The 288,358-nt window shown below is 40.8% G+C and overlaps 4 protein-coding genes, 1 long non-coding RNA gene, 2 other non-coding genes and 1 pseudogene across 9 annotated transcripts; 3 read left to right on the forward strand and 5 right to left on the reverse strand.

Moving 5' to 3' along the window:
- Positions 1-24,627: 24,627 nt before the first annotated feature.
- Positions 24,628-166,627, forward strand: IGF2BP3 (insulin like growth factor 2 mRNA binding protein 3). 2 transcript variants are annotated; one of them, XM_029233836.1, is made up of 15 exons: positions 24,628-25,043; positions 26,415-26,475; positions 63,960-64,008; positions 125,925-125,976; positions 126,073-126,136; positions 135,801-136,082; positions 140,311-140,445; positions 141,743-141,865; positions 143,955-144,090; positions 145,617-145,742; positions 154,548-154,664; positions 157,753-157,827; positions 160,352-160,483; positions 161,202-161,315; positions 161,613-161,929. In XM_029233836.1, exons 1-15 carry the CDS (start codon positions 24,869-24,871, stop codon positions 161,709-161,711), a joined length of 1,740 nt encoding a protein of 579 aa, XP_029089669.1. In that variant the 5' UTR covers positions 24,628-24,868; the 3' UTR covers positions 161,712-161,929. The 2 variants fall into 2 exon arrangements, with proteins under 2 accessions (XP_029089669.1, XP_029089670.1); XM_029233837.1 differs by lacking the exons at positions 135,801-136,082; positions 140,311-140,445 and having other exon boundaries at positions 24,869-25,043; positions 161,613-166,627.
- Positions 84,861-84,968, reverse strand: LOC114902187. Its single transcript, XR_003795410.1, has one exon. It is a non-coding gene; the product is annotated as a U6 spliceosomal RNA (small nuclear RNA).
- Positions 139,344-142,738, reverse strand: LOC114901736. Its single transcript, XR_003795268.1, has 3 exons — positions 142,236-142,738; positions 141,694-141,818; positions 139,344-139,683 (listed from the first exon to the last, which is right to left on the reverse strand). It is a non-coding gene; the product is annotated as an uncharacterized LOC114901736 (long non-coding RNA).
- A 194-nt stretch (positions 166,628-166,821) lies between the features above and the next one.
- MALSU1 (mitochondrial assembly of ribosomal large subunit 1) lies at positions 166,822-184,777 on the reverse strand. The gene is made up of 4 exons (XM_029233838.1): positions 184,521-184,777; positions 182,592-182,770; positions 168,375-168,456; positions 166,822-167,037 (listed from the first exon to the last, which is right to left on the reverse strand). Exons 1-4 carry the CDS (start codon positions 184,774-184,776, stop codon positions 166,850-166,852), a joined length of 705 nt encoding a protein of 234 aa, XP_029089671.1. The 5' UTR covers position 184,777; the 3' UTR covers positions 166,822-166,849.
- Positions 184,778-199,421: 14,644 nt separating this feature from the next.
- On the forward strand, positions 199,422-199,494 carry TRNAE-CUC. The gene has a single exon. It is a non-coding gene; the product is annotated as a tRNA-Glu (tRNA).
- Positions 199,495-207,201: 7,707 nt separating this feature from the next.
- Positions 207,202-235,526, reverse strand: GPNMB (glycoprotein nmb). The gene is made up of 11 exons (XM_029234432.1): positions 235,378-235,526; positions 227,880-228,032; positions 225,818-225,961; positions 223,464-223,613; positions 220,839-220,997; positions 220,187-220,498; positions 215,951-216,058; positions 214,620-214,722; positions 212,429-212,643; positions 208,723-208,819; positions 207,202-208,278 (listed from the first exon to the last, which is right to left on the reverse strand). Exons 1-11 carry the CDS (start codon positions 235,445-235,447, stop codon positions 208,128-208,130), a joined length of 1,662 nt encoding a protein of 553 aa, XP_029090265.1. The 5' UTR covers positions 235,448-235,526; the 3' UTR covers positions 207,202-208,127.
- A 25,357-nt stretch (positions 235,527-260,883) lies between these two features.
- On the forward strand, positions 260,884-261,165 carry LOC114902101 (annotated as a pseudogene).
- Positions 261,166-269,174: 8,009 nt separating this feature from the next.
- On the reverse strand, positions 269,175-283,872 carry NUP42 (nucleoporin 42). 2 transcript variants are annotated; one of them, XM_029233884.1, is made up of 7 exons: positions 283,325-283,424; positions 280,693-280,917; positions 279,222-279,316; positions 274,367-274,443; positions 273,529-273,615; positions 270,461-270,545; positions 269,175-269,815 (listed from the first exon to the last, which is right to left on the reverse strand). In XM_029233884.1, exons 3-7 carry the CDS (start codon positions 279,295-279,297, stop codon positions 269,238-269,240), a joined length of 903 nt encoding a protein of 300 aa, XP_029089717.1. In that variant the 5' UTR covers positions 279,298-279,316; positions 280,693-280,917; positions 283,325-283,424; the 3' UTR covers positions 269,175-269,237. The 2 variants fall into 2 exon arrangements, with proteins under 2 accessions (XP_029089717.1, XP_029089716.1); XM_029233883.1 differs by having other exon boundaries at positions 269,199-269,815; positions 280,693-280,921; positions 283,325-283,872.
- Between the last annotated feature and the right edge of the window lie 4,486 nt (positions 283,873-288,358).

Below are 288,358 nucleotides of genomic sequence, written 5' to 3' on the forward strand. Positions count from 1 at the left end.
TGGTGGTGGTGGGATGAACTGGAAGATTGGGATTGACATATACACACTAATATGTATAAAATAGATAACTAATAAGAACATGCTGTATAAAAAAATTTTTTTAAATAAGTTAATAAAATATGATTTTTAAGTGGTTTCAGGGACTTCCCTGGTGGCACAGTAGTTAAGACTCTGTGCTCCCAATGCAGGAGGCCCAGGTTTGATCCCTAGTTAGGTAACTAGATCCCACATGCATGCCACAACTAAAGAGCCCAGGAGCTGCAACTAAGGCCCGGTGCAACCAAATAAATATAAATATTTTTTAAAAAATAAAAAATTTTTTAAAAATGGTTTCATTGTTTTCAGTCATGGGGATTCATACCACTGATTAATCAATCCTCTAGTTCTTCTTAAAATCAGCTTTATTGTACAGATTACATAAAATTATATTCATCACTTTTAAGTGTACGATATGATTTTTGACTAAATGTGTACAGTCAGGGTTTATATTAATTTTTAAATCAGCAGTTACAGAGCACAGAAACCGTTTCATACCAACAATTATTCTTAGTACTTCTTTAGTACTTATCGTATTAGAGAGTTAATTCTGTAAACTGACTTTCCAGACAGACTGAATTGGTGTGAAAAAGAATTTTATATTTGGGGGCTTCCCTGGTGGTGCAGTGGTTTAGAGTGCGCCTGCCGATGCAGGGGACACGGGTTCGTGCCCTGGTCTGGGAAGATCCCACATGCCGTGGAGCGGCTAGGCCCGTGAGCCATGGCCACTGAGCCTGCGCGTCCAGAGCCTGTGCTCCGCAACGGGAGAGGCCACAACAGTGAAAGGCATGCGTACCACAAAAAAAAAAAAAGAATGTTATATTTGATTTTAAATAAAAGTTAATTGAGTTCTCACTAAGCTAAGGGTTACTCTACTTTTAGGTGACAGAGATGTGTCATGAGAAAGCAAAGTGCTAACCAAAATCTTATTTAGTGAAACAATTTTCATTCCATGACCTTTAGACTGTTTAGTAAAGGTCCTATAATTTCCACAATAAAATACAATTAGACTTAATTTTAAGGTGCGTGAAGATTGCTAAAAAGTTGTTTATTGGATTAAAAGCAGGAAGCTAACACATTTAAAAAACTTCAAGAGTTGAAATAAAGGACTTTCTGACTAAAAGTCAATTAATGAGAAAATTCAATTAACCAGATCACTCCAACAGCTGATCAAAACTTTACTAAATCTTGGGACTTCCCTGGTGGTCCAGTGGTTAAGACTCCACACTTCCATTGCAGGGGGCACGGGTTCGATCCCTGGTCGGGGTTAGATCCTGCATGCCACGAGGCGAGGCCAAAAAATAAAAGATAAATAAACAAAACTTCACTAAATCTTAACACGGATCTTCATAGAAATGGGCCAAAGTTTGAGTTAAATGTGTTCATAATATATGGTACTCCAAATCTGAATTGGACCATTAGATTTAGAATTGTAAGTCATCTTTGGAGAACAGGACACTAATACATTTTAAAAACTAACTGACATTTTAAGTTGAGTTTATATCTTAAGATATACCCAAATATATACCCTTATTTTACCTAATAATTGCCAAACTAGTATGAAAAATTTGCTTTTAAATTTAAAGAGCAGGAATTCCCTGACAGTCCAGTGGTAAGGACCCTGCACTTTCATTGCTGAAGGCCCGGATTTAATTCCTGGTCAAGGAACTAAAATTCTGCAAGCCCCACAGCAAGGCCAAAAAAAAAAATTGCTACTTCTAGAAATATACCTTAGATATACATGAGCATGGGCACAAATATTCACATATGAAACTCCTTATTGATGCAACTTAAATGTCCATCAACAGAAAACTAGTAAAAGTGTATTATGGGGCTTCCCTAGTGGTGCAGTGGTTAAGAATCCGCCTGCCAATGCAGGAGACACGGGTTCGAGCCCTGGTCTGGGAAGATCCCACATGCCGAGGAGCAGCTAAGCCCATGCGCCCACAACTACTGAGCCTGTGCTCTAGAGCCCACGAGCCACAACTACTGAAGCCCGCGCGCCTAGAGCCCGTGCTCTGCAACAAGAGAAGCCACAGCAATAAGCCCGCGCACCACAATGAAGAGTAGCCCCCGCTCACTGCAACTAGGGAAAAGCCTGTGTGCAGCAATGAAGAATAGCCAAAAATAAATATAATTAAATTAATAAAAAAGTTTATTATGGCAACCCATTCAATAGTTTAGTTATTCAAAAAATGAAAAACATTAACAAAATGATGCCATCTGTATGTACTGATATAAAAAACCATCCAAAATATATAGGTAAAGTGAAAAACAAGGTGTAGAATAGTATGTATTCTATGCTGCCATTTGTGTATCTGTATTAATGTAGTGCATGTGTTCATGCATGAAATGGAAATATGTACATATCTGCTGTTAAGTACTTTGGAAACATATATGACATGCACATGGTAGTTTCCAGAAATTAGTTGACTGCAGTTCACATATTGAAGGGAGGCTTAAATTTCACAGTACATTTTTTAGTACTGTTTGAAGTATTTAAAACATACATGTTTTTATCTATTTAAAATAATGTAATCAAATTGTGACTATTTTTTATCTCCAAAGATAGAATGTATAATTTTAAAATATAGAGTGATATGTATACTTCAATTCAGTGAAAAATAATTCTCAATATATGGGGAAAAAAACAAATTTTTGTAGAAAATTATTCAAAAGAAAAAAGAGAGGGAGAGAGAGAACCTCTTTTTTTTTTTTTTTTTTTTTTGAGAGAACCTCTTAACTTGGAAGAATCTCTTAGTTACCATTCTTAAATTCATATAGTCCTTTAAAATTGGTCATTTGTATAAGTAGTCCATAAATGCTTGATCAGTCTTTCATGCTGTATTGTTTTGTTTTACCATTCAGTTAAACATTCTAGATTGGAACCTCAGGGTTGAGTAATGTCTTAAAATGATCTAATCCAACTCTCCATCTAATAATTGAATCCTTTCTAGAACATGATACTCCTTACAGTAGGTAGTTAAGGAAATGAGTCTTAACCTAGGGTCCTTGGCTAGGGGGTAGCCAAGTGAATGAACTTTAGAGAGACCCTGAATCTTTGAATATGTATTCAGAACTAGATGTGTTTATGTTTATTTTTCTAAAGAAAGAGTTTAGTGCTCCCATCAGATTCTAAAAGGTGTTCATGACCCTCCCCAAGTAAAAAACCATGGTCTTTTAGGCTAATAGAATTGAAGCTGTGTATGATTTGAAAATAATGAGTGGAAATATGGATGTTGTTGGGAGCCCATATTTTTCATTTTGTGAGAGAAGGAAGATAGAAATATGGAGTAAGGGAAGGTGAGGAAGATCTCTGTTGTGTTGGATTTGAATTGGAGGTATTAGCATGAACTTACTCATATTAAAATATGTTTCCTTTTATCAATGTTGCTGTCCGTAGAGACAGAAAGCTTAAACAGACCAATTTCTAGAAGAAATAGATACATTTATTAAAGAACTAATTCAAGAAAAAGCGCCAGGCCCACATGATTTCCAAGGGTAATTCTGACAAGACTCCAAAAACCAGATAATACCAAGGTTATCCAGATTGTTTCAGGGAATTTTATTTTTAAATCCAAATTATTTTGTGAAGCAAGTTTAACATTGATATCTAAACTTAAAGGTAGCACGAAATAGAGAAGTACAGACAAATTTCATTTAAGAATAACAATGCAAATATTCTGAATGAGATAAGTAGCAAGTAGACTCCAAGAGCACATTTCAAACAAATACACCAAAGGGGATTTATTCTACATATATAAGAATGTTTAATAGTAGGTAATACATTAATATAATTCACCATATTAATAGTCTAAAGAGAAAAATCGTATGATTATTTCCAGTTGTCTAATGGCTTTTTACAAAATTCAATAACTATTCTTTTTTGGGGGGCTTCCCTGGTGGCACAGTGGTTGAGAATCTGCCTGCTAATGCAGGGGACACAGGTTCGAGCCCTGGTCTGGGAGAATCCCACATGCTGCAGAGCAACTAGGCCCATGAGCCACAACTACTGAGCCTGCGCGTCTGGAGCTTGTGCTCCGCAGCAAGAGAGGCCGCTGTAGTGAGAGGCCCACACACCGTGATGAAGAGTGGCCCCCGCCTGCCACAACTAGAGAAAGCCCTTGCACAGAAGCGAAGACCCAACACAGCAAAAATAAATTAATTAATTAACTCCTATCCCTAACATAAAAAAAAAAATATGTCTACTATCTCCATTACTATATAACTTTGTATTGGAGGTAGTAAATGCAGTTAGGCAAGAGAAAATTAGAGGCATAAAGACTGGAAAGATGAAGTTAAAAAATCTCTATTTGGAGGTGATATGAAGGTGTACTGAACATAGAAAACCAAAAAGCATCAATGATAAAACTAACGTAAACAATAGAATTCATATATGAGGTAGCAACGTATAAAATCAAAAATGCAAAAACCAGGGGTCTTCAAATGTATAAACACATCCAGTTAGAAAATATAATGGAAAAGAAAATCCATGTACAACAGCAACAGTAAAGATTAAATATGTAGGAATACTTAGGAGAACTTTACAACCCTCCTGAAAGACATCAAAGTAGGAAAAGAAATGCTTCATTCTTGGATATAACATCATATAGATGACAATTCTTCCCAAATTCATATATAAATTCAACACAACTCATCCATTCTAACAATTTTTTTTAATTAATAAACTTTATTTTTTAGAGGTTTTTTTTTTTTTGGCTGTGCAGTGCGGCATGCAGGATCTGACCAGGGAAAATACCCATCCCCCCCCCCCCCCACACACACACACTGGAAACACAGAGTCTCAACCACTGGACAGCCAGGGAAGTTCCTAGAGGAGTTTTAGGTTCATAGCAAAATTGAGTGGAAAATACAGAGAGTTCTCATATGCCCCAGTCCAAGTGTTTTTTTCTTTTCCCCCTTAGAGACAGATAATATGATTCTAAAGTTTATTTGCAAAACTAAACCTGCTGAAATAGCTGTGAAAACCCTGGGCATGGAGGCAGCAAATCGAGACTATCCTTACCAGATATTAAAACATACTATAAAATCTCCATAGTTAAAACAGTGTGGTACTAGTCCATGAAAATAGACACACAGATAAGTGAGTGGAACAGAAAGTCTAGAAATAGACCAATTAACATATGGAAAGTTGGTATATTAAAGAGGTAGCCTTCTGAAATCACTGAGGCAATGATGGACTTTTTAAGAAATGGTGTTGGGACACCCATGAGTATACAGTGAAACACAGAATTAATCAATGATTTTTTTTCTTTTTTTGCCTCGCCACAGGCTTGCAGGATCTTAGTTCCCCAACCAGGGATGGAACCCAGGCCACGGCAGTGAAAGCGCCAAGTCCTAACCACTGGACTGCCAGGGAATTTCCAGAATGAAGCAATGATTTAAATGAAACGAATGAAACCGTGTCAGTTTGAAAAGAAAACATAAGTGAATTTCTTCATCATCTGGGTGTGAGAGAATCCTTGCTAATTATCACTCAAAATCCATTTGCAATAAAAGAAATTGATAAATTCAATTACATAGAAAAAAAATGTGTGACACATACTATAAACAAAGTTGAAGAGAAATGATAAACTGCAGAAAACATTTGTAAATATATTACAAAGGGTGAAACTCCATATATATGTGATACAGACACATACCCCCCCACAAACTCTTAAAAATGAAGTCAAACACAAACACGCACGCGCGCACACACACACACACACACACACACACACAGAGAGAAGGAGTGGGAAAGTTCTTTACAGGTGAATGACAGTTAGTGAATGTATAACTGATAGAATTAAATCATTCTGCAGCCTTCAATGTAATAACAAATTTAGACAGAAATTATCAATGGATTCTAAAACCTTTGGGTGAATGTTTGTTGGAAAGGATATTTGAAGGGACTCAAAGTATCATGCTACAGATTACTTATTAATCATAAAAGAAAGGAATATTCCTTTACAATGGAGAGATCTGGCAGTCATCACATTAACAAGGTAACCAAATTTCGCATCATCAATAGTGGAACAACACACGTACCTCCATGAACCTGTATTGTAATACAGTGTAAGGTTTAAAACTTTGCTTAAAAGTGTTCTTGCCAAAAGTGTTTAACCCGAATCTAATCTGGAGAAAATAATCTGACAAATTCAGAATGTGAGAAATTCTACACACAACCAGACTGAAAGGCTGGGGTGGGTGTGTAGTGGTCTAGATTAAAAGACACTGAAAAGATATGATTTCGGTATGCTGTACTTAAACCTTGATTGCATGCAGGATCTAACAAATAAATATCCACAAAAGGTATTTGGGTCACTTTGGGAAACTGAATTTGAACTATGCATATTAGCTAATGTGACTGAATGAATGTTAATTTTCTTAGCTATGAAAATAGCATAATGATTCTATGGGAGAATATCATTATTCTTAGAAGATGCAGACTGAAATGGTGAAGTGTCAAGATGACTGCAACCTTTTTCATATTGTTCAAACAAAAAAACTGTATATACAGATACAGAGTTAAGTCAAAAAGCTGTGTGGATTCACTGCACTATTCTTTCAGAGTTTCTATAAGTATAAATTTATTTAAATAAAAATTGAAATGTTTCCAACCCATAATTTGAAGAGGAGACAACTGTGGCTAAAGCGTATTTAATTATAATTTTTTAAAAACTGGGAAAAGGGACTTCCCTCGTGGTGCAGTGGTTAAGAATCCGCCTGCCAATGCAAGGGACACGGGTTTGAGCCCTGGTCCGGGAAGATCCCACGTGCCACGGAGCAACTAAGCCCGTGCGCCACAACTACTGAGCCTGCGCTCTAGAGCTGGCGAGCCACAAGTACTGAGCCCGTGAGCCACAACTACTGAAGCCGGCGCGCCTAGAGCCCGTGCTCTGCAACAAGAGAATCCACCGCAGTGAGACGCCCATGCACCGCAATGAAGAGTAGCCCCCCGCTCACCACAACTAGAGAAAGCTTGCGCACAGCAACAAAGACCCAATGCAGCCAAGAATAAATAAATAAATAATTAAATAAATATATATTAAAAAAAAACTGGGAAAAACCTTAGCTTTGAAAGTAAAAATAATCCCAGTTTTCAGCACCAAAAAAGAGAGAACAAAAAAAAAGTAAAACGAAAGGGAGATGACTGACCCAATTCCTCAAAGAACATTTCTACACTGTATACAGTATGAATTACTACTCCTAGGCTTGCTAGCACAAGGAATTTCACTTAGCTAACTACAATGCAAGTAGGTTTAGAATCTTTTTCAGCAGATTAATCCTTTGGAAAACACACTATGGTCTCATAGGGTGAGAAAAGTACAACTAGTAGCAAACTGTGTACTACATAAACAGAAAAGTTAAAAAAATTTAAAAGATCACCCATTAGATAAAACCATAACATAATAGACAAGAATATATTGACTTCAGATTGAATTGTATCTCATTATTTAATATTCTATGAAAAAAATATTCTATGTATATTTAAGTTATGAATTTAATTAGTTTTTATTTCTTGAATCTTAATAGTTTCAGCCTACAGAAGGTGAAAGTGAGTACTAAAGTTTGGCTAGAATTTATATTTAGTTTTATAAGTACTAGAACCAAAAGAACAAATGATGCCAAGTGTCCGTGAAATGTTTGCTCTCTCTCTCCTTAAAAGTGGTGATAGGTAGGGTTTCCCCTTGGGATGACAAAAATATTCTGGAACTAGGTAGTGAGGATGGTCATACAACATGGGGAATGTACTAAATGTCACTGAATTGTACATTTTAATATGGCCAAAATGGTGAATTTTTGAAAAAGTGATGCTAAAATTTCTAAAGGCTGGTGCATGGGGGATGAAAGCCCACTCACTCTTCCTCTCACCCGTATGTATAAGTGAGAGTTTTCAAAAAATGAATTCTGCTACGATTACAACTCTCTAGATGGAAATTTATTATCCTTTAGCTTATTCTGCATTTCTTCCCAGAAAATTCAACTTATAAGTTTCCATGTTGGCTGTGATAAAATTTTCTCTAGACACTATTTAAATACTAAATGGCAACAAATAAGCTATAAGCAAAGTCAACCTTGGGTAGCAATTTCCTGTTTCAGGAGAATCAGTAAAATATTAGAGCTCAAAAGGGCTTTAAAGATCACTAAGTCCAGGCCAGTCATTTTCAAATTAGGGGACAGCCAGACAAAATTATAAGGCTAAACTTTTGGGTGACATCATTGAGATGAACCTGATCTGTTTAATCATTAGTGGGTAAGAGTATCCTATCTGTGGGATATGAAAGTGCTGATGATTTCTACTCACCACTTTAACACACTGGTTAACAGTTATCTATTCTTCTCCTCCATCCATTCGCCCAAGAACATAAAGGGTACAAAATAAGCTTCAGTCTAGGTAAGAGAAAAAACAAGGGGCTCTGCTCCAAACAATAACCAATACCTTGGGAAGAGATTGAGGAGTTAGTGTGCATAGTTGCATTTAAACAGCAGCCTGAGATAGAGGTCCAAAAAGCCTGAAATCTCCCCACCCTGGGTGATACTCACACATCACTGAAACAAGATGGAAAACAGAACTTCTCCTTTCATAAAATCATAGTGAACCCCTGCCTGGATGTTGAATATTGCTCCAAAAACAGTGAAAGGAAGACAGAAGTCTGGAAAAAGGCAACAAATGATCAAAGACACCCATCAATGAGTATCTTAAGAGACCAGGCTGAGAGAACCAGGACACTACAAACTAGAACCTTAAAATAAGAGGATATATCACTGAGGTTCAAAAATTCCTGAAAGGAACTGGTGGGATGTGTGTGAACTTGTTTGGTATTTAGAATTAGAAAGCATAGTTTCAACCTTGAGAGATCTTTGGAAAAAAGAAAGTTCTTTAGAGGGTAGGTAGTGAGTTTCTTGTGGCCCTTTACTGTCAATCTCTGTTAGGACATGATGAACCAAGAAACCTCTGATTGAGAAAAAAAAACTAAATAGTTTATTTGATAGAGTCATTATTTTTTGAAGGCACTTTGATATTTTTATATCATTTAGATATGTTCAAGAAGGGTTTGGATGGATTTCTAAATACAGTCTTTAAAATGGGCCATTAAAGAAAGTTAAGGGCTTTTGGGGTGCATCACTGACATTTTTAAGGGCTGCATAAATGGCATTTATATGCTGCCTTTTACGGGGTGGTGAGCAAGGACCACACCTTATGCATCAATTTCTGCCCTCCACAGTGCCCTACACCTTTGGGGGCTCAAATATTTGTTAAATAAATAAGAAAACATTATTTCACCAAATATTTTTTGATGACATTTATTAGAGAATTGTAGACATGAACAAATCCAGTTCAAAGTATACCCAATACACTAAAGTCTTTACAGAAAAATGTATCTGTTATATTCATTATTTTCAGAAGCTAGTGATTCTATAAATCATTTTTGTTAGCTAGCTACATAATTAAAACTTATCACATTATATTACTACATTTTAGATAATGCTAACTATTTGATATTGGCCATTGTGAAATGAGAAATGTAAAAATTAAAGATTCTGTAAAAATCAAAGCATAGATTTCACTATCTGAAAATCATAGCTATTTCAAAGTAGAAGGTGAAATGAGTTTATTGTAACTTCCCAGAATCCCACTTGATAATTTGTATGAGGTTCTCAGCCACTTTACTTTTTTAACTTGAAAATTATTGTTTAAGGAGTTTTAGGTCATAGACTTGCTCTTTTTCTGGACAATTTTACCATTTCTTCTCTTAAAATAGGACTGTATCATAGGGCTACTTAATAAAAACCTCATGTTTACTCAATATACGTTGCCAGATGTGACAAAAATCATTCATACAGAGTAAGTATCAAAAAAGTTTCCTTTAAATTCAATTATACTCTCTACTATTTTTTAGAAGTTAGTCTGTGTATGAAGTGATTAAACTTTATGATGCTCTATCTGACATGATTGTACTGATAAGAAATTATGATCAAAGACTTTTCAGCACCTTCACAAAACTGGAAACGACAGAACTTTGATGTATTTTGTTGCAGAATTAGTCTATATTCTCAATCCCAAAGTAGCTAGTTTTTTTCTTTGAAACAGGGTCACCACATGCATTTTAGAGGGTGGGATAAAGTATGCATTTGCACCCCAAAAGCCCCAGCATTTGTATGTTCAACAACTTTAATTGAGGGCTTGCTTCATAAAAGGCTGGATGTTAGATAGTATCATGCATTCATTCAACAAATATTTATTGAGTATATACTATGTGTCAAGCACAATTTTAGGTATTGGGAAATTAGCAATAAGCAACATAGACTAAACCAAAACAAAACAAAAAAAACCCTGCACTCATGGAGTTTACTTATATACAAAGATAAATCGGTCTTTCTAATCAGTTTACACTCTAACAGAGGAGATAAGTGTAAAACAAATTTTTTTAATGATAAATGTCTTGCAATATATGAAGTGCTATGTCAAATTCATGCTTCTGAATTCTAACATCGGAGGAGTGAGAGGTAATTTCTAGTGTCAAGGATCAGGGAAGGCTTCATGGAAAATAATGACTTAGTTGAGACCAGCCTACATGTGTAGTCTAAGTTATGAATATGTCATACATGATTACTTTAAATTAAGTTCATTATATTACAAAATAAAAAGAACAAAGTGAGGTAAGTTTAAAATATACAGTGCACAATGTGTCTACCTTTGAATGTGTCATGGGCATGAAAGATTTTCAATATGAAAAACACAACAGCACAAAAAGTAAAAGGAAAAATCAACCCAAATTTGATTGGCTTCCTTGTTTTCAAACATTATTAGTTCTGATTTTAGACTATAAGGATTTTTCTTGTTAAAAATATATTTAAATTGTTGCAGTGGAATAGAAGTTTTATAAACTAAGTTTTATAAAAATCTCTTCTATATTTACATTATTAATAACTTCAAAGTAGCAGGACAAGATTAAAAGGCTATTATTTTTATAAACACTTAGAGGTATAAACTAAATAGGCTAAATAATCTTTTCTGCTGTTATCATTGAGAGTCTTCATTTACTTTCACATTATGAATTTTTTGTTAACAAAATAGTTTTCAATTTGCCTAGACTCTAAAAATTTTAGTCTCTACAAAAATTTGAAATATCATACCTGAAAAGCACAATAAATTCCAATAAGCTGCTTTTTTTCTTTACAATTTATTATTTTAAATAAGTGAGAAATAAGAAATGGCTCCTAAATCAGTCAGTTTGTTCCATCAAGCTTCTCTCTCCTTCGTTTTATGAGAATGAATTAAGCAGATAGAATGCACAGGGATACTCATAATCAGAGTATTAAAGTTGCATTATAGAGACTTCCCTGGTGGCACAGTGGTTAGGAATCCGCCTGCCAATGCAGGGGAAACGGGTTTGAGCCCTGGTCCGGGAAGATCCCACATGCCGCAGAGCAACTAAGCCCGTGTGCCACAACTACTGAGCCTACGCTCTAGAGCCTGCGAGCCACAACTACTGAGCCTGAGTGCCACAACTACTGAGCCTGAGTGCCACAACTACTGAGCCCACATGCCTAGAGCTGGTGCTGCACAGTAAGAGAGGCCACCGCAATGAGAAGTCTGCACAACGCAACGAAGAGCAGCTCCTGCTCGCCGCAACTAGAGAAAGCCCGTGCGCAGCAATGAAGACCCAACGTAGTCAAAAAATAAATAAATAAATTTATTTAAAAAAAAAAAGCTGCATTATATAACTGTGCTTATTTCAAATACTGAAAATAAAGATTCATCTGCAGGATCTTTTTTTCTCTTAGAGCCCTGCTATTCCCATTATTTTTGGAGTTTTTCAAGTGCACCACTGCTAAAGCTATTTAGCATGAAAGAGCAACTATGCTGAACTTCTTTAACTCTATGGAAAAGTTTCTCTTGAAAATGTTGCTCAAATGAACATTTCCACTCTAGAGGGGGAAAAGCCAAGCCAGGGATAGTCACTGCAGCACAAACAAAAATGTTATGTATTTTTTCTAAGTAATTCTTGCAGAATAGTTCAAGAAACCACCAGGAATAGAAGTAAACATAGATATTTTAACTAAGCACTTTAAATTCTTTAAATCTAATATACATGGTCTTAATCTAATGATATTTTGTTTATCTTTAGTTTGGTCTAGTATATTTTCAATATAATTGGGCTCAAGAGGCTCAAGTTTTTGTTCTAATCATCTTAAATTTGTTTCTATAAAATTAAAATATCCAAATTGGTTCATTCTTCAGAAATCTAAGGGAAGAACTTCCCTCGTGGTCCAGTGGTTAAGTCTCCATGCTTCCAATGCAGGGGGCATGGGTTCCATCCCTGGTCAGGGAAGTTTCCCACATGACTCACCCCCCCACAAAAAAAAAAATCTAAGGGAAGCAGTTAGAAAATTAATTTAAAGGCCAAATGTAGTTATCAGTAAACATTCACACTGATTGATCATCTAGTAATCTGACATTTGACTCATCACCTTCAAAATTTTGACATTTTTGGTTTTCTGTGTTAATTCTCTTTTACCTATAAATTCTGTATTATGGTAATAATTTCTTATCTAAGTTCATCTGAAGCATGAGGTTCTGATTCTAACAGAAGGAAACCGTTTATGGAAATAAATTGTTTTACTCGGAGAGCTGAGACAAAGTTTTTACAACCTCTGGTCGGGACATTGGCTTGTTTGGGTGGTTGGCATCAGTAAGGGATTCCTTTACAGGGGATAGTTTTTCACTTTTGTTCTGCTTTCCCTACCAACTCTTCTTACTTAGCTGTGGTATTTAAATGAGCTTTCTTTTCTCTGGTACTGGTTCTATATACACAAAGTATCCTACTTGCATTATTTTCCAGTGTCAAGCAATAATCCCTTCCCCTCTTGCATTTGATAGAACTTTCCGAAGTGGTCCAATAATTTCATTGCTATTTCCAGTCTTAGTTCTCTTTCTGAAAACTAAATTCCACAAATATTTGTAGAAAGTCTACTCAGTGCCGGTTGTTGTGGAAAAGGTAAAGGATGGTATAAATAGTTTAATTCTCTTTACAACTGCGGAAACCAGACCAAGGACGTGAAAAAAAACTGACCCAGGGTCACAGCAGGGTCAGTGACACACAGAGAAAACAGGCGCCTTTGTGGCATCCACAGTTTATGAAGATCAACAGATTTACAGGTAAATGAAGTTATTTAAGTGCAGCTTTTAATTCAAAGGCACAGCCAAGGACTTTGAGCTCTGCGAACAGGCCATGGTTCATGTCTCTAGTTAGGGGTGGGAAGCCAGAAGGATTTATGGCCTGTGACCACCACTCTGTCCCGGTGTGAGCAAATAAGAGAAGGGCTAGTGGCAGGGGGTGCTTCTGCCAGCTGTTCTACACAATGCAGGAGATAGCAGAGGAGGGAAGAGTTTGAACTACAGCACAGGGAGATAGATATGCAAATATACGTACGTGTATATGTATATACACATCTCCCCCCCCGAAATTTCACTAAAGCAAAAAGAAAATAAAATTCAAACCCAGTGATAAACTATTGTTAATTTGGACTAAATCTGAACATATCATTTTTAAAGTTTGATATGAGGAGGAATTTCTTAGCTTACTGCTAAGAGTGTGTGAAGCAGTTGTTAATACAGATTCCTTGGCTTCTGGAGGTTCTGATGTGGCTGGGCCTTGAATCAAGCTTTTGAGAGAAGAAAAGTCATGGGATCTTTTTCCATATCAGCCTTTCACATTAAACTGAGTTTAACATGTTTGGGGTAGTTTAAATGAGATCCTGGGGAAAGTGACTGAGATGAACCAGGTAATTGTTTTTTTCAAGGTCTCTTCTACCTTCAAGTCTTTTGCCTTTAGCTTTCAATGACATGTAGAACTTTTGGTCTGGATAAATATAGGTGTTTGTTTGTTTTTTAGAAAGTAATGCTATTGGGTCTGGGCAAACCTCACCTTGGGTCAGTTTTCTTACCACCAAAAATAGGAAAAAGTATTTTTACTACCTTCCACTCAGGATTATTATGTGGTATCATTCTATGATAAACACAGTCTCAGTCCTGCCACCGAACTAGCTGTGTGTCTACCTGCTTTGACCTTCCCTGGCTTCAATTTCCTCAAATGTAAAAGGAGACTCTAGCAGACCCCCAAAAATCCTCCCAGCCCTCAAATTTTAGAATTGTTTTACAATGAAAGAGGTTCAAATGAAAGACATATAAAAGAGACGATACTCTGTACTATCCCCTAATTAAACACAAAAACGAAAAGCCCAAACTTCTTTATACAAAGAATCCAAGATTTTGGAATATATAAAGGGCTATTTTCCCACTTTGAGTCTTTTAGGACTAAGTTCTAATATGAACTGCTGCAATCTCTTTCTCTTTCCATTAGATAAAAAAAAGTGCTAACAGTTTACATTTCCAAAGACCAAATCTTAACTACCAAAATTACATTTTAGAGAAATCATAACTTACTATTTACTATAGTGAATCTAGATATCTTCCAGTTCACACAGCCTTTTCCTGTTACAAGTGCTTCAAACACTTTGACTTCCCTTTACGCCACAGAGTCTGCTTTTTTGACTTTACATGCACTCTAGCCTGGGCTTTTGAAAACAATAATTTATTTGCATATTTATATTGGTATATCCATAGTAGAATTGAAAATCCAGAGTCTATACCACATTTTATATAGCATAATCACTTTGGTAATGCCACTTGGTGGCAATTTGCTTAAATTGTATTACTTTCAAAATGAATTTCTGTTTAAATGTCCAACTTCTAATTAGTTACATATACATAAATCAAATTCTCTAATATCCTTAAATTACCTGTAAGACTATTTTTTAAAAAATCAGCAAAACCTGTTTTATGACTTTGTAAATGCCATTGCATCCCTTGGTTTTTAATAGGTTATTATTTCAAGCTTTCATGGAAAAATTAGATGGAAAAGACCATATTTTAACCCACAGATAATAGATTTTAACAAAATAACTAGTAGTCTTCAGCTTAACTTTCATGTTTTCAAACTTATTGAAAAAAATATGAAAAATTGTTTAAAAAACAAAGTAATTGGTTTTTATATTACATACAAAGTCACATTAAATGAAACCACAAGCTATTAAAGAGATTCTACCTATGATAATTAGTAGTAACTGCAAACCGACAATACATTCAAATTTTAACTGTTATAGACTTTAAACAATAAAAACTATAATCCAGATCACTGGATTTGGTTGTGGGAAGATACTTTAATTTTTAGCTTAATCAAGACATGCTGATTTTTCTCTTTTTCTTGCTTATACAATTTCTTTGCACTTTGGTTGTAATATATTTATTTCCATTAACTACGACATCTGAGAGTAATTCAGCTTATTACTGTATTAGCAGAACATTGGTAGAGAATAGGAAAGAAAATAAATGCATCACTTATTACAACAAAAAGACAATGTTTTGTTTATTTAAAAAGCAGTGGTCCTTCTTCATCTGTCAAAAGCTCAAAGTGTTAAAAATATTTGGTTATCCTAATGTAACATGACTTTCCCCCAACTCTGTAATGAAATAATTTAGGGATATTTAATAATCAAGGAAAGAGAATCTCTTCTGAGAATAGTAATAGGAAGGGGCTATGATTGATTGAAACAACATCCTTTATTTATAGCCACTAAAAACTTTATTGGTGGTCAGCCCTGAAGCAATATTACAGTTTAATCCGTTCCCCTATCCCTCAATAAATAGAGAAAATGCAGTAAATAATAGGACCCAGCCTTCACTTAAAATCTGAGCTTCCTCTCTATATTTAGGTTTCAAAACACATTGTTGTTTTCACAATAACAGCACACCATATCTTTGGCTTTTTTTTTTTTTTAATTAGGGACATTTTCTCAAATAATGTTATTTACTTTGATTAAAAGAAACCATATATGGATCATATGCAAAAATAGAAGTGGTAGAACAATCCAACAGAAATGGTTTGTGATAATAACTTCATATTTTTTGGGTAAATTTAACACCTAACATTTTCAAAATATGTGATATTATTCTAAGTTTTAAAATTCATTACATGTATGTTTTAATAACGTTATTGGATATTTTTAACCTATATGTAATAGTTTTTTAAAAATAGAAAACAAGACAAAGAAAAATAGAAAATTCCAAACATATTTGTATTATTTAAATTCTAATGTTGATGTACTAATAGCATCCTAATTCCAGTTCAGTCTATATTATTACTCTTCTCTCCCCACCTTTAAAAGCATCATATTGAAGTATTCTGACAGTTAAGGAGAAAACTTAATAAAATAATGCTTACCTTGCTTGTTTTAACCTGCAACCTCAGAACTGAACACAAGTTCTATCTTGCTTTACTCCACAAATCTCCACAAAGGGTTTCTCAGCAGGAATATGTACATATGTTCTCCTGTCCAATTGCACACACTGACTGCATTCCATACCTTCCATACCTGACAAAACTGCCCTCAACTGGAAGATTTGTTGATATTGAGGGAAAAGAGTAATGTCACCTTTAACCCTATTGTCTATTTCACTGGATTAAAACATTTTCTCAGCTTCTTTTGCTGTTTATTAATATTTAAAACAAAATTCAATTTAATCTGTTTTTAAAGGCTATGATATTGGCTGTGGATTAAAATACAATTTGAATATATCTCTATGGTTGCCAGAGATAAGCATCTATAATGTACTACACCAAAATTTTAAAAAATTTTAGTTTATTTTCTATTTGGCTTTTTATAGATGGCCATTCATTTAAATCAAAACCAAAAATGGCATTTGAATCTTGGTATTAAAAAATATAAGAGCAGATAAATTACCATAAGATATATGGTAATATTTAGAATGAAGGAGCAAAATTCTAGGCAATTTTCAACAAACGAAAGCAAAAGATGGTGACATCATTCAGTATTTAATTGTCCCAGAACAAACTGTTAACAATATAACAGAAATCATACCTTTTCTTGATGTAACAAAATTGATTTTTTTTGGTATTTATGACCTTTGTTAGTGTCCTTTTTATGAATTAAATTTTTAGTAGCTGGATTTGAATTAGAATGGGTTAGAATTAAAAAGAGGGGACATACAGTTATGTTAGCTTAGTGGAAAATATTCAATAGTAATATGTTTCATACTTCTTTGTATCAAATTATACACATTTTTTAAAGTTTTAATAATATTTAGAGTAAGATTTAGTTACATTTAAATTTTTTTCCAAGTCTTGGAAAGTGCTAGGAAAAACACTTTTAGATTACAAATAAGATATGAAGAGTTTACAAAGAAAAATAACTTAAAAAATAGAAAAATTACTTCAGTGATTGGCACAAGACTCCCCTCCCCCAAACCAAAATTAAATGAGGGGAAATTATCAGTTTCAATTATTGATATTAAATTTAAATCCCAGTTCAAGCAAAATTTTGCCTTTGAGAAGGCACTAGCACTGTCAATTTAAAAATAATTGGTCAGTAAATTTAAGTCATTTGAGAAAAGCAACAAAAAATACTACCAACTTTTATATTTTTAAGCAACCTACTACAAAAAAGAAATGTTTCAACGGAAGTGTGTTAGGCATGAATTTTAGCACAAATCTTTATAGGGTCAATTTTGATAAAGATTTTAGACTAGGTTTTGTTTTTTTTCTGCTGTATCTTATATTCTCAGATTCTTATGAATTTTAGCTGAGATGTTTTGAAATAACAATAAAATCCTCATCTAGCCTGTTGTTTCCATCTTTAAAGCTGGGATCATCACGCTAGAGAAGTTCAGGACCAAAATGCAAACAGAACTCAGAAGGAATGAATTTTAAAGAGTCAAAGTGTAAATGATAATGATCTACCATTATTCCTGCAAGTAAGGAATTTATAAATATACTTTGCCTTATTATATCTAAAAACTGTATTTTCATATACAGACAGCATGAAGGATTCATCAGTTTATCTCTAAAGGAGCTGATTTGTATATCCATGTCATGAAATCTGCATAGTTCCTTTTTTCTTTTGAATGGGATTCTGGAAAAGAAATGGCCAGGAAAACAAAAGGTCCCAATATGAAAATAGTAACCTAAGATGTGTCTTTTAATTGTATGTGTTAGAAAATGCTGAGAACTAGTTATAACCTCAGCATGTGCTTTGCTTTCGGATTATTTTAGTGGGGAGAGGAGGTTCTTATTGTTCTCTCCAGTGGGATTTCATGCTTGGATTACTGTCCCATTTTACTCCATCAGTCAATACATTCTCTCTCTACCACCATCCTTACACCCTTAGCAGGAAAACCTGCAGGATAAATTAGTTGCAACCAAGAAACAAATTTAAATATCCAAGTCTTCTCAGCCTCCCCATACCCCTGCCCCCACAAACAAATGTCTATCTTCTTTGTTTCCTGTGGCTGGTCTGCAAATACTTATGTACACATCAATTACCAGAGTCTTTTCACTAAAGGTCTCAATCCCCCCACCCCCAGAGTAGCAATAATAAATGAATACTTTTTTAAAGTTTCACTCATGTGAAGCAGTAAAACAAAGAATATAATAGCAATAAAAGGAATCATGTTTATCTACTACTTTAACAATTATGTTTTAAGTTACCAGATAGATGAAAATTCTGATTCCTGACTTAGTAGTTGAAAAGTTTTAAAAAAATAAATAAATTTCTCCAACCAGAACAAAGTTTCCTTAAATAAAAATATTGGTTATATAAATCTCTGAGTTTGAGAAAACATTTGAAAATAGCTCAGGTTTTAGAGTTTGGGTTTGTACAGATTATTTTGGAACTCTTTTTTACAATTGAAATTTACTCTGAAAAATTATTTTTTCTACTGTATCATTTTCAAAATATAAAAGTTACGTAATATATAAAACCCAATCTAGGTTCATTTTACAAATAATCATGTCTTTACATTTTAAATTTCTTAGGTGTTTAAGGTTTATATAAATTATTAACTCTGTAATCTTCAGTATTTACACTATAAACTTAGTCTCTAAACTTTAATTAATTTGTTCAAGTCAAAATAAACCATTTGTAAATTACTCTGGTTTCTGAGAAATAATTTTACATGAAAACTTAAAAAATACATTATCTATTAACCATATTAGTGAAATGTAGTTTAATTATACAAAATGTAAACAAAATGTATTTTAGAACAGTTTTTCTTTACTAATTAAGCCAGTTTTTAAAATTTGTTTTAAAGAGCTGCTCAAATAACTTTGTTTTAGTATCATGGTACATGGCATTTATATTCCTTCAATTAGCTGGTTTTCAGAGACTAAAAAGAAAAAGTACAAAACTAAATAAATAGTTTTTCCAAATGAACTTAAGAGGATGATAGGATGATGTAACTTGACTACTTTAAAATATTTACTGGGGAACTATTGTTTTACTAGTTTAAAACCAAATCAAGTATTTTGTCAAGACTTCAAAAAAACAACTAAATTATCTGTGAACAAATTGTTATATTTCTAACTGGTACATTTCCTTTTCTTTGGATAATCAAAGAATTGAAAAGTCTGTCATGAAATTAGATATACCAAACAAATTTATACTTCCCTCTTTTCTGTAATGGTCAGAGTTCTGATTTTTAATTTATTTTTGAGACCAGTAGCAACTTACATATAAAATTACAAATGCATCCAAGATATCACTACCTAGAATACACCACTGTAGCTGTTAGCTTTTTATTTAATCACATTAAATACGATCATTCGTTTGTTTTGTGCTTTTCCAAGCCAAATTCATATTTATTTTTTCTCACCGTCTTCACCAAACGTCAGTAAAATTAGAACATTTCAGCTACAGAAATCGCTAATCCTTCAAGGTCGGTCTCAGCTCCCAGGTCTTAGGGAAGCTTCAACGAAAACGTGGTCTCGGCATAGTTGATTTTACCCGGAATTTTTCGTTTGCTTTTTTGGGAGGGATTGTTTGGTTTTGCTTAAAACAACCCTGTGGACCACAAAGGGGGTTAGGAAAGGAGGGGGCGGAATGAGTCAGTTTCTCTAGAAGCCCCGGAAAAATCAGGCACCTGGAAACGTATTGTTGTTTTAACTAAAAAAGACGTATACATTCTAAGGTGCTGGAATCGAGCAGGGAAACGATGTGACTCCAGCAGCTAAGCATGGAGCAAACCTACGACCTCTGGGCGCTGGACGTTGGGGGAAGGGAAGGGACTCTGCGGGCACCACGCGGTCAGCCCAAGGGGCGGAATTCACACGCACACGCACACCCATTTTCCACTCTTCCTCAGTTATCTCCTTTCCTCCTTGGGGGTTGGGGTTGGGGTCTCACAGTTAAAGGGCAGGAAAAATGAGAGCAAGAAGAGAGGAACCCAATCTCACCCCTCAACAAGAACAAAACCAATGAGAGGGAGCAAAGGGTTATTTTCGCGCCACAAAAGATGGAAATCCAAGGGCTGCTCGATGGCCAATGAATGGGAACTAGCAAACGGCTCCGGCGGAGGTAGCCGACGGTGATAGGTTCCCTCCGTCCACCAATCGAGTGAGAGAAGCCCTCCCGCCCCCTCCCCAGCCAGGGGCGGCGTCTCTCTCCAAGCTGGTTGCTCAGACTCGGGCTCAGCTAGTCGGCCCCACAGAGAGCGAAGCCCCGCCCCGGAGCCGCGTTCGCGCGCCCAGTGCACCCGTCTCACCGCCCCGCCCCGCCCCGGGCATAGGCGGAGGGCTCAGGGAGCTCTCCTTGCGGTCTTTCTCCGTGGGTACCGAGCATCCCCCAGCTCCAGGGAGCCCCTGGCATACTCGAAACAGGCCGGAAGTGCGGCAGGGTCGCCAGACTCGCTGCCTGGTCCGCCCCGGCCGGCAGGGGAAGGACGAGCTCAGGTGGGGTAGTGCCGCGAGGGGGACGAGAGAGGCTCCCCTGCCCGGGCCCCCACGTCTAACCCTCCACGCGGCTCCGCGCGGAGAGACAAACCCCGAGGCGGAGCCAGAAGGCGCCTGTCCCGCGGCAGGGCTAGGGCGGACGGGTGGTCTAGGGCCTCTGAGGCGAGCAGCGGCCGACGAAGGATCCCGCCCTCTTTCTCCCGGCAGAGCCAGGGGAAAAAGGAAACATCTCCTAGGGCACCATTTTTTATTTTAAACAAAAATAACTGAAGGCATATTCTGAAGAGAGGGCAGAGCCAGGTTACCACTTATCACGCATCTGGTTTTAACAGATCAGAGTCCAGGAGAGCTGTTCGAAGGAGCAAGAGAATGTTAAAAAATACCTCCTATGAGGCCCAGGCGACGCGGCGGGCATTGCGTGCCCACCCGCGTTAAGGACTTCGGCTCTGGGCTGGTCTCAGAGGAAGCCAGGAGTTAGGGGTAGCAACAAGAATGCCCCTTCTCCCTCCTCTACCTGATAAGCCGTCGCTCATAACCTGTGCATACAGGAGGGGTAACCGACCTTCTAAGCATGGTTTTTCTCCTTTAATATTACACTGACCTTTAAGAAACATTTTTATTGCCTTCAGGTCAGGAGATCAGGAGGAGGTGCAGCTGTCCAAAGAGTAAACAGGCTACAGTTGGAAAGACTCAACCGCATCAGAGCACATACAATGGGTGGGAGTCCTTCGTGGAGTTAACATTAATTAGGAGCTGCAGTTGCTTCAGGAAGAACTTGGAGTAGCCCATACACACGGTTAATTTCTTGTGTGAGACTCATTCAGACTGGAGGTTACATTAACCTTATATTCATTCTTGAAAATCCACCGAAGATATTTTTACACTTGAAATGCCAGTAAAAAAACCCAATTACCCATGCTCTTCCTACTCAGCCATTGATTATATACTTATCCCTCAAATGCTAGGAAAATTCGAAGTGGAATGGACTGTATTTACCTCCCTTTTTGATGTCTGAGCTTATATAACTCGTGTATGTTTTTAAGGTCCTAGACGGAGTATCCAGTTTGTTATAATAATACACATTAAATTCACAAGAGCCCCAGGAACATATTCATCAAAACAGCACACACTTGTTTTAAATTCCAGCTGTTAGATTTGATAGTGACAGACAGGCACGTAGGACTAGTATTTATGGAAAATAAACATTTTACCCCCTGCTTTAGAAGTATTTTCTTAGGTCTCAGTTTTAATAAGAGCAAGTACAGTCAAGAATCCAGAAGGCACCATTCAATTGATTTTTGAAAGCAAGGTGAACATATAAAATTGTTCTTATGAAAAATTACTAAAACTTAAATGATCAACAGACTATAAAATTTAGAGAAAAGCAAATATTACTAAGTGAATGAAAAGCATATTTCTCCAAATAGCTTTTGATCACATGCAACAGGTAAATGAAAAATAAATTCATAATTTGATATTTACATTTTGAATACCACAGAAGTCATAAAGAATACATATATTTTTTTCCCTTTTTTTTAGAACGAAGGTTCTCTTTTCAAAAACATGAAAAGGAAAAATAAGTAAGCTCTTTTTAAAAGTTAAATCTAACCAGAAACTTAAAATTTCACCACCAAAACGTTCCTTGAAGACATAGCTCATAACGCAGTTCAAAACATGATTACACAAGAACATGTTTGCCCCCTCCGTATCGTAAAGTAAAAACATTTCACTAAATTAAATGTGAATGAAAATATTGTGAAAGTGAGTTTACGTTTAAAAAGTTGGATTTGCTTGGCAGGAAAAGAAAAACCTGTTAGAAAGAAACAGTTGCATTTAAAATGGATGATCTGACACCTTCCGGTTTCTTAACACAAAATTATGTTCCCTTTAAAAGAAAAAATGTAAATGCTCTTTATACCATGCAATAATTCCCACATATTTAAAAAATAATCCGCCATTCATCTTTCAATTGGAAATCATACACCTTTAAGTGCCATATACGGATTGGACCAAAAGAAATGAACTATATCAACTGTCATAATTACTGAAGATGATTCAGTGTAAACAGTATTTTCTCTACTACTCAATACATTTTTCTAATAATATTAAGTCATTAAAGATTCTGGCTTATATTTCCATCCTATATATAATTGCAATCACTTTTTAAAAATAAGCATTCTTTTCCATGGAATACCTGTTAAAAATAAACCTCAAGTATCCTGGTGCACATGAAGCCTTTGAGTGGAGTACACAATCATGAAACACTTGGAGATTTCCAGAAGAACCCCAGCACTCATTTCCGTATTCCTCGTCTCCAGTCCTCATTTTGTCGGCCCAGTAAGGCTCCACCGGGCCCAGACCCTCCCCCCCACACCCACCATTGTACTCGTTACACACAGGGGAAATTATGAATGGTTCTCATGGCCAAATGCGGGCAGAAAAGAAGCAGAAAGAGACTCGAGCAATTTTTCGAGTGCAAATACCACCTAGGGGTAACGCAGAGCGGTCTTCCTGTTTTAAGAGTCCCAAGTTCTCCAACTAAAATTCTTTAAATAAAAGTACCAGCCTACCCCACTCCTCCTCCTCCTCTGGAAACTACAGGAAGAAATGGTTTCCGTTTAAATACCGACTTTTCCCACTCTGAATTCTCGGCTCCGGCCTCCGAGGCCCGGGACGCCCCCATCCCCACGCCAGAAACCTCGGCCCCTGCGCTCCCCTCCCCCACCGGTGGCCAAGCCCGCCCCCGGCCTCATTGATCCCGGAGCCTTTTCTGAATCGCGCAACCAATGGCAAACGCGAAGCCCAAAGCCACCGCGAGCGCAGGCGGAGGCGGAGGAGGTGTCGCCCAGACACCCGCCCAGGACGCCGCGGGCTCCCATCCCCCATCCCCCTGGCTCGGGGCCGCCTCACTTCCCCGGTGCCCGCGACTGTAAAGGGTGCACAGGGTGGGGCGCGTCTGCCCGCCTCTCCCGCCCGCACCCACCCACCCAGACACCCCCTCATTGCGTTTCCGTCCCTGCCAGCCCTGGGAAGGTGCTCGCGGCTTTGCCGAGGTTACACTTGTGTCATCAAAGCCACAAGGCGAGTTCGGAATGGGGACTCTTTGGCTTTGTTAATTACCTCTTTTTAAAAATCGAACATTGAAAACTCCGGTAAATAGAGCTGAGGAATTGCCTAGTTAGCACCCCGACTCCTATCTCATTAAAAAAAAAAAAATCAATATTTCTCCCCTCCCCCTCCGGATCCGCCCCGACCAGATAACCCTTTCTAAACTCCGTGGTGACAATCTGCTCCCCCGGCCGCGCTCCCCTCCATGCCTCGGCTGCGGCTCCTTTAGCATTTTCCGCCCCTCTTCCTCCTCGCCTTCTCACGGTCCCTCGCCCAATCTCGTTTCCCCTCCCCCTCTTCCTCCTCCTGCTAGCTCTTTTTTTCCTGCGAAGCCCACTCTAATTGAGGCGCTGGGATTCCTCACGTGAGACGTTGATTTGTAGTTTGAACACGTGGCTCATTCAAAAAGCCGGACACTCGGAGCGGATTTTTTCCGCCTCCTGCGCCTTCCTCCCTCCACCCCTTCTCCCCTCCCCCCTGCCAGTCACCCTTCTGGGTTTTTTATGGGGAGGCGGCGCCTGCCCTCACGTAGTGTGATATTTTCACAGTCCGCTGGCCGATGCCAGAGGGGTTGGGGAGTAAGAGACAAAAAGTAGTTTCCCCCCCTCCCTCCTCTCCTCCTTTTTCTCGCTAATCCCGCCTCCTCCTCCGAGTTAGGAAGACTCGTTGATGCGTTTGGGTTGTAGCAAGGCTTTTTCTTTTCTTCTTTTTTTTTAATACCTAGAAAAGGAAAAACAGAAACCCTCGGATCTGATTTTTCGCTCCTCGTTCTTGTCCTTGGTTCTTAGTGTGTCTGTGTATTTTAACGGCGAGAAGAGAAGGGGAACAAAACCCGCCGGATCCATCCATCGCTGTGGGTGGTTTTAATTTTTCGTTTTCCTCTTAATTTTTTTAAACAACCGCTCTTCACAATGAACAAACTGTATATCGGAAACCTCAGCGAGAACGCCGTCCCCTCGGACCTGGAAAGTATCTTCAAGGACGCCAAGATCCCGGTGTCGGGACCCTTCCTGGTGAAGACGGGCTACGCGTTTGTGGACTGTCCGGACGAGAGCTGGGCCCTCAAGGCCATCGAAGCGCTTTCAGGTGGGCCCCGGCCGGGCTCCGCCGGGATGCCTGCCCAGCCCCGCGCCTCTTGCCCGGGCCTGCCGGGGTCGGGCCGCGGCTGACACGGGGTTGTCCACACAGGGCCCCGGCCTGGGCGGGCGGGGGAGAGGGGACGAGGCCCGGGCGCCTGCACGCGTGGGTCGGGGCCCTTCTCCCAGCCCGAGCGCCTACCCGGCCCCCGCGGCTCCCCTCCCCCGCCAGGCTTTGAGGGCTGAGAGCGAACGCGCTGTCAAGAAAGCCCCGGCGCGGACTCGGAGGGGAGGCGTGGGGGACTGTGTGGCGCCTGGGAGCGGGGCTGGAAGGGGGGGTGTGCTCGCCCCGCGCCCCGCCCGGGCCCAGGCGCGTGCTCCAGGCTCCGGCCCGCCGGGCCTTGATTGGGGACCGGGAGCGAACGCCTGTTTCTCGCTCCTTCCTTCCTCTCCCTGCCGGTTATTTGTGGTGTTGGTTCGCTGCCTCCCCTCCCGCCCCAGACCCCGGCCGCGGGAGAACTCAAAGTGGCCTTGACCCGGCTGCCGAACGAGGCCGCGGGTGGTGCCTAGCACGGGCGGCCCCGCGCTTCCCCTCAACCTTGTGGGAGGCGGGCGAGGGCGACCCGGGTTATTTGCTCGACCTTCCCGCGTACAACGAGCTAGAGGGGCAGGTGGGCGCGGGCGACCACGGATCGCCTCGGAGCGAGTCCCGCTGTGGCGCCGGGCTGCCAGGCTTCGGGCCGCGGCCTCCGGGACTGGTGGGGAGCGCTCGGCGAGGGCGGGGGGCCGTGCGTGGCGGGGAGGCGCGCGGGGGTGGGACGCCCGTGGGAAGGCTGTGTTCAGGTCCCACTCCGAGCCACATGCCTTTCGGGGTGGCGGGTGCTGCGCCGTCCCTCGCGCGCTGTGCAGTCTGTGTTGAGCTGCGCCTCTGGACGTTCGCTCTTGCCGCTCCTGCCTTGCGGTCCTCGAGCCTTTCCCGCCGCTCACTGCCAGTTCCCGGCGGGCCTGGGCTTGAACCCGGGAGAAGGGCCTGGGCGCCCCCTCCTGAAGAAAGCCCACGTAGCCCCTTCCCCCGAGCTTGTCTTCTGGAGTCTCTGGGGAAGCGGACGGGGTTGGGGGGGCGGGTAGAGTGTTCCCAATGTAGTGGGTCAGCCAGTTGATCCCCCTTCCCACCCATCTGTAAGTTACACACACGCAGCCTCCAGGGGCTCAGCTTCCCACCCGCGCGGGGCCGGTTTCTCTCTCGGCTTTGAGCCACGTCCGGGTGTCTTTCGGGGTCTCAGGAGGCCACTCGTGTCGCTGCTTAGGCTGTGCGGGTCCTTCGGGCCCAGAGAGCCGCTAAACCGGGCCAACTGCCCCTCCACCTTTTGTGTGTCCGCAGGTAAAGTGGAACTGCACGGGAAACTCATAGAAGTTGAGCACTCGGTCCCCAAAAGGCAAAGGTGAGCTTACTTATTATGTTCTTATTGATTCTGTTCTCAACCATTGGGAGGATCAACACAGCTGAAAACAACTTTTCCTCTTACTGTTATTGGGTTGCTGTATGACTTGGCGTTTCTCGTCTTTTGCCCTAAAGTTTCTGGCAGGTGTGTGTGTGTGAGTGTGAATGTGTGTTGGTACTGCTGTGAAGGAATAGACGACTTGTCTGTTGCCCCTGCCACTGGATTATTGTTACTGGTAATAAAGTCGCTTGAGGAAGCTCTCACAGCTACATGTTCTCCGGCAGAGTAGGTCAAGTTGCTGCAACAGGAAATCAAAGTCTCAAAGGGCAGTTTCTGGGCATCTGTGGGAATTAGGAAGCAATGGGTGACCGCTCCAGCCCGCCGCCCCCCACCTGAAAGTGCAGGATAGGCGGAAGCAGCTGCAGACACGCGCGGGTGTGGCGTGCCTTTCCTTCTCTGTCCCGAGTTGGCGGCGACGAGTCTGAGAGGCCTGGGAGGCCGTCCGCACATCTGAGAGGAGAAGAATTTGCCTTTACCCTGGTAGCTCGCCCGCCGGGATTGGAACACGTGAGTGAACGCCTGGGCTTCTCCTGCCCAGAAGCGCCTTTCAGTCACTGCAAGTAAGACAGCTTTCTGCAAACCCGCCTTTGTCTCCAGGCCTTCCCCCCACTCCCCCCCCACGCCCCCATTTAAAAAACACTTTTGCTTACAGATAAGCACCAAGAGATGGAGAAGGCTGAAGATTTTTGCTACTTAAACAAGGGGGATTGCACTTTTCGGAAAGCATATGTAGTGTGTCAGTTTACAGAATGTTTGGAGACTGTGTTTTAATCTCTTAAGTATTTTGGAGAAATGGCTCCCTTCTCCAGAGCAGGCCAGATCCCGGCTCTGTAGCTCTGACTTGAAAGGCTCTGCTTCCTGCCGGTGGTGCTGGTGTTGGCTTATGCGTTGCTGGGCTTTGCAAGGTGGGGTTAGTTTCTTCCTTTCCCCCCTACCATCCCCCACTCCCAACCTGGGCCAAGTAGTAAGCTGGAAGTTAATTTAAACTAGGGTAGCCAGAGCGTCTGGTTAGATATTGGTGAGGGTGTGTATGCTGGAGGGTGGAAAGGGTTTGCTGTGCATTTCCCTGGTGCTTGGCTGGGAGAGATGGCTACCTAACAGGTCATCCTATGCCTATTTTTATTTTTTTAATTTATTTTAAAATTATTTTACTTTATTTTAAAGAGTGTTTTTTTTAGTTTCTTTTTAAAATTAATTAGTTAATTAATTTTTGACTGTGTTGGGTCTTCGCTGCTGCACGCAGGCTTTCGCTGGTTGTGGCTTTTGCGGTGGCTTTTCTTGGTGCGGAACACAGGCTCTAGGTGCACGGGCTTCAGTAGTTGTGGCACGTGGGCTTCGGTAGTTGTGGCTCGCGGGCTCTAGAGCGCAGGCTCAGTAGTTGTGGAGCACGGGCTTAGTTGCTCCACGGCATGTGGGATCTTCCCAGACCAGGGATCGAACCCGTGTCCCCTGCATTGGCAGGCGGATTCCTAATCACTGTGCCACGAGGGAAGTCCCTATGCCTATTATTTTTTTAAAATTTATTTTATTTATTTATTTTTGGCTGCATTGGGTCTGTTGCTGTGCGCGGGCTTTCTCTAGTTGCAGCGAGCGGGGGGGGGGGCTACTCCTCGTTGTGGTGCGCGGGCTTCTCCTTGCGGTGGCTTCTTTTGTTGCGGAGCATGAGCTCTAGGCGTGCGGGCTTCAGTAGTTGCAACGCGCAGGCTCAGTAGTTGTGGCGCATGGGCTTAGTTGCTCCGCGGCATGTGGTATCTTCCTAGACCAGGGCTCGAACCCGTGTCCCCTGCCTTGGCAGGCGGATTCTTAACCGCTGCACCACCAGGGAAGCCCCCTATGCCTATTTTTAGATTGAGCTCTCTTCCAGGTAAAGCACTTTTACAAATTGTGTTTTTGTTTGCCAGCCTGTTTGGATTTTTGTGGATTTCTCTTCTCCATGTACTTAATTTTCATCAGGATAGTTGGAAAGGGGTTTGGCGTGGCCAGATTTAGTTCTAGTTGGGAATTTTGGTAGGGGTCAAGTTATTTTATATAGCAGAATGGAGTTCTCTTTTAAAAGCTTCTAAAACAATAGAACGTGTACTGAAAACTATCTAAATTGATCTCAGTTTAATAAACAATTGAAAAATTGGGGGAGAAGTCATAGCTCCTTAAAAAAAGGTTAAAGGCATAGTCTGAATTGTTTACCTACTGGAAAAAAATGTAAGCACATTCTTCAAATTCTAATTGGTTTCATGTTTAGCCACTGTATCTTAATTTTCTTCAGATGTTGAATAAGAAATAGGCAGATGGTTGTGTTGAAGGACAGGCATTTTAACATTTGAGAGTTTCTAAATTTAAACATTAAATGTCTTGACCTGTGTGTAAATGCAACAACTTTGCTTTACTCTCCTGATTTTCCTTCTCCAGGCTGGTGTGAATTTGTCCCCTATGTGTAGGGAATTAAAAACATTGTTTGGTTAATAGACTGCCTGTTTTATTCTTAAAGGCTTTTGCCCAACCTAAAAACATACTTAGTTTACTTGTTACTTTATGGCAAACAGGAGTTGCTGCTTAGGAAATCACATAAAGTAAAATGTTACCAGTGGCAGAAAGTATTTATCAATGGAAACTTCTTCAGTTTATTAACAATGTAGATTAAATTTTGTAGCTGATTTGCATTAGCATTAAAATGCTGAGGATTTTGAATGTTATTGTCTTACTAGCAAAGTAAATAGGAGTGAGTATATTGGAGACAACTTTTTTTTTTTTAAACTGATTTAGAGAGCAATCAAGTAAGTCCTTTGCTTGTACAGAAATGGCTAAAAACAACAATAGAGCTTGCTTTCTCTGCCAGGGGATTTTTAAAAAAAAATTTTATTTCACTTATTTATTTTTGGCTGTGTTGGGTCTCCGTTACTGCATGCGGGCTTCTCTTCGTTGCGGTGTGCGGGCTTCTCATTGCGGTGGCTTCTCTTGTGGAGCATGGGCTCTAAGGCACATGGGCTCAGTAGTTGTGGCTTGTGGGCTCTAGAGCGCAGGCTCAGTAGTTGTGGCACACGGGCTTAGTTGCTCCGCGGCACATGGAATCTTCATGGATCAGGGATCGAACCTGTGTCCCCTGTGTTGGCAGGCAGATTCTTATCCATTGCGCTACTGGGGAAGCCCTGCCCCGGGACATTTGCCGGAAATCTATGTTACAATTTTGTTCTAACTGAACCTTGGAACTGTGTTGTAGTTTTCCTTATCTGGACTGTTCCACTGTCTGAATAGGCTTTGGGAGAGGGCAGAGAAGGCACCTTGGTGATCCACATGCCCAGCACCTATAGGAGGGTCAAGAGGTGGTACTGGTGACAGTGAATTGAATGCCGCGCACCAGCCCTTGCCAGTGAGCCTGCTGGACTTCTGGGTGGAGTTCTTTGTGCTTAGCAGTCATTGCATTCCATCCCATCATCATGTGGGCACCTGAGGCAGGCATACCCACATATGCAGCAGTGACCTTTATACCTGCTGTGCAAGGCATGTTGGGAGCCCGGTGCAGAAGAATGCTTATGGCAGCACTCTGAGATGGATCAATGGGCTTGCAGCAGCTAAACAGGGGAGCAGGCCCAGGGGGTGATTTGATGCGTGGTAGGATGGCCCAACTCTGACGGGGAGCAGAGCTGGGTGGGACCATTTCAGGAAGGGGCATTATTGAGTTTGGTTCAGACCAAGCCTAGCTGCTGATTACCCAAGTCACAAGGGAATGTGGAAGGAATGTTGCTTTTCTGCATTCAGATACCCCCCAGTTGGGGAAGATTATAGCAGTGCTTCACAGAGTTTGAGGTCCCGTGCATCCAGAATGAAGAGAAGATTGCACTGAGTACCAGTGATAGTGTTGTACTTTTTGTTCCAGATATAAAAGATACAGCACATGAAGACTTGGCTTCACTCTGGAGGTATAAGCTTAAAAAAAAAATTTCCGTCCCTCCTTGGGGGTGAGGGTGGGTGTGAAAATTGTTTTGACTTTGGAAGACGGTGGCTGACTTTGGTTGGAAGCGTCACTGGTATCTTGGGGAACCTTGGTGTGCCCCTATATGATTTTGTAAATAGCGCCGATTTCCTTTTTGTTATGTTGTGGGCTCTTGGGCATGGGAGAGGTAACAGGAAAGTTGCTGACGCTGGGGAACTGAGCGGATGGTAGTTTAATTCATTTTCCATTACTTTTTTATATTATGAGAATTTGTGTATTTTCCAGCTTTTTCTAGCTTAAACTTCCTCATGATTTAGCTCTTGGCCTTGATTAGAATTGTACGTAGCCAAAACATATTTGAATGAAAGAGAAAAAATAGTGGGATATCATAGTTAATATTTTTCCAGGAAGGATCCGTTAAAACAGACTGTGGTGCCTAAGCTCAAATGTCTTTGTTTCTTGCTTCCTTAAAATTAAAAAAAAAAAAAAAAGGAAATAAAATGAACAGCTTATTTCCGTATTAGAATCTTATGTTTAGCATATAAATGGGGTAGAGCATGTATAAAAATTACTGTGGTTTTAAATATATCTTACTTTAAATGGCCATTTAAAAGCTAGTGCTGCCTTTTAAAAGCTGTTAAGTATAGAATAAGATGGTGCCATGACTAGCCATGTGCCCATTAGCCAGGGCATAAGACCCTGTTGTCTCAGGATGGTAAAAGCTGTTTTTTAATGCTAAATATTTTAACAGGTATGCCCCTGGTTTATCAGTGGTGGTACAGGTGAATCTTGTGAATTAGGGAAATTTCTCAAACACGCATAGCCCTGAGATTCTGAATGTTAGGAAACTTTCACGGCTGGTAAAGAATCATAGGCAAGGTTATCTTTGCAGTGCTCGGTTTAAGATCAGTAATGCATGACTGCTTAAGTGGTTGTAGCCAATGAAATTTTTCTTGATTTCACGTTGTTTTCTCAGTACGGTTTGAGAAAGTTTTCTCACTTTTCTTTCTCACTTTATTAGAATTTTAAAAAAATGTTGATAAGTAGCTTCTGTGTGGCTGTCCATGATAACAAGGAAGACGTTATGAAAACGTGACATGTGCCTGGAGCCAGTGGGAACTGAGAATCTTGGCTTCTGTTTCTGGTTTCCTTTTGATTTGTGTGATGACTTACATTCTCTGTTCACGCCAAATGCCATTATAATAAACTAACAGGAGGCATATTTTGTTCTGAGTTTTGCATTCTGCTTGAAATAAATGAGTTACCAGCTAAGGTTTAAAAATATATTTTGGAATTGCAGAGAGCTGGGCTTTTCCCTGTAAGGAACTTGACTTGTATTTCTTTTCTGTAGTATGGTAGTTCAGTTGCTTTTGCACGTGTACCTCTTTTGGGCAGTCAGCAAGAGGGACATGATCTTTGCCGTACTTTGAAATGCTTTTGTGAGCCACACTACTGTAGGTCATGTGTTGTTATAGGTCTGGGATTTTGTATTAAAGTGAAGCTGTTGAGCCACCTTGATATATGTTTTGAAGCAACTCCATTTTAATAGTCTTTAGCAGCATTCAGACAGCAACTTTTCTAGCAGTAACTAATTTTGAAAAGTGAATTATCCATTCAGGAACGCTGGTGGTTGGTTTCGTCTGGGAGGAAGGAGAGAGTCTGTGCTATTCTTAGCTGAGTTTCCTTTATCAACTGTTGACTCTGATTCAAGCTTCTAGAGTCATAAGACAGGAGGTGGCAGTGTGGGAGCAGTGACCAAGGGATAGGATTGGCATTTTTATTTTTAAAAATTTTTATTGAGTTATAATTTACATACCATACAATTCACTTGCTTTACTTGTGCAATTCAGTGATTTTTGGTATATTTACAGAGTTGTGTGTAACAGTCACCACAGGCATAGAATTTTTTGTTGTTGTTTGTTTGGTTTTTGTTTTTGTTTTTTTTTGGCCACATGGCATGTGGGATCTTAGTTCCCTGACCAGGGATTGAACCCGTGACCCCTGCATTGGAAGTGTGAAGTCTTAACTGTTGGACTGCCAGGGAAGTCCCTGGATTGGCATGTTTACTTAAGATCTCTGCCCCATAAATCTGATGTTTACAAATGGGCTTTGACTACAGAGTTTTGCTTGAAAGCTGGTTGCAAACAGTTTTCGGTGTTCTATTAAAATTTATCATGGTCTGAAATTGCTGTTTGGTAAGTATTTGGTAAATAAACACAGCTATAATAAATATCAATACAGTATAGGAATTTTGTTGCCCTGAAGGGGAGTCCATAGTACATAAATTATGTGTTTGAGAGAATTATGCTGAGGCCATTTAACTTGATTAGGAAAAGGTTTGAAATTATGGAATTATTGTTTCCTCAAACCAAACTTTGAAATGAAAAAAAAATGCTGTTAAAATCTAGTGGAACTCTAAGCTGAACAAGGCCTGAGTCCTTAGAATATCGGCCATTATCACTTAGTTGTTTAGGATGTTGATTGTCATTATGATGTTTCAGTTCTCTATCGCAGCCCTCTGAAAACTGGTGGCTCGGAACAACAGCAACTTACTTTTTCCTATGGTCATATGGGTCTGTTAGGTGGTTAGTTCTCTTCCACGTGGTATCATTTTGGGTCATTTACTAAGCTGGGCTAAAAGGTACAAGAAGACTTCACTCACATGTCTGGCCTCTTGGTGCTTATCCAGGTCATCTTTCTCTACTCGGTATCTCATCACTCCGTAGTGGCCCCTGGCTGGCTACCGCAAGTGAAATCAGAAGCTGTGGGGCCTCTTAAAGGTTAGGTGCAGAATTGGCACGTTGTTGCTTTTAATCCCATTCTGTTGATAAAGGCAGGCCACGAGGTCAGGACAGGCTCAAGGGGGATGTGGAAATAGCTTCCCTCTCTTGATGGTGGAGTGGCATGCATGTACACAGAGGAGGAATTGATGGTGGCCATCTTTGTAGATCTTCCACAAATTGAAGGAGGGGAGCATTTAGGCTTGAAAATGCTTAGAACATAAAATACCTGAAAATAGCATTTAGCGCTAGAAATGGGGAGCCAGTCCCCTTGTAATATGCTGGTAAGAGAGCATGGTGTTAACTTTTGAGGTAACGAGTAGTGGTCAGTCTCTGTTTATTTCTACGGAACAGCTAATAGGGTTTGCTGATGGATTGGATGAGAGGTGTGAGAAGAGGAAAGGATGACAAGGTTTTTTGACCAGAACGACTGGTTGGAAGGTGGTGCCATTGACCAAAATGGAGAGTATTGTGAGACAAACAGGTTCTTGGGTGGAAGTCAGGAGCTTTACTTTTGGCATATTTTGTTTCTAAAGCTTATTAGAAATGTAAATGATGACGTCAAGTAGGTGGTTGGATATATTGGTCTGGAGCCCAGGAGAAGGTAGGAAGCGGAGGTGAGCATTAGAGGCTTCATTAGCTTGTAGTATTGAAATCATGGAATTGGACAAGATCATCAAGGAACTGAGCCTGGAGCTCTAGGAGGAAGGAAGGACCAGCAGAGGAGAGTGAAGGAGGTCAGTGATGAGCGGAAGTCAAGCACAGCGAACTGTTTCTGGGAGAGAAGTGAAGAAAGCCTGTGGAGAAGGAAAGTAATCAACTGTGTAGAGTATCACTGAGAGTTTGTGCTTTAGATGGATGAAAAAGTGAGTGGGAGCAGTGTTAAGTCTCAGCCTTCTGGCTGTGCTGTAAATAAATGGAGAGCGATTTACAAATTTTGGAGCAACCTGGAATACAGCCTTTCATCCAGAATTCATTTATTAGTCTCTTAGTTTTTTTTTTTTTTTATGTTCCAGAAACATCAATAAGTATGTTCTATTTATAAGTTGCTAGAGATGGAAGCGGCTCCTAAGGTTAGTAGATCCTCCTCTTGTTCAGTGGACAAGACTTGTTGGTAACAGTTGCCCTACCCTCTGGCGCCTGTTTTCACCCTTCTGGTGACTGTGAGCTCGCTTTCCCGTGGACAACCCATTCTGCTTTTTATTAGTACATATTTGGTTCCAAAACAGTGCAAAGTCCAGTGCTTCTATGCGCTTGTCTAAATACTTGATTAAAGACAAGCAAAGGCTGAAACTAATGGCCACAATATTTTTGAATATTATGGGCGAGGTTTAAAATACTTTAATCACTTTGTTATTTTAGTATACTTGAATAAATCATTCCGTCCATTTTATTAATAAAATTTAAGTTATAAGAAATATAAGAAACCCTTGAAGTGCCCTAAATTCTCTCATTTTTGCATATTAAAAAATCTGGTCCTTGGTGAAGTAGCCTCCTTCTCAAATTATGAATGCTGTCTTTGGCCACAGGAGTCACCAAAACAAGGTGATATGTTAGAGCACTTGATTTTGAGACAGGTGACTTGGTCTGAATAACTCTTTTAAGACTTTCTTTGTCTATGCAAGTCCTTTAATTAATAGAATGCTACCTTCAGAATGTGTTAAACACCTACTATTTTAAGAGAGAAAACTAATAAAAATGAGATAGCACAATAGGGTTTTTTAAAAACGGTATTAGTTGCTTTACCAAAGGATTTTCCCGTAAAGCCCTGGGAGAAGAATTGACTTGCCCATGGCACTGCAGGTGATTAGTAGAACCCATTTCCAGGTCCTGTGACTCTGCCGTGTCTTCATTTCTCCCATTTAAAGTTGTCAAATCCTCAAAAAGTAGCTTACACAGCAGCGTGATCTTGTTTGCAGTGGCAAGTTGGAGCAGAGATGTCCTGTTTCTTGCTTTCTCTGAAGAAAAAAGAAATCTTGTTTGGCTTCTTTGAAGGGTTGATTTATTGTCTTCTTGCAGGAAAAAGACAGGTACAGGTAGTCTGGAATCCGGGGCTTACTGCAGAATAAAAATATCCGGACATCCTGTTTTAAGACAGAAAATGAGACTACTTTTTCCTTGAAGGTTTTTTTGTTTTTTTTTTTAAGCAGCTTCATCTTAGTATAAATGAATTGCAGGGAAGTTGGAGGGGGCCTAAGGAGATATGAGAGTAGAACAGAGGGCATGAGGAGGTAGATGTCATGGCTTTATCCCAGGCAGGTGATTGTGATTCACAGCATGCGTTTTAGATGGCAAAGGAGGTAGAGGTGTCCTGTGTGGAGTCCATGGTGCCTGGTTGTCCCGCCTTGTTACCAAGTTTAGTAGGATCCTGCCTTGCGGAAAGAAGTCTCTTAAACTTGGAATACTAAGGATTGGGAGAGAGTAGGAGGGGGAAATCGTACTGAAACTTTTTTTTTTTTTTTGCGGTACGCGGGCCTCTCACTGTTGTGGCCTCTCCCGTTGCGGAGCACAGGCTCCGGATGCGCAGGCTCAGCGGCCATGGCCCACGGGCCCAGCCGCTCTGAGGCATGTGGGATCCTCCCGGACCGGGGCATGAACCCGTGCCCCCTGCATTGGCAGGCGGACTCTCAACCACTGCGCCAACAGGGAAGCCCGTACTGAAACATCTTGATGAGGAGCCCTGGTGCTTGCCTCATGTGCTCTTGTTGAACTGAAGGGTGTAGCCAGAAGAATGTTACATCTGGGTTTGAATCCCAACTCTACTTTCTGAATTCATGATGATAAATGTTTAAGGATGAGGAGATCAAATCTGGGAGGTTAGAATGGAAAGGATGCCTCATAGGATCCTGGGGATGTGTATAAAGCATCAATAGAGCATCACCCAGTAGTCACTCCCATGGCAGCTGTTACATTTTTTCCTCTTGAGATTCAAATGTGAAGGCTGGATGTATATTACATTTGGTGGTGATGACAGAAATATGAAAAATTTTTGTTCTGTTTGGGATGTGGACTCATAAAAGTAGAAATCTTTGGGTGGTGTCTTTTTGTTTTTATCTTCATTGAGTATGTATTAAAAAAAATTAAGGTATAACCTAGTTACGATAGAGTATATGAATATTAAACATCTTGATGAATTCTTAACAAATGTATACATGTAAATTAATTCAAAACACATAAATTATGAAAATGTGAAAATATTTGTTCTTTAATCCTCCCTATCCCCATGTATTTCCCATGTCTTATAGCTGGTAACTTTGTATATTATTTTTCAGAAATTTTTCTGTGCATGTATCCACACTTTTTAATTTAATAATCAAATCATACTGTTTATTTTTTGTGCTTTTACTAAATAATGTATCCTGAAGAATCTTCAGTGTAGGTGCAAATAGTTCACTCTCCTTAAACCAAGTTGCATTGCAACAATATAAATAGTTGCAACAATTTAAATGTTCTTTTCATAGTGATTTCAGTGGAGCATAAGTATATGTATGTCATAGGACTCTTGGTTGGATATATATATATTTTTAATAAATGTATTTATTTTTGGCTGAGTTGGGTCTTTGTTGCTATGTGCGGGCTTTCTCTAGTTGTGGCGAGCGGGGGCTACTCTTCGTTGCTATGCGCGGGCTTCTCATTGCAGTGGCTTCTCTTGTTGCAGAGCATGGGCTCTAGGCGCATGGGCTTCAGTAGTTGTGGCGCGGGCTTCAGTAGTTGTGGCACATGGGCTCTAGAGCGCAGGCTCAGTAGTTGAGGTGCACAGGCTTATTTGCTCTGTGCCATGTGGGATCTTCCCGGACCAGGGCTCGAACCCGTGTTGCCTGCATTGGCAGGTGTATTCTTAACCACTGCACCACCAGGGAAGCTTGGTTGGATATTTCTATAAGGTAAATTCTTAGACTGAAAATTGCTATGTCAAAAGACATGCACATTTAAATTTGGAAGTGCTCTGCTGAAAACGTAAGTTTACTTTTTTTTAATTTTAATTTTAATTTTTTGCGGTACGCGGGCCTCTCACTGTTATGGCCTCTCCCGTTGCGGAGCACAGACTCCGGACGCGCAGGCTCAGCGGCCATGGCTCACGGGCCCAGCCACTCCGCGGCATGTGGGATCTTCCCGGACCGGGGCACGAAGCCGTGTCCCCTGCATCGGCAGGCGGACTCTCAACCACTGCGCCACCATAGAAGCCCATAAAACAGTCTTTTCAAGCATGGAGGACTGTATCAATTCTAGGAACAGCCTTATTCTTTCTACCATGGATGTTCTGCTGACTCTCACAAGTTTAGGTCCCGATTCATTTGTGTCCCTTGCATGTAAAAATTACGTCAAAAGCTATAAAGATTAAATTCTGAAAACATAAAGTTCGAATACCTGAAGTTTATGTTCTCTTACACTTACCACCTTGAATTTTGGATCTTACCTCAGAAACTAACAATACTTACTTGCAGTGGGAGCTTTACTAAGTAATATTTTGAGGAGAAATTTGATTCAGAATTAGTTTTCAAAGCAAAATAAGCAAAGACAACAAAACGCAACAACAAAAAGAATTAGTTTTCACAGCAAAGTCCTCCTCAGCTTTGCCACTGGAGCTGGGCCGATGATTGGTGAGCTTATTTAAGAAAACCTGTGATGACGATAGAGTTTTTTCCAGTGATCCCCAAATGTTTACTCCTTTTTTAAAGTCAGCTGTTCTTACAAAAATGGAGAAGCTCTTGCTTTTCTTTGGAGAGATAAGTGTGGTTGAAAATTTTTAATTTCTGTATTTTTGGTGTGCACATTTACCTATTTCTGCATTGTTTTTGAGTTTCAGAAGTGAATTCATTCCTTATGGCTTATAAAAAATTTTTAGTTTAACAAGCATAGATGGAGCACCTGTGCTTGTAGGCAGTTCGATACTAGGTTTCAGGGGCTAGAAAGGTGAATAAGATACTTGTTCTAAAGAAAAGTACATGGAGTATAGTGACTTGTACTTTGTTCTGTCTCAATCCCTGAGTGATACTTTTGTTTTCAGCACTAACAGTGGCTCACAGTGCCAGTGATCCCAGAGGTGGATTAATATCTCTGCAGGTAGAGAAGTGGTAAATACATCATGAGGTATATATGGGATGCCCCAGAAACACAGGAGGCGCATTGGGCTTAGCTGAGTGTTGGTGCAGCCAGCCAGGCATAGGTTCAGAGAGCAAGGCATGTGAAGGCAACTGAGGCTAACTGTGCGGTGGGGATGGGAAAGGCAGAAGAGACAGCAGGAGGCAAGGCATGTAAGTGTGAAATACCCTGGTGTGTGCGGGGGAATGGCAAGCTGTTCGGAATTAGAGAGGCCCAAGTGTGAGGCAGGATTGTGGTGGAGCCTGAGCCCAGAGGGGCAGCAAGGGCACCCCGTGTTCTGCTGGGCTCAGGAGATCTGATTCTTCATGCGTTTAACTTTAGGAGTTCACTCAGTTTAGTTAATGTCATTTAGCAGATGGTTATTTGGGATCATCTCATGCAAGACTTGATGCTTGGGTTAATTTGGGGATCTGCTCACCAGCGATTATGTTCAGCTGCTTTTACCTCTTAAGTGCTTCCTGGAAACGGCTGTGCCCCAGAACATTACATGGGGCATGGAGCTGTTCCCAGGACACCCTCTGACGGGGTGATTAGGGTAAATCGTGAGAGGCCTAGGAACCCTGTAGTAAGGCTGACTGAGCCTATGCCGCTTTTTTAAGGTCAGTTATGACAGCCATAGTTTTAGTCCATGGTAATGATTAAACCACCTGGTATTATTTGATTTTATTAAGACATCTCAAATGATATAATGAACCTTTGGAGGAAAATGAGACCCTTCTATGTGCACACACTATTTTTTTTTTTTTTTTAAGCAAGGCAAGAAAAATTTATTTTTTAATTTTAATTTTTTGGCCATGCCCCGTGGACTTTTAATTCCCCAATCAGGGATCGAACTGGGCCCTCTGCACTGAGAGCGTGGAGTCCTAACCACAGGATTGCCAGGGAATTCCCGGGAAAATTTAAACATAAAAAAATGTTCTCTGCCCTGTGGCCTCCCCTCTCTCCGCACTGTGCATTGTGTATCTGCATTAGGCGTTGACCAAACCTCCCCCATCAGCAGAAATACCTGCTCAGCCATAAAGAGCAACATTCTTCGAGCGTCAACAAGACAACTCCTAGATCTTCCATTTCTTTCTTAGATCAACTAATTTTTCATTGACGTGTACTTAGTCTTCTATTTTTTTATGTCAGTTTAGATGATATCTCCCTCCCTCCCTAAACTAAAATGATGAGGTCAATGTTCTTGTATTACCTTTTACCTTCTTTTCCCATTTCTCTCCCAATTTTTTTACTTTTATAATTTTTTTTAAATTGAAGTATAGTTGATTTACAGTGTGTTAATTTCTGCTGTATGGCAAAGTGATTCAGTTATACATATACATTATTTTTTATATTCTTTTCCATTATGGTTTATCACAGGATACTGAATATAGTTCCCTGTGCTATACAGTAGGACCTTACAGTTTATCCATTCTATATATAATAGTGTGCATCTGCTAATCCCAACCTCCCACTCCATCCCCCCCCACCCCCTTGGCAACCACAAGTCTGTTCTCTGTCTGTGAGTCTGTTTCGTAGGTAGGTTCATTTGTGTCATATTTTAGATTCCACTGTGCACACACTATTGACTGAGCAAAATTAGGGGCAGCAGTACACAAACTGTTGGGAGGGTCAGTGGTATCTTGCTTCGAATCACACAGACGTCACTTAGAATCCTTGCTCATCTCTGTGATCCCAGGCAAACTGATGCTACTCTGGATTTCTCCGCTTATCTGTAAATAGGGGCAATAAAACTTATTGCACGAGGTCGTTGGGAATTAAACGGTAATGTTTGTAAAGGACTTCTTGGAGTATCTGACACCTAAGTGGTGTTGTCTCATATTAGTAAACTTGTGTATTTACAAGTGGAGATTGAAAATAAGAGTTGAGTGTATCTATTCCTGCTTAATCCCATAGTTTGCTCTCACATGTACAGATACATAGCAATGTTTCACACTTCTTTGTAGAGTATGAGTTATGCATTGTGAATAAGTTAAGAGTTTGTATTAAAAAAAAGTTTGTACTTTATGTCTGGATGTGTAGGTCTTAGCATCCCTAAAATGTGTCTAGTTAGGAAATTCTCTTAAGAGAGATCATATTATTAAAAAAAAAAGACTAGGAGATAAAGAACTCCTGTTAATCTCAAAAAGGTAGACAACATACTACAAAAATGTACAAAGGATAAGCAGCAGTTCAGAAGGGGTTATCTGAAAGGCCAATCTACTTAGGAAAAGATACCCTATCTCACTAGTCATTAGGGAAATGCCAATTGTAATGGCATTTTTGCCTATCAAGTTGGGAAAAATGAACAAGATTGATAATACCTGGTGTTGGCAAGAGTGTGTAGGAATGGGCACTCAAACAGCTAGAATGTAAATTGGCAAAGACTTCTTGGCATGCCATTTGGGAGTATCTGTTAGAACTTAAAATGTGAATACCCTTCAAGTATTATGGAACACAACCTAGTCTTCATAGTTTTGTGTGGTCTGTAAGCATAGTTTTAATCAACAGTATTGTAAAGGAGTTGAAATCACTAGGCAGGACTTGGTGAAAAGGTCTTTGGGTGGGAGTCCAAAATATATGCAGATAAACTTTTAGGTTTTGTTATATCACTCATTACATTTTAATAGGTATTAGGTAATCTGGTGAAACATTGTCTACTTTCCAAGCAAAGAGGATCCCTAGCCTTAATTTGACTGTCTGGAACATTTTGAATTTACTCATTTTTGAGCTTTAGAGGGTAGATTTTTAAAAAAAAATAGATTTATTTATTTATTTTTGGCTGCATTGGGTCTTCCTTGCTGCCTGCAGTCTTTCTCTAGTTGCAGCGAGCAGGGGCTTCTCTTTCTGTGGTGTGCGGGCTTCTCACTGCGGTGGCTTCTCTTGTGGAGCACAGGCTCTAGGCCCACGGGCTTCAGTAGTTGTGCCTCTTGGTCTCTAGAGCGCAGGCTCAGTACTTGTGGCGCACAGGCTTACTTGCTCCTCGGCATGTGGGATCTTCCCCCGGACCAGGTCTCGAACCCATGTCCCCTGCACTGGCAGGCAGATTCTTAGCCACTGTACCACCAAGGAAGCCCAGATTTTTAAATTAAAAAAAAAAATTTATTGGAGTAATTGCTTTACAATGTTGTGTTAGTTTCTGCTGTACAATGAAGTGAATCAACTATGTGTATACCTATATCCCCTGGCTCTTGGACCTCCCTCCCACTCCCCCCATCCCACCCATCTAGGTCATCACAGAGCACCAAGCTGAACTCCCTGTGCTATACAGCAGGTTCCCACTAGCTATTTGTTTTACACATGGTAGTGTATTTATCTCAAGCCTAATCTCCCAATTCATCCCACCCCCCCCTTCCCCACCTGTGTCCACATGTCTGTTCTCTACGTCTGTGTCTCAGTTCCTGCCCTACAAATAGGTTCATCTGTACCATTTTTCTAGATTCTACATATATGTGTTAATATACAATATTTGTTTTTCTCTTTCTGGCTTATTCACTCTGTATAGCAGACTCTAGGTCCATCCACATCTCTACAAATGACCCAGTTTCATTCCTTTTTATGGCTAATATTCCATTGTATATATATGTACCGCATCATCTTTATCCATTCATCTATCATTGGACATTTAGGTTGTTTCCATGTCCTGACTATTGTAAACTGTGCTGCAATGAACATTGGGGTGCATGTGTCCTTTTGAATTATGGTTTTCTCAGGGTATATGCCCAGTAGTGGGATTGCTGGGTCATATGGTAGTTCTATTTTTAGTTTTTAAGGAACCTCCATACTGTTCTCCATAGTGGCTGTATCAATTTACATTCCCACCAACAGTGCAAGAGGGTTCCCTTTTCTCCACACCCTCTCCAGCATTTAGTGTTTCTAGATTTTTTTTTTTCTTCTTGTTTCTAGATTTTTTGATGATGGCCATTCTGACAGGTGTGAGGTGATACCTCATTGTAGTTTTGATTTACGTTTCTCTAATAGTGATGTTGAACAGCTTTTCATGTGCTTCTTGGCCATCTGTATGTCTTCTTTGGAGAAATGTCTATTTAGGTCTTCTGCCCATTTTTGGATTGGGTTGTTTGTTTTTTTGATATTGAGCTCCGTGAGCTGTTTGTATATTTTGGAGATTAATCCTTTGTCAGTTGCTTCGTCTGCAAATATTTTCTCCCATTGCGAGGGTTGTCTTTTCATCTTGTTTATGGTCTCCTTTGCTGTGCAAAAGCTTTTAAGTTTCATTAGGGCCCATTTGTTTATTTTTGTTTTTATTTCCATTACTCTAGGAGGTGGTCAAAAAAGAACTTTTTGTGGTTTATGTCAAAGAGTGTTTTTCCTATGTTTTCCTCTCAGAGTTTTATAGTGTCCCATCTTACATTTAGGTCTTTAATCCATTTGGAGTTTATTTTTGTTTATGGTGTTAGGTGGTGTTCTAATTTCATTCTTTTATATGTAGCTGTCCAGTTTTCCCAGCACCACTTATTGAAGAGGCTGTCTTTTCTCCATTGTATGTTCTTGCCTCCTTTGTCATAAATTAGGTGACCATATGTGCGTGGGTTTATCTCTGGGCTTTCTATCCTGTACCATTGATCTATATTTCTTGTTTTGTACCAATACCATACAATTCCATTTAAAAAAAAGGCAAGTAAAAAAAAAATCTGCAAAGTGCACTAAAGCAAAGCACAGTAAAACAAACAAACAAAAATCCATTGGTCTTTCTTGCATTTTTATCCCGAAGTATTGGGAAACTGTCAAAGTTCAAGGTGGTAGATATTTTTGCTGAAATTCTGATTTTTACTTAAAAGCTTAAATTCAGTCATTGGCAACAAATGCTGTTAGTTTTTCTTGAATTAACTGGTTGATGTTCTCTTTTGAGAAAATGTCCACCAGACATTCAATCTTAAATAACCACAGTTAGTGTATAGCTCTTTCAAGTAAAAATGGCGCTCTGTGAAATGTGGCTGGTTCACTCTTGCACAGTGCTTTTTCTGCAGACAACCATATTAGGCAGCCCAAGTGCTTCATGTGTACTGCCCTTCTCTTCACATAGATATTAACAGGATGTGTACTCAAGGGTTATTTAAGAAAATTAATAATTTTTACTGTTTCATTAAGGACATTTAAAATGAATTAACTTTTACTGCAAGTGCCGGTGAAGAATACAATGATTATGAGTACCACAGGTTAGTGCCATGGCCTTGATTCACGCCAAGGTGCCAGCCAGTTTACCCACCATTGTTTTCGCACCATCAGGGCAAATGTTGACACGGTGAAAGACACAAATAACATCTTAGTAGTATTATAGAAATAGTTTTGACTTCTTGTACCTCTTTGAAAATGTCTCAGGGACCCCCCCCCCGCCCCCAACCAGGAGTCCACATGCTGTATATTGGGAATTGCTCCTCTACAGTAATGTGATGTTTGAAATTATTTGGATTAGGTATTCCTCTGAATGTGTATTTACATCATAACACAACAGATGGCAAGATCAACTGAGGATTTTATTCAACTCCATGGCATGTTAGCCTTGAGAGGGAATTTTACACAAGTCAGTTTGTGAAAAACAGGTGTGGGAAGAGAAAAAAAATGGAAAAAAAAAATAAGAAACTAAACACAAAAGAGAAATCTAGGTGTATAAGAGACAAATAGTTAGGGAGCATTTCAACGTGCATGAGCAAAATGAAGTGAGTTTGGGCGTTTGGGCAGCCACAGTTAGGCTTTAAGTTCCTCAAACCAAAGTGAACCCTACATGATGAGTACAAGTCTTGCCTAAGAAAATGAATGGCCTTCAGTACCTTCAGTATGATAACCTTTGGTTATTCCTAGAATGTTAGAGAAAACTAACTAGAATCTAAGAGCACCATCAGACAGTTTACATGTTTTGAGGCTGGAAGCTTGTGCTGATTCATTGTATTTGTAAGGATGACCAAGTAAAGAGTCAAGCCTCTGACACATTTCAGCCAGCTTTCCTTGCCCTATGTAAGTTAGTTAAATTTAGAAAATAACTAGTTTTGTTCCTATCGCAGGAGTAGTTTTCTTCTCTCAGGCAATGATTTTTTTAAAAAATTTAATTAATTTATTTTTGGCTGCGTTGGGTCTTTGTTGCTGCACGTGGGCTTTCTCCGCGTGTGGGGGATACTCTTTGTTGTGGTGCTCAAGCTTCTCATTGTGGTGGCTTCTCTTGTTTCGGAGCACAGGCTCTAGGCGTGCGGGCTTCAGTAGTTGTGGCGCGCAGGCTCAGTAGTTGTGGCTCACGGGCTCTAGAGCGCAGGCTTTGTAGCTGTGGTGCATGGGCTTAGTTGCTCTGCGGCATGTGGGATCTTCCCAGACCAGGGCTCGAACCTGTGTCCCCTGCATTGGCAGGTGGATTCTTAACCACTGCACCACCAGGGAAGCCCCTAGGCAATGATTCTTTTCTTTTCAAGAATTAAATACAACAATGACCTTTCAAGGTATTTCACAAGTCTTTTCTATTTCTTATATTTTTATTGGTTTGAGAAAGCTTGGTAGCTTGCCATTAAGTTTTCTTTTTTAAATGGCTTTGTTTTGCTGATCTTGGCAGTTTTTAAATGATCCATTCAACAAATTGTTGAGTGTTTATTACATTCCAGCTACTGCTTTAGGTTCTTGGGAGACAGAAGTGAACAGAAGACAAGAACTTGCTCTCGTGAAGCTTAGGGTCTAGGACTGCGCTGCCCACTAGGGCAGCCACTGGCCACATGTGGCTATCAAGCAGTCAGAATGTGGCTAGTCCAAACTGAGATGTCTATGTGTAAAATACACACTGGATTTTGAAGACTTGGTTCAAAAAGAGAATATAAAATATCTCATGGATATTATAATTTAACTATTTATAGGTAAATTATAATGTAATATAATGTATATTTTCAGTTTGTGGAAAAACAGGTGTGGGAAGGGAAAAATAACAACTGGAAAAAATGTTCCTGTTTAATCTTAGATCTGTTGGTGAGTGGTATGCACACTAAAATCAAATGTATCTTAAACTATTTTTCTTTGAGATACTGTATTGTATACAGAACACCCACAAGAATCGCGCAAAACTTGTTTTTTCTATGGTAGTTTAAAAAGCTGGAAGATTAAAAAAAAAAAACCATAGTATACATGGCAAAGTTTAAACCATTAGAATGATTGAAATGATCTTTTTCTCCTTCCCCAAATGCACCCACTTTGTAGTTTCTTGTGGTTTTGTTGTTGTTGGGGAGGAGACTTGTATACATACACAAGAATCTACGATCGCATACTTTTTAGAAAAGTATAGTTTAGTTCTGCCCCTTACCATTTTGAAGTTTTAAAGAACAGTTTTAAAGGTGCTTTGGAAGCTGGGAGGGGGGAAAATCGTGATAATATAGTATGTTCAATACTATTAAAATAGTGGAGTGTTGAGTTAGGAGTAAAGTATATTTACTCATATCTGGGCTGCAGATTCATTAAAGCTTGTTTAAATGTGTTTGTTATGAATAGAATATTAACAGTATGTTACGTTTCATTATTAGTACTTGTTATAGATGATTCTAATTTTCTGAAAACTCCAGCATGTGGTTTTACCCCATCATCAGTTACGGAACGAAGAAATGTGTTGTGCAATGTTAAACCAAAAATTAGAAAAGAACAAAAAACCCACCAAACCTCTGAAAAACCTCAGAGTAGTCCTTTTAAATAGCATGTACATAATGTATTAGATTAACTGGAACTAGTTCAGTGCTCTAAATTTAATTCTGATTTTTTTCCCCCCAACTTTTTTGTTTGTAAAAATTTCTTTAAAAATCTTTAAAACCTTTAATTTTACTTTTAATACTTTAGTTTTTTTCTTCTTTTAAAATGGTGTTCTTAAACTGCTTTTTTGGATTCCCAAACGGCTGTTTATTTTTAAAGTTAGGGTTTTTCCAGAGAAAACTTATTATAATACTCTGGAAAATACTGAAACTGATTTGCAAGTGAAAAGATAATAGTTCAGGATTTTAAAGAAGGAAATTATTTTTAGTTTTTAAACTGTTAATATAAATATTTTAAAGTGAAGTTACATTAATAAATTTTTCACAAATGAAATAATGGTGTGTTTTAATTCCAAATGGAAGTCTAAGACATATAGTGAACATCAGTCTGGCTGATTCTGAATTTATAGACTTGTTTAATAGGTCTTAAATAAACTACATAATTAAATGTTACTAAGCATCTCAGAATTACAGCTAGTAATTCATTACTGCATAATATATCCAAGATTAGTTGTCTTGAATTTTAAACAATTTATTAAGTTTATTTTAAAATATTACTGTTTATACTGTATAAATATGTAGATCTGACACGTTTTAGTTTTGTGTATGTTAGCTTTTCATATGGTTATTAGTATTTAACTTTTTCAAAAGTTTTAAATTTTATTAATTTAAATTTTAACTTTAATTGATGTTATTAAATTAAAATTTCACTAAACTTCTGAATGGTTTGGTCAGATATAAAATTCTAGTTAGCTAGTTTCATTGTAATTTTTAATTTGGTTTAAATACTGCCACTCTAAATCTCTATATTTATCAAAGGACTAGATGGATATTTTTATAACATCAGAATACCTAAAACAAATATTTAACTTTTGATTAAATTTGAAACACTAAAACCTTTTAGAATCTGGAACTGGTCTCAGCAAAGTCTGAGTTTGTGTATGTATATTTCTTGTTATTCCAATAATGAAGAAAACACAAAAAATGCTAAGAATTGAGATATTTGAAAATAAAGTTTTAAATTACTGATTGCGCAAAACTTAAAAATTTCCAAGATGCCTTTAATCCAGAGCCAATTGATAATAAATCTTCTTCAAGAGATTGCATTTTAAAACTTCTGTGGCTCATTTTCAGTTTTGTTTTCTTTCAACTTATCTGTTGAGTCCTGCCAATGACCAGTGTGCCCAGGTGCCAGAGAGACAGGAAAGCGTTAACTTAAAATTTTGAAAGAGATTAACATTTTATTTATTTACTTTTAAATTTATTTTATTTATTTATTTTTGGCTGCGTTGGGTCTTCATTGCTCTGTGCGGGCTTTCTCTAGTTGCGGCGAGCGGGGGCTACTCTTCGTTGTGGTGCACAGGCTTCTCATTGCGGTGGCTTCTCTTGTGGCTCACGGGTTCTAGAGCGCAGGCTCAGTAGTTGTGGTGCACGGGCCTAGTTGCTCCACGGCATGTGGGTTCTTCCCGGACCAGGTCTCGAACCCGAGTCCCCTGCATCGGCAGGCGGACTCTTAACCACTGCGCCACCAGGGAAGCCCACGATTAACATTTTATAGTAATCTTATTAAATTAAGAAAGCAAATTTATAAGAATGATGGGGCTTCCCTGGTGGCTAAAATGTTAATCGTGGGCTTCCCTGGTGGCGCAGTGGTTGAGAGTCCGCCTGCCGATGCAGGGGACACGGGTTCGTGCCCCGGTCCGGGAAGATGCCACATGCCGCGGAGCAGCTGGGCCCGTGAGCCATGGCCGCTGAGCCTGTGCGTCTGGAGCCTGTGCTCCGCAACGGGAGAGGCCACAGCAGTGAGAGGCCCGCATACCGCAAAAAAAAAAAAAAAAAAAGAATGATATGTACATTAACATTTTTAGCTATTGTCGTAATTGGCAGTAACTTTAAATGCATAGCTGGGCTGAGTTTTTCAGACGGTCTGCTTAGGTAATTTGCGGTTTCTGGAAGACATGAGAGCTGTTAAGATTCTGAAATTATATATATCTATATATAGAGAGAGATATATTTAATCTACAGAATTTTAAGGTATGTGTGTTATAAGTAAATCAGATCTGGTTCTGGTTGGTTGTTTTGAAGCTATTTGTTTGACCTCGTAACTGTTATGACTCTGAATTTATAGGCTTCTTGGAAAGATAGACCAAGCTGCATATATAGTATTTTTCCTGTTGCTTTTTATGCTTGTATGAGAATGAAGATAGAAATCTGTAGCTAGTTTTAAAAATTTACCCACTACATATTTAAAGCGTTCCCAAGTCCCCAAATACCTAAAGTTATAAACATAGGAGTAAATATTTTAATGACGTCCAGCAGATAAATCTATAGGGAAGGTATTTACGATCCTGAATACTTGTAACTTTTTTGTTTTTTGGTCTCACCGTGGGGGCTTGTGGGATCTTAGTCCCTCCACCAGGGGTTGAACCCAGGCCCTCGGCAGTGAGAGCTCAGAGTCCTAAGCACTGCAATGCCAGGGAATTCCCTGTAACTGATACTCTTACGTTTAAGATGTGTTCCGGATTTCATCATCAGTAGAACATGCTAAATGTAGGTGTATGTGTATGATGTAGAACCTCTTAGAAAAAAACGTTAAAACTTTGACCTAGGTCTTTCCCCAGCCCTTCTGAAGCCTGTGTTAAAAACAACAACAAAAACAAAAAACGAGATATGTGAACAGATGGTGGTGAGAGGTGTGTCAGATTCCGGGTGTGCTGCCCCCTGGTGGACGATCTGTCACTATCGCCTAGGTTTTTGCACTTGTTTTTACAAGTCGGTCTTTAGGCAATTAATTAAAGTGCTTGGCTGTTTAACATGTTCTTAAGTGTTTTGAAAATGCATAAGTTTTTATTTCAACATTTTTACAAGGTGTTAAAGTCTAAAGGCCAGCCCACTAAAATTTAATGTCCTGTACAGATTGTTAATGACAGATTCCGATGGTTTTTCTGATAGTAAAGCTTTCAAAAGGGTTACAACATTTTGGAAGGGGGGCAGAAAGGGCCGTTTTAAACTCTTGGTGTCTGTGTTACAGAGAAAGCCTGAGGGCAGGTAGATGAGTTCCAGATACACTTGAGGGTAATTACTCTGCAAAGGTGAGAGCCTTTTATACCTTTTGGTGCTCAGTGTACTCTCTCCTTCTGGCTTATGTTAAACTTTTTGGCCAATCATATCTATATAATAAATATGACCAGGAGTTTCTTCCTTTGAGAGACTTGTGTCCTCCATGGGCATGGAGATGTTAGTCATAATGTGTTTTTGTGTATAATGATAGTGCAAGGTTATCTGCAAAGTCTAGTATGGTTATATCTTGGAAGAAAAGAGTTGAGTTGCCCTGGATGAGGAATGTCAGAGATATTTGGATTAAACTTATATATCTTTGTTTTCTTGCTACATGACAAACCATTATATATAAAATAAACAACAGGTCCTACTGTATAGCACAGGGAACTATATTCAATATTTTGTAATACCCTATAATAAAAAGAATATAAAAATAATATGTATAACTGAATCACTTTGCTGTACACCAAAAGCTAACAACAGTGTAAATCAACTATACTTCAATTAAAAAAAAAAACTCGAGGGCTTCCCTGGTGGCGCAGTGGTTGAGAGTCCGCCGATGCAGGGGACACGGGTTCGTGCCCTGGTCCGGGAAGATCCCACATGCCACAGAGCGGCTAGGCCAGTGAGCCATGGCCGCTGAGCCTGCGTGTCCGGAGCCTGTGCTCCACAATGGGAGAGCCTATAACAGTGAGAGGCCCGCGTACCGCAAAACAACAACAACAAAGCCCGGGGCTTCCCTGGTGGCGCAGTGGCTGAGAGTCCACCTGCCGATGCGGGGGACACGGGTTCGTGCCCCGGTCCGGGAGGATCCCACGTGCCGTGGAGCGGCTGGGCCCGTGAGCCATGGCCACTGGGCCTGCGCGTCTGGAGCCTGTGCTTCGCAACGGGAGAGGCCACAACAGTGAGAGGCCCACATACCGCAAAAAAAAAAAAAAAAAAAACACCCCAAATCAGAAAAATAAATTCTTCAATTACATAAAACAGAATTTTCATACTGATTCTCTTGCAAGCAATAACAATTGTTATTTTATTTGCTTGATTATACAAAATATTAAAATTAGAAATATAAAAAAAATTAGTAATATAAACCATGTGAATTGTATAACTCTACTTCTTGGAAACAAGAAGGCATCTAAACTTCATTGTTCAAACTGTCAGGTGTACTGGGATTGTTGTAGTTGCTAAAGTTGATGAGAAGATTATATAACTTGATAATGACCAACTGCAACTTTCTCACTTAAAAAAGCAAAACAAACAAAAAAACAAACCCAAGGATTTGTCTTGGATAAGGACCACGTCCAGGTATCAGTAATATGAAATAAAACATTAATATAGAGATATCCCTATGTTCAAAATACAGCACTTTTAAAAATTGACTCCTCTTAAAACACCTCTTCTTGCAGATATAGCTTACTTAGTGATGGGGACTTTTATGTGGAAAATAAATATTACATATAAAATGTTGTATGATCCTGATATTACTTTGATAAATGGAAATAAAATTCAATCAGTTTTCCCTTTGAGTAACAAGTATACTACATTTTAGATCAGCTCTGTCCGGTTGAAAGATGTGAACTATGTATATGTAATTTAAACTTTTCTAGTAGCCACAGGTAGACTTAAAAAATAGCAGGTGAAATTAATATTTTATACAACCTAGTCTAGAACTTTAAATTTTTTAACATGTGATCAGTATAAAAATTGAGAAATCTTATTATACTCCTATTTTTGTACTGTCTTTAAAATCTGTTACATATGTTACAGTCACAGAACAATTCAGTTTGGACTGGGCTAGCCACACTTCAAGTGCTCAGTAGCCTCATGTGACCAGTGAATATTCCATTGGATAGAGCAGTTTTAAGATACACAGCTTGTGGGACTTCCCTGGTGGCACAGTGGTTAAGAATCCACCTGCTAATGCAGAGGACACTGGTTTGAGCCCTGGTCTGGGGAGATCCCACATGCCGCAGAGCAGTTGAGCCTGTGAGCCACAACTACTGAGCCCTCATGCCACAACTACTGAAGCCCATGCGCCTAGAGCCCGTGCTCTGCAACAAAGAGAAGCCACTGCAATGAGAAGCCTGCAGACTGCAATGAAGAGTAGCCCCTGCTCGCCACAACTAGAGAAAGCCTGCCTGCAGCAGCGAAGACCCAATGCAGCCATAAATAAATAAGTTTATTAAAAAAAAGATACACAGCTTGTAAAATCACTTGTTAAAAAATATGATGGGGCTTCCCTGGTGGCGCAGTGGTTGAGAGTCCGCCTGCAGATGCAGGGGACACGGGTTCGTGCCCTGGTCCGGGAAGATCCCACATGCTGCAGAGCGGCTGGGCCCATGAGCCATGGCCGCTGAGCTTGCGCGTCCGGAGCCTGTGCTCCACAACGGGAGAGGCCACAACAGTGAGAGGCCCGCATACTGAAAAAAAAAAAAAAAAAAAAAAAAAAAGAGAAAAAAAATATGATGAGTCTTGCTGGGAAAAAATGTAATGGTATTTATAAAATTAGTTTAACTGTGGGAAAACGGGAATGATTATTTTTCAGTTTGACTCAAACGTATTAGAGGTTTTGTATCTTAGTACTTCATTCCTTTGTGACCACCCTAATTTTCAAGGAATATATATGTATTTGCTATATTGTGTTAATGTTACACTTTTTTAAAAATAAATTTTATTTATTTAGGCTGTGCTGGGTCTTCGTTGCTGCACGTGGGCCCTCTCTAGTTGCGGTGAGTGGGGACCACTCCTTGTTGCACTGCACGGGCCTCTCATCGCGGTGGCCTCTCTCATTGTGGAGCACGGGCTCTAGGCATGCGGGCTTCAGTAGTTGCAGCATGCAGGCTCGGTAGTTGTGGCTCACGGGCTCAGCTGCTACACGGCATGTGGGATCTTCCCGGACCAGGGATTGAACCCGTGTCCCCTGCATTGGCAGACGGATTCTCAACCACTGCGCCACCAGGGAAGCCCTGCACTTTTGAAAGAGTCATACAGGCACTGGGTCTTTTATTTAAATAGACACTGTCCCTGATGTTCAACTACATGCATTTCTGTGCTTGGTTGAAGTACTTGTGTTGACTTTTCTGGTTAAAGACACATTTTCAGATTCTCAGTGTGAAGACTAGAGAAATCTTTTGGTTATTCAGGAATCAAGGGTCAGTTTGTGTCCTATTAATTCAACTATTATTTTTCAAAGTGATCTGTCATCTTGCCTTGCACATATCCTAATGACGGTCAAGAACTTTATATTCCTCCGTTGAAGGGACATATAGTCTCCTACAAGAAAAAGAGACAGCAGTGTATATTTGCAGGCATTAGTAATAAGAACAGCACATAAAAGAACATTCAGCCTTTCCTGGACTCTACCAAGTTTCCATCCGTACTACGCTTAGGGCTGTCAGACTGTTCTACATACACGCAGGTGATAGTGTGCACCTTTAAAAGATAAATACCTCTGTTTTCCCTAGTGGGACATGGATATTATTCCCATGAAGATGTGGGAGCTGAGGAATGACAGAAAAATCACCTTAGATTCTCACTTAGAACTGTTGTGTTAAAAGAGTCTTTTGTTTCTTTATTCCTTGTTGAAGCATTGTTGAGTAATTGCCTGTTAGGAACCAGGAAATCTGCTAAGCACGGCAGTATACAATAGTCAATAAGGTAGAAATGACTTGGCCTTCATGGGGCTTGCCCTGTTAAATAGACCTCAGTGGCCACCAAACTTAAGTGTGTGTGAAACCACATTTCCCTGCCCCATCCCCAGAGACTCTGATCTAGGAGGTCTGTATTAGGGCCTGGGTATTTTCATTTTAAGTAAGCCGTCCTGGTGATTCTAATGTAGATGCTCCTTAGACCACCCTTGGAATGACATCTCTTTGTTTTTTAATTTTATTGAAGTATAGTTAATTTACAATGTTGTGTTAATTTTTGCTGTACAGCAAAGTGATTCAGTTATACATAAATATATTCTTTTTCGTATTTTTCATTATGGTTTATCACAGGATACTGAATATAGTTCCCAGTGCTATACAACAGGACCTTGTTGTTTATCCATCCTATGTATAATAGTTTGCATCTGCTAATCCCAACCTCCCAACTTTCCCTCCCCCACCCCTTTCCCCCTTAGGAACCACAAGTCTGTTCTCTATATTTGTGAGTCTGTTTTTGATATTTTATTTATTTATTTATTTTTGGCTGGGTTGGTTCTTTGTTGTGCGAGGGCTTTTTCTAGTTGCGGTGAGCGGGGGCTACTCTTGGTTGCAGTGCGCGGGCTTCTCATTGCTGTGGCTTCTCTTGTTGCGGAGTGCGGGCTCTAGGTGCGTGAGCTTCAGTAGTTGTGGCACGCGGGCTCAGTAATTGTGGCTCGCGGGCTCTAGAGCTCAGGCTCAGTAGTTGTGGCGCACGGGCTTAGTTGCTCCGCGGCATGTGGGATCTTCCCCGACCAGGGCTCGAGCCCTATGTCGCCTGCATTGGCCAGCGGATTCTTAACCACTGCGCCACTTAGGGAAGTTTTGGGAGCGCAGTCTTAACCACCGGACCACCAGGGAAGTCCCCGGTGTGATGAGTTTTGAAAGCTATATATACCTGTGAAAGTACACCCACTATCAAGATGTGGAATACTTCTATCCTTGATGTAATACATATACATGTATGTGTGTGTGTATATATATATATATATATATATATATGTGTGTGTTTTGCAGGGGTACTTTTTTTTTTTCCTTTGAGCTTATCCCTTTTACCTGGACATTTGGGTTCTTCCCAGTTTTACCTGTTTACAAACTTAGAGCTAAGTTGTTGGGTTTTTTTTTTTGCGGTACGCGGGCCTCTCACTGTTGTGGCCTCTCCCGTTGCGGAGCACAGGCTCCGGATGCGCAGGCTCAGCGGCCATGGCTCACGGGCCCAGCCGCCTCGCAGCATGTGGGATCCTCCCAGACCGGGGCACGAACCCGTGTCCCCCGCATCGGCAGGTGGACTCTTCAACCACTGCGCCACCAGGGAAGCCCTATAGCTAAGTTTTTGAGTCGGTTGCAGCTTTATCTAGAGAGACACTGTAAGGAGGAGAATGCTTGAGAGGCTGCATTTCTAGTCTGAGGATTTGATAAGAGACTGCCGAGTCAGTCATGAGGCAGGGTTATGCCAGTTGACACTTATCACCAGCAATCTGAAATGCATCATTTCCCCAGGTATTCATCTACTTGGAGTATTCTGCTTTAAAAAAAAAAAAATTGAGGTTGCCCTTTTAAGGAGCTAATTTTTAACTGTATAAAAGAAGCAAGGATAGATATAATTACAGTATTGAATATTGCAATTAGTACAAGTAATTGTATTGAATTTGGCCAGGTTGAACTTCCTCTTTGGGCATAGTTTGTGTTGGTTGGGCACAGCTTAGAATGAAAATCTGCCGCCGGTTCAGAGTGCCTGCAAGTGACAGGTTGAAGAGGCCAGGCCATACTGCTCTGAGTCCAGAGGCTTGTCTTTTTATTTGAAAATGACCAGTACACATATGGACCATGTGTCCCAGCTCTTTGCATAAGAGATCAAGGCAAAGAGGAAAATGTTAGAAGTTAAGTTAGACTTGGTTTTCTCTTCCTGCCTTCAGCTGGTATTAGCTGTGTTAGATCATGATCCAAGCCTCGGCCTCTTTATATCTGTGAAGTGGGAAAGTGGTCATTCTCTTGATTTGTATAAGTGATAGTAGAAAGAAAGAAAGGAGGGATGGCCTTTTGGGAGAAACAAGATAAAGAAAATGAACATTTAGGACTTATAGGTGGTTTGGATGGAAGGTTGCAAGTCTGTACACTTGTATGTCTTGCACTGCGACGTAGCATGAAATGACTAGCTTTAAGGGCCTAGGTGCCAGTGTATACAATTTTCATAATATCTTGAGGCAGTTGAATTAGCTGAGTTTCCAGCATAGTTGACTTTCTTGGTATTCATATGTAACCATGTCCATTTAATGTCAATATTGAGTTTTAGTATGTGAATTGATTGTACGGTTTAAAGCTGTGGAGCAAAGTGAAAATTTTGCTTGAGATTGGCATATCTTTGACCTTTGGGTTTAACACGCAACCTGTAATTTTTCTGAAGATTTTTTGATAATGGTTACGTTATTGGTTGGATTATAAGTGAAATCAGTAAGATGGAATATAGTTAGGAGGATAGACTGTGGAGGCAGAATGCCAAGAGCTAGATTCTGACCCTGCCACTCAGTAGCAGGGTATGTTTGGGCAAGATAAACTTGCGCTTTTGTCTTCGAATCTATAAAATGCTGACTGGGAGGGTTACATGAGATAACAGACATTGTCTTAGGCAGTTTGGGCTGCTGTAATAAAATACCATAGACTGGATGGCTTAACAGATGTTTATTTCTCACAATTCTGGAGGCTGGGAAGTCCAAGGTCAAGGTGCACACAGATTCTTTGGGTTCTTGCTGAGGGCCCCGTTCTTGGCTTATATAGACAGATGCCTTCTTGCTGTGAGGTCACATAATCTTTCCTCAGTGTGTGCAGTGAACAGAGCCCTGGTCTCTCTTCTTAGAAAAACAGTAATCCCATTATGGGGGCTCCATGCTTATGTCCTCACATTAGCCTAAACACTTCTCAGAGTCCCCATCTCCTAACAGCATCACATTGGGGGATAGGGCTGCAACATATGAATTTTTTTGGGGGGGCATAAACATTCAGTCCATAACAGACATAAAGCATTTTCTTGTTTATATTATTATTTATACCTGTCAAGCTTTAATGTGGAAAAAAGATGTAAATATCAAAGACTTTTGGCAAAAACTTAGTAACCTAAAATTTGAATTGAAAATAACAGTTGGCCCTCCATATCCATGGGTTCTGCATCTGTGGATTCAACCCACTGTAGATGAAAAATAATTGGGGAAAAAAATCCAGAAAGTTCCATAGAGCAAAACTTGAATTTGCCTTTTGGGGGCAACTGTTTACATCTCATTTATATTGTATTTACACCTATTTACATAGCATCTACATTGCATTAGGTATTATAAGTAATCTAGAGATGATTTAAAGTATATGGGGGCTTCCCTGGTGGTGCAGTGGTTGAGAATCTGCCTGCCAATGCAGGGGACATGGGTTTGAGCCCTGGTCCGGGAAGATCCCACATGCCGCGGAGCAACTAAGCCCGTGCACAACTACTGAGCCTGTGCTCTAGAGCCCGTGAGTCACAACTGCTGAAGCCCACGCGCCTAGAGCCCGTGCTGTGCAACAAGAGAAGCCACTGCAATGAGAAGCCCGCGCACTGCAACGAAGAGTAGCCCCGCTCATCTCAACTAGAGAAAGCCCACGTGCAGCAACGAAGACCCAACGCAGCCAAAAATAAAATAAATAAATTAAATAAATTTAAATAAATAAATAAGTAAAGTATATGGGATACTATCCATTTTATATAAGGCACTTGAGCATCCGTGGATTTTGGTATCTGAGGGGCTTCTGGAACTAATCCCCTGTGAATTTGGAAGGATGACTGTAATCACCATGGACACATGGTTTATTTCTCTTTCGAACAAAATGGGTATTGTCTAGCTCTGGCCTAGGAGTGATGACCAGCCCTATAACAGCACCCAGGTTGTGTCTCGTTGTATTATTTCTGACTAAAAGGAACCGGTGCTCCATGTAGATGAAACTGGTTGCAGATGGGGGCAGGAAGTGTACAAGTTGAACCTGGATTATCATAACAGAAGGCAAAAAAGCTCTCAAAGATTGCTGGAGTCATTTCAAAAGATACAGGATCAGTGTGAAGAGGCCTCCACTGATTAGCCAAAGATGGGGCAATTTGAGCATTAAAAGGAATTAATGCAGCAGGTTGATACACACAAAGTATTTGTGGATCCATGATGTTACTGAAAAAAATAAGCATTTGGTCATCTTTGGACAATGCCAGGGGACCAACTCATCATTCTGAAAAGTTTGAAACAATAATGTCTTTGAACTCCTGAAAGAAGACATTGAAATGAGGATTTGCATGAAGCTGGTTTATTTTGGAGATGGTTTCATCTCCAAATGAGGGAATGGGGAGAGTGAAATGGGGGTTTAGGACAAGCCAATGAAGGGCACTTTATTGAGGTTGCCATAAGGAAATAGGACCTTTGAGAAATGTACAGAATGCTTCCCAGGTGGAAGACTGGGACATTTATCTACTGGCTCGCAGCGTTCTCCTCTGTAAATTACAGGTTGTCTTGAGGGTTTCATCTCTCCTCTGTTTCTGGGCTGTTCTTTCTTTTTTTTAATTCTCCCTTTTGACAAAGGGTGTTTATTTTTTAAACATCTTTATTGGAGTGTAATTGCTTTACAATAATGTGTTAGTTTCTGCTTTATAACAAACTGAATCAGCTATACATATACATATATCCCCATATCTTTTCCTCTTGCACCTCCCTCTCACCCTCCCTATCCCACCCCTCTAGGTGGTCACAAAGCACTGAGCTGATCTCCCTGTGCTATGCAGCTGCTTCCCACTAGCTATCTATTTGACATTTGGTAGTGTATATATGTCCATGCCACTCTCTCACTTCTTCCCAGCTTACCCTTCCCCCTCCCCGTGTCCTCAAGTCCATTCTCTATGTCTGCATCTTTATTCCTGTTCTGACCCTAGGTTCTTCAGAACCTTTTTTCTTTTTAAGATTCCATATATATGTGTTAGCATATGGTATTTGTTTTTCTCTTTCTGACTTCACTCTGTATGACAGACTCTAGGTCCATCCACCTCACTACAAATAACTCAATTTCGTTTCTTTTTATGGCTCAGTAATATTCCATTGTATACACGTGCCACATCTTCTTTATCCATTCATCTGTCGATGGACATTTAGGTTGCTTCCGTGTCCTGGATATTGTAAATAGAGCTGCAGTGAGCATTGTGGTACATGACTCTTTTTAAATTATGGTTTTCTCAGGATATATGCCCAGCAGTGGGATTGCTGGGTTGTATGGTAGTTCTATTTTTAGTTTTTTAAGGAACCTCCATACTGTTCTCCATAGTGGCTGTATCAATTTACATTCTTCTGGGCTGTTCTTGAACTCTTCTGAGGCTTTGGTGAAAAATCTGAGGTGAAACAGAGATGCCTAAGGGTGTGCTTAGGGGTGGAAGGAGGCGGGACAACTTCACTGTGCTTGGGACTGTCTCCCACAGCTGTGAATGAAATCAGAGGTGAGCAGGGGGATGTGATGAGCAGCACAAAACCATCTGCAGAAGGGAAAGAAAATACTTACCCTGCCTTTACTATACTTACTGTGGTTCAGTGTATCCAAATATGTGATAAAGGAAAGTTGTTCTTTATGGAAGAACTCCAGCTAAATTAAAAAATACGGGGCTTCCCTGGGGGCGCAGTGGTTAAGAATCCACCTGCCAATGTAGGGTACACGGATTCAAGCCCTGGTCCGGGAAGATCCCACATGCCGCGGAGCAACTAAGCCCGTGCGCCACAACTACTGAGCCTGTGCTCTAGAGTCCACGAACCACAAGTACTGAGCCCTTGTGCCACAACTACTGAAGCCTGCGCACCTAGAGCCCCTGCTCCGCAACAAGAGAAGCCACAGCGATGAGAAGCCTGCGCACCGCAGCAAAGAATAGCTCCCGTTCACCGCAACTAGAGAAAGCCCGCGCAGCAGCAAAGACCCAGCGCAGCTATAAACAAACAAACAAATAAATTCATTAAAAAAATATGGACGGCGTGATACAATGAGGAAATACATTTTCAACCTTTATGAAACAGTGGATTTAGGCAGTGATCATTAGTGATTGCAACATCACAGGTAGACAACCAGGGATAATGTATCTTTTCATGGAAGTGTAAAACCTCCCCTGTGATAGTTTATTGTCTCTCCCTAAACAAACAACAGCAAAAAACAAGTCAAATTTTCAGATCTAATTACCACTTTTATAGGGGTCAGAGTAACATCATAATAAACACCACCATGGGAGTGTAAGTAGCAAAATCCAGGCAGTGAGAAACCAGGAGACAAATGACAGGTTTGGGATATTTTTATTCTCCAAATAAGTTGTAAGGATAGAAAGGGAAACATGTAGCTTATGAGGCTAGAGTCATACTGAAGCATGTGCAGTGTATGGCTCTTTTTTGATACTGATTGAACAAACTTAAAAAAAATTTTTTTAAATGGGGAAATGTAAACTAACTAGATATTCAGTATGAAGTTTTTATCCATTTTTAAGGACATAATAGTATTTTGTCTACTTAAAGAGTCGTTTGAAAGAAGATGCTAATATAAAAGACATGAGAATGACAAAAATTGAGGGTGATGGTTACTTTCTAGGAGGCAGGCATTAGGGTGAGGGAAGAGCATGGTAGCTTCAATTGTCTTGTTCTGATTTGGTGAGGTGGGTTCATATATGTTTTATGCTTTGTAATGTAAAGATATTACACATCATTGTATATCAAATTCAACATAGCAAACAATTATTTAAAATGACACAAAGAGGATGCAATGGGTAAAACCCAGAATGAGTAATTGCACAGGATTTATTACCTGGACCTCCAAATAAATAGCAAGAAAACAGAGTGAAGGGGAACTCTTATATCCAAGAGACCTAAGAGATGTTGACTCTACACATGTGGGCATATTGTTGGGATCTTGATATGAACAGACCAACTATATAAAAAGATAGTTATTAAGCAGTTGGAAATAAACAGAGTGTGGGTATTTGTTCTCAAGGAATTTTTGTTAATCACTTTTAGAAGCAATAATGGTGATATAGTTAATTTTAAACAAAAAAGATCCTTTTGTCAGTATTTACAGATGTACTGTAGCGTGACAGGCCATGTAAGTGGGACTTGTTGGTACAGGTGTGAGTATAGATAAACAAGATCAGGTGATCATACTTGGTAACTGATACAGGCATATGGAGGTTGATACGATTTTTCTACTTTGGTGTCCATTTGAAAACTTCTGTAAAATCAATTTAAGTCAGTTCCATTTATTACTAAAACTTTTGAAGATGCCCTTAGGAGTCTATATGAGCTTTATTGGCTTTTTATCCTGTAATTAAACCAGCTTTTAATAAATAATGAGGGACTTCCCTGATGGCACAGTGGTTAAGAATCCGCTTGCCAGTGCTGGGGACACGGGTTCGATCCCTGGTTCGGGAGGATCCTACATGCCTCGGAGCAACTAAGCCGGTGTGCCACGACTACTGAGCCTGTGCTCTAGAGCCCACAAGCCACGATTACTGAACCTGAGTGCTGCTTCTATCGAAGCCCGTGTGCCACAACTACTGAAGCCCACACGCCTAGAGCCCGTGCTCCGTAACAAAAGAAGCCACTGCAATGAGAAGCCCACGCACCGCAATGAAGAGTAGCCCCCGCTCGCCGCAGCTAGAGAAAGCCTGCACACAGCAAGGAAGACCCAGTGCAGCCCAATAAAAAAAGAGTACTGAATTTTATTGCAACTATTTCAGGCACAGTAAGCATTTTTTAAAGGTTAAATGAGAGCTTAAACTTTACCTCATTTTTCCCTCTCGGGGGGAAAACCCTTAAATTCTATATGATTAACTTATAAGTAGATTGTGTGGAAGTTTTCTTTTAAAATAGCACAAGAGATTAAATCGGCATTTTCCTGTTTTTGTTCTCAAACTTCAGTGTAGCTATTGTTCTTCTCACTCCCCCATGAGCTGTAATAAAATCATGTTAGTTTTTGGATGGTGGATCCATGAGTCTTGTGTTTTCTTCCCCTTCTATATGTTATAACAAATGTTAATTTAACTATCAATTGAGTGCTTCTCAGGTGCCACACACTGTTCCAGACTCTGAATGCAACAGTGAACAAGACAGCCTAATGAGTCCCTGTTGTTACAGGGTGTGATCCTTGTTACTACGTAAGTGTGTTTTAGGAGGAGGTGAAACACCAACTTATTTTGCTGATAGTTAAGTTGAACTTTAATGAGTGGGTAATCACACTGGAAAACAGTATCCGTTTTCTTGACTCTTAAGTATTTAGCATCAAACCCAAATATAACCAACCTATTTCTAAAAGCTCAGATGGGAGATGGGAGCTAAGAATACAGGCGATAGTGTTTTTTTGTTTTTTTTAAATTAATTAATTTATTTTTGGCTGTGTTGGGTCTTTGTTGCTGCGCGCGGGCTTTTTCTAGTTGGGGCAAGCGGGGGCTACTCTTCATTGTCGTGCGCGGGCTTCTCATCGCGGTGGCTTCTCTTGTTGCGGAAGAAGGGCTCTAGGGGCTCGGGCTTCAGAGTTGTGGTGCACGGGCTTAGTTGCTCCGAGGCATGTGAGGTCTTCCTGGACCAGGGATCAAACCTGTGTCCCCTGTATTGGAAGGCGGATTCTTAACCTCTGCGCCATCAGGGAAGTCCAGGTGATAGTGTTTTAACTGTGTATAGCCAACTTGATTAGTACAGCTGAGTGGGGTCGTTTTTCTCAAGTACCTTCTGGGTCAGAGGTTTGTGTTTATGTACTAGATGAGAATTCATGCCTTTGCTTGGACTTTTTTAATGCTGGGCCTTTTGGCTCTTGTAGTGATAAGAGTGGACCATGGGGAGAGGAGCTAGAGGTGAAACTGCAGAGTTTAAGATTAGTTACTGGGTAAGTGGGAAAGAACACTGCTAGATGTCAAAACACTAACTGTATGAAAATAATCCTGGTATTTGTCTAAAATGAAACACGAGAGAATCAGATAATGGAAAAGGGACAGCCATTTAAGGGAAATAATTATTCTGGAGTAACTTCTAATAAGTAAATGGGTGTCAGATGCACATTTTGAAGAATGTGTGGGGAAAACATGGCTAATGGATTACTTCTAATGTACAAAAAATAGTATCCTATTTAAAGAAGTTCTTGGGAACCCTGTGAAGTAGGTATTTGTTGTTTTAATAATGAATAATTACCTGCTTGGTGACCATAACTCTCTATGTACACTTCTGTGTGTGCTTTTGGGAAAATTTTTTGGTAATATATATATACCCAGAAAAATGAGTCCAGTAGAGATGAATACTTAGTTTCTTAACATTGTGCTGTAATTTATTACTGTGTCAGATGCTTGATTATTAGTACTTGCAATGTATAGTAAATAATTCTTACTTCCTTGGTTACCCAGGGTAAGTATTTACACAGTGTGAGTAACTTTTCTGCTACCTAAAGCAATACATGGCAGATTTGAAATCTGTGTTTTAGGAATGTTTTTATTAGGGTATATTTTTTAAGGTAAATATAAAACTTACACAAAAGCAGAGATACAGTACACATCCTGCAGCTTTAACACTTATTAGCACATGAGTTTTTTTTTAGCACATGAGTTATTTTTGAAACAAATCCCAGAATAACATGTGTAAATTCTAAGACTATGTGGTGTTTGAAAATTTTTTCTTAAATTGTCATTCTGTCACTATCTCTTTGATATATTGCCCTTGGTGATTGTGCTTTGTTTCACTGTCTCATAAAAATAATGTAAAAATGATTTTTCCTTCATTGTCTATTTTATCATTATAAACAGGATGTACCTGAGTTTGTTAATCTATATGTTCTTTAGAGTTCCATAAGGGATAGGCAGTGTCTGTGGCATTTATTTGTTGTTAAGGCTTTGGGGTGAATGGGAGAGAGACAAAGGAGTAGGCTGTGAATGTAGTCCCAGCTGGTGTTTTGCTGTGGTACTTAAAAGTGGATCGTTTGACCCAGCAAAGGAAATTAACTATAGTTCTAGAAGTTAAAAAATTATTTCACTTGAGATGTCATGCCCAATTGTTAGTCTCTCTCTTTTTTTAAAATAGCTAGTTGACTGTAAATTCCTTTCCTTCTAAGAGTGTGACTGGTATGTGGTATCCGTAGTACAATCTCACATAATTCATGTTCCTTCCTTCCTTCCTTCCACCCTCCCTCTCTTCTTCTGCTCCCTCCCTCTGATAGTATTGAGGAGGGGATAGAAGAAGAGGGATGTATATTACAATAGATTTTATTATTATATAAAATACATATTGTGTTTTATATACATAGCATATGTATAGGTATATGTGTAGGCATTTGAACTAAGGTAGGGGATTTTTAATGTTTTTTGTGCCATGGACTCCTTTGGCAGCCTGAAAAGTATGGACCTCTTAAGGTATTTTTAAGTGCATAAAATAAAACACATGGGATTATAAAGGAAATTATTTTGAAATAAAGTTAGAATAATGTTAAAGCTTGTAGTAGCATGTGTTTCTTAACATAATAAGGAAAAGTTCTAGCAACACAGCTAACTTTCACAGTAGTGATTATACATGATATTTAAAGATCTGCAACAACGTAAGTGATATGAAAATACCTGATTTACTTTAATGTCAAAAGTACAAGTCATGTAATTCTACTGTTGTTTGATGCCAACATCCATAATTGAAGGTGGTGCTAAATTTCAGTTAGGGGATAGTGAAAATAAACATGTGATTTCCCCCATACCCCACCCCTGCTATCCAAGTTCCTTGAATTCTGTCCATGGACCCCTTGGCTGTGATCTCAGATTAAGAACATCTGGACTAAGGCTTTGTTTGTGTTCTGGGATGCTTACTTTGAGGCTAAAGGGTTTGAACTTAGAATATAGTCATCAGATGAAATGTTTTTCAAACAATGTATCTGCCAATTTTAGTGGCTTTTAGAATAAGCCATAACAATCCAATGATGCTAGATTTCCAAATGGTCTCAGTATGCATATTGTGATAACTTTGTCTCCTTTTTCCTTCTTGGGCTGCCTTTTCTTATTATATATTAATTTGTAATTAATATAAAGTATTTTAAGTAGTTTCTAAGCATCCATGTTGGCTATTAATATCTTCTGCATTTACTTTTTTTTTTTTTTCTTTTAAAAAACATTTTAATTCTTCTGCAGGATTCGGAAACTTCAGATACGAAATATCCCGCCTCATTTACAGTGGGAGGTAAGAATTTCTATATTTAAAACTAAGATTTTAGTATCTAAGCCTATTGGTAGTTTTTCCAAAGGTTTTTCTCCTTCCAACTCATGGATGTGCTAGAACACACATGGTTCTTCTCTTTTATGGTCTGTGTCTTGCATTGGGCTTTGCTTTGTAAGAGTATACTATATCTTTGAAAACAATCTGCTCTTTGAGATATTTAAAGTTGAAGTAAGTTCTGGGGTAACTGCGTAAACTTGCTCATTCAATCACATCCCACAGAATCTTGTTTGAGATCTTTCTGATGAGTTTTGCTAATTGTATTTAAATATGAAGTTCCCTCCTTGGCAATGTTTTAAAGAGCAAATACTGCTATTTATGCTTTATTTTAAAATGTTACTATGCTTTCTTTTGCTCACATGGTGGCACTGTAGTAATTGTATATAAACACAAACCTTTTAGCACAATTGAATAGCCTGTGTCAGCAATTTCCAAACCATGTTGATGATGTCATGGTGAGAATTTGAGACCCCAGTAGTTGAAAAGATAAAAGGAAATGTCTGTTGACTCTTCCAGATGATGGACCTGAAAATTCTTAAAAGCTACTTTGGAGAGGGTGGTGCAGGGAAAACTGCTCAGCTTTTGTGTATTTTTAATATAAAAATCAAGAGTAGCTAGCTTTGTGTGTTTCACATTAGTGTTCTAAAATGACATTTGAAGAGTCACTAAACCAGAACCTTCATCAAAATGCAAAGAATGGTTAAAAGGTTTCTTTGGTGGTGAGTTTAGGAAAGCTGGCCTGAGGTCTCATTCTCCAAGGTCCCAGTTGGTAACAAATCACTTATGCTCAGAATATTTTACAGCACATTTATTTTCAGAACAATGTTATTGAATTTAGTCTTTGTAGGACTTGGTTTTTTGGTCTATGTTGAATATTTTTCAAGTTATATAATGTATACGTTTGTAGATAGAAACAGTGACATTAGATTAAACTCAGTGCATTTTCTTGTTTTAGTTTAACATTTGTTTAGGAAATTCAGTATCTTGGAGGATGAGTCCCTGAATCAAGTGTCATGGTATCAAGATTACTGGTTTAATCCCCTTTTTTATTTATGTGTTTTTTTTAATTGGAGTATAGTTGATTTACAATGTGTTAGTTTCAGGTGTACAGCAAAGTGATTCAAATTTTATATACATATATATACACATATATATATTGGGTTGGCCAAAAAGTTCATTCTGGTTTTTCCATAACCTCTCATGGGAAAACCTGAATGAATTTTTTGGCCAACCCAACATATACATATATTCTTTTTCAGATTCTTTTCCATTATGCGTTATTACAAGATATTGAATATAATTCCCTGTGCTCTACAGTAGGTCCTTGTTATTTATTTATAGTAGCATGTGCATGTTAATTGATCCCTTCATTTTAACATGGGCTGTGTTAAATATGATTTTCTACTTGGGAACTATATCTAGTGTAATGTAGCTTTCAATGAAAGAGTCAAATGGTGGCAGCCAATTTTAAGTAAGTGAATTGTTAGTGTAGTAGCATATCAGCTATAGGCAAGTGGTAGTTTCCTTATAATTCATTCATAGTATCTCTTCAAATTTAGATTGCAGTGGCTTCTTGAGCATTGTTGATTCTAGTTTTGGTGGCTTCTCAAGATTTTAGTTCATTGCATTCTTCTTCATTCTGGGTAAAATTTTAATCTATGAGAATAAATCTTTATTTGCCACATCTAACTTTTTTTTTAAATTTCATTTTACCCTCCCCCATAGTCCTTTGAGGTAAGGTGAAGTTGGTGACATTATCTCCATTTTCAAATGGGCAAATACGGGCCCACAGGGTTCAAAGAATTAAGTAAGAACAGATACTGAATTTAAAGAGGCGTGGAACTAGACTTTGAAACTCTTGACCTTTGACCCCTTTACAGTTTAAAGGATGGTTTGAAATACTAATTGACAAAAACTATTGAGGGCTTGTTAGGAGTAGGATGAACTATTGGGATATTTCCTTTCTTTGAAGGCTTGAATGACCACCATCTGTTATTTCCTTTTTGAGGAGTCACTTTGTGTAACATTTTATCTGTACACACTGAGCCTGCTGGTTGTCTTGTGCCAAAGCCTTATAGAAGGTGATAATTTTGCAGTTATATGTCTGGACTCCCTTTATAATGGAAAAATTAGACTTTGAATCCACGAATTAATCTTAGAATCACTGAAAATGTAATGATCAGACATTACGTGCCTCCTGATTTGACGCGATAGGAAATACATAGCAACATAGATGAAAAATTCTTGTCAAAAAAATAGAGGTTTGACTGGATTCAATTTCAGTCTGACTTTGAGTTTATAAGAAGTATAGACGGTAGGGGCACAAATGAAATGATGCCATGAAGAAACACCTAGTCAATTCCAGAATATGGGACATTCCACAGGACAAATGACATTGTTTAGTAATCAAGTGATGGCATATTAAAAGGGAAGGGGACTGTTACAGAATAAGACCTATGAGAATAACAAAAAAGCAAGCATACACCTGCACTAAGTTATTTGTGAACCATGTAAACAGTCCTTAGGAGCAGCATGGAGTATCTAGAAAAGCCTTAGAGTTTTTTGCAGGAGGCTTTTGGCGTCAGACTTGGGATTACATCCCAGCTCCACTGCTTACTCGATATGTGATCTCTGAACCAGTTTTTAAAATTGTCTAAGCCTCATTTTCCTCCTTTCTAACATGGGGATGATAACAGCCACTTGATTGGGTTGCTATGGGCATTAATAGGATTATGCATGCTCAAACCCTTAAAAAATGCTTGGTACATATAAGTGCACCCTACATTTTAGCCATGGTATGAACAACACATTCATTTCCTCCCAACTTAAAGTTCTTGTGCTTAACTCAGATGCAGCCTATAGCACACACAAAAAAACAGGTATTCTACCAGCGGGAATTAAATGTGGAGAATTACACAGATGCTAGAGGGCTGAATGAGCAAAGACGGAATCCATAGATAGTGAGGACTATAGCAGCTCCCACCCTGAGGCTGAGTGGGGAGGAAAGGGGTCAAGGGAACAGGGTGAGGTTATCAGATCCTAGAAGCTTGAAGGAAGAGCTCCGAGTAGCTGAGAGTGAGCAAAGGATGCTCCCTGGCTGTGGCCGGTGCCTGGGATGGGGGAAGAAGGGAATGCCCAGAGCCGCTAGAGTCCCAAACCCATGACTGTTAGGATGATGCTGATAAATGGGAAGGAACACGTGTCATCTCCACTCGTGCTCTCCAGTCCCCCTCTTGTGCATTCTGTCAGCAGAAACCACCAGGGAATGGCTGGCAAAGGTGCGATAATAGGGCAGAGTCCCAGTCCCAGCATCACAGAGTTGGAAGGTGTATTTGGAACTGAGAGCTTAATTTCCAGTCAGAGTCCTATCCCAGAAGTGAAAGTTCCTCCCCTGTTCTGCCACTGCTCTTCTAAGCCATTTTCTGTGAGGTCATCAAACAAATGACAGAATCTGGGACCATGGCAGAAACACCATGAGATAACAGTGCTATGAGGCGTTTTATAAGGTCTGTAACTGGATTGTTGATTATCTTTATACCACTGTGATACTTTATGTTTTTATTTCTTATTTACATTACCTTTTTACCACTAGATCCTGCTGAATGACACACGGGGATTCCTCTCAAGTTCTTGGAATACCACGTCATGCACGCTTTGTGTGTCATGTGGGGCTTAAATGATTTCTAGCCCATTAGTTTTGGTTGATGGTAAAGTGCACTCAAGTGTTCTGGACTGGCTAAATGTTTCACTGCTTAAGTGTTTTGGCAGATAAAGATATGGGGAAACTAACTTTTGGAAGGACCTGCTGCTGGAGAATTAGGTAGGTTTGTTTTTTCCCCCAAATAGGTGGAATGTAGAAGGGAAATAGAAGAAACTGTTTCTACTCCCCCTCCAACCCTCTTGCCTGAGGTACTGGAAGAATAGATCTGTGGTGTGACCAGAACTGGAAGGGCTCCTCTACAAATAGTCCTAATGTTGGACAGATCTGCATCCTCAGATGCCCTAAGGGATGTAAACGTGTGTGATAAGGGTTTGAGGGAACACCTTGGGCAAACACCAAAGAGGTGAAGAAGGGATAGAGCCCCAGAACACTTGACTTTAAACACCTTTGAGAAGAATCCTTTTTCTTTTGCCTTACTCAGTGTCTTAAATTGGCCCCATTTTCTGAATTTAAGGGGTATCTTTCTTCATTTAAAAAATAAATTGCCAAGGCCTTAGGAAAGGACTTCTCAGAGTTTTTCCTCATCTTATCATCTTAATACTACTCTCCAATCAAAGTTATTAGTACTCATAAAATGTTAAAAGGGAATACCCTCCCGGAAGGGAAATGTAACACCCATTAATTATGTAAATGAAGGGTCTAGAGTAAAGGGCAAGTTAGTTTCTCATTTGGGGGTCAGGTATTGAATGAAAGTAGAATGATGCTTCCACAGAGGTTAGTGTCTGGCAAAACAGACTGAGCTACTGAGTTAGTGGTTTGCATCATAAGGCCCTGACTGCCCATGCCTGGAGTGACTGTATTTTCTGAGGCAAAGTTTTGAATATATGATCTGACAAATACTTATGGGGAATTCATAATTTAAAATTACAACTTGCTGGAAAATGCAGAATGTCTGTTGGCTTCACCTCAAGGCTTGGATATCAGATTTTTCCTGGACTTAATTGAGGTGAGAAGATGAATATCTTGGGAAGGAACTCTGAAGAGGTTTCCACACTGTAAGATCCATTTTTCTGCCACATGTGTTGTCTGGTGTGATTGAGTAAAGGAAGTGGAAGCTGTCTCCTGGCCTAAACATAGGGCAGCAAAGGGGGGCTCTTCATAACTAAAGCATCCTCGAATTGCATCCAGGCTTCTGACATACCAGGGGGTTGGTCTCTGGTTCTTGATATGGAGAGCAAGTAACCAGTATGCTGAAGATGAAAGCCCAAAACTACAAGTCGAACATTGCGATGTAAAATATTCTTTGCTTTTTTTCCTCAGCAGAGTTATCTTAATGATTTCTCTTTCGAAGTTCTTTTTGGTTGTTCTGTGTAAGCTTGAGGCAATTTTTGGAAGTAAGTAGATCTTGTAGGAAACCTTAAAAGGCTTTTTCTGTTGGGCCATAGGATTGCCCTAACAGAACACTTTCTTTATTGAAACACTTTGGCTTGTTAGTTTGAACCCACCCCCTAGTAACCAGTTTGGAGAAAGTTGACTTCTAGGGTATAAGGAATGTTAGAAAGCCTTGGCTTCTTTCATGATGAAAAGAAGTTTTTTCTCTGAAGTTTGGGGGTGGGGAATGTGGCATGAGTGGTAAGATGTAGTGGGATGAGGCTGAACTTCCCTGTAAATTACATTCAAGCGAGTTACATCCACTCTCTGGCAGAAGAGCTAAAGCTTTAGAGAGATGCCTGTGTTTCAGACTGTAATGAAAAATACACTGTAATAGGACACCTTGTGAGATGAGGCTGGTACTTATTTTTTTAAAACTTAATTTTTAATTTTTTAAATTTATTTTTGGCTGCACTGGGTCTTCGCTGCTGAGCGCAGGCTTTCTCTAGTTGCGGCGAGCAGGGGCTACTCTTTGTTGTCGTGCACGGGCTTCTCGTTTCGGTGGCTTCTCTTGTTGCAGAGCATGGGCTCTAGGCACGCGGACTCAGTAGTTGTGGCACATGGGCTTAGTTGCCCCGCGGTCCGTGGGATCTTCTCGGACCGGGGCTCGAACCCGTGTCCCCTGCATTGGCAGGCGGATTCTTTTTTTTTTTTTTTTTTTTTGCGGTACGCGGGCTTCTCACTGCTGTGGCCTCTCCCGTTGCGGAGCACAGGCTCCGGACGCGCAGGCTCAGCGGCCATGGCTCACGGGCCCAGCCGCTCCACGGCATGTGGGATCTTTCCGGACCGGGGCACGAACCCGTGTCCCCTGCATCGGCAGGCGGACTCTCAACCACTGCGCCACCAGGGAAGTCCCTTAAAGGTTGCCTTTTGCAGCAGACATCTTGGAGTCGTAATGTAGTAGCAGAAAAACACTGTTCTGGGTTGGTGATTGTCAAAGTTCTCTCTTTTCTTCGGAGGAGATGGTATGGCAGAAACCTGGTATGTGAATATAGATAAAGTTAGAGTTATTCAAAGGTGGCATAGAACCTTGCCTGCTGGTTCCCTCTTTGGCCCCCAGGGAATCCCTTGGGTGCAGGTGTGATATTGCAGTTTATAATAAAAATATATATTTGCTCTTGGTCCGTTTCTGACCCAGAGCTCCTTAAAACCCTTGGAATTTCGTAAGCGGTGAGAATGATGAAGGTGTCTTTCGTTAAGTTAATGATATGACTTTTGGAAACCGCTTAAGGGTAAGATCTACTGACCAGGTGATTAGAGGGTTAGAACTTTGAGTCACAGTGTGCTGTCACCCACCCCTACCTCCAGGGACGGGAGAGCGTGCTGGAGGTTGAATTAGTTGCCAATGCGAATGATTAATCAATCATACCTATGTAATGAAGCCTCATGAAAACCCCAAAGGACTGGATTTAGAGAGCTTCCTAGTTGGTGAACATGTGGGGAAAGTGGTAAAGTGTGGAGTGAATGGTGCGCTCGAGAGAGCATGGAAGCTGCACACCCTTCCCTCACACCTTGCCCTAGGCACCTCTTCCATCCGGCTGTTCCTAATCTATATTCTGGTGATCCAGTAAGTAAAATGTTTCTGTGAGCTCTTTGAGCTGCTCTAGTAAATTAATCAGACCCAGGGAGGGCTTGTTGGAACCTCCTGTCTGTAGTTGTTTGGTCTGAAGTACACGTGACAGCCTGGGCTTGCATTTGGCTTCTGAAGGGTGGAGGGCAGTCTTACGGGACTGAACCCTTAACCTGTGGAATCAGATTCTATCTCCAAGTAGATAGTGTCAGAAATGAGTTGGATTGTGAGACGTGCATCTAATATCTAAGAGTTGTTTATTGGTGGTGTGGGAACACCACCCCTCCACACTTTGGAATTGGGTCCAGGAATCCGAAAGAAGAGGTTTTGTTGGACTGTTTGAAAATCACCATGGCTTCAGTGAATTTGAGTATGAACGGTTGTTAGAAGTAGTTGATCTCTGTCAAGTAATTTTGAAGGAACTTATACAACAAGTATGAGACCGTTGACACTGATAGGTGATCTTTCTTCTCCATGGCCTGACTCTGAGCACTGGCCAATAAACAGCTGACTCTTACTGAGCACTAATGTGCCGGGTGCTGAATTAACTTGTTTTAATCTTCACCACAGTCCCATGTCCCCATTTTACAGATGAGGCAGCTGAGGTCAGAGAGGTGAAGTAACTTGCCCAGGGTCATGCAGCTGGAAAGTGGTAGAGTTTCTGCTCTTAATCAGGTTACTCAAACAGAACACTTCCCCTGAAAGGTAAGTTTCTATTTCTTAAAATTATCATCATTTATTTGCTTTCACCATGCCCCTGAAAGCTGGACAGTGAACCCAATAGAAACTGGATCCTCCCTAGGTCTGGAGGAAATATGTGGTTATGAGTGATGAATGAGCTTGGACAGATTATTTGGGGAAGTTATTGGTAAACTGTTCCATTTAGAGAACCGAGGGCGGTAGAGTTCTTCATGCATCGTTGCTCTGGGATGGGCCAGGCTTTGCTTCATGAGAGATGAGCTGGTGCAAGGGGTTTGGGGAGCACCAGTGTTTCCCTGTGACCCCTAGGTGAGGGGTGTACGAGGCACGTATTTCTGCTCCTAATCTGCTGTCTCCCCGTGTTTACCACGCCCTTGCACTCAGAGCCTGGACTTGTGTCCTGTGCTTCATAGTTCTTCTGGGACGGTCATCTCAAAGATCTGTATGCCCTTTATTTAAACTTTTTATTATGAAAAATATCAGACATAAACAAAAAGAAAGGCTAATATAATGACACTCAGTTTCAACCATTATCAATATATAGCCAGTCTCTTTTCTTTTTAATAACTCTAACCTCTTCATCCTTTCCCAGACTACTGTACATAAAGTACATCCTAGACATCACGTCACTTAATTCAGTGAATACTGAATGCATCCCTAAAAGTTAAATGTCTCCAAATTAGTTTGCTAGGGCTGCTGAACAAAACACCACAAACTGGGTGGCTTAAACAACAAACTTTTAATCTCATAGTTGTGGAGGCTAGAAGTCTGATATCAAGATGTCAGCACATTTGGTTCCTGCTGAGGGCTGTGAGAGAAGGATTTGTTTGAGGCCTCTCTCTGGGTAGTTCCTTGGTTTGCGACAGTGTAAATCCACCCTTCACGTGGTGTTGTTGCTGTGTGTGTCTGTGTCCAAATTTCTCTTTTTTATAAAGACACCAGCTCTACTGGATTAGGGACCACCCTAATGACCTTGACTACCTCTGTAAAGACCCTGTCTCCAAATACAGTCGAGCTGTGGTACTAGGAATTAAGACTCCGTTCTGTGAATTTTGGGGAAGACACAGTTCAACCCGTAACAGTCTCTTTAAAAAATAAATGTATTAAATGAATAGTAACTCTCACATATCAAATCTAATCATTCATATTTCCTTGATTATCTTTTTAAAAAAAACTATTTGAGTCAGGATCCAAATAAGATATTTTTTGAGACATTTAATCAATAGGTACGTCTTTTTTTTGGGTGGGGGGGGGGGTGTAGTGTATTAGTTGAAGTTGGTTTATTCTGCAGAATGTTCCACATTCTTACTTTGCTAAACTGCATCCATGTGTGGTGACTTACCGTGTTCCTCTGACCCTTGTGGGACTTGGATTAGACTCAAGTTCACTCTTGGTTTGTTTGCACAAGACAAAGTAATAGGTGGTGATGTATTCTTATATCAGGAGGTACATAATGCCTGTCTTTGGGTTATGAAATGCCATTGATCATTGCTTAGATTCATTATCGTGTGGCTGCAGGATGGTAATACTCTAATTCTACAATTTCTTCATGTATTAGTCAGAATGCGTTTGTAAAGAGGAACTTGTCCTTGCAGGCTATTGAATTACTCTACTGAAGTACAGTTTGTGTAGGAGAGATAGGAAAAATACTTGATTCTTTCCACTTATTTACTACCTTATAAATATTGGGTGCCTTGGCATCCTGCAAGGGTAACCAATGAGTTGTTTTTGTTTTTCAATCAATGAGTTTTTGTGTAACTATGAGCTAATGAGTTTAAACATACTTGGGTTTCAGAATTACTGGAAGCATTCTTTTTACAATTATTTATTTATTTATTTATGGCCACGTTGGGTCTTCGTTGTTGCATGCGGGCTTTCTCTAGTTGCAGCGAGTGGGGCTGCTCTTCGTTGCAGTGTGTGGGCTTCTCATTGCGGGGGCTTCTCTTGTTGCGGAGCATGGGCTCTAGGCTCACGGGCTTCAGTAGTTGTGTCACGTGGGCTCAGTAGTTGTGGCGCGCAGGCTCTAGAGCACAGGCTCAGTAGTTGTGGCGCACGGGCTTAGTTGCTGTGTGGCATGTGGGATCTTCCCGGATCAGGGCTCAAAACCGTGTCCCCTGCATTGGGCAGGCAGATTCTTAACCACGGCGCCACCAATGCAGTGCCTGGAATCATTCTTATTGATACTGAAATTATCCTCTCCTGAGACGCCTGTGCTTTTGGTGCTTCCTCAATAGTTGATAGCTTCCCTGATGGTTGGTTTAAGAAATTCCAGGTTTGTCATGTACATTTCCTGTTTCAAGGGGTGGAATCGGCCCTTTCTTCAAAAAGCCTGCTTTCTTGGGAAATGGTATTTAGAGATCACAGTGTGATCGTGCTCCTCCTGGGACCACGTGTGTTGCTATTTCCTTGGTTGTTCATTTTCTTTCTTTTTTAAAAATATTAATTAATCAGTTAATTAATTGGCTGCGCCACATCTTAGTTGTGGCATGCGGGATATTCGTTGCTGTGTACGGGATCTTTTAGTTGCGGCATGCGGGATCTAGTTCCCTGACCAGGGATTGGACCTGGGCCCCCTGCACTGGGAGCACAGAGTCTGGACCACCAGGGAAGTCCCGGTTGTTCGTTTTCTTTGCAGCATTTATGCCCTCAGTTCCTTTCCCTGCAGGTTTTAGTCATGGTTACTCTTGTGTATTATTCCCCAACATGTGCTTCTCCATTCTTAAATGTGAACAAATCTGTGCACCCTTTGTTTTTCCTCTCTTAGAAGTTCCATTTGTTCCTACTGTTTTTGTTTTCTACTTGGAAGCAAACATTCACTTGAATACCCATTGAATTTAAGGTGTCTAAAACCGATTTTTTTTGCCTCTCGAATCATCGCTTTGCTTTCTTTGTGAAATTTAATATGACTTAGGTCATGTGGGCTTAGCCTTGAGGTTATCCTTCACTTTCCTCCCTTTTGCTCTCTGGCCACAGGACACCCGGTGTCCTTAAGGTCCCCCCACCCCCACCCCATGCTGCCTTTGGTGTGCTTTCCTGTACCCATGGCCACCACCGTGTAGAGGAGTCAGTCGTACATCAGCCAATTAAAGCATCTCACCAGCTGTAAATGGGAAAAACAGCCTATAGGCACAACCAGCCTATGGAGGGGTGGCCATGGAGGGCTACTGTTGTGTGTTCTCAAGCTTTAAAATCATCTTTAGAGGGGCCTGAGCACTAATTTTAAGATTCTGTGTTAGTGCCAAGTTGTGAAATTGCTCTTTCAATTTCATAATCTGCAAATGAGTCCTGTAACTCTTCAAATGAAAACAGTTGGTCCTTTCTGTCTGAATTACATTAAACTGTCCACAACCACAAACAGATTACTTATGGTTGTAAATAGGAAAGGTCATTAAAAAAAGAGGTTTTTGGTTTCAGCAGTATTCACTTGAAGTCATGGGAGATTAAAGAAGAAATAATTGGTAAATCTCTGTTTCTGGCTTTTTTTTTTTTTTTTGACTTAAACAAGAGAAGCTTATTCTCTCACAGTTCTGGAGTCTGGAAGTCCAAGATCAAGGTGTCAACAGGATTGGATTCTTGCCTTTCTCTGGCTTTCAGGTGACTGCCTTCTCACTGTGTCCTCACATGGCCTATCCTCTGTGTGCACACATCCCCGTGTTTCCTTCTCTCTCTTTCTTTTTTTTTAATTGGAGTAAAATTGTTTTACAATGTTGTGTTAGTTTCTGCTGTACAATGAAGTGAATCAGCTGTATGTATACCTATATCCCCTCCCTCTTGGACCTCCCTCCCACCCCATGCCACCCATCTAGATAGTCACAAAGCACCAATCTGTTTCTGTTTAGACTGGCGACTAGGAATAAGTGCGATCCCATGAATAAAGACTGAGAGGAAAAGAAGTTAACTACTAGTGGGTGGGAGATAGTGTAATAGTTATCCAGACTTCAATGCTCCATGGCCAAACAGCCAAAGTGACTTTTAAAAAACTTTAAACATTTTTAAACTTTAAATCTTTTTTCTGCACATGATCCAATAGATCTTTGTTTTAAACTCTCAAGAGCCTTAAAAATACTTATTCTTTTCTGTGCAAAATGGTAACCTAAGTGTGAAGTAAGAGCCTTGTCGGCTTGATTGAGAACATCGAGAGAGAGGACCTTTGTCATTTTCATTGACAGCATTTCTGATATCAGATACATGGTGTCTTCTCCAATACCACTTCTCTGACCCTCCAACAACAACTAGGTGTCCTACAATTCAATTCAATTCTGATGCTAACTATCGGATTTAGTGTCAGACGCCACAGGTTAAGGGTTCCGTCTCGCAGGACTGCCCTCATTTCAGGTGCCAGGTGCAGCAGGATGCCAAGTCTCCTCACCTTTTTGCCTGGCTGACTATAAATCTGGATGGAGGGTCCCACAATGCCCCCACTCCCCTTGGTAATTCACTAGAATGGCTCACAGAACTCAGGAAAAGTGCCTTACTTACTACTACTATAATTTACTATAAAGGGTACAACTCAGGAACAGCCAAGTGGAAGAGATGCATAGGGTAAGGTATGGGAAAGGGGCGTGGAGCTTCCATGCCCTCTCCGTTTCCCATTCTCCCCACATTGCCGCATATTCACCCGCCCAGAAGCTCTCCGAACCCAGTCTTTTTAGGTTTCCATGGAGACTTCCGTACATATGTATGATTGGTTAAATCACTGACCATTAGTGATTAACTCAGTCTCCAGCCCCTCTCTTCTTCCCAGAAGTGGAGAAGTGAGGATGTAAGTTCCAAACCTCCAGTCATGCCTTAGTCTTTCTGACGACCAGACCTTCATCCTGAAGCTATCTAGGGGCCTACTGAGAGTTGCCTCGTCAGAATAAAAGACACTCCTGTCACTCCTATCATTCAGGAAACTATGGCATTTAGGAGCTCTGTGTCAGGAACCAGGGACAAAGACCAGGTATGTATTTCTCATGCCACAGGAGACTATCTTATCCTCAGTGCCTGGCATCACTTGGCATAAAACTTTTCGAAGAATGAGTGGTAGAATAACAAGTCGAATTGTAATCATACACTTTATTCTAGAAGGGCATTCAGGTAATTTAGAAGAAGGCATTCATAAACCAAGTAGACTACCAAGTAGCACGAGTTGAAAAAGGAGGCCAAGAAAAAAAAAAAACACCCCAAAACAAAAAACAAACAAAAAACTCTGGTGGGATCAAAGATGATTTAGGAATAAGGTTAAAAATCACCCTTGTGTCCTACACAGTACTTTGGGCTCTCCCTCCCCTTTCTCCGCTTCTTTCTCCTACCTTTTGCTATGGTTACCAGTTTATTATGAAGGATCCAAGTCAGGGATAGCCAAATGGAAGAGATGCATAGGGCAAAGTATGGGGGAAACGGCATGGTGCTTCTTGCCCTCCTACATGCTTCCCTTTTCTCTCTCCCTCAACTTTTTTTTCCTTCCTGTTTTTGAAAGCACAGAAGTACATTTAAACAAAACAAAACTCCGAGTCCCACACTGAAGTTTTTACTTCTTGTGACGCCTATTAGAGAGCAGTTGAACTGAATCAAATGTGAGTTTTGTTCTATTAACGCTGTGATGTGTACAATAGTGGATCAAACTCAGTGGATATCAAAATGAGGTGTGAGAGTTAACCTATAATTTAATGGGACATTTGTGTCTCTCTTCCACCCCCCCCACAGTGAGGGTTTCTTCTTTAAACAATAGTGAAGGGAATTCCCTGGCGGTCGGTCCAGTGGTTAGGATTCGGCACTTTAACTGCGGTGTCCTGGGTTCAATCCCTGGTCAGGGAATTAAGATCCCACAAGCCGCATGGCGTGGCCAAAAAATAAATAAACAAAAAACAAACGAACAAACAAAAACAATAGTGAAAACTTCAGTTTAAGGAGAAAATGAGTCAACTATTTCAAAATACTGAAAAAATTAAGAATGTTTAATTTACTCATATAAACCATTTAAGAACACACATAAAAGGGCAACCCAGAAGGGCAAAAGTCAAAACACTAACAGTGGTGTGATAGGTTTGTAGGTAACTTTTATTTTTTTACCTTCTTCACAGGAGCTCTGTTTTCATCATTGAGACCCTTTTCCTTCTCTTTAAGGGGATTTAACTTAAATACTTTCATTGGAAACTAGATTGAGTGTATTTTAAGGATGAATATAGGGCTCATTTGATAACCAAAATAGGGATAAGTTACTGAGTCCAAGAAGAAAATGGAGGGAAATAAGCCTGATTTTAAAGAAGAAGCTTTAAGATTGATGGTCAGGGACTTCCCTGGTGGTGCAGTGGTTAAGAATCCGCCTGCCAGTGCAGGGGACAGGGGTTCGAGCCCTGGTTGGGGAAGATCCCACATGCCGTGGAGCAGCTAAGCCCGTGTGCCACAACTACTGAGCCTGAGCTCTAGAACCCGCGAGCCACAACTACTGAGCCCACACGCCTAGAGCCCACGCTCTGCAAGAAGAGAAGCCACCACAATGTGACGTGTGTGCACCACAGTGAAGAGTAGCCCCATCTCGCCGCAACTAGAGAAAGCCGCGTGCAGCAACGAGGACCCAATGCAGTCAAAGATAAATAAAGTTATTAAAAAAAAAAAAAAGATTGATGGTCAGGAAAGCTTACAATACTCTGTCAGATACAGGTAAACTACTAGATAGGAAATCTCTCTTAACGTCCTTCAAAATAATTGAATATTGAAATCCATTGAAAGTGGCATGCCATTCAGATAAACTGGGGGCCCTTGGTTTGTTCATCCTAGAAAAAGGGAGTCTTCAGGATTCAGACAGGACAGTATGTTATAGAGACTTGGGTTACAGGGTGAGGAAGATGTTAGTCTTGTTGTTTTTCTTTATGACTCTATCATGTTCTTTTTTTTTTTTTTTTAACCTCTTTATTGGAGTATAATTGCTTTACAATGGTGTGTATCATGTTCTTGATGTTATCCTGCCAACTAGCTTATTATAAAAAAAGTATGGAATTAAATATGCTTGAAAATGGCCTTTTTGGGGGGTAGAAATTTCTTTGAGTTTTAACATGTATATATTTGTGTTCTGCCATCGCAGTCAGGATATAGGATAATCCTATTGCACCAAAAAAAACACCCCCGTGGTAACCTTGGGGGTGTTTTATTTGCTGCCCCCACCAACAAATAAAGAGTTGGTGTGTGTCATATGATAAATAGGTTTAACTTTATAAGAAACTGACAAACTCATCTCCAAAGTGGCTGTACCATTTTTACATTCCCACCAGTAATTTTTTTTTAACATCTTTATTGGAGTATAATTGCTTTACAGTGGTGTGTTAGTTTCTGCTTTACAACAAAGTTATAAATATACATATGTTCCCATATCTCTTCCCTCTTGCATCTCCCTGCCTCCCACCCTCCCTATCCCACCCCTCTAGGCGGTCACAAAGCACCGAGCTATCTCCCTGTGCCATGCGGCTGCTTCCCACTAGCTCTCTACCTTACGTTTGGTAGTGTATCTATCCCACCAGTAATTTTTGAGTGATCCAGATGGTCAGCATCATCACCAGCATTTGGTATTGTTGATGTTTTTTATTTTAGCTACTCTAATAGATGTGTAGCGGTATCTCATTTTGGTTTTATTTACATTTCTGTAATGGCTAATGATGTTGAGCATTTTTTTTTTTTTTTTGCGGCACACAGGCCTCTCACTGTTGTGGCCTCTCCCGTTGCGGAGTACAGGCTCCTGACGCGCAGGCTTAGCGGCCATGGCTCACGGGCCCAGCCGCTCCGCGGCATGTAGGATCTTTCCAGAGCGGGGCACGGACCCGTGTCCCCTGCATCGGCAGCTGGACTCTCAACCGCTGCGCCACCTGTTGAGCATGTTTTCATGTACTAATTATCTTCTGCATATCCTCTTTGAAATGTCTGGTTACCTCTTTTGCTACGTAATTGGGTTTTGAGAGTTTTTCATCTGTCATGGATATTCTTCATCTGTCTTTAGTCAGCTATGTGATTTGCAGATATTTTCTCCTGATCAGTAATTCTTCCCATTCCCTTATCATTTTCTTTATCAGAACAAAAGTTTTAAACTTTAATGAAGTCCAATTTATTTATTTCGACAATCCCCCCTTTTTGTATAGTACGGTGTGTTGTCTAAAAACTCTGTACTTAAATCTAGCCTCTGAAAGTTTTCTCCTGTTGTGAAGTTTTATAGCCTTATGTTTTTTTTTTTTTAATCTAAATTTATTTATTTATTTTTGGCTGCATTGGGTCATCGCTGCTGCACACGGGCTTTCCCTAGGTGCAGCCAGAAGGGGCTACTCTTCATTGCGGTGTGCAGGCTTCTCATTGTGGTAGCTTCTCTTGTTGCAGAGCACGGGCTCTAGGCGCGCGCGCTTCAGTAAGTAGTTGTGGCACGTGGGCTCAGTAGTGTGGCTCGCAGGCTCTAGAGCACAGGCTCAGCAGTTGTGGCGCACCGGCTTAGTTGCTCCATGGCATGTGGGATCTTCCCGGACCAGGGCTCGAACCCATGTCCCTGCATTGGCAGGAGGGTTCTTAACCACTGTGCCACCAGGGAAGTCCCTAGCCTTATGTTTTACATTTACAGCTATGATGCATTTTGTATTAATTTTTGTATAATGTGTGAGGCTTAGGCAGACACATTTTTTTTGCATATCGATGTCTAGTTAATCCAACACAGTGTGTTGAAAAGACTGTCGTTTCTCCATTGAATTGCCTTTGCATTTTTGTCACAAATCATTTGGCCATGTTTGTGTGAATATTTCTGGATTCTATTCTGCTCCATTGATTTATATGTCTATCCCTTTGTCAATAGTATACTTTCTTGGCAGCTGTGGCTTTAAATAGTAAGTCTTAAAATTGGGTAGTGTTATTCTTCTAACCTTATTCTTTTTCAAATTGTTATAGCTATTCTAGTTACTTTGCCTTTCCATATATATTTTAGAACCAGTTTTTGGTTCTAAAAATTCTGCTGGAAGTCTACAAGTCCTACATGTGTTTTGTGAGATTCATACCTATGTATTTAAATTGGGGGGCCTGCTGTTATAAATGATTTTTTATTTTAAACTGTAAAGTACACATAAAATTCACCATACTAACCATTTTAAAGCATATTGTTCAGCAGTGTTAAGTATATTTACATTGATGCTAAACTAATTAGTTCTAAAAGTTTAAAAAAAATGTTATATTTTGTTGGCTGCCCTGCAAGGCTTGGGACTTTAGTTCCCTGAGCAGGGATTGAACCCGGGCCCTGGAAGTGAAAAAGCTCTGAGTCCTAACCCCTGGACCGCCAGGGAATTTCCCTAAAAGTTTGTTTTCTTAATAGATTGTGTGAAATTTTCTACTTAGACAATCATGTCATTGCAAGTTGGCATAGTTTCACTTCTTTTCCAATCTATATGCCTTTTGTTTCCTTTTCTTGCCTTGTTACACTGCCCGAATGAGAGTAGACATCCTTGCCTTTTTCTTACGCTTTGTGAGAAAACATCCAGTCTTTGACCTTTAAGTAAAATGTTAGCTGTAGGGTTTTTGTAGATGCCCTTTATGTGGTTGAGGATATTATTTATATTCCTAGTTTGCTGACCGTCTTTACAATGAGTGAATGTTGGTTTGTGTCAAATGCTTTTTCTGCAAAAATTGATATGAGCATACATTTGTTTTAGGCTGTTACTACGATGGATTACATTGTTCTTCAAATATTGAACCAATCTTACATTCCTGTGATAAATTCCACTTGGTTGTGGCGTTTATTCTTTGAACATATTCCTTGATTCAATTTTCTCACTTTTTGGTTGACAGCTTACTGTATTTCTCTTGATGAGGGATATTTGTTTGTAGTTTTATTTTTTTGTGTTGTCTTTGACTTTGTTATCAGGGTAATAAACCCTCAAACTGTCTTGTGAAGTGCTTGCTTATGTGTTCTGGAAGAGGTTGTGCTGAGTTGGTGTTATTTCTTTAAACGTTTGATAGCATTTGCCAGTGAAACCACCTGAGCATAGAGATTTCTTCCTCAGAAGACTTTTTATTTTTTTTTAGCTCAAATTCAGTCTTTGAAAATAGTTACAGGGCTTTTTATCTTGCGTAGTTTTGGTGATTTGTAGTTTCTGAAAAATTGGTTCATTTCATCCAAGTTGTTGAATAGAGGTGCATCAAGTTTTGCAGTATTCCCTCATTATGCTTTAATTGACTTGGGGTCTATAGTGTTATCTCCTTTGTTCCTGATATTGGTAGTTTGTGATCTCTTGCCCCCCCCCCCGCCCCCCCTCTGTTTCCCTCTTTCTCTCTCATCATCTTTGTCAGTCTGGCCAGAGGTTTAATTTATTTATTTATGTTCCTCCAAAGAAACAGCATTTGGTTTCATTGATCTTTACCTTCTTTCTTTCTTTTCATCGATTTTGCTCTTCAGTATTTCATTTATTCTGCTTGTTTTGGGTTTATTTTGTGCTTCCTTTTGCTAGTTTTTTAAGTTGGAAGCTTGGGTTATTAATTGGAGACCTTTCCTTTTTTTCTAATGTAAACATATGATGCTATGAATTTCCCTTTAAAGCACTTAATCCCATAAATCTTGGTGTATTTTTAAAATTTTTGTTCAGTTCCAAATATTTTCTAATTTCCCTTGAGACTTCCTCTTTGACCTGTGGATTCTTTTTTTTTTTGGACTATGTAGTTTAAATTTCCAAATGATTGGAGATTTTCCAGTTATCTTTTTGTTATTAACTTCTAGTTTAATTCCATTATGGTTGGTAAACATACCTTATATGTTTATATTTCCTTAAAATCTGTTGATACCTGTTTTATATCTTTGTTTTAGACAGATACAGTATATCTTGGGAAATGTTTCATGTTGGGTAGAGTGTTTCTTTTAAACATTTCTTGGGAAATGTTTCATGTTGGGTAGAGTGTTTCTTTTAAGTTTTTTCTAGTCTCTACCTACTAGATACCAGCAGCTCCCTGCCTGCCCAAGTTGTGATTATCAACAATGTCAACAGACATTGTCAAATATCCTCTTGGGGACAACATCCCCAGTTGAGAACCACTTTCCGGTAAGTAATGTGTTATTTTTCTCTGGCTGCTTTCAAGGTTTTTCTTTGTCTCTGATTTTCAACAGTTAGTTTATGATATGCCTGGAGAGAGATTTCTTTGGGTTTATCTTGTTTGAGGTTGTAAAGGGAAAGAACCCAGTTTTCCTCCTGTGTCGGGAGAAACCCAGTTCTTTCCTATTATGTGTTTTTTCTTCCTGTGTGTCTCCTTTATTACTCAGAACACTTCACTTCTGTCACTCTGGTCACCCAATGTGTGGCGATGTTTCCCTTCAACAAGCAATTCTCTGCAACACCAGCTGGGTGTCCTACAGTTTTAACTGAATTTTTAACACTTTCTACCTGGAGATAATGTTAGGTCCCACAAGTTAAGGGCCTGTAGTCTCAGTAGTCCCAGAAGACGACACCCTGCCCTCGCCTTGCACGTGTCAGTCACAGGCCTGGGTTATCATCACCTGTGCTTCTGACCAACCAGCTATAGATAGAAGGTTCCAAAGACCTCGCTCCTTGGGTTTGACTGATTTGCTAGAGTGGCTTACAAAACTGAGGGCAACATTTACTTACATTTACCGGTTTATTAAAGGATATAATAAAAAATACAGATAATCAGCCGGATGAAATATATATAAGGCGAGGTCTGGGAGAGTCCTGAGTGCAGGAGCTTCTGTCCCTGTGGAGTTGGGGTACATCACCCTCCCTATGTGGATGTGTTCACTCACCTTTAAGCTCTGTGAACCTGCTACTCTTGGGATTTTATGGAGGCTTCTTCTTGTAGGCATGATCAATTATTAACTCCATTTCCAGCGCCTCTCCCCTCTCTGGAGGACAGGGCATGGCGCTGAAAATTCCAGGCTTCTGATCATGGCTTGATCTTTCTGGTGACCAGCTCCCAGCCAGGAGCCATCCAAGAACGTACCTAGTTTCCTCAGTAGAACAGGAGATACACCTAGTGCTCTTATCACTTGGGAAATTACAAGAATTTTAGGAGTTCTGTGCCAGGAAGAGGAGGGGTTCAGGCTGGGAGACCAATATATGTATTTTCTATTATCTCACAGGGGTTCACTGAACTTTTTCAATCTATAGGTTTATATCTTTTGCCAAATTTGGAGAATCTTCAGTAACCATGTATATATTTTTTAACATCTTTATTGATGTATAATTGCTTTACAATGTTGTGTTAGTTTCTGCTGTATAACAAAGTGAATCAGCTATATGTATACATATATCCCCATATCCCCTCCCTCTTGCATCTGCCTCCCACCCTCCCTATCCCACCCCTCTAGGTGGTCACAAAGCACTGAGCTGATCTCCCTGTGCTATGCAGCTGCTTCCCACTAGCTATCTATTTGACATTTGGTAGTGTATATAAGTCCATGCCACTCTCTCACTTTGTCCCAGCTTACCCTTCCCCCTCCCCGTGTCCTCAAGTCCATTCTCTACGTCTGCATCTTTACTCCTGTCCTGCCCCTAGGCTCATGAGAGCCATTTTTTTTTAGGTTCCATATATATGTGTTAGCATACGGTATTTGTCTTTCTCTTTCTGACTTACTTCACTCTGTATGACAGACTCTGGGTCCATCCACCTCACTTCAAATAACTCAATTTTGTTTATTTTTATGGCTGAATAATATTCCATTGTATATATGCACCACATCTTCTTTATCCATTCATCTGATGATGGACATGTAGGTTGCTTCCATGTCCTGGCTATTGTAAATAGAGCTGCAATGAACATTGTGGTACATGACTATTTTTGTGAATTATGGTTTTCTCAGGGTATATGCCCAATAGTGGGATTGCTGGGTTATATGGTAGTTCTATTTTTAGTTTTTTAAGGAACCTCCATACTGTTCTCCATAGTGGCTGTATCAATTTACATTCCTACCAACAGTGCAGGAGGGTTCCCTTTTCTCCACACCCTCTCCAGCATTTACTGTTCGTAGATTTTTTGATGATGGCCATTCTGACCATTGTGAGGTGATAGCTCATGGTAGTTTTGATTTGCATTTCTCTAATGATCAGTGATGTTGAGCATCCTTTCATGTGTTTGTTGGCAATCTGTATAACTTCTTTGGAGAAATGTCTATTTAGGTCTTCTGCCCATTTTTGGATTGGGTTGTTTGTTTTTTTGATACTGAGCTGCATGAGCTGCTTGTATATTTTGGAGATTAATCCTTTGTCAGTTGCTTCGTTTGCAAATATTTTCTCCCATTCTGAGGGTTGTCTTTTCATCTTGTTTATGGTTTCCTTTGCTGTGCAAAAGCTTTTAAGTTTCATTAGGGCCCATTTGTTTATTTTTGTTTTTATTTCCATTTCTCTAGGAGGTGGGTCAAAAAGGATCTTGCTGTGATTTATGTCATAGAGTGTTCTGCCTATGTTTTCCTCTAAGAGTTTTATAGTGTCTGGCCTTACATTTAGGTCTTTAGGAAATACGGAACGCTTCACGGATTTGTGTGTCATTCTTGAGCAGGGGCCGTGCTAATCTTGTCTGTATTGTTCCAATTTTTAGTATATGTGCTGCCGAAGTGAGCACTTCAGTAACCATTTATTCAAAGATACGTTCAGCAAATATTTTTCCTTTTTCCTGTCTTTCTGAGATACCGATATAACGTAAATAAGGCTTTTGGTATTTTCCCACAGGGCTTTGAGCCTCTGTGCATTTTTTCTCTCAGTTGTTCAGATTGAATAATTGCTATTGATCTGTCTTCGTGAGCAGTGACAATTTCCTTTGTTGTTTCCAGTCTGCTATTTTGTTCATCCAGTGAGTTTATTTAGGGTTATTGTGTTTTGGTTCTAAATTTTTATTTCTTTTATACCTACTGTTTCTTGGACATTTTCTTTCTGTTCTTTTCAAGAGTGCTCACCCTTTGTGGAACATTTTTATAATAGTTTCTTCAAAGTCTGTCAGATAATTCCAACATCTTTGTCATTCTTGGCATTTGCATTTGTTGATTGCCTCATCCCCTATGAGTTGAGATTTTCCTAGCTCTTTATATAAGTAATTTTGGTTGTACCTTGAACATTTTGAATATAATATTATGAGACTCTGGATCTTGGTTCAAACCCTATGGAGAATGTTGATAATTTCATTTTAGAATACAGTTTGACCCAATTGGCTTCAGGCTGCAAGTTGCAGCCGGCCTTCTGTGGATTATGGTTCCAATTTCACTTCATTTTTGAAGCCTTTGAAGTACTCTTTGGATCTGTCTCCTGTGTGTAGTAGCACTCAGTGGGTGGCCAGTTTGGGACCTGGGTGATGATCTCTCCCATGGTTCTGCTCTCAAAGTCTTGGGTATGCTGTTTGTTTTATGATGCAAGCATGTGCATATTGGAGCTAAATCCAGGATTTCCTAAACAGCTTCATGCAGTTGCTTTCCTGAGCTCCTCCCTTTGCATGATCCGATTAGTACTTTGATTCTCAAGGGCTTCTCTTTCTGGTTTTTCAGCCAGAAAAGGTAGGGCCTTGGTTACCCTGCTTGGTTGTGCACTTCTCATGACTGCACTCATGTCTGGGGCTAAGTGGCAGGAAGACAGGGGCAAAAAAGCAATAGGATTCAACCCACCCCCTTGGAACCATAGTTTTCCCCTTCATCAGAGTTTTAGGTACCCCTTTCCTGCTCTTCAAGCCAGAGCTACAGGACTTCTCCTCGAGTTCTGTCTGTGCTCAGTAACAATTTCCAAGTGTTTTTTTTTTGTTTGTTTGTTTGTTTGTTTGTTTGCGGTACGCGGGCCTCTCACTGTTGTGGCCTCTCCCATTGCAGAGCACAGGCTCTGGACGCGCAGGCTCAGCGGCCATGGCTCACGGGCCCTGGACCGGGGCACGAACCCGTGTCCCCTGCATCGGCAGGCGGACTCTCAACCACTGCGCCACCAGGGAAGCCCCAATTTCCAAGTTTTAAACTGCCCCAAGTCCAGGCTGGGGCATACCAGAGGGAAGAAGGGCAGAATAAATCATCTCACGTTTGGTGGTACTTTAAATTCCCCGCTCCACCTGCTATCATCTACTTTTCTTTTTTTTAAAACATAAATTTATTTATTTTTAAGTTTATTTTTGGCTGCGTTGGGTCTTCGTTGCGGTGTGCGGGCTTCCCATTGTGTGGTGGCTTCTCTTGCTGTGGAGCACGGGCTCTAGGCGCGTGGGCTTCAGTAGTTGTGGCTCGCGGGCTCTAGAGTGCAGGCTCAGTGCACAGGCTTAGTTGCTCCACGGCATGTGGGGTCTTTCTGGACCAGGGCTGGAACCCGTGTCCCCTGCATTGGCAGGCGGATTCTTAACCACTGTGCCACCAGGGAAGTCCCTTATATACTTTTCAGAGTCTTCAAATAGTTGGCGTCATACATTCTGTCCAGATTTTATCCTCATTCCATGGGAGAAACAGGGTAGACTATCCCCACTCAGTTTATAGTTTTCTTGTTACTTTGAAATTTCAAGAGGTTAAATTATCTCTTGAGAAATAAATGATATTGAATCATTTATTTCTTAAGAATAGAGTAACTATTAAGTAACTTGCTTTAAGGGTTTTTTTTTTTTTTTCTCATAGGTAACCCTTGGTTGAATTAAGGCTGAGCAGGCACTTAGCTATCATTTACAAAACGAAGCTTGTATTCAAACTGTCCATGTGATCCAGTACTGGAGATGTGTGTGTAAGGCTAAAAGAGAGATAATTTCACATTTAAATTTATAAAAGCCTTCACTTTTCGCTCTTTTCCTATTGCTTCCCACCTCTGACATGAATGAACAAAATATTCAGGGTTAACATGGGGGAGGGAGAAGTCCCCAGGAAGGGGGTTTAGAACAGTAAACCAACTGGGAATGGCAGGGCACTCTTAATCCTGTTTCTAATTTTAGTATCGGCAACCAGAGAGGCAGGGTTGCCTCAGTACTCGAGGTATTTTTTCCCCTTTGTATTTTTGTATTGCTGAATGGCCTACTTGGTCTTACCCAAAAATACAGTCTTACTATTTAGAGTTACTCTCATGTGGGGATGAGAAAGGCTGTAATTTTCTGGGGTCTTCCCTAGATGTGTAGTATACATGCACTGACACCTTCTCAGGATTCCTCAGTTGTTGGCTCTTACACACAAAAGGAGGTGTTCAGTTAAGTATTAGTTGAACCGATGAAGTCATATGATGCTTTTCAGAACATGACCATAACCCAAATAGAGATCAGTGTTCATCTTGATAGATTCTTTCTTGGTCTAATGTTGTTCTGTGTCACACTTCCTCTGTGTACAAGTATGTGTAAAAAGACTTAAAATCGTTTAATTAGCTTAGTTGGATTGATTGATGGTAGTGAATTGATATTTCAGTCTTTTTTCTTTTTAACAAGTCCTATATTTGATTTGTCCATTTTCACTCATTTTTAGGCTCACAATTACATTCCTAGCTCTTATTCCCCTCTTTTCTTTACCTACTCTGCCTTTAAGTTTTAGATCAACTTAATAGCATACACGTGGGGAGTCCTGACCATGGGCAGGGCAGGATGCTAAACTCTTCAGAAGGAGTCTCATTTGATTCATCCAGCCAACCCTAGATATCGAAAGGAAATAGTGCTATGCTGACTTTAGGGGGTGGAGGGGAGGTAGCTGAGAAATGGAGAGACTTGCCTAGGTTTTACAGCTAACATTGGATGAGTGGGATTCAGACCTGGCAACCTGACCCTAAAGCCCCCTTTTTAAACTGCAGTAGTTTTGTCATCTCATATGTAAAAGTAAGAACGTGACCTCTCACTTCCCCTGCAAGTCTATTTATGACTTGCAACACTGACTTCATCAGTATGTTTTTATTTAGATGTACTATAATTTCTTACTATGTTTGACCTATAATGAACACTGAGATATTTAAATAAAGAGACTTGCATTTTCAACTCTCAGACCTGCACCCTCCTTTCGGTTGTTTGCTTGCTTGGTTTTATTGCTTATTTTATTTTTTTTGGCCGCACCGTACGGCCTGTGGGATCTTAGTTCCCTGATCAGGGATTGAAACTGGGTCGACGGCAGTGAAAGCCCGAGTCTTAACCACTGGAACACCAGGGAATTCCCCTGCATCCTCTTTTTAACAAACATTTTCTAATGTCCCAATTACAGTCCTGAAGTGAAATTCACAGAAAATATAATTATATATGTATTTAAATCTTTAAAATTAAAATTTAAAAATCAATATAATGTCCTAGACATACCAGAAAGAAGAAATAAAAGGGAATTAGTTTATACAAAATAATTTTTCAGTACATAAACACTTGGGCATGACCAGAGCTTGAGGCACAGTGAAATAATCAAGTACTTGTACAGCACTTGTATTATTATAGAATAATCCTCAGCAGACCAGTACTGGTGCTAATAATATACAGGTATGACATGGGTGACTCAACGTCGTGTTGCTCTCAGTTAAGTGGTTTTCTATAGTGGTGATAAGCAGGTCAAAATATAATTGTGTATTGATTTACATGGTGGTTGCAGTTTTGGAAGATAGAACATATATTAAAACTGAGCAATAAATACTAAGGGTATATGCTCAGAAAAAATGGGCTTTTAATGTATATATATGTCAAGGACCTTGAAGAGCTGTGCAGGGCTGGGGTGCCTCCGCTGTGTGAGGCTGTCCTGCACAAATCAGGATGTGTGACATATCTGGTCTCTGCCTGTCCAGTGTTCGTGAGGCCCTCTTCCCCCACCCCAAAGGACCCACAGTTTTCTAAAACCACCCCCGAAGTGGTCAGGTTTTCTCCATTGAGAATTACTGCTCTAGGTTATTCCTTCCCCAGCTTCATGGAAGGATGAGTTTTCTGTTTGTTTGTTTTATTGTTTTGTATTTTGGCCACACTGTGTGGTATGTGGGATCTTTGTTCCCCAACCAGGGATTGAGCACAGGTCCCCTACATTGGGAGCGTGGAGTCTTAACCACTGGACTGCCAGATAAGTTCCAAGGATGAGGTTTTTTAAATTTCTAATCAATCACTGACATTTTATAAAATGCAAAATTTGTTAGAAAAATGAAATTCTAAAGTCAGTCAAAAACACAAGTCCTGGTCTTTATTCTTAGATTTAGCAGACATAAAATTCCTGGCAATCTGCCATAAAAATTTCTTCCTTTCTCTCTCTCTCTCTCTCTCTCTCTTTCTCCCTCCCTCCCTCTCTCTCTCCCCCCTTCCTTCCCTCCTTCTTTCTTCCTTCCTTTGTTTTTCTCTTTCTCTTTCTTTCTTTCTCCCTTTCTCTGTCTCTGTCTCTCTTACTTTCTCTTTCTCTCTTTTCCCTCCCTCCCCCCCCCCCCCCCGTCCCTGTCTCTGTCTCTCTCCCCCCCCCGCACCGTGCAGCTTGTGGGATCTTAGTTCCCTGACCAGGGATTGAACCCGTGCCCTTGGCAGTGAAAGCACCGAGTCCTGAGTCCTAACCACTGGACTGTCAGGGAATTTCCCATAAAAATTTCTAAATGTTTAATCTCTACTTCTGAACCTACTTTGCCACGGAGTGGTCTCTTTATCTCAGTCTTTCTTTCCCTGAAGTCACCCAAAGTGAATGTATGTATCTGAAAAATTCTTCCTCTTGGAAGATTTTTTAAAAAATAAATTTATCTTATTATTTTTTAAAATTTTGGGCTGCTTGGGTCTTTGTTACTGCACCTGGGGTTTCTCTAGTTGTCGCGAGTGGGGGCTACTCTTCGCTGCGGTGTGCGGGCTTCTCATTGTGGTGGCTTCTCTTGTTGCAGAGCACGGGCTCTAGGCGTGCGGGCTTCAGTAGTTGTGGCGCGTGGGCTTCAGTAGTTGTGGCTCGAGGGCTCTAGAGCGCAAGCTCAGTAGTTCTGGTGCACGGGCTTAGTTGCTCCAAGGCATGTGTGATCTTCCCAGACTAGGGATCGAACCTGTGTCCCGTGCATTGGCAGGCGGATTCTTTACCACCAGGGAAGTCCATCTTGGAAGATTATAGTTGCATTCTCCCTAGCCAAATGCTCAAATGTTTTATTCCCAACACCTCCTTTGTTGTCCATAAATATTACTTTTTACAAAAACTCTTGTTTAATGATGGAAGTGAACTTAACTGCCTTCACTATCAGGGATGCTTTTTTATTCCATGACAGAAATTTGAGGTGTAGTTTAACAGGCATATCTCAAACTGGTTTTGATTCCTCGTTAGCTTTATATACTTAAAATCCACCGTGTTTTCTCCATGCACTTCCACAGAGAAGCAGTGACTTTTCCAACCTTAATTTCAGAAGACTTCCTGCAATGTTTTTCATACTGTGAAGAGCCTTAGTGATTGAAAATAATTCTTATAACGAGCCAAGAAGGGTCCTGGATCATAAAATGCCACAAGCAGTTCACATTGGTGATGCTGATGGCAGAACACCCTCAGCAGGGGGCCTGCACCTGCTCCTGAGAATCTGTGGGGAGACTGAAAGTCTCTCCCTGAGAGATTGGATGCTTTTGGCACAGTGACTGAATCTTAAATGTGACCAGCTTGTTCTTCCTACTTTTGGGTTACTCTGGAACAGCAGAACAGTTGTCTGATTTGTGTAGGGACCGTCCTTCCAGTGTGAGTTAAAAATCTGAGTTTTGATAGCATCCTGAATACCTTCCCTCCTCCAGCTGCCTCTTCACATGCGGTCCTTCTGCTGTGATGCATACAATTGGTTTTGGCCTGTGTTTGTGTAAGTGCCTATGGGGTGGACCCAGGCACAGAGTCATGAGGTGGGTTTTGAATTTGTTCTCGAGTGAACTGGAAATGCTTGGGCCTTGAGGTGTTTCTTACAATTTTTGGTGCATGTAGCAAGTGCAGTTTGGTGGAAGGACATGATTCTATTGTCTGTCTTGCTTTGTAAGGCTGGGTCAGCCTAGTTGGAACAGCCCCCTGTGGTTGTGATAGCTGTGTGGCAGAGGTGGTGGTATGCTTTAGGAAAGCTCTGTTGACAGCACCAGCTCTCAAGATCTGTATCCTGAGGAGCAGGACACAGTCAGCTGAGGCTCTCTGAGACCAAAACCACCTGTTCAGATATAGCTCAGATACATTTTGTTTTTTGACTTCTACAGAGTTGAGATGTGTTCATCATCTTAGATAGATTTACCTATATATGATCAGCCAAAAAAGCAATAGAATAATTCGGGTGGAGAATTTTTGAACATTGTCTTGTTCCATGATCCTCCATCCTAGAGAGATGGGATACAGGAGACATGAATGCTTTTTCAGTTGGTCAGTTCCCATGTGCCTCTCATACATACTGAGAACATGTTTAAAGGTGTATACTTTTTGTCACGTGTTCCATAACCACCAGTCAGTAATCTGATATGGTGTTTAACTAAAGAAATAACAATTTGTTCCAATGTTGGGGGGAAGACTGGTTCATCTGGCCTTAGTGGGTGCTGTGGACTGAATGTTTGTCTCCCCAGAACCTATATGTTGAAGCCCTAATCCCCAATGTGATGGTATTAGAAGGTGGAGCCTTTGGGAGGTAATTAGGTCATGAGAGTAGAGCCCTATGAATGGGATTAGTGCCCTTATAAGAAGAGACACAAGAGATGCTTTCTCTCTGCCATGTGAGAATATAGCAAGAAGGTGCCTGTCTATAAATCAGGAAGAGGGCCCTCACCAAGAACTCAACCAGGCTGGCACCCTGATCTTAGACTTCCAGCCTCTAGAACTGTGAGAAATAAATTTCTGTTGTTTAAGCCATCCAGTCTTTGGTATTTGTTACAGCATCCTGAGATGACAAAGATGTTGGGGAAGGTGTCAACATGTGGTATCTTCCTTAGGAAATTTATTTTATAGCTGAATTTTTTCAGTTTAACTTTTATTTTATATTGGAGTGTAGTTGATTTACAGTGTTGTGTTAGTTTCAGGTGTACAGCTAAGTGATTCAGTTATACATATACATATGCCCATTCTTTTTCAGATTCTTTTCCCATATAGGTTATTACAGAATATTGAACAGAGTTCCCTGTGCTATACAGTAGGTCCTTGTTGATTATTTTATATATAGTAGTGTGTATATGTTAATCCCAAACTCCTAATTTATCCCTCCCCCGACATTTGTTTTCGAAGTCTGTTTCTGTTTTGTAAATAAGTTCATTTGTATCATTTTATTTTTAGATTCCACATATAAGTGATATCATATGATATGTGTCTTTCTCTGACTTACCTCACTTAGTATTGTAATCTCTAGGTCCATCCATGTTGCTGCAAATAGCAGTATTTTATTCTTTTTTGTGGCTAATATCCCATTGTATATATGTATCACATCTTCTTTATCCATTCCTCTGTCGATGGACATTTAGGTTGCTTCCATGTCTTGGCTAATGTAAATAGTGCTGCAATGAAAATTGGGGTGCATGTATCTTTTCGAAGTATGGTTTTCTCCAGATACATTCCAGGAGTGGGATTGCTAGATCATGTGGTAGTTCTATTTTTAGTTTTTTAAGGAACGTCCATACTGCTCTCCATAGTGCCTGCACCAATTTACATTCCCACCAACAGTACACGAGGGTTCCCTTTTCTCCACACCCTCTCCAGCATTTATTGTTTGTAGACTTTTTGATGATGGCCATTCCGACTGGTGTGAGGTGATACCTCATTGTAGCTTTGTTTTTTTTTTTTTGCGGTACGCGGGCCTCTCACTGCCGCGGTCTCTCCTGTTGCGGAGCACAGGCTCCGGACGCGCAGGCTCAGCGGCCATGGCTCACCGCGGCATGTGGGATCTTCCCGGACCGGGGCACGAACCCGCGTCCCCTGCATCGGCAGGCGGACTCTCAACCACTGCACCACCAGGGAAGCCCCTCATTGTAGCGTTGATTTGTATTACTCTAATAATTAATCATGTTGAGCATCTTTTCATGTGCTTTTTGGCCATCTGTATGTCTTCTTCCTTAGGAATTTTAAAGTGACTTTTAAAATTCTGTAGTTTGAAAGTTTCCAAATATACACATATAGAGAAAATAGTATAATGAACCCCCATGTACCCAGCTTTAAAGATTATCAGTATTCTTGTTTAATCGATATCCCCTAATTTTGTTGGTTTTTTGGACTATTTTAAAGCAATTCAGGGGGTATTGCTGGCACAGAAGATTTGTTTTACATGCTCACATAAATGTAGGTATATTAGTTTCCTCTTGCTGCTGTAAGAAATTACCGCAAACTTGGTGGCTTAAAACAAGAGAATTTTACTTCCTTACAGTTCAAGAAGCCAGGAGTCTGGAGTCAGTCTCAGAGGTCAAGGTGTTGGCGGGGCTGGAACCTTCTGGAGGTGTGGAGGAGAATTCATTTACTTGCCTTTTCCAGTTTTTAGAGGCTGCCTGTATTTCCTGCCTTGTAGCCTCTCCTCCAGGTTCAAAGTGCATCACTCCAATCTCTGCTTGTGTTGTCACATGGCTTGCTCTCTGACTTTGATTCCTCTAGTGCCCCTTTATAAGGACCCTTGTGATAACATCCGGCCCGCTTGGACAATTGGGGATAACCTCCTAGCTCAAGATCCTTAATTTAATCACATCTGCAGAGTCTCGTTTGTCATGTGAGGTAACATTCACAGGTTTCAGGGATTAGGAATTAGACATATTTGGAACCATTATTCAGACTGCCATAGTAGGACCACACTGCAGTCAGCTCTCACGTGTCAAATAAATGGTAGGGCCATGATCTCAAGAGTGGAGACTGTAATCACAGGGAAACACATGAAGATTAAGCTCTTCAAAACCTAGCGAGATTTCTATTCAGAGTACAGCTTGTCATTTTGCACAGCAGATGTGCCATTCCTGTCAGAAAATGAGGAAGAAGGAGGTATGTGTTGGTGAATAACTGGTGCCTTTTCGTACATAACGGAAAAGATAGCTGCAGTCCAACATCAGATTCAAGGTGATACTGGTGCGTGCTCCAGCTCAGGCTTGACCTTGTCCAGCCCACAAAACTGTGGACCTAGGGTCATTTTTCTTTCTCTTCCCTGAGCTGCAGAGCCTAGCCCCTCCTTGCCTCTGCTTCTCTTGTTATAAGCCTTTATTGAACTTATTTGCGTCCCTACTATGTGCTAGGGCTGGATCTGCTGCATGCATTTTCACTAAAGGTTTCCAGTGCTTTGCTTATTCTCCACATAAATTTGAAGATGTGTTTTCATAGAATATAAGGAAGAGGTGATGGGGCTTCCGTGTCTGAACATCAAGCCCCAGAATGATGGATAGGAAGACAGGGGGCTTTGTGCGAAGGTGACTCAACCATACGGAGCCTTTTTCCCATCTGTGGAAAAGAGGTTAACAGTATGGTCCTTTCAGGTTCACCATGAGAACCACCAGATAACACAGGTGCCTTGCCCCATAGTTTATTACGAATTAGTAAATTTCTTCAATGGATTTTGCCCTTTGGCTGAAATTTTCATCCTTTGGCTCTGCTATAGTGAAGTTAACTTTACTTTCCCTCAACCCCTAGTTTCAGGGCTTTTGCATACATGTTTTCTCTGCCTATAATCCATTTGGTTCTTTCTGTTTTTCTTAATTCCCATTATTAGCTTTTAACTCAGATGTCATTTCTTCCACAAAGCCTTATATTTTTCTGCCATACCTGGATTAGGTGTGTCCCCTATATTTCTCTTATACTTAGCACTATAGCACCACTCAGCACTTGATATTTTAATTGCCTTCTGACTTGTTTCTATTCTCCCATCGGACTCTAAAATTTAGGGGCCAGGGGCTGTGTCTTCTCCCGTGTTGTCATCAAAGACACAGAACAGAGCCTGGTATAGACGAATGGTCAGTGTTCACACACATCTCTTGGTTGGAAACGTTTTCAACTCTGTAATAGATTAAAATTTTTTTTTCATAGTTAGTTTGCTGGATTTTACGGGGGTTGGGGTGTTGGGAGGGATGGATAGGGTAGGTAGAAGAAAATAGGATATAAGTTTTTTGTCTCAGGTCATTGAGTTTGCTGAAGGAGAAATCAATCACTGAAGTGTTCTAAAAAAAAAATTGGTGTGGTGTTGTTTGTGGATTGTGGGGTTGGGGGGGGGAGGAGCAAATTGAAATCTTCCTCCAAGCTATGTTGGGCTCTTTGCTAGCAGGGAACAAGTTGTGTTTTAGAGAGAAATCTGGTATTTTATCTTGCTTTGGCTGCTTGTTTTATGTTATACAGTGTTATATAAAGTCAAGTGTTTTTGGTTGTTTTTTCCAATAATGTTTTACCTTAAAATACAGTTTTCTAGTTTTTTTTATAACTTTTAAAAAAATTTTTATTTATTTTTGGCTGTGTTGGGTCTTTGTTGCTGCGTGCGGGCTTTCTCTAGTTGTGGAGACCGGGGGCTACTCTTCATTGCGGTGCGCGGGCTTCTCATTGCGGTGGCTTCTCTTGTTGCGGAGCACGGGCTCTAGGCACGCGGGCTTCAGCAGTTGTGGCACGTGGGCTTCAGTAGTTGTGGCACACAGGCTTCAGTAGTTGTGGCATGCGGGCTTCAGTAGTTGTGGCTCACGGGCTCTAGAGCACAGGCTCAGTAGTTGTGGTGCACGGGCTTAGTTGCTCCGCGGCATGTGGGATCTTCCCGGACCAGGGCTGGAACCCTTGTCCCCTGCATTGCCAGGCGTATTCTTAACCACTGCGTCACCAGGGAGGCCCCCATCTTTCTATTTTGGGTAAAATTCAGTTTCTTATTTTTTTCTTTTCCAAAGAAAAACATCAGACCTTGTGTTGAAGAAATGAGTCACAGGGAAGTTGGAAGCATCATTGAGTGATGCTCCCTATGGCTGTTACTGAGTGGGCTGTGTTCCCAGATGCCAGCCTCATTAGGATGGATTAATGCTAAGTCCTACTAAGTTTACACCCATTATTACCTCGACGTTCTCCTTTCTCAGCAAATTTGATGCCCATCAGCTCTGAGCATGTTCTGTGCGCTTCCAGGATTCCAGTATTGTTGAACACTACTTGAAGTCGCCCAGCTGAACAAATATTTCTGATTTTAAATACTCTTCATGACTTCTTTTCCATAAGACATGACTTAATCATGTTTCTTTCCTGCTTAATTAAACGTGGGCAAGTCTTTGATCAGACACAGCTTTATTTCTGTATGCTAGAAATTTTATCCTGACTTGATATTAATTAATGCTTGTTTAATAAGAACCTTTGCTCATATGTTTCCCTCTGCTTCTAGAGACCGAGCTTTATAGTACACGACAGAACCTTACTTTCTGCTGGATGCAGCTTGGTGTTGTCTGTTACTGAGCTTCAGGGTCACCTCTACCTTATAGTGGGTTATTTTTGTTTTTTGTTTTTTTTGCAGTACGTGGGCCTCTCACTGTTGTGGCCTCTCCCGTTGCGGAGCACAGGCTCCAGATGCGCAGGCTCAGCGGCCATGGCTCACGGGCCCAGCCGCTCCGCGGCATGTGGGATCCTCCCAGACCGGGGCACGAACCCGTGTCCCCTGCATCGGCAGGCGGACTCTCAACCACTGCGCCACCAGGGAGGTCCCTCTAATTTGTTTTTTAAATCAAACAACCCATATATACATCCAAAAAAAATATGGTACACACACAGTGTAAGATTCATTGTTTGTTCAACTTGCCGAAATTCATGAAAACATGCATAGATTTGTTTACCCCTTGCAATAACTCTACGGCCTCTGAAAAATCCAATCCAATGATCGAGGATCAATGGTGGGAAATCCATGATACTTGGGTTGCCATGCCTCTTCCTTTCCACAGCAGGAGGGACTCTCTGAAAGATACTCTTTTCCCACTGAGCCTGGATTAAGCCTCAGAATCCTTCTTACACTGTGCTCTAGATAGTCACAACCAATTGTTTGCAGCTGGAATGTGAGAAGAACATTGTGTGTCTCCTTGGACAAGATGATCTTTTAACCCACTGTCCACTTTGACTTCCATAAATCCTATTTGGTTCTGCTCTCTTGAGCAGACGCCTGCCTCCACATATACAAAGCCTCCCAATATGTGAAGAGGGCTCATATAGGGGGTACGTTGTTTATCTGAGATGCACTTTTCCAGATCGCTCAAGTATCCCTCCTCTGTTTCGCTCCTCTGACCCCTCACAGCTTGTTTCCTGCTGGGGGCGTGGTTTCTGAGTCTGAGAGTAGGGTTCAGAACTGAGTATAGTGTTCTATATGGATCTGCACTGTGCTTACTGCAGTGTAGGACCTTTCTTCTCCTTGACATTTGTTCAGTAAGGGAAAGATTACATGCCCACATTCCCTGGATATGAGACTCACATTGATTACAATTGAACTAGCTTTTAGTTATTAAGAATGTTAAAGTATTATTTTTTTATTTTTTTTTTGCGCGGTACGCGGGCCTCTCACTGTTGTGGCCTCTCCCGTTGCGGAGCACAGGCCCCTGACGCACAGGCTCAGCGGCCATGGCTCACAGGCCCAGCCGCTCCGCGGCATGTGGGATCTTCCCAGACCGGGGCACGAACCCGCATCCCCTGCATCGGCAGGTGGACTCTCAACCACTGCGCCACCAGGGAAGCCGTGCCTTCTTTTGAGGCTTAGCCAAGCATTGGGAGTTATTCTCAGGTCAGTGAGGAAGGTCCTGCAGGTCTGCCTTCTTTTTGGCTTTGGCCACATCTGCCATACTGTAGGCAGTGTTGGCCAGCATTTACAATCAAGCAGCAGCTGTGAATGTAGAGAAGAGCATTGTCTTCCTTTTTTGTATGTCCCCCCACCCCCCCAAATCATTTCTGGACTTGAATACTGTCTCTGTATTTTTGTAGGGCTAACTGAGCTGGTCAGGGAGTGTAGCAGATGACACCAGCGTTGCGCATTTGAATCCGAACGCGCTGTATTTTATGTCGTGAATATCCTAGAATGGTCACTAGTGAGATTTATTGTGTTTTGTAGCTTTGTTTACAGATGCTTAGCAATGTACTTGTTCTTGAACTTAAATGCATTTGAGAGTAAGGGTTAGAAGTGGTGGATGATGGACATTCACATGTAAAACCAGTAACATTCTGAGGCAAGTTCTTACTCATCTTTATTTTATTGTTCTACTTTCTACGTGTTATAATTTAGTCAGCCACAGTATGTCTTCGGCGTGTCTAGAGACAGCTGTTAGTGTTGGCTATTTTTATTTCTACCCACAGAAAAGGTTTTTTGTTTGTAATTTTTGAATGAAACATTTCTCTCTTATCCTGCCTGGTTTTGGTGATGTATTTGATTCTAAGGAAGGCCTCTGTAATACCTTGGTCACTGTAATGCAATTACCAGTTTTGTATTTTGTTGGGGGCTCAGTTCTGAAGGAGTTAGAAGTGGATAGCGTGGGCTTCCAGTAATAGGTCTGGGATAGTAATGTCTGAGTGTTTTTAAAAGCCCATCATATTGTCAGAGCTGTCCTTGAAGCCCCTGGAAAGTGAAACTGTTGTGGAGAGGACCATCCTCCATTTGTGGGTGACATATCTTATGTCAGTAGCCACAGAGTTGAGATAAGAAAAGGCAGATATAAACCCAAAGTAACAAACAGCTGTGAAGTTTTTAGGCTTCTTTCCAAAAATGAGAGCCTGTGCACTATAAAATTGTGGTTTGGCATCTGTGTACTGCATACGCCGCCCTGAGTAGGGATGGAAGGGGGTAAGGGTGGCTGTGTGCTTTCAGGTTCTGTATTCAGCTCTAGCTAGCATCAGAACCTGAACGAGGGATTTCGTTCATGTGCAAAAATAGGATGTCCTGGAGGGGCTGCTCGTTCCCTGAATCTTCCAACTAGCTACTCCTGATAGAGGTGTGGTGGTTTGCCCCAATCTCGTGGTATTTGCTTGCCTCTGGCTCAGTGGCTTCGTCCTTCATGTCCTGGCCAGTCAAGGGACAGATCAACTCTTTTTTCACTTGGTATTTTGATTTGAGCTGCTTTTTTTCAGAAGCTGCTGTTAAAGGAATGACTTAAATACCCGTCCCCCCATTATAAGAAATTCAGATTCATTGGGTAAAACTTGGAAAGTAAAGTACAAAATAGTTTTAGTATACCTTTTATATTCCTATGTAGGAATATACTACATACATTGAATTAGCAGGTCAGAGTGTGAATTTTTAGGCCATTTGCTGTTAGAAAACTTATGTAGAAGTTTTGTGCTCCATTATACTTCCCCCATGAATAGATGAGACTAATTGTTCACCTATATCCTCTCCAGCATAATTCATGTTAAAATAATATAAAATCTTAGCTAATTTTACCTGCAAAAACTAGCATTATTGGGCTTCCCTGGTGGCGCAGTGGTTGAGAGTCCGCCTGCCGATGCAGGGGACACGGGTTCATGCCCCGGTCCGGGAGGATCCCACATGCTGCGGAACGGCTGGGCCCGTGAGCCATGGCCGCTGAGCCTGCGTGTCCGGAGCCTGTGCTCCGCAACGGGAGAGGTCACAACAGTGAGAGGCCCGCATACAGAAGAAAAAAAACAAAAAAAACAAAAAAACCTAGCATTATTATTTCAACTGGCATATATACCTGACTTTGACCAATAGTGAAATTTTTAAAATGCATTTTAATCATTTTTAGCTGTCAGTTCTGTTCATGGCCCCTTTCCTCTGATTATGTCTGATGATACTTTTCACACTTGTTGGGCAAATGGTACTTATAGTGTGTCAGGATTAAAGATTTATCATCCAATTTCTTTGTTTATTTTTCCATTTCTGTAGGATTACAATTTTTAAAAAGTGGTATCTATCCTATTGTATGTAATTTAATTTCCTGCCTTTGTTTTTCCCTCTTAAACCTTAGACAAAGAACAATAGAAGAAATTCAAAAACAAAGAAAAAAATGTAAATAATGATAGGAACAAAAAATAATGAAATAGAAAGATGAAGATATAATAATCAACAAAGACAAACATTTCTTTGAGAAAACTAATAAAGCAGATTCGTCTCTGGTAAGATTGAGGAAGAAAAAAATGTTAAGGCACAAATAGCTAATTTTAATATGGGTGAAACTCAAAACACAAATGTTGAATAGAAAAGAGAAAGCACGGAATATAAAAAAGTTCAAAAATATATAAAACTTAGTATATTATTTTTGTATAAATACATATGTGATAAAGCTTTAAAGAAGGATAGGGGAATGATAAGCAACAAAGAATAAGGGAGTAAGAGGGCTTTCCAAAGTGGCTTTGGATCCATGGGTTTGATTTCTTTCTTTTTTTCCTTTTTTTTTTTTTTGCTGTACGCGGTCCTCTCACTGTTGTGGCCTCTCCCATTGTGGAGCACAGGCTCCGGACGCGCAGGCTCAGCGGCCATGGCTCACGGGCCCAGCCGCTCCTTGGCATGTGGGATCTTCCCAGACCGGGGCACAAACCCATGTCCCCTGCATTGGCAGGTGGACTCTCAACCACTGTGCCACCAGGGAAGCCCCTGATTTATTTCTTAAAATGGATAATAGGTATTCAGGAATTAATTGAACTACTTTCATTTCCTTTAATATGTGAAATATTTTGTAATAAATTAAACATTCTATATGTTAAAAAAAAACCACCAAAAAAAACAAAACGAAGGAAACCGTAGAACTTTTTCCTCATGTCAAACATTGGGAGTAAATCTCATTTTCTCAATTTATAACAGTTTAAGCCATATTAGTAAATTTTTTCTAACAGCTTTATTGAGGTATGATTGACATACAATAAATTACACTAATATCTTTAAAGTGTACACTTTGATAAGTTTTGACATAAGTATATACCTGTGAAACCATCACCACCAAAAAAAATAAATAAAAGTGAGCGTAACTATTACTGCCCAAAAGTTTCTTTATGCCCTTTTGTATTCCCTCCTGCCCTTACCCTCAAGCAACTTCTGCTCTGCTTTCTTTCACTATAAATTAGTTTGCATTTTCTAGAGTTTTATATAAGGAGTCATATAATGTATACTCTTATTTGACTTCTTTCAGCCAGCATAATTTAAGTTCTACTCATGTTATGTGAATCAATAGCTCATTTCTTTTTATAACTGAGTAGTATTCCATTGGGTGGGTATACCACAATTTGTTTATCCGTCTGCTGATGGACGGTTGCTCGTTTCCTGTTTTGATTACTATTAATAAAGTCGATATGAGCATTTATGTGCGGGTCTCTGTATGGATGTATGATTTTGTGGGGACTCACTTGGACCTCCAGTGTTCATGTGAAGCTTATTTTAAACTAAAGACTTTTGAAATTCAGCACATGCAGAAAGAAGCCTATTCAGAGCTTTTCTTATCTGACTAAAGGCAGAAACTTCTGGTGGTGAGGCTGCCGTAAATACCCTCTCCAGGGGAGTTTAACTGGCTTGAAAAGAGATGAAGACCACTCTTCAACCACTCTTGTGAGATAAACAAACATCACCACAAGCTTTATCTCCCATTTGTATTTCCTATGAAAACTCTTCTCTTCCCTTCTTCTCCCCCAACAAGTTAGGTATATAAATGCCCATCTTTATTTAGATAGCCACTTCTTTTGTGTACTTTCAACATGCATATATCAATAAACTTTGTATTTTCTCCTGTTAATCTGTCAGTTGTCAGCTAAATTCGCAGGCCTCCAACCACTGAACCTAAGTAGGGAGAGAAAAAACTTTTTCCTCCCAACACTTTGATTTCTCTTGGGGGAATTCTAGGGGTGAAATAACTGGGTCATAAGGTAAGTACATGTTTAACATTTTAAGAAACTGCCCAACTGTTGTCCAAAGTGCTGTATTATTATATGTTGCCACCAGCAGGGTTTGAGAAGGCCAGTCCTAACGTGTGCAATTCAGTGGTTTTTAGTATATTCACTGAGTTTTGGGACATCACCACTGTGTAATTTTAGAATATATATATATTTTTAACATCTTTATTGGGGTATAGTTGCTTTACAATGGTGTGTTAGTTTCTGCTTTATAACAGAGTGAATCAGCTATACATATATCCCCATATCTCCTCCCTCTTTCATCTCCCTCCCAGCCTCCCTATCCCACCCCTAGAATATTTTCATTACTCCAAAAAGCAACCAGTTAACACTCACTTCTCACTTTCCCTTCACACTAGCCCCTGACAACCACTAATCTATTTTGTGTCTTTATAGATTTGCCTATTCTAGACATTTCGTATAAATGGAATCATACAACAAGCGACTTTTTTGACTAGCTTCTTTCACTTAGTGTGTTTCCAAGGTTCTTCCATGTTGCAGTATGTATTAGTGCTTCATTTCTTTTTTCTTCTTTTTTTTAATAAACTGTTTTAGATTAGTTGTAGATTTATAAAAAAAAAAATTGAAAAGATAGTACAGAGTTCCCATATACCCCACAGCCAGTCTCCTCCTCTGTTATTAACATCTTTCATTCGTATGGTGCATTTATCACAGTTAATGAACCAACCTTGTTGGGTCCTAGTTGATAATGAACCAGCATTGTCGGGTTCTAGTTGATAATAAACTAAAGCTCATACTTTTTAGATTTCCTTCGTTCTTAGCCAACGTCCTTTATCTGTTCCTGGATCCCATCCAGGATACAGCATTACATTTAGTTATCATGCCTCTTTAGTTCCTCCTTACTTTAAGTTTTAGTTTCTGAGGCTCTTGTTTTTGATGACCTTGACAGTTTCGAGAGAAGTATTGATCATGTATTTTGTAGAATGTCCCTTAGTTGGGACATGTCTGAAGTCTTTCTTGTGATTAGACTGGATTTATGGGTTTGGGGAGGAAGACTAGAGAGATAAGATGCCATTCCTATAACATCATATCGAAAGAGTACATACCATCAACATGACATCACTGTTGATGCTGACCTTGATGAAATAGTGTATGTTAGATTGCTCCACTGTAAAGCTGTGCCCCACCCCAAACTGCTTTTCATACTGTATTCCTTGGAAAGAAGTCAGTGTGCATAGCCCACACTCGGGGAGCAGGAAATTATGGTCTGCTTCCTTGAGAGTGGAGTCTCTACATCAATTATTTGGAATTCTTTTCCATGGACATTTATCTGCTCTCCCCCATTCATTTATTCAATCATTTGTACTAATGGATATTTATTTTGTACCTTGGATTATAATCCAATATTTTGCTTTATTGTTCCAGCTTTGGTTGTTGGGAACTTTCAGGTGGTTCCTGTGTCCCTATGGTACCTTCACTCACCATGGTGTGTGTGTGTGGTAGGTTTTTTGTTTGTTTGTTTTTTAAGCACTTCCTTACTTTTTGGCACTAGAAGATATTCCACAATTCCATAATTCTTGCTACAGTCGTAGAATCAACCATCTCTCTAAGGAGGCGTGGCTCCTTTTATTTGAGAATGGTATTAGAAACCAAGATCTGGGTAGTAGGTATGACCATTGCTACTGGGATGCTTATTGCTTCCATGTTCTTTCAGCTGTCACAGTAAGGAAATATGTGTGTATATACTAACCTGTGTATATACATGTCTATAAATATATCTATCTGTAACTATCTGTGTTGAGCTAAATATTACTGATACTTGATTGCTTTTAATTGCTAAATATTCCATTGTGTTGCTGTATCGCATTTTGTTTATCCATTCATCAATTGATGGACATTTGGATGGTTTCCACTTCTTGAATATACAAATAATGCTGCTATTGAACAAGTTTTTGTGTAAGCATATAGTCTCAGTTCTCTTGATATAGACCTAGTAGAATAATTATTGATGGAGTTGCTGAGTAATATGGCAACACTATATTTAATATTTTAAGGAACTGCTAAACTGTCTTCCAAAGTGACTGGGCCATTTTACATTGCCCCTAGCAGTGAAGGTGGGTTACAATTTCTCCATATCCTTGCCAACAGTTATTTTCTGTCTTTTTATTTTAGCCATCCTAGAGTGTGTGAAGGGGTACATCATTATAGTTTTGATATGCATTTCGCTAATTGAACATTTTTTTCATGTGTGTATTTGCTAATCATAGATCCTTTTTTGTGAAGTGCCTTATTTAAATCTCTTTTTTGAATTTTTGTATTTTATTTATTTTTATACAGCAGGTTCTTATTAGTCATCAGTTTTATACACATCAGTGTATACATGTCAATTCCAATCTCCCAGTTCATCCCACCACCACCCCACCACTCCCCCTGGCTTTCCCCAGTTGGTGTCCGTACGTTTTTTCTCTACATCTGTGTCTCAATTTCTGCCCTGCAAACCAGTTCATCTGTACCATTTTTCTAGGTTCCACATATATGCATTAATATATGATATTTGTTTTTCTCTTTCTGACTTCCTTCACTCTGTATGACAGTCTCTAGATCCCTCCACGTCTCAACAAATGACCCAATTTCGTTCCCTTTTATGGCTGAGTAATATTCCATTGTATATATGTACCACATCTTTATCCATTCGTCTGTCGATGGGCAGTTAGGTTGCTTCCACGAACTGGCTATTGTAAATAGTGCTGCAGTGAACATTGGGGTGCATGTGTCTTTTTGAATTATGGTTTTCTCTGGGTACATGCCCAGTAGTGGGATTGCTGGGTCATATGGTAATCCTATTTTTAGTTTTTTAAGGAATCTCCATACTGTTCTCCATAGTGGCGGTATCAATTTACATTCCCACCAACAGTGCAAGAGGGTTCACTTTTCTCCCCACCCTCTCCAACATTTGTTGTTTGTAGATTTTCTGATGCCCATTCTAACTGCTGTGAGGTGATACCTCATTGTAGTTTTGATTTGTATTTCTCTAATAATTAGTGATGTTGAGCAGCTTTTCATGTGCTTCTTGGCCATCTGTATGTCTTCTTTGGAGAAATTTCTATTTAGGTCTTCTGCCCATTTTTGGATTGGGTTGTTTGTATTTTTAATATTGAGCTGCATGAGCTGTTTATATATTTTGGAGATTAATCCTTTCTCCGTTGATTCGTTTGCAAATATTTTCTCCCATTCTGAGGGTTGTCTTTTCATCCTGTTTATAGTTTCCTTTGCTGTGCAAAAGCTTTGAAGTTTCATTAGGTCCCATTTGTTTATTTTTGTTTTTATTTCCATTTCTCTAGGAGGTGGGTCAAAAAGGATCTTGCTGTGATTTATGTCATAGAGTGTTCTGCCTGTGTTTTCCTCTAAGAGTTTGATAGTGTCTGGCCTTACATTTAGGTCTTTAATCCATTTTGAGTTTATTTTTGTGTATGGTGTTAGGGAGTGTTCTAATTTCATTCTTTTACACATAGCTGTCCTGTTTTCCCAGCACCATTTATTGAAGAGACTGTCTTTTCTCCATTGTATATCCTTGCCTCCTTTGTCATAGATTAGTTGACCATATGTGTGTGGGTTTATCTCTGGGCCTTCTATCTTGTTCCATTGATATAAATTTCTGTTTTTGTGCCAGTACCATATTGTCTTGATTACTGTAGCTTTGTAGTATATAGTCTGAAGTCAGGGAGTCTGATCCCTCCAGCTCCGTTTTTTTCCCTCAAGACTGCTTTGGCTATTCGGGGTCTTTTGTGTCTCCATACAAATTTTAAGATTTCTTCTTCTAGTTCCGTAAAAAATGCCATTGGTAACTTGATAGGGATTGCATTGAATCTGTAGATTGCTTTGGGTAGTATAGTCATTTTCACAATATTGATTCTTCCAGTCCAAGAACATGGAATATCTCTCCATCGGTTGGTATCATCTTTAATTTCTTTCATCAGTGTCTTATAGTTTTCTGCATACAGGTCTTTTGTCTCCCTAGTTAGGTATATTCCTAGGTATTTTATTCGTTTTGTTGCAGTGGTAAATGGGAGTGTTTCCTTAATTTCTCTTTCAGATTTTTCATCATTAGCGTATAGGTATACAAGAGATTTCTGTGCATTAATTTTGTAATTTTGTATCCTGCAGCTTTACCAAATTCATTGATTAGCTCTAGTAGTTTTCTGGTGGCATCTTTAGGATTCTCTATGTATAGTATCATGTCATCTGCAAACAGTGACAGTTTTACTTCTTCTTTTCCAATTGTATTCCTTTTATTTCTTTTTCTTCTCTGATTGCCAGGCTAGGACTTCCAAAACTATGTTGAATAATAGTGGTGAGAGTGGACATCCTTGTCTCGTTCCTGATCTTAAAGGAAATGCTTTCAGTTTTTCACCATTGAGAATGATATTGGCTGTGGGTTTGTCATATATGGCCTTTATTATGTTGAGGTAGGTTCCCTCTATGCCCACTTTTCTGGAGATTTTTTATCATAAATCGGTGTTGAATTTTGTCAAAAGCTTTTTCTGTATCTATTGAGATGATCATATCGTTTTTATTCTTCAGTTTGTTAATATGTTGTATTACATTGGTTGATTTGCATATGTGGAAGAATGGTTGATTTGCATATATTGAAGAATCCTTGCATCCCTGGGGTAAATCCCACTTAATCTTGGTGTATGATCCTTTTAATGTGTTGTTCGATTCTGTTTGCTATTATTTTGTTGAGGATTTTTGCATCTATATTCATCAGTGATATTGGTCTGTAATTTTCCTTTTTTGTAGTATCTTTGTCTGGTTTTGGTATCAGGGTGATGGTGGCCTCATAGAATGAGTTTGGGAGTGTTCCTTCCTCTGCAATTTTTTGGAAGAGTTTGAGAAGGATGGGTGTTAGGTCTTCTCTAAATGTTTGATAGAATTCACCTGTGAAGCCATGTGGCCCTGGATTTCTGTTTGTTGGAAAATTTTTAATCACAGTTTCAATTTCATTACTTGTGATTGGTCTGTTCATAATTTCTATTTCTTCCTGGTTCACTGTTGGAAGGTTATACCTTTCTAAGAATTTGTCCATTTCTTCCAGGTTGTCCAATTTATTGGCATAGAGTTGCTTGTAGTAGTCTCTCAGGATGGTTTGTATTTCTGTGGTGTGTGTTGTAACTTTTCCTTTTTCATTTCTAATTTTATTGATTTGAGTCCTCTCCCTCTTTTTCTTGATGAGTCTGGCTAATGGTTTATCAATTTTGTTTATCTTCTCAAAGAACCAGTTTTTAGTTTTATTGATCTTTGCTCTTGTTTTCTTTGTTTCTATTTCATTTCTTTCTGCTCTGATCTTTATGATTCCTTTCCTTCTGCTAACTTTGGGTTTTGTTTCTTCTTTCTCTAGTTCCTTTAGGTGTAAGGTTAAGTTGTTTATTTGAGATTTTTCTTGTTTTGTTTTTTTTTTTTTGCGGTACGCGGGCCTCTCCCGCCGCGGAGCACAGGCTCCGGACGCACAGGCTCAGCGGCCCTGGCTCACGGGCCCAGCCGCTCCGCAGCGTGTGGGATCCTCCTGGACTGGGGCACGAACCCGTGTCCCCCACATCGGCAGGCGGACTCTCAACCGCTGCGCCACCCTCTTGTTTCTTGATGTAGGACCGTATTGCTATAAACTTCACTCTTAGAACTGCTTTTGCCACCTCCCATAGGTTTTGGATCATCGTGTTTTCATTGTCATTTGTCTCTAGGTATTTTTTGATTTCCTCTTTGATTTCTTCAGTGATCTCTTGGTTATTTAGCAACGTATTGTTTAGCCTACAATGTGTTTGTGTTTTTAAGGTTTTTTTCCCTGTAATTGATTTCTAATCTCATAGCGTTGTGGTCAGAAAAGATGCTTGATATGATATCAGTTTTCTTAAATTTACTGAGGCTTGATTTGTGACCCAAGATGTGATCTGTCCTGGAGAATGTTCTGTGCGTGCTTGAGAAGAAAGTGTAGTCTGCTGTTTTTGGGTGGAATGTCCTATAAATATCAACTAAATCTATCTGGTCTGTTGTGTCATTTATAGCTTGTGTTTCCTTATTAATTTTCTGTTTGGATGATCTATCCATTGGTGTAAGTGAGGTGTTAGAGTCCCCCACTGTTATTGTGTTACTGTCGATTTCCTCCTTTATAGCTGTTAGCAGTTGCCTTATGTATTGAGGTGCTCCTATGTTGGGTGCGTATATATTTATAATCGTTATATCTTCTTCTTGGATTGATCCCTTGATCATTATGCAGTGTCCTTCCTTGTCTCTTGTAACATTCTTTATTTTAAAGTCTATTTTATCTGATATGAGTATTGCTATTCCAGCTTTCTTTTGATTTCCAATATCTTTTTCCATCCCCTCACTTTCAGTCTGCATGTGTCCCTAGGTCTGAAGTGGGTCTCTTGTAGACAGCATATATATGGGTCTTGTTTTTGTACATTCAGCAAGCCTGTGTCTTTTGGTTGGAGCATTTAATCCATTCACGTTTAAGGTAATTTTTGATATGTTTGTTCCTATGACCATTTTCTTAATTGTTTTGGGTTTGTTTTTGTAGGTCCTTTTCTTCTCTTGTGTTTCCCACTTAGAGAAGTTACATTAGCATTTGTTGTAGAGCTGGTTTGGTGGTGCTGAATTCTCTTAGCTTTTGCTTGTCTGTAAAGCTTTTGATTTCTCCATCGAATCTGAATGAGATCCTTCCTGGGTAGAGTAATCTTGGTTGTAGGTTCTTTCTGTTACATCACTTTAAGAATGTCATGCCACTCCTTTCTGGCTTGTAGAGTTTCTGCTGAGAAATTAGCTGTTAACCTTATGGGTGTTTCCTTGTATGTTATTTGTTGTTTTTCCCTTGCTGCTTTCAGTAATTTTTCTTTGTCTTTAATTTTTGCCAATTTGATTACTGTGTGTCTCGGTGCGTTTCTCTTTGGGTTTATCCTGTCTGGGACTCTCTGCGCTTCCTGGACTTGGGTGGCTATTTCCTTTCCCACGTTAGGAAAGTTTTCGACTATAATCTCTTCAAATATTTTGTCGGGTCCTTTCTGTCTCTCTTCTCCTTCTGGCACCCCTGTGATGCGAATGTTGTTGCGCTTAATGTTGTCCCAGAGGTCTCTTAGGCCGTCTTCATTTCTTTTCATTCTTTTTTCTTTATTCTATTCCACAGCAGTGAATTCCACCCTTCTGTCTTCCAGGTCACTTATCTGTTCTTGTACCTCAGTTATTCTGCTATTGATTCCTTCTACTGTGTTTTTCATTTCAGTTATTGTATTGTTCATCTCTGTTTGTTTGTTCTTTAATTCTTCTAGGTCTTTGTTAAACATTTCTTGCATCTTCTCCATCTTTGCCTCCATTCTTTTTCCAGGGTCCTGTATCATCTTCACTATCATTATTCTGAATTCTTTTTCTGGAAGGTTGCCTCTCTCCACTTCATTTAGTTGTTTTTCTGAGGTTTTATCTTGTTCCTTCATCTGGTACATAGCCCTCTGCCTTTTCATCTTGTCTGTGTTTCTGTGAGTGTGTTTTTTTCCCACAGGCTGCAGGATTGTAGTTCTTCTTGCTTCTGCTGTCTTCCCTCTGGTGGATGAGGCTATCTAAGAGGCTTGTGCAAGTTTCCTGATGGGAGGGACTGGTGGTGGGTAGAACTGGGTGTTGCTCTGGTGGGCAGAGCTTAGTACAACTTTAATCTACTTGTCTGCTGATGGGTGGGGCTGGGTTCCCTCCTTGTTGGTTGTTTGGCCTGAGGGGACCCAACACTGGAGGTTACGTGGGCTCTTTGGTGGGGCTAATGGCGGACTCTGGGGGGGCTCATGCCAAGGAGTACTTCCCAGAACTTCTGCTGCCAGTGTCCTTGTTCTCACGGTGAGACAGAGCCACCCCCCGCCTCTGCAGGAGACCCTCCAACACTAGCAGGTAGGTCTGGTTCAGTCTGTATGGGGTCAATACTTCTTCCCCTGGGTCCCAGTGTGCACACTACTTTGTGTGTGCCCTCCAAGAGTGGAGTCTGTGTTTCCTGCAGTCCTGTCGAAGTCCTGCAATCAAATCCCACTAGGCTTCAAAGTCTGATTCTCTAGGAATTCCTTCTCCTGTTGCCAGACCCCCAGGTTGGGAAGCCTGACGTGAGCCTCAGAACCTTCACTCCAGTGGGTGGACTTCTGTAGTATAAGTGTTCTCCAGTCTGTGAGTCACCCACCCAGCAGTTATGGGATTTGATTTTATTGTGATTGCACCCCTCCTACCGTCTCATTGTGGCTTCTCCTTTGTCTTTGGATGTGGGGTATCTTTTTTGGTGAGTTCTAGTGTCTTCCTGTCGATAACTGTTCAACAGTTAGTTGTGATTCTGGTGTTTTCCTAAATCTTTTGAACATTTAAAAATTTGTTTTATCATTGAGTTTTGAGATTTCTGATATATATTCTGATAAAAGTTTTTTATCAGATATTTGCTTTGCTTCCAATCTCTAGTTTTTCTTGTTTTCTAAAGTGTCTTTCAAAGACTGTTGGTAGTAATTCTTATTATTGTATTGATTTGTATGAACTGTATGCTCATTCTTTAGCCATATTAGATCTTTTAACTTCAAACATGTTGCATATTTTTAAAGCTTTCTAAAGTGGATAGTTGAAAGCATATACAAATGTAAAGAGAATAGTATAATAAACTACCCTGTGGACCCATCCCCTAACTTCAACAATTATCAGTTTATGGCCAATCTCAGTTCATCCCCCCGTTAGATAATTTTGAATAAATCTTAATAATTAATTTTACTGATAATTATTTCAGTGTGTATTTCTAAAAGATAAGGACTTAAGAAAATAAAACCAATATCACACAAATTGTTATTATAAAATGTGAAGTGTGTTCACATATTTTAGTTGCCCCACATATTTAAAAAATAATTTGTTTGCATCAAGATCAAAATAGGTCCATACTTTGCAGTTGGTTGATTTTTCCCTTAAGCCTCTTTAATCCTTGCATACCCACTCCTTTTTCTTTCCTGTTTGCTTGCAGTTTGTTGAAGAAACTGGATTTTTTGGTCCTGTCTTGTCTACATTAGCTGATTTCATCCTTGTTTTGTACTTTTGTTTCTCAGTCCTCTAAATCCTGTGAATTGGTAATTAGATCTAGAGCAGTGATCTTAATCTTGGCTGCATGTTAGAATCAATCGGGGATTTTTTTTTTTTTTTTTTTTTTTTTTTTGCGGTATGCGGGCCTCTCACTGTTGTGACCTCTCCCGTTGCGGAGCGCAGGCTCAGTGGCCATGGCTCACGGGCCCAGGTGCTCCGCGGCATGCAGGATCCTCCCGGACCGGGGCACGAACCCACGTCCCCTGCATCGGCAGGCGAACTCTCAACCACTGCGCCACCAGGGAAGCCCTCAATCGGGGATTTTTATAACATGGTAATGTTCAGGCTATATTCCAGACTAACTAAATCAGATCTCCAGGGTATTAGGGCCCAGGCACCAGTATCTTAGGCTTTTCAGGTGATTTTGCTGTGTTCTCAAGGTTGAGAACCACAAAAGGCTTGATCACATTCAGATTCCCTTTTTTCCTCCCTCTCCTCCTCCTTTCTCTTTAAGGAAGAATACTTCATACGTGGTGGTACAAACTTCTGTCAGGAAGCACATATTTGGTTTTCTCTTTCTGTGATATAGTAGCCATAGATTTTGAGAAATTCATGAAAGGAGGCAAAATGCTGATTTTCTGATTCTATTATTTTATTTATTAATTGAGCCACTTTTATAAAGAGAAACTTCTTCAGATGTACTATGTGGTTCAATTCTTACAAAAATGACAAGATAAATATTCGCTTATAGCTATCAATATTTATCAGCTGTTAGCTCTCCAGTGGTAAGTGATACTTTTCTTTAAATACTTTGAGTTTATAACACTTTCTGTTTCAGTCCATTTTTTGTTAGCTTTACTCTGGTCAAATTGTTCCATGTTTAGCCAGTGGGAGCTCTTTCAAGTTGGCTCCTGGGTCCTGGAGCCAACCTAGAAAATACACCTGTCATCTTTGGTAATAAAGCAAGGAAGTTGGCATATAAATGACACCATGAACTAAAAGTTTTTCTTATTTTTGTAAAGAAAATACATGCTGCTTATATAAAAAGCCAAACAAAAAGTCAAAATTTCTATTGGCTAGGGGATTTATTTCAGAACTTTCTGAACATCCTTTAGTTTTTGGCTATACACGTGTGGTTTACACAAAAACAGCCTGACACAATCGGTGCTGTTTTGCAAGCTAGTTGTTAGTACCTACCAGGTATGCTGGTAGAGAATCATTCATGGCCATTCTTTTTTAATGTCTGTATAATTGTTAAAGACTTATTTATCTTAGGCTGCTTGTATAGATTGTTTCCAGTTTCTTATTCTTATAAATACCTCCCCCCATTGTTCTACAGTTTTGTTGAAGTATAGTCCACGTATCAAACAATTCATCTGTTTGAAGTATACAAGTCAGTGTTTTTTGGTATATTCAGATATGTACAACTATCACCACACTTAATTTTAGAATATTTTCATCACCCCAAAAAGAAATCCTGTATGCTTTAGCTATCACCCCCTGTCTTCCCATCCCTCTTAGCCCTAAGTAATGTCTAAACTTTCTGTCTCTGTAGATCTGCCTGTTCTGGACAGTTTATAAAATGTAATCGTTGTAGTCTTTGTGTCTGGTTTCTTTTAGTTAGCAAAATGTTTTCAAGGCTCCTTCAGGTTGTAGTACGCATCAATACTTCATTCCTTTTTATTGCTGACTAATATTCCATTGTATGGATATACCACATTTTGTTTATTCATTCATCTGTTGATGGATATTTGGGATGATTGTACTTTTTTGGCTCTTGTGAGTGTTACTGCTGTGAACATTTATGTACAGTTTTTTGATGTGTGAACATATGTTTTCATTTCTCTTGGGTATATACCTGGTAGTGGAATTGGTGAGACCGATGGTGACTCTGTGTAAGGTTTTGAGGAACTACCAAACATTTTTCCAGAGTGGCTGTACCGTTTTACACTTCTTACCAGTAGCATGTGAGACTTCTGGTTTCGCCACACCTTTTGTCAACACTTGTTATTAACTAACTTTTTGATTATAGCCATACTAGTGCGTGTAAAGTGATATTTCATTGTGGTTTTGGTTTGCATTTCCCTGATGACTAATGATGGATGTCAAGCGTCTTTGCATGTGCTTTTTGGCCATTTGTGTATCTTCTTTGGAGAAATGTCTATTCAGATCCTCTGCCAAGTTTTAAATTGTGTTATTTGTCTTTATTATTGGGTTTTAAGAGTTCGTTACATATTCTAGATATAAGTTCCTTATCAGATAAACGATTTGCATGGTAGCCTGCATGTAAACATGTAAATCCATCAGGTCACCTGTCCTAGTTTTTCTCCCAACTTCTATCAGTATTCATTGTATGTATGTAATAATTATTAAAGATTTATTTATCAAAATGATCAGTGCACTTAGAGTGTTTTTGCACATGGCTTTGCTTAAGGAAAATTAGTGAATTTATTACAGCGTTCTGGCATTTTTATCTTTATTTTTTATTTTTGGTTGCATTGGGTCTTGGTTGCTGCACGCAGGCTTCGTCTAGTTGTGGCGAGCGGGGGCTACTCTTTGTTGTGGTGCACGGGTTTCTCATTGCGGCGGCTTCTCTTGTTGTGGAGCACGGGCTGTAGGCACGCGGGCTTCAGTAGTTGTGGCTCACGGGCTCTAGAGCGCAGGCTCAGCAGTTGTGGTGCACGGGCTTAGTTGCTCCGCGGCGTGTGGGATCTTCCCGGAGCAGGGCTTGAACCCATGTCCCCTGCCTGCGTTGGCAGGCGGATTCTTAACCACTGCGCCACTAGGGAGCTCCCTTGATCCTTATATTTATCTGAGGTATCACTAATGAGTAGGGCCTTTTCATTTCACAGTAGAGGTTATAATAGAACAATTGTATAGAACGTGGTGGGAGGATAATTACTGAGATGACAGATGATGCACTGGTTGTGATATGAGTGAATTTGAATTTAAGCTAAACTTTTGGTCATGATTTAAATTCTGACAGATACAGTGCATGATTTTTTTTTTAATTTTAGAAAAACTGCTCGAAAAACTAAAAATTTTTTTTTGTCTGTAGAGTATAAAAAAATGAGAGAACATTTTTCTTAGAGCATAGTTGAAATACTGGGAAACTTAATCTTGGAAAAAATAAATCTGGTGAGATATAGTTTTATTTTACTCAGAAAGTCTTCCCTGTTCTCCGAAATTCAGAGAAGCAACTCTTCTGTGAATCTGTCCTTGGTGTATTCAGAGGTAATGACTTGGGTAGTGTCTGTTACATACTGAAGTTTTAATGAATGGTACAAATATTATACCTTTGCCCAAGGATTGTTAAAATTGTTGCGAAGTACTGATACTTTGAATTGGACTTAAAAACTCAGGCATCACTTCAATGAGTATGAAGAACTTTGATATTTTCTCTGCTTATATATTAGCATATACAAGTAGAGAGTATATAATGAATCCCCCTGTGCCTGTCCGCCAGCTTCTACATTTATCAATTTTCTTCCCTTCATGTTACTGTGACAAGCTTTTGAAGAAGCATTTTCCATTCGAGATGGTGGCCTTCTGAGAAATGGATGGTGTGATGTAATGAGCACTGGCTTTAGAGTTGCGGGGGGGGGGTTCTAAATCCTGACTCCACATGTCCTTGCTCTCTGACTGGGCATGTGGCCTCTCCTCTTAGAATCTCAGTTTTTGCATCTTGAAAACAGGGTTATTATCTGCTTTTGACGGTTGTCTGGATGATTAAATGTGCTAATGTTACGTGAAGAATTGAAAGAATATTTGAAGGTTAGTTATTGTGTGTACATAGAGCTGCCAGTGACATGGGTTCTCTGTTGCCATGTTGGATTTCCAAAGTCTGTAATTGTGTGCTAAGTCCTCGTCAAGATAGAGCACTGAGGTAGAGTCTAATTCCAACGTGGACAGATAATCAGCCTATTGTAGTAAAGACAAGACCCAGAGTTAAGTACAAGGTGTTTACTGTGGAGGATGGGGAGTGTATTTGTTTCATGAAGCTGCCGTATTGAATTCCCACAAACTGGGAGGATTAAAACAACAGAAATGTGATCTCTCACAATTCTGGAGGGTAGCAGTCTGAAATCAAGGTGCTGGCAAGCCTCTCTTCTAGCGCCTGGTGGTTGCCAGCAATCATGGGTATTCCTTGGCTAGTAGTTGCATCATTCCAGTCTCTACCTAGGTGGTCATGTGGTGCTCCCCCTGTGTGTCTGTGTGTCCAGTTTTTCCTCTTACTAAAAGGATGCCAGTCATTGGATTAGAGCCCATTCACAGATACTGGTGGATGTGAATTTTTAAAGGACACTCTTCAACCCAGTACAGGGGGTTAACCAAGACTGGGAGTGATCGGGGATTGCATTCTAGAGGATAACAAGAGCCAAAATGCCATTTTAAAGATGGTTATTAAGGAATTAGTTGGGATTAGATGAGAGATGAGGTTGGAGAGCAATACATGATAATGTTTTTTTTAAAAATAAATTTATTTTATTTATTTATTATTTTTGGCTGTGTTGTGTCTCTGTTGCTGCACGTGGGCTTTCTCCAGTTGCGGCGAGCAGGGGCTACTTTCCGCTGCAGTGTGCGGGCCTCCTACTGTGGTGGCCTCTCCCGTCGCGGAGTACGGGCTCCAGGCATGCGGGCCTCTATAGTTGTGGCACGTGTGCTTCAGTAGTTGTGGCGCGCAGGCTCAGCAGTTGTGGCGCATGGGTCCAGTTGCTCTGTGGCATGTGGGATCCTCCCGGACCAGGGCTCGAACCCATGTCCTCTGCACTGGCAGGCGGATTCTTAACCACTGTGCCACCAGGGAAGCCCCATGATAATGTTTGGAACCATATTAAATTGCCTGGATTTTTTTTCCCCTAAGAGACATGGGGAAGTTCAAGGGTTTTAAATTTTAAAATCTCATAGTGTAGTGGCTATGTTTGTTGTATTCGTGGCTGAGTATGAATTTTGAAATAGCTTTTCTGTACTTGAGCAAATCACCAGGTTATGAATCTTCCAACCCATCTTAGAAATTGGTGCTCAAATTTTTAGCATCCCCTGCTACTAGGATGTGGAGAGCTGACCATGGTTTTGCTTCTGAAATACACCCATATAAGATTTCGATTCATTGAGCGATAACAAAGACGCGGAGTTGCCATGAGGACAGCAAGTACGTGGAGGTATGTTTTGAAGCGACCAAGTAGAAGCCGCAGAGCATACAGTTTCCAAACCAAGTATGTGCTGGGAGTGGTGAATTGTAGACAGGACTCTGGGAAATCTCTGCAGTAGAAGAAGGAAGCAAGGAGGAGTAGTTTGAAGATCAGAAAATTGAGGATCCCCTCCCCGCCCCCCACCCCGGACCCCCAAGATCTTTTAAAAACCCGAGGTAAACTTGGTTGGTGACTAAATAGAGCCTCTAAGAGGTGAGCTTGCTATTTTATAGACTTGATTTCCTGAAAAGTTTGCAGTTAGCTAAATTGCCTTCCTCTAAGTATAACTTCTCCTTGTTTATTGATGGACCTTTGCTACTTATTAAAACCTTTACAATTACTTGAGCATGTGTACTTCCAGTCCCAATTTATCAGTAATAGGTGCTATTCCAAGTTGGTGCTCAGATCTTTTCTAAACAGCATGAAGCAGGATCATGTTACAGTCTGAGGCATGGGATCTGGATGAAAAGCTTGTGCAGTAGAATTTGGTGCCAAAAGCAATACTCAGGAGCTTAATTAGCAGTTTTTAAATATAGCAAATACATGGCTGGGCTCCAAGTAAAGCCTTGATTTTGAACACACACTACCAGAGACTGAGAGCAATGGGTGTGAGGACACCCTGGTGGGTCCCCCTGCCCCACCTGACCAGTGCATTTCAGAATGGAGAAATGTCGAGGACATTTGTATGGGCTGCTTTTGTCACTAGTTTGACAACGCTCTGATGACTTGTCCACACCACTGTTCAAAAGCAGCTAAACTTATGACATGCATGTCTGTCACAGGAAACATGTAGCAGTGGAGGGAAGGGATTCCACTTGACTTTTGTCCCCAGGCCATTCTCTTCTAGCACCCTGACCTTGTCTTAGCACTACTGGTTCAGGGCTGCTACGTGGGTTGGTGTGGTTAGAATCTCTCCTTCCTCTGCCCAGTCCCCAAATAATTCATGCGTTTGGCTTTGCCATTTGTTCAATTGAACCAAAAATATGTTCCATTTTAAAGACGGTTATCAAGGAATTAACCAATTTTTGGTTTAATTGTTGCTCCAGCAGTGTCCAGTGAGAGCCTTAAGAATAAGAGAGGAGAACACTCATTTATTTTATTTTTTTTTGGCCGTACTGCACAGTGTGCGGGATCTTAGTTCCTCAACCAAGGATCAAACCCGTGCCCCCTGCGGTGGAAGCGTGGAGTCCCAGCCGCTGGACCACCAGGGAATTCCCGACACTCATTTCTTGGCATTACTTTTTGGAAAACAATGTAAAGGCCAATATAGTCCAATTTAATGATCTCATTTTTTTTCCTGATTGCAAAATTACATGGTCATTGTAGAAAATTTAGAAAGTCACAAGGAAAGAAGAAAAAACCTTTCTCCCAACGGTTACACTGTAATGTTAGACTCTCAGTTCAGTCTAGTATGATAGGTGCTTTCCTACAAGGTTGGCTCATGTCTAAGTTTATATCCTGTCGTGTCTTAAACATTTTCTTCTTTATTGGAAGTTTGAGCTATAATTGACATACCATAAAATTCACCTCTTTGAAGCATACAATTCAGTGTGTTTTAGTGTATTCACAAGGTTAGGAATCACCACTAATTCTGGAACACTTTTATCATCCCAAAGAGTAAACTCACAGCATTAACAGTCACTGCCCTTCCTCGCTTCCACCCTCTTCCCAGCTGCCGGCAACCATTAATCTTCCTGTCTCTATGGATTCACCTATTGTGGGTATTTCATGTAAATGAAATTATATAATACGTGGCCTCTTTCACTTAGCATAATATTCTCAAGGTGCATCTATGTTGTAGTATGTACTTCATTTCTTTTTATGGCTTGATAATATTCTAGTGTATGAGTGTACCACATATCATTTACCCATTCATCACTTCCAGGTATGTTATTATAAGGCCCCATGGAGCCCAGGAGAATAACTGCTGCACATCTGAAGGGCTAGTTCTTATGGGCAAATATTTTTATCAGTATTTACTTTGGAACCAACCCCTTTCTTTATTTTTCTTCTCCAGACGCTGTTGTCTTTTATTTTTAAATAAGCTTTAATGGGGGCAGTGGGATGGTCTGCTATCACTTTTGGAGGCCACTACAGTTTGGGATATTTTTCACCTCATTTAGATAAGTCACTTCTTCCCCCACCCCCCCCCCCAACAGGAATTCTGAAAAGTTTTATTTTATTCATCCCCACGAAATAAGAAAAAAATTTTTTTTCTTCTTTCTTTTAAACGTAAAATGCACCATGTACTGTATTCCTACAGGAGAGGCCTTCCATTTCGAACAGACAAAATGGGAACCTGATTCTCTGCTTACAGTTTTACATTCTTGATGCTTGGAAAATTTTTCCACTGGCTAGTTTCTCGTTTCATATACCCCAAACCTGGTTTCTCCTCCACTTACTACATAGGTCTTAGAGGGGGGCTGTAGGTGCGTTTGTGAACCACATGATCCACACCCTCTAGCCCTGCACACTTTGGGTCAGATGTCTGGTGAGGTGGCATAGGGTGGTAGGAGTTTTTCTGGAAGCTAGCAATTTAAAGTTAACCATAAGCTGTATGATTGTGAACCTTAGGCTGTCCTGTTAGTCTCAAACTCGGTGTCTGTCCAACCAGCTCCCTCTAACTGGATCCCCCAAGTGCTTGCTTCTATTCCAGCACACTCCACGAGGGGATATGTGACAGAGGTGAATTCCAGGTGGAAATAGACAGTGGTCTGTTGTGTTTATTTTAATCACCATATATATTCCTTTTGCAAGTTGAAGAAAAATTAACTGTATGATCTATTGCCAGGGTCCTTCCTAGGGCCTAGAGGGCGTTTGTGCAAGCAAGCACTTAGAAGCTTAAGGAAATTACTGGGAAATTGGTCTTCTGATACTTATCTTAATGAGGATGGAGGCAAAGATTGAGGGGAAGAGAAGATATGGGCAACTTTTTATTCCAGCGTGCTCTTTTTGCCTTGGGTTGAAAAAGATAGATAAGTCACTTCTTAATTAGTGCCTTTACCCAGAATTATGTTGGAATCATCCTCAGGCTTTTGAACTCGTGTCTTCCCCCTTTCCTCTAGTAATTTGTAGCTGTTGGAAGTGGTAACCCCTGCCACATTTTATTTATCCACTTGGATTGCTTCTACCTTTTGGTGATTGTGAATAATGTTGCTATGAACATAGGTGTACAAATATCTCTGAGTCCCTGCTTGCAGATCTTCTGGGTAGGTACCAGAAGTGGAATTGTTGGATCATATGGTAATTCTCTTTTTTATTATTATTTTTTGAGGAACTGCCATACTGTTGTCCATAGAGGCTGCACTGTTTTACGTTCCTCCCAGCAATGTATGAAAGTTCTAATTTTTCTACATCCTTGCCAAGACATTTTATTTTCATTGTTGTTTTTTTAAATTATAGCCATACTAGTGGGTATGAAGGTGGTATCTTATTGTGATTTTGATTTGCATTTCCTTAATGACTTATGGTTTTAAGCATCTTTTCTTTCTTTTTTAAAAAAATTAATTTATTTATTTTTGGCTGCGTTGGGTCTTTGTTGCTGTGCGTGGCCTTTCTCTAGTTGCGGCGAGCAGGAGCTCCTCTTCGTTGCTGCACGCGGGCTTCTCATGGCGGTGGCTTCTCTTGTTACGGAGCACGGGCTCTAGATGCACGGGCTTCAGTAGTTGTGGCACACGGGCTCAGTAGTTGTGGCGTGCGGGCTCTAGAGCGCAGGCTCAGTAGTTGTGGCGTGCGGGCTCTAGAGCGCGGGCTCTAGAGCGCAGGCTCAGTAGTTGTGGCGCACAGGCTTAGTTGCTCTGCGGCATGTGGGATCTTCCTGGACCAGGGCTCGAACCCATGTCCCCTGCATTGGCAGGCAGATTCTTAACCACTGCGCCACCAGGGAAGTCCCTAAGCATTTTTTCATGTGACACACATACTTCTAAAAACATGTGGAGAGACCCACCAAACTGACAGTGGTTTCTTTTAGCACTTGGTGGAGTAACTGGTTGGGAAGTTATTACCTAGTCAAAAGGGACCCTAACTTTGCGTTATTTAGAGTGTTTTTTTTTTTTTAAACCACTATTTCTGTTAGTAAGATATAGAGCAAGTTAATGCTGGTTAATATCTTCATCCGATTGAGGAACATAAAAATAAACTGTTGAGCACTTGGAACATGGGTGGGGAAGTTTATTGACCCTGAGAGTTGATAAAGTTCTTTGCCTACGAAAGGATGATTTTGATCTTGCAGCAAAGTAAGGGTTAAATTGCTTTCAGTCTGTACCATTATATTTTATTCTAATTGTGTGGGGAAATGCGGTAGCTTACTTGACCAAGGGGTTAAGGGTGTGAGCTCCGGAATCTGACAGCTGGGGTTTAAATCATTTCTCCATCACTTAACTATCTATCCAAGTTGAAATACTGTTTAACTTCTCCATGTCATAACTTACCCATCTATAAAATAGGACGTTACTTCACGGGATTTGTGTGGTTTAACTGAGTTAAAACAAATTAAACATTTGGGACAGTGCTGCTACTAGAAAGCACTCAAATGTTATCACTCATAATTTATTACTAAAAAAAGGCCAGTGTTGTTGCAGAGGAGAGAGTGCCGTTAGATGATGGGCAGGTCACAGGGGGCCTTCAGGGCACTCATTAGGGACTTTGCTTTTTGGTTTTTCTTCTCGGCCGCGCCATGTGGCATGTGGGATCCTAGTTCCCAGACCAGGGATCGAACCTGCAGGCATCTTAACCACTGGACCACCAGGGAGGTCGTCTTTAGGGACTTCGGATCCTATCCCAAATACAAAGGGAAGTTCTTAGAGTTTACAGTAGGGTATGAGTTGATTAGCTCAGCTTTTAAAAATCCGTCTAGCCCAATACTATCCAATAGAAAGCTAATTCAGGCTTTCTGTTGGATAGTTTAAAATTTTCTAGAAGCCATGTTTAAAAAGCAAGAGAGAAAACAAGTGAAAATTAATTTTGATAATATTTTATTTAATGCAGTATATCTAAGATATTACAATTTTAATGTGTGATCAATATTTTAAAAATTGATATTTTATATTTTTTGTACTAAGTATTTAAAGTCTGCAGTTTGTTTTACACTTAAGCACATCTCAGTTGTGGATTAGCCACATTTAAAGTGCGTAATATCAAAAAAAAAATAATAAATAAATAAATAAAGTGCGTAATAGCCACACGTAGGCAGTGGCTGTGACCCTGGATGATGCTGGTCTGTTATGAGAACAATTAGAAACAAAATGAATATGGGAGACAACTTAGGAGCATGTTGCCGTAGTCCAGAGAGAGATGCTGGAGGCTTGGTCTAGGGTGGTGGCAGAAGAGAAAGCAGCTTGAGGGAGATGCAGGTGCAGTTAACAAGGTTGAATGCAACGTTCCTCGTGTACATAACTGTAGATGGTGTTGCCTCTTACAGTAAAACGCAGTAGCAGAGGAGAAAGGGATTCAATATTGGGCTTGGGCACAGGTGTCAGGTCTCAAGCATTGCCTGAATAGGGTCCCTTCTGGTGTTCATTTTTCTCTGTCACTTTGAGGTCTGTGTGAGTGGACGGTAGCTTGGACTGTTCTCTCTTGGTCGCTCTGATCACATGATTTTATGGAATCCTAAATTATAGTCTCCTCCCCATGTTAGAGGATGTAACTTGTGAAAGTTGAGGATAACTAGAAAGTTGTGAGGTCTGGAAGGTCTGTGTGTTAAACTGGAGGCTGAGATTCCCTGGGTGGTTTTTTTATCTTTCTTGTTTTTTGGCCGTGCTGTGCGGCTTGTGGGATTTTTGTTCCCCAACCAGGGATTGAACCCGGGCCCCGGCAGTGAAAGTGTGGAGTCCTAACCACTGGACTGCCAGGGAATTCCCTCCCTCTGGATTTTATCGGTGATGAAGATGGTGTGCAACATGGCTTGTGAGGTTGTCAGGGATCTGGTGTGTGTACGTTGACCTCCTTGAGTTGAAAGTCCTTTTCAGAGGGAATGGTTTGAATGTTATCCAATTATAATGGTAACATTGTATAAAAATCTACATTAAGGTAGATATTTCTAAAGACTACCTTGTATTTGAAATTTGTACCATTATTTATTAGAAATGCTATTGGGATGTGCATTATCAAATTGTTCTTTGTTTATTAATGTAGCTGGTCTTCTATAGATAGATGTAAAAGAACAAAGTTCCCGGGATGATTTTATCCATATCTGGCAACAGCTGGTTGCTGTTTCTGTATAATGTGTTGACCTGTATTTGAAGGAAGTGCCCTTCATCTCCGATGGCTTTTCTCATGCTCCTGCTGAAATGAGGAATAGGCAGGATGACTTCTTTCTTGTAACCCCTCCTCGAAGTCTGAGTCTGGTTTTGGTGTTCAGGAGGTCATTGGTCTGTGTGTATGTGTGTGCGTGCGCATGAGTGAAAGGTGTGCTGGGGCAAGAGAGTGTTAAATATCCTGCTTTTAATTTTAATTTTACTGGTTTTTAGAATGCTTGTGACTTTCCACGTCTACATCTTTTTTATATGAATTCGTGATAAATTCCTACTTGTTTATGTCACTATGGACTTTTTTTTTTTTTTTGCGGTACGTGGGCCTGTCACTGCTGTGGCCTCTCCCGTTGCGGAGCACAGGCTCCGGACGCGCAGGCTCAGCGGCCATGGCTCACGGGCCCAGCCGCTCTGCGGCATGTGGGACCTTCCCGGACCGGGGCACGAACCCGTGTCCCGTGCATCGGTAGGCGGACTCTGAACCACTGAGCCACCAGGGAAGCCCACTATGGACTTTTAAATGAACCTGGAATTTGTTTCCTTTGCTCTTAGGACCAAAATTATTCTGTGGCTTCTTTTTAACCCCTCCCTTACCTTTTTTTGTTCCTCAGTGTTTGGCTCACAGGTCACTAAGACATGGTCCCTTCCCTTAAGAAGTTTAGAAGCAAGTGCAGCCCTGTGTGGAGGAGCCACACTGAAGGGGGCGCCTGGACTGTAATGACCAACACTGTCCCATCATCTTCTAAAACACATGTGTCCAATAAGGAGGATTGGAGTCTATGATCATACACGTATAAATTATCTGGAGTATGGAAGCCAGTATAACTGTGAGGAATAAGTTACTTGTGACACACCTGACAAATAATCACATCACTGTGGTCAATAATCACTAGTCTAGTGGGAGAATAAAGATCGGTGAAGAGATTATAAAATGACATTGCTTTCATCTCGGGGATTAGGTCAGCTAAGGTGCCTTGGAAATGGGGATGCTAATTTACATACAATAAAATTACCATTTTTAGTGCATAGGACTGTAGTTTCTAATTTCTAGAGATTTTACACATGGGACAGTTGACAACCAATAGCATTTATTATTACTTAGAATGTTGAACTCTTACAAGCAATTTTGTTTTGAACATACTAAACTTTATATATAATACATGCAGTGAAAAATTTGATGGACATTTCCTGTTTTTTTTCAAGTTAAAAATTTACTTGTATTAATTGTGTCTGTGTGTATATATATATATATTCACATATAAATATATGTCTATTTGTGTGTATACATATATCAATGTATATATAATTCATATATCACTTTGCCAGTGGGCCTTCTGGAGGCATTAGTTTCATTAGCATTATTGTAGGTTTAGTCAACATTGTTTATAAATCATGGGTATTTAACTTTTGTACTGTTTTCTCTGTAGTAGTAAAAGTTAATGTAGTGTAAGTTAAGCTACGTGGAGACTAACGTATTTAGTGAACAAATTGCCTTTAGGAAGAATTAAGAATGATGTTTATTTAAATTAACATCTATTAAATTGGCACTTACCCCCTACTTCCTACACGCCTCCTCCACCACCTCTAGCTGCCTCCGTACCCCTGCCCCTCAAGGTACCCAAATTTCGTAAAGCTCTACTATTGGAGTGGCTTTCATTTAAAAGCTAAATTTTAAATGATAGATGTACCTTTCCTGCTGCTTTAATTATTTAAGTTGGAATGAACACCTTGTTAGAATTTTTTAATCTACACAAAAAACATTTATTGGTATTAAAAAATTTTTTTAGTTTTAAAAGTATAAGTAGGTTGCTGTTTAAATTTTTTTAAAGGCACTACATGTTGCGTACTATCTATTTGCATGGCATTGTGAAAGGTTTCCTATTTTTTGGCCTTTATAAATTAGGTCTCTTATCAACATTACATGCACGGCAGACTTACCTCTAAAACAGGTGAGCACTGTTATAAAGAGTACTGTTCCTAATAGGCTATACTAGTATTTCCCCCTGAGAATGCTTCACTTTATTTATGAACTATTTGAATGTCATTTTCTGCCTGTGTATTTTAGGTGCTGGGGCTAGTACAGTGAACAAAAACTTCCTGTTCATGCCGAGCATGCATTCTAATGGCTGAGACAGACAAATGAAATTTTATGTAGTCAGTTAAGTGTTCTGAATTAAAAGTAAAAAATTAAGCTTTATGATTTAAGCAGTAGCTATAATTTGAGACAAAGATCAGTGTGCTTCTAGACCTCACCCACAGGAAATTCCCTATGTCAAAACTTACCTATGAAAATACTAACCATTCCATTCACAAATAGGTGTTAACCTTATTTAAAATGGAAAAATAAATAAATAAAAAGTTCATCTCCAGACAAACCTTGCTATAGATTTCAATCTGGACTCAGCAGACAAAATAAAAGCCTGAAAGGTACCACTTAAGGTAAACATTGCTTTAGAAGAACTTGCTTAAAGTTTAGTAGGAAATTACCATAGAAACTTATTTAGTGAGCTTCTTAGTGGTTTACCGTGTCCTGGGGGCCAGAAAACATTCTCAAGGGACTGTCCTTCAAATTTTGCAATTAAATTGATGAGTAAATGGTTCACTATAAATTAATAGAAGTTTATTTTGTTTTACTTTTCAAGAAAAACCTGTTCCAGTTCTTGGAAGCGCATGACAGTTGAATTTGGTTTACATGGATGAGATGTACACCTGCAGTTTATACTATAATAAAATTCAGTTGTTGTTTTAACAGCCTTTCATTAGAATAACATGCATGTGCAGTAATGAAGCTATGGGAAAGATAGTTCCAACTGTACTTTTTCCAACTCAGTGTAGGCTTAGAAGACTGACAGCACAGACTCACTTCTTTTTATGCTTTCTACTGTCCCAAGAATTGATAAACCACTTAGATTAGTCTTTAGTTCAAGACTCCAGGCAGAATATCTTTCTTCATTTTGCTAGCCTGCCTTGAGAGTAGTCTGTTCTGATACATCTGTTCCAGCTGTGAAAGGAAGTTCTTTGAAAAGGAATATCTTAAAGATAAAACTTAACGTGGGCCCTTGTCTTGTGACTTGCTATACAAGGAGGAAGTGTGATGATGTGTTGGTGGTGTGTGTATGGGAATTACATGCTTCTTTGTCCTCCAGCCTCAGGGACCAGCAGCTGTAGCTTTGAATATTTTGCTGAGCCCCTATATTTCTTGGTTAAATCAGCTCGAAGTCAGGGACCTCGGGAGAGGCAGAAGAGAAAAACCCACCGTATGCTCCCTATGGGGCCCTTTCCTCACTTCTGTAGGTCCAAACCCCAGTTATTTTTTTGGGGGGCGGGGGCCTCATTTCCATCACAATTACTTTGTGATTTTAAAACCTAATCCTGCCCTTGTTAATAACATGGGAAATTGAAAGTTTGTAATTTTCTCTCCCCCTCCTGATAGGTGCTGGATAGTTTACTAGTCCAGTATGGAGTGGTGGAAAGCTGTGAGCAAGGTACATGTCTTCTCAATTGCTTTCAAATTTGTAAAAGGAAGAAAGAAGAAAGAAAACTAACCTATTTTTTCCTCTTCATGTTTTTTCTTCCTCTAGTGAACACTGACTCGGAAACTGCAGTCGTTAATGTAACCTATTCCAGTAAGGAGCAAGCTAGACAGTAAGCAGTTTGAAACTTTTAATCTCTGTGTAATAACTAGGTTAAATATAGTACTTTTATATTTTGGGCTGGTGGGTAGCAGACATAAACTTTATTTTGCAAAGTTTGACCTTGCAGTTCTTTTTAAGTTTGAATGTCTAATAAGAACCTACATTGGTTAAAGTTTTTATTACATTTTCAGTATATCTTTAATGCCAAGAATGTAGTGATACAGTACGAAGCTGAATTGCATCCTGTTTGCAAAAAGCTCTGGGCCTGGGTATCATTGCTAAATTACATTAAAGACTTTTTTCCTTGTTATTGGTTATGATAACATATATTGTTGCTGTTTTGCCCAAAGCTGGTAAGTTTATCATGGGTTAAACTAACAACAGTGTTAGCTGTTAACTTTGCTTGTTCGCTGATTTTTCTGATTACTGTTCTCATTTAGGAGTGTGCGGAAGTGGGATTAATGTAATTTGGTGGAAAAAAATATATTCTGATGCAATAGGCAGAGTTTCACAGATCAAAAAAATCTTACCTAGGAAAAGATAATTCTGTAGGCTCGGGAATAATCGAATGAACTGATTGACCACTAGAGAGAGGAAATGAGGATCCCACAAATACTTCTTTTGACTGATCTGCTCAGAACACAAACATGGAGGGATGGCATGCAAGGTACCCAGCAGTGCTGAGTGTCAGCAGACCACGGAAATTTTGACCACTGCCAGCTAAAGTGCAGGCAGGAACAGACTGTCTGTGCTCTGTGTGGGAAAAGAAGGACCATGCTGGCTGACCCTGAGCCCTAAAGGAGAAAGGCGAAACCAGCAGCAAGAGTGGGAATAGAGCCGGGTTACCAAAGGCAGTACCCACGCATGGAGGGACTATGAAAAGAAAGATGGGGGTGGGAAAGAGATGGAAATTTGCATAACACGAGTGGAACTTTATTTTTTAAATTGGTAATATTCACATGGTTCAGAATTTTAAAGGTCTAGGTCTAAAGATGTATGCAGTGCAGATCTTCCTCCCGGCGCTGTTCCCCACCTACCTTGTTCCCTCCCGTGTAGATAACCGTATGGAAGAACAGCACGTGTGTGTGTTCTTCCTCCTTTTTACCCAAATGATACCATAACATTTGAGTGTTTTATACATATAAATGTATCTCTTACAGTTGCATAGAATTTGATTGTATGGATATGGAGTGACTTATTCCCAAATTGGATTTTTAGTTCTCTTGCAGTTATGAACGATGATGTATTGAATCCCTTTTGCAGTCATTTTGCAAGTGTGCGAGTATAGCCATAGGTTAAATTCCTAGAAGTAGATTTGCTGAGTCAAGATGGATGTGCATTTTAAAAATTTTGTTGGATATTGATGAGTTATCCTTCCTAAAGCTTGAACTAGTTTAAATTCCCGTCAGCACTGTGCGAGAGTCCATTTCTCTGTAATTCTCCCTAACACAGGGCTTTGTCAAACTTTGCCTATCCAGTGGGTGAGAAGTAGTATCTAATTATGTTAATTTCACTTTTCTTTCTCAGGAGCAAAAGACTCGAGATTCACGTTTAATATGAGACTCTTAATATATTTTATTTATTTTTTTAAATTGAAGTATAGTTGATTTACAATGTTGTACCACCTCTGCTGTACAGCAGAGTGACTCAGTTTTACATATATCTACATTCTTTTTTTAATATTCTTTCCCATTATGGTTTATCCCAGGAGACTGGATATAGTTCCCTGTGCTATAGAGTAGGACCTTGTTGTTTATCCATTCTAAATGTAATAGCTTACATCTACCAACCCCAAATTCCCAGTTCATCCCTCTCCCTCCCCCCCCACCCCCCTTGGCAACCACAAGTCTGATCTCCACGTCTGTGGAGGCTCTTAATATATCTTAAAATACTCATTTTTTCCTTCTGTTTGTATCATTCATTTATTTTTAAAATGTTAACAGTTTATGTGAGGACATTATAGAAGTTGTGGTATATGTTGTAAAACAAACTGATTTCTTACAAACTTTATTCTTCAATCATGATATAAGAGGAATAACAAGAAAATTTCACATTTTTTACCCGAAGTGGATTGGGGGTAAAAGTGAGCAGTGAGAACACAGGGGCTCCATTCATTTACATGTGTTAGTCTTTACAAAGACTGTAATGAATATTACTTGGTAGAGCCAACTCTCTGTTAGATGGGAGATGAGGGACAGCATGATAAACCCAAGGATATTTGGAGATTGTCAGAGGCCTGTCCCAGTTGTGTTATTTGACAGTTTATGTGAGGCTCGCTGGGTAGAGGGGAGGTGTCTCATTTAGCAGTTACACAGCTGTATGGGAGAGCGCATGTCAGAGACATACCCACATAGCTTTGCAGATGTCTGGAGTGGGCCTTCATGGGGACTGGCTGACATTTAGCACCCACAACCCCCTGTAAAAATTCCGAAGCATTAAGAGTACAGGCATGGGAAGGGCAGACTGCTAGCCAAGGCAGAATGCCTGCTGAAGGTACTCTCAGCATGACAGCAAGCTGAATGTGGAGACATTTTAATTCTAAAAGCACTTCGCAGTGATTGTTAGAGATTGTCAGGATCCTGTTGATCACGAGGAGGGACGAAAAGACTGTTAGGAGTTTGTAGTTTAGGCAGTTCTATAATCTAAACAAATAAACTGGGCATTTCAGCGAATGAAAAATCATCATGTCCTTCATTCTAGTAGTCAACCCATTAACATTTATTGAGTACCAATTATTGACCAAAAGTTGCCAGTGAATAAAGGCAAAGTCTCTGTCCTCAAGGATGTGCCTTCCAGTGCTGGAAAAGTATTTGGAGAGGGATTACCTGATTTAATTCCTGTCCAAGTTGAGTTTCCTTCTAGGAATACTGGGTTTTCTCCCTCTCAAGAATTCCAAAGATCAAAGAGAATTAGAAAACAAGTGAGTATTCAGAGAAAGTTAATAGATTTAAAGAATGGACAAATCAATTTTGTGTACAATGTTATGAAAACTATTAGTTTTCTAGTAAGTTTTTTAAAAAGATGTGAAGTGCATTATCATCCTTTGAGGAGAACTAATTTTATTTGAGAGGCATTCGATGTAGTGGAGAAAGCATGGACCCTGAGGTCAGGCAGCTCTGACTGTAACCTTGACCTCTCTGAGCTTCAGTTTTTCAGCTACAAAATGAGGGCTGACAAGAAACTAATATATTCATGCATATATGCTCATATTTATAGACAGTGGTCTTATCAAATATAAATTTGATAATTTACAGTAAGTAATAATTCTTGTTCAACCCACTGCTTCTGGGCACCTGAAGAACAGCTGGATTTGGCTGGAGCTGGGGAAGGCTGGTCCGTTCAGGCCTTGCTCTGCTGAAACCTGAGAGCCTGTTCTCTGAGCTCCAGCAAGACTGTTGCCTAAACTAACCTGGCATGATTTCTTCTTGCCTTTTCCATTGCAGCCATCCAAAGCTAACTTCTTTAGGTGTTAAGGGCTGAGGTGACATTCTCAGCTGACTTCTTTTTTTCCGTAGCGTCTGTTACATGGGCATCTCTGTAACTGGGATGTGCTTGTGCAGGAGTGAGTAGAGCATGGAGATTAAGAGGATACATTCCAGAGTCCAATTCCATGGAATGGACTTTCTGTGCCACTTCTCTAGCTGTGACTCTGGTCAAGTTAAACTGTCTTAATTCAACCCTATGTGTAAAATGGGAAGGTGGTAAGAGTTCCTAAGTTAGCAACTATCACACATTTTCCCAACATTTTTCACTGCTGTTGATAACACCCTGTTATTGTACAGGATACTTCATTTCAGATAATGACTGGCCACTGACCCTCAGGAGTTAGGGACCAAGTTCAAAAGCCTCTTTTTAAGCTCTGTGAATGACACTTTTAAGAGGATTCTTCAAAAAGGCTATGTCTCTAAGAATTTAGCATGGAAATTCCTGCCACCTTGTGGCTAAGAAAAAAATCAAACGTTAACAGTGCCAATATTACTAGGAAATGCATGCATTTGCTTTAACCCAAGCCTCAAATTACTAATGTACTAAAATAATACATGAGTAAAAACAATGAAAACTTAAAAAATAAATTATTAAAACCAGGAGTATGGGGCTTCCCTGGTGGTGCAGTGGTTAAGAATCCACCTGCCAATACAGGGGACACGGGTTCGAGCTCTGGTCGAGGAAGATCCCACATGCTGCAGAGCAACTAAGCCCGTGCGCCACAACTACTGAGCCTGTGCTCTAGAGCCTGCGAGCCACAACTACTGAAGCCCGCGCGCCTAGAGCCCGTGCTCCACAACGAGGGAGACTACCACAATGAGAAGCCCACGCACCACAATGAAGAGAATCCCCTGCTCGCCGCAATTAGAGAGAGCCCGCGCACAGCAATGAAGGCCCAATGCAGCCGAAAATAAATAAATAAAATTTTAAAAATAGATAAAAAATATGAATTAAAAAAAAGTTCAAAGCACTTTATTAAAAAAACAAAAAAACAGGAGTATGTACTTAGTATTTCTTGTTCCTGGAAGCAAGAGGGACTTGGGTCTGTGGAATACCTATTCCTTCCATCTTCCAGGGATGCTCAGATAACAAAGACAGTATTCATTGGAAGATTTGTAATGGGTGACAAAGAACCCTTCAGAATTTGTAGGTATTTAGTTCTATTTTTTAGGGTTCTTATTTCTTTTCTTTTTTTTGTAGTTGGGGCTGTTTATTATCTGAGGAGCTTTTTCTAAAGATTGATTTGGCATTTTATTTTACTTTTTATTTTTTAAAATTGAAGTGTAGTTGATTTAATAATGCTGTGTTAATTTCTGCTGTACAGCAAAGTGACTCAGTTTTATATATATATTCTTTTTTATATTCTTTTCCATTATGGTTTATCCCAGGACATTGAATATAGTTCCCTGTGCTATACAGTAGGACCTTGTTGTCCAGGGGGTTCCTATTTCTGGTGTGTGTTTTTTTTTGTTGGGGAGTAGGAATATAGTTTATATATTGAAGCTATTACTGCATATCTTTTCCTATCAGTTTGAAGATTTGTATTGGGTACACACAGAAGTGTTTGAAACAACTTGGCTGATGGCTAAAGGGAGGATATTTACCCTTAAGCTTTGAAAATTATGTAAATAGAAGATTTATTCTGGAAAAAGAAACAATAGAGCAGGTAGTGAGACCAAGAAATTTGTTGCCCTTTTTGCCATTCAGAGATAACCACTGTGAAATTTGCCATCAAGTTTGTTAGACTTTGTCCATGCATTACAACTTTTAAAATGCTAAAGATCATTCTATAGAGTTGTGCAGGTTGTCTTTGCATTAACTATATTTATACTATTAGTAATCTCTATCTGGTATTTCATCCCTACCACAGTCTGTGTAGCTAAGTCCTCTACTGGGCATCTAGGTTGCTTGCAGTTGTTTTTTGTCTTTAGAACTAGTTTAGTAATGAAGTCTTTTGTAGGTAAATATATGGGCTTTGTCCATAATTGTTTCCTTAAGATGCATCCCTGCAGTGGTATTATCAGGCTTTTGGTAATTATCGCTGAATTGTATGTCTCAGCCTCTTATTCTTGGTACAAGGAGAAAATGGAATGGTATGACTTTTCAATAATGGCTAAGCCTCATTTTGTTAGGATCTATGAGATACGCAGCAGTGAGGTCTAGGAATAAGAAAAAGAGATTTTAGACATGGAATTTAGAGTTGAAAGGGACCCATAAATCTAGGCTAATGCCAAACAACAAAACGACTTTTCCAGGGTTCCATGGCTACTTAGTCTTCAAGCTGGGCTAGAATTTGGGTCTCTCTTTCACTGCTCAGCTCTGTATGTGTGTACCATTGGATAAATTTAACCTCTCTGGGTCTCAGTTCTTCTTACTCTCTCATCCTTGAGATAAACTACTTATACTTTCTCTCAAGGCCCTTTCAGTCCTACACTGTGATCTATCCCAATAAACTTAGCAGTGCAATTAAGAGCTACCAGCTAGCAAAACTACTCACCATCTTCTGAATGACTCTTAAAATTGCATCAGAGCAGAGTCAAGTAATGATGAGAAACAGCCTCCTGAGTAATACACATGTGGGATAAACATCCTTGAGTTCTGTTGAGCTGAACGCATGTGTTTTGAGTAATTATGATGACAATTGTTGATCACACGTCCTGCACGTACAGTAGGCTTGGTGAAAATACTATTAGGGTTTCCCCTGCGCTCAGCAGACCACCAAATGGTATAGCTGAATATTAAGCTTTGTGCATAGAAAGGTTATAGTGGTTGACTTAAAATTCAGAAACTTGGAATCTTCAGTCATGAGAAAGTCATTGCTTGCAGTTAAGTTACTCCTGTACCTTCAGCTAGCTGTGTCCAAGTTTGGAGCACCGTGGGCTGAGGGGTTGGGAACCCTGCTTCCTTGGCAGTTAGCAGTGGGATATACACAGTGTGTGCTGTCTGCTCTCTGACAGGAGCAGCCTGAGTTTAGAGCCTTTGGGACCCAGACTGCGCACTGGGTCGTGGAGCCCTGTGCTATCTGACCTCCCAAGTGAGAGAATCTTTTCTTTTCCCCTCCAAGAAATCTTTTTAAAGCAGCACAGTGAAGTTTGGAATTACAGTTTATGCCAATTTGAGAGAGTTGTTTCTTGGGACACACATGACCTTATCTGGATAGCCCCAGAATACATGAAAGGATCTGGTGACTTACATGTTTATCTCTGTTTATTCCCATGGAGAAGGACGTCTGTCTGCCTGCCTCTCTCACTCAAGAAAGAAGCTAATTACTTTTTTTGGTAACATTACTGACTTAATTCTAGAATCAAACTTTACTTACCCTCTTCTGAAGCTGGCAGTACTCAATTTTATAGTGGGAAAGGAAGTCACTATGGACTGTATTGCCTTTTATCCCTGTAGGTGTAGTTAATTCCTACACTGGGCTTGGCTTTCTTTATGTCTTCTGAAAGAACCTTCAATGATCTGTTTCTTCTGGGCTTTTAAAAGGTTTAAAGTTGCTTGGAATGGGGAATTCCTTGGTGGTCCAGTGGTTAGGACTCTGCGCTTTCACTGCTGAGGGCACTGGTTCGATCCCTGGCTGGGGAACTAAGATGCCACAAGCGGCCCAGCGTGGGCGAAAAAAAGGTTACTTTGAATGAATATCTAATTGGTTGAAACTTCTGTAATTGCAACTTCCTGTAATAAATATACATCATTGATATTAATAAAATCTCTCAGCTGTTGTCTTCCTTTAGAAATAGCCAAAATATTTTAGGGCCCTTAATCCACATATTCCTTAAGAAAAAAGGGGAGAGAGAAGAAGCAAGGAAAAATGTGTTAACTTAAGGTTCTTGTATCAGGGCATTGGTAAAACAAGTTTTGCTGTGTGCCTGCCATCACCTGTGAAGCTTATGAAAAGAATGCCATCTTTAGCTACTTTTTAAAAATTGAAGTATAGTTGATTTACAATGTTGTGTTAACTTCTGCTGTATAGCAAAGTGATTCAGTTATATATACATTAGAAAAGAATGCCCTCTGATACAGAAATCACATGGAAATATCCCAAGATGTATTGTATTTGGAAAAAAAGCAAGTCACAAGACTATGTATATCATGATCTCAGTTACGCTTTTAAAGAGGGTACTGAACACGTACACACCTGTGTGAACATATGGAAAGAACTGGTCCATTTGCAGAAGTTATCACAGTTAACAGTTACAGTGGGAAGGGTCTTGGAGGGTTGGTGATGGTGACAGAAATTTCTTGATACTTTGTTTTCCTGTATGATTGGGATCTTTTCTAATAAGAGTTCATTCATGTGCAAGGCACTGTAGGACAGTGATGGAACAGGGGATTGGAGTGAGAAAGGGCAGAACTCTGGGTCCTAAGAACATTGGTATGCCTTGTCTGGTTGCTTGGATCTGCCATGCAGTTTCATGGTTTTGGTACCCTTTTTGGTGCTGGGACTATCTCCCCCCGCCACCCTTTCCATCCAAGTCAAAAATGGAAAGATCTCCAGATAAGGAAAGCAGTACGTGAACCAGAAATGATCATTCTGAGCAACTAGACAGAGAGCATTTCATGCCTGTATTTCTGTCCCTGCCTGGATTGAACTCAGGGCCCACTGGAGCACCATCTGAGCAAAGAATCTGAGTAAAGCTAGAGAAAGTGTGAGGCCTTTTTTAAAAAAATTTTGTTGTGCACTGGGAGTGTGTATTATTAGGATTATGTCTGTGTATGCTTTTGAAACCTTGGTGATATCGTCTGTCAACTTTTTATTGAGTTTTTCAGTTTTAGAATATGTAGGTAAGCTAGAACACAACAGTTTGGATGACTGTTATAAACAAGGTAAGTAAAAGTTGCCAGACATGAGAGATTACATGTCTACTCATATATATTTATATAGAAATTTAAACAGGCAAAATTAATCTATGGTGTGAGAAGCCTAGAGGAGGGGCAGTTACTGGAAGGAGGTACTGGTTGGTGGGGCTTCTGGGACACTGGTGTGTCTTAGTTCTGCATCTCGATATGCATGCTCACCTTGTGAAAATTCATTGAGATGTATGCTTAAGATTGGGTACTTTTCCATAATAAGGTTCAAAAATGAAAACAAAACAAAAGTAAAGCTCCTCTCAAAATAGATGAATGGATGCATGGATGGATGGATGGTTAGATAGGTAAGGTAGAAAACAGCTTCATTTGCTTTTTTTGGCTCACTACCACCCCTGTCTCTCTGCCCCAAATCAAATCATAAACTCCACAAGGGCAGGGACTGCTTACTCCCTTGGGGACTGGCTCATAATAGGTATTGAGAATTTATAGTGATTGATTAACCTGAGTATTAAATCCTACCCATCTCCGTTGAGTAGCTTAGAGAATTTTGTCCTTTGATTCTTTTTTTTTTTTTTTAATATTTATTTATTTATTTGGCTACACTGGGTCTTAGTTGCAGAATGTGGGATCTAGTTCCCTGACCAGGAATCAAACCCGGGCCCCCTGCATTGGGAGCGTGGAGTCTTAATCACTGGACCACCAGGGAAGTGTCCCTGTCCTTTGATTCTTAAAATATTTAAAATATTTGTATTTAAGAGGTTGAAGTAAGGGAGGTGTATATTCGTTACATCCTTTCCATTCTGATTTGGAAAAACTGGCCAGGATGACGACTGCCCACTCCTCTCTTGCTGTGCCGGTGCTCATAGGCTGTTACTGACCTTATGGGTAATAGCCTAGTCACGAGTGGGGTTTTTTTTGTTTTTCTTTTTTGTTTGTTTGTTGGGTTTTTGTTTGTTTCTTTGTTTTGTTTTGGGGTTTTTTTGGCCACACCGTGCGGCTTGTGGTATCTTAGTTCCCCAACTAGGGATTGAACTCAGCGCTCTCAGCAGTGAGAGCGCTGAGTCCTAACCACTGGACCACCAGGGAATTCCCTAGTCAGGGTTTGACAAAATGTTTTTTTTTTACTTTATTGGTAGATGGCAAATATGTTCCCTTTGGAAACTTGTTGGTCTTTCCTATGTGTCCTTCAAAGGAAAAGTGCACGTCGGGGGTGGGGGAAGTGTATGTGTGTTCTGGGTTTGCTACTTCTTCAGTGGCTTTATTCAGAAGTTTTAGAGCCAGTAATCCTGAGTGGATTAGGTGGGTATTGCTTTGCTGAAAGGTTTGTTTTATAGCTCGGTTCCTCTTCCCACCCCCTGCTCCTTGTCAACTTTCAGAGCTTTAGACAAACTGAATGGATTCCAGCTGGAGAACTTCACACTGAAAGTGGCCTACATCCCTGACGAAATGGCTGCCCAGCAGAACCCCTCGCAGCAGCCCCGAGGTCGCCGTGGGTTTGGGCAGAGGGGCTCATCGCGGCAGGGGTCTCCAGGATCCATGTCCAAGCAGAAACCGTGCGACTTGCCTCTACGTCTGCTGGTTCCCACCCAATTCGTTGGAGCCATTATAGGAAAAGAAGGTGCTACCATTCGGAACATTACGAAACAGACCCAGTCTAAGTGAGTATTCCTGAGTGTGTGGGGGCCTTCATGCTTTCCCCTTTGGATCTTAATAACAGAGTGGGTTGTCTTGGTACTTTGTGTCCTTCTGAACATGGTAATGATCCCTTCTTGTATGGTACTTGGGAATCCGGAAAATCTTTGTGATTTGATACCCTTTTTATTTTTAATAAATAAATAAAATAAATGTATTTATTTATTTATGGCTGCGGTGGGTTGCACGTGGGCTTTCTCTAGTTGCGGCGAGCGGGAGCTACTCTTCGTTGCAGTGCGCGGGCTTCTCATTGCGGCGGCTTCTCTTGGTGTGGAGCGTGGGCTTCAGTAGTTGTGGCTCGAGGGCTCTAGAGCACAGGCTCAGCAGTTGTGGCACATGGGCTTAGTTGCTCTGCGGCATGTGGGATCTTCCTGGACCAGGGATCGAGCCCGTGTCCCCTGCATTGGCAGGCGGATTCTTACCAACTGCGCCACCAGGGAATTCCCGTGATTTGATATCTTAGTGTTCATTTCATATAAACCTGGGGCTAAACCTTAATCTCAAAGGGAACTTCAAATTTTCACACATGAATGGAAAACAAATGATACTTAATCCACTCCTGATGAGGGAGGCCCTGATAAACAAGAGGGCAGCTTCTAGGTTCTCTGCTCCCCCATCTCCACTCTGACCTCCAGTGATAACTGCCTTCAGTGCTTTTGGAAGTAATTTTCTGGGTCTAATGTAGAGATAGTTTTTCAGTCTTGCTTTACTTCAGTGAAGAATCATTCAGCTATGGTCCATAGTTACCCTGTGTTTAAGCCATGTAGTTAGAATGGTTGTTTCTTTAGGATGTTGTTTGATAGTTTTAATTTGCAGATTTTGAGGAATTAGAAGATTCTCCATCAAACCTTGGCGCTAACTTTTTAGGAGTAGAAAGCAGGAGCTATTTGTTTTTATTTACCACTGTAGCCCCAGTTGTGGGCATGTTGCCTTATATGTAGGTGGGTCTCATATTTGTCAAATGAGTGAAATAACTATATGTGAATTATATTTAATGCCCTTAAAATATATCTAAGGTACTTTCTCAGTTTTGAAGCTCCAGTGATTATATATTCATTGTTTTGCTTTAGTAACCATCCTGTTTGCTTTAGTAACCATCCTGTTATGCTGTAGTGAAGATTTTGACCCAAAGAAACTTGGTAATGAACTCTGTCCTCACCCTTAGTTCTGTAAACTGCTACCAGGCACACCTCTGGGACAGCTGCTGCCATATTTCCTGAAGAACTGTGGGTGTATTAGGGAGAAGAGGCTGTGTGTACAAATCTCTCTTGTGTCATTCTATAGGAAAGGGTAGGGAAATGGCCCCTGGGCCAGCTCCAGAGATGACTGTGGATCATTTTGCTTTTTAAATTTAGTAAGAAAAATTATTATTTTGTGTGGTTCAAGGAGTTAAGCAGAGTCTTCTTCAGAAACTGCGACTAAACCTTGTGCTGTGTATATCTTGCCTATGTGTTTGTTGCAACAGGCTTAAGAGGCTATCCATGTTCATCACAGGCACCATGCCTGCCTTGAGCTGACTGACTCATTTCTCACGCAGAAACAAACGAACTGTGTCTAGTGGTGGTTGCGTACCCACTCCTCTGTGGAGTGACATCTGGTCCTGCCTTCCCCTGCTTTGAAGCAGGAGTTGCTGGGTGCTGGTTACGTTTGTGCAAACTCAGTGGCTTTGACTTCATAATGTAGAGTGTGGGGAAGACAACTGAACCATAGCCTAATCACTTTTCATCTTAAATTTGCCTGGTTTTAATATTAAAATTTAAGGGCTTCTTGCTTCCCTTGATTCCCCGTTACCTGCAGAAACTAATTATTCAATGGTTTGCCTTCCTTGTCACATGGCAGATTAAAGTTGTTCCTTTTAAAGCTACTCATTTCCTTGTAGGAGGAAAGAGCTTCTGTGATTTAAATTGCACTGTTTGTTTTATTTAAGCAGGAAGATGGAGGATGGAGAGGGAAGGGAAGCAATTTTTGTTGTATCCGATGATTCACTTGCAGCTCTGCCAGCAGATTTAATTAACTCTTGCCATTGAAACTAGTCATTATCAGATCTTCTATTTCTGGAATGGCCTCGCAGGGCTACCCTAATCTGTAAAGCAACATCACGTTCTCTCAGACAATCAGAGTTTAGTAATCCTTAACACAGTGAGCAGATGGAAATAAACCGGGAGGAGGGAGACTAATGTGTTACCTACTAGAAGAGAGACAATACTTAACAGTGATTGGGGATTGAAACCAGTGACTGGAAAGATGGTTCCTGAGATCAGAACTGTTATCTAAGATACTTTTTTTATTGGTTATTTCTAGATATCTCTTATTTGTTTCACTTCTACATTGCCCTAATTTTTAGTTACAGGTTTTAATTCTGAGATAAATCTTCAGTTTTCAGTCAGACATTTAGGAAAATGAAATCCAGGCCTTGATTTTATTGGCAGGATGAAGTGGTCCTTCTCATGACCACGAGTTACGCAGCTCTTCATCTAGTGTTTGAGTGGCCAGGGGAACTCACCAGTACTTAATTTTCCCTGAACACATTTTTTTTTTTTGATAGTTGATTTTCTTCCTTGTACTTTTTAAACAGAAGACTTATTTTTGTATTTAATTCAAAACGTACAAGTATGTACGTTAAAAAAACAAAAACAAAGAGCTAATCTTCATCTAACCCCCAAGGTGAGCATTGTTAAGTTGGGGATATGTCTTTACAGGACTCGTTCCTTGTACCTACTAACGTGTAGCCTTAAATGGTATGTATTGCATTTTTTTTCACATAAGATCAAGGACCTCTAACTATGTTGGCACCTGTAATTTAACCACATGGTTTCGAACAGCTGTATAGTATGGATGTAATGTTATTTAACTGTTTCTTCCTGAGAGGTATTTCAAAGATAATTCCAACTTTCTTTCTATTACAAATAGTGCTACAGTGAACGTCCCTGCACTAGTGATTTTCAAGCAGTAGTGGTCCCACCCTGCAGACGTTCGGCAATGTCTGGAGACATTTTTGGTTGTCACATGTGGATGAGAGGGGGCTGCCACTGGCATCTAGTGGGCAGAGGCCAGGGATGCTGCTGGACATCCTCCAAGGCACGAGACGGCCTCCACAGCAAAGCACTAGTCTGATCCGAAAGGTCAATACTGCAAAGGGTGAAAAACACCCGTCTTGGCCCATGTATGAGACTACATCTGTAGGAGGCGTTACGAGAAGTAGGATTCTTAGGTCAAAAGATCATAAGCAGGGCTTCCCTGGTGGCGCAGTGGTTGAGAGTCCGCCTGCCGATGCAGGCGACATGGGTTCGTGCCCCGGTCTGGGGGGATCCTGCGTGCCGCGGAGCGGCTGGGCCCATGAGCCATAGCCACTGAGCCTGCGCGTCCGGAGCCTGTGCTCCGCAACGGGAGAGGCCACAACAGTGAGAGGCCCGCGTACCGCCAAAAAATAAAAAAATCGTAAGCAGCTCAGCTCTGATAGGTCCTGGCGGTTTGCTCTGTACTCTGCACCGAACCAGAAGGGTGGCCATGCCCAGATGCGCATCCTCTTGCCAGCACTTGATTTCATCCATTAACATGCTCGCAGGCCTAGAAGAAAATGACACCTTGTTTTAATGACCAGTGACGTGGAACATCATTTTGTGTTTATTGGCCATTTGTTTTTCTTTGAAGTGAAATTGCCATCTCTTTGGGTTCCATTCCCATCACTATTTGTTATGCACTTTCCTGTCTCGAGGAGGCAAAATGTAGAAAGAGCCCTGCCCGAGGAAACTGAGGAGCGAAATTCCCACATGTGACGGATCGTGGACATACAGTATAGCATCAGGAGTTCCACCTGGCTTGTGGAATTCCAGCTCCAGTCCTCTTGGCTTGTGTTCCCGTCCCCCTTGCTTTTAGAGCAGAAGAAAGCCTTTTGTTTGAAGCCAGGCTCTCGGACGTGAGATGTTTGACCTGTGGCACCTAAAAGGAAAATAAAGCACATGCAGCTTGGGCAGAATGAAAAGTTGCCCCTGCATGAGCAAAGATAGGGGAGTACTGAAATTAAAATTGGTCTCATCCATGGTGACAGCTTATCGAGACTTGATGCTTTTGAGGGGGGTGAGTCATCCACTCTTTGCCCGGAAGTGCTGTGACTTCAAAGTTGGTAATTACAGACTCTATTGTGAATACATGCTTACAGCTCTTGTTTTCCTCTCCCTTTGTGCCCACCGGAAGAATTGACGTCCATCGTAAAGAGAATGCAGGTGCCGCTGAGAAGTCAATTACTATTCTCTCTACCCCTGAGGGCACTTCTGCGGCTTGTAAGTCTATTCTGGAGATTATGCATAAAGAAGCTCAAGATATAAAATTGTGAGTAAAGAGGATTACCCCGTGAAGAGGTTGATATTTACACTGTCTTATTTTGGAATTCTGTGACACACAGTTCTTGGGAATTGCCAACAAAGAAAGAGAAATACCGTCCCAGAGAGCGACAGAGGGTTGGCACTATTGATTCGGTAATAAAGCATAAGTCTTTTAAATACTTTGTTTTCATTCATGTTTGGATATGTTGTGAGTGGTGTAATGGGAAAAGTCTGGCTGTAAAAGAAGGCAATTGGGTGTCATAGGAAGCTCACCTAAGGTCGAAGAAGTATCCCTGGGATTTACCCAAAGCAGGGACCCCAAATCCTCACTCCTTTACTTGGAGCTCGTTGGAGCTCTGTCCATGTCTGCCCCGCCTACCCTGCAGCAGCAGGGAGTATGGAGGTGGGGAAATCCCTAATCGTGTGCTGCGGTAAACTGGAGATTGATGGGGGCGTTTCAGGTTGAAACTCTAAGTATCTTTTGCACAGGAACCTTGAGCAGAGGTTGGGTTCTCTGCTGCTTGTAGCATCCAGCACAGTGGTGTGCTCAAAGCAGGATCCAGAGTAAGATGCTAGACTTAGCTTGGGGACCTAATGAGTAGCATTTAATTTGTAGGGACCTTTGAAATATATTACATATATTTTAATTATAAGGTATTATATGTTGCTGTATTATAAGATTAAAATTCTTTTTTAGTACAGAGAAAAGTAAAGAAAAAGCCCACCATTCAGATAACCCCAATGACATTTTAAAACAATGCTACATATATGACTTGGAAATTCAGAAAGGTACACAGTGAAAAGTGAAAGCCGTCCCTTCCTGCTCTTATATACTCTTCCCCCAAGGTGTAACCACTGTTGAGTTTCTTCTGTTTCCCTCTATAAATTGTGCATGGTACCTCCAGGACTGTGTTTTAAAATTATTCTGAAATCACACTGGTTTGCATTTGTACATGGTGTTCTGGTGCTCAGGGTTTCAGAATATGGGTTCGAGTAAGGCGTTTTCAAAGAGCTAACAGAATCCATTTTTGGAAGACATTCCCTGAGATGAATAAAAGAAAACTTTTAAACATTAACTCCTATCCAAATACTTGCCAGTGTTCTTTCACCCCCTCTATTCATGCATTGCTAGAATGTAGGCTAATGGTCAGCACGCTTTAAACTATACCTAGCAGAATTCTTCCTATATGGCAGGTAGGAAGTAAATGTTTAATGAACGAATATTGTCTTTTTACCCTACGGTAGGTTTACTTACCCTGATTTGATGGCCCTTTTTTTTGGTTTGTTTTTTTCTTTCTTTACAGCACAGAAGAGATTCCCTTGAAGATTTTAGCCCATAATAACTTTGTAGGACGTCTTATTGGTAAGGAAGGAAGAAACCTTAAAAAAATTGAGCAAGACACAGACACTAAAATCACAATATCTCCGTAAGTGCTGGCTTGCTTTCTTTTGAATCAGAAAACTTTCACACACCGTTTCTAAGCTGTAGGTTATATATTAAGCATTTTACAACTCTTGGAGCTGGCCTGTGCCACCATACTTATACTTCATTTCTCAAACTGAGTCTACTGCCTGCTATCTGTTTCTAACTCATAGTGAAAGTATTATCTGTTCCCACTAAAAAGGCAGGATGCACTAAATACTTCACATTCATATTTCCTAGCTGAAGTCTTGGTCAGGTTTTCTGGCATATACTCCCAAAGTTGGAATATATAACCCAGTGTATTATGCACTGCTGTGTAACAAATTATCCCAACACTGGACCGCTGACGACAAGGGTAAGCATTGACTGCTCACCTAGTTTCTGTGGGTCAGGAATTCAGGAACAGCTTGACTGGGCGGTGCTGTTTGGGGATCTCTTGATGTTGCTGAGAAGTTGATGGCAGCTCTTGGAGTGAGGCCTCAGCTCCTCACCTCCTGGGCCTCTCCACAGGGCTGTTTGCGTGTCTTAAAGACACAGCAGCTCTCTTCCCTCAGAGTGAATGATCTAGGAAAGAGGAAGACGGAAGCGGCAGTGTCTTTTATAGCATAGCCTCAGAAGTCACACTTTTTACCATTTTTTTATTGCTGTTGACATGTTGGCTCTAGTGAGTGTGGGAGGAGACTGCCCATCCCTGGGGAGTGGGGATTTGGAGGCTGGCCCCCATGCCTAGGGCCATGAATGCCCTGAAATTATATGGAAAGGCCTTTGTCTTCTGAGGGTGACTTTCCTTCATTTCCTTCAGAGCACCCCGCAAAAAGTCGAAGAACAGTAGAGAGAGACTGGGGAATATGTTCACATAGTAAGGAGTTTTCAAAGAAAGGGATGGAAAGGAAGTGGGAGAGTTGTGCTTTGTGGGAAAGAAAGGAAAAACCGCAAAGTGGTAAAAATGATCCTACCCTGTCTTGAATTTTATGCTCAGAAAGGGGAGGGTTTTAATAGAAAATAATCTTAAAATCTATTCTGGAAGCAACTATTTTAAAAATTGTAACAGAAAATGCTTGGCAGTGGAGAGGTGGGTTGAGCCTGGAGATGAGACCTACACTTGTTTGTCTAAGACAAATCATCTTCATTGTGTAGATGTCTATATTTTTAGCGAGTTTAGGAAGAAGTTAAGGAAAAATATCCTATTCATCTGGCTCAAGTCTAGCCTGAGACATTTTGCTAGTAGTGAAAATGAGAATTTGGACCCTAGGAATATGAAGGGGAGCTGTCTCAATATTCTGTATCCTTTCCATCTGTGTATTTAGTCTTATTTCCATGGTAAGTATCTCCCACTGGTTCCCTTCAAGGCTGTTGAGTGGCTCAGGCTTAGGTGGTCTCAGATGTCACCTGAATGGATTTTGAAACTTCAGCAGGAGCTGAGTGAAGCAGGGAGTTTCTGAATATTGCTGTTGCATTCTAACTTTTTAGTTGTCTAAATTGTCATCGAGGGACTATTTTTAAAATTTAGTCAAAATGGATTGATTTGTATTATTTCCTGAAGCCTACGTCAATCTAAATTCTAAAATTCCCGTCAAAGATAAGTTTAAATTCTGGCTTGCCCTTTTGGAATATTTCCGTGCTTATTCCTTGCTTGGCGACCCAGAAAATGCAATTGCATGAGAATGCCAGTTAACGCCTCGAATTGGTCAGTGCAGACTAGGAACATACTCATTAAAGGTTATGTTCATTTGCTTCTTGGTTTCCACTAAAACTGTAGATTCCTCTTTACATTTCACTGTTCAATTGTGAAAATAGTTCACCTTAAGTGGTCAAGAAGTGCACTCTATTTAAAACATGGACTTAATCGAACTGTGTACACTCGGCGATGTTTATTGAGAAGGTGGGAGGGGCAGTATTTTCTCTCATGCAGTTTTACAATTCTTGGAGTCATGTCTTTTGGGGCTTACTCATCTTTCATCATGGCTAACCACCCACTTTTACATATTGCCAGCCTCCACAGTTGGGTTTTAATTGCCATCTGTGGCTGGACTGCTACTGTCTTCCTCCTATAATTCCCAGTCTTTTTCTTTCCCCTCTGTTCCAATCTGCAGGTTGCAGGAACTGACGCTGTACAATCCAGAGCGCACCATTACGGTCAAAGGCAGTGTGGAAACATGTGCCAAAGCTGAGGAAGAGATCATGAAGAAAATCAGGGAGTCTTATGAAAATGATATTGCTTCCATGAATGTTAGTTTTAATATGAAGGAAATGTCTTTATTTTGATTAACAATCAAAAGATGTTTTCAATTGCATTAACATTGATTCCTTTAAGGGTGTCATTGTTAGATGTGGTTTCTAATTGATTTTTAGCACCACGGTGAGTGCCCTGGGATAGTTGGCAAGATGCAGACTTTGACATCAGGCTTGGCTATCTCTGTGATTTTAGCCAACTTTGAGCCTTAGCTTCCTTACCTGTGAGGTAAGGCTAATACCTCCCTTAAAAAGGTTAATCTCTCCCATACCATGTGAGTTGGAGGGAGATGATAGTATTATAGGAATGTGGGCTTTAGAGGTCTGTGAAGTGGGTTTGAATCCCAGCTCAACCATTTATTAGCTGTACCTCTATTCTCCTGGACAACTTATTTGGTCTCTCTGAGCACCAGTTTCCTCATCAGTAAAATGGGGCTACTGCCTACATGGCATGCTTGTTAGGATTATAATAGATACCGTGCATATGAAAGCTACCGTGATGAATACAAATTTAAAATTTGGTTACTCATAAACCTTGGAGATAACAGAATTTCAAATGACAAAACAATCTGTGTAGTGCAAGTGCATTGCTGACATTCCTTAATGGATGGAATGGTGCAGAAAATGCAGCGTTTCCAAAGTCTATCTTGAATTTTCAAGTAAATGATTAAAAAACAGTTCCTCGGTTGGGCCTGTCATCTGAAACATTTACACCTAAAAGAAGGGAAAATGTGAAAATGATATTACCTTTGTGAGAAGAGCCTGGAATGCTAATCATTTTACCCCCACATGACTGCTGCCTACCTTCCTTCCTTCACATTATCACTGCTCATCCAAATGTTTCAGAGTCGCCTGGGGGTAAATTCAGCCCCATAGACCTTTAAAAAAGATTCTTGAGTGTGCTCAAGTCTGAACTCTGTAGTCCCCACCTTATTTCCTTAACCCTTATCAAATTCAGCCAAAACAAAATCCCATTTCTGGCTCCTGGATCCATTCCAAAGATAGGTTTAATTGTAGAAGACATGGGGATGGGACCTGATTTCCAAAGGGCTTGATTTTGTTTTGTGTCTGTAGACTCATGACTGCCAAATTTTTTCCATGGCGTAAAGATCTCTTAATATCTGCTATCTGGTTTGCTCTTCAATGAACAAATCGTGTTTGCTTGTTTCTTCAATTAATGCAAGATTTTCAGTCTCTATTTACTGTGTGCCCAGAGTGTACAGATTACATATATGTCTGAGCACTGTGAGCTGGTCGTAAAGGCAAGAAAGCTGTGTTCCCTGCTTTGAGGAACCTAGCATGGCTTCAGGTCAAAGAGGAGGCAGACGGCACATGGATTTTAAAATATCAAGAATTATAAACAGACGTAACCTACATGCTCAAGTATACTCACATGGAACATCTGCTTTGTTCTAAAATTTGAGTCATAAAACGAGGTCACAGTCTGGATATTATCACGTATAAATGCTCACTTACACTTGATCTTGTAATTGTAAAATGAAGGGACCTTTTTACCATTGCAGCTTCAAGCACATTTAATTCCTGGATTAAATCTGAATGCCTTGGGTCTGTTCCCACCCACTTCAGGGATGCCACCTCCCACCTCAGGGCCCCCTTCAGCTATGACTCCTCCTTACCCACAGTTTGAGGTAAGACAATGTGCCTTGGCTTTCTTTATGGTTGAGGGGGATGAAGTCAAAGGGACACAGTCAGACTCTGTTGCCCTCGAGTAGTGTGACATTAAATGCTAATTGGGAAAAATCTTAATGCGAAACCTGGTCCCCGTGTGATCTCTCATCAGTTAGGAGCCAGCACAGGCTTTTCAATTCTTGTCACTAGAACCTTCTTATCTTTGCAGAGTAGACCCGTGAGTTATTTCTTTTGAAGTTCTTGAGTGGTAGGGTTGTTAATGTATGTTTCCAGATATCAAAGGAAAAGTTTGAGACTTTGAGGAGGGGGAAAGAGGTTAGTTATTTTTAAATGTTGAAGGAAAGGATTTTTAAAAGGCTTCCTTCATCTTGAACTTCACCTGAAAGTTTACTGCTTTGAAAGGTCAGTAGAGACTAGACACGCTTTCCACTTTGAACGTTTGTACTTATTACACAGCTCAGGTAGTCGTGCCCACAAATCTATTGTGCATGTGTGTGTTTGTGTGCAAACATTAAACAGCTTTTATTTGTTTTGTAAACAGGTGGATTATTAAGAAATAATCCTTATTTTTATATTTGCTTTTTAAGAGTAGCATTTTTCCTGAGGTCAGAAATAGGAGACCAGTGATAGTATGAAAATAAATGCAGCCTAGCAGACACTGTATACAATCATGTTTTTTGAAAGAAGTGCACAATTCAGTTGCATCAACAATAATAACTGGAGGTAGACATTCATGTGAAATAAAATTAACATTCTAGGATCTTCCTTCTTGAATTTGTTTTTACGTCTCTCCCTTCCTGTTTGGCTCTCGTATCACATAAAGTTGTGAGCGGTACCTGCTACACCAAATTTAGGGAAATGTCCAGGGAGAAAAGGTGGGGGACTCTGTTCTCTCAGTGCCTAGAATACATGTAGAGTAAAATGCAACTGGAGTTCTACAGAGAACACAGATCGCTGAGATGGTTCGTGTTTTATCCCCATGAGAATGAGAATTTCCTTTGCCTGTTCTTGAAGCTACCAGGCTGTCAGGTGTGCTTAGCTTTTGCCATGGTCTTGCAGTGTGTGTGTTTCTGCCTTTGCTGTCGGCGATGTTTGCATCTTCCCCTGCCCCTCATCTGCCACTTCAAACCTCTTTGGGTAAAAACCATGTAACAAAGCCCATTAATCTAAAGATAGACATCAGAATTTCATATCAAGTGTGAAAAGATTGATGATGTGTTTTATAAAGCTGCACCGGCAGCTACAGGTGATGTGAAGTGGCTGAGGTGTTTGTACCTTGGTGCTAAAGGGGAGGGGTGTAAAGAGACAAGAGCCAGCTCTGTTTGTGTTAGTCTCCTCTTATTTGCTCTGGGTTTCTTTTCTTATGCACGCAGTGAAGAAACCGAGATAAACGAATTATCTCTAAGGACTCTTCTTTCAGGTCAAACATTACTAGTTTTTACAGAGTTCGATTTTGTTTCTTACAAATTGAAGGTTTGCAGCAACCTGCATTGAGCAAATCTATTGGTGCCATTTTCCCAATAGCATTATTTTTAATTAGGTATGTACATTTTTTAGACATAATGCTACTGCACACTTAATAGACGACAGTTATATACAGTATAAACATAATTTATATGCACTAGGAAACAAAAAAATTTGTGCGGCTCACTTTATTGTGATACTCGCTTTAATGCAGTGGGCTGGAACTGAACCTGCAATGTCTCTGAGGTATGCCTGTATTTAAAAACTGGGTTAGAGAATTAAAGGTTGGCAGGTGTTTGCTCTCAGCACTCTGATACTCCTCCATTGCATTTACAGCTGCTGATGAGAAGCTTACTGTTCTGCAGAAGCTCTCACAGAGAAGTCAGGTTACTCACTAAGATAGTCTCTTTATCCTTGATTCCTGTAGGTTAGCAGCAAATCTCTGCTTTTACTTTAAATATATATTGCCTGGCAAGGAGTCATGTATCGCTTCCTCTTTTAGAGTTTCATTTTTTTCTCTACACGTGTTTTCTCACCTCTGCTTTGTAACATGAAAGTAGAATTGATGCATCCTGTCTTTGGATAAATCCCTTGTCGCTGTTCTAGTCCAGAATTTTGCCCATGCCTCCTCTTAAAACATACTCTTCTTCCCGGAACCTGCCAGGTTGATTTTTCCCATAGAGCCAAAGAGTTGGTTCTTCCAACAGACAAAAGTCTCTACTTCCTGCCTGGCAGCTGGCTTACGCAGTACTTCATTGGCCAACTTCAAGTTTATAAATGACAGGAAATGCTCCTTTCAGAAATGCTCAAACAGTAGGGAAGAGGCGTTTGGCAGCTAGTGAGCAGAGTAACAGCTGGAATTGGCATCGCACACAACAACATCCATAGCTGGATGGTCTTGGCAGCTTGCGTTGGGGTTGGGAGATGTTAGTTCAGGCGCCGTTGTCTCCATAATTCTGATAGTGTCTTCGGAGTCTCCCCAAGTCTCTAGAACAATAGTGTAATCTGAAAATTGCTAACTTGGCTGCTTATGGAAGAGGGAAGAAAGGTGAACACTTTTTCTTAGGTCTTACCTAGTTTGAAGTGCTCTTTAAAAAAACAAAATATAATTTGAAAGGGATTTTTAGATCAAATGACTCTCATGGAGTCTTGTAGTCCTACTGTTTAGGATTTCTTACTGTGGGTGCAGCTCTTTTGTTAGTAAACAACTTCAAAGTAAATAACTCGTTGCATATATTTATTATCTCTGAGAGGTCTTGGTTACTTAGTTATAGGGAGAAACTTTCTTTGCTTTTTTATTTTTTTTTTTAAACTTAAATATTCTGTTCAGGTCATGAAGTTGAGTAAACCCAATTTCAGTTCCAGACCAAAATCCATTAAAACAAAAAAAAACACCCCAGGAGTATGTATTTTACAAGCCAGAGGGAGACACTGGCATTCTTCCAGATTCCTGGAGGCTGGTCTTGTTGGCTGGCATGCATGTCGCCATGCCTTTGTGATGTCTTAGATTCTGTTCCCCACAAAGTAAATACACTTAACCTTACTGTTTGCTCATTCTTGTATTTCCTCATGATAGATGATTAGGAATTACTCATTGGCAGACTTCACCAGTTATGCAAACTTTCAGTTGAGCAGCTTTGTTCTTCTGTTATTTCAAGCTATAGCGTAGGGTCTGCCAAGAAGTCCAAAGGAAGTTTTGCCAATAGGCATCTGGCAGAAATCCACTAGGAAACAGCTTGTGACCTGAATGTCTTTCACCTCTGAAAGTTTAGGAAGAAGCGTTCAGGATAATGCAGCTGAACATTAACTTACACGCAAAGACTGTGTAACGCTATAGGGTAATGCTAATGCGTTTTTTTAAGCTCATCTCAGAGTCTTAGATTCACAGGTGAAAGAGACTTATCATAATCCATTGTTCTGGCTTCTTAGTTTTACATGTAAATATTATCTGTTTATCTGGGTGTTCTAATCCTGAAAACATGGCTTACTACACAGAATCCCATATAAGAATGGGCCAGTTTAATGACTGTCCAGTAGACAGGATGTTTATGCGAGGTGCCTTATATTCCCAGAGGAAAGTTTCCTTGAAAAGAAATTTATGGTCAGGGATGTGCTTGGTGGATATGGAACTGGAACAAAGGGATTTGGGTGGCTTCAGACACCTGATGAGTCACCTTTTCATTAAGGTGCTATTACCAACAGTACACACCGCGCTGTCGGTCCAGGACACGGCCTCCTGGCAGGCTTCATTTACTTCCCTCTAACCTCTCAGTGTGGAACTTCTTTCTGTCTGCATACTGATGCTTTCTTTATGTCTTTGCCCCTTCTTTCTATTACAGTTTGGTCCTTTTAGCCCTTCTCTACTGTCCACCATTCCTTTTCCAAATCTTCACTCAACTTTTAAATTCACTCTTAATCTCTGTAATGGATTTGTTACCTCCTACCGCACCTCCCCAAAATCAGTAAAACAAAAGCATCTGTAGCCTCTCATCCATGACTGTATCAGAAAGATGATTTTGCTTTTGTTCAACTTTTGAGACTACAACACACTTTCTGCCCATGAGCTTTTCTCGTAGCCATGGTCCTCGGTATCTTCTAGGCGGAGACATGCTCAGGCTACATTTGTGAGGCTCTGGGACTTTTGCTCTGGGGATGATGCCTGTTACATTCGGCGTCTGAGGACATTCAGAAGTTGCTGTCTGGGGTCAGTCCCAGGAAAAGTAGTTTTTACTAAACAAATAGTTTTTCTCAAGTTGTGGTAAATCATGTAACTAATTTTTTTAATTAGCTGCTAGGAAGCTTAGAGCCAAATTTGTATAATAACAGCATTTCTGGTTTTATCTTTTCTGTTGAGGTCCCTATGCTCTTATTTCTTCACCTCCTTTGTCTTATCTTTCTATTGTGTATTTTGTAAGCAGCATAAAATATTTCTGGAACATGGCCCAGAAAGCAAATAATTATATAGTCATGGCAAAATACAATGGGGCAGACCTGGGTGAGTTACACATTAGATTTAGTCTGATCCTTAGGTCTTTATTACTGCCAGCCCCCTGACTCCTCCCACCCCCCTAAAAAAAAAGTTTATTATTCGGAAGAACATTACATGGATGTTCTCAGTGAGATAAAACAGTTAGGTCCTATCTTTACTTTAAAAAATTGGTTCAGATTAGCATACCAGTTTTAATATAAGGACCAGAATGACAAAATAAATTGATACTAACATTGAGCACAGTTTATGGGCAATGTCAGCATTAATTCATTCCTGTCCAGTTATTAAAATAAGAGAGGCCTTAAAGTGTCCCTCTGGAATAAATGGTATGTGGTAATTGCCTAACACCCTAGCAGGCTGTGAGGTACAGTGCTTTCAAAAGAGAGGCATTGGGCTTCCCTGGTGGCGCAGTGGTTTAGAGTCTGCCTGCCAATGCAGGGGACGCGGGTTCGTACCCCGGTCCGGGAAGATCCCACATGCCGCGGAGCGGCTGGGCCCGTGAGCCGTGGCCGCTGAGCCTGCGCGTCAGGAGCCTGTGCTCCGCAACGGGAGAGGCCACAACAGTGAGAGGCCCGCGTACCGTTAAAAAAAAAAAAAAAAAAGAGAGGCATTGTTCTTATGACTTAAAATTATTTCATTCTTCAGTATTTCCATTTGGTTCTTCGCTGATGAATAGCAGTAGAAGTTGACTTGGCCAAGCTGTGCCGGATAGGCCTCTTTCACAAATATCCACAGTCAAGAGTTCAGTGGGAAGGCAAAACCTCTTCTGATATGTGTGTTCCAGGAATGCTTATAGAGCCCCAAGGGAATCTTCATTAGACTGACAGCTGTATTAAGGCCCGCAGTGTGTTACAACATCCTAGGAAACATACCAAAGATATACCAAGTTGTAAAGAGTATAGTATGCACATCTATTTGTACAGATGCTGAAGAAACAAAATATACAACGGTTTTTGTCAAGAATATTTTCTGGAGTTGAATTTTAGATTAACTTGTATAGGAAATAAGGAGGTACATGGTGGGGTGTGGTTACAGATAAAGGAAGAGACTTAGAAGAGTTCAGATGATTCTTATGTGTGGGAAATGAGACATGGGGTCTAGAATCACACACTGCTTAATATTTGTAAGTGTGAAAGGCATGTTTCGAACCAAAATGACTTCCCCCTGTCTTTTACACATTTATTCACCCTAAGATAAATTAATTAGCATGAGAATTTGGAAATATCAATTTTAAATGTTCATGTTCTGATCTAGCATTTTTATTACATAAAACCTTAGAATTATTTGTACAAGGGCACAAGATTTATGCTTAAAGATTTGATTGCAGTGTTAGACAAATTGGTGAAAAATTGGAAACCAAACTTTCTAAAGGTCTTTAAAATAGCATCCTCAGATATAGCAAAATAACTGTCAGGGAAAGACGAAGGAATTGGAGATTTTTTTTGGACAACTTTTCTGTGATGTGGTTATTTTATTCTCACAGTGGAAACAAACATTGAAACCCTTAAGTTTCAGTTAAAAGTGTCTTACACATGCTTAAGATGGATGTATTGCAGGTGAGACAACAAACTTGTTGATTTCTTTTCCTTGTTCTAGTAGAGCATCTTGTCCTCTTTTTTGGTGATTCAATTTTTTTTTTTTTTTTTTTGCGGTACGCGGGCCTCTCACTGTTGGGGCCTCTCCCGTTGCAGAGCACAGGCTCCGGACGCGCAGGCTCAGCGGCCATGGCTCACGGGCCCAGCCGCGCCGCGGCATGTGGGATCTTCCCAGACCGGGGCACGAACCCGTGTCCCCTGTATCGGCAGGCGGACTCTCAGCCACTGCGCCACCAGGGAAGCCCCTTGGTGATTCAATTAAACGCATCTTTTTTGGTAAATTTTTAAATTGAGGTATAATTGATGTACAACATTTTCAGGTGATCCAATATTTGTATAGACTGCAAAATGATCACCACAGTAAGTATAGTTAGTTAACATCCATCACTGCACAGTTACAAAAATTTTCTTAAGTGTGATGAGAACTTTTAAGATCTACGCTTAGCAACTTTAAAATGTGCGATACAGTATTAACTGTAGTCACCATGCTGTACATTACATCCCCAGGACTTATTTTATAACTGGAAGTTCGTACCTTTTGCCCTTCTTTACGTCATTTTTTTTTAACATCTTTATTGGAGTATAATTGCTTTACAATGGTGTGTTAGTTTCTGCTGTATAACAAAGTGAATCAGCTGTAATTATACATATGTCCCCATATCTCCTCCCTCTTGCATCTCCCTCCCACCCTCCCTATCCCACCCCTCTAGGTGGTCACAAAGCACCAATCTGATCTCCCTGTGCTATGCGGCCGCTTCCCACCAGCTGTCTATATTTTACATTTAGTACTTTACATCATTCTTAATCTCTAGTTTTCCTTATTCAAAATAAAGAAAAATGTTCATGGACTGTCTCTCATGCCCCTTTCAGCATGTTGATGATCAAAGGCTTAAGCTTTTACCACCTACACATTACAAATTTTTTTGACTCATGGAAGTCAAACCAACACAGATGGAGAAGAGTGATACAACCAGGGAAGGGAGTACTTCCCTGAGAGCTCCGCTGGACATTTTTCTTAACAGTCATTCCTGCAGGTCTATGTATATTGCAAAGTACACCCATACCTGTTGGAATTGGGGTATATACTCATTTTTTGTGAACATGGCTTAGGAGATAGAGAAGCCCAGGTTTGAATCTTGGCTCCAACACCAGTCATCATATGACCTTGTGCAAGTAATCTCTCTGGCTCGGTTTTCTCATCTTTAAAATGGGAATGCTCTTAGTTTCTATCAGTTGGATCAGTTGTGAGGTGTAAATGCACAGAAGCTCACACAGGGGAAACTCACAAACTCTCACCATGAAGGATTGCTGTGTGCACCTGCCCCCTGATCATAGTTATCTTCCTCTTAAGCCTGAGTTTTTACCTCAGCATGCTTTTTACCCATCTTCCACTAATAAAAAACACAAATGTTCCATGAATGTCTTAACTGGAATTCCATCATTCTGTGTGGACTGAGTGGGAACCTTTCTGTATGATAATTCGACAATATTTATTAGTTTTAAATATTCAGGCCCTTTGACTCAGTAGCGCTAAGAATTTATGCAGTAGAGGTACTTGTACAAGGGCACACAATTTTTTTGTACAAAGATTTGATTGCAGCATTACAAATGCGTTCGTTGACAACTGAAAACTATACACATACATAACAGGGATGAGATCGATCCGCTGTTGTGTCTCCCTCTGAAGGAATACAGTTCTTAGAATGAGGTAGGGACACAGGAATGACACAGGAAGATATCCAAGGTGTATTAAAGTAAAACAAATGAGAACATGTTATTTGCAGTAGGCTCCCATTTATTAATGTTTTATTTCATAGACTTTCCTCCATGAAACATGTCTGCCTATCCTTTTCTAGTTTCCTGTTTTCCTTTTCACTGGGTTTTTATCATTCTTCCTGTTTGGCTTGAAAACAAAAAATCAAATCTATTTGGGCTTGGCACTTTATTTAACTAACTAGTTGATTGCAGGGTTAACAGTTATTTGGTCAGTGTAATTTTTTCTGATTGATTTTGGTAATTCTAGACAAGTCGTGGACATGTTCAGATTTATTGACATGTTTCTATCTTAGTTTTGTCTTGTGTGATATCCTTTCCTTTTTCTCATCCCATGTTTATAATTGGTAAATTGGCAAAAGGTTTTCCTTTTATTTAAAGAACCAGACCAACCTTCTGTTATTACTAGTATTTTTATTTATTTAAAAAAAAAAAACAAACAACTTTGCTTCAGAGGAAGGAAACTAAAGACAGAAAAAATTCCTACCAAATAGTGTGAGTAAACGACGTCACGTGGAACAGCCTTCTGTTGAGGGTGTGTGGAGGGACAAAGAAGTGGAACGGCTGCCGCTGAGCATCAGGGCCCCTCTGGAGGTCTGTGGTGCTCAGGGCTCCGTGCTCTCTGCCTCCACGCTGAGCTTACAGGGAGAAGAGGGAGCTGTTACTGCCACTAGGAATTTGTGTGGTAAGAGCAGTGGTGTCATTTGGTGGACCAATATTAAGTGGCACAAAATCTGTTTTAAATCTGTAAATTTGAGGAAAAACTGTATAGAGAAAAGTGATGTTTTAAATGCTAACACTTTCAGGATGAATGTGAGATCTTCTCGACCTGTTAGGTAAACTCATATCAACTTACTGTGGTGGTTTTTCCTAAAACTATCCTAATATTTCTAACAGTATGAGAATGCTCCTCTCCCTATGCCAGCGATACAGCCTGATTTGTATCCAGTAAGCATGTATGTCCTGTCTTTCTTTTCCAACAGCAGTCAGAAACAGAGACTGTCCATCTGTTCATCCCAGCCCTGTCTGTCGGCGCCATCATCGGCAAGCAGGGGCAACACATCAAACAGCTTTCTCGCTTTGCAGGAGCTTCTATTAAGGTACTGTTCTGCCAGCTGTGGCTCTCCTGGTGCTTTAAGGACAGCGAGTTACAGAAATGTGAGTCTTCCTGCCACTCTGTAATTTGAATTGAATGTGGCAGTCTATATTGGGGTTACATAAGTGTGTGACAGAGAACTCCAAACAACACTAGCTTACACAAGGTAAGTTAAATTCTCTCTCTAGAAAAAGTAGTCTGCAGGTATGCAATTTAGCGTTAGAATGGTGGTTCTGCCCCACCGCATTCCCGGATATATATTCCTTCTAGCTCATCTTCCCTGGGCGTGGCTTTGGTCCCTCACACTCCGAAATGACACTATTTAGTGCCCGAACAATCAAGGCTGTGGTCCTTTTAAGGAATATACAAATTGACAAAGGCTTGATAAAAGTAATAGCTTTCTTCAGGAAAACATTGGTCTATTGGGGGGTTTATTTTGGTTACATTTTATAAATATATATATAAATAATTTTATTTTTGGCTGCATTGGGTATTCGTTGCTGCGCACAGGCTTTCTCTAGTTGCAGCAAGCGGGGGCTATTCTTCGTTGCGGTGCGCGGGCTTCTCATTGCAGGGGCTTCTCTTGTTGGTGGAGCACAGGCTCCAGGCGCGCGGGCTTCAGTAGTTGCGGCACACGGGCTCAGTAGCGCAGGCTTTGTAGCTGTGGTGCACGTGCTTAGTTGCTCCGCGGCATGTGGGATCTTCCCAGAACAGGGCTTGAACCTGTGTCCCCTGCATTGGCAGGTGGATTCTTAACCACTGTGCCACCAGGGAAGTCCAATTTTATAAATATTTAATGAAATTTTTAATTTGAATATAGTACCAAAAAAACCACACTGCACTCAAATGTTTATAGTATCTTTATTTATAACTGGGAAATGGGGAAGAAGCAAATGTTCATCAGCTGGCAAATGCATAAACTGTGGCCCGTCTATATAATAATTACTTAGCAGTAAAAAGGAGGGAACTGTTGATACATAAAACAACTTGAGTGAATCACATGTATTATGCTAAGAGAAAGAAGACTCAAAAGGCCACATACTGTATGATTCCACTTATATGAAAATTCTGGAAAAGACAACTCTGGAAATTGAGGGGAAAAAAAATCAGTGGTTGCTAGGAGTTGGAGGTGGAGGGATTGAAAACAAAGGCAGCATGAGGAAATTTTGAGTGACAGAAGCTGTTTTTATGTTGATTGTGGTGGTATTTACAACTATGTATTTGGTACCAAAGGAGTGAGCATTACTGTATGTAAACTACACAGTTAATAAAAAAGCAAAACACACAGGAAAGCCCTCATATTCTCTCTTGTAGCAAAAGATAACAAAATAACGTGAGCAGAAAATGCAGCCAAAATAAATAAATGGGTAAAGGAAAAGACATGATAAAAGACCAAGGGGTGAACTAACTTTACTATCCTGTTAGTTTCCTGATTACTGAGTTAATCTGTAAAACATGCTCACACATGCAAAAAGAACCTAGCAGCTTTGTTTTGGAAAAACTGCGACGAACATTTCATGAACAAGAAGAACTGGGTATTTAGACGTTTGGCTCTTTTCCTTGCTGGCTTTAATGGAGGTTTTATGATGAGGTTAAAATATTTTTGTTTCCAAAAAGTCTGAAACATGCATAATCTGAAAGATTCATCAGCACTCCTAACACTTCGCTGCATTTCCATAATGTAAATGTCCATATATGTACTTACTTTAACAGGCAAATATTTGGTATTACCAAATCATAATCATTTGTGTTAACTTACTGGACATTAAGATTGTTCCTAATTTAACCTGCACAGGGGTAGACAGAGTTCTTTTGGTCAAATTGTCATATATAACCTTATCTTTTAACGTAAGTCTACAGAAGTGGGTTTGGTGAGTCACAGGGCATGTGCTTTTGAGAGATTGTAGCAATTTGTACTCCTAACCTCAGTGTACAAGTGTCCTCAGCCCCAGCCCTCTATCACCCGTGTTGACAAAGATCCTTTTTAAAAAAACGAAACCTTAGTCAGAAAGATGAAGAATGATACCTTCTTTTTGGGGTTTCCTGTGAATAATCCTAAGTGTGGTCTAAAAGGAAGTAATTATTGGCTTGTTTTACAGACTCAAAATTAGTGCCCAGCAATAAAGTAGGAATAGTATTAATTTGGGTCTAAGTAACAGAAATGTTAGCTTTATTTTGAGGGAGGAAGCATGAGTCTATTAAAAGTAAAAAACATTGTTTTGATTATGAAGGTGTGGAGAAGGGCCTACTAGACTATAAGTAATTGACAGTGATCATACTGGGTGGTAGTTGGGATGGCTTTTATTGTATTTTTTGCTTCCTGTTCTCATTATTTACTATAGGGAATTGCTTCTTGCACAGCAAATATCTAGCAAAATTTTTTCTTTTAAAACACTTTCTACCATCCAACTCCCCAAATGCTTTCTTACTAAGGGAATGCTGGTTTCCTCCCCCTTCAACAGTCTCTGCAACAATTCCCTAGCCTAGGCTTTTTGTGTGATTTCACACGCTCTGCCAAAATAGAAGAGGCTGAGTTTGCTTTTCTTCTGCCAAATTAATGTTAGTTTATTCCATATGTTAGTCCAGCGAGTGTACTTTGGGGGAATGTACCGATAGCCTTAGACTGGGAACCTAGCAGTTTCTTGCACACACAGGAGGCCCAGGGTGTTGGGATGCGCGTGGGCTAAGAACCACCCTTTGAGCACCCACTGGTGTAGTGACAAGGAATGTGATGGTGGAGCCAGACCCAGCTCTCCCTCCAGCTTCACTGGACTGTGTGATCATGGGCCAGGTGACTCACCTTCTCCAGCCTTTGGCCTCTCCATGAGGCAGTACCTCGTCAGGAAATAGTGAGGGTTACGTAGGGGCTGCATCTGGACTTTTACATTAGGGCCAGGCACAGTGTAAGTACACAGTATACGGCAGGAGCCATAACTAATGAATCCACATTAATCACTGCTTCATGTAACTACCTTCCAGAAGGCTTTCATTCTACATTTCAGTAAGTCATGTGCAAATGACAGGCTGGTTGGTGTAACATTTCTATTGGTGGCACCTGGAAGTGTCATAACCCGTTACTGGGTCTGTTACAGATCGCTCCAGCTGAAGCACCAGATGCTAAAGTGAGGATGGTGATTATCACTGGGCCACCAGAGGCTCAGTTCAAGGTATGTGCTCTGGAGTGTGTGCACAGGTAACAAATGAATGGATGTCTTCTTGGGAAATCCATAACCTGGCTTCTCCTGTAAAAAAAATCTAATACTCAGTAGAAAGAATCTCTCAATGGAAATTTCTAAGACTAAGAACAGAGTAGAAACATACCGCAAATTACACTTTAAAAATAAACCAAAGCCTTTGGTTAATTTTGAGAGTTCTGTAATGGTTGTTGGTTTTGACTATCTCCCAAAGGAGAATTTGCTCAATGCCCTGTTAGCATGTGTGAAGGTGAGACCTTAAGACTGAAATTTACAAGTCTGATTCATATGCCTTGCTGTTCTCAAGTTTTTCCTCTTGTCCCAGAGAGGCCTCAACCTTGAATTAAAATGTCCCTGTTTGCTCTTACCCTTGGGTTAACCGTTAGCCCTTGTCCACAGTCGGTCAACAAGCCACTCTAATCTTTTGAATTTTAGAGGTGGAAATGGCAGGAACTCTTACAGCATTTGTCCTGGTGTGAACCATTGGTCATACTGGGGTTTGGGGCCTTTGGGGCTGGAATGCCTCCCACCATGTCCTGAGAGGTGGTGTAGCAGGGTGATGAAGAGCAGAGACCTGGTAGCCAGGTTGCTGGTTCAAAGCCCAGCTTTACCATTTACCAGTGGTGTGACCTTGGGCAAGTTACTTAGCCTTTCTCTGCCTAGTTCCTCATCTATAAAATCGGGGTTAAAAACACCCACAAAGTTTAAATAAGGTTTAAACAATATATGAATTGCTTAGAATAGTGCCTGACACAGGAAGTACAACATAAATGTGCTGGTGGTGGTGCTGAGCAGACTTGGGATGAATCAGACTTAAGACCCTGCCAGATCCTCAAATTCACAAACGTATACCTTTGAGTATGTGATTTCTCTCATAAACTCAGTAGGGTGTCTTGTTTGTCATAGGTAAAAGCAGCTACTCAATTCAGTGCAATTTATCCAAAACTCCTGTCTTGTTCCTACCACTTAGCAGCTGTGTTAACAGGATAACTCTTTAACCTACTTCTCTTAGCTCTAAAATGTGGCTAAGTTAACAAGTGCCCACTTCTTCCCTCCTTTTAAGCCATCACTTTCTTTGACCTCTATTTTTCACTAAAAATCGGAAGCTTTTTTCACTTCATTTACAGGAAGAACAGGAAACAAAAGGAGGCGCTTTGAGATGTGGGGTACAGTTGGCTAGCCTCAAACTTGGGTCAAGAAATTTACTTCCTCATACCAGCCTTGTGGTCCAGGCAGTTCAGATCAAAACTCAGAGATGCTGAAAATTGCTTCCTATCCCAGACTTACAGAGACAGTCACTTTTAGTTTGAAATACTAAAAGATAAATACAAACATCAATTATGGTCTTATTATTCTACAAATGGAATTAACTATCGTGCAGTTTTCATAATGCTTGTATGCTGGGGAATTCAGAGTTTGTTTCCCTGTATCCTCCTATGCCTGTATTGTTCAGTTGTCTTAAATGGGACATTTAAGAAAAGCTGTAATGCTTAAATGTCATTTATGTGATCAGTGATAATAACAAATTATTTTATTTTAGACATCTAAGTAATAGTAAACCTCCTAACCCATATTTTTTCTTATGAATTCAAGAGCTTGTTTCGGAGGACAGTGTATATCCGTTGTGTCCTTTGTGTTGATAGCTACATCTGTGGCCTGAGACTGAGGATGAATGGAAGACAGGGTACTAAGATGGATTTTTTTTTTTTTTTTTTCTGTAACCCCCTAAAATGAGCTTATCATTTCTGCACCAGTGAAAACGTGTTCGGTACTTTTGTTTTTGTTCTCTGCTGTGGCAGCTTGTCAGATGAAACCAACTCTGACTCCTTTTTCCTTTGGTGTATACCAGAGCAAATTAATGGTTGTACATAATAGGAGAGGTTTATTATGTATAACTTCTAGTTGTATGCAGCAAGTGACAGGATGTGTTTGACTATAACTGTCAGATGTGTATGTTAACTTGATTTTGTAGCCTTAGTCGAAGTAGAAACCATCTGGCTAAGATGAAGAAATGTTTAACTAGAAAATTCCTCGCTGGCCCATTTAGACAGCGGCTTGGCTTCTTGTGAGCCTCGCATAGGTGGCTCTGTAGTTCCTCTGCAGTCCCTTTTACTCAAGAAAAATGCAGTTACTATCTTATTGCCAACAGGAGAGGTTTTACCTTTCAAGACTGGAGAGCAAATGGTCATTTGCAAAAATTTTAGTTCGGCTGACTGCTAACTTATTGCCTTTAACCGTTTTTGTCAGAAGAATATGGTTTAATCTTATTTTATCAATCATTCAATTGCCTCATCTGTGATGTATAGTTATTATTGTTGTCAACCTTTTCTAGGACTTCCTTACTTTTCCACCTCTTGTGCAACGTTCCACAATCTATCAAATGCAGATGTATCACTGCAAAGGTCTGTTCCAGTGGATCCGGGCCATCTTTAAAGTTAATGGACCTTTTTGCATTTCCTACATGAATGACACTGATGAGATATGTTCTCATCTGTAGGCTCAGGGAAGAATTTATGGAAAAATTAAAGAAGAAAACTTTGTTAGTCCTAAGGAAGAGGTGAAACTTGAAGCTCACATCAGAGTGCCATCCTTTGCTGCTGGCAGAGTTATTGGAAAAGGAGGCAAAACGGCAAGTACTTCAGCAAAACCTGTGCAGTGGTATGAAAGGGAAAGCGTTGAAAGGTACTTAGGAGTTCCAAGTCCCTAAATTTTGGCTAACTTATAAAAAGCAGGACCGTCTGGGCCAAGGTTTGGAGAAGACTGCCTTTTGTTCCTCCTGGGTGTTGGTGTCAGCTACCAGTGAAAGCAGTGCCTCTCTTTCAGACCACTTTGTATGGGAGAACTGTCTCATACTTATATAAGGGGCATTTTGCATTTTCTGTTGTTATACATCAGCTTTTTACTTTTATTGTGCAAACACTTAATGACATGAAAAGAAACTTTAAAAAATTTCATCTACATTTATAACTTATAACTCTGTAACTGAAAAAAGCAAATGGTTTCCAGTTTCTAACACATAAAACTTCCAAGTCATTTTCAAAGCTATTTACAATTCTGAAGTGATTCAAAGTGTGTATTTTGGAATCAGATTTTCAGGGGTTGAATCTGGTTGTGTCATTAACTTATGCAACTGTGGGCGAGTCAGTTTCTTTCACTAAGGCTTAGTTTTAATTACCTTGAAATGGGGACAATACTAGTAAACGGATAGAATTATTAGTATTATTAGATGAGATTATAAATATAAAGCCAAAGCTCAGTATTTTGGTTACACAGTAAGGAAATGGTAATTAAAAAAAAAAAAAAAAAAAACAACTCCACTTAACATGATTTGTATTTATCTCCTTCAGGTGAATGAGCTCCAGAATTTGTCAAGCGCAGAAGTTGTTGTCCCTCGTGACCAGACGCCTGATGAGAATGACCAAGTGGTGGTCAAAATAACTGGTCACTTCTATGCTTGCCAGGCAAGTGGGCTCTAGTGTGATAAGTGAGCTCTTCTGCTTCTTCCTTCTTCCTGAGTGATCCTCCTCCCATGCGTGTCCCCATGTCATATAAATATTTCAGGCTGCTTGGTGCTTAACACTTTTAATCCCCCTTTAAGCAGGTGATTTCAGAGACTCTGCTAGGAGAAACTAATAAGTATGTATCTTTAATCTTCAAATAAGTTTCAATTTGAAGTTGTTGAAATGGAAGAGTAAATTAACTTTAACTTTTGGTCATACTTGATCAGGTAGAAATTTCAAAGCTCTCTCCTACTGCAGGTTGCCCAGAGAAAAATTCAGGAAATTCTGACTCAGGTAAAGCAGCACCAACAGCAGAAAGCTCTGCAAAGTGGACCACCTCAGTCAAGACGGAAGTGAAGGCTCAGGAGACAGCCCACCACAGAGGCAGATGTCAAACCAAAGACAGATTGCTTAACCAACAGACGGGCGCTGAACCCCTATCCAGAATCACATGCACAAGTTTTTACCTAGCCGGTTGTTTCTGAGGACCAGGCAACTTTCGAACTCCTGTCTCTGTGAGAATGTATACTTTATGCTCTCTGAAATGTATGACACCCAGCTTTAAAAAAAGAAAAAAATTAGGGGGTGAGGGAGGGAAAGAGAGGAGCTCTGCACTTCCCTTTTGTTGTATTCTCAGTATAACAAATATTCTAATTTTTCTTAATATTCATTCCCCCATAATGCCAGAAATTGGCTTAATGGTGCATTTACTAAATTCATCAAGTAAATAAAAATAGATTGCTCCTATGTCCAATTGTTAAAATTGGATCAGAATAGGATTATTACAAGAACTTAAATGTTAAGCTGTTAGCATAGAAAAACTGTTGTCAGTTTTATCTAACACTAACACAAATAACCTAAGGGAAGTGCTGAATGGTGTTGGCAGGGGTATTAAATGTGCATTTTTACTCAACTACCTCAGGTATTCAGTAATGCAATGAAAGCAAAATTGTTTTGTTTTTTTCTGAAAATTTTATATACTTTATAAAGATAAGTCCAACTGTTTTTTAAAAATAAAATTAGCTAACAGGCAAATAACTGAGAAAAAATTTTACTTCTGGCTGGTGACAGTAAAGCTGGAAAATTAATTTCAGGTTTTTTGAGGCTTTTGACAGTTATTAGTTGGAAAATCCAGTAAACGTTCAGTGATACGGAGCAGTGCCTATATTTGGAGAGCAGCAAATACCATTTATTTTTTTGTTTATGGTAGGGAAGTTTTTGATGGTACTAACAGAGCAAAGTGGCTGCAGGAGGTTTTGGAACGGCTAGTTTTAATAAATGGCTTCAGGAGACTTCAGGGTTTTTTTGTTTGGCTATGTGATTGAATGCATAAATGCTTTGTGCTTTTGACTATCACTACCTAAAGCAAGTGTATCTATGGAGACATGCAGCTCCTGTGAACTTTAAATTGATTGGCAAGAAGAAAGCTTCAGCTTGCCTTACAGGATGCTTAGTTTGCCAATATATTTCAGACCAGTTGGTCTATGCGTGGAGCAGACCCCAAAAGAATTGCTTTGTGAAGACCAATGGGGCAGTCAGACGGTGTGACAGTGTTTAAAGGCAATAAAAAGGCTACATCTCCCCGTGCCAGGCACTGTCATGAGCCTCACACTAAGCTATTTTGAAGATTTTAAGCAATGATAAATCAAGAAGAATGAAAGGCCACCTAGAATATTACATAAATTGCAGCAGGATTTCTGTATTCTCTGCGACCAGTTATTTGAAAATAAGTCAAAAGGGTAGAAAAATACAAGAACAACTTTTGGAATATAATTTGAATGACCGTGATATAATAATACATTTGACCTTTGATACTGAACGCATTCGCCCATTTCCTACCTTGATGGCAAAGCCTGGTATGTACAGTTATGTGGGTGTGGGTGGTCTCCGAGGCCACACTGCTCTCAGAATTGTGTTTCTTTTGTTCATTAAATGATCACAGTCGTTATACTGATCTGAAGGGCATATATAATAACCCTTAAATCATTTTGCTTCATTTGTATTTCAAGATGAATTTCTACAGACTAGGTAAGTTTTTCTGAAGATCACTGTATCCTTTAAACATTTTGAAAATGACTTGAAATGTTTTCCTAAATGTTTTCAGAAAATCAGTTTATTTTGTAGTTTTAGCCAAAAAGTGCCCTTTTTGTCACTGAATTCATCTAGCATTCATCATTTTCTTCCATACAATGAATTGCTTTAAAAAAAAAAAGTAATGGACTGGCTTTCTGGTTGGATTTTGGGTGAAATGTGCTTAAGGCCAGAGCTCTTCCTCAGTATTTGATTTTTCCAACTTTTTTTTTTTTAAATACAGATAGGTGCTACATTTATATCTGCCTGTTTAAATTCTGTCATGTTTCACTTCTAGCCTTCTAGTGTGGCAAATCATGTTTTACTTTCAATTAAGCATTGGTAATGGAGTATCTGGTAATACTAGGAAATAATTCTGTTGTAATTGAGTTTTGTACTCACCACATATGGATCATTCCTCATCTGTAACGTGCCCCAAATGCAGCTTCATTTTCCAGATACCTTGATGCAGAATAAAGTGTTTCATTATCAGGTGCAGCCTGCTGTGTAGTATGTATTTTTGGCTTTTCAAATTAATGTGAATGTCCTGAATTTGGTCAAAGTGTAAAACTTAGATTTTTAGTAAGGCTATGTCAATCTCAAGGTAGGCACCACTATCTACCAATGTCCTGACTGTGAACCTAGATATTACTGTTACATATGAACTGAGAACTAAAGGTTTTACGTTACAGGACCAGTGGGGTGGTTATGTTTTCTGCTATATATTTTTTTAAATTTTTGGCTATACCGTTCTACAGAGTAAGATTTAAACTCGGAAAACACTTTGCTAGGCCTGGGAATGAGCATTCCTAGCACTGTGGAATGAAATGCCCCCCAAACCATGGTCACCTTTATGACCATGAAGGGGCCCTGCTGACTGGAAATTGGCACTCGCCATTGGCACTTGCCGTCTGCCTCTAGAAGGATTAAATCACGAGCCGCTGCAGCTGCTGACCTTCAGCACCCCCTGAAAGGAGCTCAGGGTGGAGACAGGAATGAGGCACTCTGTGCTCTGGGAAAAACTGGCAGAACAGGCCTTCAGAGAGAGAGATATTTTCAGGAGAAGATTTTATGGGCCAGATTCTTGCTCTTCTCCTACCTAGAGAAACACTAACATCATTAATGGTGACATCTGCTTTGGCTATTAAGGGGAATATTACAATTAAGAGTCAAAATGGAGTAGCTATGGTTTAGGACATCCAAGAAATAACTAGATGACACTGTGGGTGTGACTTCAGGCAAATCCTTGTATTGCTAAGAACCTGAGTTTTCTGAGCTGTGTCAGACTTGGATGCCACCAGCCGTTCTCAAAATAATGTCTGCTGGCAGCTGATAACTGCAGCCTTACTTTTTAAAGGTCTCCTCTTGTAACTTACTTTTTTTTTTTTTTTTTTCCGGTACGCGGGCCTCTCACTGTTGTGGCCTCTCCTGTTGCGGAGCACAGGCTCCGGACGCGCAGGTTCAGCGGCCATGGCTCACGGGCCCAGCCGCTCCGCAGCATGTGGGATCTTCCCAGACCAGGGCACGAACCCGTGTCCTCTACCTCGGCAGGCGGACTCTCAACCACTGCACCACCAGGGAAGCCCATAACTTACATTTTTAGACAACGGAATTGCTTTAGATCATACATTTAACAAAAAGAAGAGACATGTTTGATGACCAACAGCACCTGTTACCTATGTGTTAATACCACATTAAAAGTTAAAACCTACCTCAATAAAACTAGACAACTGGCTACGTGGCTACAAGTCTCCCCAAAGCACCAGGTCCAGACTGTGTTTCAGGCTTATTCTCCTGAAAAGAAATGACGTTTATTTTCCCTATTAAAATCCCATTGTCACTCCTCCAGCTACTTCTGATTGGGTCTGTTACACCAAAACGGCAGACCAAAGGATTAAGATTTTAATCATACAGGACTCAGATCCAGGAATCGGGAATCAGAGATATTTCCAGTCCAGTGTCTATTCTCCAAATTGAGACAGGACTATGCCCTATTGTAGCAGGAAGTGGCCAGCACTGTTGCCCAGTTAGTTCCCTGAACTGGAACTGGGCAGGACTCTGGGGGGCTCCAGAGTACAAATCCTTTCTGTGTCCCCTGTTTCTTGTTTGTAGGATATAGGCTTCACTCAGCCTCCTTGACCTTCCTCCTTGACCTTCCCTGAGTTCCAAAGGGCAGATTCAAACAGTTGCTAATCAGGGAAGGGAGGGGATGCAAAAACAGGGGAGGAGCTGTCAACTAGTGGTACAGCCTTGGGGCAGGGTCCTGGTTCCACCTCAAGGAGTATGCATAACTGTATCTTTGAGTTCTGCAGGAACTAAGGCCCCCACCCAGGTGAGGATGGTAACTTCAGGCTGAGTGCCAAGATTCCTGGAGCATTGTCCTGTTACGTCACTACCAATCGATCAGAAGAAAGTCACACACCCTGCAGCCCTCACCCCAAATTTTGCCTGCCTTTTCTGGGCCTGGTGATGACCATCCTGTTAGGCCTCCTGTTTGGTCCTTGTCTGTTTCAACTGCTTACAAGGTTCATCCCCCACAGGGTCCAACAGTTTCAACTAAACTGCTGTTACTACAAGGATGAATGCCAGTTTGGGGCACAGAATACCTCGATTTAGATCAGGTGGAGAGAGACTTCTACTCTACTGGGCAGGACTACGCCCACTCGCAGCAGGAAGTAGTTACAGAAGAAAGAGACCTCCGCCCCGATTCCCAAGAAGTATCTTGAGTGTGAAGTCTCTCAGGGAGGAGTTGTCGGGGAAACACTGAAACTGCCTGCCCTGGCCAGGCACCACAGTAACCACCTGCATGAGTTATCTTAAACAGGAGGTCCTGGTAAGGAATGCAGAACTAACAAGATAGTACCAACTGGAGGAATTCCGGAAAGGTCAAAAGGTCTGTATGTCCTGCCAACCTCTCAGAATCCTTCTCACTGGAATCCACCTTGGCTGAGCAATGCGTGTGCCACCAGGAAGGACCCCGAGTCAGAATGATTGGCCAGAGACAACCCAGAAACTTAACCCCATTCCCATAAAACACGAGACTGTGAGCCATGTGGTGGAGCAGTACTCCTGGGTTCCTTTACCCTCCTGCTCTCCACCTGGGTGCCCCTTCCCAAAAAAGTCTCTTGCTTTGTCAGCAAAAAAATAAAATAAAAATAAACTCTGAGCAGAGAGCTCAAGTAAAACACAGGGGCCAATGCAACTTCCAGGAAATCCTGCTGAGATCTCAGGAACAAAGACAATATATTAATTTTAGTTTGAATGTACTGATTCACAGTGTGAGAATTAGCTCACTTACCTACAATTTCCATGTGTCAGTTAGGATTAGTGTCCATAGATAAGACTTGTTTTGACAACAACCAGCTAGGCAGGGTTTATAAGTGACTCAATCCAAATCTGAAGTGACTAAAGCAGTTCATGCCATTTTATTCACATTTAAACTCCACAGGAGCCAGAGATAAAGTGTCATCTTCTATTCCAAGAATGAAGTCTTCAGGTAAGGTCTCAGGTGCTATCTGAGCTAACTGGTCATCATAAGAACGAAGGGTCCATAATTTCTCTAATTCATACGTTTCTCTGGTTTCTGGAAGCATCAAATGAATCACCATGCTGCCTATCAAGGACAGATAAGACTTACAATGAAGAAGCAGTTCATCTGCTTTTACCCTTGTGATCTCACAAACCTGTGACAGTTAGAACAGTGGTTCTCAAAGTGTGAACCCCAGATGAGCATTACCTGAGAACTTGTTAGAAATGCAAATTGTGGACACCATCCAGCAAAAATACCACAGAAGTGACGCTGTGCTTTTCTCAGTGCATCATACAGGAGGTATATGATGTGAATATGTAACATTACTCGTGATGGGGTTTGCTTGGGAGACAGTCCTCCAAGGACTGTCTGCACAGCCTGTGAGCAAAACACTGACAGGCTTTTGTTCTGGACTACATTTTTAAGGATGTTGGCAAATATTCTCAGAACTACTGTCTCCCTCTGGATCAAAGCACAAGTATGCTTACAGCAGTGGTTTTCAATAAGGGACATTTTTGATTTTCACAGTTGGGGGGGTGGAGAAGAGAAGAACATCCTACAATGCACAGAATATTCCTCAGCACCTGAATTACCTGGCCAAAAATGTTAATAGTGGCAAGGCTGAGAAACCCTGACATACAGCCTTGGCCGAAAAAGTGTTTTCCACCAGAGCAAATGCAGGCCTGCTTCCTGCCCATTATAAAAGATGTAGATACCCTAATCTCAGGGTTCTTCTCTTAGAACTTTACAGGTGTCATCTGGTCCTGTGTTGCTCAGGGACCCTGGTGCAAAAATGGTGCTTGATGCTGGCTACTACTATTGCTGAGTAACAAACTGTGCTTCATCAAACCTTGACTAACTTGTTAGCTTACACGTAAGATAAAATCTCAGACCCTTCCCAGTTCTTCAGTTACTGTTTTTCCCTTTGTATTAACTATCTTTTGGGGAAATACTCTGAAACTATGTATGTATTAATACCCAAATTTGTTAAATCTTTTCAAAATTCTAGTCCTCTGCTCTTGTCCTTCCCTGTGCCTAGAATGCCCTTCACCTTATCTGAGTTATTTAAGGCCAAGGTTATGTGTACCCCAAGGTGCCTTCCACCACCACTAGGGGATCTCTCCCATGTTATCCATCCTGTTCTCCACCAGCTTTCTGACCTGTATGGCAACTTACATACATACCATGTGACATGAGGATTTCACATGTGAATGAGACCAACTAAGTTATAAGAAAACTTATTTTAGACACACTTCAAAAATTGTATGTGGAGATAAGAACCTGCTGTATAAAAAAATTCTCAAGTTAAAAAGAAAAATGTATGTGGAGAAACACAGATCTCAATCCTTTTACAACTGAAAACAGTTCAAGATTAGTGCAATATCAAATATTTATCTGTAGAATGTGCCAAAATAACTTACCAAAGTCCACACAGAGCCAGTCATCTGTGTCCTTCCCTTCGATCTTAACATGAGGCTCACTTTTACGTTTCAGGTATTTGTACTGAAAAAAACCAGAGCACATATTAAAGGGGAAGAGGATAGGGAAAAATCTCTGTTCTTATTGAGCGTCTGGGGGTATTTTTCTTGGTCTTAATTTGGCAACTAACTTACTCATTCCTCACAGCTACACCATGCCCCTTAATATAAACATACGGAAACTTTTCTCCCCCTTAAATCCTACCCGCCTCCTACACCTGTCTCCTGAATCCTCCTGCCCAAACCCTTCTGACAGGGCCAACTCACTCATTTACCAAGGTGCCTCCGAGGCAGGCCTAAACTCTCTCAATATCCACTTCTCACATACATCATCCCTTCTGTCCATCCCAGCTTCCTTTCCCTCTCAGGGGAGACAGATGCTGCCTTCCTGTTTTAAGGCTAGTCTTCTCAGTTTTAATGATTCCATCTCATCTACCTTCATGACAATGTTAATGGGACTTTATCATCCCATAATCTCCTTTCCCAGCAGATTCCATGAATGGTCTAAAACAACAAATACACTAATGTTAGAAAAAAATACTATTACAAGACAAGGACATTATATAATGATAAAAGGGTCAACCAACCAAGATGACATAACATTAGAAACATGCACCAACCAAAAATCAGAGCTAACCCAGTAACATAGCAGACTCAATACCCCATTTGCATTAATGGATGGAGGATCAATAAGGAAATAGAGAACTTGAACAGCACTACAGACCAATTGAACCTAATAGACATTAACAGAACATTCTACCCAACAACAGCAGAATACACACTTTTCTCAAGTGCACATGGAACATTCTCCAGGATAGATCATATGTTAGGCAACAAAACAAGTCTTAATAAATTCAAAGATTAAACTCATATAAAGTATGTTTTCTGATCACAATGAAATGAACTAGAAATCAACAGAAGCAAAACTAGAAAATCCACAAATATGTGGAAATCAACTGTTTTATTACCTTAAACGGATCAAAGAAGAAATCACAAGGGAAATCAGAAAATATCTTGAGACAAATGAAGTTACAGAATGCAGTGAGAGCAGCAGTAAGAAGGAAATTTATAGCTGTATGTGCTTACATGAAAAAAATAGTTCCCAAATCAACAACATGAATTTATACCTTAAAGAACTAGGAAATGCACCATCAAAAAATCGACAAATAATAAATGCTAGAGAGGGTGTGGAGAAAAGGGAACCCTCTTGCACTGTTGGTGGGAATGTAAATTGATACAACCACTATGGAGAACAATATGGAGGTTCCTTAAAACACTAAAAATAGAATTACCATATGACCCAGCAATCCCACTCTTGGGCATATATCCAGAGAAAACCATAATTGAAAAAGACAGATGCACCCCAATGTTCACTGCAGCACTATTTACAAAAGCCAAGACATGGAAGCAACTGAAATGTCCATAGCTGGAGGAGTGGATAAAGATGTGGTACATATATACAATGGAATATTACTCGGCCATAAAAAAGAATGAAATAATGCCATTTGCAGCAACATGGACCTAGAGATTATCATACTGAGTGAAGTAAATGAGACAGATATCATAAGATATCACTTATATGTGGAATCTAAAAAAATGGTACAAATGACCTTATTTACAAAACAAATAGAGTCACAGATATAGAAAACAAACGGTTATCTGGGGGGGAGGGGGGATAAACTGGGAGATTGGGATAGACATATACTGTAGATACTATATATAAAATATATAACTAATAAGAACCGACTGTAAGAACTAATAAGAGTATTGAGGGAACTCTACTCAATACTCTGTAATGACCTATATGAGAAAAGAATCTAAAAAAGAGTGGATATATGTATAACTGATTTGCTTTGCTGTACAGCAGAAACTAACAACACTGTAACTCAACTATACTCCAATAAAAGTTAATTTAAATAAATAAATAAATGCTGGAGAGGATGTGGAGAAAAGGGAACCCTCCTACAGTGTTGGTGGGAATGCAAATTGGTACAGCCACTATGGAGAACAGTATGGAGGTTCCTCAAAAGACTAAATATAGAACTACCATATGAGAGACTTCCCTGGCAGTCCAGTGGTTAACACTGCAGGGGTGTGGCTTCAATCCCTGGGTGGGGAACTAAGATCCTGCACACCATGCGGCATGGTCAAAAAACCTACCTTAAGAGATATAGATATATAAAAATATAGATAGATATATAGATATAGATGTATACAGAACTACCATATGATCTAGCAAGCCCACTCCTGGGCATATATCCAGAGAAAACCATAATTCAAAAAGACACATGCATCCCAATGTTCATTGCAGTGCTATTTACAATAGCCAAGACATGGAAGCAACCTAAATGTCCATTGACAGAGGAGCGGATAAAGAAGATGATGTACCTGTATACAATGGAATATTACTCAGCCATAAAAAAGAAAGAAAGAATGCCATTTGCAGGCACATGGATGGACCTAGAGATTATCATACTAAGTGAAGTCAGACAAAGACAAGTATCATGATATTGTTTATATGTGGAATCTAAAAAAAAATGGTACAAATGAACTTATTTACAAAGCAGAAATAGAGTCATAGGTTTAGAAGACAAACTTATGGTTACCGGGGGCGGGGGGGGGGAAGTGGGGGGTGGGGGTGGGCGGGGGTGGACAAATTGGGAGATTGGGATTGATACATACACACTACTATATATGAAATAGATAACTAATAAGGACCTACTGTATATAGCACAGGGAGCTCTACACAATACTCTGTAATGATCTATATGGGAAAGGAATCTAAAAAAGCGTGGATGTATGTATAACTGATTCACTTTGCTGTATACCTGAAACTAACACAACACTGTCAATCAACTATAGTCCAATAAATATTATAAAATAAAAAGAACTAGGAAATGAACAAATTAAACTTAAAGCTGGCAGAAGGAAGAAGTCAATGACCAAATTAAAACAAAATAGACAAAAATCAAACCAAGATTTCATTTTTCAAAAAGATCAACAAAATTGATCAATAAACCCCCAGATAACTAAAATCAGAAATGAGTGAGGAGACATTAGAGACACAACAAACTGGAAAACCTAGAATAAATGGACAGATTCCTAGAAACACACAACCGATCAAGACTGCATCATGAAGAAACAGAAAGTATGAACAGCCCTATTCAATAATAGCAACAGGATTGAGTCATTAATCAAAAACCTCCCAACACAATTGTATCTCAAACGAAAGGGTGGGGTATAGAGAAAAGAACACACAGAGAAGAAGGAAGGAAAAAAACCTCCCAACAAAGAAAAGCCCTGGACCACACAGCTTCTTCACTGGTGAATTCTACCAAATACTTAAACATAAGCTCACATCAAATTTTGCTAAAACTCTTCCAAAAAACTGAAGAGGCGGGAACACTTCCTAACTTATTCTATGGGAGTAGCATTAACCTGATACCAAGACCAGACAAAGACCCTATAAGAAAACACTACAGGCCAATATCCTTGATGAATACTGATGGAAAACTCCTGAATGAACTACTAGCAAACCTAATTCAATACTGCATTCAAAGAATTATATATCAACACATGGGATTTATTTCTGGAATGTAAGGATGATTCCACATGAAAAAACCAATGTAGGGACTTCCCTGGTGGCACAGTGGTTAGGAATCCAATGTAGGGGACATGGGTTCGAGCCCTTGTCTGACAAGATCCCACATGCCATGGAGCAACTAACCCCGTGCGCCACAACTACGAGAGCCTATGCTCTAGAGCCCATGAGCCACAACTACTGAGCCCACGTGCCACAACTACTGAAGCCCACGCGCCTAGAGCCTGTGTTCCACAACGAGAAGCCACCGCAATGAGAAGCCTGCACACCGCAACAAAGAGTAGCCCCCACTTGCCACTACCAGAAACAGCCCGCACACAGCAACAAAGACCCAACACAGCCAAAAATAGATTAATTAATTTTAAAAATCAATGTAATAAACCACATTAACAAAACGAAAGATGAAAACCACAGGATCATTTCAAATTTATGCAGAAAAAGCATTTGACAAAGTTCAATACCCTTTCATGATAAAAACTCAACAGAGATAAGCAAAAAAAACCCAAACCTACCTTAAGGTAATAAAGGCCATACATGAAGAGCCCATGGAGATTAGCTATCATCATACTTGATGGCAAAAAACTGAAAGTTTTTCCTCTCAGATCAGGAACAACACAGAATGCCCACTTTTGCCACCTTCTACTCAACACAGTACTGGAAGTTCTAGCCATGGCAATTAGAGCAAGGGAAAACAAAAGAAAAAAGTAACAAAATTGGATAGGAAGAAATAAAATTGTCTCAATTTGCAGATGACATGCTCTTTATACACAGAAAACCCTAGGGCTTCCCTGGTGGCGCAGTGGTTAAGAATCTGCCTGCCAACGCAAGGGACACGGGTTCGAGCCCTGGCCCAGGAAGATCCCACGTGCCGCGGAGCAACTAAGCCCGCGCACCACAACTACTGCGCCTGCGCTCTAGAGCCTGTGAGCCACAACTACTGAGCCTGCATGCCACAGCTACTGAAGCCTGTACGCCTAGAGCCTGTGCTCCACAACAAGAGAAGCCACCGCAATGAGAAGCCCACACACCACAACGAAGAGTAGCCCCCGCTCACTGCAACCAGAGGAAGGCTGTGTGCAGCAACGAAGACCCAACTCAGCCATCAATAAATAAATTAATTTTTTTTAAAAAGAAAATATTTCTATTTACAATAAAATCAAAAAGGATAAAATACTTAGAAATAAACATAACCATGGAAGCAAGACTCGTACACTGAAATACAATAATCTGTATCCATGAATTGGAACACAATATTGTTAATACTTTATCTACAGACTCAATACAATCAATCTCTATCAAAAACCCAGTGACTTTTTTTTGTAGAAATAGAAAAATCCATCCTAAAATTTATATGTACTCTAAAGAGACCCCAAATAGCCAAAAACAATCTTGAAAGGGAAGAGCACAGTTGAAGATCTCAAGTTTCCTGATTTAAAAACTTACTACAAAGCTACAGTAATCAAAACAGTGATTAAGATAAACTTATAGACCACTGGAACAAAACAAAGAGCCCATATGGTCAAATGATTTTTCAACAAGGGTGCCAAGTCCATTCAATAGGGAAAGGCAGTCCTTTCAACAAATGGTGCTGGGAAAACTAGATATCTACATGCAAGAGAATGAAGCTGGAGTCTTTACCTGACACCATCTACAAAAACTAACTGAATACCAAAGACCCAAACACGAAACCTAAAACTATAAAACTCTTAGAAGAAAACACAGTGGATAAGATTGGTTCAAGATGACAGAGTAGAAGGAGGTGCGCTCACTCCCTCTTGCAAGAGCACCAGAATCACAACTAACTGCTGAACAATCATCAACAGGAAGACACTGGAACTCACCAAATAAGATACCCCACAACCAAAGACAAAGGAGAAGCCACAATGAGATGGTGGGAGGGGCACAATCACAATAAAATCAAATCCCGTAACTGCTGGATGGTGACTCACAAACTGGTGAACACTTATACCACAGAAGTACGCCCACTGGAGTGAAGGTTCTGAGCCCCACGCCAGACTTCCCAACCTGGGGGTCCGGCAACAAGAGGAGGAATTCCTAGAGAACCAGACTTTGAAGGCTAGTGGGATTTGATTGCAGGACTCCAACACGACTGGGGGAAACAGAGTCCACTCTTGGAGGGCACACACAAAGTAGTGTGCGCATCGGGACCCAGGGAAAGAAGCAGTGACCCCATAGGACACTGAATCAGACCTACCTGCTACTGTTGGAGGGTCCCCTGCAGAGGCAGGGGGTGGCTGTGGCCCACCGTGAGGACAAGGACACTGGCAGCAGAAGTTCTGGGAAGTATTCCTTGGTGTGAGCCCTCCCAGAGTCTGCTATTGGCCCCACCAAAGAGCCGGGTGGGCTCCAGTGTTGGGTCACCTCAGGCCAAACAGCCAACAGGGAGGGAAACCAGCCCCACCCATCAGTAGACAAGCGGATTAAAGTTTTACTGAGCTCTGCCCACCAGAGCAACACCCAGCTCTACCCACCACCAGTCCCTCCCATCAGGAAACTTGCACAAGCCTCTTAGATAGCCTCTTCCACCAGAGGGCAGACAGCAGAAGCAAGAAGAACTACAGCCCTGCAGCCTGTGGAACAAAAACCATATCCACAGAAAGAGAGACAAGATGAAAAGGCAGAGGGCTATGTACCAGATGAAGGAAAAAGATAAACCCCCAGAAAAACAACTAAATGAAGTGGAGAGAGGCAACCTTCCAGAAAAAGAATTCAGAATAATGATAGTGAAGATGATCCAGGACCTCGGAAAAAGAATGGAGGCAAAGATCGAGAAGGTGCAAGAAATGTTTAACAAAGACCTAGAAGAATTAAAGAACAAACAAACAGGGATAAACAATACAATAACTGAAATGAAAAATACACTAGAAGGAACCAATAGCAGAATAACTGAGGCAGAAGACAGATAAGTGACCTGGAAGACAGAATGGTGAAATTCACTGCCGTGGAACAGAATAAAGAAAAAAGAATGAAAAGAAATGAAGACAGCCTAAGAGACCTCTGGGACAACATTAAATGCAACAACATTCGCATCATAGGGGTGCCAGAAGGAGAAGAGAGACAGAAAGGACCCGAGAAAATATTTGAAGAGATTATAGTCAAAAACTTCCCTAACGTGGGAAAGGAAATAGCCACCCAAGTCCAGGAAGCACAGAGAGTCCCAGGAAGGATAAACTCAAGCAGAAACACACCGAGACACATAGTTATCAAACTGACAAAAATTAAAGACAAAGAAAAATTATTGAAAGCAACAAGGGAAAAATGACAAATAACATACAAGGGAACTCCCATAAGGTTAAACAGCTGATTTCTCAGCAGAAACTCTACAAGCCAGAAGGGAGTGCCATGATATATTTCAAGTGATGAAAGGGAAGAACCTACAACCAAGATTACTCTACCCAGCAAGGATCTCATTCAGATTTGATGGAGAAATCAAAAGCTTTACAGAGAAGCAAAAGAGAATTCAGCACCACCAAACCAACTCTACAACAAATGCTAAAGGAACTTCTCTAAGTGGGAAACACAAGAGAAGAAAAGGACCTACAAAAACAAACCCATAACAATTAAGAAAATGGTCATAGGAGCATACATATCGATAATTACCTTAAACGTGAATGGATTAAATGCTCCAACCAAAAGACACAGGCTTGCTGAATGGATACAAAAACAAGACCCATATATATGCTGTCTACAAGAGACCCACTTCAGACCTAGGGACACATACAGAGTGAAAAGTGAGGGGATGGTAAAAGATAACCCATGCAAATGGAAATCAAAAGAAACCTGGAATAGCAATACTCATATCAGATAAAATAAACTTTAAAATAAAGAATGTTGGGGAGGGGGAAGGGTAAGCTGTGACAAAGCGAAAGAGAGGCATGGACATATAAACACTACCAAACGTAAGGTAGATAGCTAGTGGGAAGCAGCCGCATAGCACAGGGAGATCAGCTCGGTGCTTTGTGATGGCCTGGAGGGGTGGGATAGGGAGGGTGGGAGGGAGGGAGACGCAAGAGGGATGAGATATGGGAACATATGTATATATATAACTGATTCATTTTGTTGTAAAGCAGAAACTAACACACCATTGTAAAGCAATTATACTCCAATAAAGATGTTAAAAAAAAATTTCAACCATATGCTGCCTACAAAAGATTCACTTCAGCTTTACAGACACACACAGACTGAAAGTGAAGTGATGGAAAAATACATTCCATGTAAATAAAAATAGAAAGAGAGGAGGGGTAGCTACACTTACATCTGACAAAACAGACTTTAAGCTAAAACTGTAACAAGAGGCAAATAAGATCACTATACAGTTATAAAGGGGTAAAAAATAAAATAAAATAATGTTATAAGAGACAAGGAAGGACACTACATAATGATCAAGGGATCAATCCAAGAAGATATAACAATTATAAATATATATGCACCCAACAGAGGAGCACCTCAATTCATAAAGCAACTGCTAACATCTATAAAAGAAGAAATCGACAGTAACACAAAAATAGTGGGGGACTTTAACACCTCACTTAAACCAGTGGACACATCATCCAAACAGAAAATGAATAAGGAAACACAAGCTTTAAATGACACAATAGACCAGATAGATTTAATTGATATTTTTGGACATTCTATCTGAAAACAGCAGATTACACTTTCTTCTCAAGTGCACACGGACAATTCTCCAGGACAGATCACATCTTTGGTCACAATTCAAGCCCCAGTAAATTTAAGAAAATTGAAATCATATCAAGCATCTTTTCTGACCACAACGCTATGAGATTAGAAATCAATTACAGGGATAAAAACGTAAAAAACAAACACATGGAGGCTAAACAATACGTTACTAAGAGATCACTGAAGAAATCAAAGAGGAAATGAAAAAATACCTAGAGGCAAATTACAACGAAAACATGAAGATCCAAAGACTATGCGATGCAGCAAAAGCAGTTCTAAGAGGGAAGTTTATAGCAATACAAGCCTACCTCAAGAAACAAGAAAAATCTCAAACTAACCTTACACCTAAAGGAACTAGAGAAAGAAGAACGAACAAAACCCAAAGTTAGCAGAAGGAAAGAAATCGTAAAGTTCAGAGCAGAAATAAATGAAACAGAAACAAAGAAAACAATAGCAAAGATCAATAGAACTAAAAGCTGGTTCTTTGAGAAGGTAAACAAAGTTGATAAACCACTAGCCAAAAAAAAGGGAGAAAAAGAGGGAGAGGACTCATATCAATAAAATTAGAAATGAAAAAGAAGTTGCATCAGACACCACAGAAATACAAACCATCCTGAGAAACTACAAGCAACTCTATGCCAATAAACTGGACAACCTGGAAGAAACTGACAAACTCTCAGAAATGTATAACCTTCCAAGAGTGAACTAGGAAGAAATAGAAAATAAGAACAAACCAATCACAAGTAATGAAATTGAAACTGCGATTAAAAATCTTCCAACAAAAGTCCAGGACCAGATGGCTTCACAGGTGAATTCTATCAAACATTTAGAGAAGACCTAACACCCATCCGTCTCAAACTCTTCCAAAAAATTGCAGAGGAAGGAACACTTCTGAACTCATTCTATGAGGCCACCATCACCCTGATACCAAAACCAGACAAAGACACTACAAAAAAGGAAAATTACAGACCAATATCACTGATGAATATAGACGCAAAAATCCTCAACAAAATACTAGCAAACAGAATCCAACAACACATTATAAGGACCATACACCATGATCAAGTGGGATTTATCCCAGGGATGCAAGGATTCTTCAATATACACAAATCAATGTGATATACCATATTAACAAATTGAAGAATAAAAACCATATGATCATCACAATAGATGCAGAAAAAGCTTTTGACAAAACTGAACACCAATTTATGATAAAAACTCTCCAGGAAGTGGGCATAGAGGGAAGCTACCTCAACATAATAAAGGCCATATAGGACAAACCCACAGCAAACGTCATTCTCAATGGTGAAAAACAAAGCATTTCCTCTAAGATCAGGAACAAGACAAGGATGTCCACTCTCACCACTATTATTCAACATAGTTTTGGAAGTCCTAGCCATGGCAATCAGAGAAGAAAAAGACATAAAAGGAATACAAATTGTAAAAGAAGTAAAACTGTCACTGTTTGCAGAAGACATGGTACTATACATAGAGAATCCTAAAGATGCCACCAGAAAACTACTAGAGCTAATCAATGAATCTGGTAAAGTTGCAGGATACAAAATTAATGCACAGAAATCTCTTGCATTCCTACACACTAATGATGAAAAACCTGAAAGAGAAAGTAAGGAAACACTCCCATTTACCATTGCAACAAAAAGAATAAAATACCTAGGAATAAACCTAACTAGGGAGACAAAACACCTGTATGCAGAAAATTATAAGACACTGACGAAAGAAATTAAGATGATACAAACAGATGGAGAGATATACCATGTTCTTGGATTGGAAGAATCAATATTGTGAAAATCACTATACTACCCAAAGCAATCTACAGATTCAATGCAATCCCTATCAAATTACCAATGGCATTTTTTACAGAACTAGAACAAGAAATCTTAAAATCTGTATGGAGACACAAAAGACTCCGAATAGCCAAAGCAATCAGTCTTGAGGGAAAAAAATGGAGCTGAAGGAATCAGACTCCCTTCAGACTATACTACAAAGCTACAGTAATCAAGACCATACGGTACTGGCACAAAAACAAAAATATAGATCAACAGAACAGGATAGAAAGCCCAGAGATAAACCCATGCACCTATGGTCAACTAATCTATGACAAAGGAGGCAAGGATATACAATGGAGAAAAGGCAGTCTCTTCAATAAGTGGTGCTGGGAAAACTGGACAGCTACATGTAAAAGAATGAAAGTAGAACACTCCCTAACACCATACACAAAAATAAACTCAAAATGGATTAGAGACCTAAATGTAAGAGTGCACACTATAAAACTCTTAGAGGAAAACATAGGAAGAACACTCTCTGACATAAACCACAGCAAGATCTCTTTTGATCCACCTCCTAAAGTAATGGAAATAAAAACAAAAATAAACAAATAGGACTTAATGAAACTTAAAAGCTTTTGCAAAGCAAAGGAAACTACAAGCAAGACGAAAAGACAACCCTCAGAATGGGAAAAAATATTTGCAAACGAATCAACGGAGAAAGGATTAATCTCCAAAATATATAAACAGCTCATGCAGCTCAATATTAAAAATACAAACAACCCAATCCAAAAATGGGCAGAAGACCTAAATAGACATTTCTCCAAAGAAGACATACAGATGGCCAAGAAGCACATGAAAAGATGTTAAACATCACTAATTATTAGAGAAATGCAAATCAAAACTACAATGAGGTACCACCTCACTTTGGTTATAATGGGCATTATCAGAAAATCTACAAACAACAAATGCTGGAGAGGGTGTGGAGAAAAGGGAACCCACGTGCAGTGTTGGTGGGAATGTAAATTGATACAGCCATTATGGAGAACAGTATGGAGGTTCCTTAAAAACTAAAAATAGAATTACCATATGACCCAGCAATCCCACTACTGGGCATATTCCCAGAGAAAACCATAATTCAAAAAGACACATGCACCCCCAGTGTTCATTACAGCACTACTGACAATAGCCAGGACATGGAAGCAACCTAATTGCTCATCGACAGACGAATGCATAAAGAAGATGTGGTACATATATACAATGGAATATTACTCAGCCATACAGAGGAACAAAATTGGGTCATTTGTAGAGACATGGATGGATCTAGAGACTGTCATACAGAGTGAAGTAAGTCAGAAAGAGAAAAACAAATATTGCATATTAACGCATATATGTGGAATCCAGAAAAATGGTACAGATGAACTGGTTTGCAGGGCAGAAATAGAGACACAGATGTAGAGAACAAACGTATGGACACCAAGGGGGGAAAGTGGAGGGGGCAGGTGGTGGTGTGATGAACTGGGAGATTGGGTTTGACATATATACACTAATATGTATAAAATGGATAACTAATAAGAACCTGCTGTATAAAAAAATAAAATTCTAAAATTCAAAAAAATAAAAACATAAAGTAATCCAAAAAAAAGAAAAACAAAACACAGTAGAAAAGCTTCATGACATTGGATTTCGCAATGATTTCTTGGATATGAGACCAAAGACAACAGCAGAAAAATTTAAAACTTTGGTGCGTTAAAGGACACAATGAACAGAGTAAGAAGGCAACCTACAGAATGGGAGAAAATATTTGCAAATCACATAGATGATACGGGATTTATATCCAGAATATACAGAGAACTCCTACAACTTCACAATAAAAAAAAAACTCGATTAAAACATGGGCACGGGACTTCCCTGGTGGCGCAGTGGTTGGGAGTGCGCCTGCCGATGCAGGGGACACGGGTTCGTGCCCTGGTCCGGGAAGATCCCATATGCCGCAGAGCGGCTGGGCCCATGAGCCATGGCCGCTGAGCCTGCGCATCCGGAGCCTGTGCTCCGCAGCGGGAGAGGCCACAGCAGCGAGAGGCCCGCGTATTGCAAAAAAAAAAAAACAAAAACAAAAAAACAAAAAAACATGGGCAAACGACCTGAATAGGCATTTCTCCAAATATACACAAATGGTTAATAACCATGAGAAAAGATGCTCAACATCACTAATTTAGGGAAATGTAAATCAAAAGCACAACAAGGTACCACTTCACTCTCATTAGGATTACTATCAATATTATCAACAAACCAGAAAATAACAACTGGTGAGGACGTAGAAAAATTGGAACCGTTGTGCACTGCTGGTGGGAATGTAAACTGGTGCAACTACTGTGTAAAAGTGTGATGGTTCCTCAAAATATTAAACACAGAATTACCATGATCTGGCAATTCCACTTATGAAATTAAAAGCAGGGATCTGAACAGGTATTTCTACACTCGTGTTTATAGCAGCATTATTCACAATAGCCAAAAGGTGGAAGCAACCCAAATGCCCACCAATGGGTGAATAAGATAAAATGTGGTATATACATACACTAAAATAATCAGTCTTAAAAGAAGGAAATTCTGACACATGCTACAACACAGATGAACCTTGAAAAATATTATGCTAAGTGAAATAAGCCAGTCACAAAAGGAAAATTAGAGTATGATTCCACTCAAGGAGGTACTTATCAGTGTAGTCAAATTCACAGAGACAGAAAGCAGTATGGGGGACGCCAGAGGCTGGGGGAAGGAAGAATGGGAAGTTATTGTTTAATGTGTACAGAGTTTTTTGCAAGATGAAAAAAGAAAAACGTTCTGGAGATGGATAGTGGTAATGGTTGCACAACAATGTGAATGTAATTAACATCACTTAACTGTACACCTAAAAATGGCTAAAATGTTCAGTTTTGTAACGTATATTTTACCATAAACAAGAACAAAACTTTCTTGACCTTGCATTTTTCTCCCTCATCTAAAATTTTTGCAAAAGGAATTTCTATTCCCCTCCCTTACTCTTCCACAGAAACTTTCTCTGAAAAATCTCTCATTCTTTTTATATCTCCAAGTCCAATGGTCACTTCTAAGTCTTACTTACTCTGTCTTACTATTACATCTGACAGAGACCCTAGGATCCTGCCTTTTAACTTTTCCATGCCCCCCTAGTTCTCTTAGTCTCTCCAACTACCCCCTCTTTTTGAATCTTCCTTTGTTCTGCCATGTTGCACCAGGGTTTTCTTCTCAGTCCCCTTATTTTACCACCCTTCTCTAGGCAATCCCAGCTATTCTTTTGGTCTTAACTGTTCCCTCTCTGACCAATTTCCAACAGGGTGAAAGAAGTATGTTCCCCTCTAGAGTGGTATCAGAATCCGCTTCCAAGTACACTTTCTTCCTCATTCTGATTCCTATTCAATCTAGTTGGAAAATGAACTTCCTTCTCTTTCCTCAACTAGACCTGTGAATGGGGAGGGTAAGAACTAAATCTTTTTCATTTTTATCTTCCCAATACCCAGCACCGTGCCTGGGAACACTGGACATGCTCAAACATTTGAATTAAACTCTAGGCCAGCACTATCCAATAGAAGTTTCTGCAACTATGGAAATGTTTTATATTTGTGTCCAGTATGGTAGCCATTAGCCACATGTGGCCACCAAGCACCTGAAATGTGGCTAGTACAACTGAAGAACTGAATTTTTAGTTTTATTTTATAATTACATAGCCACATGGGGCTAGTGGGTGTCACACTGGACAGTTTTGCTCTAGAAATCCCTCTGGGTTATACTGTCTTCTAGCCTGCCTCAGGTAATATTTTTTTTGTATTATTTTTCTTGTCACAAGAGACAAGAATGTAAAATATCTTGACCCACTAAGGCTAGATATTGGTTCCCATAACGTTCACTATCAAAGAACATAAAACACTCATGCAAATTCTAAAAATCTGGGCTTCTTATATAATCTTAGGGTTTAGTTTTTAAATGTTGCTCTTCCGCCTGATGCATTGACACTATTCCATTAAGTTAAAGGTTCCAAAGAAAAAGAAAGCATCCTACCATTTTCACAATGTAGTAGGCCATGGCATGTAAGTGTCGAGTAGAAGTTCCACTACCAATTACAAAGTAATCTGTATATTTCATTTCTGGAGGAACCTTGATGACACAAATGTCTCTTGCATTTTCTTGCCTCAGAAGTGAAACCAGCATATCGATGTCAAACTTGGGACCAGTATGATCTGAAATGCACAAAGATCTGCTTTTGTCAGGTGGCCAAGTAAAGACAGACACGATATGCACCCAGAGATGCGGGCAGCTGACAGCGAAACCATTCCTCCATGAAGGTGTTTAGGCCTCCTGGAAATTGAAGCTGGGCACTGGTTTCATACAGCACTGCTCAACTTATGGGAAGGGTGCGCAGGTCACAGACAGCCACCACACACATCCTTTCCTATTAGCACATGTAAGTAGAACCAGACATCAGTAACGATGGCTTTCTGTTCTAGTACCTGAGAAAATGAGTAACACAGCTCAAGCAGAGAACTGCTATTCAAAGAGAGGAGGGCTTCCCTGGTGGCGTAGTGGTTGAGAGTCCACCTGCCGATGCAGGGGACACGGGAAGATCCCGCATGCCGCGGAGAGGCTGGGCCCGTGGGCCATGGCCACTGAGCCTGCGCGTCCGGAGCCTGTGCTCCACAACGGGAGAGGCCACAACAGTGAGAGGGCCAAGTACCACAAAAAAAAAAAAAAAAAAAAAAAAAATCAAAGAGAGGAAAACGGGACTTCCCTGGTGGCTCAGTGGTTAAGAATCCACCTGCCAATGCAGGGGACACGGGTTCGAGCCCTGGTCCGGGAAGATCCCACATGCTGCAGAGCAACTAAGCCTGCGCGCCACGGCTGCTGGGCCTGCGTGGCACAGCTACTGAGGGCCGCGTGCCTAGAGCCCGTGCTCTGCAACAGGGGAGGCCACCGCAGTGAGAATGCCGCGCACCACAACGAAGAGCAGCCCCCGCTCGCTGCAACTAGAGAAAGCCCATGCGGAGCAACAAAGACCCAACACAGCCAAAAAACATAGAAATAAAATAATAATAATGGTTAATATAATAATTTTAAAAAGGGGAGGAAAACTGGAGCACAATTTGGGGAGGTGGTAATATCTTGGGGCACATTAAATTGAATTCCAGCCACAAAGGGTCACAGAACTAGAACTGTGAACTGGAAGGGCTCTTGGGTAGTATCTGTCCACAACCTTCATTTGAGAGAGAAACTGAGAACTAGCGAGTAAGTGTGTGGCCCCAAATCTACCAATCGGAGGGTTAAAATTTTAACAGCAATTCTCATTTTGAACTTTCGAGGTTTTCTTACAATGCCAGTTGGGTTATGTAACAACTGTTATCTGTGAAAAACGTTTTTTGTTTTTCCTCTAGAGATTTAGATATTCAGCTCTTCACCATGGTGTGTAAGAGCCTGTGGACTTAACAGCTCTCTTCAGTTCTAAAGCTGACTCCCAGGGCCCTAGTGGCTAATCTCTCCCTCTCATACTGCATCCTTTCACAGGTGTGATCTGTTTACCACCTCTCAAGTTTCTAAAAGCTTACAATACTTAGAGGCTCTTAACTTGGCCCCATCTCCTATTAGCGCTTCTTACGCACCCCTGAGCCCCCAGACCCTGGATCTTCCTCAGAATCCTCAAGCCCCAACATTCTCGACAAGTCCATTTCTCGGAACCCTAGACAAAGTGTGAAGGGGGATGAGGACGGTGAGGTTGTGATGCCAGGGGTCCGACGTGGCCGTTCGGACAGACGCCTGGGGTTTGGGAGACTTCAGTCCATCTCTTGATCTCACTGTGAAATGCAAAGTTGGTGCCGACAACCTTTGCAGTCCCTTCCAGTTCTGCTCTGTAGGAGTTTTGTGACCCCATGAGAAATACAAAAAGAGAGGAATTCAGCCTCTTTAGCTGGGACCCGGCTCCCTCCTCCTCGCCCGTACCTCCGGTGCCTGACTCCGGGCGCCCCTCGCCGGCTGTTCCCTCCGCCCGCTCCTCCAGGCCCGGCCCGCCGTGCAGGCTGCACGCTCGGTCGGGGGCCGGGCAGACCTTGCCGAGCGTCGGTCCCACCGGAAGCCGCCCCACGGACAGCAGCCGAAGCCTGAGCCCCGCGGCCGCCGCGGGCCACGCTCCCGGGGAGAAGGCCCGGCGCCACAGCAGCACCCTGAGCCGCAGCGCCACGCAGCCCCACGGCCCCATAGCCGTCGCCACGCGTCGACTCACGAGGCGGGGCTTAATGGGGCTCGAGCGGGCCTGCGGCTTACCATAGGCCAGGTCAACGCGGCAGGGCTTGGAAAATTGACGTCAGGAGCGTGGGCGTGGCCAGGGCCAGAAGGTGGGGCCGTGGGCGGAGTGGGAGGAGGAGGGTAACCCGACAGTGACCCGGAAGAATTTAGGGATTCGGGATTCGGTTTTGTAGGCGTCAAAGGACCAGGATGTCACTACTCACCTTGCGTTCCCCTGCACCATACTGACGCGTTGTGTCTTCCTTGAATTGTTCTTATTTTTCCTTGATGTCTCCGTTCACTGGAATGTAAACAGCATGAAGGCAGAAATTTTTGTTTTTATCTGTTCTCTCCGCAGCACCTAAAGCTGAAAGTACGGAAGTTGCTTCTGTTGATTAGACTGGAATTAGGACAAGCCCATTACCAAAGAAGTTGTCAAGATTCCCTTGCAAATTTGAAATCCCATGAGGAACATCTGTTATCCTGGGCGGGGGTTGGGTGGGAGGCAGAGATTAAGGACCATTTGGAAAACGTTCTTAGTAGGTCAGCCCTTCAGGGACACTCCCCGAATGGAGTTATTTTATGCTAATGGACTGCGCTGTGGCGCTCACCTCGGTGAGAATAAGGAATGCTGAGTTGCAGTTACAGTATTGAATCCTAGGATGTGAGAGCTGAAAGAGACCCAGGGAGGAAAAATGACTTGCCTGTGGCCAAGCTGGAACCAGCAGCTGTTTCTGTACTCCAGCCTGGTAACTTCTGAAAGGAAGAGGCTAGTAGAAGGGGGCAAATATCTCGGATGCCTGGAACAGTGCCAAGCACATAGTAGGTACTCCAAATGCTTGACACATTACTTGATTTCTTTTAAGGAAATAACTCCAAGCATTAATTTTTAAAATTAAAAACTACAGAAACTAATATGAGCACCTGTGTGTACCACCCAGAATATTCACAATTGCTTCAAGTTATTTTTGAAAATAAGAATAAAGTGGTACAGATAAAGTTAAGTCTCATCCTCTTCACTGCCATTTCCCCATAGGCATGGATTTGGTGCTTCTTCCAGCATTTGCCATCAGTTCTGCGTTTCCACTATTTTTTCTGAACACCCCAAACCTGCTTTACCACCTGTATTTGCCATCTCATTTAATGGGTCATCATCCCCCCCCCCCAAATCTCCTAAATTCTGGACTGCATTCACTGCAGGATCTTCCTGCAACAACTATTCCATTCTCAAATCCTGCTTATGCTACACCTCCAAAATACTTTTTGAATCCAACTTCTCATCTTCATTCCCACCGTTCCTTCCTTAGTCTGAGCCCTCAACAGCTTTTGGCGAATTACTGGGACAGCCTCCTACCTGGCTCTCCTGTCTCCAATCCGTCTCTACTCTTTCCATCCTCCATGCTGCCCGCTAAAATTATTTTAGCCTCATCTGCTTTTTGCTGTTTTCCAAACACAAATCTTTCCATGCTGAGCTTTGCACATACTATTCCATTCCATTTTTTTAGAGTGCCCTTCTTCCACCTTTGCGCATGACAAACTCAGAAACTCCTTCAGAAGCCCTTCATCCCTTTGTTCATAGATGTCTTTAACATTTACCATGTTCGACTGGATGATAACCCGTTGGAAAAGACTTAGATTTATTTCCAGCTCTTCTGTTCACTAGCAGCGTAAGACTGAAGTGACTCAATCTCCCTGAGCCTTTTATTTATCACCTCCTCTCAGCTCCTTCTCTAGCTCCTACAGAACTGCTGATGTGACCCTACAATATTTTGGACTTTCAAATACAAATCTATGATACTGCTGACATTTACTCTAATCATCATCTCTCCTGTCTGGAAGCTCCCAGTGGGCAGGGACTATTCACCTTTCCCCTCCCTGCCTTAGCCCAGCACCTGGCACTGGAATGTTTCTTGGCCTTGGTGAGGGTCCTTGGGGAGGTCGTGAATCACAAGTCTACTCAGAATGACCCATTGTATGCAAACTGCACATCAATGTGAGAAGAAAGTACACCCTTCATTGTGAAGATGAGTACAAGTAGGGCTGGCAGCTTTCAGGTCCCTACCAATTCCTGTAGGCTGTGGGAGAAATGATCGCCTGGGTGCCCAGAGGCCCAGCTCCAGATTGAGCAATGGTTCTGAGATCTGAGGAAACAATGCTGCAAGAGGTGGGAATGTGAGCCTGCACTTTGGTCCAACAAACAGGCTCATTGCAGAAATGGTGGAGGAGGTTCTTCCTACATAGGAGCCTCCTACTTGAGAGGCCCCTGGTGGGGCTCTGGAATGCCCTCAAACCACAGGCTCCATGCTTCCTGGGACACCAAGAATTCATCGCATTGTAGACCTCAATGCCCACTCCAGGTTGCACTCCCTGTCCTTACAGCACAGAGGCCATGACTGACAAGCCAACAGAAAATATATGAGCAGGGAGGCAATGCAGACTCCACACTCCACTGGGAACTTGGGGCGAAGAGAGACAGACAGTGCCTATCCCTAGGGTTATAAAACAATGAGTCCCTGTTGCTGAACTTCTACTTAAAAGGATTTTCCTGCTCCCAATTAGGAGATCTACAAAGAGGAGAACAAAATAATTTTTAAATAGAAATACACAAATTTAGCATATCTAGAATTAATTAGATTTATAAAAGAGGTAATTTTAATCCTAGCCCTTCCCTCTGCAAGGCTTCCTGAGGGCAAAAACAGTACAAAGAGAATGGAAATCCGAGAAAAAGGATGAAACTTAAACGAGGCAGGGATATTCACCAATGGCTGCAGCTGCCCAGTTGTGGAAGGAGCTGCCCTGTGAGGTTGGGAAGGGTAGCTGAGCTGGAGAGAAGTGGTCCCCACCTATTTAACGATAATGAATAACTAAAAACTGTGGCTCTTTGAATATTAGTCATTGAACACACGCATGACAAAAAGGTGTTGTGAATGAAACAACGTTTTTAAATAAAATTATATTGAATTGCAGTACATTCTTTGCAACCAAAAGGTCCAGAGACTAGGAAACACAGATACGTAGTAAACCCACGCATGGGGTAAGCAAAGGTTGGACTTGATAAACTTCCTAGTCCCCAAACTATATGAATTCAATCATTCATTTATTAAACAATGATGTGCCAGTTGCTGTGTTACGAGCCCCAGAGTCAAGTGTGGGTACACCAGGAAATCTTGCTCAGCCTTTCTCTAGTTTAGCCTGCTCTGTTCTTCCTCTCTGTTCTCTTTGAAGGTACCTCTGCTGTCATCTCCCAAACCAGCACCCCTGCCCTCTCCGCAGTCCCTGGGTCTAGCTGAAGAGGACATTTCTCTGATTGCAACTTCCCACCTTCCTACCTTCCCATGAAGCTCCAGGAAACAAGTTCGGGAACGTCTTGGCTTTGCTGCTAACAGAACAAACAGGAGGCCCCTCAATTAACACACCAAGGATGGTATTAAGATCTACTAACTTAAAAGTCCTTGTGTGGACTTCCCTGGTGGCGCAGTGGTTAAGAATCCGCCTGCCAATGCAGGGGACACAGGTTCGAGCCCTGGTCCAGGAAAATCCCACATGCTGCAGAGCAACTAAGCCCGTGCGCCACAACTACTGAGCCCGCATGCCTAGAGCCCCTGCTCCACAGCAAGAGAAGCCACCGCAATGAGAAGCCCACGCACCGCGACTAGAGAAAAGCCCGGGTGTGGCAACAAAGGACCAATGCAGCCAAAAATAAATAAATTAAAAAATTTAAAAAAAACAAGGACTGAAAACAAAGTCCACACTCAACAGCAGATGGCTCTGTTTTCAAGCGGGGGTATTTTGCATTTCTGAGAACCTCTCTAATGGGTAACAGTCTTTTCCCCAGAGTCTTCTTTTTTTTTAATATTTATTTATTTGGCTGCGCAGGGTCTTAATTGCGGCCGGCAGGATCTTTAGTTGCGGCATGCGAACTCTTAGTTGTGGCCTACAGAATCTAGTTCCCTGACCAGGGATCTATCCCAGGCCCCCTGCACTGGGAACGCGGAGCCTTACCCACTGGACCCCCAGGGAAGTTCCTCCCCTGAGTCCTTACCAGGTTGGAAGAAAGACCTGTAAAAACTGCTTTTGTTAATTAACTTTAAGGACTTGGTGCTGACAAGCCTGGTCTCCAGAATCAGAGATTATGAGAAACTGCTGTTTTGGAATCATTTCAGTGAGAAAGGAACATCCCACTCATGCCTGAAGAACGGGAGGCATGTGGGTCATTCCACACTGAGAGCGGGTTTTGGTATCTCACCTTCTCTAGGAGCAGCACTTCAGATAAAGGGCTTTCAGAGACAATGCTCTGCATTTATCTCAGCTTTGCATGTCTACTGAGCAAGGCCATGAGTCTGCTTCTCAGCCCTGCTGGTAATCAGACGGTAAAGTTCCTAAACGAACCTGAAGCAGTATTAACACCAGTACACGCTTCTCCCCAGACTACACAGCCCTCTTGAATGACTGACCAGTGACATCCCCAGCCCCCTGAACCTCCTCCGTGGTATTAAATAATGACTCAGAGGCTCTATGGCCCTCCTGACCCCCAAAACCAAATCATAGCCCTGCCACTCCATCCGGCCGACAAGTCCTTGAGTTGTTTTCTTTCAGCCCAAACCTCATTTTGGATGAGCCTCTGATTTTTTCTGATCAGGTGTGTTGACGACCCAGTAAAGAATCGGCTCAGCTTTTCCTTTTTTTGATCCCAGTCTTATGAGTTTCCTCCCTTTTGTTTATTGCAAGACTTGAGCCAATAAGTATAACCCCTGACGGCTAACCTCCCAAGGGGTGGTTCAGAGCAAACAAGCTCTGCCTCCCCTGATTGGATCCCCAACGTGGGCTGCTTTCAGTCTGGCTCCAAGTCACCACGGCAGAATGGTGCCTGGAGGAGCTGAGGGGACACCTCACAGAGTGGTCAGGTTTGAGCCTGAGACCTCACCTTTACAATAGCGCACCTTTGGGCCACACCTGAGGACAGCAAGTGACAATACACATTCATTCCCACTGTTGCAGCAGATCAATCCTCCTATCTCCTTGGTGGCTTCACAAATTCATGCCACAGAAGATTCTGAGAAGTGTAACCTTGAGTTTAGGAGCACTCCAGGCTGATCCATTCAGGCGTCTTAAAATGCAGAGGGGCTTCCTCAGCTCCCTGGGAGTCCAGACATTGTGTGAGTGGCTTCTGGGGATTCTGCATTTCCTTCTGGCTCTCTTCGTCGTTATTTGCTACTGTTGCAGCTGCTGCTGTCAGGATCAAGGTGACAACATCAAATGCATAGTCTTTTAGGGACCAATAACATTTCTAGCATTTGCAAGGCTTTACTATATTCATTTATTTATCCTAAACATACTTTTCAGCTACTATATTCCAGGCACTGTTCCAGGTGCTGCAGACAGGATCCTTGGCCTCACGGGGTTTCCTTTCTGGTTGGGGAGGCAAATAAACAACAACAATAACAACAAAAGCCAGGCAGTTACCATCTGGTGGGATAAGTGCTATGATGGGCATAAATACAGGCTGCCATGGGAGCATTTAGTAGAATTACCTAACCCAGACTGGGTGGGTGAGATCAGGGAAAGCTTCCTGTCTTGAAAGCAAACAAACAGACAAAAACCTAAGACTGAAAATCGTTGAAGCTAGATTAAGTCTTTATAGTGGTTTCTCTCTCCTTTTGTATGCACTTGAAACTTGCTACTTAAAAAAGTAAAAACAACAGTAACAAACTCTGCTGTTTCTGACTATAAGTATTATGATTCTCACTTCTAGAAGCTTTTGGGAAGAAGTCCGTTTAGCCAATGTTGATGGTTTCTCATTCCCTTAACACACTTTCAATTTCCTCTTCTATAGCATTAAGTGTATGACACATAATAAATTTAAGTTTTGTATCTGATCATTCCAATATCTTCAGTGGTTGCCAGCCCGACTCTTTTATCGTTTTTGCTGACTCATTCATGAAGGATTGTTTGCACATGTGTTTAGCGAGTTACTGTTTTGTTTTGCTTTGGTTTTTAAAATTGTATTTATTTATTTTTGGGTCTTCGTTGCTGTGCGCGGGCTTTCTCTAGTTGCGGCGAGAGAGGGCTGCTCTTCTTTGCAGTGCGCGAGCTTCTCATGGCGGTGGCTTCTCTAGTTGCGGAGCACCAGCTCTAGGCGCGCGGGCCTCAGTAGTTGTGGCACACGGGCTCAGTAGTTGTGGTTCACGGGATCTAGAGTGCAGGCTCAGTAGTTATGGCGCACGGGCTTAGCTGCTCCACAGCATGTGGGATCTTCCCAGACCAGGGCTCAAACCCGTGTCCCCTGCCTTGGCAGGAGGATTCTTAACTACTGCACCACGAGGGAAGTCCCAGCTCTTTCGGTTTTTAATTATGATCCCATGTTTCTTGAGGTTTTATCTGTGGAAATTCTCTAAAGCTTAGAGTTCCTAAAGAGAAAGTTTGTATTGCTTCTGCCAGGTATATGGAGCCATTACTCACTCACCCAGGGCCACTTTAAATGAAATGTTTAACTATGATTTGTTTTCAGTGTGAATACCAATTCTAAAACCACATGAGTACAGGCTTGTGGTTAGGAACTCTCAGGGGGAATTGTTCATTTCATTCCTCACCTCCGCACCCACCATCAGAGTTGCCAGCCAGCTCAACCAAACATCCCCACTCTCTACCTCAATGGGGTAGATTTTCTCTATTTCACCCATCAAGGATATCTTTCCAGAATTCTGGCTTTATGCAGAATTCTGAATGTGGGGGAGGAGAGTGTCCTCCCATCCTGCCCCTTCTTCATTTGTTTATCTTTAACCCAAAGAGCAAGTGTTTAAACCCAAGCTCTAGCTCCCTAGGGGTGTGGGCGTACCCCCGGAAAGAACTCTGACTTCACTGCTTGATTTGTACTGTTTTCTCTAGATCTGCATTTTTTGAGATAGGTTCTGGTCATGAAAGCATCTCCTTAGTTTCCTGCCAGCTCGATCATACATTAAAAACATGTTTTTATATCTTATTCAATATTTTCAGTTGAGTTGTAGTGGGAGGAATTTCTTTGAGCATCTGGTCCATCTTATTGCTGGGAAGAGAATCGACAATTGAGATTTTATCTTTTTTAGTCCCCCAAAGAGTCACTTTCGGCAGACACTAAAGATTCCCCATTACATGGGGAATAGCAGGTAACCCCTCTCGATTTGGCCTATCTCGATTTCAGCCGCGCTGTGCTGAGGAAAGGCCTTCTGAAGAAGGAACCTGAGCACTGCACCCTCAGACAGTCCCGACTCCTGTAAAAGTCCCCTTGTTGTAGGACCAGTCAAAGGTCTTGGAATCATTTGAAGAGCCATAGTGCACTGAGTTGTTGTTATTGTTCTAACTCTATAAATTGTGATTTTTTTCCAGAAAGAAAAACTTTCAAATTGCCAAATGTAAATCCCCATTTCCAAGGATAAAGTTGCCCTGATTGCCTGCAAAAAGCAAGAACTTAAGGAGTACAGATGTTTCTATGGCTCTAGGTTAATTCATTATTCTTCTTTCCAATACTTTACCAACGCTTAGAAAAAAACCTTTTTCTTCTGGAAAGTCAAGTGTATATGGTGTCTGAAGGTTAAAAAATATATATCAAGTTTACATGCATAGTAAAACAGGAATGCAGTGGATAAACTTGGCATTGAGGAAATTAGACCATTTTCTGCACTTACAGAATCACCCAAAGTCCAGAACCAAAACCCAATGTCTAATAGTCAGGGTATACTTTTTATCTCTTTTTGTTTAAACTTAAGGAGGTACCAGGCAAACAGGATGATTCTTAAATAATCAAGAAGAATCTTACACCCTGAGAAAACCATAATTCAAAAAGATACATGCACCACAATGTTCATTGCAGCTCTATTTACAGTAGCCAGGACATGGAAGCAACCTAAGTGTCCATCAACAGATGAATGGTTAAAGAAGATGTGGCACATATATACAATGGAATATTACTCAGCCATAAAAAGAAACGAAATTGAGTTATTTGCAGTGAGGTGGATGGACCTAGAGACTGTCATACAGAGTGAGGTAAGTCAGAAAGAGAAAAACAAATACCGTATGCTAACACAGATATATGGAATCTAAAAAAATGGTACTGATGAACCTAGTGGTAGGGCAGGGATAAAGATGCAGACATTGAAAACAGACTTGAGGACACGGGGAGGGGGAAGGGTAAGCTGGGACGTAGTGAGAGAGTAGCACTGACATACATACACTACCAAATGTGAAACAGATAGCTAGTGGGAAGCTACTGCATACTACAGGGAGATCAGCTGGGTGCTTTGTGACCACCTAGAGGGGTGGGTTAGGGAAGGAGGGGATATGGGGATATACGTATGCATATATCTGATTCACTTTGTTGTACAACAGAAACTAACACAGCATTGTGAAGCAATTATACTCCAATAAAGGTGTATAAAAAAATTAAAAAATAAAATGTTGAAAATACAAAATTAAAAAAAAAAGAATCTTAATCTACCTCATGTCAGGATGTAGGAGTTTAAAAAAAAAAATCGGAGGGTTTACTTTGCCCTTCGTTTTCTACAAAATATGATTCCTAAGAAGACGGCTTCCCCTGTGGGGGGCTTCCTGACTTAAGCCACAGTGGGGATCTTTGCTTCCTTCTTTTTGCTCCCATTTGCTCTCTTTAGGGCTCTGAAATAACATGGTTATGATCAAATTAAGACCCAAACACTTCTCTCGGGGATACATTGCAAAAATGTTAGAGTAGCTACAGCTGGGACAAGACGTCCTCATGTTGGGCAAATCAGAGTGGCCTGGATTGACCGTAAGACAATAAATTTAAGGCAACAATCCTAAACTGAAAGGATCCCAGTTGAGAAGCATTCTAAGCCTGTGTTCTCTTTGACAGGGCACCCCCTGCCTCCACTTTTCTTTCTCCCTGAAATGTCCAGGCTCTAGGCTGCACAGGCAATGACCACGGGAAAAACACTCAACAACACGGTGCTTTCAGCTGCCTGAAACACCCACGCTTTTCACACTGAAAAACCACACAAAGACTCTTCCCTTGATCAAGACAAAATGACTTGAACTCTGCTTTGCTTTTGTTTTCACACTGGGTCTGCTCTCCTCTGCCAGATGACCACATCAAAAGTGGTTCCTCTGGGGAAAGCATAGGCAGAACACTCTCTGACAAAAATCGAAGCTCTTTTTCGATCCATCTCCTGGAGTAATGAAAATACAAACAAAAATAAACAAAGTAGACTTAGTAAACTTAAAAGCTTCTGCAAAGCAAAGGAAACCATATACAAAACGAAAAGACAACCTACAGAATGTGAGAAAATACTTGCAAACGATGCGACTAGCAAGGATTAATCTCCAAAATACACAAACAGCTCATACAGCTCAATATCAAAAAAAACCAAACAACCCAATCAAAAAATGGGAATAAGATCTAAACAGACATTTCTCCAAAGAAAACATACAGATGGCCAAAAAGCACATGAAAAGATGCTCAACAACCCTAATTATTAGAGAAATGCAAATCAAAACTACAATGAGATATCACCTCACACCAGTCACAATGGCCAACATCAAAAAGTCTACAAACAATAAATGCTGGAGAGCGTGTGGTGAAAAGGGAACCCTCATGCACTGTTGGTGGGAATGTAAATTAGTACAATCACTATGGAGAACAGTATGGAGGTTCCTCATACAACTAAAAATGGGACTACCATATGATTCAGCAATCCCACTCCTGGGCATGTATCCAGAGAAAACCATGATTCGAAAGGATACATGCACCCCAATGTTCATTGCGGTGCTATTTACAATAGCCAGAATATGGAAGCAACCTAGCTGAATTTAACTGAATCACTTTGTTGTACACCTGAAACTAACACAACATTGTAAACCAACTATAGTCCAATACAAAATAAAACTTAAAGAAAAAAAAGAAAAAGAGGGAATTCCCTGGTGGTCCAGTGGTTAGGACTCCACACTTCCACTGCAGGGGGCACAGGATTGATCCCTGTTTGGGGAACTAAGATCCTGAATGTCGCCTGGCGAAGCCAAAAAACAACGAAAAAAAGAAAAAGACACATGCACCCCAGTGTTCATAGCAGTACTATTTACAATAGCCAAGACATGGAAGCAACATAAATGTTCATTGACGAGAAATGGATAAAGAAGATGTGGTACATATATACAATGGAATATTATTCAGCCATTAAAAAGAATGAAATAATACCATTTGCAGCAACATGGATGGACCTAGAAATTATCATACTAAGTGAAGTAAGCCAGAGAAAGACAAATATCATATGATATCACTTATATGTGGAATCTAAAAAAATGATACAAATGAACTTATTTATAAGACAGAAACAGACTCACAGACTTAGGAAATGAACTTATGGTTACCAAAGGGGAAGAGGGGGAGAGGGATAAATTAGGAGTTTGGGATTAACATATACACACTACTATATATAAAATAGATGATCAACAAGGACCTACTGTATAGCACAGGGTACTCTACTCAATATTCTGTAATAACCTATATTAGAAAAGAATTTGAAAAAGAATAGATACATGTAGATGTATAACTGAATCACTTTGCCATACACCTGAAACTAACACAACATTGTAAATCAACTATACTTCAATATAAAATAAAAGTTAAATAAAAAAACACAGAAACCTAAACCAAACCAAACCAAGAGTGGTTCTTCTGGGAGTGACAGAGTTGAAATGTGGGGTTCTATTTTTTTTTTATAAATTTATTTATTTGTATTTATTTTATTTTTGGCTGCATTGGGTCTTTATTGCTGCGTGCAGGTTTTTTCTACCTGTGGCAAGCGGGGGCTACTCTTCATTGTGGTGTGCAGGCTTCTCATTGCAGTGGCTTCTCTTGTTGCAGAGCACGGGCTCTAGGCACAGGGGCTTCAGTAGTTGCAGCATGCGGGCTCAGTAGTTGTGGCTTTCAGGCCCAGTAGTTGTGGCGCACGGGCTTAGTTGCTCCGTGGCATGTGGGATCTTCCTGGACCAGGGCTCAAACGCACGTCCCCTGCACTGGCGGGTGGATTCTTAACCACTGCACCACCAGGGAAGCCCGAAATGTGGGGTTCTTGAGCCATGTTTCTCTGAGGTCTCCTACCTACATGATGACAGGATGGCTCATGGTGAAACTTCCATGGGTGTGGGTGGTAGGAGTTTTAACTAGGATAATTAGTCTATGTGTGGCCATAAGTCTCCAGCCATGCCATTGACACAGTGGCTGACCTTCTGCCTCTCATTCTGTGCTGAAAAAAATAAAATCTTAGCTAAAGACCTGGAGTTTGTGGGACTTAAATAGTAGGCAACCAGCAAGTTGCATCAGAGCAGCCACCTAATGATTATTAATTTCCGTTAAATTGTTTCGAAGGGCTTTCTGTGTCAGGAAGGGATTGATGAAGCACTCCAGGAACGGTTCAGAGTCTAAGACCCAGTTTTGGGGACTTATCATGTAGTGGAAGAAAAAGATACAAATGTGTGAGATAGGCAAATAACAAGAAAGGATTTAACTAATAGTATATACTACAACAGCATGATGCCTTGTAGCTGTTTTAAGATATGACTCCAAATTCTTTGAAACTTTTCCCATTGAGAGGTTGGGTTTATGTCCCCTCCTCTTAAGTCTGGATGGGCTTGTGAGTGTTCCAACCAATAAAACACGGCTGAAGCGACACTATGTGACACATGAAGCTAGGTTAGAAAAGGCTATGCCACTTCTGCCTGGCTCTCTTGAATGAACCCTCTTGGGACATTCCCTCACAGAATGCAAATGCCACAACATGAGAAGTCCAGGATACATGGAGAGGCCACCATGTATGTGCTCCTGTCCATAGCTCCAGCTGAACTCAGCCTTCCAGTCATCCCAGCTGGGGTCCCAGACCTGTGAGTGGGGAAGCCTCCGGATGACCCCAGCCCCTAGTCCTCGAGTCTTCCCACCAAGGCTCCAGACATATCATGGAGGAGAAAAAGGCCAACCTTGTAGTGCTCTGTCCAAATCCCTACGCTACAGGATCTATCAACACAATAAAGCAGTTATTTGACACCACTAAGATGGGGCTGTTATTCAGCCACAGTAACTGCCCCCCCCCCCCCCCCCCCACGCCCGGCCTCAACTCCACACAAACCATTCCAATTGTGTTAAAGAAGTTCAGCAGAGAGCCCAGCATAAATAGTGTACTCAAGGGACATTTTGTTGAGAACATGTTGAAAACAGAGGAGAAAGCGCTTTATGCTGGGTGGGAGAGGAGAAGGGTGGAGAGGACAGTGGGAGCCCAGGGCTGGCTGGTTTGATTCTAGGTGGAGTGAATAAACCAAATGGGCAGCAGGGAGGATTCTGGCAGGAAGTAATAGAACGTCAGGGTGGAAAGGAAGGCTGGGGCCAGACTGCAGCATACCTGTACCCCTTTTTCAATCTGGACAAACACAGTGAGGGACCATCATATGGGGGTCACCATCCCAAACACAGGCCCCAAGCATGAGTTGTAACACCACCTACCACTCTGCTCTGTGCATATCTCAGTGCAAGTCAGTGATTTTAGGGTTAAACTTGAATCCTCATCTGAACAAAGGCACTTTATCATTTACAGATGACAGGCCTCCCAACTTGCCACCATAGACAATCTTGGAAGCCACATCAGAGTTTGGTTTTCCCTGTAGGTGATGGGGTGGTCACTGAAGACTCCTTAATACCAGCTTGAGAATTCCAAGCTTATCTTTTAAAAGATGGCTTTGGAAGCAAAGGGCAGTACAAATATGGAGAGAGAGAGAGAGAGAGAGAGAGTTGAGAAAATTTGGAGGCCATTAATAGTAATCCAGGTCTGAAGTGACAATAGCCTGATGGAAGTATGATGGAGAGAAAAAGAGTGAGATTTTGTTTTTAAAAAAGTCTCAAAAGTGCTTTTTTTTTGCGGTATGCGGGCCTCTCACTGTTGTGACCTCTCCCGTTCCGGAGCACAGGCTCCGGATGCGCAGGCTCAGTGGCCATGGCTCACGGGCCTAGCCGCTCCGCGGCATGTGGGATCTTCCCGGACCGGGGCACGAACCCTTGCCCGCTGCATCGGCAGGCGGACCCCCAACCACTGCGCCACCAGGAAAGCCCAAAAGTGCTTATTTTTTAAAGGGCCTCATAAGAGGGTTCATCATTTAAGGACATTTTTAAGGGCATCCTCAGGGGATAAATTGTTTGGCCGAGCCCATTTCCATTGCTCTCTTCCATAACCTCATGGGGTTGCTTAGGGGAGAGTCAGGCTAGGACTGGAATCAAAACGTCACTGGCTGTAGGCTAGCCAGTGGTATTCCTGGGGCTCAGGCCCAATTTGTGAGTAGCTAAAATAGCGGTAGAGTATAAAATGAGGGAAGGCAGCAGTGGGAAGCTTGGAAACCCACCTCCTGTACTGAAGCAGCCTTCTGTTCTCCAAGCAAAGCTTTCTGCCATGGCCTTGTGAGGAGTCAGTGTCTGTGGAGCTTCTATGGCCACCTCTTGTCAGGGGCTTCTGGGGTGACAGAGGTCAAGTCCCCTCATTTTATAGGTGAGTGGAAGTAAATTTGCGGGGGGGGCGGTTAGCTGCCAACAGTCACTATGAATCTAATCAGAAACAACATCTTTAAACTGGAAGGTGCTCCAAAATATACAAACAGCTCATACAGCTCAATATCAAAAAAACAAACAACCCAATCAAAAAATGGGTGGAAGATCTAGACATGTCTCCAAAGAAGACATACAGATGGCCAAAAGCACATGAAAAGATGCTCAACATCACTAATTATTAGAGGAATGAAGATCAAAAGTACAGCGAGGTACCACTTCACACTTGTCAGAATGGCCAACATCCAAAAACTCTACAAACAGGGCTTCCCTGCTGGCACAGTGGTTAAGAATCCGCCTGCCAATGCAGGGGACATGGGTTCAGTCCCTGGTCTGGGAAGATCCTACATGCCTCGGAGCAACTAAGCCCGTGCACCACAACTACTGAGCCTGCACTGTAGAGCCGGCAAGCCACAACTACTGAAGCCCGCGTGCCTAGAGCCCGTGCTCCGCAACAAGAGACGCCACCGCAATGAGAAACCCACACACCTCAATGAAGAGTAGCTCCCACTCACTGCAACTAGAGAAAGCCCGCGTGCAGCAGCGAAGACCCAATACAGCCAAAAATAAATAAATAAATTTATTTAAAAAACCTCTACAAACAATAAATGCTGAAGAGGGTGTGAAGAAAAGGGAACCCTCCTACACTGTTGGTGGGAATGTAAACTGGTACAGCCACTGTGGAGAACAGTATGGAGTTTCCTTAAAAAACGAAGTATAGAACTACCATGTGATCCAGCAATCCCATTCCTAAGCATATATCTGGAGAAAACCATAATTTGAAAAGATACCTGCACCCAATGTTCACTGCAGCCCCATTTACAATAGCCAAGACATGGAAGCAACCTAAATGTTCATTGACAGAGGAGTGGATAAAGAAGATGTGGTACAGGAGCTCCTGGTGGTTCAGTGGTTAGGGCTCGGCACTTTCACTGCCATGGCCCAGGTTCGATCCCTGGTTGGGGAACTCTCACAGTCCAAGCCACATGGGCAAAAAAACCCAAAACCCAAAAAAACAATGATTTGGGAATTCCCTGGTGGTCCAGTGGTTAAGACTCTGTGTTCTCACTGCAGAGGGCCCAGGTTCAATCCCTGGTTGGGGAACTAAGATCCTACCAGCTGCAAGGTGCAAATAAATTAAAGAAAGAAAGAAAATGTGGTACATATATACAATGGAATATTACTCAACCATAAAAAAGAACGGAATAATGTCATTTGCAGCAACATGGATGGACCTAGAGATTATCATACTAAGTGAAGTAAGTCAGACAGAGAAAGACAAATATTATATGATATCACTTATATGTGGAATCTAAAAAAATGATACAAATGAACTTATCTGCAAAACAGAGAGTCACAAACGTAGAAAACAAACTTATGGTTACTGGGGGGAAGGGGAGGGAGGGATAAACTGGGAGATGGGGATTAACATATACACTCTACTATACATAAAATAGATAAAAACAAGGGCCTACTGTATAGCACAGGGAACTCTATTCAATATTCTCTAATGGCCTATATGGGAAAAGAATCTAAAAAACAATGGACTTATGTATAACTGATTCACTTTGCTGTATACCTGAAACTAACACAACATTGTAAATCAAATATATCCAATAAAAAATTCTTTGAAAAATTTGGAGGGTGGGCTTTGCAGGAAAAGGCAAAGAGGTCAGGGCTTTGGGTTTCAAAGCTCTAGACAGTTTTGAATGAAAGAGTTTAGGGCATCCCTGGTGGCGCAGTGGTTGAGAGTCTGCCTGCCGATGCAGGGGACACGGGTTCGTACCCCGGTCTGGGAAGATCCCACATGCCGCGGAGTGGCTGGGCCCGTGAGCCATGGCCACTGAGCAACAGTGAGAGGCCCACGTACTGCAAAAAAAAAAAAAAAGAAAGAGCTTACATTTCATTTCTATTGTTGTTCAGACCACACATGAGGAATGAAAAGATTATTAAGAACTCGTTCTTTTATTTTTGGCCGTGCTGCGCAGCTTGTAGAATCTTAGTTCCCGCCAGGGATTGAACCAGAGCCCTTGGAAGTGAAGGTTCAGAGTCTTAACCACTGGACCGCCAGGGAATTCCCAAGAACTTGTTCTTTTGAAAAGTTATAAAATTTTTCAAACACATAGTATAGTGGAGAGAAAAACAAATGAACTACCAGATTGAGCAAATCTTCATTTTGCTCTATTTATTTCAGCTTTTTTTTCCCTTTAGAAATAAAATGTTACAGATTCAGCTAAAGCCCCTTCACAATTCTCACTAATCCCATGCTTTTCCATCCATCGTTAGAGATAAACCACTACCCTGAATTTGATGTGTACTATTCCCATGCATGTTTCTATAAGTTCATATGTAAGCGTAAACAATTTACAGTATTGTTTTAAATGTTTTACAATTTTACCTAAATATTATCATACTGTACCAATGGCTTATGTTTCACATATCTTTGTTCTCTTCTTTTGCACTTCCCCAGTCACTAGTGTGGTTGAACATCTTTTCATCTGTGTATTGGCATTTGGATTTCCGGTAGATTGTCCGTTCACAAGCCTTTGTCAATTTTTTCTACTGAGTTGTCTTTATTTTAAAATTCTTTTTAGAAGTTATTTTACTCCACTTAAAAAATAAGTAATATTTCATAGAAAAGAATGAAATAATGCCATTTGTGCCAACGTGGATGGACCTAGGGATTATCACACTAAGTAAGTCAGACAGAGAAAGACATATCACATGATATCATTTATATGTGGAACCAAAATAATGATACAAATGAACTTATTTACAAAACAGAAACACACTCACAGACCTAGAAAGCAAACTTATGGTTGCCAAAGGGTAAAGCTGGGGGGAGAGATAAATTAGGAATTTGGAATTAAATTATACACACTACTATATACGAAATAGATAATCAACAAGGACCTACTGTATAACACAGGGTACTCTACTCAATATTCTCTAAGAACTTATACGGGAAAATAATCTGAAAAAGAATAGATACATGTATGTGTATAACTGAGTCACTTTGCTGTACACCTGAAACTAACAGAACATTGTAAATCGACTATACTCCAATATAAAATTTAAAAAATTTAAAGTAATATTTGAAAACTCCTAAAGAATACATTAGCAGACAGAGACGCAAGAGGGGAGAGATATGGGAACATATGTATATGTATAACTGATTCACTTTGTTATAAAGCAGAAACTAACACACCATTGTAAAGCAATTATACCCCAATAAAGATGTTAAAAAAAAAAAAGAATACATTAGCATGTAGATAGAACATAAAGAGTAATAATAAAACAAACCTATCAGTCAATTTAAGCAATAAAACATGGCTGGGACTATGGAAGCCGCCTGACTGCTGCTCCCCGCCCCCCCACCCGCGTTCTTCCTCCCCAGAAGCAGCCGCTGTGCTGAGCTTCACATAACAATTCTTTTGCCTTCTTTTCCATAGGCTTATTACATTTTTTTATACATTCCCATATTGTTTAGTTTTCCATGCTTTTGAAAACTTTACGTAAATGGTATCCTATTACATGTATTCTTTCGCGATTTTCTTTTTTTCTGTCAATATTACATTGGCAAGTCTTTCCTCTGGGTGTTTATAGCTGTAGGTTCATCCATTTTCACTGATAATTAGTATTCCATTGTATGTTACAACTGATTTAGCCATTCTACTGTGGAGGGACGTTCACATTGCTCTGAATGTTCTTGTCCGTGTCGCCTGAACACGTGTGCAAGGGTTTCTCTGGGGCATTCTACACCAAGGAGTGAGACTGCTGGATCATAGGTGTGTGCATCTCCAACTTCACCAGATAAGGCCAGATTGTCCCCCAAAAGAACTGTTCCAGTTTAGACTCCCAACAGCAAAGTATAAGTGTTCCGGTGTTCTCACTTTCACCAACACTTGATTTTGTCAGATTTTTTTCACTGACAATCTGGTAGGTATAAAACAATGTCTAGTGGTGTGATGATTTGCGTTTCCCTCACAGTTCTTTACATAACCTAATCTTTTATCAGTTACATGTATTGCAAATATCTTCTTCCAGTCTGTACCTTTCCATTTTCAATCAACTTTATTGAGGTATATTTCTACAAAATAAACCTAACCATTTTAAGCCTACAATTTGATATCTGACAAATGGATACAGTTCTCTAACCACTACAGTCATGCCATAAAGTGTTTCCCTGGCCCCCCAAATTCCCTTGTGCCCCCAGTCCCTCTCCTCTCCCTACCTCTAGTGTCAGGCAAGCACAGATCTGCTCTCAGTCACCAGTTTTGCTTTTTTTTCAGAATATCATATAAACATACTCATTCAGTATATCTGGCTTATTTCATTCAGCAAAATGCTTTTGCAATTCATCCATGTTCTTCCATCTATCGGCAGTTTATTCCTTTTTATTGTCAAGTAGTACTTCATTTCATGAACACACCACATTTATTTATCTATTCACCAGTTGATGGAAATCAAGGCTGTTTCTAGTTTGTGGCTCTTAAGAATAACATTATCGTGCACATTTACATAGAAGTCATTGTGTGAACATGTCTTAATTTCTCTTGGGTAAATACCTAAGAGTAGAAGGGCCACGTGATATATGTACATTTGTTTTTATGAGAAACTGCTGCGTTGTTTCCCATCTTGCACTTCCACTAGCGGAGTATGAGAATTCTGTGGGTCATTAGACAAGAAGTCTGTGGCATCTTTTTCATACAGAACTTTAAAATTGTGACGTAATTTGATATATCAATCATTTTCTTTATGGTTGGTGCTTTTGGGGATTTATGAAATCTTTCATCACTTGGTTCTTCATGTTGTGATTCTATTTGTAATTTCTCCTGCGAGGATTATCAGATTTTTTTTTTTCTTCAAAAAGGTCTTTTCTGACATTTCCCCATAGCAGTTTGTAGGCAATGTACACTTAACTCACTATGTCCGATAATACAGCATTTGTTGTCATTACAGAATAATGTGACATGAGATTGCGGGTAAGAGCTCAATGTGCTCAGTTAAGAAAATTGCATTTCATGGAACTGAAATTCTCTGAAGAATTCTTGTTTTCTCCATTCAGTTCGGAATGGAGTTCAACAAAGTGTCAAAACACAGATTAGCAAACTTTTTCAATCAAGGACTAAATAGTACATATTTTAGGCTGTGTAGACCATACTGTCCCTGTCCCGACGACTCATCGCTGTTGTTGGAGTGCAAAAGCATTGCCAGCAATACATAAACGGATGAGCGTGGCTATGCTCCAATAAAACTTCATTTACAGAGGCCGAACTTCGAACTTCATAGAACTTTTATGTGGCACAAAATCATATTCTTTTCCCCCCCAAACATTAAAAGATATAAAAACCAAATTTAGCTTGCGAGCCATGGAAAAACGGGCAGAGAGGCAGATCTGGCCCGTAAACAGTAGTGTGCCAGCTCCTACTGCTTTAGAACACATCCTCCTGACATCACTGTAAGGCAACTGGCTAATATCCCTCTCCCACTTTGCACAGTGGAGCACGAGAACCCAAGGAGACGTCAGCATTCATCCAGGTTAGTTTCCCTTTCCTCCTCCTTCCCTCGTTTTACAGAGGAGGAGGTTTTGGTGCAGGGAGAGAAAATGCCCAACTTCAGGCTGCGTGGCTCGTGAGTGACAGTGCCAGGCTGGAGTTCGGGGGTCTTGATTTAAGGCCTACCTCCCTCCCTCCACTCAATTCCGAAAAGCAAAATTTAAAATTCCACCCATAACTGCAAAATCCTCCTGCCACTTCTCATAAGTAATTCATCTTTTTTTTTTCACTCTAAAGGAATTTATTCTAACAAACACCTTAAAACTAAGGATTCAGTAAGCTCAAATCTTGATATTTAATTTGTATTATTAAAACCTGTGCAACGCAATTAACAGTGACAACTGCATTGTAAATTTGAGAGAAATTTTCACTGGGGAGGTGACATGATGATATGTGTGGGAAAATTACACAGAGAATTAAAATTGGTTAAATAAGGCACCTAAATTCCAAAAAGCCTATGAAGATCTCCAAAGTGAATTTTATTCCAGAATTTCGATGGCACAAAGAACGACAATTCTATGGTAAATAGCAGAGAAATCACCTCTGCAGATTAGACTGAGGCCAATGGGGTGGCCAGGATGGGGGACTCCAGGCCAGAGGTTAGGACTCTCACTGCAGTAAACCTCTGGAACCCAAACTCCAAGAAAGCAGAGTCTTTGTCTCTTGTTCATGGCTGTGTCGCCTCCAGACCAGAGCCTGGGACATACTGGTGCTCGCTCTGGGACATACTGGTGCTCAGTAAATGATGGTCGAAGGATCGAAATCAGCCTGTAAGAGGTGATTCCTGGGAACTGGCCTCTGAATTTTTAGAGCACCTATTCCAGCAGCTTTGGGGCCACTCTGAAAAAACCTTAAAGGATTTCCCACCCACCAGGGGCCCCATCAAAAGGTGGTCACCTTCACCCCCTGGATAACTATCTTCTCATCTGCCCTTGACCTGTCTCTTAGGCTTGGAGTTATTACACATTCCGGATATAATGAATACGTACAAAGTATTGCCTCTGAACTGTTAAACAACTGAAAATTCATCGAAGGGAACCAATGTTTATAAATGAGTCAGAAGTGTTTAAAATGTAGACATTTATAAAGGGTCCAAGGAATAAGAAATTCCCAGAATAATTTACTACCTGCACATTTCAATTTTGTTTGGAAGTTTTAATTCTCAGCAAACGTTAATCAAGTCATCCCACTATCTTTTAGGTTACTTTCCCCCTTTTACAGATAGCAATTCAGCAGAAGTTAAATGACTTGTTGCCAAGGTCACAAGGAGAATATAAATCTAAATGATTCATGATTTCAGCCCTCTCTCCTGCCATTTGTTAGATTGAAACCGAGGGAGGTTTCAGGAGGATTTCAGCTCACTTCCCTGGTGACTGACTGTATATTTGCTGCTCTCTGCTACCCCCTGTTGATATGAGAAGGCAAGAGTAGATCTCGAGACCAGTATTTCTCAGAGTTAGGTCTGGGAGCAACCGTATCAACATCACATGGGAACTGGTGAGACACAGAAATTATGGGGCCTCAGCCCATAATTTTGGGGGGGTTGGGCTCAGAAGCCTGTGATTAACAAACCTACAAAAGATTCTGCTGCAACTTGATATTACTTTTCTGCTTTTGGTATGAATGTCCTGGCCTCCTAATCATCGTAAAAATGGCAAGCCCCTTCACACTGCTTCTCACGTGCAGTATATATACCATTATGCCCCATTCAAAGTGCTTTCACATCCATTCGTTCTTTCAGAGGGGCTTGCAGTAGCCCTATGAAATAAGTTAGGGAGGGACCGCAAATCCATTTTACAGATGAGGAGACTTGAGGCTCAAGAAAGTTCAAATAACTTGCCCAGGGTTACTCAGATTTAAGTGGCAGGGATGGATTCAAATCTAAGTCTTCTCTCTCTACATCCATGTCCAGAGATTCTTCAGTTACTCCACAATAGGGCTGCTGACATTTGGGGTCAGGTAAGATGGGGTGCTTTGCTGTGGGGGCCATCCTGGGTATTGTACGATGTCTAGCAGCATTCCTGGCCTCTACTCACTAGATGCCAGTAGCACCCCATCCTAGTTGTGACAATCAAAAATGTCTCCTAGGGGCTTCCCTGGTGGCGCAGTGGTTGAGAGTCCGCCTGCCGATGCAGGAGACACGGGTTCGTGCCCCGGTCCGGGAAGAACCCACATGTCGCGGAGCGGCTAGGCCCGTGAGCCATGGTCGCTGAGCCTGCGCGTCCGGAGCCTGTGCTCCGCAGCGGGAGAGGCCACAACAGTGAGAGAGGCCCACATACCGCATTAAAAAAAAAAAAAAAGTCTCCTAATATTGCCAGGGCCCCCCGAGGAGCAAAGTAACCTGTGGTTGAGAATCACTGACCTTCAGCCAACTCATAAATGCAGATAAATTCCACATTTCTTGTTCTGCAAATTTTGTACTCTTTGGGATGATTCCAGAATAAAGAGCTTATTTTGGGCCTCGGCCATCTATGAAGTGAATGAACTAGACTAACTCCTTAAGAAAATTAACACTAATTCTGTTATATCATTTGGTATCCAACGTGTATTCAGATTTCCCTCAGGTGTCTCAAGAATATCTTTCATAGCTGTTCTTTAATAATAGGATGCAACCTAGATTCCTCAGTGGCTCTTGGTTGCTGTGTCTCTCTAGTCTCTTTTGGTCTAGAATATGGGTCCACAAGCTATGGCCTGTGGGCCAGATCTGGCCCACCACCTGCTTTTGTCAATATGCTTGTGCTGGAACACAGCCATGTGCTTTCATTTATGTATATGATGGCTTTTGTGCTACAATATTGGAGTTGAGTAGTTGCAACAGACACCGTATGGCCCATGGAGCCTAAAATACTAACTACCTGATGCTTTACAGAAAAAGATTGCCAATCTGTGACCTAGAACCATCCTCTAACCTTTATTTTTAATATAATCCTGACTGTTCAAAGAGTCCAGAACTGCCTGTAGAAAATCTCTTCTTTTAGACTGGCCTGATTATATACATACATATATATACATATACGTATGTGTGTGTGTGTGTGTGTGTGTGTGTATATATATATATATATAAAATTTACTGCAATTTCACATACTGTATACATATACTTAAAAATACAAAATACTTATGAAACGATCAGTGCTCCATGGCACAGAGTTAAACAAATTTTTATGTGTTAAAACTCTAAATGAAATTGAATGGCAAACAACAAATTAGAAAAATAACTCCAAGAGCTTTATTTTATTTTTTTAATTTTCATACTTTATTTTCCAGGAAGGAGAAGAAAAATGTCATGACTGACACAGAGTAGCTTCAGTTACAAATGAAAGTAACATCTTTGGTGATTAAGTTTCTGTATCATTTGAATAGAGAAACCAGTAGGAAAACCAGGGGCCTCCTTTTTTGGAAAATCATAATATATAATTTCAACTATAATTTTCAACTGTGGCGCCAGAGTGCACAGAAATTCAGATATATCCACAAGAATGTCAACACTCTGAGTACAGGGCCATGTACTTAGCAACATGCCTGGTATACAGAAAGTGCTACATAAATGTCCATGGGAAAAATGAATGAATGAGTACCGTTCCTTTACACATTTGGGCTCGGCAGGTGGTCACAAACATATTCACAATCATTTATTAGATTAGTATTATTTTTTAGTATAACAAACATGCGGAGCCTACTAAAGGCTTACCTGTTAGTGCTCTGTTGGGAGCTCATGCATGTTCATTGACATAGGATTCAGGTGGCTTGGAACATGACCTTCAGAACAGGAATACACTGGTTTTATGCATATGGTCATATGGAAAGCTAGAACACGTCCAGCCTCTCCTTCCAGTTAACCTAGGTCAGACTCTAACGAAAGTACCTTCTTCTGCTACTCTGGATACAGTGTATCTATCCTACTAATCACCTAAGACATTATAAGTGAAACAAACCATCACTAAAGAAAATGCTGCTAACTGGTTTTATCAGTTAATATAACATGGGTGAGGCTGTGCGTAGTTTAATTCCCCTCCACCTCTCTAAAATGTCATTTAACCTATAATAAAAATTGGACCTCCCTAAACCACAATATATATTTTACGATAATATTTTTAAAAAGTTAATCGTCATCCACTCTAGCATAGCTGACATAAATGGCGCTGAAGAGTGAGCTGTTGGTCAGAAGTAAGGCAGAGGATTTAAAGAATTCCCGGTTCATTCTTGAGCAGTGGATCTTCTTCCTGGTTTCCGGGGAAGAGCATCTTTGCACAATTGGGGAAAACATTCAGGCCTTTGCCTCTGACCACGATCCCAGTGCTGTTTTCTATTGGTTTGTATTCCTTGTGTTTTCTGAAAGCAATGTGTTGGACAGATTAAAAAAAGATCTCCAGCTGGAAAAGGTTGCTTTCTACAGTATTTTACATGCCAAGTGCAGAATGGTTAATTCTATTTAATTTATGGCTTTTAAGACATTGATGTCTTATGAAAATATATTTATTTTCTCTTCTTCATGCAAGAAATGTGTCTGCTTACTATAACTTGCGATTATATGTTAAACATTAAGCTGACACAATTTGGTAAAGTTACTGACATTTGGTAGCATTTTTAGGGATTAAAAAAAACACAGCAAAATTAATAGGCTAGTTTGGTATTCGTCATTCAGTGGAAGATTTTCCTCCCACATACAAAATGTTTAAAAGCAAAAAAGGGAAAACAGCCCACTTGTGCAGAAATATGCTATTTATTTTTGACAATATACTCTAGTGATTTAAAGTGTTAGAACCAGCAACTTACTTGTACACCAAAAGGGCGATCACAGTGACAAATATGGCCATGCAGCCAACGAAGAAGACCAGGGTACCATTTGCCATTCTTAAAAGGGAGTCTGGGTCTTAAAACAAAAGCAAGACTGTATTAGTGACAACTTCCACCTCGAGGACATGCTGCTTGTAATGCAATTAAATCGATGAGGAAGAGAGCTAACAGAAGATATATGGCTCTCTCTGTGCTTTCAGTAATCTTTCCCATTACATAATACATAGTCTTTGGGGGCAGCTTATCTTCCATTTAGAGAATGAGTTAGCGTGTCTGGAACACTGTGTTACGGGCTCAGGAGACAGATGTCACGTCCCGGAGATACCCGATGGGGTCTGAGCTGACCCAGCTGCACACACGTGGTGAAGGTCTTCATGATCCTCCTGCACACTCCTCTGGCCTCATCTCCCACTGCCTTCTTTCCAGCTGTGCTAAAAATCCATCCTCCCCGTGCTCTTTCAAATCTCCATGCCCTCTGCCGGGAACATCCTTCTCCCAACTCATCTCCAGCGTCTGCCCCTTTGGGACACCTTCCAGACATGCATGTGGGCACCAGGTCATGCCTTCCTTTGTCACTTCTCTCCTTGTCTCTCTTCCTCTGCCTCCATCACACTGTGTTGCAATTACTTTTTTAAAAAAATTTATTTATTTTTGGCTGCGTTGGGTCTTCATTGCTGCACGTGGGCTTTCTATAGTTGAGGTGAGCAGGGGCTACTCTTCGTTGCAGCGCGAGGGCTCGTTGCGGTGGCTTCTCTTGCTGCGGAGCATGGGCTCTAAGTGCACGGGCTCCAGTAGTTGTGGCTCTCCGGCTCTAGAGCTCGGGCTCAGTAGTTGTGGCACACGGGCTTAGTTGCTCCGTGGCGTGTGGGATCTTCCCAGACCAGGGCTCGAACCCGTGTCCCCTTCATCGGCAGGCGGATTCTTAACCACTGCGTCACCAGGGAAGCCCGCAATTACTTCTTTACACAAATTTCTCTCCTGCTAGACTGTAAGAGCCATAAAGCAGGGAGTATGTCTTCTCTGCATTCCCAGAACCCAGCAAATCAACCAGTCTTGTCTCTGCCACCAAAGTATAACTGGAGTCGGTCTATTTTCTCTCCATCTTCTCTGCCGCCATCACAGTCCCGGCCACCAGCCCTCTTCCCTGAGAGGACGTCTTCATCGTCTACTCGCTTCCACTGCTACTTTCCAATAAAGCTTGCTTCACTCAGCAGTCTGAACGATCATCTAAAAGCATTGATCAGATCATGCTTCAACCCTGCCAGTGGTTCCCCTTACGCACAGAATAAAACCCAAACCCTACCTGTGGTGCATAAGGATCTAGATGGGCTGCTTTTTTTTTTTTTTTTTTTTTTTTGCGGTTCGTGGGCCTCTCACTGTTGTGGCCTCTCCCGTTGCGGAGCACAGGCTCCGGACGCGCAGGCTCAGTGGCCATGGCTCACGGGCCCAGCCGCTCCGCGGCATGTGGGATCTTCCCGGACCGGGGCACGAACCCATGTCCCCTGCATCGGCAGGCGGACTCCCAACCACTGCGCCACCAGGGAAGCCCGGCTGCTCATTCTTGAAATGCAGGTCTCAGAGGTGGAGGAGGAGGCCCTTCTCATTCAGAGAAGGCACTTCACCAAGCGGGTGCCACTGCGTTGGCAGGACTTTCCCAACGTCCCAATCTAGAGAGCCAACTTCTGCCCCCTCTCTCCCATGCTTGTCACTCTCCACGCCTTGTTTCATTGTTTTCACAATATCATCTTATTTGTTTACTGCCTCTTTCTGCTCACAAAAGCTGGGACCTTCCTCACCTTGTTCCCACTCTATCTAGAACTGGCTACCTGGCGCCTGGAGCTGTGATGGACATGGAGTAGATGCCCAGTGAATATTTGTTGAAAGCATTGCAGGTGCTTCATGAATGTTCCTTGAATCAATGATTAAAAGTCATTTCAGCTAACAGGCAATGCGTTTGCCTTTGAACAGAGATGGACTTTTGAGATTCTGACTTTGAAACCCAAGTCATCAAGTTACAATTCCCATTGGATTAAAAGCTCTCTTTCTGAGCTTCCTTTTTTGGATTTTAAAAATGGCTCAGGTCACACCTAAAGTTATCACTCACTACAAGAAGGATTAAAGGGAAGCAAATATCCAAGCGTCTAATCCAGGTAAGAGAACCGTGGTTTGCCAGAACTGAGAAAGCTTCACAGAATAGGTTGGGACTCTAAAAGGCAATTCTAAAAGTAACTGCAGCAGCACAAGAAAAACAACCCCAGTAGCTCCTGGACGTGATGGTGTAGAAGATCCACACTCACTCAAATACAGAGGCTCCGGCTGCCTCTTTTCGCCCGGCTCCCCACTTCTGCACCCCAGACCCCATGCACCCTCCCTGGGAGGAAGCAGCATACCTTTGCATTCTTTTCTTTTTTTTTTAACGTACACCTTGGATCTCACCAACAATAAACTCTCATGCAAATAATTATATGCATGATTACTTATGCTTTTCTTTCAATGAGGTTAAAGCTGCCTTTTATATAGTTAATGAGTAAATATATGTTTAAGTACATTTCACCTTATAAGATACACTCCACGACCGAAAGAGTTATTTGTGAGTTAGTTGTTATGTTGTACCCAACAATCCTCAAACTAAGGAGCAAAACACGTGCTGTAATGTGTGCACAATTTAATCTGTGCCTTCCGTCCCACCATGTAGCACTTCCTCTAAGAGGTAAAGCAGTATCTTACAACATAGTTAGTTATAAGTGAAATTCAGTTAGGGTCACCAGGTAGAGTCCTTATGGGCTGGGGAAGATTAGCAGCCACCAGTAGATGGGAATTTCTCAATGAAATTCCTTCAACCACTTGGCTAACATTTTACCTCTCCGAGCATTAAGGGGACAAGGAGTAGCTTTTCTGGTGAACATTTAAGGACTAGGTAAATTGGTTTGTTTCCGTCTCAGTGTAATGCTTGGTAGAATTTGGGAAGGGAAGGAAAGGGCACATGGCAAGTTAGAAGGGAACCAGGAGTCCACCTGGTTTCTCATTTCTCTTCATGGCTTCATATCTTTGCCCAGGTGGATTCCAATGACAACATGATACCAGCCTCCCCTTTGTTGTAGCTTAATTGGACAACACTTTTTTTTTTTTTTTTTTTTGCGGTACGCGGGCCTCTCACTGTTGTGACCTCTCCCGTTGCGAATGGAGCACAGGCTCCGGACGCGCAGGCTCAGCGGCCATGGCTCACGGGCCCAGCCCCTCCCTGGCATGTGGGATCTTCCCGGACCGGGGCACGAACCCGTGTCCCCTGCATCGGCAGGCGGACTCTCAACCACTGCGCCACCAGGGAAGCCCCATTGTTATTTTTTGATGTTGGGCTTTGCACTTTCCTCTTGAATTACAAATCTATCTGAGCATGCAGTGACCACATCCCATTATTACTGGTCCATGATCACAGCTGATTTTCTTCGTCAAAAGGCTTTTCTCTGGGCATTACTTCATTGGGTTTCTCTCTCTCATCCCTTCCCTAAGTAGATTTGCTGTTGGCTTTTAATGCCATTTCTCAAATCCACGTTAACAACAGTTCAATGAATTTTACATGGAAATAAAACTAAATATTGAGAGTGAAGCCTTGAGTAGCTTTGGTATTGGACACACACTTTATCTCCAACATGAAATGTTCATACAACCATAAAACAAAACTTACCTCTTCCAGGGATAGAGACGAGGGTGCTCGTGAGGGCCAGGCTTGCATCATCACCCAGAGTCAGGTTCATACAGTATGTCCCAGACCCACCAAAGGCTCTTCTCACTGTCAGCAAGCACATATCGCCCAGGTCCATGTTCACAGGGTCGCAGACTGTGTTCTGAGTGACCTGGCAGGTGGGGTCAGAGATGACGGTACAGACCTCTGTGGGAATGCTGAGGGCACGAATGACACAGAGAGAGAGAGAGAGGAATATGACATCAGTGTAGAAAGAAAATCACTACATTTCTATAAAATGGAATCCTACTTATTCTTACTCAAACCATATGACATGAAATTGTCACATATAATTTACTCTTTAAAAATTTTTTTAAAGAATTATTTATTTATTTTTGGCTGCGTTGGGTCTTTGTTGCTGTGCGCGGGCTTTCTCTCGTTGTGGCGAGCGGGGGCTACTCTTCGTTGCGGTGGCAGGCTTCTCGCTGCGGTGGCTTCTCTTGCTGCGGAGCACGGGCTCTAGGCGTGCGGGCTCAGTCGTTGTGGCTCACGGGCTCTAGAGCGCAGGCTCAGGAGTTGTGGCGCACGGGCTTAGTTGCTCCGCAGCATGTGGGATCTTAATTTACTCTTAAACGAGCCTGGGTGTGAGCCATTGTTTCCTTTGTATCCTCAGGAAGATGAGCCCCTGGTGCTGGAGGAGGAAGAAATTATGTCCCCCAAGGCAAGGGGCTGCTGGGAACTTCCCTCTCCTTTTTGGCTCTCTAGATGTCCAAAGATGCAGACGGCTTAGGTGTTAGGCAAAGGTAGTATTAAATGCCAGTCGGCCCTGCGTGGGCTCCTGCAGAGATATGACGACAGCAGCAGCAGCAACCAGAGCTGTTTATGCAGCACCTACTCTGTGCAAGGCACTGAGTTTCTGATAAGTGATATAGTCTTGTCTATCCCTCTCAACGACCTGATGAGGAAAGTAATACTTTCCTAATGCAGCAGGTGACAAACTAGCTCTGGGAGGGGAGATCGCTGGCCCCAGGTTAAAAAAGCAGTTAGAGGTGGAGCTGGGACTTGAATAAAAGAGGTTTGACAGCTGTCCCTGTAACCACTCGGCTACCATGTGTTACTGTCTTAGCCACTGTCTCACTTCTGAGTAGACTTCCTGGATGGCGAGACCAGGCTCTGAAGCTGGGCCTGATGAGGGCGTGGGAAATTAGACGAGTTCATGTTCCCTTCTCACCTGGCCCCTGGCCTCTTGAAGCAGCTTTGCCTCCTCAGTCAGGGTTTTCTCTTTTTCTGTCATCCTCATCCCATTCTCTCCCCATTCCAGAGAGCTATGGAGCTATCCCCCCTTTTTGGGGGGTGCACCCCGCGGCTTGCAGGATCTTAGTTTCCTGACCAGGGATTGAACCCGTGCCCCCTGCAATGGAAGAGCACAGTCCTAACCACTGGACCACCAGGGAATTCCCTGGAGCTATCCTTTTTGATCAGATAAGGCCTCGTTTTTATACCAGCCCATTCTCTTGATTAATTTATATATCACATACACGTACATTTTAATTACTTGATTTACTTATATGTAAATTAGTAAGTCATTCACATATTTGATGGCTTAATTGATATAGTATTTATATATTAATTAGTTTATATTCTGTCTATTATCTATAGTTATAACCAAACATTAGGAAGTCAAATTATATAACGCATTAGAAAGAGCTTTGTAAGTTTTAAAGCGAGACAGGATGATCAGGCATTGCTACTACTTAGCACAAGGACACAGAGCTTCCACATGGCCTCCCCTGACTCCGGAGGAGCCTCAGGGAGCTTAAGAGGCTCTGAGCCAGACCTCAACCCAGGAACCTTGCTCTGCCAGGTACCCGCCACCTAGGGAGGTACTGTTATCACTGGTGTAAATGAGGAGACTCATACGACTGTGTGAGGATTTGACATGAAAACAGAAGTAAAATGTTAAGGACACAGTAAGTGTTCAATCAGTAATTCTTCTTCAACAGTCAAAGGTGGTGAGCATTGCTCAGCTCTAGCAAAGCAAGTGCATGCTTGAGAGCACGTGGGAGGGTCCTTCCTCATCCTGGCTTGCTGAGGAACTAGAATCCAAATCAACTTTAAAGGGGAGAGGGGTATGAAGACCTTTGTTCAGCCTGGGGTCCTCACTTGGCCCCTTTCTTGGAGATAATGTACTCACCTCCCTTGGCAGTTCACGACGAAATCCACCAGGGGGTTGTCAGGCTGTGGCACGGGCATCAGGACGTCTGTCACCTGGATGATGTTAACCTCTAGGATTCCCTCTAATGGAACAATGCCCCGCAGAAAAACACATCAAAATACAACACAAACCAAACCAAACCACTTCTTAACCAATCAGAAGGCCAAACAAAACGGACTCAGCTTCTCACCACCCCAGACCCGGGAATCTGCCCCAGAGCTTTGGGTACATGTCCAGGCAGCATTTTCAAAGTCAAACTAAACAGCTCTTCAGCCCAACCTTGATGTTTAGTTCTGGAGCCTGTGTGTCAGGAGGCGGCACCCACTGGAGGAGGTGTTTCCGGGAAAGATGACCCTGAAGGGGAGCAGGCCCAGGCTCAGGCCTCGGCTGCTGTCTCTCCTGCCCAAGTGGCTCAGCCCCAGTAGGCACAGCTTGGGGTTTATTTTTTTATTTATTTTGATTTATTTTTTTTTTTTGCGGTACGTTGGCCTCTCACCGCTGTGGCCTCTCCCGTTGCGGAGCACAGGCTCCGGACGCACAGGCTCAGCGGCCATGACTCACGGGCCCATCCGCTCCGCGGCATGTGGGATCCTCCCAGACCGGGGCACGAACCCACGTCCCCTGCATCGGCAGGCGGACTCCCAACCACTGCGCCACCAGGGAAGCCCTGTTTGTTTTTAGTGTGGACCAGTTTTAAAGTCTTCATTGAATTTGTTACAATATTGCTCGTTTTATGTTTTGGCTTTTTGGCCGCGAGACATGTGGGATCTTAGCTCCCCGACCAGGGATTGAACCCGCACCCCTTGCATCAGAAGGTGGAGTTGTAGCCCCTGGACCACCATGTGGGTTTTAGCCCCAGCCGTCTCCTCTGTTCGGCACCTGTGAGCAGCGCCCCAAGCACACAGCCCGGTGTGGTGGCCCTGTTCAACCCACTTTCTTACACACAGGAGGTGTGACTTTGTGAAATCACCCAGGGGAGGAAAGTGGGAGCTGTGAGAATTTGCAACTGGCCTTCCTTCAGGCCACATTCATTCAGGTTTCTGAGCTGCACAGGGTCGGAGGTCCAGGCCCCCTGGCAGGCTCATTGCTCTGTGGGCCTCACAGAGGGCTCATTTCCACCAGGATGTCTAAGGAAGGCCGGGAAGGCAGGTGGAAATCTAGCAACTAGTGGAGTCTTTGCTTGTGCACATGTGGTACCACCTTGGACAGAGAGTGGGTGCCCTTGCTCTCTCCATCCTCACCCCTCCAGAGGCAGGTAAGGGAGTGGGTGACCCAAGGTGGATTCTAACATCTTTCCTCCATGGTCTTACCTACAATTGTGATGGTGGCTTTAAAGTAGCCGTATCTGTTAATATGGCAGTTTTTATCAGGAATCTCCCTCGGCTCCAGGGCATTGTCACCAGCAGGTACTGGAGAGTCTGAATAACAAGATTTTAGGGTACTTGTTGAGAACGTAAAAGATGTACATGATATTACCAAAGATCTAAACATTTGTCTACTTGCTCTTTAGAAAAACATCAAGAGTTCTATACTATTAAATTGCTGCAGAAATTTGAACTAAATGGGTAACAACTCATATAGATGTGAGAGCTATAAAGCATTATAAAATTGTTAAATTATGTAAGTAAACACAATCCCGTATCTTGTTCAAGCACAAATATCATATGAAAGGTGGAAGCCATATTAAAATGTGTAGTACAACAACCATGATGAAATAAAGCAGGCCACAACAGATAAAATTATATTGTAATTTTGGAGGAAGGTATTCTGGACTCAAATTCTAGGCCCCTTGTTTTTAGCTGTTTGAGACCATGGGCATGTCATTTAACCTCTCTTTCCTCAATTTGCTCATCTGTAAAATAGGGACAATACTTACTGACCTACTAGAGTTGAACTGTAAAACTTAAATAAAATAAAAAACTTAAATAAAATTTTATAAATAAAATATATAAAACTTGCTTCTCATGTCTGCCGTGTAGGAAGTATTTAATAAATATCTGTTTCCTTATCCCAATATGTACTTCTACACATCTATGTAGGTACAGATGTGCTATAACATATATATGTAATAAGGTATGTAATTTCAAATGTTAAGGTGGATAATTTTAAATGATAAGAAGGAAACAACATGGAAAAAGGCACTTCTTTCCCTGTTTGAATGTCTCATAGATCCTAAGTTTACATTCTAGAAGTCATACAGTCACTATGATGAGCAGAGGTGTGGGGAAGGAAAGGAGTGAATACAAGATGCTGTTGAAAAATAACCCTTTGAGTGTGATTAGAGCAAAGAATTTAATGCTCTATTAGTTACAATTTAAAAAGCTCTAATTAAGGTGGTGGTGTTCCATTAACAAGATAAAAAGACTGGAAAGAAAATATAATACTGAAAATACAACATTACTGTCTCAAATTTCCAAAGGCATGAAAATGGACCCAGTTTGGGGGGAATCAAAGCTTCATAAGAGCTGCATCTCTAACACAGGGATATGTAAGTATGAAGCCAATTGGGAGACTTCTCCAGGGCTCCTCAGAGCCTCTAGTGGGTGAATGAATGTGCCTGTGATGCTCCTTTGCTCAGAGGGACCTTCGCAGAGCAGTTCTCAGAGCATCTCTGGAAAGTAGCGCTTCATGGCACACACTTTGGGAAATGTTGTTTGGGTAAAACCCAGAAAGGTTCTGATGCCATGCCAGATTCAGATGCAGTGGTTTATCAGCAGGTTTGGCTATGGCAGGCTTGGCTGTGTCCTCTGAGCTTCACGGTGGTCCTGTGGAAGTTACAGGGTAATCATTCTTCCTGTTCTGAGATTTAACTGATGGGCTCTGAAGCAAAAGATAGGTTTGTGAAGGGTATTAAAGATGGCTGGCTCTTCCCTAGAAATCTCCTTTTGAAGGTGTTGACAGGTGAAATTTAGCTGTCAAGTTAGAGCATGGAATCATGACCCTGCCATCTTTTAAAATAAAACTTCTCATAAAAGATGACTAATAAATGTCCATGATTTTATCTTTGGTAGAATGCTTATAAAAATGCATGTGGAGTTTTGCAGAGGTATGTACAATGTCAAATCTATATCTATACATACAAAGTCAAGGTATGATTAAAGGGCTAATGGAGAAAAACTAACACCTTAAAAGACAGATGGGGAAGAAGGTAAGCGTCCTACTTAATTCACTATTTATGTCCCTGTTACTCAGAGAATGGTGTGAGATCCTTTGATTCTTTGGGAAAGTTCTACATGATATGATATATATATGATATATACATATTATATATAATATTACACTGATTAGCATCAGTCTTACAAAGGATTTTCTTTTTGGATTTGTACACAGAAATGATCAATGGCACGGTTACCTAAGGGAGGAGAATTGTGTGGCTTAAAACTAGAGCATACCTGTCTGCCCTATAATGTAATTATCTTCCTGAATCACCACTTCAGCTCTGCTTCTGTCTCACTCCTTTGGTTGCATTTGGTTTCTATTTAATAGCTGTACTCATTTTGAAGCCACTTACTATAGCAGAGACAACATAATTTTTGGTCAAATAATAATCCAGTGCTCAATAATCCAAGCCTGCTAATATGCTCTGCATAGCTGAAAATGTTCTCTCTTCCAGAGGACAAGTACCCCAACCCCTTTCTCAAGTCATGGGCTGACTCCTATCATCACCTTGGGTCCCATTACGTATTCCCATCCCTCCATTCCCTAAGTCTCACAGCTGCTCTAAGGCATTTTGGGGTTGATTACGGTTGATCTAACACCTTTAGATAAAGCCAGGCAGTTTCCTTTCACTACGAAATTTAACAAATTCAACAAATTTAACAAATTGCTACCTTATATCTTATGGTCTAACCTATAGAAAATAATAACAAATTTAAAATACTCTTTCATTGACTTAAAATATATTTTTTTGCATGTTATGATACAAATATGTTCTAAGAAAAATAAGCTAGCTTTATAAAAATGCAATTCAAGATAGACTAACATTAAATAACCTAACCTTAAGACTTTTACCATTCAGGAATTTCTAGACAGATGTAACAAGCACCTGTAATTTATTTTGAATTTTACACCTGGTCTGCTTATTTGTAAGGAAGACTGATGCTTGTAGATAAATAAATTGACTCTCCTATAGAAATACCAGAACAAAGCTATATGTTTCGAGTTGTCCAATGCAGTTATATTTACAACTGGAATTAGGTTTAACTGAATCATCCACCAGTAAGAGAATGGCTAAATAAATAAGCCACTGAATCAAGTGAGTCAGACTTAAATGTACTGATAACGGGAAGATGTCTATGATGTTTGTTAAATGAAAAAAGGCAAACTGTAGAATACATATTTCATGAACCCATCTACCTAAAAATCAAAACCACAAATCCTATATGTATTTATAGAATATGTTTGTAAATATACAGAAAAAGATCCGGAAAGAAACACTACCAACCCTTAACAGGGTTTAACTCTCGAGAGGAGAGCATGGAGAGGAACTTTCACTTTTCTTTGAAATTTCTGTATTTGAAGTTTTATTAAGGGACATGCATTAATTTTATAATTTAAAACATTCAAAGAAAGAATTAATCAAAATCGGTAATAACTTATAATGTCTTGCTTTAGATATGCTTGACTTAGCAAGATATTTTTATTAATAACACACTTATTGATAACAGTTTATTATTTATATCTAACAGGTTTGGGTAAAAAAACCAATTGCAACAAGTCTGGACATCATCATCGAGTGTTCTGTCCCGACTTGGTGATGGAGCCCTCTAGTGTCCAGTGAGAGGATGTCAGTCTATTACCATCCCCGGGACGCCGGCATGGTAAGATGTACTCGTGGCTTAGTGGGGAAGGATGGTAATGGTGTGGGGTAGGGTGTAGAATCAGATGGAAGCTAATGCTTCACAAAGTAAACTCTGAAGAACTTCTTGAATGACCTCATATACTATTATTAGAAGGTGGGATTTAAGTAATTATGCCTTATATCCAGAATAATTTTAGTGTCTGGAATCTTTCCAGCCTGCCAGCCAAGAAATATTCTCAAGGTGCATTCTTTTTCGAGCCTATCTGTAAGCTACATTTAAGGGTGGCTGAGTTTTCATGGGACATGGGGTGGATGTGGGCACGGTGGGGAGGAGAATGGAAGTGGGAAGGAAATGTGGGAGGGGGAGGAAGGACAGTGGGATGGCCTGAATGTTTACAAGAGGTCAATGTTTCTTAACTAAAAAAAAAAGGGAGGCAAACAGAAATGTGACAGGCTAGAAGGGGGAAAGCATCCGTATGCATAACAAGGGCCAGTGAGAATTAGGAAGGTCAAGGAGCTGTATACGAGTCACCAAGTGACTTTAAACACGTTCTCCTTTCTTCCAAACTCTAACAACTAAAAATGGTGATAAAGTAGCTAAACGAAATCAACAGGTAGAAAATGGAATCATTGCAGAGTTTTGACACAGTCTCTTTAACTAAGGATCTAATTATACAACCCACATGAATTTTTTTTCTGGCTGTTAAGGAACCCTGACAACAAAAAAGACCTGGAAAACACTTACCCAAAGAAGTGGTGGTTTTTGGAGGTCTGGGTGAAGGTGAAGGACAAGGTCCAGGCACTGCAGCTTGCACAGTGAGGTTGAGACTGAAGGTTCCATTGAGAACATAGGTGTGGTTCAAAGTGTGATTGTTGGAAACAAACAGACCAGTATTATCCCCAAAGTTCCACTTGTAGTAAATGGCAGACTCATTGAGGAAGTGGCTGGGATCATGAATCAGGACATCGAACGTAATGGGGAGGTCCTTGAGGAAGGTTTCATCAGATGAATTTCGATTGTTCTTCTGGGACATAGTCACAAATACAGGAATCTGATCTAAAAGATATATCCACCCCCCCAAAAAAAGAAAGAAAGAAAGTCACCACTGCTTGACTTTAAGTGGATGACTTTAATGTTTTTAAACTAAAAACGTTAGAAATTAAAATTAGGGATAATTCAGCATCATTTTCCCTTTTCTTATACAAGTTTGCTAGAGTTTTCCTAGGTTATTCTGGAAAACATAGATGGAATATGTTATTAAATATATAAGGTTGAGAAGGAGTCCAGATGACATCTAACCTAACCCAGAATACTTGGCTCTAACTCTTTCTAACCCACTGACATCATCAGAACTAAGTGTCTCACGCTCAGTTAATTTAGAGTTCAGTCCACTCACCTGTTACCACATACACATCTTTCACTTTTGCTATGGGAACGTGCGCCCGTCGGTATCTTCTATAGACAGTTACTTCCATGATTTGAGGGCCAAGAGCCACATTGGCTGTGTTTATAGAAACTCTCACTGAACACTGTCCCAGTTTCTGGAAATACTGACCTTTGAGAGGATGGAAATGTTTAGTTATTGGCTACATTATATGATCATTACAGAAAGTTGATGTTTCTTAAAGCATAACAACTGCCATTTAGGGATAGTTCTGGGAAAGGAAAAACAGGATGGGGATGCAGTCCCGGCTCCTTCAGAAAAGAAGGCGGTGCTCATTTTTATATAAAACCTTATAAAACAATCTCACAAACATAAATGTAATTGTATATAGTTGATTAAAATGAAAAGAGCTGTTTAGTGGGATGCCATTAGTCCTTAGTTTACAAATAAATAATTTGTATAAGGAAGTGATCTGGCACTTGAAATACATGTTTCCCCCAGAAAATACATTTGATGTAGGTGTCCAAGGGAGTTAAAAATATATCCAAAAATCGACCTTATTTTTGTAACAATATTAGTAGTTCAGCTATATTGTTAAGTAACTTTTTTCTTTTAGGGAACTAGAATCCTCCACCTTCTAGTAGTGTTTCTTTGTAAAAATGCAGTAAGTGATGAAAAACAAACAGGGTATTGTGGGTATAAAAAGGAACGGAGTAGTTAACATTTCTAGGGCCCTTGAATCCTTCTTTTTCTTTCTCCAACTCTAACCTAAATCTAACTGCCACTGGCTAGCTAGTGAAAGTAATTCCTCTCCTTCAGGGCTCAAGGATTTTTCTAATCTTTTTGAGGCACCTGGCACAGATGTGTCATTGAAACAACAAGTATTGTAAGATGGATGCTTGTGAGACGGAGATGTTTAAAGACCATGTTCATCACATGGTCAAAGGTGTCAGGAAAGGGATGACTTCCCTGGTGGTCCAGTGGTTAAGATTCTGCGCTTCCACTGCAGGGGCCACGGGTTCGATCCCTGGTCGGGGAACTAAGATCCCACACGCCGCGAGTTGCAGCCCGAAAAATAGAAAATAAAGTGTCAGGAAAGGCTTGCGATCCCCCTTTACCTTGAAATGAAGAGGCAGTTCTGTTAGAGGTTGTAGGGGAAAGAGGTGTCTCTTGGAATTAGTGACACGTGAGGAAATGTTAGTTCTGGCACCGACCACAGAGGCAGCGCTTGGCTGAGGAAAAATATTAGTTAACTCTGAGACCTCAGCAGAAGATGGAAATTCAAAACCGTCTTGTTAGGAAAACAGCGGTTTCTGGGCTGGAAACTGATGTTAAATAAAGACATCTTAACTAGTTAAATTAATGGTTGTTAACTAGGCTAAACAGAATCTGGAGTGTTAGTGAGCCTAAGTGACTCCATGCAAACTGTCAGGTCAAAGAAATCATGACACTTGGGGAATTAACTGACAGGGCCATGAAGGGACTGAAAAAAGTCGGCTTTAAATCAGCTGATTTAAATAGACGAGCATAGTATTTGTTATACATTTTGTACTCTGTTCAAGTGGACCATGTATTATTAATATGTTATTTTGATTTATAAGTTAACTGAAAAAAGAGAAGCTGTCTGTAATTCATGAAGACAGACCAAACATTTAGAAATTTGGAGTCTGCATGGCTGGTAGCAGATTTGCAATACTCAGAGCCAGGTGGCACCTGGTAAGATTTTTAACTAAGAAGTTAGCAGCTTTGCTAATAACCTAAATTTAGTCCTCCTTAAAAAAAAAAATCACTTCACTAATAGTAAAGCAAAGTGGATACCATTTGTGGTTAAAAAAAAAAAGAGGGTAGGTTATGTCAAAGAAGAAGAGTAGTTAGATTATTATACTTTTACTCAATAGAATATTATGCAGTCATTAAAATAATGTATATAAAAAGGTTTAGAGAACTCTCACGCGGTCCAGTGGTTAGGACTCGGTGCTTTCACTGCCGGGGCCTGGGTTTGATACCTGGTCAAGGAACTAAGATCCCACAAGCCATGCAAGAATTTTAGTCAATGCTCATGATATTGATCAAAATGTATATATTTTATGATCTTAATCAAGAAATACTAAGAAAAAAGAAAGAAAGAAATACTGGTAGAGAAAACACCATCATGTTAACAATGATAATCTCTGGTGTGAATTATGGTGACTGATTTTTCATTTGTGTTTTTCTGCATTTTCCAAATTTCCTACAAAGAGCATAAGTTAAATTCTGAAAATTCTTTTAAAAACCATAAAAAAATTAAATAATAAATCAGCAAATGCCCATCCGTGTGCGATGCAAATAAATAAATATTATTTATCATATTACTGTTTTAGATGGAAAAAAATTGAGTAGCTTTGTCTTAAAAAAAAAAAAGAAAGCTGAACCTGTCTTTTTCTCGTTTTAATTATTTGATGTCCTGGAGATATGGCAAGGCTAACCCAGATTTAATTTTTATCCCTCACCCTCCACTCCAGCTAAGGAAAGTTAAAAGAGTAACTGTTGTTAAACTCCCAGTGTTGTAATTCTCAATTATAGAATATGGAAAGAGAAAAAATTTAAAATTTGAAGGAAAGGTAAAGAGGAAGCTAAGGGGGTTTGTAAAAGTCCAACCAAGTGTGTGGAACACAAAGACGAAATTCCATTTTCGGGGGTGAGGGAAAGGCTTCCCGTGATGGCCTTGTCTGGTGCCATTTCCCCAGTCACCGTCCTCTGTCCATGCTGTCCAGTTGTAAACATATGGGTCAGGAGATGGACCAGTATCTAAAGAGAGAAAGGAACGCGCCATGATTGACTCAGAATACTCAATGCTCTTCATTGAATTAAACACATTTTCATATTTTTTCATAACTCATTTAAATATGGTTGGACAACTAAAACCCTAATATTCAGAATTCATCTAATGGTAACTTTACGACCTGTGCATTTTTCTGCCTACATGTTATATTTCAATGAGTTTTATATAAAGCAATTTTTCAGGAAATTTAGAGCTATCACTTAATATGTTTACCTTCATATTGGGTCTCCAAATCACAAGCATATTCAAACCAAACTGAGGGATGCTGTATCATTTTACTTTGATACACTCTCTCTATCTGTAGCTTTTTTTCCCTGATTCATTTGACATCATGACTCTCCTCTCCTAAAGACTTCAGCACACATCTCCAAAGAATAAGGACATTCTCTTACATAACCACGTCATCGCCACGCCTACCACAGTCAAAGGTCACATCATACATTTGGCTATTTTGTTTCTTCAAATGATTCAGAAAAAAAAAAGAAATATGCCTAGAAATGTAGATAGATGACAGATACATAGGTAGATAGATAGATGGAAACAGGAAAAAAAATGTTAAATTTGTTGAATCTCGAAGTACCTGCTTTCTACTTTTCTGTATGTTTGGGAAAACATCAGTTTTCCATTTTAAACAAGTCATGATCAGTATATTTTCATCTAGAACAATCCCCCCACCCTCTTGTTTTTTTTATGTCACTGACATTTATGAAGAGCCTTTTTATTTATCAATCTACTACAGCCATTATTTTTTTACTCTTAAGTTGTTCCAAATATGGCCAGTAGGAGCCCCTCTAGCTGCCTTCCGTGTCCCTGTGACATGTCCCCATTACTCCCTTGTTTTCTGGGACAAGATGTCCCTGGTTCATGTGGTACTTTCCCTGTCCTACACCTGGAATTAGTCATTTCTTCAAAAATTCTAGTTTCTTCTAGTGGTGATATATACTTTATATAACTTTTCATAAGTCACAAGGACTCTTTCATATAAAAGTGCTCAGAGGGTTAGACTGTCATTTGAAACATTCATAAGAATTAACTTTTTTTTTTTTTTTTGCGGTACGCGGGCCTCTCACTGCCGTGGCCTCTCCCGTTGGGGAGCACAGGCTCCGGACGCGCAGGCTCAGCGGCCATGGCTCACGGGCCCAGCCGCTCCGCGGCACGTGGGATCCTCCTGGACCGGGGCACGAACCCGTGTCCCCTGCATCGGCAGGCGGACTCTCAACCACTGCGCCACCAGGGAAGCCCCAAGTATTAACTTTTTTAGAAGGAAAGAAAAAATGCTCCAGACGATTATAAACAACACTTTTTAATTATCAAACTCTTTCTACACAGAATTCATTGTTTGCCTCATAGGAGGAGGATGAATTACTAAGAAATAAACACATCAACTGTTTCACAGAAGTTCTAAGTAATAAAATCAGATCATGACTGCACTTACCAGCCTTGTTACTGACTGAGGAATCTCAGTAATTACCTGAGCTTTTAAGGCTGTACAGTTCTAACGAGGTAATCCCCCTTGATGTATTTGTAATCATTTGTGCTCTTTAACATGGGCAAAGAGCTTATCTGCTTTAACTAAGAGCAAAGCAACACCAAAATAGACACATCTTAGCATTTGTGCTAGGCACACAGTTTAAGGAATTCTTGTGAGCAGAAGCCTATCTGATTAACAAAGATCTGACAAATTGACTATTCTTTGAGTAGCCAGAAGAAGTGCAAGTAATAAAATCCGAATCTGAGAATCAACAAGGTATTCTCTGTCCAATCAACTGGGCACTAAGAAAAGGCCAAGCCTCGGGACTTCCCTGGCGGTCCAGTGGTTAAGACTCCGAGCTCCCAATGCAGGGGGGCATGGGTTCGATGCCTGGTCAGGGAACTAAGATCCCACATGCAGCAAAAGGCAGCTAAAAAAAGAAAAGGCCAAGCCTCACAACGTAGATTTGAGGAGAGTTCTAAGTAGTGGAGAGACACCCGTTGGCCGAAATGGATTTGACTGATGTTGATGGAGGGACATATTCACATTCCCTGTCATCCAACTTGAGGAGGGGGTGACAAGGGACAACTGCAGCATCTTGCATTTATAGAAGTACCTGTGAGCATTAAGGTTTATGAGGAGGGTCTCCAGTAGTTAGGAGAACTAGCATGTTCCTGTAATGGGACTAACATTCCTTACCATTTCTGAAGTTCTTCTCATAGACTATGTTGCCACTGGCACCTTCCTGTTGGCATCTGGGGAATACCAGGTTCACTGCGAATGTTATAGTTGAGCCCACCAGTGCTGGTGCATCACTGGTCAGAAGTGCCTGCACACGGCCTCCTAGGGCATAGAAAAGTAGAGCTCAATCAAACACCTCTTTTCCCTTTCACTGATAAACAAAAAAAAGTAAAGTTAAATCTACAAATAAGAACCAGAGGATCCTTATGCCTCTTTACAAACTATTTGCAGAATTCTTCGCTTTTGCTGTCAGAGTACAACATTCCAGAAGACAAACTTAAAAAGTCAGACCAATTGAAGAATTCTCTAACCACAGAAAGCACATTTCCTTAAAATAATTAAAAATCTATTTAATTGGATTGAGGAGACAGGTATTAAAGGTTTGCAATTTTCAATTTCAAGACCAATGACTGAAGGATTCATTGGCTTTTGATATGAACAGAAAGATATTAACTTTCTGAGAAACCACACTTTTGAGATGGTCAAAGTGCCCTGGAGTCTCAGAACTTCTGAAGATGACCATTCCCACATCAGTTACTTAAGTTTGAGGCCAAACCTGCTTGCTCTTCAGAATCTTCCAAGAGGCACCAGTTGTAAATTTCTAAGGTGATTTTATTGTGAGTGTGGTAGGGGAGAGGAGTTTAGAAAGTGATACTGTTGAGATAAAGGAGATTGCCAAATCCAGGTGCCTCCCACTTGGTAACTAGAGTACTGTCATTCATGGACGCACCATGAGCCCTGTGATCTCAGAGTCTGCAATCTACAAGCCTAACTGAAATAGGAAATTACAGCTGTTTGGCGGATGCAACCTAATCAAACTTACAAGCTTTTGCACAGCCAAGGGAACCATAAACAAAATTAGAAGACAGCCTGCGGAATGGGAGAAAATATTTGCAAACGATGTGACTGACAAGGGATTAATTTCCAGAATATACAAACAGCTCATACAACTCAACAACAAAAATCCAACAACCCAATCGGAAAATGGGCAGAAGACCTAACTAGACATGTCTCCAAAGAAGACATACAGATGGCCAATAGGAACATGAAAAGATGCTCAATATTGCTAATTATTAGAGAAATGTAAATCAAAACTACAGTGAGGTATCAACTCACACCAGTCAGAATGGCCATCAACAGAAAGTCCAGAAATAATAAATGTTGGAGAGGGTGTGGAGGAAAGGGAACCCTCTTACACTGTTAGTGGGAATGTAAATTGGTACAGTTACTATGGAAAACAGTATGGAAGTTCTTCAAAAAACTAAAAATAGAATTACCACATGACCCAGCAATCCCACTCCTGGGACTATAGCCAGACAAAATTATAATTCAAAAAGATACATGATCCCCTATGTTCACAGCAGCACTATTCACAGTAGCCAACACATGGAACAACCTAAATGTCCATCAACAGATGCATGGATAAAGAAGATGTGGTACATATATACAATAGACTACTACTCATCCATAGAAAAGAAGGAAATAATGCCATTTGCAGCAACATGGATGGACCTAGAGTTTATCATACTAAGTGAAGTCAGAAAGAGAAAGACAAATACCCTGCGATAGCACTTATGTGTGGAATTTAAAATATGACATGAACCTATCTACGAAACAGAAAGAGACTCACAGACATAGAGAACGGACTTGTTATTGCCAAGGGGGAGGAGAGGTTGGGGAGGGATGGACTCGGAGTTTGGTGTCGGCAGATGCAAACTGTTACATATAGAATGGATATAAAACAAGGTCCTACTGTATAGCACAGGGAACTATAGAACTATATTCAATATCCTGAGATAAGCCATAATGGAAAAGAATATTTAAAAAAAGAATGTGTGTCTTCATATATATATGAACATATAAATATATATACATCGGAATCACTTGGCTGTAAGCAGAAATTAACACAACATTCTAAATTAACTATACTTCAGTTAAAAAAATTGAATCACTATGTTGTACACTTGAAATTAAAAAAAAAAAGAAATTACAGTTGTTTTGGTTGAGTCTTTTGATTTACCTTTCCAAGAGTTTTTCCACCTCGAGTCTCCCCTCTTCCACACTGGATAGAGTTTTTCATTCCAGTCGTTTTCATCTGATGACCAGCCATTTAATTGCCTGTGCTCCCGCATATAACCAGAAGGTCTTTCATTGCTCAGCACATCATGAACGCCTATAAAAATATTTGAAAAAAACATTATTTTGTCTACCTCATCTCTCATTTAGTATTATCTAACAATGGTTAAAGCAACCTTTCACTTCATAAGATTGGAAAGCACATACATAATATTTCCAATACGTGAAGCAGATAGAAAGTGCTTTTTAAAAAAATGTGTACTGGAAATACCTTGAATACACGTACTCAGACCCTAGACCCTATCTCTTTACGTACTTTAAGTGAATCAAGGAAAAGTTTTGAATGTCAGTATTTCTTAGACATCATTTGGTTTCTCAAAACATGTCTTCTGAATATTTGGATTTGATACACTATCATTAGGAAAGACACTGATGCCAATGATCTTCAGAGCAGTTTTTCATCTTTTTCCGTTCTGAACGGTTTACTTGGCTCAAGGAGTGCCAGGCTGAGGAATGCCTCCAAGGTTCCAGGAGACGTGTACCAGTCCTAGAGGGCCCACTGCTGAACAAATGTTTTTATGGCCCAGCACATGGTCTGTCTTGGTGAACGTTCCATATACAGTTGTGTAGTATTGTGTTTTTTTAATGTCACTTATGTCAAGCTGGTTGGTATTGTCTTTGGCAACTTCTCTGTTCCTGTTGATTTTCTGTGTGCTTGTTATTTCGTTACTGAAAGAGGAATGTTGAAATCTTCATCTGTAATTATGGATGTGCCAACTTGCCAACTTTGTCTTTCAGTTGGCATTATCTGCTTTATGTATTTTGAAGCTCTATTTTAAATTGTTAAGTCTTCTTGATGAATTGACCCTTTTAACATTAGGAATTGACTTTTTTTTCTTTGCTAATATTCCTTGTTCTGAAGAATACTTTGATATTAGTGCTTAGTGTTTAACTGGTACATCTTTTTCCATCCTTTTACTTTTTTTGCATATTTAAATTTTTTTTTAATTAATTAATTTATATTTATTTTTGGCTGTCTTGGGTCTTCATTGCTGCACGCGGGCTTTCTCTAGTTGTGGCGAGTGGGGGCTACTCTTCATTGTGGTGCGCAGGCTTCTCATTGTGGTGGCTTCTCTTGCTGCGAAGCACAGGCCCTAGGTGCGTGGGCTTCAGTAGTTGTGGCACACGGGCTCAGTAGTTGTGGCTCACGAGCTCTAGAGCACAGGCTCAGCAGTTGTTGTGCACCGGCTTAGTTGCTCTGTGGCATGTGGAATCTTCCCAGACCAGGGATCAAACCCGTGTACCCTCCATTGGCAGGAGGGTTCTTAACCACTGTGCCACCAGGAAAGTCCCCATCCTTTTACTTTTAACCTATAAATATTTTTATATTTGAAGCGGGTTTCTTGTAGACAGCATAGTTGTTTTTTTAAAAAAAATAGTCTAATAATTTTTACCCTTTATTTGGAGTGTTTAGGTAATTTACATTTAATGTAATTATCAATATTGTGGGATTTGTCTACTATATGTTTTCTATTTATCCATTCTGTCCTTTATTCCTTTTTTCTTCTTTTCTTATACTTACTGGGATTATTTTTGGATTCCATTTTATCTGCATTATTGACTTATTAGCTATACCTCTTTGTTTCGAGTGGTTGCTCCAGGGCTTATAGTATTCCAATTCTTTTAAATTTCTTGCCAATCTTGATGTCTGTCTTTTTGCCTTTCCTGATAAGTCTGGTGGTCACATTGTCTGTCCTGTCTTTGAGGACTGTAGCAGACAGTTCCTGCCTGCACCTGTCCTCTTTCTCTTGTTGCAGAGTTTTTACCATAATGATTCAAAATTCTAGAGGATCACTTTCCTAGCTTTCCTTACAGTTTGGGCAGGAACTGATGATTAGATCCTGGCTGACGGGAGCTGAGTGTAAGTCTGATGGAGGCGTCTGGGAAACATTTTTCTCTATTATTAAAAAAAAAAAAAAGTGGGAAAAAACTCCATTTTTTTCCTCCTGAGAATTGATTTTGGAGACAGTAGTATGATGATGTGATGCCTGGACTGTGACAGCCATATTTAACCATGAGGGAAAAAATCTGAGGAAGCAGGCCAGCACACCAAGGGTGTCAGAATAGATGGATGAAAAGAAAGAGTCCTTGACAATATTGTTGAGCTCTTCCTCCAGCCTTGTCTACCTTTGGGTGGATTGAGACAATAAATGTCTTACTCAACCTATTTGAGTATCTGTTACTCACAGGCAAAAGCGCCACTGTCTATAACCCTTGCCAGCCCCTAATCATACACTGCTATAAACTGTTGTCTCATCTAGTCATATGGTCTCGTGTCTTGGTCTGGCTATGGACTCAGAGCCAGGAACGCTGCCTTTTCTCTTACATCCTGAAAGAGGCCTCCTATGAGTGGCAGTATTTAGAAGGTACTCAGAGAAGCCATACTGAATGGATGCCACTAGCCTCTGCCTTCTATTCCTCTTTGTTGGTAGGAGGAAGGGGAAGCATGTAATTCCCTTCTTATAATGGAGGCAGATGGAGTGGGAAAGAACATTGAGCTGGAAGTTACAGAACCCACTACGAAACAGGCTGTGGGATTTCAGGCCATGTTTCTTCTCTGGGCCTTCACATCAGGCAAAAAACCACATGTCCTGTGATACTGTGAGATAGTATCTGTTTCCAAAAAGGAACAAAGTGAGGGCAGGAAATTTATGTTTATCAATAAATGTTTATTATAACTGGAAATTCAGTTGAATGTTGAGCCATGGAATGGTAGAATGTTCTATATAGAAAGAACTAAGAGTAGTTCGTTCAAATCCTTTCATTTACAGACGAAGAAATTCAGGCCTAGGGCTTCCCTGGTGGCGCAGTGGTTGAGCGTCTGCCTGCCGATGCAGGGTACACGGGTTCGTGCCCCGGTCTGGGAAGATCCCACATGCCGCAGAGCGGCTGGGCCCGTGAGCCATGGCCGCCGAGCCTGCGCGTCCGGAGCCTGTGCTCCGCAACGGGAGACCCACAACGGCGAGAGGCCCGCGTACCGCAAAAAAAAAAAAAAAAAAAAAAAAGAAATTCAGGCCTGGAGAAGTGATACGATTCACTCAGAGTCATCTGTAATCAAGTAGAAATGAAGATTGGCATCTTTGAGTCCCAGGATCAGTTTTTTCTACTCTTCCGAAGTCTTCCTCTTCCTCAGATCCTGAGTGAATGTCAGTGTTTCCAGAAACATAATTCAAACACAGATTTCTCCTCTGATTTTAAATGTCAAAAGTCTGGGCTTCCCTGGTGGCACAGTGGTTAAGAATCCACCTGCCAATGCAGGGGACACGGGTTTGAGCCCTGGTCCGGGAAGATACAACATGCTGCGGAGCAACTAAGCCCGTGCACCACAACTACTGAGCCTGTGCTCTAGAGCCCACGCGCTGCATCCACTGAAGCCCCCGTGCTCTACAGCCCGCGCTCCGCAACAAGAGAAGCCACCACAATGAGAAGCCCGGGCACTGCAATGAAGAGTAGTCCCTGCTCGCCGCAACTAGAGAAAGCCTGTGAGCAGCAACGAACACCCAATACAGCCAAAAAATAAATAAATAAATAAATAAAAATTGAAAAAAATAAATGTCAAAAATCAAGGAAAAATACAAACTTAAAAGGCAAGTGACAAGGAATAGACACATAGGCCCATAGAACAGACTACAGACCCCAGAAATAGACTCACAGATATGCCCTACGGATTTTTGCAAATATAATCCAATGGAGAAAAGATAGCCTTTCAACACATGGCACTGTAAAAAAGTAAAAAACATAGGAAAAATCTTCAGGTTCTAGGTAGGCAAGAATTCTTAGACTTAACACCAAAACCATAATCTATAACAGAGAAACTGATAAACTGGGCCTCATTAAAATTAAAAAATTTTGCTCTGTGAAATACCATGTGAAGAGGGTAAAAAGGCACATTACAGGGAGAAAAATATTTGCAAACCACATTTCCAAAACAGGAATAATATCTAGAACATATAAAGGATTTTCAAAACTCAGTGTTAAAAAATCAAATAATCCAGGTAAAAGACCTGAACAGACATTTCACAGATGAGGATGTACAGAAGACAAAGTAACACATGAAAAGATGTTTAATATCATTAGCCAGTGAGTAAATGCACATTAAAACCACAATGAGATATCACTGCATACCTATCAGAAAGACTAAAATTAAAAATACTGACATCAGGGGCTTCCCTGGTGGCTCAGTGGTTAGGAATCTGCCTGCCAATGCAGGGACCACGGGTTCAAGCCCTGGTCCGGGAAGATCCCACATGCCACAGAGCAACTAAGCCCATAAGCCACAACTACTGAGCCCCCGCACCACAACTGCTGAAGCTCGCGTGCCTAGAGCCTGTGCTCTGCAGCAAGAGAAGCCACCGCAATGAGAAGCCTGACCACCACAACGAAGAGTAGCCCCTGCTCGCCCTGACTAGAGAAAGCCCACACACATCAACGAAGGCCCAATGCAGCCAAAAGTAGAATAAATAAATTTATTAAAAGCAAACGACATCAGATGTAGGTGCAGATGTAGAGAAACTGAATCACTCATACACTGCTGGTGGAAGTGGTACCGCCATTCTGGAAAACAGTCTGGCAGTTTCTTGTGAAACTAAACATGCAATTACTATGCAACCAAGCAGTCGTACTCATGGGCATTTGTCCCAGAAAAATGGAAACTTATGTTCACATAAAAACCTGTACATTAATGTTCAGAGCAGCTTTACTCATAATAGCCTAAGCTGCAACAACCCAGAAATTTTTCAGTGGGCGAATGGATAAACTGTGGTACATCCATGTAGTCCGGTGTACCACTCAGTGATAAAGAACTAGCTATTGATACACACAACAACCTCAATAAATTACGTTGAGTAAAAAAGAGCCAGTTCCCCTAAATTACATACTGTATGATTCCATTTCTCTAACGTTCTTGAAGTTACAAAATTATAAAACTAGAGAATGGATTAGTGGTTGCCAGGGGCTGGGGGTTGGGTGGAGTGGGAAAGGGAAGTGGGTTTGGATCTTTGTGGTGATGTGACTGTTCTGTATTTTGACCGTGTCAATGTCAATATCTTGGTTGCCACATTGTACTACAACTTTGCAAAATGTTACCATTGGGAGAAACCCCGCAGAGTACATAGCGGGGACCTCTTTGTATTATTTCTTGAAAGTGCATGTGAATCTACAATAACCTCAAAATAAAAAGTAGAATTAAAAAATAGAATAAAAAATAAAAAAACCCCAACAGTAAGACTTTAAAAAAGAAAGTGGGGAGGGGAATAGATGTGAAGGTAAATGGGGTCACACCCAGCACCCCTGTGGCTGTTCCCTCTACCCTTCGGACGCCCTGCTCTACTAGCAGAGACATGGCGGCTTGGCCACTTGTGAGCTACTCTGTCAATAGCCTCTCCTTCCTCTTTTTACCACGGCTGTGACTGGAAAATGGCAAGGAATCCCTTGGTGTCTTATATACTGCTAAATTCTACCCATCCTTATTTTTTGCGGCCAGGATATTTCTTCTTAAGGCAAGGTGAAGCCAGGCACAGCAGGTTTTCTTACGTGGTAATAGGTTGGGCCTCCTCTCAAACTGCCGGCCAGCCTCAGGCTGATCTGCCTTGCTGAGCAGAGCAAGGCGGTGCCGGTGGACCGGAGGCTAGAATTAGGTGCAGGGGCCAGTCACTCGTGGTCCAGCCCCACGGCTGGCAGGAAGGACAGCGGCTGCCACGAAAGCCTTCCTCGTCCTCGTATCCGCCGTGCGGCCCTTCCCCCTTGCCCGGGACAGGGGAACAGCGCCAGCTTGCCCGGCCTCCCCGGGCTGTTGCAAGGCCCCGTGCGGCCCAGACGAGTGACAAATCCCGGGCCGCCGCTCTCCGGCCCGGCCCCGCGCCGGCACAGCCCCTGCATCTGGGCTCCTGGGTCAAAGTCGCGGCTCCTCTTCCTGCCCCGTCACCGGCCTCAGCGCTGGCGGCACAACTGGCCTCCTGACACTCTCCTCCCCTACCCCCCAGCCCAGGTCCCCATCCCGGAACCCCAGCACCGCGGGCTCCCGGCGCGCCCAGCGTCCCCCCCGCCCCATTCCACGAGCCTGCAGCGCCCCCCTCTCTTTCTCCTCCACCCAGCCGCCGCCGGGCATCGCACTCTGCAAGGACCTCTTCGCTGTAGGGCTTTTCTCTCCCGCTGGGAGGAGTGAGAGGAACGCGTGCACGTGTGTCCAGGATCCTCCACTCTCCGATCTGGGCCCAGCAGGTGAAAAGCCGGACCTGGGCTCCTCGTTTGCTCACCCGTTGAAGAGTGGGAGGACCATGTGCTCCACAAAGGGGGCTGTGAGGACTAGCCGACTGATTTAAGGCGGCCAGCTCAGTGAGCACACACGGTGGGTCCCTTCTCAGCGCCTACCTTCCCCCCCACCTCCCTCCCGTGAAGTCGTCTGGCAAAATCAGGACTTTTCCTCCAGGGAACGTTGTCACTCTACTGGAGTGAGGTGGAGTGGACCTTCTGGGAGATGTCTAATTCACTTCCTTCTCCCACTCCACTGGAGGATAGGGGCTGCCATGGCCGCCCATCCCCTGGACTGGACAAGTGGGCCACCGGTGAGCTCAGCGGCTCGCAGCTCTGGCTTCCGTTCCAATCACAAGAGGAGATTTTTAAACAAGGATGCTCCAACCCCACCTCCAAAGATTCTCATCTCATTGATCTGGGCATCAGCATTGTTAAAAAGTCCCCAGCCTCTACTCTAACTAGAAAAGAGACCCAGGGTTTTAGCGCTTTTCTCAGTATCCTCACTACAGTGGCAGCAAACTCCTGCAGGTCTGTGAAAACCTATCAGCAGGATTTTTTTTTTTTTTTGTCAAGCGGCTTGTGGGATCTTAGTTCCCTGACCAGGGATCAAAGCTGGGCCCTCGGCAGTGAAAGCGTGGAGTCCAAACCACCAGGATCACCAGGGAATTCCCTCAGCAGGATTGGCGATAGCTTCTGGGTTGGGATTATTAGAAAGTCTGATTCCAGATTTGGGGCCCCATTTCATCTGAGGCTCTTTCCTGTTGGATGGCAACGAAACAAAATATAGTGGGTAGCGTTGCTGTGGTCTCAAGCCAGAGACTGTGCCCTTCATCGCCCGCCCCACCCCCGCAATGTCTCTAACAGAGTGGGTGGCAATTTTGATAGAAAAAAGCTCCACAGCAGAGGGGCTGCACGTCTTTCACTTCAAGAGCCTGGAGCAAAGAATGGGGACTGAACGCATTCTGCTGTACTTTCAACATCCCCAACGGTTTTCAGAAGAAGAAACAAGTGAGCGTGAATGCTTCCTAAAGTCCAACTTTGGGCTCAGGCAGAGTTACTTCAGACAAACCCATCACTTCAGGCAATAGCCAGAGAATGGGTTAAAAATACAGAAATGGACAGTTACTCACGTTTGGCAGCGTCAAGTGGCAGTGTTGCAGCCAGCAGCAGAAATCCCAGGAAACAGTAGAGACATCCCATGCTGAATCCTCACAGATCCCGGCAATCAAGGTTTAGCTTGTAACTCCTCTGGCTCCATCCGCTAAGAGCAACAGTGTTCTTCTGGTTTTTGCTGTGCTCCACTCCTTATTTTCATTAAATATGGGCCTCGGGGCAGATCATGTGATGGTATTAAGCTGCATGGCTTGATCTGGTCTCTGGAGTTCAACCACTCATGTGCTTCTGACTCACTTGCTCTTAGTATTTATTCACTTTTCAGATGCACACCATTGCAGAGTTGCTATTCCATATTTCTAGTTAAAGGGACTTACTTTCCTATGGGCCCTATTTTGATAGCCTTCCCCAAATAAAATTTCAATCTCCAACCTCACTGATTTTTTTTAATTTTTGAAATGTTTTGTTATCTTATATTTTGAATTAGATTCTGTTCATTCATTCTGTTCGTTTCTTTTTTTGAACTTTTGAATTTTATTTTATTTTTTATACAGCAGGTTCTTATTAGTCATCAATTTTTTTAAAAATTTATTTATTTTTGACTGTGTTGGGTCTTCGTTTCTGTGCGAGGGCTTTCTCTAGTTGTGGCAAGCGGGGGCCGCTCTTTATCGTGGTGCGCGGGCCTCTCACTATCGCGGCCTCTCGTTGCGGAGCACAGGCTCCAGACGCACAGACTCAGTAGTTGTGGCTCACAGGCCTAGTTGCTCTGCGGCATGTGGGATCTTCCCAGACCAGGGCTCGAACCCGTGTCCCCTGCATTATCAGGCAGATTCTCAACCACAGTGCCACCAGGGAAGCCCAGTCATCAATTTTATACACACCAGTGTATACATGTCAATCCCAATCGCCCGATTCATCACACCACCATCCCCACCTGCCGCTGCTTTCCCCCCTTGGTGTCCATATGTTTGTTCTCTACATCTGTGTCTCAATTTCTGCCCTGCAAACCGGTTCATCTGTACCATTTTTCTCCAACCTCACTGATTATTAACTTGCTGTGACTCGTTTGGTGATTCACTCACCCAGCTCATGTTGAAATGTCACAGTTATGCTTCTTTTGCCATAATTTAGATGACCACCTCTTCCCAGCGCTAGCTAGTGCTTGTACATCCCCTTCCCCCAAGAGGAAACTAAGACAGGGAACGATCTCTTCCATCACTTGAAATGGTGGATGACATACATGGATAAAAACATACGCTGTGCCGAAAGGGGACTGAAGTAGCTGCACCACCTCCAGTAGTTGAGAAATTTACTCAAAAGTGCATTTAGGATATCTGTGCAATTCCATATAACTTTTGGAACCACCTGCATCATTTCTGATAACTGCTCTCAAAGCATTTACTTGTGTTGTATCACTCAGGACCAACTGCATTCAACATACAGCATATTTATTTCATGTTACAGAAAGCAAGCATTAAATGTAAAAACAAGCTTGCCCAGAACATACATCTTATCAAATCGTTTCTGGTTACAGAATGTGCAGAAAATGTGGCAACATGACTTTACTGCATGTGATCGTTCTCTAAGTCACACCCACATAACCGTTTCCAGTACATATAGAAGCCCTGGTCAGGGGTGAGGGGAAAATTTGTGGTAGTGATTTATGTTTCAGTTGTGCTAATGATGAATAGAAATAAATAGTCTGTGAAACTCCCTACCCTAAGGCCACACACAGCTCTTTAGAGCTGCTTTTACAGCCTTTCAAGCAAATATGAAGCGAGCAACAGGGAAGGGAACAAATGGACAACTGAAACAAAACTGTTTTCAAATACAGATGAGTAAGTGAATAATGGAAGTAGCTGTTGGTTTCATGTAATGTATATTACATAAATTACATATAATCTATATAGTTCTGTTTTCTTTTTACAACAAACATGAATAACTTTTATAATTAAAAAAAGCTCTTCACTGTAGGGGAAACTCACTATTGATTTTTGAAAAGTATGATTTCCCTTTGTTGCTTACGATTAGTTCTGGCTTCTATTTTTGGCCAGATGAGCTCTTTCTGTCTCTAAGAAAACTGGAAGTGTCAGACTCTTAGGTAACGAGATCTTATTTAGGGTGACAGACACAATGATCAAGTCTTCTCTCCTTCCCTCTCCCATCAACAGGCGATAGCAATGAACTAAGGCAACAGGCAAAAGGTAGGCAGCTGGATGGAGGCCAAGGCACCAGAAATTCTTAATTTCAAAGCACCACAAATTGGCTAATCAGTGCCTTGATAATCAACAGCTGACAACATATAAAGTCCTTTGTAGGTTTCAAGATACTGGGCTATTTTGGATAAGAAATATCTTCAAGCTTGTTTTTTTTTCCTTGTAAAATAAAATTATACTGTGAAAAAGGTTTGAAATAGTTCCTTCAAAGAAGGGAACCCTCGCAATTACCTGGTATTATCCACATGATTATCCTGGTGGAAATGCTGTTGAGCAAATAGTCAACTTCTGAGAACGTCCTAAATGGCCTCTCAGCGGCCTGGGTTCTGGCACCCCTCGTGCCACCACAGTCCCAACCTGAGGAGTAGCCTCTGAGCTGGGAGAAAGGTAGCAGCCACCTCAAGGAAGGCTCGTGGAGGGGCAGGTGGCAGCCACACCCAGGTGTCACGGCAGGCAGTGGGGGAGCTCCCTTTAGTTTTAGGAATTTTTTAGTTCAAACTGCTGTTTTTAAGCAAGATAATAAAAATGAAGGCCCTTTCCTCTCCAACTCTTGTAAATAGCTGTTGGATAAGTTCCCTATCGCCACTGTTAGCAGAATTTGCAGAAACCTGGAGGCTTGAAACTACACAAATCTAATACCTTGCTTTCTGGTATGGGTCTCAGTGGGCTAAAATCAAAGCGGCAGCAGGGAAGCTCCAGGGAAGCATCTGTTTCTTTTACCTTTTCTAGCTTCTAGAGGTCTCCCTGCATTTCCTGGCTCGGGCCCGCTTCCATCTTTAAAGCCAGCCGCAGCCGGGCACGTCTTTCTCACACCCAATCACTCTGACACTGACTCTCCTGTCTCCCTCTCTCACTTATAAAACCTTGTGATTACATTGGGCTCACCTGGATAATCCAGGTTAATTTCCTTGTCTTAAAGTCCGTTGATTAGCAACGTTAATACCATCTGCAGCCTTTAATTCCCTCTTGCCACAGGACAGCTTCACAGGTTCCCGGATTAGGATGTGGATATCTTTGGGGGCGCCATTATTCTGCCTATCACAGTTATACAGCAGGTGATTTAGCAAAAAAATTCTGTGTATAAGAAGAGTGTGTGATAAGAGCAGTGATGGGAAGTAACTCTCAGAGGTTACATGACTTGCTGAAACAAAGATTTTGATATTTGGCAGAGCAGAAGGCACGAATAAACTGAAGATAAAGGAATCAGTTCAGAGAGAGAGAAAGCCCACGTGACTGTTTTGTCCTAATGTGGGCTTTTTAACGTGTTATAATCAGAGTCACAGTTTTCAGATTTAAGCATTAACAAATGACGCAGAGACTTCTGTTTTGTGTCCAGTTCCTCGGCCTCTCCTGTCTGGGTGCTCCCCACATGAATAAATAATTAACCCCCCTGGTTTCTAGGTTTGCTAAGCTTTGAAATTACTCTTCCGTGAAAATATTTTCCCTCGCTTTTCAGGGAAAGAGGAGAAAAGGTCAGTGCATCGTTTTCTGGTCACCTCTGCTATCACAAAGTGGCAACCGCTGTTGTATTTTTAGCCTGATTTTCTACCTGCAGGAATCAGACACTAGACTCCGGTAAAGGAGTTTTCTTCTTGGGGTGCTGGCTGCAAACGTTTTTTGACGAGACTATTCTTAAGGAGTTGCCCATTTGAAATTAGAAAGAGCACTAGGTGTAGAAAAGTGTGGGTTACCATACTAAGTGCTAGTTTTGTTATTAAAGTATTTTCTCTGAATTATTAGTGTAGAAGGAGAATAAGACATGAAAGTTTAATGAGTGGATGTGGAAGCAATGACGCCTTTCTTTTCTACTTTCGGTGCCCGTAGATCAGTGGGACACAAGAGAGAACTAGAAGGGGATCTAAGCAGACAGAGAGAAGGGAGGGGCAAAAATAGAAAGCTGAATGGAAACCTGGCTTCCAGATTTTTGATAATTATGGACTATCCAGACATGTCTCAGATCACAGGAGCCAGTGCATTGAGCTCATTCATGGGAGATCAATTGTAAGCCCAAGAAAGAAGTTAGAGCAAAAATCAAAAGGGATTTTAACTGTAGAAGAAAGGTCAGGAAACTGAAGCTGGAATAGCCTCTTGGATCTTTATTCTCATGTCTAAATTCAGCTTTTTCTCAATGAAATTTTTTAACACCTCAGATAGAATTTAATTCACCAGTGGAGGTCTGCCTTTCTATACTAGCCTCTGCCTTTCTATACTAGCCACCATCAACCAAGGCATGAATGACGATCTCTGACCTCAGAGGAGCATAGGATCTCATGGGGAGAATGAGACTCATAGAACAGGTAATAGTATGAAACACCTTTTGAAATTCTTATTCTGGAAACTTTCAAACATACACAATATAGAGAGAATGACATAATCAACTTCCATGTACGCATCACTTGCTCCAATGATCATCAATATATGGCCGATCTCGTCTTATTCATCCCCCTCCCCACACCATTATCTGCTGGATTATTTAAACACCAATCCTACACATCACTGGTGTGTGGTGTTTAAATTAAGTAATGTAGATAGAGCTAAAGGAGTTCAGAGAAGATGGAGGATGTAGAGAAATGTTTATGGAGAAAGTATGACTTAGTTCTTGAGTGATGAGTTAAGCTGGATAAGCACAGAGGAGGCACGGGGAGAGTGCATTCAGGCAGGAGGGAGTAATGTGAATAGAAGAAGGAACATTTTTTTAAAAAAGGAATGAAGCACAGATGCGTGCTACAATGTGGATGAACCTGGAAAACAATAGGCTAAGTGAAAGAAACCAGACGAAAAAGGTCACATGTTGTATGATTCTATTATATGAAATATCCAGAATAGGCAAATGCATAGAAAGAAAACAGATTGGTGATTGCCAGGGGCTACAGGGAGGTGAGAATGGGGAATAACTGCTTAATGAGTATGGGTTTCATTTTGGCATGGTGAAAAAGTTTGGGACCTAAATAGAGGTGGTGGTTGGAAAACATGGTGAATGTACTAGATGCCACTGAATTGTTCACTTTAAAATGGTTCATATGAGTGGCATGGACATATATACACTACCAAATGTAAAATAGATAGCTAGTGGGAAGCAGCCGCATAGCACAGGGAGATCAGATCGGTGCTTTGTGACCACCTAGAGGGGTGGGATAGGGAGGGTGGGAGGGAGACGAAAGAGGGAGGAGATATGGGGATATATGTATATGTATAACTGATTCACTCTGTTATAAAGCAGAAACTAACACACCATTGTAAAACAATTATACTCCAATAAAAATGTTAAATAAATAAAGTATAAAATATTTACTATAAAAAATGGTTCATGTTATGTTATGTGAATTTCACCCTGATTACAAAAAAAAAAAAAAGAATAGTAATGATTAACTCCATGACACCCTTTGTTAGGTGTTGCAGGCACAATGCTAGAAACCGAGGATAAAAGGGCACCAAGCATTATGGCGCTGGCAGTCCAGTTGGAGTTAGCAGCCAGGTGAAGAAACTTGTGCAGGGGCTACGGTAGAAATATGTCAGGGTGCACACTTGAGGGCACGATGAAAGGGGCTGCTCAGTCCCAGCTGGGTAGCACTGTCCAGTACAAATATAATGTGAGCCACGTGTGTAACTTTAAATTTCCTGGCAGCCACATTTTAAAAAACTAAAGAGAAACAGTTGAAATTCTTTTCAGACTATGTTCCATTTAACTCGATATCTCTAAAACATCATTTCAGCATGTAATCAATGTGTAAAATTATTAATGAGATATTTTATTTTATTTTATTTTATTTTGCAGTACGCGGGCTTCTCACTGTTGTGGCCTCTCCCGTTGGGGAGCACAGGCTCCGGACTCGCAGGCTCAGCGGCCATGGCTCACGGGCCCAGCCGCTCCGCGGCATGTGGGATCTTCCCGGACCGGGGCATGAACCCGTGTCCGCTGCATCGACAGGCGGACTCCCAACCACTGCGCCACCAGGGAAGCCCAGATATTTTATATTTTTTTCATGCAAAGTCTTTGAAGTCCAGTGTGTATTTTAGACCAGCACATTGCAAGTGCTCAGTGGCCACATGTGCCAGTGGCTGTTGTGTCACACAGAGCAGCTCCACAGGGACAGGAAGAGCTTCCCCACGGGTTGAGCAGTGGCCTGGAGTTTGTGTTGCTCCAGGCAACCAAGTCAGGGGCTGGGGGCCACAGCTGGAGGGGAGCTATGAGGGTGACATGCTCACCCTACAGCCAGGGCAGAGGGTCAAGCCTGATTTCTACGGAGAGTGTAATAGGGACAATGTTTTAATGCACATCTGGTATTGTTTTCTCTGACCTATTTCCCAGGAGTGGAGATAAAGAAGAGGAAACACAGAGGTCGAGTTCCCATTGCACATAATTGATTTAATGCCCACTCCCTACACCCAACTGTCTGTCTCCAGCATTCTTTTCTTATTTTTTTTTTTCCAAAGGAAAATTTATTTATTTACTGGCTGTCTTGGGTCTTCGTTGCGGTGCGCATGCTTCTCATTGCGGTGGCTTCTCTTGTTGCGAAGCACGGTCTCTAGGCACGCGGGCTCCGTAGTTGTGGCTCATGGGCTCTAGAGCGCAGGCTCAGTAGTTGTGGCGCATGGGCTTAGTTGCTCTGTGGCATGTGGGATCTTCCCGGACCAGGGCTCAAACCCGTGTCCCCTGCATTGGCAGGCGGATTCTTAACCACTGCGCCACCAAGGAAGCCCTCTTTAGTCTTCTTGAATCTGGAACATTCCCTCAGCCTACTTTATCTTTCAAGACATTAATATTTTTGAAGAGTATTGGCCAGTGTTTTACAGAATGCCCCTCATTTTAGGGTTGTCTTATGCTTCCTCATGCTTACATTCAGGTTCTGCATTTTGAGTACTGCATAAGTAATACTACTTCCTTTTTATTGCATCACATCTTCTAATAACTTTTGAACACTTTTCTAGTCACTAAATTGAAGAGACTATTACTTAAAAGTAAGTATATACAAACACTTAGCACAGGGCAAGGCATAGAGTAGGCTCTGGACAATTCTTATGGATTGAGGTTTGGAGGCCTTATGCCAATAAGGGAGGGCTATTGCAATTCTCACATGAAATTTATAAAACAAATAGAAGTTTCCTTCACATAAAAAGCAGCAAGCTTCTGATTTAAGTATATATGGGAAAATTCTGAAAATGTTTAGAATGTGATTTCATTGAAGACATACATAACTATAATGAAACAAACCTCAGCTCACACACATAATAACACAATCTCTCTCGTTACAGCAGATCAGTTTTTATAAAGAGGCAACATTCCATCTTGCTCTCTTTATCTTCAGCATTTTCTTAATTTGGTGGGTTTGGACAAAAACTTTCTTGCACATTTATTTATCTTTCTTTTATGAATCATGTGAATTCTAAAGCTTATGTAGTTTTAGAGCTAAATGGTATCTATTCGCTAATCCTTTACATGAAATGACTGAAAATGAAACAGGGTTTTTCTCAATACCTTGAACTAAATACGGAAATGCAAAAGAACTCCAGTTCAGTGAAGAGTGTGCCCAGCTGCACACTCTGTTCCAGAGCCGAGACCTGTGAGTGGAGTAGGGTTTTGGGCCCAGCATCACAGCCCTCACCCCCTGCTTCTCCCAGGGACCCAGGAGAAGGGGATACAGTTGGAAGCTGACACCAGTTCTCATGGATCCCTTTCTTTTCACCCGTTCGCCACAGAATGCAAATTCTATTACAATTTTTGAGTATGTGTGTGTGTGTGTGTGTGTGTGTGTGTGTATTGGGGGGTGCCGATAATATTGACAACAGGTCATAAAAAGTGTAATGTTTGACTGAAGCAGAGAGAGCAACTCCATAGCCATATTTGAATTTCTGGGAGAAGTTTGGGTAGACTGTGGTTCATGGCAGGAGTCAATGCTTTAAAGTTTAAATTTTTAAATATGTTTTGTTGTTCTTTTGACCACTTCCTTACCTTCTTCTGGCATTAGGAAACATTGATCTACAAAGTTAAGGCTATGCACTGAAGTGGTCAAGGGAGTTGCCTTTGTGAAACAAAGTGTTTTACTCGCTACATATAAATTTGTAATTTCTACCCCTGCACCTATTTCCCCCAAGTTTTTGTGGGGCAGGACTGTGTGGATTATGTTCATGCCTGGGTCTTAAAGGCAGGTGGGACTGTCAGAATAGGACAAGAGTGTGGGGACAGATCCCACAAAGTCATAGACTGAAAAAAATTTGGGAAACACTGATATTGAGGAAGAAGAGCGGCCAAATCTTCTAAAAGTATATAAAACCCACCACATCATAATACTATCTTTACAGAGCTGGCATTTCGAGATTTCTAGGTTTAAAAATTATATTAGGGCTTCCCTGCTGGCGCAGTGGTTGAGAGTCCGCCTGCCGATGCAGGGGACATGGGTTCGTGCCCCCGTCTGGGAAGATCCCACGTGCCGCCGAGCGGCTGGGCCCGTGAGCCATGGCCGCTGAGCCTGCGCGTCCGGAGCCTGTGCTCCGCAACGGGAGAGGCCACAACGGTGAGAGGCCCGCGTACCGCTAAAAAAAAAAAAAAAAAAAAAGGTATATTATTTTTCTTGCTATTACTTGTCCTTGTTTGATTGTGTCTTCATTTGCTCATCTGCTGAACTGAGTGTGCAGAGGTTCATAAACAGAATGTGAAACACATGAGTCGGGAGAATCAAAGGGGCCACCTGTTGGGGCAGGCTGCCAGAGCCCGCGGCTCTGAATCACAGGGGCCTGGATCACATGCTGGGCATTGGCTTCACATCTCTCTGGAACCTGTGTGTTCACATCCTGGCCTTTCTTTCCTACACGCAGCAGCGTGCTTTGGTTGGAAGCCATTACTATCGTCCTGTTTGATTGCTTGTTTAACCATTGTGAAAGATCACTCCCGTGATCCTGATGGACCAGCCATTATGCATATAAGAGTTTTGACTATAAGAGGGCAGGCTGTGGGATGCTATTCAATTTATGGCCTCCCACCATGTGACTCTGTGCAGCTGAGGGGCCTGACTGTGGACCGTTAAATTTCATTAGAAAAGACCATGCAGAACTTGTAAAAGCTACTCAGTCAATTTTGGTGCTTCTACAGTTTGAAAGCCATCTGAAACTATTTGAAAAGTTTATTCTCTTTTAAAATGAGTTATCAATCATAGGGAAGGTTGGAATCAAGCTATTGCTTGGTTCCACTCAGAAAAAAATAGCTCAAATTTTTGGGTTGCCTTTCCAAGTTCAAAAATCAGCCTCATCATTAGTTAATCCTTAGGCAGACGCTATTCTTTGCCTACTCCAAAGCCATGCCCTATTCCTCGTTCTCTGATGCCGTTTGAGTTTTGGGTGGAGATCTCTAGCTCTCAAGGAAGGGGGATCCAGCCCCTGGCCTAAGTGACCACATGATCCACTTCTGGCTAATACCAAGGGGGGAAGTCTGCTGGGATGGGGGTGTCTCAGGGAATATTTTCTTCTCCTATAAGAGAAGGGTATACCAGGTCATTTCTTTGCCCTTGTTGCTGCCAGTTTTCTGTCTTTGAACATGGTCACTTGAAGAAACTCTCTGAGGAGCTATCTCTATTCTCTTGCAACCCTGAGGGGACAGGGCAAGAGACCTTGAGCTGTTGAATCAGTGCCAGCCCTATCTCTGGATTCCTTGTCACGTTAGAGTTAAAAACCCTATCGGTAGGGTATTCTGTTACTTGAAGCCAAAAGTAGTCCTATGTGTTATAAATAGCACTGGTTACCTGCAAGGCCCTGTGCTAAGACATCAGGGAAATAAAAGACCTATTGGATACGACTCCCATCCTCAAGGGGCATGCAATCCAGGTGGCAGACCTTTTCCAGTCAAGGGCCAGAGAGTCAATACTTCAGGCTTTGGGAGTTGTACAGTCTCTGTCACGACTACTCAGCCCTGCAGCTGCGGTGAGAAAGCAGGTGTAGACAAGATGGAAATAAGTGATTTTGGCTGGGTTCCAACAGAACTTTATTTATGGACACTGACATTTCATAGGTTGTTCAAGTGTCACAAAATATTCTTCTTCTGTTTTTTCCTCAACCATCTGAAAATGTAAAAACCTTTTTTAGCACACTGTAACCAAACTGTAAGGTAGGCTAGACTTGGCTCATGGGCCATAGATTACTGACCCTTGAGCTGGACGAAGGAAAACCCTAGAAAAAAGACTATCTCTTTGATTTACAGGAAGGACGAATTGAAAGTTTTGTTGTTCCACTTTTGTTTTTAAACAAAAGATAACCTCTCGGCAATTGAGAAGGGCTGACCAAGAGGTGAGGGAGGACTGGAAAACCAAGGTGAATGGAAGAAATGTTCAAGGACTTTCATGCTTTTGAGGTTTAGTTTAAGAAGTTCTCTACTCCGCCAGGTCACTTAGATAGTCACCCACACCTACTTCTATTAATCCCATTGTTTCAGCTTTTGGATATTGGTCTTTAATTGATCTAGAGTTCACTTCGTACGTAGTGGTAGGTGGGGATCCAATTTTATTTTCATCCACGTACTGGTTCTCATCTTCTGAGAACCCCTCTCTTCCCTGGTTTGTTGTAGAGGATGTTTGGGAGCAACTTGGGTGTCTGTCACCTGAGGACCAGGAGAATCAGATGTAAGAATGGGTGCTCTGGGGTACTAGGCAGCAGGGAGAAGAGAAGCCTAGAAGCCACATGGACCTTAAGACGGTAGGGGGAACATCACACACAATACATGTGTAACTTAAAGACATATGCATTCACCACTGCCACACCGCCTTTTCACAAGGCCCGAAACAGAGAGTCACCTTAAACATAGAATGCTGGGGTGGGGGAAGATGGGAGTGAGGAAAGTGAACAAGAGAACAAGTAAAATATAAAACAAGGGAACAGACTTATGTGGAGACTAATGAGAATGTGCTTCAAACAGAGGGATAAAGTTAACTCAACTTTCCATCTAAGTTAACATTTTTTTAAAGTTTAAGTTAATGAGGACCTTGAAAAACCAGATCTGTTTCATGTTGTGACCTGGAGTTTCTTGATCATTTCTGCCTTCTGAGTGAAAGCCTGGTGATTTATCCTGCCACAGAAATGAAACTTCCCCCAAGGGGGAGTGGCAGATCACTTGATGAATGAAAAAATGCCAGAGGTTTTGTCAAGTGTGGGCTAGTGTGAGAAAAGAAGGTAGCAGTGCTGCAGGAAGAACATTCTGGCAGGGCTGTGAGGCTAGAGCAGAGAGAGTTAATGGTCATCCACCCAGGATAACAACAATGGCAATGACAATGATTGTTTTCCATATGTTGGACAATAATTTTTTTTTGCGGTACGCAGGCCTCTCACTGTTGTGGCCTCTTCCGCTGCGGAGCACAGGCTCCGGACGCGCAGGCCCAGCGGCCATGGCTCACGGGCCCAGCCACTCCGCAGCACATGGGATCTTCCTGGACTGGGGCACGAACCCGCGTCCCCTGCATTGGCAGGCGGACTCTCAACCACTCCGCCACCAGGGAAGCCCATGTTGGACAATAATTTAAGTGTTTTACATCCTCACAACAACCCACCAAGGTGAGGAGAGGAGACAATAGGTACTCTAATTGTTCTGATTTTTCAGATGAGGGGACTAAGGCACTGAGAGGTGAAGCAATTTGCCCAAGGTCACACAGTAAGTACTAGAACTGAGATTTGAACCCCTGCAGTCTGGTTCTGGACTCTGCCACTGAACCCTCTTGCTGGGCTGAGGGTTTCACTAGGTGTTATCAGTACCTGATGAAGCTATATCACTGGTACCACTTAACTTATGCTCGTGGTATTAGTGGTTTAACTATAAAAGATTTAACCTTTTAAAAATATGGGGGCATTCAGTATTACAGGGGACAATATATAGATTTTTTTGCCTTAAAATCTTCTTTCAGGAATATTTGTTCTGTGGTTTTATTTCTCAATAAATTCATATACCACCAATTATTTTTAAGTAAAAAATACTGAGGGTCATATTCTTTGCTGGTGCCACAATATACTGTGAAGTGTTCTTCCTGGGTTTGGATATTGAGAATGACACAGGTGAGAAGGGGCCGTTTTGATGGAGGTACAACTATGACAAATTAACAGGTTAACTGGACCTCTTAATCTCTAATTGTATTATTCATAACTGAATCAATGGAAAGGATCCTGGCATGTCTTCATTAGTCTCAAAAACAAATGGTTGCATTTTACACTACCAAACAGATAAAAATACTGTCAGTGAGCAGAATAAATGAAGAGGAAAGAAAACGATAGAATAATGTCAGTGAGCTGTAGAAAAGGGAAAGTTAAAGATTTTTGTATTCAGTGCTGTCCAGTGTTAAACTGATCTTTCAGGCCAGTGTTTTGGAGTGTGTTCAAACCACGAAAAAAGAGCAACATTCTTCATTAGCTGGAGATAATAAGAGGCATTTTCAGTGGGATTTAATGCTGGGTAGAGACTGCACCAAGCATGGAAATAACTGAGTCTGAACTCATTGAACTGATTTGTGCTGTTTACTGATGTTCAAAAATAAAAAGACCCCATTGATTCAAGTTTTCTGCCCCCAAATCCTTTCATCAAGTGTGCAAGGAATTGGCATGACACTCAAGGCCACAAAGAGCGACACCATGAAAAAGAGACTCGTAAAGGAAGTGGACTTTTCTGGCAGGAACACGCCATGGCCTGTGAAAGGGAACACTGAATGTCTGTAGGGCCAGGCCAGGGGCCACAGCTGTCAGATGGGGCCTGAGCGGACACATGGCTTCTGCCGAAGGAATCGGGTTTCTGAGAAAGAATTAAGGCTCGGCCGAGGTGCCGGAGGAGAGCTCAGAATGGTGAAAAAGACAGCTGGGGTTGGCACCAGGAGAGCACGCCAGGCCCCCTGAAAGGCAGCAAATAAGGGCCATTGTTCAAGGGCATTCCAGCCCCCAGGGGCTCAACCAGACCTGCTGAGAGGAGGTGGCTGTCCCCCTGTGGGGGCTCACACTGGGCTCCAGGACACACAGAGCTGGAGTTTGCAGGCTTAATCCACCTTTTAAGAGGAGAAGATTATAAAAGTATGCTTTAATAGGGACATCTTTTAGAAATACAGTCCACCCAAAGGGGATACCCTCGTGAGACAAATGAAAGCGACAATTAGGAAACATCAACATAAAGGAGGAAGAGGAGAAACGGGCTTTAAGACAGAATTCTCTCTCTATACACACCCATCTATATGTATTTACATTTTAATATGAAAAATTTCACACATATCTGAGAGCAGAATAGCACAATGATTCCATGTATATCCATCACCTTGATCGAGTAATTACTAACATTTTACCGTGTTTTCTTCATATATTTTTATCTATTTATTTCTTTACCATTATTCTAAAATAAATCCCAGACACTTCCTGCATATTTCTGTATGTATCACTAATAAAAAAATCACCTTTTTTTTTTAAAGTTGGAATTGCTTTCACTGGGGTGAGCACCGCTGACCCGCCGTGGTCAGGTTAGTGTTCTACCCCAGAAGGCAGTTGAAGCCTGGCGCATCCACCCACCAACTCCCTGGGTCAGTGGAACATGCAAAGCCCAGTCAGAGGGTAGAGGCAGCGGTGGAAGCCACCAGGACCTGGGGATGGATAAACAGGAGCGGGTGGCATCGGGCTGGGCTGCCTTGGTCAGCACATACTGTCCAGGCAGCGTCACTGGGCCCAACACAGGGGTTGAGGCTCTCTGGGAGAGGCAGGCAGGCAGCACCCCAGGGTAAAAAGAACATGTTTTGTAACTCCAAATTGTAACAGTTCTAACTTAATAATTCCTTAATATCACATCATACTTAGGCGACTGTATTGGTTATCTGTTGCTATGTAACAAAACAAATTTAGTGGCTTAAAATAGCACAAATTCATTATTTCCCAGAACCCATGATATGGAGGACCACCTGCATTATTAATTAAACAATAATTATTAATTAAGACAATAGTAATTATTACTAGAGCAAACACACTTCTTTTGTGACAGGTATTGTTTTAAACACTTTACAAAACTTAACTCATTTAAGTCTTCATAGCAACCTTACTTAGGCAAATGCTATTACTATTCCCATTTTATAGGTGATAAAATTTGAGGCACAGAGATGTTAAGTAACTTTTCCAATGTCACACAGCTAATAAATGATATAGGTATGATATGAACACCAGCAGACTGGGTTCAAGACCCAGACCCAACCCAAGACCCAGAATCTGTGCTTGTACCTCTATATTATGTTGCAGCATTTTATTCCCCTGCCTACTATACACCTCTACTATTATATCTAAAAGATACCTTAAAGCTACCGTGTTCAAAACTGAACTCCTGATTTTGTCCCCCAAACAAACTCTTTCCACAGTGTGATGGGTATTGTGGATTTGCTTGCTCTACATCTACCCCAAGCTCCTTCTAAAGTACCTTCCAGGGCTTCCCTGGTGGCGCAGTGGTTAAGAATCTGCCTGCCAATGCAGGGGACATGGGTTCAATCCCTGCTCCGGGAAGATCCCACATACCGCGGAGCAACTAAGCCTGTGCGCCAAAACTACTGAGCCTGCGCTCTACAACTACTGAGCCTGCGCTCTAGAGCTCACGTGCCACAACTACTGAGCCCGTGCTCCACAACAAGAGAAGCCACTGCAGTGAGAAGCCTGCACACAGCAACAAAGACCCAACACAGCCAAAATAAATAAATAAAAATAAAATAAAGTGCCTTCCAATACTGCAGAGGCTGGAAAGCTAAAAACTACATTGCCCAGACTTTCTTGAAGCTAGAGTTCCAGATGACAGTTAGGTTTCGACAATCAGTTGCAAGACCTGAATTTGGAACTGATTTTATGAGGAGAGGCAGGGCACATGCATCTCTTTATTAATGAGGAGCGCAGCAGAAGTGGTAGAGCTCTGAGGCCTGCAGAAGTCAGGGTGGCTTCCTAGCTTAGCAGAGGCAGCTTGCTGACTCTGGCTTGGTCATGAGACTGAGAGCTGTTCCTAGAAGCTCAGGGTAGAGCCTCTATTGTTACAACATTTTATACTCTGAAATGTCTTTTTCTGCTTCAACTAGAGTGGAATTTTCTGCTAGAGTGTATTCTGCTCTCTGCAGCTGAACCTTGACTGATGATGTAGTCTGCCTTCCCTCAGCAGCAATTCCATTCTTCCTGGATATGTATGTGTGTCAAAGTTATTTAACTGTACACGTTAAATATGGGCAATAATTTATTATTATTTATTACTATTTATTATGCCTCAGTACAGCTATTAAATTAAATGTGAAAATGAAAATATGGTCCATTTGAATTAATTTTTATGTATGATGTGAGGTATGGCTCAAAGTTCATCTTTTGCATGTGAATATCCAATTGTTCCAGCACCGTTTGTTGAAAGACTACCCTTTCTCCGCTGAATTGCCTTCAGATATTCGTCAAAAATCAGTTGTCCACCTCTGCTTAAGGACCTGGTATTAAACAGCCCTGTGAAGCCACCATGGTGCATCCTAGGGACATTATTGAGGATGCTATTGAAGGCATCACATGTACACTAGAAACTCCTCTGGTCTCAGCACATGGAATGGTTAGCCTTGTCCTGAGCAGCTGTTTGTTTGTGTTCTCTTTTTAGGAAAAAAGTCAGGGTCACTATGGGTTCATCACTCATTGTTGCCTTCACGCTGTGAAGAAGCCTAGAGGCCCCTGTGCCACCACCGCTAGAAAGCGCAGAGCCCGTACTGCAAGCATGTTGGTGACAGCCCTCATTCTTGGCTCCATTTTATCTTTCCTGCTCTCACTTTCCCTTTTTTTTTGCGGTACGTGGGCCTCTCACCGTTGTGGCCTCTCCCGTTGCGGAGCACAGGTTCCGGACGCGCAGGCCCAGCGGCCATGGCTCACGGGCTCAGCCGCTCCGCGGCATGGGGGATCTTCCCGGACCGGGGCACGAACCTGTGTCCCTGCATCGGAAGGCGGACTCTCAACCACTGCGCCAACAGGGAAGCCCGCTCACTTTCCTTTTGCCCTAGTTTCCTCATCTACTTGTTTAAAGTTTTATCTTACTGTGAATATTTTTGTAAGTCATCTCATATCCTTTCTAGAATAAAGTTATACCTGAATAAATAAATAACAATTGTTAAAATAAATTAAGTCCTACAAGATCAAGCACCTTCTTCCCATAAAATTCTTATAACATAAGATTTTTCCAGGACCTACTCACTTGAGCAGTATCATTCACAGGGGCATTCTGGCACAACAGTGAGTGGGGGCAGTCCCTTGGAGTCATGGGATTTGCTCTGCAAGGGCCCGAGCCTGGTGTTGAAATGCCTCCAGGCCAGCAAGTCCTGTGACTCTGAGTCAGCTGCCCAGGGCTCCTGGAGAGAAGATCATTACCTCCCTCTTCATCTTTCTCAAAAGTAAAACAAATGCCAAAGAGCTCACTAGCCACTGAGCAGATAAATGACCGGCATCTTCTCTGATGCCCAAATTCAGCACAATTAGTTCAGCAGGTGGGTTCTGCTTTGCTGCACCAGCTACGCAGGAAACAGGGAGCACAGAAAGCCAGCCACTAAGTTAACTCACCTTGCCTGTGGCAGACTATTTGAAATATTGCAGGAAAAAGGATGCATGAGGGTCAGGTATCACATTATTGAACTCTGATGAAGCACCATAATGTTTCAGTCAGCATGAGAGAGAGAGCAGGGTCTTCTCAACCTCAGTCACCCTTGTACCACCTTCCTGATTTTTGTCATATCTGTGTACTTTTTATTGTAGTTTTTACTTAATATTTATCTTTGGATCTACTAGTGATACTTTAATCTCACCCTAAGCAATAGTACTCATGAATTCAGGAGTTTGATACGCTAGCTATGTTTTTTTCTATCTGTAGAAAAATAATCTACTGTAGCTATAGAAAAGTAATCTATTGTAAAATAAATATTGGAAACCGGTTGAAATTTAAAAATGTGTTCACATACCTCCAAAAGTCATCTCAGGTACCTCCAGAGGTAGACATGCCACACTCTGGGACAAACCAGAGGAAAACAATCCTGGATCTCATAGGACTGCAGAAAAGTGTTGGCTCCAGTGGGACTTGGGGGATCAGAGAATCTGTTCTTTAAAAGAGTCATATGTGGGACTTCCCTGGTGGTCCCGTGGTTAGGAATCCCCTTTCCAATGCAGAGGACGTGGGTTTGATCCCTGGTATGGGAACAAGATCCCACATGCCTCGGGGCAACTAAGCCCGTGTTCCTCAACTACAGAGCCCACGTGCTCTGGAGCCCACGCCATAACTAGAGAGAAGCCCACGCGCCGCAACAAAGAGCCCGCGTGCCACAAGTAAGACCCGACACAGCCAAAATAAATAAATAAATAAATTTTTAAAAAGGAAGGAAATTTAAAAAAAGAGTCATATGTACATATGTGCATTATTATAGACTGAGACATTGAATACCATAAACGTAATTCACCACCCCCCAAATTAATCAAATCAGCAAACATTCGTATATTGATTCACCTTCTTTTTTGTTTGGCCACGCTGCATAGCATGTAGGACTTAGTTCCCCGACCAGGGATCAAACCTGTGCCCCCTACATTAGAAGTGTGGAGTCTTAACCACTGGACCGCCACGGCAGTCCCTTGATTTACCTTCTTAATTAGGTAATGGAAATAGGCCAGCTGGGGTTTCTTCTGCTTCAAGCCTTAGTTATTTTCTTCTTTTCTTTTTTTTTTTTTTAATTTAGCTTCGGCTGCGTTGGGTCTTCGTTGCTGCGCATGGGCTTTCTCTAGGTGCTATGAGCAGGGTTACTCTTCGTTGCGGTACGCAGGCTTCTCATTGTGCTGGCTTCTCTTGTTTCAGAGCACGGGATCTAGGCATGAGGGCATCAGTAGTTGTGGTACGAGGGCTCAGTAGTTGTGGCTCGCAGGCTCTAGAGCACAGGCTCAGGAGTTGTGGTGCACGGGCTTAGTTGCTCCGCAGCACGTGGTATCTCCCCGATCCAGGGCTCGAACCCATGTCCCCTGCATTGGCAGGCGGATTCTTAAGCACTGCGCCACCAGGGAAGCCCGCTTAGTTATTTTCTTACTAGAAATTTTGTTTCAAGTTGAATAACTTTCCTTTTGAGCTCCTCTCTTCTAAATCTTGTGAGTAAATGGGAATTAGGGAGCTATGCAGTGATAAAGTGCTACTTTCACAGGATAAAGAATCACTCATGTATGCAGATCTAGAAAAAAAATTACGCTTTGGAAAACCAAAATAATCACAAGGCAGGGAATATAACTTGCACACCATTCCTGATTCTGTTTTGAAGCTTCTGATAAAACTGAGTCTTTAAAACAAATGTGTTAACTAATGTCAATAGTGCAGCGTTTGTAACACCCTTTAGAAACAATGCTGGCAGTTGTAAGTTCTCTCTATATTTTATGAGTAGTACTTAAAAAAAAAATATTTATTTGGTTGTGCCGGGTCTTTAGTCGTGGCATGTGAACTGTTAGTTGCGGCATATGGGATCTAGTTCCCTGACCAGGGATTGAACCCGGGCCCCCTGCATTGGGAGCACGGAGTCTTAGCCACTGGACCACGAGCGAAGCCCCTATGAGTAGTGCTGATACTCGTTCATTCAGTTTACTAAGTGCCAGTAAAAGAAAGTTTCATTTACAAAATATCAGCAAATGTGACCCGAGGGAAGACCGTATTCCAAAGGGGGCTGGGATTTTCCCTGGGAACCCCTGTGGAGTTGCAAATGCTGAGGGAGAGGGGCAGGGATCCCATCAGAAAGGGCTAGGAGAGAGAATATTTTCAGCCTGTGTTTTCACTCTTTGCTGGGCATGGGGGGAGAAGGAGGACAAAGAGGACTTTTGTTGTAAGGGCGGGAGAATGGGGTTGGTGGTGGTTGGTCACGGCACTGAGCATGTACAGGCACAAGAGAAAAAAATGCAAAAACAATTTTCCGCAAGTCAAGGAAGAGAAAGCTTATTTATCAACAATAAAAGGACAGGAAGGGGCTTCCCTGGTAGCGCAGTGGTTGAGGGTCCGCCTGCCAATGCAGGGGACACGGGTTCGTGCCCCGGTCTGGGAAGATCCCACGTGCCGCGGAGCGGCTGGGCCCGTGAGCCGTGGCCACTGAGCCTGCGCGTCCGGAGCCTGTGCTCCGCAACGGGAAAAGCCACAACAGTGAGAGGCCCGCATATCGCAAAAGAAGAAAAAAAAAAAAAGGACATGAAGTGTAATCAAGTATTAACTGCAGACAGATCTGGATAGTGTTAGAGCTGAGTTCTAGGACTTCTAAACTGAAGCTAGCCCAGAGAGGTTTGTAAAGATATTATTTTTTTAAAAATCAGGCATCAGAAGCAGAAAGAACACATGACATTCTGAGAGATGCTGCATTTAGTTAACCAGAAGTGCTGATTTATAGCTTCAGAGTGATGGGTTGGCAGGATAAGGGCATTGTGGGACAGGCAAGGCCAGTACCACAAGGCAGGGGATCAAGACAAGGGCTAAGACATCAGGCATTGATCTGGGGGTGCTGTCACCTCCTTGAGGATGGAGGTTGGAGGGATGTGGTAGAGGCTCTCTCTGCAGCTTGGGTCATAGCAGCTCTTAGACAATGGCAAAAGAAGGGAAATGGGAAATTTCAAGGTTTTTAACAGTTCCTGCGAACTGTTATGGTGGAAACAGAGGCTACAGAGCAGAACAGATTAGGAGAAAGTTGCCTCCCCCTGCACCCCCAGGTCACCCAGAGAAATTAGAAGGCAACTGAGACTTCCATAGAAATTTGAAGCTTTTTTTTCTTCTAATTTTAGGTTAAACTTCATAGAGCTCCTTTCCTGACAGCTGGACTACATTTAGTGAACTGAAGGCAGTGAAGACAAAGTCTAGACATTGCAGCCTCCAGTGTCCCCTCCCCCCTTCTCTTCCACATAGTGGTCACAGGAACATACAATGTGACATGTTGGTGGTGTGATGGAAAGATCCTCAAAAACACAAAAAGCACAATTCAGCAGTCATGAGCTCTATGAGTTTGGTGAAGAAAGAACTGTGTGAGTATGAGTGTGTATGTAGGTGGGCAAGGCCTAAGAAAGTGCCTCCTGGCATTATTTATGTTAGTAAATTGCTAGAAAAACCCAAATGTCCATTAGCAAAGGAGAGGTTAAATGAATAATGATACATTCATGCAATGGAATACTATGCAGCCATTAAAAAGGAGACCTTTGTATCAGAGTTTGGTCAGGACATCAGAAGAGGCTCTGCGTATTCCATGACTGATCCAGGATGGGCACATAGCCCTGAGCAGAGCCAGAGAGGCTGTGAGAATTTTGCTTGGAATCTTTTTTTCTTCACTGACTTTCAGAGAAGATGTAGAGTCTGGAGCTGTGGCAGGAATGTTGTCAGATGAAAAGGGAGCCTGAAAAGAAGCCTAACTGGTAGTGAGACCTTACCAAGGACAGTTTCAGGCGAATGGCGGGTGGGAGACAAATGGGTTGAAGAGTGAGAGGAGACTGGGCAGAGGAGGGGAGCCATCAAGTGAAGCTAACATTTAAAGACACATGGCTGTTACAGGGAGTAGAGAGCTAGAGTGGTGGCGAGAAGATGAGATGGAGAGCATTTTGCATTTGTTTCTCCACCCCCCAAGCAGGGAGGAGATGCTACAGCATGTGTGACATTTATGGGAGACTCGGTGAAGGGGGAGTGGATAACTGGTGGTGTCAGATAGCATGTGTGAAGGGCTGGACTTGGAGTGCAGAAGAGAATGACCAATGTCTTCTTGGATGGCTTCGAATTCTCTGTGAAGTATGAGGAGGGGTCATTCTTTCAGAGAGAAGGTAGATTAGGCGACAGTGGAGAACGGTTTAGTTGGGAACAGTGTAATCAAGTATTAACTGCAATCAAGTATTAACATTTCGGTACTGGCCGAGCCCCCTGGAGGAACTGTGTGGATTTCTGGGCAGTGTCACCGAGATCGTAGATCGTGACTCACAGCGCAGATGTCTGTAGCACCACTCTGCCCTGCAGGTGTGTTGGTCACAGGAGACAGCCTCTCTGGGTTTCAGGTTGGCCAGGCAAGTACCTGGAGGAAGGGGATGCAGAAGAGTTGCAGTTACGTATCTTTAAGAGTGATTGACTGATGGGCCATGGGCTCTAAGCTAGATAAGGAAGCATGTGAGGTCAGGAGGTGCCTCAGTCACTTGGGGATAGTTCTCTCTCCCTTAGAGTTTCATTTTCCTCTTCCTTTAGCAGCTTGTTAGAAGCTGCTTGGCCAGTTAGAAGGCTAGGGTTGTTTCTTAAAGCCATCCCTGTCCAATTCTGCCCCCACCAGTGAGCTGCCTAAGGTGGTACTTTCTGCCAATAAATTTTGTTTTTTCCTTTCTGTTTTGATGAGATTCCGCTGTTTGGTCAAGCACAAAAACTGGTCTGCAGGGCAGATGGTATCTTCAGAGCAGTTGGGAATCCTGTCTCTCTGGGTCTCTGGATTGTTCTTTTTGTTTTTTTGAAGGTAAAAGAAAAGTTTTATTTTTCTTACTGTTAATTGATCTAACAAATATCAGTCTGCTCAAAATAATAATAGCAACAATGTATCTGATTATGTATGCATATGGATGTATTATATATATATATACGGGTCTCTGGTTTTGATGAAAAAAAGCACATAAGACCTGAGGCAATGTCCATAGAGGACTGGTCCAGGGGCTCACTGGAAGGGACTTACGGCAACGCTGCTGATCAATCTCCCAGTCTTCATGGCTATTATTGCTGTATATTTTCAATGACAAAAAATTCATCATGTATTATCCTTTGAAATGCGAATAGGTTATGTCTTCTGTTTTCAGCACCTACATGGTGGGGAGGAACGTGGAGAGGGATAAATCAATAAGACTTTTCAAAGAACAACTTAACAAACTCTATTAAAATGAAAAATTTTCAACTCAGCACTTTTGCTTCTTACAAAACACTACTACCACAATGCCAAGATATATGTTCTAGAATGTCCTAGTGAAGGACTGTTGGCCCATAAATAGGGGCCTGGTTAAGTAAATTAAGCAATGGACACACAGTGGAATACTATATGGACTTTGAAAACAGTGAGGTCAGCCGCTCTCGCCTTTTGAGATGGCTCGCACCCTGTATGTGGAGCATGTTTCTGCTGGGGCCACTCTCACCTTTTGGGACAGACCGCATTCTGCCCATGGAATGTGTATCTCTGCTTTCAGTTTATTATGGCTCACTCTTGAATTCTTTCCTGTGCGAAGGAAAGAATTGGTGGCCCATCCCAGGGACTCACCTCGGACATGACCAACCTCTTGTGTCCAAGTTTCCTGCAATAACTTTACAAAGGGAGAGGAAGAAGGTGGTCTTTTCTCCCTCCCCACTTTTCCTTTGATTATAAAAATGTAGCCCACTTAGTTCTCGGGGCAGAGCTCTCTTGCTTGCCTGCTTCTATCCTTCATAAGCATCCTATATTAATAGATCTACTTATCTAAAAAAACAAAAACCAGTGAGGTAAATCTATATGTACTGACATGGAAGGTTCTTCAAGACGTTCTGTTCAGTGACAAGATGCAAACTAGTATGATAGCATCGATAATGATAATAGCTATCAGAATGTGTACAAGGAATAAAAATGGAAGAAGGGCACACAAAAATGTTAAAGACAATGTTATTGGGAACATGGAGTATAATTTTCATTTTATGTATTTCTATGTGGTCTGAATTCTCTATAGTGAACAAGCATAATTTTAGTGAATAATGGAATTATTGAACATAATTTCTCTCCTAAGCATGTTACATTCATTACTGACCACACAATCACTGGGTGGTGAATATTACCTATTCTACAGATAAGAGGACTAGAAAAGTTAACCTGCCCAAGCTCACATTTAGATCATCTAAAGAGATAATCTTTTCAAACTCTATATCATAAAGTGAATATAGTCTTCCCAGGCTCCGCTTATTTCGCTTTAGAAGCTTACTTCTGGCCCTTTGAGCTATTTCTCCTTCCCATTATGATTTCACTTCCCTCTCAAAACTATTAAAATTCATTTCCTCTGGGAAGTTACCACAGGCTCATGGCTCCTCGTGACTCCATTAACCTTACTCTGTAGCATTTTGATATACTCACTGCAGTGCTTTTGTATATATGTTACCGTTTGAATTTGATTCTATTCTCCTTCATCTTCATCTTTGATGATGAGCTCCTTGATAGACTTGACACTTTGTTTAGAACTTCCCATAATCCTTCAGAGCCTGTTTCCAAACCTCAATAGGTCTTAGGACTGAATCCTTAGTGTAACATTTGCATTTGGTGGGTCCTTAATATTGATGATCAACAATTCCTATAAATCAGGCAAACTTTTTCTTACACAGCACTGTATGTTTTCTCTACCGAATTATGTAAATGTCCCTCAGTTGAATAGCTTCTAAATTAATAGATAATTCCAGTAAAGTCATGTCCTCTTTTGAATTTTTTTTTCTTGGTGTAGGGGAGATGTGAATCATATAGAGTCAATAGAAGGTTTCCAAATGGAAAAGCTTGACAACCATTGTGATAAAAAAAAATCAGTGGCAGAGAATTCCTCTATTTCTCCACTTCAATGCTTACAGGAATAAATGCTGTTTACGTTATAAATCACCAAGGAAATAAGACTAGACTTCCAGTTGGTTGATAACATATGGTTGAGAAAAGAGCCTCAAGGTTATCATATTGATTCTAGATTATCTTCCTTGTCTGGTGTAAGTACAGAGACAAACACATATTCTTACCCAAATAAGTGAATCAAATGTAGTTTCCATTTTGCTCCACAAATATTTGAATGTGTACCTTTAACATTTCATTAGCAGCAAAAATAACATGGTCTACATCCACAGTCAGTTGTTCTTTAGAGTAGTCTTACTCCTTGTACTTCAGTACTTGAATGAATGGAATCTTCAGAGTGGAATATTTAATTCAAGACTTGGAAACAATTTGACAAACTAGTTGATTCATAGTGATCACTTCAGAAACCTAAAAGCTACTCGATAATACAAAATTTAGGGTGGGAAAGAAGGCATTCCTTTTTTTGTTTTTCTAAATTAAACCTTTAAAAATTTGTAAACTTATTTCAAGTACATGGAAAAGTACAGAAAAAATATAATGAATAATTATGTACTCATCACCCACTCTATAAAATTTTACTATTGTCATATTAAGTTTAAATTTTTAAAAAGTCACAGATATAAAGCCCCCTGTATATGCCTCCTAAATCTCATTCTTTTTTTTCCCCACCCTGAACAAGCTCTATTCTGAATTTGGTGCTTATTATTCTCATGCTGTTATTCCTTTACTATGTTTATAAATTCATAAGCAATATATAATATTGTTTTGTACTTTCAGTGGTATATTATACATATCATTCTGCACCTGTGCTTTCTTGGCTGTTTATACATGTAACTCAAGTTGTTGTACAGATGTATCCTATTATACCAAAGTGTATCTGTTATCATGGGCATGGACTTCTGGTTTTTTCCAATGTTTTGCTACTACAAGCAATTCTATTTAAAGTTTTATACATGTCTCCTTTTCCCACATGCAGTAGTTTCTCATATATTCATGTGCATATAATCATCTGGTGAGTCTTGTTAAAATGCAGACTCTGATTTGGTAGGTTTGGGATGGGGCCTGAGATTCTGCACAGTTTCCAGATGGTGTTGATGTTGCTGGTCCTAGGACCACGCTTTGAGGAGCAAGGGCCTTGCAGAGGAGTAAAACTTCTAGGTTGTAGAGGATGATCATCTTCAAAGTTACGATATTGCCAAATGGCTCTCTGGAGTGCTTGCACCAATCCACACTCCTATCAGCAGCTCACCAGAGTCTCCACAATGTTACATCTTCATTAACACTGTTATTGTAAGACTTTGATTTTTGCCAATTTGATGGGCATGAAGTGGTATTTTGTTATATTAATTTACCTTTGATGAGTATTATTGAAGTCAGACCCCATTGAGTTTCTTCTTCTGCAATAATTTTTTTTTTTTTTTTGTGGTACGCGGGCCTCTCACTGTTGTGGCTTCTCCCGTTGCGGAGCACAGGCTCCGGACGCGCAGGCTCAGCGGCCATGGCTCACGGGCCTAGCCGCTTCGCGGCATGTGGGATATTCCTGGACCGGGGCATGAACCCGTGTCCCCTGCATCGGCAGGCGGACTCTCAACCACTGCGCCATCAGGGAAGCCCTGCAATAATTTTTAACATAAACGAATGTTTTGGGTAAAGAAGATGTCTTCATTCATCTGTTTCATACTTTAAAGCATCCTTGTGCAGCCATGGCCAACATTAAGTCTTGAGACTTTCAGGCTAGAAGAAGGAGGAGCTGCTGAAACAGATGGATGACCTGAAAGTGGAGCTGTCCCAGCTGCATGTCTCCAAAGTGACAGGCAGTGCAGCTTCCAAACTCTATAAGATTCGAGTTGTTTGCAAATCTATTGCCTGTGTTCTCACTGCCATTAACCAGACTCAGAAAGAGAACCTCAGGAAATTCTACAAGGGCAAGAAGTACAAACCCCTGGAACTGCAGCCCAGGAAAATATGTACTATGCACTGCCAGCTCAACAAGCGTGAGGAGAACCTGAAGACCAAGCAGCAGCAATGGAAGCAATGGTTGTGACCACCATCGAAGTACGCGGTCAAGACCTGAGCATTGTGGTGTCAATAGAAAACAAACTGGCTAGGAAGAAAAAAAGGAAATACTGAGGGGAGTCCTTCAAGTTAAAGCAGAAGGATGATAAAGAGCAACAAAAACCATACAAAAATATAAAACTCCTTGGTAAAGGTAAACATATAGATAAATTTAGAATTATGTAGTATTGTAATGTAAGTGCATAAATCACTTTTAAATCTGGTACAGATTTAAGAAAACAAAAGCAAGCATAAAAAGTAATTATAAATTTATGTTAATAAATATGCAATGTTACAAGAGATAATTTATGTCTCAATAACATAAAGTGGGTGAGGCAGAACTGTAAAGGAGCAGAGTTTTTATATGTGATTAAAGTTGTTTTCAGTTTAAAACGTATTATTATAACTTTAAAATATTTTATGTAATTACAGTGATAACCACAGAGAAATTATAGAATATACACAAAGGGAAATGAGAAGGGAATCAAAATATGTCACTACCAAAAAAATCAGCAAAACGCAAAATAAGGCAGCAGGATGGAGAGAGCGACAAAAAGTTTATAAGATACAGAAAACAAAATGGCAATATAAGTCCTTTCCTGCCTATAATTAATTTATATGTAAATCGATTAAATGTACCAATTAAAAGACACATTGGTTGAATGGATAAAAAACAGGAACCAACTAATGTGCTGTCTACAGAGACATGCTATAGGTCTAAAGACACACATAGGCTAAAAGCGAAAGGATGGAAAAAATATTCCATGCAAACAGGAACCTAAAGAGAGCAGAGGTGGCCATACTTAGATAAAATAGACTTTAATACCAAAACTATCATATGAGACAAAGAAGGACACTGCATGATGATAACAGGGTCAATTCACCAGGAAGATATAACAGTTATAATATACATGCACCTAACATTAGAACTCCCTAATATATGAAGCAAACATTGACAGAACTGAAGGGAGAAAAAGACAGCAACACAATGATAGTAGGATACTTCAATATTCCACTTTCAGTTATGGATAGAACAGCCAAACAGAAGATCAATAAGAAAACAGAGGACTTAACACTATAGAATAACTGAACGAAACATATACAGAACACTTCACCTAACGATAGCAGAATACACATTCTTCTCAAGTGCACATGGACGTTCTCCAAGGTAGTCCATATGTTAGGTCACAAAACAAGTCTTAGCAAATTTAAGAAGACTGAAATCATATAAAGTATCTCTGACCACAATGGAATGAAATTAGAAATCCACAGCAGAAGGAAAAAACATAAGTATGTGGAAATTAAACAACATAATCTTAAACAACAAATGGATCAAAGAATAAATCACAAGTGAATTTAGAAAACACTTAGAGACAAATGAAAAATACAACATACCAAAACTTACGGGATGCAGCAAAAGCAGTGATAACAGGGAACTTTATAAACACTTGCATTAAAAAGAAGAAAGATCTCAAATCAATAATCTAATTTTATACCTTGAAGAAATAGGAAAAGAACAAACTAAACATAAATTTAGTAGAAGGAAAGAAACAATAAAGATTAAAGGAGAGGTAAATGAAATAAAGAATAGAAAAACAATAGAAAAAATCAATAAATCCAAGAGTTAGTATTATCAATAAAACCAATAAAACCAACTGAATGTTTGTGTCCCCTCACCTAAATTCATATGTTGAAGCCCTGACCACCAAAGTGATGGTATTTGGAGGTGGGGCCTTTGAGAGATAATTAGGTTTAAATTAGGTCATGAGGGTGGGAACCTCATGATGGGACTAGTGCCCTCGTAAGAAGAGGGAGAGAGAAATCTATTTCTTCATGCACATGCATGACAAAAGGCCACCTTAGCACCCAAGAAGAAGGCAGCTATCTGCAAGCTAGGAAAAGGGTTCTCACCGGAACCTGACTATGCTGGCACCCTGACATGGACTTTCAGGCTCCAAAACTGTGAGAAATAAAGATCTGTTTTTTAAGCTATCCATTCTATGATGTTTTATTTTGGCAGCCCAAGCAGACTAAGACATGGTCTTTTAAAAAGATCATCAAAATCGACAAACCCTTATCTAGATTAGCTAAGAAAAAGAGCTAGAAGATTCAAATAACTAATATTAGAATTGAAAGAGTAGATAGTGGGCTTCCCTGATGGCGCAGTGGTTGGGAGTCCGCCTGCTGATGCAGGGGACGCACGTTCGTGCCCCGGTCCAGGAATATCCCACATGCCGCGGAGCGGCTGTGCCAGTGAGCCATGGCCGCTGAGCCTGTGCTCCGCAACGGGAGAGGCCACAACAGTGAGAGGCCCGCGTACCGCAAAAAAAAAAAAAACACTCAACAAACTGGGGAAAGAAGGAAACTACCTCAACATGATAAAAGCCATATACTAAAAGGCCACAACTAACATCATATTCAACCACGAAAGACTGAGTTTTTCCTTTAAGGTCAGAAACAAGGCAAAGTGGAGCGACTAAGCAATGAAGACACAATGCAGCCAAAAATTAAAATTAAATAAATGAATTTTAAGAAAAGCAATTAGGATTAAAAGTGTCCATTAAAAAAAAAAAAGAAACAAGGTAAAGATGCCCCCTCTCACCACTTGTATTCAACTTAGTACCGAGTGTCCTAGCCAGAGCAATTAGAAAAGAAAAAGAAATAAAAGGCACCCAATTCCGAAAGGAAGAAGTAAAATGATCTCTGTTCACAGATTCCATGATCGTATATGTAGAAAACCCTAAAGACTTCATGCACACACACAAAAGAACCCTGTTACAATTAATAAGTAATTTCAGCAAAGTAGCAGGATACAAAATCAACATACAAAAATCAGGTGTATTTCTATACACTAATAATGGCTAATGTGAAAAGAAAATTAAGAAAACAATCACATTTACTATGGCATCAAAATGGATAAAATACATAGGAATAAGCTTAACCAAGGAGGTGAAAGACTTGTACACTGAAAACTATAAAACATTGCTAAAAGAAATCAAAGAAGACACAAATAAATGGAGACATCCTGTGCTTATGGTTTGGGAGACTTAATAGTGGTAAAATGTGCATATTACATAAAGCGATGTTAAGATTCAATGCAATTCATATAAAAAACCCAATGTCATTTTTTTGCAGAAGTAGAAAAAAAATCCTAAAACTCATACGAAATTTCAAGGTACCCTGAATAGCCAAAATAATCTTGAAAAAGATCAAAGTTGGAGGCCTCACATTTCTTTATTCCAAAACCAGCTACAGTGCAACACCAACTGAGACAGTCTGGTACTGGCATAAAGGCAGATATACAGACCAATGAAACAGAGACTAGAGCCTAGAAATAAACCCTTGCCTATATAGCCAAATAATTTTTGGCAAAGATGTCAAAACTACAAAATAGGGAAAGATAGTCTTTTCAACAAATGGTACTAGGAAACCTGTATATTTACATGCAAAAGAATGAAGTTGGACACTTACCTTATACCATGGACCAAAATTAAAATAGGTTAAAGACCTAAATGTATAAAACTACTAGGGGAAAACATAGGAGAAAAGCTTCAGGACATTGGATTTGGCAACGATTTCTTGATTGTGATACCAAAAACACAGACAATAGAAGCAAAAATAGACAAGTGGGACTATATCAAACTTCAAAACGTATGTGTGTCAAAGGAAACAATCCACAGAGTGAAAAGGCAATCTGTGGAATGGGTGAAAATATTTGCAAATCATATATATGATAAAGGGTTAACATTCAGAATACATAGAGAATTTCTAAAACTCAACAAGAAAACAAATAACCCTATTAAAAATGGGCAAAGGAGTTCAATAGATAGATAGTGCTCCAAAGAAGATATACAAATGGCCAACAAGCATATGAAAAGATACTCAACAGCACTAATCATAAGAGAAATGCAAATCAAAATCACGAGATATCACCTCACACCTATTAGGAAGGCCACTGTCAAAACAAGGAACTAAGTGTTGGGGTGGATGTGGAGAAACTGAAACCCTGCTGCTGGGAATGTAAAATGGTGTAACTCCTATGAAGGGCAGTGTAAAGGTTTCTCAAAAAACTAAACACGGAGCTGCATATGATCCAGCAAACCCATTTCTGGGTATATATCCAAAAGAATTCAAAGCAGGATCTTTAAGAGATGTTCATTAAAACATTATTTACAGTAGCCAAGAGGTAGAAGCAACTCAAATTCCATTAACAGCTGAATGGATAATCGAAATGTGGTTCATACAATACATACAATGGAATATTATGCAAACTTAAAAAAAGAAGAAAATTCGATCACAGTCTACAAGGATGAGCCTGAAGGACGTTATGCTAAGTGAAATAAGCCAGCATAAAAGGACAATTACTGTACGATTCTACTCATATGAAGTATCTAAAGTAGTCAGATCATAGAAACAGAAAGTAGAAATGTGATTGCCAAGTACTGGAGAAAGGAGGGAGGGAGAATTAATGTTTAGTGGGTAAACAGTTTCAGTTTGGCAAGATGAAATAGTTCCAGAGATCTGTTGTACAACAATGTGAATGTAACTTAATGCCGCTGAACTTGAAAATGTTTAAGATGGTAAATTTAATGTTTTTTTTTAACCACAATAAAAAAACCAAACAAATCTGAGCTATTATTAATTTTAGGCTTTTTCCTCCCATGAATATACACTTTCCCCCCAAACTGGACCACACTGTACATGCTGTTTTATAACAGGTTTTGCCCATTGACTACAGAGTGAAAACTTTCCAAGTTTATTCCCTATTCTTCTAGGTCATTTAGAAAGGCTGTTTAGTACTCCAATATGTGAACCTACCACATTAACCAATTTCCTGTTGTTGGACACTGGATTGAATTATTTTACTCGTATGAACAATACTATGTAGCTAAATCATGTTATGCCTTTTAAATAGTTTTAATATCAGCTTCTCTCTCTCCTTCTAGTCAGCTCTCGGCTGTTACACTTCTCCCCTTCTAATCTGTGATCAGATAATCAACCGAGTTAAATCAGTTTACTTGTAATAAAACCTTATATACAATTTTGTCCCTTGCTCTGAGTCCTAGGTAAAAGGGACAGCTGTTGTAGAAGCTGTGAAGGGAGGCTGTTTGTTCTTATTTTGGGTCTACTTTCAGTTCGACCAGCTCTGCTAGAATCGGTTCTTACCTTACTGAATAAATCCAGATGGTGAAAAAAAAAAAAAAAAAAATTCCAGATGGTGGCACTTGCTCTTGTGCCTTGCGGTTGCCTTTTCCCTTCCACTCTCTCTCAGGGTCTTGAAACTCAATCTACCTTTATGCCTGGCCACCACCACCTCAGTGTTATCTGCTTCTGATTTTCTGAAGCCCTGCTGCCCCTTAGGGCCTGTCTAGGAGTTCCTGGCCTCCTTGGACTCCTGATACCAGTATGCATGCATACTGCTGACTTCTACTTTGTGGACTTCTTTGCTTCAGTTTCTCACACTTTTAAGGAACTCACAGCACCTATTTGTACTTTTTGACAAGTGCACTATCTGACAACTTTGGATCTCATTTTTTTGTGTGTGTGAGAGCACAGAAAATAGACTTCCAACAATTACAACTCCCAAATTGCATATTACTAAGTAGCCTAAATGTAGTTGGATAGGCTAGTTTCCCAAACTTGCCTGAAGGATCTCATGGGTCACTTGGTAAAAAAAAACCACATTCCCAGGCCTAGCCCAATGGATATATTATTTAATCAGTACCCCAGGTGATCCTTACAGTCAGGCAGATTTAGAAACACTGGGCCCTTAATCTGCATCCTCAGAGCTTCCAGGACATTGGGAAGTTCAATTGGGACCCAAGGGAGCCTGGTAAGCCTGTAACCAACCTAATGGTAGCACAGGGTTCATTCCATCAGGGTAGGACAACTCTAGGAGTCAACTGTGTTGAAAAAAACATTGGAAAGTCTTTAGAGCTTACGACCAAAGCAGGAACTTAGGGTCTATTTATCACCTCTATACCAAGGATGGTTTCAAACATACACCCCCTTGAGTAGGTTTTATTCTAAATGCTGGGGTTCCACAACTGTTAGTTTGAGTCATACAGTTCTTCAAAACGTGTAACAGAGAACCTGGATCCCATGAGGATTAAACCCTTTGCATATATGCTAAAATCACGTGGAGTGCATATCTTTTAATAGTTTTTATTTTCACTTAAAAAAATGACTTCAATGCCAGATCTGTGTCAGGAAACTGTTCTCGCAGTGCTAGCTGTGTAATTTTTGAGGCTTGAGAAAGGAACACAGAACTCTGACACATATGCTTCAACTCATGACAGGTCTCTGGGTATTTGGATCAACCATATGTAAGATATACAAGATATTACTCCCTCAATCTGAGGACACAGGGAGATCCAAACATGTCTGAGAATTCTAATAGAAACTCTAGAAACAGCTGGTGAATCCTCACCTCTCTACATAAACTATTTGGGGGAAGCAGGGAGAAGATTACTGAAAATTTTAATTTCCTTGTTGGAAATTTCCAAATTTATTATAATAAACATATTTTATAAAAAAGTGTTTTAAGAAATATACCATAAAGAAATAAGAGCATACTGTAATAATGTAAATGGAGGCGGAAGAAAGCAGCCTAGATTTGTTCAAAAACTTTTTTCCAGTTATAAGTCCCTTCTCTGTTACTTAAAAAAGAAGTCTAGAGAAGATGCATCTTGAATAAAGAGTTATTTGTTAGTTTAAAAAAAATGCTTTTCGGGCTTCCCTGGTGGCACAATGGTTAAGAATCTGCCTGCCAATGCAAGGGACACAGGTTCGAGCCCTGGTCTAGGAGGATCCTGCATGCCGCGGAGCAACTCAGCCCGTGTGCCACAACTACTGAGCCTGAGCTCTAGAGCCCACAAGCCACAACTACTGAGCCCCCATGCCAGAACTACTGAAGCCTGCACGCCTAGATCCTGTGCTCTGCAACAAGAGAAGCCACGGCAATGAGAAGCCCGTGCACCGCAACTAAGATCCAACACAGCCAAAAACAAATAAATAAATAAGTAAATAAATTTATATAAAAAAAAATGCTTTTCAAAAATGCAGCTAGAAAAACTAGCTTGATCTTAAGTATCATTAAACTTGCCAATAATGTTGCTGTTTAGAGTTGAGAAAAGCTTCCTAATCCTTTTTTAATTTTCCTGATTTTCTTTCAATTAGAAAAACAAAGTAATGCATGTACATGGTAAAATATTCAAACAGTTCAAAATGGTATATAAAGTATTTCTCCTAACTCAGACACCAATTCTTTTCCCAGAGGTAATCATTGTTAGCAAGTTTCTTAAATATTCTTCCAGAAATGTTTTATGCAACTACAAAGGATATTTATATACTATTTATTCACAGAAGATCATAATTTCTACTCCTCTTACAATCCATCCACTTGATGGGATAATGTGAGGAAAAAATAGAATTACATAAAAATTAGGCCAAGATAAAAATTAGCCCAGAGTTGTTGAAGAAAACTCAAATGGTCCATGAGAGAGCCAAAACTGAGGAGGAAAAAATATGAGGGGAAAATGCTTCTTAGGTCCTAAAAAGTTTTCACCCTTTAAAAATTGTTATTTCTCTCTTTAAGAGAATCTTCTTTAACATGAAGTTTAAAGTCATGCTACTGATGTTTATTTGGTAAGTAGGCTAAACATTTAAGCATTTTTTCTCTGCTGGTTCTAGAAATTATCTCCTTCCTTTTAAAAAAAATGTTTAAATGTAAAAGTTTAAATGGTAAGAGAGTAAAGTGATGTAGAATAAGAAAAGTACTTTATTCACTGCACCCTGACAGTTTTTTCAGTTCCATTCATAATTATAGCAAAAAAAAAAAAAAAAAAAAATCCGTTGCTGAGTTTTTGTTGTTTTACTTAAATAGTTACACTCAAGAAAATGCTAAATATAAAAACTCCTATTATTGAAAGTTTATACTTCTTATAAATATATATGTATATATATAATATATATGTATGTGTATATATATATCTGCCCTTTTATATGAACCACTCAAAACAATTTTAAAAGCTGTTCTTTTCTGTATTTAAAATTACTCGTTTAAATATTTAGAAGTTCCACAGGAGGTGGCTTTAATGGAATTTTTCCCAGAGTAAATTTCTTGGATTGAAATTGTTCCTGTTCTTCTGCTGTTAGTTGACCCCTGGGTGTGAATAATACATTATCTGTTGTGGTGCTGCCATTTGAGAATGAGAGAGAGGTGGATATGCTGCTGTTTCCAAAGGTGCCACTGGATGACTTGGAAAAAGCAGTGTGAGACTGTGAGCCTGGACTACCAAAACCAGCTGAAGAACTGCCGCTTCCAAAGGCTGGGGCCTCTGGAGCTCCAACAGGTCCTGCTGCCATAGAAGCTGGAAATCCTGAAAATCCGGATGATCCAAAACCAGAAGCTGCAGGGCTTTTAAATGAAAATGAAGCAGCAGATGTGATTTGGGGTTTCCCAAGTCCAAAAGCTGGAGTAGAAGCAGTGATGGCAGAATTGGCGGAGGGTACAGCTCCAAATGCTGGAGTACTCCCAAACACAGAAGGGCTTCCAGAAGGGGCAGTAGCAAATCCAGCGCTTGGTTTAAAACTAAAATTCTGAGCATTAATGCTGCTGTTGTTATTCACTGGAAAACCTACAAAAACCAGAAAAAGAAAAAAAGAAGCTATTAATCAGAAAATGTAGCTATATTACTACTCCCCACCCGCCCTTTTTTTTCTTATTTCTGCCATATTTAGATGATAATTAACTTATTGGAAGGAAGAAGAGAAAAGTGAAAATGAGAAACTAGGATAAACCCACTAAACCCTGTTGTGCTGTCTTTCCGCTACATTGATCTCATTTGCACCATAATCTACACTCAAGGAGGCAGCTCTTGAGAAACCTCAGGGATTAGGGAGTAAACCTTCACTTCACCTGTCCCCTCATCTCATCGGAACTGTCATTTGAGGACAATACTATGCTGTTATATACAGGGACAACAAAGTCCTCAAAGGTGCTGCTACCCTAACTATGTATTCCTATGGAAGTCTTGAAAAACCATTCCTAAAATATACTTCTAAAGCCTGAGCCATAGGGTCTTTCAAAGACCATGCCCATTCTGAATCCCATTTCGCAAATGCTTGATGAGCCAAATTCTTTGAAGCTCTATTATGGAAGGTGGTAGAATTTGCAAGAGTGACTTAAAATGGCACTAAACAAAACTTCAGGCTTTATATTTGAAACCTATAAAATCCTATTTTTTTGAATCAGTGAAGTCCTTCATTACTTTGTCACTTACCTGGTGACCCAAATGTTACTGATGGCCTACTGCCAAATCCAAATGCAGGTGCTGCTTGATTTACTCCACCCTTTATATCAGAGAGCTATTAAAAAAAAGGTAGGCAAGTGAATAATTCTCAAGTACCTTTTCTATACACTTTATAGCCAAATTCAATTTTTTAAATGTGCACTTAAAAACGTCTTCATTTTGTTTAATATAGAAAAATGCCTACAAGTGAATGTTCATAGGAAAAAATGGGCCAACCTCAATGAGTTTGAAGTGATTGTGTGGCTGATGAATTATGAATGATTTTAATTTTACTTATGCTTTTAAAACACTTTCTAAATTTCTTCAATGAACACATATTAAAATCAGGAAAATACTTTTTAATTCTAGATTTTAGTTTCTACTGGTTGATCTGCATTTATCAAAAAACCTAGATATTAGGTAAAGGACCTTTAGAGGCTACTCAGTCCACTTACTCAAATGCTTGAACTGAAGTTAATTCGCAATTACATTATTAAAAGCTTACCACTAAAATCTATTAAACATTTCCTTTTCCCTGAAAATATTTTATGCTCTTGCTATTTTCTGCTCTAGAAATGTCTTTCGTCTCTGCTTACTGAAATCTTAATCTCCTTTTCAAGGCACTGTTCACTTAATCCTTACCTCTAAGAAGTCTTCCCTCATCAACCTAAGTACATAAGATTTCTCTCATTTTAAAACCCTATTGGCATTTTTTCTTTAAAAACAAAATCAACTTTACTGAGGTACAGTTTACATAAAATAAAATGTGTCCATTAAAACAATCTATCTATATTTTGATGAGTTCTGACAAACTTATAACCACCACTACAATCAAGATTTAGAATATTTCCATCACCCATAAAAGTTCCCTTGTGTCCCTTTCCAGTCAACACTCTCCCAAGCTCTGGCCCCAGGGAACCATTCACCTACTTTCTATTACTAGAGATGAGGTTTGTCTTTTCTAGAGTGTCATATAAATGGAATCATATAGTATGTACTTCTTCTTTTTTTCGTCTAGCTTCTCTCCCTCAATCATTAACAGGTATGTGGATAAACAAATTATATCCATATAATAGATTAAAGGAATAAAGAATAAACCACTTGGCAGGGACTTCCCTGGTGGTCCAGTGGTTAAGAATCACCTTCCAATGCAGGGGACGTGGGTTTGATCCCTGGTTGGGGAACTAAGATCCCACATGCCGCGAGGCAGCTAACCCTGCACGCCACAACTACTGAGCACGCGGGCAACAACTAGAGAGAAGCCCGCGCCTTGCAATGAAGAGCCTGCACAATGATGAGCCTGGGTGCCGCAGTGGAGGATCCCGCATGCCGCGATGAAGACCCCGCTAACCGCAACTAAGCCCTGACACAGCCAAAAATAAAATAAATAAATAAATATAAAAAACCCCCAATCACTTGGCATGAAGAATTGACACATGGTAAGCCAGTTGTAGGTAGGCTGTCCAAGATTCTCACCTACAGAAGGGCCCCTAGGAAGGTGGCAAAGAACATGGAACTTCCAACCTTGAAGGAAGCTCTGTAGTTCTCTGGACTCAGTTATCCCTTCTACATCAGCAATGGTGATGGCGGGCCATCTCTCATCTAGAGAAAAAATACTTCCGAGGAGTCCTACTGAATTCAAATGGCATTACAACAACTGAAAGGTAGAAGAAATTAGCTACAAGGGTCTAGTCATTTGGGGGGGTGTGAGGAATTGGGACATTGGGGTTGACACATATACACTATTGATACTATGCATAAAATAGACAACTAATGAGAACATACTGTATAGCACAGAAAACTCTACTTAATGCACTGTGGTGACCTAAATGGTAAGGAAATCCAAAAAACAGGGGATATATGTATATGTACAGCTGATTCATTTTGCTGTACAGTAGAAACTAACATATAACATTGTAAAGCAACTATACTCCAATAAAAATTAATTAAACAAAAATAAAATGCAATGCCCCCCCCAAAAAGACTCTAGTCATTTAGAAGCATATATTTAAGAAAAGAGTAGGGGGACTTCTCTGGTGGTGCAGTGGCTGAGAATCCGCCTGCCAATGCAGGGGACATGGGTTCGACCGCTGGTCCGGGAAGATCCCACATGCCGCAGAGCAACTAAGCCTGTGTGCCACAACTACTAAGCCTGCGCTCTAGAGCCCGTGAGCCACAACTACTGAGCCCGCGCGCCACAACTACTAAAGCCCACGTGCCTAGAGCCCGTGCTCCACAACAAGAGAAGCCACCGCAATGAGACGTCCGCGCGCTGCAACGAAGAGTACCCCCTCTCGCCACAACTAGAGAAAGCCCACGCGCAGCAACAAAGACCCAACACAACCATAAATAAATAAATAAATAAATAAATTAATTAATTAAAAAAAAAGAAAGGAGTAGGGTGTCGGGACTTTCAAACAGTCATTCACTAACTTTAGACAGCTACTACTCTCATAGCCTTTTTCAGAAAGTACAAAGAAAAACCACCTCGTAGACTGGAAATATCAAATTCTAAATGTAAATATCTTATTTAAAAATAATATTCTTAAGAACTTCTTATGGGGGTCGCAAAATAAACTATTGACAGAGATAATGAATATGCTGCAGTAGGATCATGTATCTTTGGGGACAAGTGGGCATGTAACTCCTAGAGGCATTTCTGTATAAGACAAGGAACATATGGTCCTTCAGTCACAAAAGTATACATTAGTCTAAATATGCATTCATATTTTTCAAAGCAATTTCTTTTTAAACGCTGATAACCTGGCATACTTGAATTTATGTAATATTTTCCAATTTTAAAAACTAGTACCACCAAAGTTAAACATCTTATCCTAAAAATAGTTTTAGAAAAGCATAATTATCTGTGCTTTTCTGACTAAGGAACAGAGAGAAAACAATTCCAGGACCGTGACTCTAAATGATAATACAGTTCTTGAGAATGTGTGTATCACAATTCTTGACAGAGAATTTTAGCTTTGCTTTCCAAATCCAAAGTGAAATTCTGCAAAAAAGCAATAGATAAGACGTTTCCCTGTAGAAAATTCTCCAATACTCACCAAAGCTATTGTAGTTGATGTATTTAGACTTTTCAGTTCATTTACCCTGTTCCTCCACTGATTTATTAACTGTTGGATGGAATGTAGCTGGAGAGAAGACAGAAAAATGATGAGTCAATATTGAGTGTTTAAGATAATCTCTCCAATAACTTCATGTTTGTATTTCCAAAGTCACAATAAATTTATAAAACATTTTTACAACCCATAACTTGTAAAATTTGCATTGACCTACCCCTACTTGCTAAAGATACTCCAGCTGTAGACCCCCTTCCCTGTTCTCCAACTCCTTGTATCACCTAGTTAAAATCACAAGTACCTGGCAGTACAGAGACAAACATGTGCACTAGTTGAAACACATGATATTGACTCTAGACAATAGAAAAATACATGATTTATGTCATTTCCTTTAGGCACTGAACTTATTCAAGCCCAGCTTTTCAATTTTTTGATATTTGATATATGAGAATGTTAATCTATATACAACACTGCATTTTATTTAAGTTTGTTTTTCTAGCATTCATTGTGGTGTCTGCACCTAAGACATACTCCATAGATGTTTGCCAAATAATGAAAGGTATGATTTCTGGGACTGATTGCTGGATAACCCGTAATAAAAATAATGACATTCCTAGTTACTACAGTCAAAGTATATTATCACCATTTTAGATAACCAACCAATTTCAAAGAAATTCTAAATTTTAATTTAGAATATAAAAATAGCCTTGTTCTGAAAAAAAATTATAGACCTCATCCACTTTGCCAACACACAAGCAAGCCACTAGAGAAGACAATAATTAACAGCTAATCGGTTAGGTAGATGAATAGGAAACAAACTTACATAACTCTGTAAGTTATTGCTGGTTAAGAAGTTATGGTATTCAAGTCTCAACTCCTCTGGTGAAATATCTGTAAAACCTGAAGTGAGGAATCAATTGGAACCTTTAAATACCAATACTTTTGATAGTAGAGTAAAATAAGAGGTACTAGACAGGAAAATATGCTAATCTTGATCATTAGAAAAATTTCATAATCATAAGGAAAAAATACAAAGCCTATACTCTATTTAATAAAGTATAAAATTAGAATATAGTTGTTATCTGATCTTTGAAGGGGAAAAATTTTCTAAAGATAAATGGAGTGGAAGGAATAATAAACAAAAGAAACAAGAAAGAGTTGACTACATATACATTCATACTTCTAAAAAAAAATATTCTGTAAGTCAGAAACTACAATAGCAAAACTGAAAGGCAAACAGTAAACTGGGAAAACCATAATTGCAACATATATGACAGGAGAAGAGCTAACATCAATGTATAAATAGCTATTACAAATCAGTAAGAAAAATAAGTTAGTATGGGCAAAGATAATGAACGGGCAATTCACAAAACAATTCAAATAGCCAGTAAATAAATGAAATTAAAAAGTTCACGCAAAAAAAAAAAAGTTCAATTTAAAAATACAACTTAAATAGAGATACAATGCTTTATTTACCAGACTGACAAAAATTAATAATGAATAATTGTTATTAAGGATGTGGTGAAATGGACATTCTCCTAAGTTGCCATTATGGAAATCAAAAAGGTAAACTTTTCTGGGAGGAAAATTGTCAATAAATGTCAAATGCCTTAAAAATGCTCATACCTTTTGATCTTAGAATTTCTAGGATTTAACCTCAGGAAATAATTAAATGTATAAACAAAGGGTGTTACATAAAAATATGTTCATTCTAGTATTTTTAGTAATGGAGACACTGAAAACAAAGCAGAATACAACACTAGGTTATGATTCCTAATTATATATATAAATAAGAAATATGTGTGCGCATGTTTTGAAAGAAATACACTAAAATGTTACAGTTGTTATTTCTGAGATTAGTTGATCTTTATTCACATATTTCTGTATTTTCCAAGTTTTCTATGGCAACAGCTGTAACTTTCATAATTAGGAAAACTTTTTAAGAAAGGGAAAAAAAGTTCAGGATATTTTTCTACAGAGAATTATTTATAACCAGACACCATTAACTCCAAAGACCCTTACCTCAGAATAAAGAAAAGACTAAACATTCAAATCAGAATCCTGGAGCTCTCTAACAACTTGTCTTTACCACCTTTATTAACTGCTCAGGCCACAAAACCTAGAATCACTTTGCATTTCTCTCTTTCCCCATATCTAATTAATAAGCCTCTTGCCAGTACTAGCTCCAAAACAGAACACGAATTTTGACCTATTCTGTCTCCACTGCTAGTAACTTTCGGTCATCAGCAGTTGTCTCCTAACTCATTGCCCTGCCGCTATTTTGCCCCCCAACAGACCATTTCTTTTCATACAACAGTCTAAGTGAGCTTTTTAAAAATTAATTAATTAATTAATTTTAATTATTTTTTGCTGCATTGAGTCTTTGCTGCTTGTGCGCGGGCTTTCTCAAGTTGCAGTGAGTAGGGGTTACTCTTTGCTGCTGTGCGCAGGCTTCTCAGTGCGGTGGCTTCTCTTGTTGCGGAGCACGGGCTCTAGGCACACGGGCTTCATTAGCTGTGGCACGTGGGCTCAGCAGTTGTGGCTCGCGGGCTCTAGACCGCTGGCTCAGTAGTTGTGGCACATGGGCTTAGTTGCTCCGCGGCATGTGGGATCTTCCCGGACCAGGGCTCAAACCCATGTCCCCTGTGTTGGCAGGTGGAGTCTTAACCACTGTGCCACCAGGGAAGTCCCTAAGTGAGCTTTTTCTAATCAGATCATATCCCTCCTCCTGCTCAAAGCTCTTTCTGGCTTCCTAGTGCAATTAGGCCCAACATAATCTGGCCCCTGGCTGTCTCTCTCTGGCCTTATGTCATATTACTCTTTCTCTTATTTACTCTCCTCTGGCAAATTCAGGCCTTGCTAGACGAAATACAGGGCAACCTTGTTTCCACAAGGGCCTCTGCACTAGCTATTGTACTGTAAGGAACATTTTCCCCCAAATCTTCCCATAAGTGACATCTTCTCATTCAGGACTCAGCTCCAATACTGCTTCCTAAGAATAGATAACCACTCTCTGTGAAGAAACACTATCCCTCTGGCTACTTTCTCCTCCTTCCATCTGTTACTCATCTGAACCATGAAGACAGAAAATGATTTGAGTGACTATTTCCTCAATTCTTTCAAGGGTGGTACAAATGTAGTATCATTCTAGCTGCACAGGAAAAATTAATTCATTATAATGGATGCCTACAGACAGTGATTCTCCAACTTTCTGGTTTCAGGACCCATCTACATTCTTAAAAATAAATAAGAAAAATAAATAAATAAATAAGGATGGCAGACCTTTTGCTCGCATGGGTTACATAAATCAATATTTACCATATCTGAAATGAAAACTGAAAAATTGTAGAAAATATTAATTCACTTAAAAATAAGAAATATATCAACATAAATGAAAAAACTATTTTCCAAAACAAAAAATAAAAATTTAGTGATATAAGTGGCATTGTCTTATGTTTGTAAATCTCTTTAATGTATGGCTTCATAGAAGACTGTTGGATTATTACATCTGCTTCTGCTGTTCAATCTGCTTCAACCTGTTTCAGTATATTGCCTGGTTCAAGTATATGAAGAAAAACTGTTCTCACACAGATGTGTAGCTGGAAAAGGATGACTTTAATGGCCTTTTCAGATAATTGTGGATATCCTTCTTGATACTATACCAAAACTTGACAGACAGTAGTTTCTTAAAGGTTAGCTATAATGTGGACTCAAATCATATTAATGAAATCATATTAATAAACCAAAACTATTAATTGTTTTATCTTGCACTTAGAAAGGATTTTTCAAACATGCATAATTTTGTAACGTCACACATTGGTCATCTGGAAAATATTGGTTCACTGAGTTATCCAGAACCTCCAAATGTTGGCACATGTCATCTTACAATATCAAAAAATTTGTTAATGTTACTTTGTGTGTGCTTCCCATTTTGTCACACAGAATATTTAAAAGGTGTACACTTAAGGGTCAGTATTTAATAAACTTAATAATTTTTACCTCTTCATCAAGGACATTCTTAAGTGAAAATGGCGTTAAAATTTTTTTTATTGACTATTATAATCTGCTAGTACAGTTTGTTGCCTGTGCCTCATCAAAGCTTTTGTAAGAACAGTGCAAATGTCAACACAGTGAAAATGGCAATTAATGTCTTAGTATTATTATGAAAATATTTCTAAACTTGTACAGCCCCTAAAAGGATTTTAGCAATAGGGTTGCCAGATTTAAGCAAAAAAAAGAGGATGCCCAGTTAAATTTGAATATTTGACAAACAACAAATACTTTGATAAAAGTACAAGTATGTCCCGGGAATTCCCTGGTGATCCAGTGGTTAGGACTTGGCGCTTTCACTGCCGTGGGCCCGGGTTCAATCCCTGGTCTGGGAGCTAAGATCCCACAAACTGCACGGCGCAGCCAAAAAAAAAGTGTAAGTATGTTCTAAATACTATATGGGATATTCATATACTAAAAATACCGTTTATCTGAAATTTAAATTTAACTGGATGTCCCATATTTTATCTTACAACCCTGCTTATGGATCTACATTTCACACTGAGAACCACTGCTCTAGGGCATTAGGCATTATGTTCAATTCTGAACTTTTAAAAAAAGGCTTAACACTTATTTTCTTTACAGAAAAATCACTATCTAAAATTATCTTATTTATTTGTATTACTTATTGCCTCCATCCCTCAAGAACATAAACTTCATAAGGGATGGATCCTATCTATCTTACTCATTGCTATATCTCTAGCACCTAGAATGAGGCCTGGCACAAAAGAAATTCAATAAGTATTTGTTGAATGATTAAGTAAATAAACAACTAAGGAGTGGTGTGACACAAATGCTCACAGAGAATGAGCAGGTAGAGCAGAGACAGACAGAAATCCCAGAGTTCTGAGAGACTGAAAGGGCTCTCATCTTCTAGGCACTTGCTGTTCAACTTAATAGGGCCCAGGACCACCCAGAGTAGGCTTATAAAACTGTGGTGGTCTAACGCAAGAGGGAGGGGATATGGGGATATATGTATGCATACAGCTGATTCACTTTGTTATACAGCAGAAACTAACACACCATTGTAAAGCAATTATACTCCAATAAAGATGTCAAAAAAACAAAACAAAAACAACTGTGGTGGTCTAGCTTTCAGCCCAAAAAGGGCTATGGACAAAAGAAAATGGGAAGGAAAGGAGTATTCTAAAGAAATGCTATCTCTGTAGCCCAGCTAAGGCTCCTTACCTTCAAATATTACCCCCAGGATAGATCTCAACATGCTTTATGAAAAGTAACTATCCTTAGAAAAAAAGATAGGGGAGAAAGAGAACAGAATCAGGCAGCCAAAGCCTTGGCATAACGGGACTCTTCTATTCACTGCAGGCAGCTAAAGGGTTCTGAAGTTGTATCTACAGGAAACCAAGGAAGCAGAGCCTCTTCTTGGGCTTACAGAATTGGAAAGGTGGTGGTTCCTGATTCTACTATTTTTCCCAAGGGATCTATATATCTTGAACTATATCTTCCAACCTCAATCTCTGAATTATGAAGTTCTGCTAGAATACTTGGATACTTTAAACAATGTCCAAACTCTCCTAACTGTAGGAGATTTCTTTATTTGACATAGTCTTGGTTTTAGAAAATAATAGTTGTAAAACACATTTTAAAAACACATAATCTCTAGTTACCTGAAATATTAGGTTTCTTTTTCACTGGTGAATAAACAGAAAACATCCACTGCCCTGATGATTCCCAAACCTCCATATCTTTTACAATTCCTTCCCTGAAAAAAAGAAAGGGCAAAAGATCTTTTTCTACTGATTGATAAAATTTACCATTTATAATTTTCAATGATTGAAATTTTAAATTGTAGTAAATATATAATTTTAGGTTTTTCCGTTTTATTTTCTGAGGAGTGTTCTTTAAAGCAGAAGCTTATAGAAATATGAGCTACCTTTCATGATTATAAATAATATCAAAGAAGTTCATAATTTTGGTTTTCCAATACACTGAACCATTAACTGATACATTTACTGAGAACTCAACTATCATACCATACATACCTTAAAGAACTGAAATATAATAAAATACACAATACTAAGTTTAATCTTTCTTTGTTCATTATTAACATCAATGATCATTTAACTGGGAAAGAAAGAACCAGTAAGTAATAAAGAACCATAAAATATTTAAGTGGTTAGGACTTCAGAGATCATTTTGTCTAATTCTCACATTTTGCAAAAAGGGAACAGACCCATGTCCATGGTTAACTTGTTGGCAAAGTCATGGATATATCTGGGTCTAAATTAAATATTTTCCCCTTATCCAGAATAGCAGAATTAATCAAATAAGAATAACTGATAATAAAATAATAATAAAATTTAGGATTTTTATGATGACAACATCAAATATAGGAAGGAGGGTTTCTTTTTCCTTTTTTAATTTTTTTAATTTGGTTTTTTACTTTATTTATTTATTTTAATTTATTATATATGGTACATGGTTCAAAATGTTTACAACTAGTCTAATTTAGTTACGGGATGTAAAAGACTAATGAGTATATTTAAGTTCTGTCCTAATTGCTGGGGGCTGACGGAACAGTTATACACAGCCAGGCACTGTTTCGGCACCAATCATAAATTCTACTATGCATATTCTCAATAAATGGTAAGAAATCTACTCCACAATAATGAAGGAAATCAAATGAAATGTTTACATGGGCTTACTGAAGTAAAAGTTTTAGAAAGAAGAATACGAGATGCTATAAGTGACCTCCAAGATCACAAGTTGCTTTAAATCACCTCATACTTTGTAAAGAACTCATAATTTAATATAAGCAGGACTACATTAGAAAGATATTCACAGTACGGTGTTATCAATAGAAAAGTGGAAAAAGCATAATTATCCCCAAGAACTCATCGATACTCAGGTATCGATAAAGAAGAATGACATTTTTAAGTGAAATAAGGTCTAGTATGATACCTGCAAAATAGTAGTTATCTCTGATCATGGATGTTTTTTCTGCTTTTTGCTTATTCTGATTTTTTAATAACTTAATAAAGTAATAATAACATTACCTCTTTTTTAAGGAAAGTACTGTAGGTACTTTTGAAAAAAATAAGCAAATGGGAAGGAATTTTTCTGAAGGCTTTCACTTACAGAAGTTTCTTTTCATCTTTCTGCCCATCAGAGCTAGGTGAAGCAAATGGGTTCTGAGACAATCCAAACCCCCTGTTCCTGCTAGCTGACGCTCCAGAATCAAAAGAAGCAAAAGATGGCTTTTCTTGATCTTTGCTGCCCCCCCATGGTGTGGATTTGGAGAAACTGGATGGCTGGATAACACTAGAATATCTCTGGCTGGTGGTATTCCATCCTCGTCTGTTACTACCTGAAATAAACAACAAAATAAACAATTTTACTAGCAACTCATTTTTAGAATCTCTTAAAATTTCATTGTAGTTTGTTTTATTATATGTGCAGACCTTATGTAAAGATTCAACAAGCACTACATTTCCACTCATTTTTTTTTGCGCTACGCGGGCCTGTCACTGCTGCGGCCTCTCCCGTTGTGGAGCACAGGCTCTGGACGTGCAGGCTCAGCGGCCATGGCTCACGGGCCTAGCCGCTCCGCGGCATGTGGGATCTTCCCGGACCGGGGCACGAACCCGTGTCCCCTGCATCGGCAGGCGGATTCTCAACCACTGCGCCACCAGGGAAGCCCTCCACTCATTTTAAATTACAAAACTCTTCACTTTCAATTTATATAGGTAAGTATAGTATCAACAAATCACATAATGGTCTAAGTTAACAAGATTGAGAAGACTGTAAATCCACAGAAAAATAATGATATATTACTAAATTCAGCTGACCTAAGTTTATTAGGTAAACAACTGTTCGATAATGGAGTGGATAGAAGGCATGTACCGAAATCATAAGCTCCTTCATGATAAAAAGATGTGTCTGTATCATTCTTTGCTCCCCAACTGGGCCCTATATATTAGTAAAATCTGAAAAACAGACAATGTATTGAGAAGTGTATTGAATATAAAAGATTAGAGTCTACCTTCTGTCCTTGAATAGATGGGTTAATCTATTTGACTCAGTATTCTCTCTGAGAAAACAACACCAACCCACCTACCTTCCATAGGGAGATTATAGAGGTAATTTACATATGAATAAAGTGTACTGAGTTCCTCTATTATAAGCAGATTTCTAGTATTCTATAATTATCAAAATGAGCCAACATTTTTATCCTCTCTGTCTCTATATTTTACAAAATTTTTTCACTTCTACTGTCTCAACTATTCATCACTTCTTAGTTGGGGTCAAGATAATTCACCTTGTTTCTGACTGAATTAGGAGATATGCCATTAAATATGTATATTAAAAACTCGAGTGATGGGAGATACACTCCTTTATAAAAATTCACCTCCCAATTCTAAAACTGCTTAACGAAACCTAAGAGGAAAGGGGACAGATTGCTAGACCAGATCCCTCAAGTATGGGTTAATGATATTTTATTTTCCTAGAGTTTCAAATCCTTTGCGGGGATGACACAACTGAAGAAATTCATTCCATCTTTTGTATACAGCTTTTGGTCTTCATACTTACTAATTCCATAAGCATTTATTTGTTTCTGGGCATTAAATACACTGTTTACTTGACTAGTTTTATCTCCACTTTTAAAATCCATTAACATTTATCCATTCAACATTTATTCTCTAATTACTGCATTTAGAGTGAGTCTCAACAGAATGTCATATTACGTTTTGTTGTTCCTGGAAATACTCGCACATTTATCAGATCCTGAGTCTTAATTTTTGGTTTGGAATATTTCACTAGACCAATTGTGGGTGATGCAAAAAGATGGCCCCCAAGAAGAGGAATCAGACGTGAAACCACAATGTAACACAAGGTTTAAGGGTCAGATGAATAGCCCTAAAGGAGGAAAGAGAAGGGAGAGGTGGTCAGCATCTTGTGGTAACTTTAAGGACTAAGTTTCAGTCCTAAGGAAACCTAACGATTCATCTGACCTCTAAAACCTTGCATTGTACTATGATTTCATTTCGGACCCCTCCTCTCCTCGAAGACAGTCAATCCTTTTGCATCATCCACAATTGGTTTAGTGAAATATTCCAAAAGCTTCGACAATGACTTAGGCCAGGAAGCAGGTCAACGTAGTCCTGCACCCCCTTCCCTCATAGCCCAGAGTTCTTAACTGAGCGTCCCACTCTCGATTTTACCCCAAATTTTATGAGCATGTGCATTTATCTGAGGTTAATGGCTCTGTAGCTTTTATTAGATCTTGAAAGGAGTTTCCCAAAGTTAAGAATCCTGACTTTGACCCCAGTTGCTAGCCTCTCCCTAGAAAAAAAGTTTAGAAAAAATTATATTCAAGGCATCAAGGGGAAAAAGCAAGTACGCAGAAAGGTAGTAAAGTAGTAAAGAAAGGAGGCGTCTGGGTCGACCTATGCCAATTCTGCGAAGCACTGCCGCCCAAAGACAAGGTTAAGTTCTGACACGTATTCCTGTTTTTCATTAGTAAACAGGACCAAGCCCATGCCTCCAACCGCTCAACAAAAGCCAACCGAGCTCCTAATAAATGAATAAAAAAGCCGGTGGGCGGGGCGGGCGAGGGGACGACGCGGGCACGTCCGCGTCACCTGACTGGTGCGCCACGGCGCTGTGCACAACGGCTGGGCCCACGAGGGACGGCCGTTCGTCGCCGGCTCGGCCCCACGCCAGGCCTTCCCCAGCTCGGCTAGGGGCGAAGGACGGAGGAGAACGTCACCTGAGAGCTGCTGCTGCCGTCCTTCGCCCGCACCCCCGGCGCCGGGATGTTCGTTCCAGCACCGATCTCCGAAGCGACACCGGCCTTGAAGGAAGAACTGACAAATGGTCATGGCGACTGCATCGCGGACGGAACTGTTTTCAGTCGACACCCTCAGCTAGCAGAGCCCAAAACAGCCGGAGGTCGCGGCTCCGCTACTGTGACGTCATCTTCTCGCGCCTGGGAAAGGCCCTTTATCTCTTGTCCCCTCCCCACTGCGAAGAGAGGCGTGGATTTTACCCAATAGGATTTGAGAAGAGTGGGACCGCCCCCCACGCACTGAGCGTGGCCTGGGAAGGCAGGATGATTGAAAGGTTACGTGGAGAAAGGCGTCGAAGACCGCGGTGCAGCGTCTCGTTCATCAGGGGAGGCTTGAGGTACAAAATGAGAGGAAGGAAAGTTGGTCGGACAAACCCATAACTTCAGCAAGGCCCTGAGAGGAGGATCAGCTGTGGTTTGAGAGGCCGAGTCGTATTTTTCATTTGTAACTGCTGAGAAAGTAAAAATCTGCCCAGCCGTTCATCAGGATGGGTAACAGTATAAGATAAAGCCAGTTGTAACGTTTACAGGAAAGTTTCTTTTAAGGACAAACTGCAACTAAAAAGTATCATAACAACCCGCGTCTTTGGATACATTCTTACACGGAGAAACCTTGTTCTTTAAAGTCCATGTAAACGTTGCTATTTGAAATTTTATCAGTAAGAATGAAACATTCCACTTTTGCCTGGAGGATCTAAGACACTTTGACACAGAGAAGCAGCTTCTATTTCTAATCAGGTGCAGAGCTGCAGACAAGGGGTTCCTGAAAAGAATATTCCTTATTCTCTTAACTTTGTGGTTTCCAAGGGAACATGATCCTACACCCACTTCTCACTCCAGATGTGATGTTGATGCCTCTTTACACCGCTCTGCTTTGCTTTGAGGCTATCAAAACTGTTTCATTTAGATTTTATCTTAACTCCACCTTTCCCACAAATCCTACATCTACCTTTTCCATTGTGTGGTGAGACACCCTACAGTTCCTCTAGTGTGCAGTCTCCTTGGTTGCAATGCGTCAGTAAATCTGACTTTGTTGGCTTACAGGTTCGTCCCCGGTGGTTTAAGATGACTAGCCATTGTTCTTGCTCATATACTTTGTTTGGATTTTGATGACAGCAGAATCTACAGGAGCACTGGGAATAACTGCTGCAACCTAGTTTATTATTTTTTTAAATCAGTTTAATTCATTTATTTTGAAAAAAATTTATGGAGGAGTTACATGTATATATAGTACAAAGATCTTTTTCCTGAACCATCTGAGACTATATTGCAGACCTCATGCCCCAACACCCAATTATTTATTGTATTTCCTACAGACAAGGACATTCTACTTAACCACAATATATCACCAAAATCAGGACATTAATATTGCTGCATACTACTATCTAATCCTTAGATTCTATTCATATTTTGCCTAACGTCCGAGTAATGTCCTTTAAAGGACAAGGATGCAGTTCAGAATCATTGTTGCCTTACTCATATTTCTTCAGGCTTCATTCTGGAACATTTTCTCAGTCTCTCCTTGACTTTCATGACCTTGACACAAACATTACACCTAGTTATTTTGTAGAATTTCCTTAATGCAGACTTACCAGTTTTCTAGTAATTAGATTTAGATTATGCATCTTTGGCATCCATGGTCTTCACGATGTACCTGTCAAGTTGTGCACAATTTCTGTTTGTCACATTGTCATGTTCACTTTGATCACTTCAGGTGTTGTCTGGCAAGCTGCTCCACTGTAAAATTACTCTTTTCCTCTTCGTTAGTAATAAGGATTTTGTAGGGAGAGACTGTGAAAGCATATAAAAACCTCATTCCTCACCAAACTTTTAGTTCACTCATTTATTTATTCCTATCAGTATGACTTATGGTTTCCAATTTTATTCATTGGGTTATAATTTGTTACTATAATTTATTGTGATGCTCAAATCATTTCCAGTTGACACATCCCATGATTCTTTGAGCACTTCACTTCCTGACCTAAAATATGCTCCAGGGTCATCTGACACTTTCCCTGCTTCAGTCCTGGAATCAGCCTGTTCTCCAAGGAGCCCTGAGTCTTTTTTGGTGGCACTCAGAAGCCAAGATCTGAGCTCTAAATTTGCTCATTGCTATTGGGGTATCTTTGTTCCCAAATCCTTTCATGGGCATTGCTAGAGAATACATACTATAGACAGACACATTTACATTAATACATATTCCTATATCTATATGTCTATTAAAAACTATGACTGCACACTGATAACCTCCAATTTCAACCCAAGATCACAGAATTCATTTTTATTTCCCCTTTGTATTTCTTTCATAGTGAGAAACTTGGCTCCCATCATTCTTAACATATCTATTTTGAGCAGTCCCCTTGTAGTAATGAATCTCTCACTGTGTTCACTGACTTTTCATCCATGTAAATGCCAGCATGTGTAAGAACTTTGCTGGCATCAAAGACCTAAAATAATACCAGTTAGGCTGAAGCTTAAACAAGGGTGTGTATGGTGCTCCGTGAAGGTGGAGAGGTGGGCAAAGCCAGAATCCTGACTGAAATCATCTGGATAAAGTGCTGTGTGAGATGATGACAGCCCAGGGCTGAGGCATGTAGAACTCAGTAGTGATAGGGGAGGGGTAGATAGAAATCAGGAGAGTGAGGTCACGGGAAGGAAACGTCTGGTTTCAAGGTGGCAGAGTAAAAATGCCTCTGCCACCCTTTCCTCTTGAAAATATCTCAGAATGAGGGGGAAAACAAGCAAAAACATCATCTTTGATTATACTAGGAGATAACTGTAATTTCAAACCACAATTTATGAAGACTGAATGCACATAGAAGAGTACATAGTAAATTACTTAGAGGAAGAATCACATTCCTGTAAGATGGACAACTGATGTCCCCAGAGAAGCCTGAAAAGCCACAAGAATTAAGAACCACTAGGTACCACAGAACAGTGGACTGTTTGAAAATCTGTATGAGGTTCAGTTAGAAATCCATTAGGTGACTATCCTTACCTGTTGGGAGATAGGTTCTTTTCTTGAAAAAAGGGAACAAGAGAGGCTTTAGGGTCCAGGATGTAAATATAGAGGGTCAAGTTATGGTACTGACAAAAGAGGAACCGAACTCTGCCTGTTGAATGGCGCTTTGCCTGAGCTCCAGAAATCCTGCAGCCAGGCTTATTGTCAGTCTCTTCCCAGCTTGCTCTCCCACACCCAAGGGGCAGGAGTTTGTAAGTTTATATTCTGGAGAATCAAACATCCCAGAAAAAGATCTGTGGATCTCTTACGGATCTCCAACAAAAACAGGCAGCCAGGGGCTTCCCTGGTGGCACAGTGGTTAAGAATCTGCCTGCCAATGCAAGGGACACGGGTTTGAGCCCTGGCCTGGGAAGATCCCACATGCCGCGGAGCAACTAAGCCCGTGCGCCACAACTACTGAGCCTGAGCTCTAGAGCCCGCGAGCCACAACTACTGAGCTCATGTGCCACAACTACTGAAGGCTGTGCGCCTAGAGCCCGTGCTCTGCAACGAGAAGCCACGACAATGAGAAGCCCGTGCACCGCAACGAAGAGTAGTCCCCACTCACCACAACTAGAGAAAGCCTGCGCACAGCAACCAAGACCCAACACAGCCATAAATAAATAAATAAATTTATTAAAAAACAGGCAGCCATTTCCTTAACATATGATGAGATTCACTGACAATTCAGCTCATGTTTGTAAACAAAAGTTCACAACTTTTTAATGTCTAATTTTAAATATAAAATGCACAGCCAGGCACCAGATATTTGAGGAAAGACTCCAACAGGAAAGAGCAAAGCAATCTAAAAAGAAGTCAGAGGAAAGAGAAACACACCAAAAATATAAGTAATGTTAAGGAAACTAAAATATCCTCAGACAGGGCAACATGAAACAAGACCAGCATGCTATATAAAAGGACAATCCTAAAAAGAAAATGCTCTTGGAAATTAAACATGGATAGTGGAAACAAATTCAATGGATGGCTGGAAGATAAAGTCAGGGAAATCCCCTACAAGAACTGAATAAATTATACTCCAATGAAGATGTTAAAAAAAAAAAAGAACTGAATGAACCAGACCTTGAACCCCATTTTACAGCTTTGTTATCAGAATAGGTTTAAAGCTCTGGAAAGTAAAAAAGCTTTCTAGTTAGTAAGGATGACATTTCAGACAATTTCCCAGTACAGATTTTCTCCTAAAGTAGTTTGAATTACCTTGGGAAGGAGGAAAGTTAGGAAGATGAAAGTAGATTCAAGCTTTTAAAAGTCTTTTGAGGCAACTGTAAGGAGAAAGGGGGTTATTTAAAGGAATGATTTATCAAGTGCTGAATGATGTAACCTGTAAAATATTCTTTCATGTTAACAAATTACGGGGACTTAGTGAGAGCTGTTTTGGTGCCATGTTTGAGTGGATTGAATGTTTGAAGTTGTTGATGTGTGTTAACACTACCACCCTTAAAAAGTTTCTTCAAATATCACCTTCAAATATCTCCTTTACCCTGGCCTCTGCAGCAAATCCAAAATTTTTGCCGTTAACAGTGTATGAGGCAAAAGGAAAACAGACTGCTGGTTTTAAAAAATGGCTCTTTTCATGGCTCTAAATTTTCCATGACACTATATGTCACATTTTTGAACGCTAGGTCACAATTGTAATTAATGACTGTTTTTGACAGCAACAATTTTTTTCAAGACATTAAAATTTCATGTTCACACTGTGATTTTCAAAAGTAAAAGCTAAACTGCTATGTCATCAAAGTCATGTCACTGTAAAAAATATAACATTAACAATCACATATCTACTAAAGAGAAAGTAGAGCACTATACAGGATAGGAATTTTGGGTGGGGGAGTAACAGAAAATATACTCGCCAATATATTGTATTTTTACTCATTATCATGATATTGACAATATCATAGACTATTTCCAGGACAGAAAACAGACACTAATTAGAATTA

The sequence above is a fragment of the Monodon monoceros genome, unplaced genomic scaffold (assembly GCF_005190385.1).
Source record: "Monodon monoceros isolate NGI ecotype Baffin Bay Population unplaced genomic scaffold, NGI_Narwhal_1 Super_Scaffold_2, whole genome shotgun sequence".
Classification (NCBI taxonomy): Eukaryota; Metazoa; Chordata; class Mammalia; order Artiodactyla; family Monodontidae; genus Monodon; species Monodon monoceros.

Coding starts and splice junctions, on each gene's coding strand:
- IGF2BP3 (XM_029233836.1), top strand. CDS start 24,869: ATGAACAAACTGTATATCGGAAACCTCAGCGAGAACGCCGTCCCCTCG. Junction 26,476..63,959: donor TCGGTCCCCAAAAGGCAAAG/GTGAGCTTACTT, acceptor ATTCTTCTGCAG/GATTCGGAAACTTCAGATAC. Junction 161,316..161,612: donor GTCACTTCTATGCTTGCCAG/GCAAGTGGGCTC, acceptor CTCCTACTGCAG/GTTGCCCAGAGAAAAATTCA.
- MALSU1 (XM_029233838.1), bottom strand. CDS start 184,776: ATGGGGCCGTGGGGCTGCGTGGCGCTGCGGCTCAGGGTGCTGCTGTGG. Junction 168,457..182,591: donor CCTACTACATTGTGAAAATG/GTAGGATGCTTT, acceptor GGTTTTTTTCAG/TACAAATACCTGAAACGTAA. Junction 167,038..168,374: donor CTGGCTCTGTGTGGACTTTG/GTAAGTTATTTT, acceptor TGTCCTTGATAG/GCAGCATGGTGATTCATTTG.
- NUP42 (XM_029233883.1), bottom strand. CDS start 283,436: ATGACCATTTGTCAGTTCTTCCTTCAAGGCCGGTGTCGCTTCGGAGAT. Junction 280,922..283,324: donor ACGGCAGCAGCAGCTCTCAG/GTGACGTTCTCC, acceptor TGTTTATTTCAG/GTAGTAACAGACGAGGATGG. Junction 270,546..273,528: donor CATCAACTACAATAGCTTTG/GTGAGTATTGGA, acceptor TTTTTTTAATAG/CTCTCTGATATAAAGGGTGG.
- GPNMB (XM_029234432.1), bottom strand. CDS start 235,447: ATGGGATGTCTCTACTGTTTCCTGGGATTTCTGCTGCTGGCTGCAACA. Junction 223,614..225,817: donor TGAGAAGAACTTCAGAAATG/GTAAGGAATGTT, acceptor TTCTCTCTTTAG/ATACTGGTCCATCTCCTGAC. Junction 216,059..220,186: donor AAAAACCACCACTTCTTTGG/GTAAGTGTTTTC, acceptor CTTGTTATTCAG/ACTCTCCAGTACCTGCTGGT.